At 37.9% G+C, this 288,358-nt stretch overlaps 3 protein-coding genes and 3 long non-coding RNA genes across 12 annotated transcripts; 3 read left to right on the top strand and 3 right to left on the bottom strand.

The window, feature by feature from the left end:
* Nucleotides 1–45,446: 45,446 nt before the first annotated feature.
* Nucleotides 45,447–46,585, bottom strand: LOC148674573 (uncharacterized). The gene is made up of 4 exons (XR_015935581.1): nt 46,535–46,585; nt 46,282–46,428; nt 46,059–46,145; nt 45,447–45,578 (listed from the first exon to the last, which is right to left on the bottom strand). It is a non-coding gene; the product is annotated as an uncharacterized LOC148674573 (long non-coding RNA).
* Nucleotides 46,586–48,829: 2,244 nt separating this feature from the next.
* LOC148674572 (uncharacterized) lies at nt 48,830–50,514 on the top strand. 2 transcript variants are annotated; one of them, XR_015935580.1, is made up of 3 exons: nt 48,830–48,950; nt 49,038–49,151; nt 49,260–50,514. It is a non-coding gene; the product is annotated as an uncharacterized LOC148674572 (long non-coding RNA). The 2 variants fall into 2 exon arrangements; XR_015935579.1 differs by having other exon boundaries at nt 48,882–49,151.
* A 31,550-nt stretch (nt 50,515–82,064) lies between these two features.
* LOC148674571 (serine/threonine-protein kinase PDIK1L) lies at nt 82,065–94,265 on the top strand. The gene is made up of 4 exons (XM_088624812.1): nt 82,065–82,199; nt 85,028–85,638; nt 89,713–89,929; nt 93,367–94,265. Exons 2-4 carry the CDS (start codon nt 85,063–85,065, stop codon nt 93,591–93,593), a joined length of 1,020 nt encoding a protein of 339 aa, XP_088480938.1. The 5' UTR covers nt 82,065–82,199; nt 85,028–85,062; the 3' UTR covers nt 93,594–94,265.
* Nucleotides 94,266–96,987: 2,722 nt separating this feature from the next.
* On the bottom strand, nt 96,988–106,495 carry LOC148674570 (uncharacterized). The gene is made up of 5 exons (XR_015935342.1): nt 103,391–106,495; nt 103,196–103,257; nt 102,617–102,713; nt 98,562–98,723; nt 96,988–97,799 (listed from the first exon to the last, which is right to left on the bottom strand). It is a non-coding gene; the product is annotated as an uncharacterized LOC148674570 (long non-coding RNA).
* A 24,023-nt stretch (nt 106,496–130,518) lies between these two features.
* Nucleotides 130,519–192,410, bottom strand: elp3 (elongator acetyltransferase complex subunit 3). Of its 3 annotated transcripts, none has more exons than XM_088624811.1 (15): nt 192,392–192,410; nt 189,206–189,305; nt 188,314–188,452; nt 187,984–188,054; nt 186,792–186,855; nt 186,374–186,442; nt 183,825–183,979; nt 165,022–165,183; nt 164,352–164,478; nt 157,398–157,591; nt 156,323–156,413; nt 156,037–156,102; nt 154,211–154,438; nt 153,157–153,238; nt 130,519–130,798 (listed from the first exon to the last, which is right to left on the bottom strand). In XM_088624811.1, exons 2-15 carry the CDS (start codon nt 189,280–189,282, stop codon nt 130,722–130,724), a joined length of 1,602 nt encoding a protein of 533 aa, XP_088480937.1. In that variant the 5' UTR covers nt 189,283–189,305; nt 192,392–192,410; the 3' UTR covers nt 130,519–130,721. The 3 variants fall into 3 exon arrangements, with proteins under 3 accessions (XP_088480937.1, XP_088480935.1, XP_088480936.1); XM_088624809.1 differs by lacking the exon at nt 192,392–192,410 and adding an exon at nt 190,733–190,931; XM_088624810.1 differs by lacking the exon at nt 192,392–192,410 and adding an exon at nt 190,888–190,906.
* A 4,071-nt stretch (nt 192,411–196,481) lies between these two features.
* On the top strand, nt 196,482–283,416 carry LOC148674568 (kinesin-like protein KIF13B). 4 transcript variants are annotated; one of them, XM_088624806.1, is made up of 41 exons: nt 196,523–196,541; nt 197,472–197,578; nt 209,039–209,132; nt 221,626–221,638; nt 222,578–222,638; nt 226,212–226,304; nt 233,275–233,455; nt 233,648–233,735; nt 234,151–234,285; nt 237,272–237,384; nt 237,768–237,879; nt 240,525–240,737; nt 241,439–241,549; nt 242,041–242,175; nt 244,039–244,169; nt 244,913–244,999; nt 245,615–245,799; nt 246,802–247,015; nt 247,718–247,880; nt 253,538–253,684; nt 254,232–254,381; nt 254,961–255,086; nt 255,702–255,875; nt 256,377–256,534; nt 257,544–257,676; nt 258,596–258,746; nt 259,942–259,967; nt 260,507–260,606; nt 262,022–262,148; nt 263,492–263,547; nt 263,759–263,883; nt 264,620–264,796; nt 265,935–266,027; nt 267,015–267,167; nt 268,354–268,431; nt 269,361–269,411; nt 271,000–271,099; nt 271,581–271,714; nt 274,579–274,641; nt 275,478–276,480; nt 277,705–283,416. In XM_088624806.1, exons 2-41 carry the CDS (start codon nt 197,509–197,511, stop codon nt 277,938–277,940), a joined length of 5,760 nt encoding a protein of 1,919 aa, XP_088480932.1. In that variant the 5' UTR covers nt 196,523–196,541; nt 197,472–197,508; the 3' UTR covers nt 277,941–283,416. The 4 variants fall into 4 exon arrangements, with proteins under 4 accessions (XP_088480933.1, XP_088480934.1, XP_088480930.1 ...); XM_088624807.1 differs by having other exon boundaries at nt 196,482–197,578; nt 263,762–263,883; XM_088624808.1 differs by having other exon boundaries at nt 196,482–197,578; nt 271,617–271,714.
* The last annotated feature ends 4,942 nt before the right edge of the window (nt 283,417–288,358 follow it).

Here is a 288,358-nt window from a genome sequence, read left to right as displayed (position 1 = left end):
GTTTCCCTTGGTCAGAGATTAAATAAAACCTCACTCGCACCAAACAAATTTATATTTCTAAATATCGCAACATGATCGAATTTAAGTCTTTTTAATAACAATGAATAGTCACCTATGAGTTACAAAATAAACATTTATATTGATTTGAATCGCGTTTTGATTTAAATCATAAACGCGGGTTTAAATATGTGTTTAAAGGCGATATACTGTATAAAAGCGCTGATTCTTATGGAATGTGTTCCGCCGGGGATTCAAAATTTTTTTTTTATCGCATATCTAAGGAAAATTGCAGTTTAACTTTGTTCATGCACATCATTATACAGTATCTCATTTTGTATTTCTATAAAAAAAATAGTTTGCCAGCCACTGTTATTGTTTTTATCCTGTAAAGTGCTTTGAGGAGCACAGCTTTCTCACCACTTAGATTACTTTTTGACACCATATTTACACAAAGCAGAAACTTCTTGTATTTTCCGATGAAATACAAGTGGAAAGATTACAGATTTTAATCGTCTTTTTTCTGAACCAGGGAAAATCTGATCATGTTTTTCTATAACAATAATAAAAAACTTTATTTTACATATCACCTTTAAAAGTGGCATCTTAAAACAATACAGTAGATGTAAACCACAGATTACAAAGTAAATACCCAGGCAAACACGTTGTTAATAAAATGCTTTCATTCATTCAACAGAGAGAGCATAAAACCTGGGTGTAACAGCTGTTCCTTTTTCTGATCACTCGCTCTCTGGATAAACGTCTTGCCTGTCCAGTTCTTTGTTTTCCTAATTTCCCGATTATGCCTGCTGCGATCCAATTCTTCCCTTACACCTAAAGAGGACTATTTTAAATTTCTTTGCGCATCCTTAAGGTGATATCACATTTTAAGGTGATATGTAAAATGTTTTTTTATTGTTGTTATAGAGAAACATGATCAGATTTTCCCCAGTTCAGAAAAAAAGATCTAAAGTATACTAGTTAAGAAAAATAAATCTTAACAGGGCGAAAGCTATGCTGAAAGTTTATTAAGATACTTAGACAAAGATATCGATTTATTTTAGTCAATTTTATCTATCACCTTTTAAAAGTGGAATCTCAAAGCAAAGTAAATACCCAACACTGATTGTACCCATCTGTCATGCTAATAAAACACCTTGAATTGAATTGAGGGGGGGAGGGCGAGTGAGAACCAGGACGTAAGGCAAATAAGATACACTCCACAGACATTCACAACAGCGACATATGAAATGTTTGCACATATAGTTAAGTTATTACTTGGTTTTCAAAGTGCAATGAAATACAATATTGTTGTGGTTGCTGTTCTTGGTTTTTATCCTGTAAAGCGTTTTGAGAAGCCACCTTTAAAGGCGATATATACTGTACAAGCGCTGATTCTTATGGAATGTGTTCCGCCGGGGATTCAAATTTTTTTTTAATCGCGTATCTAAGAAAATCTCAGTATAACTTTGTTCATGCACAAACAGTGGCATGTTACATTAATTTGGGTGTCTTAATTCGATGTATTTAAAGCAGTGAACTACTGTAGGTGTAACATTCAGAAATACAACGAGAATAGTTTTGTGGTGTTTGTTTAGATGAAACGTTCCTAAAACGTATAACGTAACCAGGCATCCATATGAATCAAGTAACAGGTTTATTCCATGCTGAAAAAAAGAAGAAAGAAAACGCATTCCATAAGAATTGACTGAGCTCCACACTGTACCACGCAATGATCCCCCAAGAGTCTCTGCCCGGGTTATTTGGGTTTTTAGACAGAGGGTAAAAACTCTCTCTCTCGCTTGACCTCCCCCTCCCTGTTTATTGTCTGTTTTTTTGTTAACAAGGCTCGCCAGCTAATGTGAATCGAAACCTCTTTCTAGCTTTTAAAGTCGTGCGATGTGTAAGCCACAATTCAAATAGAGAAAAAAGAGCTGACTGACAAGATTTAAGATGTGGCTGTCAATGTTGGATTAAAAAAAACATTGCCCGACGTTTGTTGCATTGCTTGAAAAATAACCTTATTTCTAGAGACTGGATAAGTAATTCAAGTGTTTTTTTTAACATCCTGAAAAACAACTAATAATTTAACTATGTGCAAACGTTTTATGATATGTCGCTGTTGTGAATGTCTGTGGACATGTGCTGGGTGGACAGGAGGCTGTACTGTACACGGAGAGTGGCGGGAGGAGGGGACAAGCTGATACATACTCTTAGAGTTTGATTAATAGGGAATATAATACAAAAATATAGTACTAAAAATAAGATACACTCTACAGACATTCACAACGGCGACTGTCAGAAGATAGGACACAGTGGCTCAGGCACCCGCTGAATGGAAAAGGGGCACTTTAATGTTCTGTATGGCTAACACTAAAGCCAATACTAATATTCAATACTTTAATATTCTTTTCTGTATGTTTAACAATAGCGGGTACTGGCCTAATTCATCCCTCCTCCCGTTGTTAGGTGTTAATGTGTTGTTAAGTGTGAATTTGTACCGGTTTCCCTGAGGTCTGGCTTTTTTTCTGGAAAACCATAACTCTGGTCTTGTCCAGATTGACTGTCGGCGCCCAGGTCTGACAGTGCTGCTCCAGCAGTGCCAGGTTCTGGCGGAGCTCTGTTCTGTGGGCGACAGCGGGACCAGGTCGTCTGCAAAGAGCAGGAACTCGATTTCCATAATTAATGCAGATCGGTAAATCAAGGGACAAAACAACTATTGCGCCCGGGTCCTCAATGGGCTTTGACGTGCTAATGTGTTGGTTTAACAGTCCGGGTGTGGCAAGCCTCTAATGTCTCCCGACTTCGGCAAAAGGCACCCGCCTTTCATTGGAAGACAATGAACATTCTAGCCGTACATGTGAATATAGCATAAATACACCAAGGGATTGGGTGAGCTCCCATCACAAAAAAAAAAAACTGCGAACCTGCACTACAGCACTCCACAGTACAGTATGGAGACCAAGACCTTTTACGGGAAGAGACGGGGTGCTTCTGCCGCCCCAGCTTCCAAAGAGCGAAGGGTAAGCAAATACAGCAGACTTCATCTGAAATACGCGATTACAGCACATATTACAAGGTATTATTGCCGTTTTGAATTTTAAATTCAATTATAATTATTTCTTTGTAGCCTGTTCTTCAAGAAAACACCGCACGGGTGAAACGATCTTCGAAATCTACCACCAGGACAGTAAAAAAGAAAGCGGTAAGAAGGAAAAAAAGAAACGTTTATTTTGACGTCTGTTCTGCGACTGATGAATACTATTGTGACTTTATTTCTTACATGAATTATGTTATTTTGCCACAGGCCGTGGCTCTCGGCCACTGGCCAGGGTGCCAACCTGTAGAAGCAGCACCTGTGTGGAGACTTTTCGGCAGCAGCGGGAGCAGTACGACGCGTTACTGGGGAGGATTGGGAGGCTAGAGACACTCCTGAAAATGCAGAGGAAGGAGACAGTATGTTCCAGCAGTCAAACAGTTGAGCAGCTGTCTCCCGAAAAGTGCCTCTCCCCGCCGCGCAGGTTGCAATGCCTGGCGGAAGCTCTGCCCCCCGCAGAGCACACACCGCCTCAGGACACTCCATCCCGGCCTCTCCGCTCACCACCGTGCAGAAATTTGTTGATGCTGTCCCCGCCGTCTATCTCCCCCCAGGAAGCACTGTTTACAGAGCGGAATTCACAGACGCCAGTGGGACGAATAATTCTCCCAGATATCCAACTGTTACCCATCACTCAAGAGATGGAGGGGGGGTTGTACTTGCAGTGCATCGGCATAGATGGGAAAGCAAGAGCCAACCGCTACGCCGCCCTCGTGTTTCGAAATCTTGTGACTTTTGAAACTTACTGGGGGTGGACCATGTCTGTAAATTTCGATGGGGCCAGAGGCAAAAGTGCCTTGCCTTGCAATCTCCGGGAAACCATTAGTAGCATGGTGAATCGGAGATTCTCAACCCTTACTTCGTGCGACTGGAAAATAATTCGTGATTGGATCAACGAAATGCTTCTTGAAGGAGGCACTCTTTTCCTCTAGTCTAACAGTCTGTCCACAAACAAAACATTCCTGTTAGACAAGAGGAATTGGGGGGGAAAAAAAACAATTACTTTTGTCAATGGAAACCGGTGTGTGTCTCTCTCTCTGCTGGATGTCCCTCTCACTCTCTGCTGAATGAATAAAAGCATTTTATTAAAAACGCGTTTGCGTTTGTCTGGTATTTACTTTGGTCCCTTTTAACTGTTTTTTTCCATCTACTTTTATTGCTTTGAGATGCCACTTTTAAAGGTGATATGTAAAATAGTTTTTTATTATTGTTATAGAGAAACATGATCAGTTTTTCCCTGGTTCAGAAAAAAAGATCTAGAGTGCTACACTTAACTTTCTTTATTCGATGTATTTAAAGCAGTGAACTACTGTAGGTGTAACATAACATTCAGAAATACAATCGAGAATAGTTTTGTATAACGTAACAAAATTAAAGACGATTAAAATCTGTAATCTTTCCACTTGTACTGTATGTCATCTGAAAGTTTCTGCTTTGTGTAAGGATGGTACCAAAAAGTAATCTTAAGTGGTGAGAAAGCTGTGCTCAATGTATTTAAGGGACTTAAAAGTAAAAGGAGATGCTTCATATTGCTTGACTAATTTTAAAAACTAAGTTATAAATGCAGACGCTCCCTCGGTGCCGCGCCGGGTGTAAATATCTAAATATACATTCGTCCCGGGCAGAGGCTGAAGAGCGCCCGGCTGGGGTGCGGGGGGAAGAGCAGGACAGGAGTGAAAGACGGGGTTTAGGAAGGCGTACAGTCTGGGCAGGTATAGATTACACTTTTCTAAAATGTATTTGAAAAATAAAAACGATTACAATCTAATCCTTCCACATTTGATCCTAAAATCCCAAGAAAAATAAATCTAAACGGGTAGAAAGCTATGCTGAAAGTTTAAAATACTTAGAAGACAAAGATACTGTATCAATTTATGTTGCATTAGCCTGATTATGATTAAAAAAACATAATTAAACACGCGTTTGCGATTTAAATCAAAACACGATTTAAATCAATATAAATGTTTATATTGTAACGCATACTGTCCAGCCTCCATTTCTCTATAAAAAATTTACTCTATTACACACAATAGAAGCAGGGACCGTTGTCAGAAGGGAAGAAGGTGACTATTCATTATCAAAAATGACTTAGAATCGATCATGTTGTGATATTTTGAAATATAAAAGTCAATTGATTGTCCATAATATTGCTATTCTATTTTTTTGAAGAAATGTTTGTTAAAAGAAAAGTCCAGCACCAGCTGGATTTGAACACACAACCCGTGAGTTGGTAATTGGGCACGTAGACCAGTGGGCTACAAGGGAAGTCGCATGAAGAGAGAGGCGAAACAGCCCTACACAGCCCTGTCGCAGTACACGAATATAATCATATCATTATTAAATTCTTTAGATACTCGATTCCATATTATATTAGCAGAAAAGCTTAAAACTACCACTTTTTCACACGCTATTTCACATGTTAGTTAAATACTTCGATGCTTAAAATGTTTAGGGAGAAATGGAATACCGGTGTGTATTTTTCCTTTAAAGTACTGATTCCTGGAATCTGACTGGCTGACACCCTTCTGAAGTGGTTCTATAATATCTGGTATACGGAAAAGAAAGCGTTGATAAAAAAGCCTGGATTCTCATGTATCTCATACAAGTATCTTTTAATACAGTCTTTGCTGTGCTCTTGAGGATCCTTGTGATATTTTGAGCTCTAGTTGAATAAGTGTCGCATTTTAAATCATTTTCGTAGTTAGAAATTATGAAATGCCCTGTTAAAAGCAAGGGAGTTTTTATGCCCGTGGAAGTAAAACAAAATGCCTGACAAAGTATGGCTTGGACAGATTCCAAGTGCTTGTACAAATGTGCTAAAGAAATTATACTTTGAGTATACAGCTTGTCCAAAGTCATTCATTATTAATGCTATTAGTAATATCTTCGGTAAAGGCTTTGATGCATAAATATTTCTGATAAAGGTAGGTTGTGTACTTTTGTCCAACTGAGCAATCTTGCTTTCATAAAATATACCAACATTTTAATGACTGATGATTAACATGCTGTAATACACAGTTCAAATTTAAAAGGTCAAATGCTGTACATGAGAGGTTAAGCTCCCCCTGGCGGTTTTACAAGGTGATGCCGGATACTTTCCGGCATGACGTCAAATGACGCGATTAACCGCGTGATACTGCGTGATACCGCGACACGTCCACCGGGATATGCCGCGAAATACCCCACCCACTTGTAATGGCTGTATCTGCAGTTTCCAATGAAAGAATACCTTTTAAAAATTAATTTGAACATTCCCGACACACTCTTTTGGTTTTGGCACTGTTTTACTGTCTTTCCAGACTAATATGATTCAGAGAAGCAAATTTTCCTCTAAAATGAGTGGAATTTTGCGAAAATTGTCTTTGAGAAATATTTGAACCCTAACCCTAACGAGCAAAACTCGAAGCTAGGCTTAGGGTTTAATTCCTATACAATGTAGACAGTTTTGAATGGGATGGCTGTGTCTTAGGGCTGAAAGGATACTTGGGAATAAGGTTCTTTCAATGTTTTCTAAACATTTTTTTCTGACCTAATTGGCTGTATACAGTGCTTTGCCCCACAAAGGAATGGTGTCTGAATTTCCCTCCAAGCAACAGTTCAAAAGAACCTGATTTAACTTTTAAAATCTTGCCATGGGCTTTGAAATCACAGGCACATTAACAGATAAATGTGCCAAAATGTATTCGTTGTTTCAGACTTTTAGGCCACTTAAGCCTAAACGTACATTCATCCAGGACTCCGTTCAACACATAATTTCCAATGATAGAATACCTTTTAAAAATTAATTTGACCATTCCCGACACACTCTTTTGGTTTTGGCACTGTTGTACTGTCTATACAGACTAATATTATGATTCAGAGAAGCAAATTTTCCTCTCAAATGAGTGGAATTTTGCGAAAATTGTCTTTGAGAAATATTTGAACCCTAACCCTAACTAGCAAAACCCGAAGCTAGGGTTAGGGTTGTATTCCTATACAATGTAGACAGTTTTTAATGGCATGGCTGTGTCTTTGGGCTGAAACGATACGTGGGAATAAGGTTCTTTCAATGTTTTCTAAACATTTTTTTCTGACCTAATTGGCTGTATACAGTGCTTTGCCCCACAAAGGAATGGTGTCTGAACTTCCCTCCAAGCAACAGTTCAAAAGAACCTGATTTAACTTTTAAACTCTTGCCATGGGCTTTGAAATCACAGGCACATTAACAGATAAAGCCAAAATGTATTAGTTGTTTCAGACTTTTAGGCCACTTAAGCCTGTTGTAACAGAAAGAATAAGGTTCTTGATCCCAAGATGAAGTAAAACAGATGTGTTTATTGCATGCAAGGAACAATAAAGCCGAAGTCTTGTTTCCCACAAGAAACAACAAAACCGAAGTATTGTTCCCCGTACTGGTACAAACTTTTGGGTTATATAGTATCTTCTTCTCCGTTTCTGACCTCACTCGGTCTGATGGTAAAGAGGGGGGTTCATGGTATTTGGCCAGTTTACGAGGTCCTGGCCAAATGGTCAGTTTAAGATTACACCCAGGGGGGTTCCTAGCTTGCATCTCGAATCCTTATCAGTTAACCCCCTTTCCTGCCATAAACCCCAGCTTGTGACTTAGAAGTCTAAACCTCATACAGAAAGGATTAAATTCAAACCCCCGTCTTCACATCTTTCTTCATTCCCCCCTTATAAAATACGGCATACGTCAGTGTAGCCTATTTTTATACATACAATGTCAGGGCAGATCTTTCCTTTCTAGGTGAACAGGTATGTATTGCCATTACATTGTACGTTCCACGGTTATAGCAAGATGTGATACATGTTTTAGTGCACGTGATGATTACAATTACACATATAAGCAATACTATTCCTACAAATAAACACTGTAAAAAGGTTCCACCCCAGGCCCCAAACACAGACTTTACCCAAGTCCCAATTCCCCTATTTTCAGTATAATAGTCCTGATATTTCTGTCCCTCATTGTAAATGTGTTGGGCCAGATCTGAGATGTGCTCAGAATTATCAGGAATATATGTGCAGCATTCAGTGCCAATTACTGCACAAGTTCCTCCTTGGGCCGCCAACACATAATCTAAAGCTAATCGGTTCTGCATGGCCACTGTTCTGAGGGCTACCATCTCATCATTAACAGCCTTCAGACTAAATGAGGTAGAATTTGCTAATTCCTCTAAAGTCGAGGCCATTTGAATTAACTCTCGACTCAGAAAGTTCATGCCGGCTTGTGGAAATATTATACCTAAATAATATTCCCAATCAGCCAGTTTTCTTTGTGGTCTGTGGTTAGGTCCGAAGGGGCTGTGGGTTTGAACATGGATATGAGGAACTACATATCCTAAATAACATGAGCCAGACCACTGGGCTGGCAACCATGGGTAGGCTCGTTTTCCACAAATGAAGTATGTTCCGTTTGGCGCTCCCCATGCCTCTGAAAATAAGAAGCTTATACCGAATTGTGGGGTGTGCCGATCCCATCCTGGAATTTGGAAGGTAGAGGTGGATATATCTGCAGCGATGGTAAGGTTGCAACGACTCCATCCAACCAAGTGCAGACCATTAGTGTGCTGAAAACATATGTTTCCCTCACGTTCCTTATTTAGAGTCAGGTATGGTGGTGTATGGCTTCTGTTATATTTAGGAGCGTAAGAGCCTGTGAAACTCGTGGGCTCTAAGCCTCGCTCCTGTAGATATTGTAATGTTGTGCAGGTTAAAGTCGTGTTATGGCAACCCCCATAGTTTGTCATATTAAAATCTCCTATATTATCTCTCCAAATGATCATGCCTATGACTTCCTCGAGACGCCAAGGAATGGCCCCCATAGGAAGTCCTCCCTGTACATATTTGGGTAATGTGGCACACACCCAGCAGGCACTTTGGTTGGTTTTCTTGGCTGTCAGATAGGAGAGGCCTAAAAAGGAATTAATTCCATGTTCTCCTTTGTGGGAGTGATGTTCATTAATCCCTGTGGAACATAGTCCTACAGCAACCATTAACGTTATTAACAGAACTGATTTCATTCTGAGTCTGCAACTGGGGATGAGGCTCGTCGGAAGTGTGACGTGTGGATCCAGCGATCTTTTCCTTCCACTCGAACCGCAGACTCGGTTGTCAACAGGATCTGGTGGGGTCCGTCCCCCCTGGGCTGGAGAACCTGTGAGGGAAATTTCCTGATCCACACCCACTCTCCTGGGATGAGGTCGTGTCCTCCTTCAGGTGGTGGTCCCCACGCCTCCAGGACCTGCTCGCGGGCTCCTTGGGTGGCCTCTGTCAGCAACTTGCAATACTGTAACAGAGAATCAGTTAGTCTACTCAAGTCTACTCTGTCATGTCCTGGAGAGTCACTCAGTCTCATGGGACGCCCCGTGATCACCTCAAACGGGCTCAGCCCCACAATTCGATTTGTCCCAGCCCGGATGCTGCACAGTACGGCGGGCAATGCATCCACCCAGGGGATCCCTCTCAGGTGGTACTCTGTCAATTTAGCTTTCAAAGTTCGGTTCACCCGTTCCACCATGCCGAAGGACTGCAGGTGATGAGGGCAATGCAGGTCCCATTTGATCCCTAGTAGGTCTGCCACCACCAGTAAAATTTTCCAGTAAAATGTGTGCCCTGGTCTGAGTCTATGTGACACGGGAGTCCCCATCGGGGAATTACTTCTGTCACAAGATATTTGGCAGTTGTCTGCGCAGTCTCTCGTTTGACAGGGACAGCCTCCACCCATCTAGAAAATTGGTCCACCATCACTAGGAGGCCTGTTTTCCCTTTACAGGGTGGCAGTGAACAATAGTCTATTTGCCAGTGTCTAAAGGGCCCCTCGGGTGCAGGACGTCGAAGATTAGGAGCCCGAACCGGCGGTGCTCCAGAGGCTTTTTGGCACTCTCCACAGCGTTGTACCACATCAGCTGCAAAGGGTGTGAAGCCTGTGCCCACCCAGCTCTGAGCAAAGCGTCGAGTCATTTGGCTAACACCTGGGTGCCCTGTGGAATGTATTTGCTGTGCCAGGTAGGGCATTAGTTGCTTGGGGCAGGCGGGTCTGCCTGTACGCTGGCACCTCCAGGTCCCATCCTTCTGCAGCCCCACATTGCGTTCCATCCAGGTCCATTTCTCAGTCCTTGGGGCCTGGGCCTGGAGCTCGCTGAGCTGTTCCGTCCGGAGTGCCTGTATGTTCACTGTGCAAACTGAAATAATCTGAAGAGGTTTTTCTATAGACCACTCCTCCCATTGCCCCAGGCAGCTTGACGTGCTGTCCAGTCTGCCAGCTTATTGCCCCTGGCTTCGGGAGTGTCCTCTCTGCTGTGGCCCTTACATTTGACCACAGCTACCTGCTTTGGGAGTTGGAGAGCCGCAAGCAGCTCAGACACCAGATCTGCGAGTGCCAGCAGAGGTTAAAAAATCCCTATTACTCCATAACCTTCCAAAATCATGGCATACTCCAAATGCTTATCGTCAGTCTGTGTATATTGTGGTGGTCTTGCCTTTTGCTAATTTACAGGCTTCCACCAAAGCTTTCAGTTCAGCTCGCTGTGCTGACGTGGGTACCTCAAATCTCCCCCCACATTGGATATCAGCCCAACCCGCTTTCCTCTCCCCACTAGAATTTATGAATGAAGTTCCATCAGTGAAAAGGATGAGGTCTTCATTCCTTAGTGGCTGCTCGGCTATTTTGATGCCCTCATCTTCTCCCATTGCCCAAACATCACAGCTGTGTTCTAACATATAGGCTTCTGATGGGTCAGGTAACAATGTGGCTGGATTTAGAGCTCCTTCACGTTCAATGGTAATATTTGGAGCATCTAACAAGACCTGCCACTTGCTCCATCGTATCGCATTAACCTGACTGACCCGATTCAGGGACATGAGGGTGTGTACCGCATGTGGGCATCGAACAATCAGTTGTTGATCTAGCACTATGTTATTGACTGCCTGTACCGCTAGACAGACAGCCTGAACGGCTCGTAGACATGGTCCCCAGCCCCTGACTACCTCATCCAAGGATCCAGAGTAATACCCTACTTGGCGGTACCTATCCCCATGTTCCTGTGTTAGTACAGCTGTCCAAAATAATTTTTTTCACTTACGTAGAGGTAGAATGGTTGATCCGTCTGAGGAAACCCCAATGCAGGAGCCTGTAACAGACCTTGTTTTAAATCATTAAAAGCGTGTTCAGCTTCAGGACTCCAAGCAATAGGATCAAGGGACCTCCCTTTAATAGGTCTGTAAGTGGTTTGGCCCTTTCAGAAAAAGCATCAACCCAATTTCTATTGAAATTGCACAGACCCAGAAATGATTGGAGCTCTCTCACCGTATTGGGACTAGGGTGTGTTCGGATTGCCTGGGCCCGATCTTCTGTCAATTCCCTTTTTCCCTGACTAATCTTCTGTCCCAAGTAAATTACGGTGTCTAGGCATAACTGTGCTTTGCTATAACTAGCCTTGTGTCCTTTTTTAACCAAATGGTCGAGAATAATTTGGAGGTCCTTCTTGTGGGTTTCCTCGTCAGGAGACGCGATTAAAATATCATCCACATATTGGATAACGACGTAGGACACTGGAGGCAACTCCCGGAGATGCCTCCGAAGTGCCATGTGATACACGGTGGGGCTGTTAGCCATGTCAATTACTGAAAACACCTGGTGCTCAGGGGTCAGCAGTTGAAAAATAGCAGAGGGTTCTGCTACCAAGGGGGTGAGACGGTTGATGTGTTGATTAGCTTTTGAGTAATCAACTGTGAATCGCCATGCTTCGCTGGGTTTCTTTACGGGCCATATTGGACTGTTGCTTGTACTATGTGTTTTTCGTACAATGCCTTGAGCCAATAGTTTTTGTATTACTGGTCGAACCCCTTCCTCCGCCTCTTTGTTGATTTTATATGGCTTTGTGTATGGCGGGGATTTCCCAGTAAATGTGGCGGGTTCCATATCCAGAAGCCCGCATTCGTCCTTATCCATAGTCCAAAATTAATGCCCTTTTAGTTCGTCTTTTTGGAGGGACCAGATGTTTACCTCCACCCTCTCCTCATGTATGGTTAATGTAACCCCTTGTAGGTATTTCAGAGCATCCCATCCCAACAGATCTGGGGTAGGTCCTACCCACATGACAGCGTTAAATGTTACCTCCCCATCTTCTAGTCTAATCTTGAGTTTTTGAGTTTCTCTGAGTGTTATTCGATTGCCCCCTACACCAGTGGCCTCCAGCTCCCTCCCTGTGAACATGACACCACACCGTTTGGCTGACTGTTCAGATAAACAAGATAATTGAGCCCCAGTGTCCCATAAAAGTGACATTTGAATCCCATTAATCGTGCATTGTAATTTGAGTTCTTTTTCACTCAGCTCCTGAGATAGGCGTAGGGAGGCCACTAGAGGGAATCCTAGTTTAAAAGATCCCTGATAGCACGTTTGTCTGCTTCGCTCAAATCCTGTAATTTTGACAACAGACTTTTTTGCCCCTCTCGATTCGAGGGATTGAAAGGGGGATCGCGGTATCTTCCAATCCTGCCTTCACTGGCTAATCGCTTTTTGCAATTCTTTTGCCAATGTCCGAAATTTTTACAATAATGGCACCGATTTGTAATTTCGCCTTTTGGACTTAGTCGGGTGTCAGGGCCAGCTCCACCCTTCAGTATGGGGGGTGTCCACCCTGTTTGTATTGGCCGCACCTTAGCATACATATTTCTTTCGATTTGCCGTGCCATTTTAACTATTTCCTCAAACTGTTTGTTCGTATCTAGGCCTATTTCAGGCTCTTTTAACTGAAGGGCTTTGGCTATATCAGGCTTAAGACCGCTCAAATAAATTTGTTTAATCACAGCAGAGGCGTCACTATTCACATCATCTTCGTCACTTAGTCCTGAGCATTCCAGCCAGAGTGTGACGAAGCGGTCAGTGAAGTCAGCCACATCCTCGCTTTCTTTTTGCTGACACGCAGATATCTTTTTCCAATCTGTCTTTGGTGGATAATTTTGTTTAAGCCATCGCCAAACCCATTCCCATCGCCCTCCCCTGCCGTTATCCTCACACAATTGTTTAAGTTCTCCGACACGCTTTTCCCCTGTCCTTCTGAGGATCATAGCGGCAGTCAGGGGGGAGATACCATAAGTATCTTTTAATTCCTGAAGCGCACTCCAGGTTCGCTGCATCCCTAATTTTGGGTGCGGTACTTCTCTAGCCCACCGGTCAATATCCTCTGGTTTTGGATTTGATCGTATTAGGTGCGAGAACGGACCCCCTCGGCGGGGTGCGAGACGGAGTTAGAGTAGCGCTGTCATCAACGGCGCCAGCCCCTGCTACATCAAGTCCTTTCCCACTTCGAGCGAGAGTACAGATCTGCGGGCGCCCTCCCTCTAACAGGGGAGACTCTGATCCGTCTTTATCACACTCATACCAAGTGTTATCCCAATCAGACCCCCCATCTCCATATGGCCACTGTGGGAATTGATCCCAATTATTTTCGTTTCCTGCCTGTTGTTCCCCTGTGGGAGAACAGGATATAACTTAGTCGCCGGCTGTAACACATTAACCAGTGCAGCGTGACCAGGAACTAATTCCTTCTTTAGTTTCTCATTCTCCTGTACTGCCTCTTTTAGCTTTTTTTCTAGTTCCGCTTTTGCCGCGAATACATTATCTTTCCTCTCATTTAACGCTTTTATTTTTTCTGTGAACTCCTTCTCTTTTTTATCCCATTCTGATTTCTCCTTCATGCTAATCTGCCACCTCAGGTGTCGGCCGATCACCAGGGCTGCAGCTAAATCTTTGTTTTTGTTCCAATGTTCATACGCTTTTTTACAGGCATCTTCGCCCCAAACTCCTTCTGACAGACTCAGCTTCTTCCTATATTTTTCTTCCCTTTCAGTTAACTTACACTTTTTTGATATGTAATCAGATACTTCCACCACTTTCTCAAACACCCAATTAGCACACATGTTTGGTTTCTTTAAGATTTACTTTTGTTGTGTGTGAGGTAACAGCTCATTCAGTAGGGGGATGTTTTCACTTGGAAAAACCTGTGCATTACTGCACTCATTCAGCTAAGGGCGTCTGTTACCTCCAGATCTAAATGCCTCTCAGAGACTTTAGAGAGGACTTACACCGCACTGTTCACAGGTAAGGAACGAGACCTCGAAAACCCCCTTTCTTGATAAGTAATTCACCATCCCCAGAACGCCAGCATTGCTGCTTTTGCCCCGGGGTGGACTTACACACTGAGCTCAATCAGGGCGATTCTCGGGTCTCAACGTCCTTTAAATCCTGCTACTTAATGCTTTGCTCTTTTATTATGAGGTGTGTTTATGTTACTGTCGTGCGTGTGTATATGTATTTCACAAACAAGGAAAACACCAAAAACATACATATATATATCTCCTACTTCTGTTTCCTTTAAAACAAAAAACCACGCCACGCAAACCGTGCACGATCAAGGCGTAGCTAATCTCAGGACCCCGGGCGCAATTAAGGCCCACACCAATCCTGGATTATACGTGCATTTAATGCACCACTCAGCTCCAGAACCCCGGGCGCAATTAAGGCCCACACCGATCCTGAGCCTCAGAACTCCAGGTGCAATTAAGGCCCACACCAGTCCTGAATTACATGCATTTAATGCACCACTTGCTCCAGAACCCCAGGCGCAATTAAGGCCCACACCGATCCTGAGCCTCAGAACTCCAGGTGCAATTAAGGCCCAAACCAGTCCTGAACTTCAGAACTCCGGGCGCAATTAAGGCACATTATTGTACAAACTTTTGGGTTATATAGTATCTTCTTCTCCGTTTCTGACGTCACTCGGTCTGATGGTAAAGAGGGGGGTTCATGGTATTTGGCCAGTTTACGAGGTCCTGGCCAAATGGTCAGTTTAAGATTACACCCAGGGGGGTTCCTAGCTTGCATCTGGAATCCTTATCAGTTAACCCCCTTTCCTGCAATAAACCCCAGCTTGTGACTTAGAAGTCTAAACCTCATACAGAAAGGATTAAATTCAAACCCCTGTCTTCACATCGTTCTTCAAGCCTAAACATACATTCATCCAGCACTCCGTTCAACACGTAGTTTCCAATGAAAGAATACCATTAAAAATTAATTTGACCATTCCCGACACACTCTTTTGGTTTTGGCACTGTTGTACTGTCTTTCCAGACTAATATTATGATTCAGAGAAGCAAATTTTCCTCTCAAAGGAGTTTTATATTGCGAAAAATGTCTTTGAGAAATATTTGAACCCTAACTAGCAAAACCCGAAGCTAGGGTTAGGGTTTTATTCCTATACAATGTAGACAGTTTTTAATGGCATGGCTGTGTCTTAGGGCTGAAAGGATACTTGGGAATATAGTTCTTTCAATGTTTTCTAAACATTTTTTTCTGACCTATATGGCTGTATACAGTGCTTTGCCCCACAAAGGAATTGAGTCTGAACTTCCCTCCAAGCAACAGTTCAAAAGAACCTGATTTAACTTTTAAACTCTTGCCATGGGCTTTGAAATCACAGGCACTTTAACATATAATGCCAAAATGTATTAGTTGTTTCAGACTTTTTGGCCACTTAAGCCTAAATGTATGTTCAATCAGCACGCCGTTCAACACGAAGTATCCACTGAAAGAATACCTTTTGAAAATTAATTTGACCATTCCTGACACACTCCTTTGCTTTTGGCACAGTTGTATTCTCTTTGCATACTAATATTTTGATTCAGAGAAGCAAACTTTCCCCTCAAAGGAGTTTTATATTGCGAAAATTGTCTTTGAGAAATATTTGAACCCTAACCCTAACTAGCAAAACCCGAAGCTAGGGTTAGGGTTTTATTCCTATACAATGTAGACAGTTTTTAATGGCATGGCTGTGTCTTAGGGCTGAAAGGATACGTGGGAATATAGTTCTTTCAATGTTTTCTAAACATTTTTTTCTGACCTATATGGCTGTATACAGTGCTTTGCCCTACAAAGGAATGGTGTCTGAACTTCCCTCCAAGCAACAGTTCAAAAGAACCTGATTTAACTTTTAAACTCTTGCCATGGGCTTTGAAATCACAGGCACATTAACAGATAAAGCCAAAATGTATTAGTTGTTTCAGACTTTTAGGCCACTTAAGCCTAAACGTGCATTCATCCAGCACTCCGTTCAACACGTAGTTTCCAATGAAAGAATACCTTTTAAAAATTAATTTGACCATTCCCGACACACTCTTTTGGTTTTGGTACTGTTGTACTGTCTTTCCAGACTAATATTTTGATTCAGAGCAGCAAATTTTCCTCTCAAGTGAGTGGAATATTGCGAAAATTGTCTTTGAGAAATATATGAACCCTAACTAGCAAAACCCGAAGCTAGGGTTAGGGTTTTATTCCTATACAATGTAGACAGTTCTTAATGGCATGGCTGTGTCTTAGGGCTGAAAGGATACTTGGGAATATAGTTCTTTCAATGTTTTTTAAACATTTTTTATGACCTATATGGCTGTATACAGTGCTTTGCCCCACAAAGGAATGGTGTCTGAACTTCCCTCCAAGCAACAGTTCAAAAGAACCTGATTTAACTTTTAAACTCTTGCCATGGGCTTTGAAATCACAGGCACATTAACTGATAAAGCCAAGATGTATTCGTTGTTTCAGACTTTTAGGCCACTTAAGCCTAAACGTGCATTCATCCAGCACTCCGTTCAACACGTAGTTTCCAATGAAAGAATACCTTTTAAAAATTAATTTGACCATTCCCGACACACTCTTTTGGTTTTGGTACTGTTGTACTGTCTTTCCAGACTAATATTTTGATTCAGAGCAGCAAATTTTCCTCTCAAGTGAGTGGAATATTGCGAAAATTGTCTTTGAGAAATATTTGAACCCTAACTAGCAAAACCCGAAGCTAGGGTTAGGGTTTTATTCCTATACAATGTAGACAGTTTTTAATGGCATGGCTGTGTCTTAGGGCTGAAAGGATACTTGGGAATATAGTTCTTTCAATGTTTTCTAAACATTTTTTTCTGACCTATATGGCTGTATACAGTGCTTTGCCCCACAAAGGAATTGAGTCTGAACTTCCCTCCAAGCAACAGTTCAAAAGAACCTGATTTAACTTTTAAACTCTTGCCATGGGCTTTGAAATCACAGGCACTTTAACATATAATGCCAAAATGTATTAGTTGTTTCAGACTTTTTGGCCACTTAAGCCTAAATGTATGTTCAATCAGCACGCCGTTCAACACGAAGTATCCACTGAAAGAATACCTTTTGAAAATTAATTTGACCATTCCTGACACACTCCTTTGCTTTTGGCACAGTTGTATTCTCTTTGCATACTAATATTTTGATTCAGAGAAGCAAACTTTCCCCTCAAAGGAGTTTTATATTGCGAAAATTGTCTTTGAGAAATATTTGAACCCTAACCCTAACTAGCAAAACCCGAAGCTAGGGTTAGGGTTTTATTCCTATACAATGTAGACAGTTTTTAATGGCATGGCTGTGTCTTAGGGCTGAAAGGATACGTGGGAATATAGTTCTTTCAATGTTTTCTAAACATTTTTTTCTGACCTATATGGCTGTATACAGTGCTTTGCCCTACAAAGGAATGGTGTCTGAACTTCCCTCCAAGCAACAGTTCAAAAGAACCTGATTTAACTTTTAAACTCTTGCCATGGGCTTTGAAATCACAGGCACATTAACAGATAAAGCCAAAATGTATTAGTTGTTTCAGACTTTTAGGCCACTTAAGCCTAAACGTGCATTCATCCAGCACTCCGTTCAACACGTAGTTTCCAATGAAAGAATACCTTTTAAAAATTAATTTGACCATTCCCGACACACTCTTTTGGTTTTGGTACTGTTGTACTGTCTTTCCAGACTAATATTTTGATTCAGAGCAGCAAATTTTCCTCTCAAGTGAGTGGAATATTGCGAAAATTGTCTTTGAGAAATATATGAACCCTAACTAGCAAAACCCGAAGCTAGGGTTAGGGTTTTATTCCTATACAATGTAGACAGTTCTTAATGGCATGGCTGTGTCTTAGGGCTGAAAGGATACTTGGGAATATAGTTCTTTCAATGTTTTTTAAACATTTTTTATGACCTATATGGCTGTATACAGTGCTTTGCCCCACAAAGGAATGGTGTCTGAACTTCCCTCCAAGCAACAGTTCAAAAGAACCTGATTTAACTTTTAAAGTCTTGCCATGGGCTTTGAAATCACAGGCACATTAACTGATAAAGCCAAGATGTATTCGTTGTTTCAGACTTTTAGGCCACTTAAGCCTAAACGTGCATTCATCCAGCACTCCGTTCAACACGTAGTTTCCAATGAAAGAATACCTTTTAAAAATTAATTTGACCATTCCCGACACACTCTTTTGGTTTTGGCACTGTTGTACTGTCTTTCCAGACTAATATTTTGATTCAGAGCAGCAAATTTTCCTCTCAAATGAGTGGAATATTGCGAAAATTGTCTTTGAGAAATATATGAACCCTAACTAGCAAAACCCGAAGCTAGGGTTAGGGTTGTATTCCTATACAATGTAGACAGTTCTTAATGGCATGGCTGTGTCTTAGGGCTGAAAGGATACTTGGGAATATAGTTCTTTCAATGTTTTCTAAACATTTTTCTGAACTATATGGCTGTATACAGTGCTTTGCCCCACAAAGGAATGGTGCCTGAACTGCCCTCCAAGCAACAGTTCAAAAGAACCTGATTTAACTTTTAAACTCTACCCATGGGCTTTGAAATCACAGGCACATTTAGAGATAAAGCCAAAATGTATTAGTTGTTTCAGACTTTTTGGCCACTTAAGCCTAAATGTATGTTCAATCAGCACTCCGTTTAACACGAAGTATCCACTGAAAGAATACCTTTTAAAAATTAATTTGACCATTCCCGACACACTCTTTTGGTTTTGGCACTGTTGTACTGTCTTTCCAGTCTAATATTTTGATTCAGAGAAGCAAATTTTCCTCTCAAATGAGTGGAAGTTTGCGAAAATTGTCTTTAAGAAATATTTGAACCCTAACCCTAACTAGCAAAACCCGAAGCTAGGGTTAGGGTTTTATTCCTATACAATGTAGACATTTCTCAATGGCATGGCTGTGTCTTAGGGCTGAAAGGATACTTGGGAATATAGTTCTTTCAATGTTTTTTAAACATTTTTTATGACCTATATGGCTGTATACAGTGCTTTGCCCCACAAAGGAATGGTGTCTGAACTTCCCTCCAAGCAACAGTTCAAAAGAACCTGATTTAACTTTTAAACTCTTGCCATGGGCTTTGAAATCACAGGCACATTAACTGATAAAGCCAAGATGTATTCGTTGTTTCAGACTTTTAGGCCACTTAAGACTAAACGTGCATTCATCCAGCACTCCGTTCAACACGTAGTTTCCAATGAAAGAATACCTTTTAAAAATTAATTTGACCATTCCCGACACACTCTTTTGGATTTGGCACTGTTGTACTGTCTTTCCAGACTCATATTTTGAATCAGAGCAGCAAATTTTCCTCTCAAATGAGTGGAATATTGCGAAAATTGTCTTTGAGAAATATATGAACCCTAACTAGCAAAATCCGAAGCTAGGGTTAGGGTTGTATTTCTATGCAATGTAAACAGTTCTTAATGGCATGGCTGTGTCTTAGGGCTGAAAGGATACTTGGGAATATAGTTCTTTCAATGTTTTCTAAACATTTCTTTCTAACCTATATGGCTGTATACAGTGCTTTGCCCCACAAAGGAATGGTTTCTGAACTTCCCTCCAAGCAACAGTTCAAAAGAACCTGATTTAACTTTTAAACTCTTGCCATGGGCTTTGAAATCACAGGCACATTAACAGATAAAGCCAAAATGTATTAGTTGTTTCAGACTTTTAGGCCACTTAAGCCTTAACGTACATTCATCCAGCACTCCGTTCAACACGTAGTTTCCAATGAAAGAATACCTTTTAAAAATTAATTTGACCATTCCCGACACACTCTTTTGGTTTTGGCACTGTTGTACTGTCTTTCCAGACTAATATTTTGATTCAGAGCAGCACATTTTCCTCTCAAATGAGTGGAATATTGCGAAAATTGTCTTTGAGAAATATATGAACCCTAACTAGCAAAACCCGAAGCTAGGGTTAGGGTTGTATTCCTATACAATGTAGACAGTTTTTAATGGCATGGCTGTGTCTTAGGGCTGAAAGGATACTTTGGAATATAGTTCTTTCAATGTTTTCTAAACATTTTTTTCTGACCTACAGTGCCTTGCGAAAGTATTCGGCCCCCTTGAACTTTTCAACCTTTTGCCACATTTCAGGCTTCAAACATAAAGATATAAATTTTTTATTTTATGTGAAGAATCACCAACAAGTGGGACACAATTGTGAAGTGGAACGAAATCTATTGGATTTTTGAAACTTTTTTAACTAATAAAAAAATGAAAAGTGGGGCGTGCAAAATTATTCGGCCCCTTTACTTTCAGTGCAGCAAACTCACTCCAGAAGTTCAGCGAGGATCTCTGAATGATCCAATGTTGTCCTAAATGACTGATGGTGATAAATAGAATCCACCTGTGTGTAATCAAGTCTCTGTATAAATGCACCTGCTCTGTGATAGTCTCAAGGTTCTGTTGAAAGCGCAGAGAGCATCATGAAGACCAAGGAACACACCAGGCAGGTCCATAATACTGTTGTGGAGAAGTTTAAAGCCGGATTTGGATACAAAAGATTTCCCAAGCTTCAAACATCCCACGGAGCACTGTGCAAGCGATCATCTTGAAATGGAAGGAGTATCAGACCACTGCAAATCTACCAAGACCTGGCCGTCCCTCTAAACTTTCAGCTCAGACAAGGAGAAGACTGATCAGAGATGCAGCCAAGAGGCCCATGATCACTCTGGATGAACTGCAGAGAACTACAGCTGAGGTGGGAGAGTCTGTCCATAGGACAACAATCAGTCTTACACTGCACAAATCTGGCCTTTATGGAAGAGTGGCAAGAAGAAAGCCATTTCTCAAAGATATCCATAAAAAGTCTCGTCTAAAGTTTGCCACAAGCCACCTGGGAGACACCCCAAACATGTGGAAGAAGGTGCTCTGGTCAGATGAAACCAAAATCGAACTTTTTGGCCACAATGCAAAACGATATGTTTGGCATAAAAGCAACACAGCTCATCACCCTCAACACACCATCCCCACTGTCAAACATGGTGGTGGCAGCATCATGGTTTGGGCCTGCTTTTCTTCAGCAGGGACAGGGAAGATGGTTAAAATTGAGGGGAAGATGGATGCAGCCAAATACAGGACCATTCTGGATGAAAACCTGTTGGAGTCTGCAAAAGACCTGAAACTGGGACGGAGATTTATCTTCCAACAAGACAATGATCCCAAACATACAGCAAAATCTACAAAGGAATGGTTCACAAATAAACGTATCCAGGTGTTTGAATGGCCAAGTCAAAGTCCAGACCTGAATCCAATCGAGAATCTGTGGAAAGAGCTGAAAACTGCTGTTCACAAAAGCTCTCCATCCAACCTCACTGAGCTCGAGCTGTTTTGCAAGGAAGAATGGGCAAGAATTTCAGTCTCTCGATGTGCAAAACTGATAGAGACATACCCCAAGCGACTTGCAGCTGTAATCGCAGCAAAAGGTGGCTCTACAAAGTATTAACGCAAGGGGGCCGAATAATTTTGCACGCCCCACTTTTCATTTTTTTATTAGTTAAAAAAGTTTCAAAAATCCAATAGATTTCGTTCCACTTCACAATTGTGTCCCACTTGTTGGTGATTCTTCACATAAAATAAAAAATGTATATCTTTATGTTTGAAGCCTGAAATGTGGCAAAAGGTTGAAAAGTTCAAGGGGGCCGAATACTTTCGCAAGGCACTGTATATGGCTGTATACAGTGCTTTGCCCCACAAAGGAATGGTGCCTGAACTGCCCTCCAAACGACAGTTCAAAAGAACTTGATTTAACTTTTAAACTCTACCCATGGGCTTTGAAATCACAGGCACATTAAGAGATAAAGCCAAAATGTATTAGTTGTTTCAGACTTTTTGGCCACTTAAGCCTAAATGTATGTTCAATCAGCACTCCGTTCAACATGGTATCCACTGAAAGAATACCTTTTAAAAATTAATTTGACCATTCCCGACACACTCTTTTGGTTTTGGCACTGTTGTACTGTCTTTCCAGTCTAATATTTTGATTCAGAGAAGCAAATTTTCCTCTCAAATGAGTGGAAGTTTGCGAAAATTGTCTTTGAGAAATATTTGAACCCTAACCCTAACTAGCAAAACCCGAAGCTAGGGTTAGGGTTTTATTCCTATACAATGTAGACAGTTTTTAATGGCATGGCTGTGTCTTAGGGCTGAAAGGATACGTGGGAATATAGTTCTTTCAATGTTTTCTAAACATTTTTTTCTGACCTATATGGCTGTATACAGTGCTTTGCCCTACAAAGGAATGGTGTCTGAACTTCCCTCCAAGCAACAGCTCAAAAGAACCTGATTTAACTTTTAAACTCTTGCCATGGGCTTTGAAATCACAGGCACATTAACAGATAAAGCCAAAATGTATTAGTTGTTTCAGACTTTTAGGCCACTTAAGCCTAAACGTGCATTCATCCAGCACTCCGTTCAACACGTAGTTTCCAATGAAAGAATACCTTTTAAAAATTAATTTGACCATTCCCGACACACTCTTTTGGTTTTGGTACTGTTGTACTGTCTTTCCAGACTAATATTTTGATTCAGAGCAGCAAATTTTCCTCTCAAGTGAGTGGAATATTGCGAAAATTGTCTTTGAGAAATATATGAACCCTAACTAGCAAAACCCGAAGCTAGGGTTAGGGTTTTATTCCTATACAATGTAGACAGTTCTTAATGGCATGGCTGTGTCTTAGGGCTGAAAGGATACTTGGGAATATAGTTCTTTCAATGTTTTTTAAACATTTCTTATGACCTATATGGCTGTATACAGTGCTTTGCCCCACAAAGGAATGGTGTCTGAACTTCCCTCCAAGCAACAGTTCAAAAGAACCTGATTTAACTTTTAAACTCTTGCCATGGGCTTTGAAATCACAGGCACATTAACTGATAAAGCCAAGATGTATTCGTTGTTTCAGACTTTTAGGCCACTTAAGCCTAAACGTGCATTCATCCAGCACTCCGTTCAACACGTAGTTTCCAATGAAAGAATACCTTTTAAAAATTAATTTGACCATTCCCGACACACTCTTTTGGTTTTGGCACTGTTGTACTGTCTTTCCAGACTAATATTTTGATTCAGAGCAGCAAATTTTCCTCTCAAATGAGTGGAATATTGCGAAAATTGTCTTTGAGAAATATATGAACCCTAACTAGCAAAACCCGAAGCTAGGGTTAGGGTTGTATTCCTATACAATGTAGACAGTTCTTAATGGCATGGCTGTGTCTTAGGGCTGAAAGGATACTTGGGAATATAGTTCTTTCAATGTTTTCTAAACATTTTTCTGACCTATATGGCTGTATACAGTGCTTTGCCCCACAAAGGAATGGTGCCTGAACTGCCCTCCAAGCAACAGTTCAAAAGAACCTGATTTAACTTTTAAACTCTACCCATGGGCTTTGAAATCACAGGCACATTTAGAGATAAAGCCAAAATGTATTAGTTGTTTCAGACTTTTTGGCCACTTAAGCCTAAATGTATGTTCAATCAGCACTCCGTTTAACACGAAGTATCCACTGAAAGAATACCTTTTAAAAATTAATTTGACCATTCCCGACACACTCTTTTGGTTTTGGCACTGTTGTACTGTCTTTCCAGACTAATATTTTGATTCAGAGCAGCAAATTTTCCTCTCAAATGAGTGGAATATTGCGAAAATTGTCTTTGAGAAATATATGAACCCTAACTAGCAAAACCCGAAGCTAGGGTTAGGGTTGTATTCCTATACAATGTAGACAGTTTTTAATGGCATGGCTGTGTCTTAGGGCTGAAAGGATACTTTGGAATATAGTTCTTTCAATGTTTTCTAAACATTTTTTTCTGACCTACTGTATATGGCTGTATACAGTGCTTTGCCCCACAAAGGAATGGTGCCTGAACTGCCCTCCAAACAACAGTTCAAAAGAACTTGATTTAACTTTTAAACTCTACCCATGGGCTTTGAAATCACAGGCACATTAAGAGATAAAGCCAAAATGTATTAGTTGTTTCAGACTTTTTGGCCACTTAAGCCTAAATGTATGTTCAATCAGCACTCCGTTCAACATGGTATCCACTGAAAGAATACCTTTTAAAAATTAATTTGACCATTCCCGACACACTCTTTTGGTTTTGGCACTGTTGTACTGTCTTTCCAGACTAATATTTTGATTCAGAGCAGCAAATTTTCCTCTCAAATGAGTGGAATATTGCGAAAATTGTCTTTGAGAAATATATGAACCCTAACTAGCAAAACCCGAAGCTAGGGTTAGGGTTTTATTCCTATACAATGTAGACAGTTCTTAATGGCATGGCTGTGTCTTAGGGCTGAAAGGATACTTGGGAATATAGTTCTTTCAATGTTTTTTAAACATTTTTTATGACCTATATGGCTGTATACAGTGCTTTGTCCCACAAAGGAATGGTGTCTGAACTTCCCTCCAAGCAACAGTTCAAAAGAACCTGATTTAACTTTTAAACTCTTGCCATGGGCTTTGAAATCACAGGCACATTAACTGATAAAGCCAAGATGTATTAGTTGTTTCAGACTTTTAGGCCACTTAAGCCTAAATGTATGTTCAATCAGCACTCCGTTTAACACGAAGTATCCACTGAAAGAATACCTTTTAAAAATTAATTTGACCATTGCCGACACACTCTTTTGGTTTTGGCACTGTTGTACTGTCTTTCCAGTCTAATATTTTGATTCAGAGAAGCAAATTTTCCTCTCAAATGAGTGGAAGTTTGCGAAAATTGTCTTTGAGAAATATTTGAACCCTAACCCTAACTAGCAAAACCCGAAGCTAGGGTTAGGGTTTTATTCCTATACAATGTAGACAGTTTTTAATGGCATGGCTGTGTCTTAGGGCTGAAAGGATACGTGGGAATATAGTTCTTTCAATGTTTTCTAAACATTTTTATCTGACCTATATGGCTGTATACAGTGCTTTGCCCTACAAAGGAATGGTGTCTGAACTTCCCTCCAAGCAACAGTTCAAAAGAACCTGATTTAACTTTTAAACTCTTGCCATGGGCTTTGAAAACACAGGCACATTAACAGATAAAGCCAAGATGTATTCGTTGTTTCAGACTTTTAGGCCACTTAAGCCTAAACGTGCATTCATCCAGCACTCCGTTCAACACGTAGTTTCCAATGAAAGAATACCTTTTAAAAATTAATTTGACCATTCCCGACACACTTTTGGTTTTGGTACTGTTGTACTGTCTTTCCAGACTAATATTTTGATTCAGAGCAGCAAATTTTCCTCTCAAATGAGTGGAATATTGCGAAAATTGTCTTTGAGAAATATATGAACCCTAACTAGCAAAACCCGAAGCTAGGGTTAGGGTTTTATTCCTATACAATGTAGACAGTTCTTAATGGCATGGCTGTGTCTTAGGGCTGAAAGGATACTTGGGAATATAGTTCTTTCAATGTTTTTTAAACATTTTTTATGACCTATATGGCTGTATACAGTGCTTTGCCCCACAAAGGAATGGTGTCTGAACTTCCCTCCAAGCAACAGTTCAAAAGAACCTGATTTAACTTTTAAACTCTTCCCATGGGCTTTGAAATCACAGGCACATTAACTGATAAAGCCAAGATGTATTCGTTGTTTCAGACTTTTAGGCCACTTAAGCCTAAACGTGCATTCATCCAGCACTCTGTTCAACACGTAGTTTCCAATGAAAGAATACCTTTTAAAAATTAATTTGACCATTCCCGACACACTCTTTTGGTTTTGGCACTGCTGTACTGTCTTTCCAGACTAATATTTTGATTCAGAGCAGCAAATTTTCCTCTCAAATGAGTGGAATATTGCGAAAATTGTCTTTGAGAAATATATGAACCCTAACTAGCAAAACCCGAAGCTAGGGTTAGGGTTGTATTTCTATGCAATGTAAACAGTTCTTAATGGCATGGCTGTGTCTTAGGGCTGAAAGGATACTTGGGAATATAGTTCTTTCAATGTTTTCTAAACATTTCTTTCTGACCTATATGGCTGTATACAGTGCTTTGCCCCACAAAGGAATGGTGTCTGAACTTCCCTCCAAGCAACAGTTCAAAAGAACCTGATTTAACTTTTAAACTCTTGCCATGGGCTTTGAAATCACAGGCACATTAACAGATAAAGCCAAAATGTATTTGTTGTTTCAGACTTTTAGGCCACTTAAGCCTTAACGTACATTCATCCAGCACTCCGTTCAACACGTAGTTTCCAATGAAAGAATACCTTTTAAAAATTAATTTGACCATTCCCGACACACTCTTTTGGTTTTGGCACTGTTGTACTGTCTTTCCAGACTAATATTTTGATTCAGAGCAGCAAATTTTCCTCTCAAATGAGTGGAATATTGCGAAAATTGTCTTTGAGAAATATATGAACCCTAACTAGCAAAACCTGAAGCTAAGGTTAGGGTTGTATTCCTATACAATGTAGACAGTTTTTAATGGCATGGCTGTGTCTTAGGGCTGAAAGGATACTTTGGAATATAGTTCTTTCAATGTTTTCTAAACATTTTTTTCTGACCTATATGGCTGTATACAGTGCTTTGCCCCACAAAGGAATGGTGCCTGAACTGCCCTCCAAACAACAGTTCAAAAGAACTTGATTTAACTTTTAAACTCTACCCATGGGCTTTGAAATCACAGGCACATTAAGAGATAAAGCCAAAATGTATTAGTTGTTTCAGACTTTTTGGCCACTTAAGCCTAAATGTATGTTCAATCAGCACTCCGTTCAACATGGTATCCACTGAAAGAATACCTTTTAAAAATTAATTTGACCATTCCCGACACACTCTTTTGGTTTTGGCACTGTTGTACTGTCTTTCCAGTCTAATATTTTGATTCAGAGAAGCAAATTTTCCTCTCAAATGAGTGGAAGTTTGCGAAAATTGTCTTTGAGAAATATTTGAACCCTAACCCTAACTAGCAAAACCCGAAGCTAGGGTTAGGGTTTTATTCCTATACAATGTAGACAGTTTTTAATGGCATGGCTGTGTCTTAGGGCTGAAAGGATACGTGGGAATATAGTTCTTTCAATGTTTTTTAAACATTTTTTATGACCTATATGGCTGTATACAGTGCTTTGCCCCACAAAGGAATGGTGTCTGAACTTCCCTCCAAGCAACAGTTCAAAAGAACCTGATTTAACTTTTAAACTCTTGCCATGGGCTTTGAAATCACAGGCACATTAACTGATAAAGCCAAGATGTATTCGTTGTTTCAGACTTTTAGGCCACTTAAGCCTAAACGTGCATTCATCCAGCACTCCGTTCAACACGTAGTTTCCAATGAAAGAATACCTTTTAAAAATTAATTTGACCATTCCCGACACACTCTTTTGGTTTTGGCACTGTTGTACTGTCTTTCCAGACTAATATTTTGATTCAGAGCAGCAAATTTTCCTCTCAAATGAGTGGAATATTGCGAAAATTGTCTTTGAGAAATATATGAACCCTAACTAGCAAAACCCGAAGCTAGGGTTAGGGTTGTATTCCTATACAATGTAGACAGTTCTTAATGGCATGGCTGTGTCTTAGGGCTGAAAGGATACGTGGGAATATAGTTCTTTCAATGTTTTCTAAACATTTTTTTCTGACCTATATGGCTGTATACAGTGCTTTGCCCTACAAAGGAATGGTGTCTGAACTTCCCTCCAAGCAACAGTTCAAAAGAACCTGATTTAACTTTTAAACTCTTGCCATGGGCTTTGAAATCACAGGCACATTAACAGATAAAGCCAAAATGTATTAGTTGTTTCAGACTTTTAGGCCACTTAAGCCTAAACGTGCATTCATCCAGCACTCCGTTCAACACGTAGTTTCCAATGAAAGAATACCTTTTAAAAATTAATTTGACCATTCCCGACACACTCTTTTGGTTTTGGTACTGTTGTACTGTCTTTCCAGACTAATATTTTGATTCAGAGCAGCAAATTTTCCTCTCAAATGAGTGGAACATTGCGAAAATTGTCTTTGAGAAATATATGAACCCTAACTAGCAAAACCCGAAGCTAGGGTTAGGGTTTTATTCCTATACAATGTAGACAGTTCTTAATGGCATGGCTGTGTCTTAGGGCTGAAAGGATACTTGGGAATATAGTTCTTTCAATGTTTTTTAAACATTTTTTATGACCTATATGGCTGTATACAGTGCTTTGCCCCACAAAGGAATGGTGTCTGAACTTCCCTCCAAGCAACAGTTCAAAAGAACCTGATTTAACTTTTAAACTCTTGCCATGGGCTTTGAAATCACAGGCACATTAACTGATAAAGCCAAGATGTATTCGTTGTTTCAGACTTTTAGGCCACTTAAGACTAAACGTGCATTCATCCAGCACTCCGTTCAACACGTAGTTTCCAATGAAAGAATACCTTTTAAAAATTAATTTGACCATTCCCGACACACTCTTTTGGATTTGGCACTGTTGTACTGTCTTTCCAGACTCATATTTTGAATCAGAGCAGCAAATTTTCCTCTCAAATGAGTGGAATATTGCGAAAATTGTCTTTGAGAAATATATGAACCCTAACTAGCAAAACCCGAAGCTAGGGTTAGGGTTGTATTTCTATGCAATGTAAACAGATCTTAATGGCATGGCTGTGTCTTAGGGCTGAAAGGATACTTGGGAATATAGTTCTTTCAATGTTTTCTAAACATTTCTTTCTATCCTATATGGCTGTATACAGTGCTTTGCCCCACAAAGGAATTGAGTCTGAACTTCCCTCCAAGCAACAGTTCAAAAGAACCTGATTTAACTTTTAAACTCTACCCATGGGCTTTGAAATCACAGGCACATTTAGAGATAAAGCCAAAATGTATTAGTTGTTTCAGACTTTTTGGCCACTTAAGCCTAAATGTATGTTCAATCAGCACTCCGTTTAACACGAAGTATCCACTGAAAGAATACCTTTTAAAAATTAATTTGACCATTCCCGACACACTCTTTTGGTTTTGGTACTATTGTACTGTCTTTCCAGACTAATATTTTGATTCAGAGCAGCAAATTTTCCTCTCAAGTGAGTGGAATATTGCGAAAATTGTCTTTGAGAAATATATGAACCCTAACTAGCAAAACCCGAAGCTAGGGTTATGGTTTTTTTCCTATACAATGTAGACAGTTCTTAATGGCATGGCTGTGTCTTAGGGCTGAAAGGATACTTGGGAATATAGTTCTTTCAATGTTTTTTAAACATTTTTTATGACCTATATGGCTGTATACAGTGCTTTGCCCCACAAAGGAATGGTGTCTGAACTTCCCTCCAAGCAACAGTTCAAAAGAACCTGATTTAACTTTTAAACTCTTGCCATGGGCTTTGAAATCACAGGCACATTAACTGATAAAGCCAAGATGTATTCGTTGTTTCAGACTTTTAGGCCACTTAAGCCTAAACGTGCATTCATCCAGCACTCCGTTCAACACGTAGTTTCCAATGAAAGAATACCTTTTAAAAATTAATTTGACCATTCCCGACACACTCTTTTGGTTTTGGCACTGTTGTACTGTCTTTCCAGACTAATATTTTGATTCAGAGCAGCAAATTTTCCTCTCAAATGAGTGGAATATTGCGAAAATTGTCTTTGAGAAATATATGAACCCTAACTAGCAAAACCCGAAGCTAGGGTTAGGGTTGTATTCCTATACAATGTAGACAGTTCTTAATGGCATGGCTGTGTCTTAGGGCTGAAAGGATGCTTGGGAATATAGTTCTTTCAATGTTTTCTAAACATTTTTTTCTGACCTATATGGCTGTATACAGTGCTTTGCCCCACAAAGGAATGGTGCCTGAACTGCCCTCCAAGCAACAGTTCAAAAGAACCTCATTTAACTTTTAAACTCTACCCATGGGCTTTGAAATCACAGGCACATTTAGAGATAAAGCCAAAATGTATTAGTTGTTTCAGACTTTTTGGCCACTTAAGCCTAAATGTATGTTCAATCAGCACTCCGTTTAACACGAAGTATCCACTGAAAGAATACCTTTTAAAGATTAATTTGACCATTCCCGACACACTCTTTTGGTTTTGGCACTGTTGTACTGTCTTTCCAGTCTAATATTTTGATTCAGAGCAGCAAATTTTCCTCTCAAATGAGTGGAATATTGCGAAAATTGTCTTTGAGAAATATATGAACCCTAACTAGCAAAACCCGAAGCTAGGGTTAGGGTTTTATTCCTATACAATGTAGACAGTTCTTAATGGCATGGCTGTGTCTTAGGGCTGAAAGGATACTTGGGAATATAGTTCTTTCAATGTTTTTTAAACATTTTTTATGACCTATATGGCTGTATACAGTGCTTTGCCCCACAAAGGAATGGTGTCTGAACTTCCCTCCAAGCAACAGTTCAAAAGAACCTGATTTAACTTTTAAACTCTTGCCATGGGCTTTGAAATCACAGGCACATTAACTGATAAAGCCAAGATGTATTCGTTGTTTCAGACTTCTAGGCCACTTAAGCCTAAACGTGCATTCATCCAGCACTCCGTTCAACACGTAGTTTCCAATGAAAGAATACCTTTTAAAAATTAATTTGACCATTCCCGACACACTCTTTTGGTTTTGGCACTGCTGTACTGTCTTTCCAGACTAATATTTTGATTCAGAGCAGCAAATTTTCCTCTCAAATGAGTGGAATATTGCGAAAATTGTCTTTGAGAAATATATGAACCCTAACTAGCAAAACCCGAAGCTAGGGTTAGGGTTGTATTTCTATGCAATGTAAACAGTTCTTAATGGCATGGCTGTGTCTTAGGGCTGAAAGGATACTTGGGAATATAGTTCTTTCAATGTTTTCTAAACATTTCTTTCTGACCTATATGGCTGTATACAGTGCTTTGCCCCACAAAGGAATGGTGTCTGAACTTCCCTCCAAGCAACAGTTCAAAAGAACCTGATTTAACTTTTAAACTCTTGCCATGGGCTTTGAAATCACAGGCACATTAACAGATAAAGCCAAAATGTATTTGTTGTTTCAGACTTTTAGGCCACTTAAGCCTTAACGTACATTCATCCAGCACTCCGTTCAACACGTAGTTTCCAATGAAAGAATACCTTTTAAAAATTAATTTGACCATTCCCGACACACTCTTTTGGTTTTGGCACTGTTGTACTGTCTTTCCAGACTAATATTTTGATTCAGAGCAGCAAATTTTCCTCTCAAATGAGTGGAATATTGCGAAAATTGTCTTTGAGAAATATATGAACCCTAACTAGCAAAACCCGAAGCTAGGGTTAGGGTTGTATTCCTATACAATGTAGACAGTTTTTAATGGCATGGCTGTGTCTTAGGGCTGAAAGGATACTTTGGAATATAGTTCTTTCAATGTTTTCTAAACATTTTTTTCTGACCTATATGGCTGTATACAGTGCTTTGCCCCACAAAGGAATGGTGCCTGAACTGCCCTCCAAACAACAGTTCAAAAGAACTTGATTTAACTTTTAAACTCTACCCATGGGCTTTGAAATCACAGGCACATTAAGAGATAAAGCCAAAATGTATTAGTTGTTTCAGACTTTTTGGCCACTTAAGCCTAAATGTATGTTCAATCAGCACTCCGTTCAACATGGTATCCACTGATAGAATACCTTTTAAAAATTAATTTGACCATTCCCGACACACTCTTTTGGTTTTGGCACTGTTGTACTGTCTTTCCAGTCTAATATTTTGATTCAGAGAAGCAAATTTTCCTCTCAAATGAGTGGAAGTTTGCGAAAATTGTCTTTGAGAAATATTTGAACCCTAACCCTAACTAGCAAAACCCGAAGCTAGGGTTAGGGTTTTATTCCTATACAATGTAGACAGTTTTTAATGGCATGGCTGTGTCTTAGGGCTGAAAGGATACGTGGGAATATAGTTCTTTCAATGTTTTCTAAACATTTTTTTCTGACCTATATGGCTGTATACAGTGCTTTGCCCTACAAAGGAATGGTGTCTGAACTTCCCTCCAAGCAACAGTTCAAAAGAACCTGATTTAACTTTTAAACTCTTGCCATGGGCTTTGAAATCACAGGCACATTAACAGATAAAGCCAAAATGTATTAGTTGTTTCAGACTTTTAGGCCACTTAAGCCTAAACGTGCATTCATCCAGCACTCCGTTCATCACGTAGTTTCCAATGAAAGAATACCTTTTAAAAATTAATTTGACCATTCCCGACACACTCTTTTGGTTTTGGCACTGTTGTACTGTCTTTCCAGACTAATATTTTGATTCAGAGCAGCAAATTTTCCTCTCAAATGAGTGGAATATTGCGAAAATTGTCTTTGAGAAATATATGAACCCTAACTAGCAAAACCCGAAGCTAGGGTTAGGGTTGTATTCCTATGCAATGTAAACAGTTCTTAATGGCATGGCTGTGTCTTAGGGCTGAAAGGATACTTGGGAATATAGTTCTTTCAATGTTTTCTAAACATTTCTTTCTGACCTATATGGCTGTATACAGTGCTTTGCCCCACAAAGGAATGGTGCCTGAACTGCCCTCCAAACAACAGTTCAAAAGAACTTGATTTAACTTTTAAACTCTACCCATGGGCTTTGAAATCACAGGCACATTAAGAGATAAAGCCAAAATGTATTAGTTGTTTCAGACTTTTTGGCCACTTAAGCCTAAATGTATGTTCAATCAGCACTCCGTTCAACATGGTATCCACTGAAAGAATACCTTATAAAAATTAATTTGACCATTCCCGACACACTCTTTTGGTTTTGGCACTGTTGTACTGTCTTTCCAGTCTAATATTTTGATTCAGAGAAGCAAATTTTCCTCTCAAATGAGTGGAAGTTTGCGAAAATTGTCTTTGAGAAATATTTGAACCCTAACCCTAACTAGCAAAACCCGAAGCTAGGGTTAGGGTTTTATTCCTATACAATGTAGACAGTTTTTAATGGCATGGCTGTGTCTTAGGGCTGAAAGGATACGTGGGAATATAGTTCTTTCAATGTTTTCTAAACATTTTTTTCTGACCTATATGGCTGTATACAGTGCTTTGCCCTACAAAGGAATGGTGTCTGAACTTCCCTCCAAGCAACAGTTCAAAAGAACCTGATTTAACTTTTAAACTCTTGCCATGGGCTTTGAAATCACAGGCACATTAACAGATAAAGCCAAAATGTATTAGTTGTTTCAGACTTTTAGGCCACTTAAGCCTAAACGTGCATTCATCCAGCACTCCGTTCAACACGTAGTTTCCAATGAAAGAATACCTTTTAAAAATTAATTTGACCATTCCCGACACACTCTTTTGGTTTTGGTACTGTTGTACTGTCTTTCCAGACTAATATTTTGATTCAGAGCAGCACATTTTCCTCTCAAATGAGTGGAATATTGCGAAAATTGTCTTTGAGAAATATATGAACCCTAACTAGCAAAACCCGAAGCTAGGGTTAGGGTTTTATTCCTATACAATGTAGACAGTTCTTAATGGCATGGCTGTGTCTTAGGGCTGAAAGGATACTTGGGAATATAGTTCTTTCAATGTTTTCTAAACATTTTTCTGACCTATATGGCTGTATACAGTGCTTTGCCCCACAAAGGAATGGTGCCTGAACTGCCCTCCAAGCAACAGTTCAAAAGAACCTGATTTAACTTTTAAACTCTACCCATGGGCTTTGAAATCACAGGCACATTTAGAGATAAAGCCAAAATGTATTAGTTGTTTCAGACTTTTTGGCCACTTAAGCCTAAATGTATGTTCAATCAGCACTCCGTTTAACACGAAGTATCCACTGAAAGAATACCTTTTAAAAATTAATTTGACCATTGCCGACACACTCTTTTGGTTTTGGTACTGTTGTACTGTCTTTCCAGACTAATATTATGATTCAGAGAAGCAAATTTTCCTCTCAAATGAGTGGAAGTTTGCGAAAATTGTCTTTGAGAAATATTTGAACCCTAACCCTAACTAGCAAAACCAGAAGCTAGGGTTAGGGTTTTATTCCTATACAATGTGGACAGTTTTTAATGGCATGGCTGTGTCTTAGGGTTGAAAGGATACTTGGGAATACAGTTCTTTCAATGTTTTCTAAACATTTCTTTCTGACCTATATGGCTGTATACAGTGCTTTGCCCCACAAAGGAATGGTGTCTGAACTTCCCTCCAAGCAACAGTTCAAAAGAACCTCATTTAACTTTTAAACTCTTGCCATGGGCTTTGAAATCACAGGCACATTAACAGATAAAGCCAAAATGTATTTGTTGTTTCAGACTTTTAGGCCAATTAAGCCTTAACGTACATTCATCCAGCACTCCGTTCATCACGTAGTTTCCAATGAAAGAATACCTTTTAAAAATTAATTTGACCATTCCCGACACACTCTTTTGGTTTTGGCACTGTTGTACTGTCTTTCCAGACTAATATTTTGATTCAGAGCAGCAAATTTTCCTCTCAAATGAGTGGAATATTGCGAAAATTGTCTTTGAGAAATATATGAACCCTAACTAGCAAAACCTGAAGCTAGGGTTAGGGTTGTATTTCTATGCAATGTAAACAGTTCTTAATGGCATGGCTGTGTCTTAGGGCTGAAAGGATACTTGGGAATATAGTTCTTTCAATGTTTTCTAAACATTTTTTTCTGACCTATATGGCTGTATACAGTGCTTTGCCCCACAAAGGAATGGTGCCTGAACTGCCCTCCAAGCAACAGTTCAAAAGAACCTGATTTAACTTTTAAACTCTACCCATGGGCTTTGAAATCACAGGCACATTAAGAGATAAAGCCAAAATGTATTAGTTGTTTCAGACTTTTTGGCCACTTAAGCCTAAACGTACATTCATCCAGCACTCCGTTCAACACGCAGTTTCCAATGAAAGAATACCTTTTAAAAATTAATTTGACCATTCCCGACACACTCTTTTGGTTTTGGCACTGTTGTACTGTCTTTCCAGACTAATATTATGATTCAGAGAAGCAAATTTTCCTCTCAAATGAGTGGAATTTTGCGAAAATTGTCTTTGAGAAATATTTGAACCCTAAATAGCAAAACCCGATGTTAGGGTTAGGGTTTTATTCCTATACAAAGTAGACAGTTTTTGATGGCATGGCTGTGTTTAAGGGCTGAAAGGATACTTGGGAATATAGTTCCTTCAATGTTTTCTAAACATTTTTTTCTGACCTATATGGCTGTATACAGTGCTTTGCCCCACAAAGGAATGGTGTCTGAACTTCCCTCCAAGCAACAGTTCAAAAGAACCTGATTTAACTTTTAAACTCTTGCCATGGGCTTTGAAATCACAGGCACATTAACAGATAAAGCCAAAATGTATTAGTTGTTTCAGACTTTTAGGCCACTTAAGCCTAAACGTACATTCATCCAGCACTCCGTTCAACACGCAGTTTCCAATGAAAGAATACCTTTTAAAAATTAATTTGACCATTCCCGACACACTCTTTTGGTTTTTGCACTGTTGTACTGTCTTTCCAGATTAATATTTTGATTCAGAGCAGCAAATTTTCCTCTCAAATGAGTGGAATATTGCGAAAATTGTCTTTGAGAAATATATGAACCCTAACTAGCAAAACCCGAAGCTAGGGTTAGGGTTGTATTCCTATACAATGTAGACAGTTCTTAATGGCATGGCTGTGTCTTAGGGCTGAAAGGATACTTGGGAATATAGTTCTTTCAATGTTTTCTAAACATTTTTCTGACCTATATGGCTGTATACAGTGCTTTGCCCCACAAAGGAATGGTGCCTGAACTGCCCTCCAAGCAACAGTTCAAAAGAACCTGATTTAACTTTTAAACTCTACCCGTGGGCTTTGAAATCACAGGCACATTAACTGATAAAGCCAAGATGTATTCGTTGTTTCAGACTTTTAGGCCACTTAAGCCTAAACGTAAATTCATCCAGCACTCCGTTCAACACGCAGTTTCCAATGAAAGAATACCTTTTAAAAATTAATTTGACCATTCCCGACACACTCTTTTGGTTTTGGTACTGTTGTACTGTCTTTCCAGACTAATATTATGATTCAGAGAAGCAAATTTTCCTCTCAAATGAGTGGAATTTTGTGAAAAATTGTCTTTGAGAAATATTTGAACCCTAACCCTAACTAGCAAAACCAGAAGCTAGGGTTAGGGTTTTATTCCTATACAATGTAGACAGTTTTTAATGGCATGGCTGTGTCTTAGGGTTGAAAGGATACTTGGGAATATAGTTCTTTCAATGTTTTCTAAACATTTTTTTCTGACCTATATGTCTGCACAAGCCAGAGCGCGTACGTTTTAAGAGAAACAGGACGCTGGTGTCCGAAATGGACTGGCAGTGGCAGGCCGACTTGGTGGACATGAGATAACACCGCGAGTTCAACGACGGTTTCTGTTACATCTTAATGTGCATAGACATGCTGTCAAAATAAGCTTGGGCCGTGCCGCTGAAAACCAAGACTGGAGGGGCCGTGACAGGTGCCTTCCGAAATATACTGCAAGTGGGGCGTGCTCCTAAAAAGCTACAAACGGACGAGGGTAAAGAATTTCTTAACAGGACCTTCCAAAATTTTCTCAAACGTGAGAATATTGAACATTTTGTTACGGCCAGCGATGTGAAGGCTAGTGTGGTCGAGAGGTTTAACAGAACTATTAAAACAAAAATGTGGAGGTACCTGACACACAAAAACACCTTTCGATATATCGACGTCCTTTCAGATCTTATTTACGCTTATAACCATAGTTACCACACGACTATTAAACGAACCCCGGCTTCTGTTACGACAACTCCCTTGAGGTGTGGAGAACGGTCTATGACGAGCACTTTAAGAGAAAACCGTCAAAGTTTTCATTTAATGTGGGTGATCGCGTGCGGGTGTCCAAAATAAAGGGAGTGTTTGAGAAGGGATATGAACAGACCTTCACAGATGAAATTTTCATTGTCAAAGAGCGGACCGCGGCTCTGAGACCCTATTACAAACTGCAGGACTACGCAGGCGACGACATTAAGGGCTCTTTCTATGCCGAAGAGCTACAGAAGATAAACCCAGATGTTGAAAACGTCTACCGCATCCAAACAATTTTAGCAGCAGGGGTCGTGGCAAAAACAAACAGCTTTTGGTAAAGTGGCGCGGCTGGAGCGATAAATTCAATAGTTGGGTAAAGGCTTCCAAGGTCCGAGACATATAGAGGTGGTGAACAATGAACCCCAATGGTTTCTATGTGACGCTGGCTAGTAATTCATCCTCAAAGATGTTTCCAAAGAACACTAACGCGTGCTTCACAGAGCATCTGGCAAAGGTGATTGACCTGGACGGGGGCTGGGAAGTGGGCCTGGTCGAGCTGCACTATCCGCATACACTAAACACTTTTGATGAAGACGAAGTTTTTCTGTTCGTCAGCGAGGAGCTCAAGACTATATGGAGCTGTACCTTACCGAGAGGGTACTACAGCAACATCGAGCAGCTCTTGCATGAAATGAAACGGGCTGCTGAAAAATCCAAGTTAACGGCTGTAAGTCTTAAATACAACCCCATTAGCCGGTCGGTAAGGATTGTTAGTGATAAACGGTTTGTTATGCAGGTGCGTAACCGCCTGGAGAGGATGTTAGGTTTCAATTCAGGTGTCGCGGGTGTAAAATCACCGCACCCCATCGATATGACTGGCGGATTTAACACCATGTATATATACACCGATATCATAGAACACCAGTTAATAGGCGACGTCTACGCACCGCTTTTGCGTTGTGTGCCCTTCAGAGGCGTGGATGGTGAATTCGTCACAGTATTATACGACAAACCCCATGACCATTTTAACAACATCACTATTGAAATAAAGACGGATCAAAACGAACACGTGTCATTTGCATTTGGAAAGGTCATCGTCAAGCTGCATTTCAGACCTGTGAAAGCGACAAACATCTAAAAGGATGACGGTCATCAAGAGCTACGGGGATCCTTCTTTGTATACGCACTACTACAAACAACAGGCTGGTTATGGATTACCAGGATTTTCAGGGCTACCGGTTCAGTACGGCGCTGGTATCGGGGGTATTTTCAGAGCGCTATTTAGAAAAGCCGTGCCTTTTCTAAAACGCGGGTTTGAAATAGCTAAGCCGCACATGGCATCGGCAGCTAAAAACATCGCCAAAGACGTGGTCGGCAACGTTACAAGCGCGGTCATGTCTAAGGTGGCTGCACATCAGCAGGAAGGTTCGGGTCTAGCATACATCCGCAGGGGTGTCAAGAGAAAAAGACAGACGTCATCATCTCACCGTCGGGGGCCGCCGAAACCTGATAAAAGAACGACTAAGCGCAGACAGGCAACTCATAAAAGCTTCAGGTCGACCAAGAAGGGCGTGACACACCGCAATCAACGAGACACGAAACGAGACATATTTTAAACATGGCTTTTGTTCACGTCGGGTCTGCAGAATGCGCCAAGTCGGAGCTGGACATATTTCAATTAGCGCCTACTCAAACAAGCGTCAAGAAAAGCTTTTACATAGAAGTTCCACCCCTCATGGCCCTAACGGAAAACGCACCTCTGGAGTTCTACGTCGCAGGCAACGGAGAAGATTATTTAGATTTAAACAACACCCTGCTCTATTTGACCTGTAAAATAACGGAAGCAGACGGTCGGGACATTGATGCGGCAGCCCGTGTGAGCCTGGTGAATTACCCCATCGCTGCCATCTTCAGCCAGGTTGACATCACCGTAGGAGACCGATTAATCAGCCAGAGCAACAACTGCTATCCTTACAGAGCCTTTATAGAGTCTGTCCTGAACTACAGTGAAGAGACGCTGAAGACGCAGTATTCAACAGGGCTCTTTTACAAAGACACAGCCGGGGAACACGAGTCCACAATTTTGGATGGTCCCAATCAGGGGTTCCGAAAAAGAGCATCATACACGACGCAAAGCCGAAAACTGGAGCTCCTGGGTCACATTCACGCCGACCTGTTTTTTCAGGACAAACTACTACTGAATGGTGTAGACCTGAAAATAAAACTCACGCGCAACAGAGATGCTTTCTGCTTAATGAACAACGCCGGAGAACACAAACTGAGCGTACTCTCTGCATCTTTGTTTGTGAAAAGAATCAGAGTGTCACCCGGGGTCAGACTGGGACACGCCGAAGCACTCCTGACGGCCAACGCTAAATACCCCATAAACCACGTACAGATGAAAGTCTTCAGCCTGCCTGCAGGGAGCCGTGTGTGTAACCAAGAAAACCTCTTTCTCGGACAGTTACCCAAAGTGGTCATTTTGGGGTTTGTGGACAACGCGGCATTCAGCGGCAGTTTTACCCAAAACCCCTTCAATTTTACACTACAACGTTAACTTTCTGGCTCTCTAAGCGGACGGTGAACAAATCCCCACTAAACCACTTCAACCAGACTTCCAGAATGGACTTTGCGTCCGTGAATATTTTAATCTGGTGGAAACAGCCGGGAAGCGTCTGAAAGAAATACCACTTCTGGTGGACCGCGAGGAGTACGCGCACGGTTACACATTGTTCGCTTTCAACCTCAGCCCCGACGACGAGTGCACAGGGCATTATTCACTTCTCAAAACCGGTAATTTGAGAGCTGAAATACGCTTCGCGCTACCGCTACCCACTACAGTTAACATGGTTGTGTACGCGCTGTTCGACAATGTGATAGAGCTGGATATGAGACATCAAGTCATTTACGACTTCAGCTAAAAAGCACGGGAGGCCACACAACCTGCACATAAAGATGAACACCAAACAGCTGGAAGACATTCTAACCCGAGACCGCTACACCCGAGACAGTTTTCTAGGCGTGTTCCCCAGTGATGCCCTACCACGCGAGAGACTGGCGCGGTGCCCGTTGTGTTTAATAGTTAATACTCACCCACACGACCGCCCCGGTGAACACTGGCTGGCTATTTACTTACCCGACGACGAGGGCGCAGAATTTTTCGACTCCTACGGATTTTCACCCGAAGCCTTTTTCTTTCCCAAGAACATTATTGATTTCTTAAACAGAAATGCTAACTCCATATTTTACAACAACAGACAATTGCAAGATTCTTTTGCAGTGACCTGCAGTCTACATTGCGTCTTTTTTCTATACCATAGATGTAAAGGTTTATCTTTTAGAAACATTTAAGAACTTTATTCTACGAATGCAATCCAGAATGACCGCCTGGTGGAAATGTTTCTGAAAAACCGACGTCGTGTGAGACAGAGACCCCTGTACCCTTTCAAGCCCTTTGAAATTACGAATGTTCAATTATGCGGGTGTTTACGACAATTTAAAACATATCATAAATGTTAATCGACCGTCTAAAATAAAAATGAAATCGAACCATTTCGACGTCTGTGTGGGTAATATTTAAAAAGAACACAAAGCATGAATTAAAATCAACACAATATTTTTATTATACATTCGCTGTTATAGCGCTCAAGCTTTTTTTAATACATGTTACAGCCAAGCCATTTTTAACCATATTGCGCACGCTTTTTAATATACATTTCAAGTCATTTAACACAAACACACATACCCAGAGAAAAAATGTTACAAAGACAACCATGTGGGTCTAGGTATTAATGATCGTCTCCTTTCAGCGGTTATCTTAGAGACCGGGTCGACCGTCGACAACTCTACCGGTTGTTTTAAAGTTTTGACCAACGTGGCACACCCCAGCGGGGCAGCCTTGAGTTTTTCAAGTAGCTCTCGGTTACCAGCGTTGGCTAGCAAGGTGCCCGGCACATTGATTTCTGCCATAGTCTCCATGAACACATCCCAACCTTTTGGCTTCTTACCGACAGCAACTGCTTGCTGCTGCGTGTGAGCCCTGACAAGATCAAACATGTGAGAGCCCTCAACGGGTGCCCCCTTGTACACAAATTCCCCTTTTTCATTCCAGGCTATTAATGGTTCATTGCGGGCCATGGTCTTTAACAATATCTCAGCATTTCTCCGGAACCGCTGAGACATGCTGTCCAAAATATACCCAAAGTCAGCGTCGCTCAATGACGGTGGTTGTGCTAACGTGCGTGATAGTTCGGTGGGTGCATTTTCCGGTAGTACAACGGTTAAAGTCCCCTTTTCGGAAGTCTCCTGGCCTACTAATGTCAAATACCGTTGTAACACCTGGCTGTACAATTTCACTTTTTCATATTCGGCCAGATGCGAGTTCTGAAGAATGTCACGCATTTCATCATCCAGCCGACGGGTTGTTATTTTTCTTACATCGCTTTCGAACCCAGACCGCTCTCGGAGTCGATCGAGCTGTTTCTGAGGTACCAGGTACATTTTTTCAGTGTGCTCCATTATTGACGTTGTAGAAGCCCCGTAATCAGTGGTACTGCAATACTCAACAGGGTCCCGATAAAACCACCGGACTGGTTCACCAAGAGTCTCTTTCTTTTAAGAGAAAGACCCTTTCGACTCAAAGTCTTTATAAGCTTACGCTTTCTCTTCAGGGTCCCAAACTGCTTAGCAGATAACGGTATGTTCCCTTTCAAGGTATTCAAGGCTATTTCAGCTATGGCCTGTACAAGATCATTTGTAGCTCCGCAGAGAATAGCTTTCTGCTGCTTGGGGGGTGCTTTTACCAGAAAATTTAAGAGAGTCAGGTTTCTCCGAACGCGTGTTTTTTCGACTGAGTCTGTGGTTGCGAGATCACCGACTTTTAGATTTTTTAAATACATAAGCCGTGGGTACATCTGGGGGGAAAAGACCTGTTCGCAAGCGATAGTCATCTGGGGTGTCGGCATTTAAATCCACCAACAAGTAACCGAAAGGTTTTTTAGTAGTGTCATCGAACGCTTCCAAAAAAAATTTGGCTTTACCGGGGTACATCTGCCGGGACATGGTTGTAATCTGTAGTTTATCTCTAGGGTTTTTAAACAGCACCATGTACTTTGTATTTAACGCGATGGTTCTACTTTTCCGGCCTTGACAAAACACATTTTGGACGATATACATGATGCTGAGGTTTCGGTGGTGTACGTATTTGGTAAAAGCTTTTTCTATTTCATTATTTTCACATGCAGACTCCATCAAATCATCAACTATAATCAAATTTACTCTACCCGGCGGCAGTAGCTGGTCGTCGGAAAACGACGTCGGTAGTCCTTCTATAAACTGAATGTATGGAAATTTCACAAGCAACTCAGCGTATAGAGGTTGCCAGCAGCTGTAACACCAGACTATGTTTTCGGGTTTACGAGTCATAACGGTATCACCGCTCTCCAAGAGCTGTTTTATAAAATAACTTTTACCGCAATTCGAGGGTCCGGACAAAATGCATGAAAAAGGGTGTTTTAACCTGACATCCATCGTGTTAATATCCGTAGGGCAACGATGTCAAATTTTCTTGCAGCACCCGCTTGTCGTACACCACCTTCTGGGTTTTCTTTAAGGTCCGGGTCTCAATGCGCCAATCCTTTTTAACACGCATGATCATCGGCTGTTGAATAGAAATGTGTTTAAATTCCTGGCACTCTGCATAAGGGTTAACGCCATAGTCATAGTCCCGCAGACTTTCAAAGTTAACTTTTTCACAATTGTTCACATATAGCATAATGCCTTTTACCTTTAAACAGGCTTTCCCTCCAGACAGTTTGTACCCGTACGACTTGGGTCCTGTTGATACAAACTCTCGGTGATGTCAGCTCACCCAAGTAGTCACCCAGTTCCGGATTCCACTCACCCTCCCGGCTCAGAAAGATAACGGAATCTGTGTCGTGGTACAGACAGCAGCCTTGCAAAGCATTTAGCAGATTGTATAACTCCAAGCGGGCATAGGCGGTTGTAAAGCTAGCGATGAAAATGTTAGTGTTTGAATGGCCTGTATAGTGGTGTTTAGTGTGTTTCCACGTAACACAGGCTGTGTTTTCATCGATAAACTCGCAGGCGGACACCTCATGATATGGAGTAAATAAGTACCTGAACAATTCATCGGGGTTTCTCACAATGGTGGTCTGTGGTAAATTGTCTCTTTGTCCATACTTCCCCCACAAACTGTTCAAGGCAATTTTTGAAAGCTGTCTTTTGGCCGGATTCTTTTTAATGTTGCCGGGGTCCAGCCGGACACCCTCTTTTTCATCATATTCCCTGATATATCTTTGTTGTTTCGCGACATCTGTACACCAATCTGGAAACCCCGAAGCTTCCTGTTTCCCTTTCAGATGCAGTTTGATGTAGTCGGTAAAAAGATCGTGAGAGGCCTTTTCGAAATGCCAAATTTCGTAAATTTTACACACTCTATACCCCAGATCTTAGGCCATCTGTAATTCAGGGGTGCACTAGACACCAGTCAAGGAGCGATCTTCATCACCGTGCTCACAGGGGGTGGTCTGTTTTGTTTCAGCACACGTACGACACAGTGTGAAAAACAGTTTTTTGTCAATTTTGGTTGGAAGAACTGGAAAGTACAAACGTCTGGGTGGGTAAACTTTCACCTTAAACCGAAATACCGTTTTAAATCTCCAAAGTTGTTATATATTATTCGGGGATGCCCCAATGGGTATTTTTTAGTTTTGTTCACAAACGGATACAGACTGGTGAAATCATAGTAATGAATTTTTTCACCGGGCTGCGCTGTGTAATGCAAACAAATCGCATTTGTTCTCCCCCCAAAAAGCGACTCGCACGGTTGCAGAGGCTCTGGTAACTGTGCGGCTGTTAGAAATTTACCCAAACCCCCATTTTTAACAAGCGTGTCTCTGAACTCGTGCTCCCACAAAACACGCACGTTAAAACCTCTCATTTTGAGAAAATTAATTTTAACCATCGTCTTTCTGTACAACCAGCCAAAAGTAGTGTTTGTCAGCGGATTAAAATCGTTTTCACAATAATAAACGCTACAACCGTGAAAAAGCAACCGTTGAACTCAAAGGCTGTCGGCACTCCGTCAATTACAGCATAACCATCCAGAAAATATGGGCCAACCTTGAACTCACCGGCCGTGGTTAACGCGTGTTGGATTTTAACGGGCTCTGTGTGTTCGATGTACATAAGCCATTGAATGCTGGGTGTAGAAAATCGTTTTTGCTGGCGGTGGTAATTGTCATGGTGTAGCAACGCAATCGTCTCTTTCTGTAAAAACATAAGTCTGAACATGGCCATGCAGACACTAGCGATGGTCACACACTTAAAGGGATCGATGCAGACAACGCAGGCGGCTCCTGACTCAGTCACGCGTGTCTGTCTGGTCATAGTCATGACCTTGTCCCAAAACCTGATACAGCCTTCTCTTAGAATTGCCACATCCAACTGGCAGTAACGTTTCAACTCTCTCTGTAAGTTAAACACACTTCCCCTGCATTCTTCATACCAAACCAAAAACTCGGCTTTCTCGCTCGGCAGCATGTAGTTAACGCCGTAAAGTTCTGGCGGCGGCATCGGTCCGACATAATTTTGGTTTTCTGAAGTGTTCATCAAGTGTGGAAAATGACCCTTACACCCGGGGAACCCCATGGCGGCCAGCAGTTTGCTTAATTTCATAGGCAGAAAGTTTAAAGAATCGATAAATCTGATGTTCAGAGCTTTTACGGTCATACACATTATCTTACCACCCTGATTAATTAGTTCAACGTCCATCTTTTCAGCTAACAACTGTCTGATCACTAGGTAATTGTCATATCCCTTGCCATTGTGCGATATGAACGTATGGTTTTTGAAACGTCTATCGATAAATTTACACACAAAATCCTTTAGACAAGTTTCACCATAAAATTCCCAGCTTCGTTTATTGTCAATATGAAGGGCTTGGACGTAATTTGGTATGTGTGTCCCCGTTTCTTGCATGCATTCAAAGTCGAAAAAAATGTACTTGTTTGAAAATTTGGGTTGTCCAAAGGCGGTATGTAGCACAAATGTGAGCTCATTGCGTGGTTCAGGCGGCCCTTGGGAAATCTGATGCCTCAGTCTGAATCTTTGACGACGCAACAAACATGCTTTTGCCAGTTTAATTCTTTTATTTATGTACAAACGCTTGATGGTGGTAAGCGGTTAGTCTTTTAAACACTTTTTAGACCGCATGCTTAGTCATTTATCACCGGGGATTTGCACCAATGAAGCATGAAATATCATCATCATGGTCTGAAATCCTGAGTTTAGAGCTGCATCTTCTGTAGAAATTATATCTAAGAGGTTAGCGGTGTAAACCTGGATCTGTTTTGGAAACAAGGTCTGTACACCGGCTAAAACAGCTCTTAGACGCTCTAAAGCTCGTTTTTTGGACACCTCATTAGTGATCGCTGTTGATAGTGACTGTGTCTAGCACATCACCCAACACCAAGTCTTTAGGCGCGTTATGATTTCTCTCCACAGGATTGACACGTCTGGCTTTGGTCAGCGTCTTAACAGCCGTCTCTGATGCAGTCACCACCTTAGGGTCCGACGTTTCCGCCACATTTGTTTCGCCGCGCGTCGATACAGCTGCTGTGTGAAAAAATAAAAGACTTTTTAATACCACGCCAATGCTCCACATCTCAAAATCAGAAAACTACACTGTGATAAAAATAAAAGACTTTTCAACACAACAATCAATGAAATCTAAACTGTCAAAATCAGAAAACTACGATAACTATGATAAAAACGCCACACATGTGGCGCATCCTTACACAAAGGGCTGCGGGTGAATGGAACAAGTTACCCGGACATGTTGATACACCGGTTTCCTTTACGGCTGTGGTTGCGCTACTGGGTCAAGCGGCGTGGTTAACGGCCTATAGACCCTCGCACAGACCAGTCGCTTTTAACTTTAAAAGCTAAGCAGTTTTAAAATAAGATTTTTTAACACTCCCAAACAGAAAACTACGCGAAGTAGGATCTTTCAGCGAATTAACATCCTAACAAAAGGAGTAACGTTTGCCGTAAGTGGATCATAACACATCTTGACCACGCTTAAATTATATTAACCTTTGCTTGTTGATTTCAGACGTTTTGAGCTCGTTGACCCAGTTAACGTGTTGGCTCGTCGCAGTTTATTTTTTGAAGGTCCGGGATCTGCACGGAGTGGGAAAATACCATTAGTGAAAAAACTCAACACCGCAAATTACCAAAAAATAGAAAAACAGTGGGGATTTTTATTATAGACACGTTTAAATGGCCATGCTAAAAGAATGTTTTATATAATACCGACCTCTTCTCTCAGGCGATCTGATAATATGCCCCGCACCCTCTGGTATGACGTGAACATCTGCATGTGTCTCCACAAGGTTTTGCGGTGGTATTGAAAACCCCAAACGAGGTTTTTTAAATGTGTAGCGACTTGTCCCTTCGCCCGCGTCTGCGGAATAGACACATACGAGTTTTGGTGTGGAGTATATACCCCGGTGTCTTTAAGACTAACATGGTCGTAAAGCGTTATTCAAAACATTGTCGTAATTACTCACCAGTGTTGGGCTGCGCGGTAACTGGCCTTTTTACAGTTGTGGTTTTCGGGGCTAATGGAAATGAATGGATACACACAGTCAACTACCACATTACGGAACAACTCCCTGGTAATTCCATTATAATAATTCAATATTGTCTAATATACAAATATTATACAAAGTTTTGTAACTATAGCAAACATGAGACATGCACCGTGACGTTGTAATTGTCTCACAAAAAGCCGGATATACATACCGCTGAAATTCGTGGAGTCCTGGTCTTCGTCTATCAAGTCGAGCAGTGTTAAGTCTGTAAATAGAATATCTTCAGACTGTTGTAATTGATCGGCGTGATCCATTCTGACGAGTTAGGCGATAACGTGAGACTGTAAGAATTGGAATCCAGCCAAAACTTCGCCTGTTAAACCGCTGGTACTTATACACAAACCGATAAACTCTTCTAAGAAACCCCCCCCACATAAAACCATTAATCTTAGGTATCGTTGGGGGTGCACGTTCTGGACTGTAGAAATTATTTTAAGAAACATTTTAGAAAACGTTTTAGACCGTTATAATGTTAAAATCTATATTATTTTAAGGCATACAACGGTGTCTAAATTTCATTTAAACATTTAAAACGTGGTGAAAATGTGCCACGGTGTCTGTGTTTGATTCACCAACAGACCGCTAAGAATATTATCAAGCAAAATGTTTTTTATTAACGCTATAAGAAAATGTATCTGTTCTTTATAGGGACGTGTTCACAAACCAAGCTGACGTTTTGAGGTTTTATTTTTTCGCGCTGCGATGTTAAGAACATGTTTGCATGAAATACATGGGGTGCTTGTAAATTAGAAAACTTTACATGAATTTAAAATGTTTGTAAACTTTCCCTGGGGTTTCCCCCCCCCCCCTACTCTGCATTCCAGAGCCTTTAACTTACCCCCACACACCGCCCGTCTCCAACAACATCACAAATTATCTCTTCTGGGAAACAATTTTAGAACTTTAGGACCAATCCGTTAAAGTATGAAAAACAACACCCCATCATTTGTTGCCTGTTAATACTTTAAAGACTTTTACGCTTGCGATGTGTGGAAATTTATCTCAAACTTTCGAAAAAGCTGTCACGAATGTGTTATTAAAAATAAAATGTGTCTTATTACGTTATTTTAAAAACTTTAAGACCAACCCCGCGTGTTTAAAATTTCTTTTCTGGGGAAACACATCATTTGTGTTTGCGTTGTGTGTTAATACTTTTAAAGTTTAAAACTTATAAACTGATAAGTGAATATAGACCGTTATAATGTTAAAATCTATATTATTTAAAGACATACAACGGCGTCTAAATTTCATAGCTGTTAAACGTGGTGAAAATGTGCCACGGTGTCTGTGTTTGATTCACCAACAGATCGTTAAGAATATTATCAAACAAAATGTTTTTTATTAACGCTATAAGAAAATGTATCTGTTCTTTATAGGGACGTGTTCACAAACCAAGCTTGACGTTTTGAGGTTTTATTTTTTCGCGCTGCGATGTTAAGAACATTTTTGCGTGAAATACATGTGGTGCTTGTAAATTAGAAAACTTTACATGAATTTAAAATGTTTGTAAACTTTCCCTGGGGGTCAATTTTACCTCCCCCCTCCACTCTGCATTCCAGAGCCTTTAACTAACCCCCACACACCGCCCGTCTCCAATAACATCACAAATTATCTCTACTGGGAAACAATTTTAGAACTTTAGGACCAATCCGTTAAAGTATGAAGAACAACACCCCATCAGTTGTTGCCTGTTAATACCTTAAAGACTTTTACGCTTGCGTTGTTTGGAAATTTATCTCAAACTTTCGAAAAAGCTGTCGCGAATGTGTTATTAAAACTAAACTGTGTCTTATTACGTTATTTTAAAAACTTTAAGACCAACCCCGTGTGTTTAAAATTTATTTTCTGGGGAAACACAACATTTGTGTTTGCGTTGTGTGTTAATACTTTAAAACTTATAAACTGATATGTGAATACTGTAACGCAACAGGGGCTCAGGCGGGCGCCCTTGCCGCATCTGGTCGGCCCCATCCCGACTGGAGGCTCGAACCCGGGACTTCCGCGTCTCTCTGCAGCGACCTAGCCCCGTGAGCTAAAGAGAGATCTCTTTACAGCCCAGTAGCTGTGGTCCTGCTATCACAGGGAAGGGCGGTGACGTCACCTGCTCTGGTACGCCGGCTCTTACACACAGTGCTTGTCGGCCGTAAGCGTTACAATACTTTTCGCTCTCAATAAATCAGGGGGGTCATCACAACCAATGTTGTGATGCGTTTTAAAGCTCCGGCCTGACAGGGTCGCAGTGCGTGCTTGGAGCTGTCAGACACCGCGGAGCTGCTGAGATGGCTTCTTGTGTGAAGAAACAACGGGGTCCGCTACTCTACAAAGTGAAGAGGTAGGCGGCTAAAATAGTTTTTCTTACCGTGGAATTGTTGTATCGGTGCTTAGCGTATGTCATTTTAATACTTGGTCTTCTTTTTAGCAAAACCCGACCCCATCCTCTGCACCCTGTGACAGCGGCGGGGGTGTGAGTTCAGCTGGGGTACCAGATGTTGAAGAACTGCTGGGTGCTAGTGATGATACCACGCTACAAATGGTAAATATTAACGAAAAACCTTAGCTCAAAAGTACGTTAAATGCTGGATATTTTAGGTACAAAGCATGTCTATTTTGTTAAGCCTTCCTTTTCTTTTTCCTTTAATAGAATAAAGAGGATGTGGACGGGTCAATCTTCAGCCTACCGACACAAGTGAATGTCTCGTGTCTATGCTTGTGTGTTCGCCCAAATGTTAATAAAGCTGATGCCCATGTCCCTAATGAGCCCGATGTTATGCCCCAGATTGTGAAAGCAGTAGTTTATTGCATCTTCAAACACTGTTTAAAGGGGGTCCTGGTTGATGACTGCCCGGCCTGTTTGATTGACCATCCCGGGCAGCGGGGTCACACATGCCTGTCTGGCGGCTACACGGATGGGTCTGAAGACGTGACGTTTGCCGCTTTAGAAATTTATAAGTCTCTCAGTTTAGCCCGAATTTTATCGGCTGTTCTGTACACCGCCCGGTGTCTAGGTTCGTACACCATTACAAATGACACTGAGCGGTGCATAAAACAGTTGCTAAAAAATATAATTGAGGACCGCTCCCCATACGAGCATGTACACACCACACTTGAACAGCTGGATGAAAAATTAGTAGACGTGACTTTTGATGAGTTGCAAAAGAAACACTATTCTTATTTTTACAGACGCAAAAAAAAAGATCTATGTAAAATGTGAATACAGATTTCACTCTGTTTTACAGACCCGGGTGTGCCATCATCCGAAGAATGAAGAATTTCGAATGTATACGTCTGAATTCTTACTAAGAGTGCTTTACACACTTCTCTCTACAAAGCTTGATATGCAAAACAAAGAGTCGAATGCTAATGTCCTTAAATTTGTTAAAGAGATAGATGTGTATGTCAAGAACTTGAGTGAAATTATTGCAGATCTGATGTTTTCAGATAAGAAAAGGAAGCATGGGGGGTTCTACAGTGTGTATTCCAAAATACAGCGTGTTTTGCACAGAACCTGTGGTAACACCATCCCGCTGATTACGCAGGCAATTTTTTTTTCCCTGCTAGATCGGATTGCCCAGTGTGGTTCACATGGCTTTAGACACGGGGAGCGGAAGGGGGTTATGAATGCTTTTTCAGATGCCGCAAAGTTTCTCAGCAATGTTGGGGTGGTGGTTACGTGTACCGAACTAATTTTCCGCACCAACATTTAATTGTTGAATGCAAACAGGAGCCGGTAACGCATGTGTGCTGTGTTGTTTCACTGTTTGAAAACCCCCTGTTGAAATAAAGCGGTTCACATTTCCCATACTTGCAAACTGGAGTCTGTAACTTGTGTAAAAAGTGCTGCTGCGCTGTTTCTGTGTTTGAAAACCCCCTGTTGAAATAAAGCGGTTCACATTTCACATTCTTGCAAACTGGAGTCTGTAACTTGTGTAAAAAGTGCTGCTGCGCTGTTTCTGTGTTTGAAAACCCAATGTTGAAATAAAGCGGTTCACATTTCACATGGTGTTTGTCCTGCGAATTCTTTCCGTGAGACTTTACGCAGTCAGTGTGTGTGTGTGCTTACACCCCTGCTGCTTTTGAGACACGGCTTGTGCAGCGTATAAGCAGCCTGGCCGGACAACCACTCCGCCACCCGGCCGCGGCTGACGCCGCTCACACCCCGGGATCTCGAGGCCCGCACCAGACTCCCCGCGCCGCCATCACTACCCGATTTCCTAGGGTTATAATAGAGCGCAATCAACCCCGCGGAAGACATAGTCCCCTTCCAAACCAATAAACACTTTCACACACCTAAAGCGAGGGATGCGCATCCTTGGGGCTTTGGAACCCTGAAGCTCCGGAACGACCGGCCGGGAAGAGGCGGGGGTTTCCGAAACACACCATTGGCTCCTGAGGGGGCGGGACGTGCACAAATAACAACACGCCATTGGCTGGCAAGGGGGCGGGACAGCCAACAACCGTGGACGACCTTTGGCTGGAAAAGGGGGGCGTAGTACCTGTCAAAAGTTTGACGAAAGGTGTCGCTTTATACTACTGGCTGTATACAGTGCTTTGCCCCACAAAGGAATGGTGTCTGTACTTCCCTCCAAACAACAGTTCAAAAGAACCTGATTTAACTCTTAAACTCTTGCCACGTACTTTGAAATCACAGGCAAATTAACAGATAAAACCAAAATGTATTAGTTGTTTCAGACTTTTAGGCCACTTAAGTCTAAACGTACATTCATCCAGCACTCCGTTCAACAAGTAGTTTCCAATGAAAGAATACCTCTTATGAATTAATTTGACATTCCTGACACACTCTTTTGGTTTTGGCACTGTTGTACTGTCTTTCCAGACTAATATTATGATTCAGAGAAGCAAATTTTCCTCTCAAATGAGTGGAATTTTGCGAAAATTGTCTTTGAGAAATATTTGAACCCTAATAGCAAAACCCGAAGTTAGGGTTAGGGTTTTATTCCTATACAAAGTAGACCGTTTTTGATGGCATGGCTGTGTTTTAGGGCTGAAAGGATACTTGGGAATATAGTTCTTTCAATGTTTTCTAAACATTTATTTCTGACCTATATGGCTGTATACAGTGCTTTGCCCTACAAAGGAATGGTGCCTGAACTGCCCTATAAACAACAGTTAAAAAGAAACCTGATTTAACTTATAAACTCTTGCCATGGGCTTTGAAATCACAGGCACGTTAACAGATAAAGCCAAAATGTAATAGTTGTTTCAGACTTTTAGGCCACTTAAGCCTAAATGTACATTCATCCAGCACTCCGTTCAACACGTAGTTTCAAATGAAAGAATACCTTTTAAAAATTAATTTGACCATTCCCGACACACTCTTTTGGTTTTGGCACTGTTGTACTGTCTTTCCAGACTAATATTATGATTCAGAGCAGCAAATTTTCCTCTCAAATGAGTGGAATTTTGCAAAAATTGTCGTTGAGAAATATTTGAAACCTAACTAGCAATACCCGAAGCTAGGGTTAGGGTTTTATTCCTATACAATGTAGACAATTTTTGATGGCATGGCTGTGTTTTAGGGCTGAAAGGATACTTGGGAATATAGTTCTTTCAATGTTTTCTAAACATTTTATTCTGACCTATATGGCTGTATACAGTGCTTTGCCCCACAAAGGAATGGTGCCTGAACTGCCCTCCAAGCAACAGTTCAAAAGAACCTTATTTAACTTTTAAACTCTTGCCATGGGCTTTGAAATCACAGGCACATTAACAGATAAAGCCAAATGTATTACTTGTTTCAGACTTTTAGGCCACTTAAGCCTAAACGTACGTTCGATCAGCACTCCATTCAACACGAAGTTTCCACTGAAAAAATACTTTTTAAAAATTAATTTGACCATTCCCGACACACTCTTTTGGTTTTGGCACTATTGTACTGTCTTTCCAGACTAATATTTTGATTCAGAGCAGCAAATTTTCCTCTCAAATGAGTGGAATATTGCGAAAATTATCTTTGAGAAATATTTGAACCCTAACTAGCAAAACCCGAAGCTGGGGTTAGGGTTTTATTCCTATACAATGTAGACAGTTTTTGATGGCATGGCTGTGTTTTAGGGCTGAAAGGATACTTGGGAATATAGTTCTTTCAATGTTTTCTAAACATTTTTTTCTGACCTATATGGCTGTATACAGTGCTTTGCCCTAAAAAGGAATGGTGCCTGAACTACCCTCCAAACAACAGTTCAAAAGAACCTGATTTAACTTTTAAACTCTTGCCATGGGCTTCGAAATCACAGGCACATTAACAGATAAAGCCAAAATGTAATAGTTGTTTGAGACTTTTAGGCCACTTAAGCCTAAACGTACGTTCGATCAGCACTCCATTCAACACGAAGTATCCACTGAAAAAATACCTTTTAAAAATTAATTTGACCATTCCTGACACACTCTTTTGGTTTTGGCACTGTTGTACTGTCTATACAGACTAATATTTTGATTCAGAGCAGCAAATTTTCCTCTCAAATGAGTGCAATATTGCGAAAATTGTCTTTGAGAAATATTTGAACCCTAACTAGCAAAACCCGAAGCTAGAGATAGGGTTTTATTCCTATACAATGTAGACAGTTTTAGATAGCATGGCTATGTTTTAGGGCTGAAAGGATACTTGGGAATATAGTTCTTTCAATGTTTTCTAAACATTTTTTTCTGACTTATATGGCTGTATACAGAGCTTTGCCCTACAAAGGAATGGTGTCTGAACTGCCCTATAAGCAACAGTTCAAAAGAACCTGATTTAACTTTTAAACTCTTGCCATGGGCTTTGAAATCACAGGCACATTAACAGATAAAGCCAAAATGTAATAGTTGTTTCAGACTTTTAGGCCACTTAAGCCTAAATGTACATTCATCCAGCACTCCGTTCAACACGTAGTTTCAAATGAAAGAATACCTTTTAAAAATTAATTTGACCATTCCCGACACACTCTTTTGGTTTTGGCACTGTTGTACTGTCTTTCCAGACTAATATTTTGATTTAGAGCAGCAAATTTTCCTCTCAAATGAGTGGAATTTTGCTAAAATTGTCGTTGAGAAATATTTGAAACCTAACTAGCAATACCCAAAGCTAGGGTTAGGGTTTTATTCCTATACAATGTAGACAGTTTTTGATGGCATGGCTGTGTTTTAGGGCTGAAAGGATACTTGGGAATATAGTTCTTTCAATGTTTTCTAAACATTTTTTTCTGACCTATATGGCTGTATACAGTGCTTTGCCCTACAAAGGAATGGTGCCTGAACTGCCCTATAAGCAACAGTTCAAACGAACCTGATTTAACTTTTAAACTCTTGCCATGGGCTTTGAAATCACAGGCACATTAACAGATAAAGCCAAAATGTATTAGTTGTTTCAGACTTTTAGGCAACTTAAGCCTAAACGTACGTTCGATCAGCACTCCGTTCAACACGAAGTATCCACTGAAAAAATACCTTTTAAAAATTAATTTGACCATTCCTGACACACTCTTTTGGTTTTGGCACTGTTGTACTGCCTATACAGACTACTGTAATATTATGATTCAGAGAAGCAAATTTCCTCTCAAATGAGTGGAATATTGCGAAAATTGTCTTTGAGAAATATTTGAAACCTAACTAGCAAAACCCGAAGCTAGGGTTAGGGTTTTATTCCTATACAATATAGACAGTTTTTGATGGCGTTGCTGTGTTTTAGGGCTGAAATGATACTTGGGAATATAGTTCTTTCAATGTTTGCTAAACATTTTTTCTGACCTATATGGCTGTATACAGTGCTTTGCCCTACAAAGGAATGGTGCATGAACTGCCCTATAAGCAACAGTTCAATAAAACCTGAATTAACTTATAAACTCTTGCCATGGGCTTTGAAATCACAGGCACGTTAACAGATAAAGCCAAAATGTAATAGATGTTTCAGACTTTTAGGCCACTTAAGCCTAAACGTATGTTCGATCAGCACTCCATTCAACACGAAGTTTCCACTGAAAAAATACCTTTTAAAAATTAATTTCACCATTCCCGACACACTCTTTTGGTTTTGGCACTGTTGTACTGTCTATACAGACTAATATTATGATTCAGAGAAGCAAATTTTCCTCTCAAATGAGTGGAATTTTGCAAAAATTGTCTTTGAGAAATATTTGAAACCTAACTAGCAATACCCGAAGCCAGGGTTAGGGTTTTATTCCTATACAATGTACACAGTTTTTGATGGCATGGCTGTGTTTTAGGGCTGAAAGGATAATTGGGAATATAGTTCTTTCAATGTTTTCTAAACATTTTTTCCTGACCTATATGGCTGTATACAGTGCTTTGCCCTACAAAGGAATGGTGCCTGAACTGCCCTATAAGCAACAGTTCAAAAGAACCTGATTTAACTTTTAAACTCTTGCCATGGGCTTTGAAATCACAGGAACATTAACAGATAAAGCCAAAATGTATTAGTTGTTTCAGACTTTTAGGCCACTTAAGCCTAAACGTACAATCATCCAGCACTCCGTTCAACACGAAGTATCCACTGAAAAAATACCTTTTAAAAATTAATTTGACCATTCCCGACACACTCTTTTGCTTTTGGCACTGTTGTACTGTCTTTCCAGACTAATATTTTGATTTAGAGCAGCAAATTTTCCTCTCAAATGAGTGGAATATTGCGAAAATTCTCTTTGAGAAATACTTGAACCCTAACTAGCAAAACCCGAAGCTAGGGTTAGGGTTTTATTCCTATACAATGTAGACAATTTTTGATGGCATGGCTGTGTTTTAGGGCTGAAAGGATACTTGGGAATATAGTTCTTTCAATGTTTTCTAAACATTTTTTTCTGACCTATATGGCTGTATACAGTGCTTTGCCCTACAAACGAATGGTGCCTGAACTGCCCTCCAAACAACAGTTCAAAAGAACCTGATTTAACTTTTAAACTCTTGCCATGGGCTTTGAAATCACAGGCACATTAACAGATAAAGCCAAAATGTAATAGTTGTTTCAGACTTTTAGGCCACTTAAGCCTAAACGTACAATCATCCAGCACTCCGTTCAACACGAAGTATCCACTGAAAAAATACCTTTTAAAAATTAATTTGACCATTCCCGACACACTCTTTTGCTTTTGGCACTGTTGTACTGTCTTTCCAGACTAATATTTTGATTTAGAGCAGCAAATTTTCCTCTCAAATGAGTGGAATATTGCGAAAATTCTCTTTGAGAAATATCTGAACCCTAACTAGCAAAACCCGAAGCTAGGGTTAGGGTTTTATTCCTATACAATGTAGACAGTTTTTGATGGCATGGCTGTGTTTTAGGGCTGAAAGGATACTTGGGAATATAGTTCTTTCAATGTTTTCTAAACATTTTTTCCTGACCTATATGACTGTATACAGTGCTTTGCCCTACAAAGGAATGGTGCCTGAACTGCCCTATAAGCAACAGTTCAAAGAACCTGATTTAACTTTTAAACTCTTGCCATGGGCTTTGAAATCACAGGCACATTAACAGATAAAGCCAAAATGTATTAGTTGTTTCAGACTTTTAGGCCACTTAAGCCTAAACGTACGTTCGATCAGCACTCCGTTCAACACGAAGTATCCACTGAAAAAATACCTTTTAAAAATTAATTTGACCATTCCTGACACACTCTTTTGGTTTTGGCACTGTTGTACTGCCTATACAGACTACTGTAATATTATGATTCAGAGAAGCAAATTTCCTCTCAAATGAGTGGAATATTGCGAAAATTGTCTTTGAGAAATATTTGAAACCTAACTAGCAAAACCCGAAGCTAGGGTTAGGGTTTTATTCCTATACAATATAGACAGTTTTTGATGGCGTGGCTGTGTTTTAGGGCTGAAAGGATACTTGGGAATATAGTTCTTTCAATGTTTGCTAAACATTTTTTTCTGACCTATATGGCTGTATACAGTGCTTTGCCCTACAAAGGAATGGTGCATGAACTGCCCTATAAGCAACAGTTCAATAAAACCTGAATTAACTTATAAACTCTTGCCATGGGCTTTGAAATCACAGGCACGTTAACAGATAAAGCCAAAATGTAATAGTTGTTTCAGACTTTTAGGCCACTTAAGCCTAAACGTATGTTCGATCAGCACTCCATTCAACACGAAGTTTCCACTGAAAAAATACCTTTTAAAAATTAATTTCACCATTCCCGACACACTCTTTTGGTTTTGGCACTGTTGTACTGTCTATACAGACTAATATTATGATTCAGAGAAGCAAATTTTCCTCTCAAATGAGTGGAATTTTGCGAAAATTGTCTTTGAGAAATATTTGAACCCTAACCCTAACTAGCAAAACCCGAAGCTAGGGTTAGGGTTTTATTCCTATACAATGTAGACAGTTTTTGATGGCATGGCTGTGTTTTAGGGCTGAAAGGATAATTGGGAATATAGTTCTTTCAATGTTTTCTAAACATTTTTTCCTGACCTATATGGCTGTATACAGTGCTTTGCCCTACAAAGGAATGGTGCCTGAACTGCCCTATAAGCAACAGTTCAAAAGAACCTGATTTAACTTTTAAACTCTTGCCATGGGCTTTGAAATCACAGGAACATTAACAGATAAAGCCAAAATGTATTAGTTGTTTCAGACTTTTAGGCCACTTAAGCCTGTAGTGTGCTCTCTGAAGGCACCAGTTCTGTAGGGTTTGGGCATTTACTGGGACAATTATTAATTGTAGCAGTAAATCACAAAATTGATTCTTTTGATGGCTTTAGAATCCAACCATGCGATATAACTCAAACAACGGACACACACAGGTACTAATACACGAGGATACATTTATTAATACATAGAATATGCATATAAACCTAACCGATCTTATCGTGAGGGTTATCAGAATACAAAAGATATATATTCATTCAGTTACAAAGTGTTAAACATATCAAGAGGACATACGTTCAGTATATCATTCATTTAGAACGTTTCGTAATTGAACTTGGTTACAACTTCTGCATTAGACACTCAAAACAAGTACATAACCCTTAGGAATTAAATTGATATCAACTGGTTGGGATAACAATTGAATTCTCGAGCAGTAATGCATTGAAGTTGAATACTCATCCAATCTCTGGGGATTCAGATCTCCTGCGGGCTCTCTGGCTCCATGCCAGGCTGTGCTGTGCTGCTTGCGACGGTGCGCTGCTGATGCTCAATGATGGGCTAGTTAGTGTTGGCTTTAACTAGCACAGTTTGTGCACAGGAGAAAAGATGACTGTGGGTCCCAGCAAGTCAGGAAGAGGACCGGTTCGTTCCTGATGAAGCGCTAGTTCTGAATAGTGATTAAGCTGTCCACAGTTCCGACCTGTTCACGAGGCTTGCTGCTGGTGCTAACCTCGGGTGGATCCTCTGGTTACTCTCTGGCAACCTCCGCTCTCGACTCTTAGAACAAAGGAAAGTTCTGGCACTCGGACACACTGGCCATTCCGTGGTTGTCCGGGCTGAGTCTCAGGATGGTCAGGAGGCGCGCTGCGAGAATGTCCTGCCCTTGGGAGCCTTCTGCTCCTGGGCCGTCCTGCCCTGGAATTCTCCTTTGAATTCCCTTTAGAAAAGTCCACAGAATTCTCTCAGGCCCTCTGTGTTGCCTGTTTTTACCTGGAGGAACTTCAGCTCGTTCATTGGCTGAAAGTTCCATGGGCATCAGAGTCCCACGTGGGTTACTCGGCCCTACCAGTCCCTGATTGGTTGATCAAGCTGAGATATGAGTCACTTACTCCTGACACTTAGGAATGCAGTCCAGATGTCCATCTGGCACTCCCTAGACAGATAGACGCCAATGGATGACCATTGATCATGATAGCCAGGCTTAGCTAAGTGCATCCCCCTTTGGGAGCTGTCCCTTATCAAAAGAAAACATCTTTAAATCAGCCTGCATGAATAGTTTCTCTGTGGCTGCACCACAGAGATGAACAGAGAGATGAGGCCTCATTTGGGGAAGCACAGCAACACTTAATTCTGTCTTATTAACAAGCATTGCCGCTACAAGCCTAAACCTACATTCATCCAGCACTCAGTTCAACACGTAGTTTCCAATGAAAGAATACCTTTTAAAAATTAATTTGACCATTCCCGACACACTCTTTTGGTTTTGGAACTGTTGTACTGTCTTTCCAGACTAATATTATGATTCAGAGAAGCAAATTTTCCTCTCAAATGAGTGGAATTTTGCAAAAATTGTCTTTGAGAAATATTTGAACCCTAACCCTAACTAGCAAAACCCGAAGCTAGGGTTAGGGTTTTATTCCTATACAATGTAGACAGTTTTTGATGGCATGGCTGTGTTTTAGGGCTGAAAGGATACTTGGGAATATAGTTCTTTCAATGTTTTCTAAACATTTTTTTCTGACCTATATGGCTGTATACAGTGCTTTGCCCCACAAAGGAATGGTGCCTGAACTGCCCTCCAAGCAACAGTTCAAAAGAACCTCATTTAACTTTTAAACTTTTGCCATGGGCTTTGAAATCACAGGCACATTAACAGATAAAGCCAAAATGTATTAGTTGTTTCAGACTTTTAGGCCACTTAAGCCTCAACGTACTTTTTTATCAGCACTCCGTTCAACACGAAGTACGCACTGAAAAAATACCATTTAAAAATTAATTTGACCATTCCTGACACACTCTTTTGGTTTTGGTACTTTTGTACTGTCTATACAGACTAATATTTTGATTCAGAGAAGCAAATTTTCCTCTCAAATGAGTGCAATATTGCGAAAATTGTCTTTGAGAAATATTTGAACCCTAACTAGCAAAACCCGTAGCTAGGGTTAGGGTTTTATTCCTATACAATGTAGACAGTTTTTGATGGCATGGCTGTGTTTTAGGGCTGAAAGGATACTTGGGAATATACTTCTTTCATTGTTTTCTAAACATTTTTTCTGACCTATATGGCTGTATACAGTGCTTTGCCCCACAAAGGAATGGTGTCTGAACTGCCCTCCAAGCAACAGTTCAAAAGAACCTGATTTAACTTTTAAACTCTTGCCATGGGCTTTGAAATCACAGGCACATTAACAGATAAAGCCAAAATGTGTTAGTTGTTTCAGACTTTTAGGCCACTTAAGCCTAAACGTACGTTCGATCAGCACTCCGTTCAACACGAAGTATCCACTGAAAGAATACCTTTTAAAAATTAATTTGACCATTCCCGACACACTCTTTTTGTTTTGGCACTGTTGTACTGTCTATACAGACTAATATTATGATTCAGAGAAGCAAATTTTCCTCTCAAATGAGTGGAATTTTGCAAAAATTGTCTTTGAGAAATATTTGAAACCTAACTAGCAATACCCGAAGCTAGGGTTAGGGTTTTATTCCTATACAATGTAGACAGTTTTAGATGGCATGGCTGTGTTTTAGGGCTGAAAGGATACTTGGGAAAATACTTCTTTCATTGTTTTCTAAACATTTTTTCTGACCTTTATGGCTGTATACAGTGCTTTGCCCCACAAAGGAATGGTGTCTGAACTGCCCTCCAAGCAACAGTTCAAAAGAACCTGATTTAACTTTTAAACTCTTGCCATGGGCTTTGAAATCACAGGCACATTAACAGATAAAGCCAAAATGTAATAGTTGTTTCAGAGTTTTAGGCCACTTAAGCCTAAACGTACATTCATTCAGCACTCTGTTCAACACGTAGTTTCCAATGAAAGAATACCTTTTAAAAATTAATTTGACCATTCCCGACACACTCTTTTGGTTTTGGTAGTGCTGTGTTGTCTATACAGACTAATATTTTGATTCAGAGAAGTAAATTTACCTCTCAAATGAGTGGAATATTGAGAAAATTGTCTTTGAGAAATATTTGAACCCTAACCCTAACTAGCAAAACCCAAAGCTAGGATTAGGGTTTTATTCCTATACAATATAGAACGTTTTTGATGGCATAGCTGTGTTTTAGGGCTGAAAGGATAATTGGGAATATAGTTCTTTCAATGTTTTCTAAACATTTTTTTCTGACCTATATGGCTGTATACAGTGCTTTGCCCCACAAAGGAATGGTGTCTGAACTGCCCTCCAAGCAACATTTCCAAAGAACCTGATTTAACTTTTAAACTTTTGCCATGGGCTTTGAAATCACAGGCACATTAACAGATAAACCCAAAATGTATTAGTTGTTTCAGACTTTATGCAACTTAATCCTAAACGTACATTCAATCGGCACTCCGTTCAACACAAAGTATCCACTGAAAGAATAACTTTTAAAAATTAATTTGACCATTCCTGACACCCTCTTTTGGTTTTGGCACTGTTGTACTGTCTTTCCAGACTAATATTAAGATTCAGAAAAGCAAATTTTCCTCTCAAATGAGTGGAGTATTGAGAAAATTTTCTTTGAGAAATATTTGAACCCTACCCCTCACTAGCAAAACCCGAAGCTAGGGTTAGGGTTTTATTTCTATGCAATGTAGACAGTTTTTGATGGCATGGCTGTGTTTTAGGGCTGAAAGGATACTTGGGAATATAGTTTTTTCAATGTTTTCAAACATTTTTTTCTGACCTATATGGCTGTATACTGTGCTTTGCCAACAAAGGAATGGTGTCTGAATTGCCCGACAAGCAACAGTTCGAAAGAACCTGATTTAACTTTTAATCTCTTGCCATGGGCTTTGAAATCACAGGTATATTAACAGATAAAGCCAAAATGTAATCGTTGTTTCGGACTTTTAGGCCACTTAAGCCTAAACGTACATTCTTTCAGCACTCCATTCAACACAAAATTTCCAATGAAAGAATAAATTTCAAAAATTAATTTCACCATTCGTGATGCACTCTTTTGGTTTTGGCACTGTTGTATTGTCTTTTCAGACTAATGTTTTAATTCAGAGTAGTAAATTTTCCAGTCAAATGAGAAGAATATTGAGAAAATTGTCTTTGAGAAATATTTGAACCCTAACCCTAAGTAGCAAAACCCAAAGCTAGGGTTAGGGTTTTATTCCCATACAATGTAGACAGTTTCTGATGGCATGGCTGTGTTTTAGGGCTGAAAGGATACTTGGGAATATAGTTCCTTCAATGTTTTCATACATTTTTTTTCTGACCTATATGGCTGTATACTGTGCTTTGCCAACAAAGGAATGCTGCCTGAACTGTCCTATACGCATCAGTTCAAAAGAACCTGATTTAACTTTTAATCTCTTGCCATGGGCTTTGAAATCACAGGTATATTAACAGATAAAGCCAAAATGTATTAGTTGTTTCAGACTTTTGGGCCACTTAAGCCTAAACGTACATTCATTCAGCACTCCATTCAACACGTAGTTTCCAATGAAAGAATACCTTTTAAAAATTAATTTGACCATTCCTGACACACTCCTTTGGTTTTGGTAGTGTTGTGTTGTCTTTGCAGACTAATATTTTGATTCAGAGAAGCATATTTTCCTCTCAAATGAGTGGAATATTGAGAAAATTGTCTTTGAGAAATATTTGAACCCTAACCCTAACTAGCAATACCCGAAGCTAGGGTTAGGGTTTTATTCCTATACAATATAGAACGTTTTTGATGGCATAGCTGTGTTTTAGGGCTGAAAGGATAATTGGGAATATAGTTCTTTCAATGTTTTCTAAACATTTTTTTCTGACCTATATGGCTGTATACAGTGCTTTGCCCACAAAGGAATGGTGTCTGAACTGCCCTCCAAGCAACATTTTCAAAGAACCTGATTTAACTTTTAAACTTTTGCCATGGGCTTTGAAATCACAGGCACATTAACAGATAAAGCCAAAATGTATTAGTTGTTTCAGACTTTAGGCAACTTAATCCTAAACGTACATTCATTCAGCACTCTGTTCAACACGAAGTATCCAATTAAAGAATACCTTTTAAAAATTAATTTGACCATTCCAGACACACTCTTTTGCTTTTGGCACTGTTGTACTGTCTTTCCAGACTAATATTATGATTCAGAGAAGCAAATTTTCCTCTCAAATGAGTGGAATTTTGTGAAAATTGTCTTTGAGAAATATTTGAACCCTAACTAGCAAAACCCGAAGCTAGGGTTAGGGTTTTATTCCTATTGAAGAAAGATGTGAAGACGGGGGTTTGTATTTAATCTTTTCTGTAGGGGGTTTAGACTTCCAAGTCACAAGCAGGGGTTTATGGCAGGAAAGGGGGTTAACTGATAAGGAGTGCAGATGCCAGCTAGGAACCCCCCTGGGTGTAATGTTAAACTGACCATTTGCCCAGAACATCATAAACTGGCCAAATACCATGAACCCCCCTCTTTACCATCAGACCGAGTGACGTCAGAAACGGAGAAGAAAACTGTATATAACCCAAAAGTTTGTAACAATACGGGGAACAATACTTCGGTTTTGTTGTTTCTTGCGGGAAACAAGACTTCGGCTTTATTGTTCCTTGCATGCAATAAACTCATCTGTTTCACTTCATCTCGGGATCAAGAACCTTGTTTCTTCTGTTACAACAAATTTGGCGTAGTCGGCGGATGCTCCAGAAGGCGCAGAACTTCCCATCGGCAGGAGAGACTGTCAGCGCGCACATAACTAAGAGGTAAGGACTCCTCTTTTATTTAAAAGTCCCGACTCTCTCTGACCGATTGGGAAATCTCTGCTCCCTGCGAGAATCGCCCGAGATGACGGAGTAAACGTGAGTTTCTGAATTCCTCTGGCCCGGGGAAGGCACCGGTGTATGTAATGGGTTGTTTGCTGTAAGCCCAGAATTTGGTCTGGCAGGGGTTCCGCGGTATTGTGTACAGGCGTTCGAAGCTGGTGTATGCCTTAATTGCGCGTGGAGTTTTGAACGGGTTTTGGACCCTTACCGTGAAGTCAGGACTGGTGTGGGTCTTAATTGCACCCGGAGTTCTGAGGGTCAGAACTGGTTTGGGTCTTAGTTGCACCCGGAGTTCTGATGCTCTGAATCGGTGTGGGCCTTAATTGCGCCCGGGGTTCTAGAGCAAGTGGTGCATTAAATGCACGTAGTTCAGGACTGGTGTGGGTCTTAGTTGCACCCGGAGTTCTGAAGGTCAGGACTGGTGTGGGTCTTAATTGCACCCGGAGTTCTGTGGCTCGGGATCGGTGTGGGCCTTAATTGCGCCCGGGGTTCTGGAGCTGAGTGGTGCATTAAATGCACGTATAATCCAGGATTGGTGTGGGCTTTAATTACGCCCGGGGTCCTGAGATTAGCTACGCCTTGATCGTGCACAGATTGGCGTGGCGTGGTTTTTTTTTTGTTTTAAAGGAAACAGGAGTAGAAGAGATATATGTATGTATGTTTTTGGTGTTTTCCTTGTTTGTGAAATACATATACACACGCACTACACTAACATAAACACACCTCATAATAAAAGAGCAAAGCATTAAGTAGCAGGATTTAAAGGACGTTGAGACCCGAGAATCGCCCTGATTGAGCTCAGTGCGTAAGTCCACCCCGGGGCAAAAGCAGCGATGCTGGCGTTCTGGGGATGGTGAATTACTGATCAAGAAAGGGGGTTTTCGAGGTCTCGTTTCTTACCTGTGAACAGTGCGGTGTAAGTCCTCTCTAAAGTCTCGGAGAGGCATTTAGATCTGGAGGTAACAGACGCCCTTAGCTGAATGAGTGCAGTAATGCACAGGTTTTTCCAAGTGAAAACATCCCCCTACTGAATGAGCTGTTACCTCACACACGACAAAAGTAAATCTTAAAGAAACCAAACGTGTGCTAATTGGGTGTTTGAGAAAGTGGTGGAAGTATCTGATTACATATCAGAAAAGTGTAAATTGACTGAAAGGGAAGAGAAATATAGGAAGAAGCTGAGTCTGTCAGAAGGAGTTTGGGGCGAAGATGCCTGTAAAAAAGCGTACGAACATTGGAACAAAAACAAAGATTTAGCTGCAGCCCTGGTGATCGGCCGACACCTGAGGTGGCAGATTAGCATGAAGGAGAAATCAGAATGGGATAGAAAAGAGAAGGAGTTCACAGAAAAAATAAAAGCGTTAAATGAGAGGAAAGATAATTTATTCGCGGCAAAAGAGGTACTAGAAAAAAAACTAAAAGAGGCAGTACAGGAGAATGAGAAATTAAAAAAGGAATTAACTCCTGGTCACGCTGCACTGGTTAATGTGCTACAGCCGGCGACTAAGTTATATCCTGCTCTCCCACAGGGGAACAAACAGGCAGGAAACGAAAATAATTGGGATCAATTTCCTCAATGGCCATATGGAGAAGGGGGGTCTGATTGGGATAACAATTGGTATGAGTGTGATAAAGACGGATCAGGGTCTCCCCTGTTAGAGGGAGGGCGCCCGCAGGTCTGTACTCTCACTCGAAGTGGGAAAGGACTTGATGTAGCAGGGGCTGGTGCCGTTGATGACAGCGCCACTCTAACTCCGTCTCGCACCCCGCCGAGGGGGTCCGTTCTCGCACCTACCTTCCCTGAACCCCCAATACGATCAAATCCAAAACCGGAGGATATTGACCGGTGGGCTAGAGAAGTACCGCACCCAAAATTAGGGATGCAGCGAACCTGGAGTGCGCTTCAGGAATTAAAAGATACTTATGGTATCTCCCCCCTGACTGCCGCTATGATCCTCAGAAGGACAGGGGAAAAGCGTGTCGGAGAACTTAAACAATTGTGTGAGGATAACGGCAGGGGAGGGCGATGGGAATGGGTTTGGCGATGGCTTAAACAAAATTATCCACCAAAGACAGATTGGAAAAAGATATCTGCGTGTCAGCAAAAAGAAAGCGAGGATGTGGCTGACTTCACTGACCGCTTCGTCACACTCTGGCTGGAATGCTCAGGACTGAGTGACGAAGATGATGTGAATAGCGACGCCTCTGCTGTAATTAAACAAATTTATTTGGGCGGTCTTAAGCCTGATATAGCCAAAGCCCTTCAGTTAAAAGAGCCCGAAATAGGGCAAGATACGACTAAACAATTTGAGGAAATAGTTAAAATGGCACGGCAAATCGAGAGAAATATGTATGCTAAGGTGCGGGCAATACAAACAGGGTGGACACCCCCCATACTGAAGGGTGGAGCTGGCCCTGACACCCGACTAAATCCAAAAAGCGAAATTACAACTCGGTGCCATTATTGTAAAAATTTCGGACATTGGCAAAAGAATTGCAAAAAGCGATTAGCCAGTGAGGGCAGGTTTGGAAGATACCGAGATCCCCCTTTCAATCCCTCGAATCGAGAGGGGCAAAAAAACCTGTTGTCACAATTACAGGATCTGAGCGAAGCAGACAAACGCGCTATCAGGGAGCTTTTAAACTAGGACTCCCCCTAGTGGCCTCCCTACGCCTATCTCAGGAACTGAGTGAAAAAGAGCTCAAATTACAATGCACGATTAATGGGATTCAAATGTCACTTTTATGGGACACTGGGGCTCAATTATCGTGTTTATCTGAACAGTCAGCCAAACGGTGTGGTGTCATGTTCACAGGGAAGGAGCTGGAGGCCACTGGTGTAGGGGGTAATAGAATAACACTCAGAGAAACTCAAGAACTCAAGATTAGACTAGGAGATGGGGAGGTAACATTTAATGCTGTCATGTGGGTAGGATCTACCCCAGATCTGTTGGGATGGGATGCTCTGAAATACCTACAAGGGGTTACATTAACCGTACATGAGGAGAGGGTGGAGGTAAACATCTGGTCCCTCCAAAAAGACGAACTAAAAGGGCATCCAATTTGGACTATGGATAAGGACGAATGCGGGCTTCTGGATATGGAACCCGCCACATTTACTGGGAAATCCCCGCCATACACAAAGCCATATAAAATCAACAAAGAGGCGGAGGAAGGGGTTCGACCAGTAATACAAAAACTATTGACTCAAGGCATTGTACGAAAAACACATAGTACAAGCAACAGTCCAATATGGCCCGTAAAGAAAGCCAGCGGAGCATGGCGATTCACAGTTGATTACTCAAAAGCTAATCAACACATCAACCGTCTCACCCCCTTAGTAGCAGACCCCTCTGCTATTTTTCAACTACTGACCCCTGAGCACCAGGTGTTTTCAGTAATTGACATGGCTAATGGGTTCTGGTCTGTTCCTCTACACCCAGAGGTACAAGATTGGTTCGCCTTTGTTGTAGATGGAGAACAATATACTTGGACCAGGTTACCACAGGGGTTTCATAACAGCCCCACCGTGTATCACATGGCACTTCGGAGGCATCTCCGGGAGCTGCCTCAAGTGTCCTCCGTCGTTATCCAATATGTGGATGATATTTTAATCGCGTCTCCTGACGAGGAAACCCACAAGAAGGACCTCCAAATTATTCTCAACCATTTGGTTAAAAAAGGACACAAGGCTAGTTATAGCAAAGCACAGTTATGCCTAGACACCGTAATTTACTTGGGACAAAAGATTAGTCAGGGAAAAAGGGAATTGACAGAAGATCGGGCCCAGGCAATCCGAACACACCCTAGTCCCAATACGGTGAGAGAGCTCCGATCATTTCTGGGTCTGTGCAATTTCAATAGAAATTGGGTTGATGCTTTTTCTGAAAGGGCCAAACCACTTACAGACCTATTAAAGGGGGGAGGGAGGTCCCTTGATCCTATTGCTTGGAGTCCTGAAGCTGAACATGCTTTTAATGATTTAAAACAAGCTCTGTTACAGGCTCCTGCATTGGGGTTTCCTCAGACAGACCAACCATTCTACCTCTACGTAAGTGAAAAGAATGGATTTTGGACAGCTGTACTAACACAGGAACATGGGGGTAGGTACCGCCCGGTAGGGTATTACTCTGGATCCTTGGACGAGGTAGCCAGGGGCTGGGGACCATGTCTACGAGCCGTTCAGGCCGTCTGTCTAGCAGTACAGGCAGTCAATAACATAGTGCTAGATCAACAACTGATTGTTCGATGCCCACATGCGGTACACACCCTCATGTCCCTGAATCGGGTCAGTCAGGTTAATGCGATACGATGGAGCAAGTGGCAGGTCTTGTTAGAGGCTCCAAATATTACCATTGAACGTGAAGGAGCTCTTAATCCAGCCACATTGTTACCTGACCCATCAGAAGCCTACATGTTAGAACACAGCTGTGATGTTTGGGCAATGGGAGAAGATGAGGGCATCAAAATAGCCGAGCAACCACTAAGGAATGAAGACCTCATCCTTTTCACTGATGGAACTTCATTCATAAATTCTAGTGGGGAGAGGAAAGCGGGTTGGGCTGTGACTACAGAACATGATATCCAATGTGGGGGAAGATTTGAGGTACCCACGTCAGCACAGCGTGCTGAACTGAAAGCTTTGGTGGAAGCCTGTAAATTAGCAAAAGGCAAGACCACCACAATATACACAGACTCACGATACGCATTTGGAGTATGCCATGATTTTGGAAGGTTATGGAGTAATAGGGATTTTTTAACCTCTGCTGGCACTCCGGTAAAGAATAAAGATCTGGTGTCTGAGCTGCTTGCGGCTCTCCAACTCCCAAAGCAGGTAGCTGTAGTCAAATGTAAGGGCCACAGCAGAGAGGACACTCCCGAGGCCAGGGGCAATAAGCTAGCAGACTGGACAGCACGTCAAGCTGCCCTGGGGCAATGGGAGGAGTGGGCTATAGAAAAACCTCTTCAGATTATTTCAGTTTGCACAGTGAACATACAGGCACTCCGGACGGAACAGCTCAGCGAGCTCCAGGCCCAGGCTCCAAGGATTGAGAAATGGACCTGGATGGAACGCAATGTGGGGCTGCAGAAGGATGGGACCTGGAGGTGCCAGCGTACGGGCAGACCCGCCTGTCCCAAGCAACTAATGCCCTACCTGGCACAACAAATACACTCCACAGGGCACCCAGGCGTTAGCCAAATGACTCGACGCTTTGCTCAGAGCTGGGTGGGCACAGGCTTCACACCCTTCGCAGCTGATGTGGTACAACGCTGTGGAGAGTGCCAAAAAGCCTCTGGAGCACCGCCGGTTCGGGCTCCTAATCTTCGACGTCCTGCACCCGAGGGGCCCTTTAGACACTGGCAAATAGACTATTGTTCACTGCCACCCTGTAAAGGGAAAACAGGCCTCCTAGTGATGGTGGACCAGTTTTCTAGATGGGTGGAGGCTGTCCCTGTCAAACGAGAGACTGCGCAGACAACTGCCAAATATCTCGTGACAGAAGTAATTCCCCGATGGGGACTCCCGTGTCGCATAGACTCAGACCAGGGCACACATTTTACTGGAAAAGTGTGTCAGGTGGTGGCAGACCTACTAGGGATCAAATGGGACTTGCATTGCCCTCATCACCCGCAGTCCTCCGGCATGGTGGAACGGGTGAACCGGACTTTGAAAGCTAAATTGACAAAGTACCACTTGGGAGGGATCCCCTGGGTGGATGCATTGCCCGCCGTACTGTGCAGCATCCGGGCTGGGACAAATCGAATAGTGGGGCTGAGCCCGTTTGAGGTGATCACGGGGCGTCCCATGAGACTGAGTGACTCTCCAGGACATGACAGAGTAGGCTTGAGTATACTAACTGATTCTCTGTTACAGTATTGCAAGTTGCTGACAGAGGCCACCCAAGGAGCCCGTGAGCAGGTCCTGGAGGCGTGGGGACCACCACCTGAAGGAGGGCACGACCTCATCCCAGGAGAGTGGGTGTGGATCAGGAAATTTCCTTCACAGGTTCTCCAGCCCAGGTGGGACGGACCCTACCAGATCCTGTTGACAACCGAGTCTGCGGTTCGAGTGGAAGGAAAAGATCGCTGGATCCACGCGTCACACTGCCGACGAGCCTCATCCCCGGACCCAGAATGAAAACATTTCTGTCAATAATGATAATTGTTGCTGTAGAACTATGTTCCGCAGGGATTAATGATCATCTCTCCCACAAAGGAGAACATGGAATTAATTCCTTTTTAGGCCTCTCCTATCTGACAGCTAAGAAAACCAACCAAAGTGCCTGCTGGGTGTGTGCCGCATTACCCAAATATGTACAGGGAGGACTTCCTATGGGGGCCATTCCTTGGCGTCTCGAGGAAGTCATAGGCATGATCATTTGGAGGGATAATTTAGGAGATTTTAATATGACAAACTATGGGGGTTGCCATAACACGACTTTAACCTGCACAACATTACAGTATCTACAGGAGCGAGGCTTAGAGCCCACGAGTTTCACAGGCTCTTACGCTCCTAAATATAACAGAAGCCATACACCACCATACCTGACTCTAAATAAGGAACGTGAGGGAAACATATGCTTTCAGCACACTAATGGTCTGCACTTGGTTGGATGGAGTCGTTGCAACCTTACCATCGCTGCAAATATATCCACCTCTACCTTCCAAATTCCAGGATGGGATCGGCACACCCCACAATTCGGTATAAGTTTCTTATTTTCAGAGGCATGGGGAGCGCCAAACGGAACATATTTCATTTGTGGAAAACGAGCCTACCCATGGTTGCCAGCCCAGTGGTCTGGCTCATGTTATTTAGGATATGTGGTTCCTCATATCCGTGTTCAAACCCACACCCCCTTCGGACCTAACCACAGACCACAAAGAAAATTGGCTGATTGGGAATATTATTTAGGTATAATATTTCCACAAGCCGGCATGAACTTTCTGAGTCGAGAGTTAATTCAAATGGCTTCGACTTTAGAAGAATTAGCAAATTCTACCTCATCTAGTCTGAAGGCTGTTAATGATGAGATGGTAGCCCTCAGAACAGTGGCCATGCAGAACCGACTAGCTTTAGATTATGTACTGGCGGCCCAAGGAGGAACTTGTGCAGTAATTGGCACTGAATGCTGCACATATATCCCTGATAATTCTGAGCACATCTCAGATCTGGCCCAACACATTTACAATGAGGGACAGAAATATCAGGACTATTATACTGAAAATTGGGGAATTGGATCTTGGGTAAAGTCTGTGTTTGGGGCCTGGGGCGGAACTTTTTTACAGTGTTTATTTGTAGGAATAGTATTGTTTATATGTGTAATTGTAATCATCACGTGCACAAAAACATGTATCACATCTTGCCATAACCGTGGAACGAACAATGTCATGGCAATACATACCTGTTCGCCAAGAAAGGAAAGATCTGCCCTGACATTGTATGTATAAAAATAGGCTACACTGACGTATGCCATATTTTATAAGGGGGGAATGAAGAAAGATGTGAAGACGGGGGTTTGTATTTAATCTTTTCTGTAGGGGGTTTAGACTTCCAAGTCACAAGCAGGGGTTTATGGCAGGAAAGGGGGTTAACTGATAAGGAGTGCAGATGCCAGCTAGGAACCCCCCTGGGTGTAATGTTAAACTGACCATTTGCCCAGAACATCATAAACTGGCCAAATACCATGAACCCCCCTCTTTACCATCAGACCGAGTGACGTCAGAAACGGAGAAGAAAACTGTATATAACCCAAAAGTTTGTAACAATACGGGGAACAATACTTCGGTTTTGTTGTTTCTTGCGGGAAACAAGACTTCGGCTTTATTGTTCCTTGCATGCAATAAACTCATCTGTTTCACTTCATCTCGGGATCAAGAACCTTGTTTCTTCTGTTACAACACTATACAATGTAGACAGTTTTTGATGGCATGGCTGTGTTTTAGGGCTGAAAGGATACTTGGGAATATAGTTCTTTCAATGTTTTCAAACATTTTTTTCTGACCTATATGGCTGTATACTGTGCTTTGCCAACAAAGGAATGGTGTCTGAATTGCCCTACAAGCAACAGTTCGAAAGAACCTGATTTAACTTTTAATCTCTTGCCATGGGCTTTGAAATCACAGGTATATTAACAGATAAAGCCAAAATGTATTAGTTGTGTCAAAGAATGAAGTTATACCCCAGTTGATACATTTTAATAGTTGTGGCAAGGCTGCTTAGTCTTTTCAGAGTAATATTTTGATGCCCTCTGTTATATTTTCTGCTTAAATAAGTGTTAGTTTGCATTGAAGAAAATCTGAAACCTAACCATAACTACCCAAACCCTTAGCTAGGGTTAGGGTTCATATTATTAGAAAACATAGAGGGTGTTTGATGGCATTGCTGTGTTTTAGGACAGAAGAGAAGTTTAGGAAATGTGATATCTTAATGTTCTCTTTACATTTTTTTTCTTCATACTGTATATGGTTCTATATACTGCATTGCCCTAAATGGGGATGTTGTCTAAATCCCCAAAAAGCAAAAGATTGAAAGAAAGTGGTTAAATGTCTTAATCTGTTGCATTTGGCATTGAATGCACTGGCATTTTAACAGGTGTAGCTAATATTTATTGGGTTTTCCTGACTCTTAACCTATTTAACGCTGAGACCATGCTCATGGAGAGTACGATTCGACACAGAATTTCCAATAGCAGAATACTTGTCAACAAATGAAATTGTACCACAGTTGATACAGTACATTTTATTTGTTGTGGCAAGGCTGCTAAGTCTTTTGAGACTAATATTTTGATGCCCTGAGTTATATTTTCTGCTTAAATGACTGTTAGGTTGAATTGAAGAAAATCTGAACCCTAACCCTAACTACCCAAGCCCTTAGCTAGGGTTAGGGTTTGTATTGTTAGAAAACATAGAGGGTGTTTGATGGCATAGCTGTGTTTTAGGACAGATGTGAAATTTAGGAAATGTGATTTCTTAATGTTCTCTTCACTTGTATGTCATCGGAAAATACAAGAAGTTTCTGTTTTGTGCTAAGACATTAACGAGTACAACCCCCCTCTCTGCGGGAGTGCTGGCTGTGACGAATTAAACCGGTTTCACAGGTATTTTCAAAGTAGGAAGTACAGTACTTACTAGTTAAGAAAGCTAGGCTCCTCAATGAAATCGCTTTAACATGCTAATGCGTTGTGTAACAGTCCGGGCGTGGCAAGCTTCTAATGTCAACTCGACTCGATTGGAAGACAATGAACATATTCTAGCCCTAAATGAATTAATAGCAAACATGGTTTACATAAAAGACATTTTTCCAAGAAAGTTTATAATAATACGATCTATAGTTGAAATCTGAGCCTAAATATAAAGAAAAAGCATTTTCAGAGAGCAATCACGCTGTGTTTATGTAGAAAAAGTGATTAGGTTTATGAGCAATCTAATTACCTATACACTTAAAATGCTATATAAAATAAAGTTTATTTAAAGATGAATGATAAGTGTCGCAGTTTAAATAATTTTCATAGTTAGATAATATGAAACGCTCTGTTAAAAGCAAGAGAGTTTTTATGTCCGTTGCAGTAAAAGAAGATGCCTGACAAAGTAGGGCTTGGACAGATTCCAAGTGCATTTTTGCAATTTACGTTGCATTGTCCAATGTGCTGCTGTAATACAGTTTAAAATACTGTTTGTGCATGAACAAAGTTATACTGCTATTTTCCTTAGATACGCGATTAAAAAAAATATTTTTTTTGAATCCCCGGCGGAACACATTCCATAAGAATCAGCGCTTTTATATATCGCCTTTAAACAAATATATTTAAACACGCGTTTACGATTTAAATCAAAACGCGATTCAAATCAATATAAATGTTTATTTTGTAACGCATAGGTGACTATTCATTGTTATTAAAAAGACTTAAATTCGATCATGTTGTGATATTTAGAAATATAAATTTGTTTGGTGCGAGTGAGGTTTTATTTAATCTCTGACCAAGGGAAACATTTCATTTTTTCAAAGAAATGTTTGTTAAAAAAAAAAAGTCATAGTTCCAGTATGATTCGATCACAGACCGTGCGACATGGGAGTCAGGAACCTAACCCACAGCGCCACCGGCGCAGTCACATGCAGAGTGCTGAAAAAGCACTACAGAAACATTATCGACAGACAATGTACAGCGTTTACTATTCTTGTGTTGCAGTACATGAATATAATTATATCGTTATTAATTTCTTTAGATACGCGATTCCATATTATATTCCCTTTTAATCAAATTCTAAAAGTATGCTTGTTGACTCCAGTATCTCTTTAGTTAAAGACTTCGATGCTTAAAATGTTTAGGGAGAAATGGAATAGAGGTGTGTATTTTTTCTTTAAAGTACCAAGACCAGCCATATACTGTATGTTTATGTTCCAAAATTAATATCGTTTATGGCCTTCACACGCATTACAGTATGCTCCTATTCTTTTTATGCTCAGCTACTAAGATTTCCCTTCAGTGGTAAAATTCCATATGAATATTCAATACTACAACGGGCACAGTAAAGACGTTTACTGTAAATCTTTCTATGACAGACCAACGGACCACGAGTGCCCCTGTCGGTCAACCAATCATGTACCGCGGTACCGCATGTCATCTTGCGTCAAAATGCGCGACGCCGTAGCCAATTACCTCCGGTACGTATTTTTACCCACTTTTAACCCATGGATGCTAAAGTCTATATCATCTTGCTTTCATTCCTGAGCTTACATGTTATTTTTTATAGTTGCATTTCCTCACTCCATCACCTCTTCTGCTTATCATGTGTTTCTAACAAATGTATACTCATTCATTTTATATTCACATTAATTCTCACTTAGCCATATCCAATTTCTATACTGCCATACCTAAAGTACCTGTTAGTGCAGTAGCCTCAAGTTTCTGCATTATATTCCTTGTGCTTCAAACATTGAGGCATGAGCTTCTAAGAATGTATTTAGAGGTCAGTTTAGCTTTAAGTAAAACAAAAGATAATAATAATAATTAATAATTGCCTACACTTATATAGCACTTTTTCTGGACGCTCCACTCAAAGCGCCAGAACGCTCACCACACATCAGCTATCAGTGGGGAGGAGAGAATAGTAATGAAGCCAATTCATAGATGGGGATTATTAGGAGGCCATGATTGGTAAGGGCCAATGGGAAATTTGGCCCTTACCATGACGCCGGGGTTACACCCCTACTCTTTTCGAGAAATGCCTTGGGATTTTTAATGACCACAGAGAGTCAGGACCCCAGTTTTACATCTCATTCGAAGGACGGCGCCTGTTTACAGTATAGTGTCCCCGTCGCTATACTGGGGCATTAGGACCCACATAGACCGCAGGGTGAGCGTCCCCTGCTGGCCCCACTAACACCTCTTCCAGCAGCAACCTTAGTTTTTCCCAGGAGGTCTCTCATCCAGGTACTGACCAGGCTCACACCTGCTTAGCTTCAGTGTGTTGCCAGCTGTGAGTTGCAGGGTGATATGGCTGCTGGCTGCAGGGTGATATGGCTGCTGGCCATGAAATAAAATTGTTTTAACACTTATTTTTTTCCTGTTAGAAGTCATTTCCTGTCTCAAACATACTGTATCTCGGTTTGTGTCAGAAAGAAATCTGTTTTTTATGTTTTTTCACTGTTTGGCAGCCTAATTAAGAAGATGCACTTGTAATGAACATCATACTGAGACTCGGGGATGAACAATGCATTTGCATCTGTTGCTACAGCATCACTTACTGTACAAGAGTCACTTAGTGTTAATGTTCATCAACAGGACAAATCACAAGGAGGATAAGCTCCTACAGTAGCTCTGGTTAGCACACTCATTCATTATCTGGGTTCATTATGTGTTAGACATTTCAAATTAGAGAATAATTGGCTAAACATTGTCTGAGATTGGTGATATCAATAGTTATGCCTACACAGATTGGAGCAGATTTTCAGTTAAATAGTTTAAAGGAGATAATCTAGTACATTGAATATGGAGTCATCAATGCAGTCATCATGCAGGATAGACTGACAGCTTTACACATTCTGCATCTGTTGTAAAGCTATGTTAGCAGAAGAAACAGTGTCTAAATGCTGAATCATCCACTCCAACAAGCATTTATAAAGGCAGCAGATGTGATAAATGAACAGTTGCAATGAATCAAACTCTGACTTAAATTAGGTTTAGTTTGTGAAGAGGAACACTTGCAGAGATATGCTTAGAGGCGGTTTCCGGGGTGTTAAATTCAGAATGGCAGATGATAAAGGAATAAGCTCAAGAAAATGTCATTAGAGGTTCTTATTCTTATTGTTACTGCTTTTGTTAGCCATAGCTGTCTATGACTAAATGTTTAAGGACATGTAAATAAAGGCAAGCAATAGTAATATATTGTATTTCAGAAAATGCATATATACTATGTAATATTTTCATTCATTTCCATATCCTTAAATGTCATTTATTGTACAGTTTATGAATATCTGTATATCGGTTAACTGGAACATTTGTTGGTGCCTTAGTATATTAGGGACTGTGCAATGGCTGCTTGAAAAGAAAGAAAAACAGTATACTCTGACAAAGCAACACTTCTTGGGAAACGCTGCTCTTTTACATCTACCAGACAATGTGGAAAAGTAATAAAAAATCTAATAAAATGTAAGGCATGTTAAAATTGTATAATAACTAGTTAGTCCTCATTTAGAATACTGTTGTGACAGTCACTTCAAACCGTGGCCTGAGAGGAACATGCTGTGCATCTTTTCTCATGATACCTCCATATTTAATTGTGTATCTAAGTTGCAGGAGTGCGATGTAGCTGGCCAGAGGGCTAATATAGAGCACCAGGGAGCTCTGCATGAGTGCTTCAGAGAGTGTAGCTGAATAAACTAAAGGGCCTGTCACGATTGTCATCATTCCTCTTAAGGACACTCGGACCCTTTCGTCTTTTAGTTGATTATGTGCACCTGCCCCCTGTTTGTCTCATGATTTAAGCCTGGTACTCTTGCTATTCCTGGCTCAGCATTGGAAGATGGACGCCCAGAAGCCCACCTACCAGCGGGTCCAGTAGAGACCCGACAGCATAGGCGTCCTGACCATCTGAGTTCCGGATATTAATCTTGTTTGTCTCGTCTTGGATGGATTTTGGACTACGTCCCAGTTTTCCTCCTTGGACTGTCTGAAGTTGTTTGCCTCCACCACGCCCCCGAGTACCAGATCACTGTAGTCACGCCCACCTGTCTGTCAACTCGTCCTGATCCTCTACATCTCTTCCAGATTATACTGTCTGCATAGGGTCCTGAACTACACTTCGCGGGAGCCTGGACCGGCTTTCATTACAGAAGGTGCCTGACCAAAAACCCAAGGGGCTGAGACTGGACAACTAGCTTTCTGAATTTTACTATAGAAACAGCAATGAGCACTTAGAGACAGTGTGGGACGCTACTAAGGGGCTGAAGAGTTTTGTTCTATTTCAGATTACAATTTTTTAAATCCAGCCTGTGTTAAAAAAATAAAAGGGTGCTATGGTGCTGTGACTACACCAGACTCTCTAGCTATCCTTTCACTGCCCAACCTCTAACATTCATGTACAATTTTGGACACCTTGTTAAAGCGATACTGCTGCTTTGGAATCCAATAATGACAGGCAAAAAGAAGTGGACCTTTTTAAACCTGAACAGAGGAGACTAAGAGGGAGCTGATACAAGTGTTCAAAACCCTCAAAGGTATCAATGTCTTGGACAGCTTCAAAATGGATAGTGAAACAAGAACCAGAAGACTGAAGTGAAAACTACATGCTAGTGCTTTTAAACTCAAGAATATGAGATACTTCTTTACCCAAAGGGTTGCAACCACACAGCTGTGTAGTTGAAAGTAATACTTTGGCTTCATTCAAGAAACAGGTGGATAAGATCCTTCAATCAACTACTGACTACCAAATGGGACAGACGTTTCAATTAACACCTCTTACTTGTATAATGGTATATATAGAATCTTGCTTATGTTCTTATCTATTCCAAAAAGTCCACTCACCAATCTTACTGAACATGTAGTACTGTCAGACGTATTTATGGTGGTATTTAAGATATTCACCCAACTCTTGCTCTTTTATTAATTAATTTGGATTTATGGGACAAAATTTGCATTTAACTCAGAGAAGTTTAGTAATAAAGAGCAAAGTGGGTTCTATCGGCTTTATTGTAAAATACAACAATACACCTTTTCCTTGAGAATTTTCTTGTCTGTTTTTTCCATTGCCATTTCAGTACAGCAGCTGGGCTGCAAAATACACTGGGTGACAAGCTTTATGAAGGATCTAGCAAAACACTTTAAACTGGCACCAGGTTACTACATACTTTTTAGGTTTCTATATGGAATACATTAATGGTAAGCAATAAGACAAAAAATACAAAAATAAAAGACATTTTCCAAAATACTTAAATTCTTTCCTCTGTGGGAGTTTGGAGATGGTGTAAGCAAGCCTTCATGCTGAAAGGAATGCCGAAGCTAAATGTATTCCATTAATTTAATCACTGTTGCTAATTAAACAGTCATTAAAGAATTGAATCTCATTAAAATTTGCCCTGAAGATGAATGGTTGACATGGGGAGGCTGACAATGAGCAAGAAAAAACAAAGCAACAAAAATAATTACTAATTAATTTCTTTCACGTACTTTTTTGCACTTCAACTGCCTTCTATTTAAGTGTATGCTCTTCATCACATCAGTTAAAAACGAATGGAAAATTTTAGTACACTTTCTATATCATATTACTAAACAAAAATCCTTTTGTAGTACACATTTGCATTGCTGGATCAGGTAAATGAAAGCTAAAATGCGCAGTATTTCAAAAACATTTTTTTAATAAACAAATCTGTATTACCTGAGTATAATAATTCCATCATAGAAAAAAACAACACTCTCCCCTTCATAAATCTATCCTTCACTATGAGTCCCTTTGCCACAATGACTTACTTCAATTTAACCAATGGGCTCACACAGCTCTAAGAATGTTGTTTGTGGGAGTATTTGACAGCATCATTCTCTCTTTAAATTGCCCAAAATAAGAGTTGTATAGAGGTGGTTAGCATTGATGCCTTGCAGAGCTGGGGTGCTATCTGCGTGGAGTTTATACTGTATGTTCTCCCCTTCATGTGGGTTTTCTCTGGGTGCTCCAGTTTAATTCCCAGTCAAAAGACATACTGGTAAGTTAATTGGCTTCTCGGAAAATTGGTCCGGGTGTGAATGGCTGCATGTCTGTGTCTGTGTGTACCCTCTGATGGACTGGCATCCTGGTGTTTCTAGCCTCGTCCCTATTGCATATTAGGACAGGTCCCACTTAACCTGATATCGGATAAAGTAGTTAAATATGGATGGATGGATGGGTCACCTTGATGATGGAGCCAGAGGAGGAATAGGAGAAAATGCATTGCTGGGTTTGAGGTTCCTACAGTATGAACAATGTGGTGGGTGTGCAGGAAGGTTACTGCAGTGATCCACTCACCCATGATGCTACCCTATGTTTGAGGTGGGCATTTGAACACAGAATGAAATCACCAGCCAGAGCACACTGCTGTGGGACTGTGGGTCCTCTTCTGCCCTTGGATGTTGCACTTTGCCCTTCAAAGAGTTCTCCACCAGCTCTAAAAGAAGGCTGCCTGAGGCTGCATCCAAGATCTTGAAGGTTTTGGGCCCTGTCTGAAGAAAACTCTGGTGGAGAGTAATCACATTGGGGTGTTTTCTTCTAGCTGTCTCAGTGCCCACAATTCTTCGAGGTTCAGCTCCATGTTTTCTGGGCTGCTGCAAGGAAGTCTATTGATCACTCACAGCACTCATTTTCTCTATGTTCACCTGGGTTTCCTCCTGTTGCCCTTTTTTCCTACTAGAGTTCAAAGATATACTGGTAGCTTAATTGGCTTCTGGGAAAATTGGCCCTGGTGTGAATGTGTGAGTGTCTGTGTTTTACTGCCCTGTGATGGACCAGTGTCCCATCTACAGTGTACCTTGCCTTGGCCCATTACTTATCACAACAGTCTCTGGCTCCCCTGCCACCCTGAACTTTAAGAAGCAGTTAGAAAATTGATGAATTTAAGAGTTATTTAGAAAGGTATAAGGGAGTAATAATTGTAAACCAAATTTAATCAATGAGCCTTGAACAAAAACAAAATGAAAACATAAAATGGGAAGCACTAAGCTTGAAGAAGCTACAGTACTTATGAAAAGGGATTTACAGTAAGTGTTTATGTAGCTGCATCATTTTCATTTTTTTCTGTACACTGTAGTGAAACAATCCAAATATTCAAACATAATGTTGGAATATTTATTTTAAAAGCATGGAATTTAAATCAAATTATTTTATATTGGGGTTAGGATATACTGCATTGTTGGCTTCAAATTAATATTATATACTGTTCAATCTTTTTACAGTAAGGATCACAATAACTAAATATATAACATAACATATATAAACAACCTAACATACTGTATGTTATACTATGTAGAATTGTTGACTGTAAAAATGCACTGCACAATAACTCAGCCAACAATTTTAGCAATAATGTGTTGCTCTTTAAAAGATACTTTTTTATCATGCTGTTTAACCAGAATGTGAGAAACAATATCAAATCTCAAAGGAAGTTTCTTGGCGAGCAAAGAATACATGAACTGAAGGGAAAAATAAATTAAATAAAAGTCAGACTATCACAAAACAAAGAAGGGATGACACAGGGTATAAAAGCTCACTTTGTGTATGTGTGACATTAGAATGTATTTGAAGCTTTTCACATTTAATCAATTCTGATTAAAACAATATTACATCGACATTATTATGAATTAGATTTGATCTAATTGACAGAAAACTCTGTGACCTGTTTCGTGATGGAGATAAGAATTCTTATCTCAGTTGCTGCAGGTGCTCTCTGCAGCAAAACTGGGTATTTATAAAACTTCTTATTGACTCCTGAACTCATCAGTGAATAATTAAATGAAATCAAGATAGTTGAAACATGTTCTCATTGATTTTATATTTTAATGTGAACAAACCAAGCCTCCAATATTATTACTGCAATATTAAGAGTCTCTCTCCTGCAAAGAGATACAAACAGTAGGAAAGAAGCAACTGTTGTATACTATTAGTACATTGTAGTATATAATGATATATACAGTATAATGGACTGAATTTTTCTGAATCAAATATATACTGGATTCAATACTTCACAAAATGTTGGCTGAAAGACAATGGGAACCAGTGGCACAGGAAGATATGAGAGATGCAAGTAGATGTAATAGTGATAACAAGCTTACTCAAGAGAAGTGATAGAGTGTGAGCGATCTCTAAAAGAGATGCGTCCAGCTGATGGCCAGTGAACAGGGGGAGATGGAGTGATGGAGAAAAAGCTTGGTTGTGGTGTTGCGGTTTGAAACCACTGACCACCGACCATGAGTTAGACACAGAGCAGGGAGGGGAGGAAGAAATCTAAATCAAGATGAATGATAAGGACAGCCTTGGGTTTGCTACTCCTAGGAAAGCAAGGTGGCATTGACCTCTTTAAGATGTGACTTTGATATACAGTAAACAAGCTCCCATTAAGACTTTCCGCTTTTCACTAACAAGTACCGTTATATTGGAAATCACTATATAACCATAACTTCACCCCGCATAATTCTATTATATGGAACAACAGATGCATCCTAAAAAAAAGAGCATATTTTATGATTCCTGGTTTAATAAAGGTATTTTGTCAATTGTGCATCCATTAGAAGCTAATGGAGAAGTACAGTATATGAGTATTGCGATTTTCTTAAGAAATATGACAACGAGTGCAACCCAAAGCAATTTAAAGAAATTATTGATGCAATTCCATCTGCTCTATTGGCTTTGGTAAAAATTATATAATCAGGAGTAATATACTTCCCCTACTACTGGAGATCAAAATTGGTCCGTACAATATTTTAGATAAAAAGTGCAACAATAAATACACCCGTACAATTGTGCCTGAGAGATTCTTCCCAGCCATCAAGGAGAAAATATTTTTTTAATGATGTAGACGAGGATTCTCTCATTTCTGCTAGAACGGAATACATCACTCTCCCCACGCCACCAAAAACCAAAGACGTTCATTTTAAAATACTGAATAATATATACTGTAGCCCTCCAAAGAATGTTTGAGAAAACGGTACAACTATGATTTCAACACCTGTTTTTTCTGCGAATCAGATATTGAAACAACGGAATTTTCTTCTTCTGTTATAATTCAACAGCCTTCTGGCACTTGATATCTTCTTTGCTGAATAATAGTATTATTCGTGTAAATTTAACTTTTAGGGATATTTTTCTGGGTGTTCCGAATCCAGACAAATAAGTTCGTATAATTGTAAATGTCATTCTAATGTTAGCAAAGTTTTACATACATTCATGTAGAGTTAAAAAAAAGTGCCTTACCATGTGCTTTAAAGAATTCTCCAACTCACTTAAACTATACTCAAATTCACTAAAAATGTTTTAAAATAAGCTTGGATAGTTGGTTTACAAACATCTTCTGGCATATACAGTAAACGTATTTAATGTAACCCCTAACACCACATACTGTAACCTCTGTACTGTGGACAACGGTTTTTTTGTTTTTGTTTCATTCACTTGATGTTAACTTTGTTCTATCATGTTGTGACATTCGTATATTTGTATGTATATACCCCTGTTTGCTGTATTTAAATAAATAATAAAAAACCTTGAAAAAATTCGAAACATTACACTTCTCGGACTCAATTTTAAAACGCGTCACTTTCTGAAAGGTAAACTAATTGGAAAGCACCCAAACTTTAAGCTTGAGTGACATTGACCCCATCCAATCAAAAACTAGCTTTGAGGGTTAGGGAGCGGCATGGTGGACTTGTAACCAATTGGAAAACGGCTTGTTCCTATGTCTAGTAAGCGGGACGTTATGAAACATGAGAAAACTAATTTCATTTTAGAAATGAGGACTTTATTATCGTTTTTTTTTGTTTTTGATTTTTAAGGTAAGCGATTTATACATATTGTAACGCTTACGGCCGACAGGCGCTGTGTAAGAGCCGGCGTACCAGAGCGGGTGACGTCACCGCCCTTCCCTGTGATAGCAGGACCACAGCTACTGGGCTGTGAAGAGATCTCTCTTTGGCTCACGGGGCTAGGTCGCTGCAGAGAGACGCGGAAGTCCCGGGTTCGAGCCTCCAGTCGGGATGGGGCCGACCAGATGCGGCAAGGGCGCCCGCCTGAGCCCCCGTTGCGTTACAATATATTTATTGGTACCGTAATAACTGAGCGTCTACGACTGAAATTCGTAACTACTAACTACTTGAAAACACAGGCATGCATGATAATGATTTTAACACCACACTCTAGGTGTAAGGTTGATTTCGAATAACGTTGCTAGAATTAATAATCAGAAAATAAGTGTCTCTAATTAAAATATAAAATCAAGCAATATCCTCTGTATTTAAACCTTAAAGATGGAGTACAATAATCTACAATGATTCCGCTGTCCGTCTTTAACGCTCTTTCGTTTATATCGGGTATCGTTAGTGATTCTGAGATGAAGTTAGTTTCTTCCTGTTTGATTTTTAGGTGCATTATGTAATGGGGCTGCCTGCGGACTGTTTGTGACAGGACAGTACTTTAAAATTCTCCTGAAACTAAATTAAATTAATGCGCAATGCCGTGAGTACTTCTATAAGAAGATGGAAAAAATAAACGGTTGCGGGTTTTTTAAAAGTTTTTAATAAGCTGCATCTTTTTATTGATTACAGTATTATGATTTTCACTTACTATTTTAGATGATAAAATCTAACGTATTTCACTTTCCCAGTGCATAGTTTATACTCTGTGTAAATGAGGATAGGACAATAATAGCAATTCTGTTCTAACGTTCTTGCGCAATAAAATGCAGTTACATTGCACACTACATTGTACACAAATAAAGAGGCTTAGCAAACTGTATAATAAAAATAATTATAACATTAAGAACTCCGTTGACTTTACCATAATTAACCTGTAGCATAATTTATTATTACTATAATCGCATTTTCAGACTGTTTGATACATTGATTTTAACTAAAATATATGACACATTTTTCTAGGACCTATCCATTTTCTTCTATTATCCGTACCAGATTTCACGAAGAAGTTATTGAAATGCACGATTCTTAAGCTGTGTACACATTTAAAATTTATTATTCTAAAGATGACATGAAAATAATAAAAAGCACAGACATATAATTACGTTGTATTATCTCAGTATATACATAGAAGGAAAACGAACATTAGAGGTACAACTGGGCCTATATAATCAATGGGAGGAAGCTGAAACAATAAAAATGTGTTAAGGCTACATTCGCCACTTGTTTGATATATTTGGTGCAGATGGCCCTGCACATATATTAGCATAGCTATCAATCACCTTTAATAGAAATGAAAAGAGATATACTTTCTTGTGGTGAGTTATGTTTTTGTAGTCAGAAGATGCTTTTCTCTTCTCCCATAAATATTTCTGGAACAATGTGAATTAAACCACCGGGGGATGTAATCTTGCAATATAATACTTTCTACATTGTTTCGATTAATATAAAGTTACTGAATTATGTTAATTATACTAAAGGTCAGTGAAACTTTTAGAAATATTCAGCATTTATAGTTTTTTATTAGTTTTTAGGCTTGGTGAACTGCTGTACTGTATTACCATTTAGGCATTAATATTGATTTTGGGGGAATATGTTTTTTTAAATATAGCTGTGAGTTATAATGTTATTGTAGCAAGTAGTAATATATTGTAATGTATCTTAGGTAACACATTAGTACAGAAGAATTAATAAACATACAATATAACAGTGGTCTAGTGCAAAAACCACACAAATCGCAGACTATAAAGTATTTTACTGAAGTGGAAAAAGGATGTTTTTTTTTCGTTAGGTCTCAATGAAAAGGTGTACAATGGCTTCAATACATAGCAATGTTTATATCTGATCTCCACAACTCATGTATTGTGTAATAATGACATTATTAGAAAAAGCTTAGGTTTTTATGGAGTGGTTTAGTGTAGCAGGATAACAGCTTTTCATGCTTAAATGCTTTTTCAATTTTTTCATGCTTTTCCTGTTCATTTCCTGCATTTCTTTGCACAAATTAAAACTATGATCAATATTAACAGTGTACTGTACACATGGGATTATAGAAGTCAAGCACACAACCCAGGCATTTAGTACAATTCAGTGCTTTGGAATCCAGATAAGTTGGATGGGTCTAATGGCCACTTCATTGTTGTAATCATTTGGAGGGTGCTTTGTCTTCCTTCACTAGGAATAACACACCCAAGAAATAAGTGCATGGAAAGTTTTATTGGTTTATTGAGTATTTTAGTCTTTTGCCTTAACACACTTGGCTGAGTGCCAACCTCCTAGTTGTAGAATAAGGAGGCTAGGATATCTGTGCAGAGTGAGGAGTGACCAAGGGGTAGCTGCACAGTTGGAGATGGGCTGGAGGAGGGATGCAAAAGAGGTATGAGGGAGAGAAGGGGATTATGTATATATTTATAGTTTTTTATGTGAGGAATAATTCAGTATTCAGCTGAGGTTGAGTCAATGTGACTGTTGTCATTCCTCCCAAAGTTGCGTTATAAACTGCATAACGTCTGCTAGATCAGAGGTGATTTATTAACACTAAAGTTACATAAGTAAAGTACTGTACATGGGAGATGGGTTATTACAACAAAAAGGGAAAACAAAAATAACATGATATTCATGATTTTGTTAGTAAATATAAAAATAAATACATGCATTATTCTCCTACTGAAGCTCTTAATACCTTCTCACAGGTTGGAGGTGCTGCTCTGGGCTGGTGAGGCCTGACATGGACCTGTTATACACTCTAGTGCAGGAGGTGGGCCGAGGGAGCTATGGCGTGGTATTTGAGGGCCGGTCTGCATGCAGAGGACACTGGGAAAATGAATGCTGGGAGCGTGTGGCTATCAAGAGGCTTCCTTGCAGCAGCCCAGAAAGCTTGGAGCTGAACCTTCAGGAATTGTGGGCACTGAGAGCAGCTAGAAGAAAACATCCGAATGTAATCGCTCTCCACCAGTGTTTCCTTCAGACAGGGCCCAAAACTTTCAAGCGCTTGGATATAGCTTCAGGCAGTCTTCCTTTTGATCTGGTGGAAAATACTTTGAAGGGCAAAGTGCAACACCCAAGGGCAGAAGAGGACCCACAGTCCCACAGCAGTGTGCTCTGGCTGGTGATGGAGTTCTGTGAAGAGGGGGACCTGAACCGTTACCTCCTCTCCCACCCACCCAGTGCCCACCTCAACCGTAGCATCATGATTCAGCTGAGCAGCGCAGTTGCCTTCCTGCATGCCCACCACATTGTTCATAGGGACCTCAAACCAGACAATGTCCTCGTCTCCAATTCCACATCTGGCCCCATCATCAAGGTAACCCATCAATCCATCTTTAACCACTTTATCCAGTACCAGGTCATAGGGTTACCATAGGGTAATCCCAGCAAGCAGTGTGCACAGGGAAGGATACACCAGGCCACCAGTCCATGACAGGGCACATGCAGACAAAACACTCGCACCAGGGCGATTCTTGCCTTCCTGCACACCCACCACAAACCAGCCGATGTCCTCATCTCCCATTCCACTTCTGGTCCCATCGCCAAGGTAGCCTTTGATGGTTCTAACCACTTTATTCAATACAGGGTTTGTGGTACTTGGAGGCTATCTGCAAGGCAGGATACATTCTGGATGAGACACCAGTCCCTCGCAGGACATACACAAACACACATACATCCTCAAAACCAGGGGCAGTTTTTTCCAGAAGCCAGATAACCTATCAGTATGTTCTTGGACTGTCAGAGGAAACCAGTGCACCTGAGGAAACCCGTGTGAACCTGAGGAGAACATACTGTAGCACAGTTTATATGATTGTTAATAGACCTTAAGAACAAATAAGAACAAAAACTTTTGGCTCAAAATTTATACCATCAAACATTAGGCAATTTAAAACATACCTTATGTAAGGGGATAAAGAACAGTCTGTCATGTAGTCGGGAAATCTTTTTTAAAAGGAATGCGAAAGCTATAAGTATGTAAGGGGATATACAGTTAGCAGATCAAAAAATGAGAGAGGAACATTTAGAATCGTAGCATAAAATATTGCCCCCTGTTCTTGGATTACACCTTCTACATTTAGAACTGTGGGCATAATTTAACATCTTGTGCCCAATGCAGTAAAGAATGACTTCTTTAAAAATTCCCTTACAGGCGCAACATTTCTGAAATGATTTATTTCATACTACACAGGGTGTTATTTATATTATCTTTTTTCCATGTGGAGCAGTGTACATTGTTAAAACTAAAAGGCAATTAAGTGACAGCTCTATCAGGTAATAGAATTTGACTTGTCCAGTTGCTGCTCATTTTGCTGAAGTTTATCATTCAGTTTTATCACTTAGAGAGGTGTGTGATATTAATACTGTCCTTTTAAAGAGTATTTCAAAAGTCCTTTTTCATGTTAATGATTTTATAACCAATCAGCTGAACATTGAATCAGACAGATACACCTTGTAATTAAAGAACTCTGTTTGAAGCCTGTATATTGCCACACATGGTACATTACAAATAAAAAAATTGTATTTATCTACAAATAAATTAATTTGTATTAATCTACCAGTTATAAATAATGTCAAAGCAGATACAAATAAACTAACATACACAATTAAAAAAAATGCCATAACCATTTGGTATATACACTACCTGTATTATAATTGATTAACTCAATATTTGAGGTTCATTTTGTATGTTTTTAAGTAATGTTAAGTAATATTAGATCTGTGTTGAGCCAAATGGGCATGTTTTGATGAAGGCTTGTTTGTACAAAACATTGACAGCTTCACATACATTATTATGGAGTAGAGAGATTGCATCCTGCCCATTTCATAGGTTAGGATCAAACACATGTTCATATGGCATGTACTGTACAACTAACTTTCTGGCCCCATCTAGTAGGCACATTTTTGTTGTTGCCATACTTATGTCTTCTAGTTGGTAATAAGTAAGTAATGATTAAGTAGCAGATGGATAATGGTGGCTAACTGATATTTCATTAGTTGCTTGAGCGTGACCTTTGGTGTTTGTCCAATCGTTTTGATTTTTAAGATATTTACACAACGTAATGCTATGAATTATCCATTTAGACTTTCTTTGTACTTTATATCTGCAGGGTGGGGTCAACATTTAGTGAGAAGAAGCTCATTGTGGGAATTCTCGGTAATCTACCTCCAGTATCCTCCATCAATCTCTCTATTAAATACCATTTTTTAGAATACCCCATCTGTCATAATACCCTAACAAGGCTACATAACCTTAAGAAACACTTTTTTAAAATTTAGTGAGACCGATCCTGCGTCAAAAGAATAGCTTCTAAATTTTGTTCTAAAGAGGGGTGTAGAGAAATTTCCCCCCCTCACCCCAGAGGTTCCTTTAATATCATTCCTCCCTTTTTAATAGTAGATTAATCAGTGTTTTAATGAATTAATTTCCATGAACTGATTAATTGCTTTGTTAATAGGGCACAACAACTACAACTGACTGTCGAAGCTCCTTGCTTTGATGTGCTGCATGTTCAATTAACTTCCAGCCTGGGGGTAGCGTGGTAAATGAGCTCCAAAAGAGCAGGTCTGAGTAAAACATTGCTGTAGATAAGAGAGGAAAGTTCCTGGCTGGTGGATAAAAGAAGCTGCAGTTCCTCATGATGGAATTTGTCTTATCAGCTCTAGCAGTGGTTACCTGTTAACTCTTCATTTCCTGAAAAATTTGCAAGAAAAGAGACCACTTCTTAAGAAAATACAGAGCTTTTTATTTTGAGGCTGCAACTGGCTTGAAGACATGTACTTTAATTTATCTATTCATGTAGTTCCTGAGATTGATAGATTTAATTCCTTTGTCTTGTTTTATGTGTGCTACATCATCACTGCGTCAGTAGCTCACGGTGATCTGTCTATCAGACATTTTTATTGTTTTTGGTACCTAAGTAGATCAAGGTGGTTAATTCCATCACAAGAATCCTGAGAAAACAGTAAAAGATATTACATCCTGGTGTTCTGTGTTAACAATGGCTCTGATGCAGCTAAAAGGCATTATTGAAAATATAATCAATATAATCTGCATATAATCGATTTTAAAGTGCTAAAGGGTAGGCCCTGGCCATCCTGTGACCCTGATTTAAAAGAAGCACTTAGAATAATAATAATAATTGCTTACACTTATATAGTGCTTTTCTGGACACTCCACTCAAAGCGCTTTACAGGTAATGGGAACTCCCCTCCACCACCACCAATGTGCAGCATCCACCTGAATGATGCGACGGCAGCCATAGTGTGCCAGAACGCTCACCACACATCAGCTATCAGTGGGGAGGAGAGCAGAGTAATGAAGCCAATTTATAGATGCGGATTATTAGGAGGTAATGATCCGTAAGGGCCAATGGGAAATTTGGCCATGATGCCGGGGTTACACCCCTACTCTTTTCGAGAAACGCACAGAGAGTCAGGATTTACGGTTTTACGTCTCATCCGAAGGACGGCGCCTGTTTACAGTATAGTGTCCCAGTCACTTATGCATTCAATTATTTTCTGTTTTTTATTTTTAATTAATTGAGTGATTTTTTTTTCACTTTGACATTATAGAATACTTTGTGTTGATGAGCGGCAAAAATTCTCAGTTAAATACATCATGGTTCCATGCTGTAACACAATAAAATGTGAAAAAGTCCAAGGGAGTTTGCAAGGCACTGTACATTATTAAAACATTATTTTTTCAACATTCGTTATAGTCAACTATGCAAAAACATGAATATGGTATTCACAATTAATGCAGTTACTTTCATATGGGATAAGTTATATTTATATACATTTTTACAGGATATCCCAGAAATAAATTTCATTTGACTGAAGAGACATAAACTCTTTGCTTCACAACCTGTTTAAATTTGTAATTTGTAGTTATACAGTGGATTCCTCTAGCATTGTAGTTTCTTTGTGAATCAAAACACTGAATAACAGCAGCAATACTTCCTTGTAGTTTCAGCAAACGTCAGAAGCAAAACATGGGCCTCCATCTGGTGAGTTCTGAAATGGGAGACCTCAAAGGAAAATATATACACAGTAAGTGCTGCTGTTACAAGTGGCTTTGGTGGACCAGTAGGTGGCACTGTTCCCTTTGGACCAGAATAGGATGCTGCCCCAGTATGGTGATGGGACATTGTACTCAGGGAGTCCTTTAAATGAGATATTCAGCTAAGGTCCTAACTGCTTGGTTCCATGATCCTGTGGCACTGTTCATACAGTACAGTGTTAAGCCAGGTCAAATCCCACTTCAGTCTTGCACAATATGGCATCCATAAATTACAGCATTAATTGGTTAGTCTGTAGATCACTTTTGGATGCAAACCATTTAGAAAGTATGAATTATTATTATGCATCTCACAGGTGTTCCATCTTTCAGGTGGCTGATTTTGGACTCAGCAGGGTTACTCAGAGTATTGGTGAAGTCACCCAACAGTGTTTCTCTTCCACCTGCGGCTCTGAATTCTATATGGCACCTGAGGTCTGGGATGGGCACTACACTGCCAAAGCTGACATCTTCTCACTGGGTGTCCTGTTCTGGGCCATTCTGGAGAGGATTACCTACTTTGAGGATACCTCTGGCAAGGAGCTCTTAGGTGAGTGACAGACCCCTCCCGCTGAGTTTTTCAGGTCCACATTTCTAATTGCGGTACGTTTCAAGAAAGGTTCAGTTGTTAATTATTATTCTGTTTTTTTGTTAGATAACCTTTTTGTGTGATTTCTCTGATTCATTATTAAATGTAAAGTTTTTTTTTTGCATTTGCCATTAATACTATCCCAATGTAATGTACAAACCAGAACAAACAAAATATAACATAAAAAATTGGATTTCTTGCAAAAAATAAGAGCAGTCAAGCAATGCTGTCTCATTTTTTGAGTTAGTAAAATACAGCCTTTCCATAAGAACAATTATTGCAAATAAACCAAGTGCAATTTAAGAGTATTTTTTTCTTTACCCGGCTTCATTGTATAGAAGTTTGGCTAGAGATAGATTCAAGTTAGTTTTGCTGGAATGGAGGCTCTTTGCAATCAAAAATCTCTGCAATATAAAGAAGGAACTGCAAGAGACAACAAGAAGATAAAGTACAGTGGTGTGAAAAAGTGTTTGCCCCCTTCCTGATTTCTTATTTTTTTGCATGTTTGTCACACTGAAATGTTTCAGATCATCAAACAAATTGAAATATTAGACAAAGATAACACAAGTAAACACAAAATGCAGTTTTTAAATGAAGGTTTTTATTATTAAGGGAAAAAAAATCCAAACCTACATGGCCCTGTGTGAAAAAGTGATTGTCCCCCCTGTTAAAACATAAATCAGCTGTGGTTTATCACATCTTTGGAAAGCTGAGTTCAATTTCTCTAGCCACACCCAGGTCTGATTACTGCCAGACCTGTTCTCAATCAAGAAATCACTTAAATAGGACCTGCCTGACAAAGTGAAGTAGACCAAAAGATCCTCAAAAGCTAGACATCATGCTGCAATCCAAAGAAATTCAGGAACAAATGAGAAACAGAGTAATTGAGATTTATCAGTCCGGAAAAGGTTATAAAGCCATTTCTAAAGCTTTGGGACTCCAGCGAACCACAGTGAGAGCCATTATCCACAAATGGCGAAAACATGGAACAGTGGTGAACCTTCCCAGGAGTGGCCGGCTGACCAAAATAACCCCAAGAGTGCAGCGACGACTCATCCAAGAGGTCAGATAAAACCCCACAACAACATCCAAAGAACTGCAGGCTTCACTTGCCTCAGTTAAGATCAGTGTTCATGACTCCACCATAAGAAAGAGACTGGACAAAAATGGCCTGCATGGCAGAGTTCCAAGACAAAAACCACTGCTGAGCCAAAAGAACATAAAGGCTCGTCTCAGTTTTGCCAGAAAACATCTTGATGTCCCCAAGACTTTTGGGAAAATACTCTGTGGACTGACGAGACAAAAGTTGAACTTTTTGGAAGGTGTGTGTCCCATTACATCTGGCGTAAAAGTAACACAGCATTTCAGAAAAGGAACATCATACCAACAGTAAAATATGGTGGTGGTAGTGTGATGGTCTGGGGCTGTTTTGCTGCTTCAGGACCTGGAAACCTTGCTGTGGTAAATGGAACCATGAATTCTGCTGTCTACCAAAAACTCCTGAAGGAGAATGTCTGGCCATCTGTTCGTGACCTCCAAGCTGAAGCGCACTTGGATTCTACACCAAGACAATGATCCAAAACACACCAGCAAGTCCACTTCTGAATGGCTTAAGAAAAACAAAATGAAGACTTTGGAGTGGCCTAGTCAAAGTCCTGACCTGAATCCGACTGAGATGTTGTGGCATGACCTTAAAAAAGCGGTTAAGGCTCGAAAACCCTCCAATGTGGCTGAATTACAACAATTCTGCAAAGATGAGTGGGCCAAAATTCCTCCACAGCGCTGTAAAAGACTCATTGCCAGTTATCGCAAATGCTTGATTGCAGTTGTTGCTGCTAAGGGTGGCCCAACCAGTTATTAGGTTTAGGGGGCAATCACTTTTTCACACAGGGCCATGTAGGTTTGGATTTTTTTTTCCCCTTAATAATAAAAACCTTCATTTAAAAACTGCATTTTGTGTTTACTTGTGTTATCTTTGTCTAATATTTCAATTTGTTTGATGATCTGAAACATTTCAGTGTGACAAACAAGCAAACAAATAAGAAATCAGGAAGGGGGCAAACACTTTTTCACACCACTGTATATTCGTGCTAAGTAAGATAGCAGCTTGTTCAGGAAATAATTTAGAAAACCCTAAGACCTGTAGTTAACTTTTGTTTCCACGTATTTAATGTATTGATAACTGTTTATGACAGAAGAAATTGCAGTGTGTACCTTGATGAACGGTTTTCTGTTTAGAATCCCTGTTTATGTTTCTTACTATTTTTATTACTGTTTCATCAGCTTGTGATTCAACTGTTTCACTAATGAGTTCTGACACACAAAAGACACCCAGTTCCAGTGTCCATTTTTACAGTGTCCAGTAAATTTTTAAACAAAGTTCTGTAAGCTTTACCAGCTTCTCCAGTTTTTATCTTTTATTTTTAGCAATTTAGGGCATAGGAATTTAGTAAAAACCTGCAAGAGATCTACTTTCTTTGCTATTACTAGACCCCTCTTGTTAATAAAAGATGTTGACTTATGGGCTTGTACATCTGACAAAAAAGAAAGAATTGCTTTAACCCAAATAGCGAAAAACAACATTGTAAAATTGAAAGGCTGGAAAAGCTCATTTCAAAGAGCATTACGCATTTCCCACTGCTTAATTATTTTTGTAATTTCCTTTTTTTGTAATGTCTTGCTAATCATAATAAACAATTAAATACATTGCAATAACACACTCCAATAACCTTGCATCATTTATTTGCTAAATTGTTATGTGCTTCAGCAAATTAGCAATACATCAAGTGTCTGATCCAGTTTCTTTGATGTTACGATTTATGGTACATTCATGGTTTATTGCAGCAGAACAAGATGGGCATCATGTGTTAACCCAGACTGTTCACCTTTTATCTCTGTGTAATAGAGTATTTGTTTCTCTAAACAGTGTGTGTCAGTTTTCACTGCAGGTGTGCCAGGTACAGACCATTTGAGAACAAAAACATATCCTGTCATTTACTACTGTGCCTAATTTCTGTTAACCTTGTCTCTCACTCACTTTCCTAAGTAAAGCAACAGACATTTATTCTTGAAGATGAGCAAAATTTTCATACATAAAACATTCTTAACATATAAGGTGTAAACAAAGTCAGAAGGTTAGGCACTTAGGTCAGCCTTAGGCAGTTAACCAAGACCATATTCCGATAAGAATCTAGTCCATTTCATGTTGCTAAATCACATCTAGGATACATGAGTTACACCTCCACTTAAGAGACCTTAAAGAAACTTTGGCCAGCCAGGAGTTTACAAAACCATAAAACAGTTCTTGAGGACCTAATTGTTAACTCTTAACAGGCAAAGGTTCCTTCAGTCCTATGAGAAATATTTTATAATTGAATTAAAGTGTGTTTCCGATACAGGAGCATATGTCTGTCAGGGTCGAAGGCTGGTGCCTATTGGAGAAGCCCTGCATGAGAACCCCAGGCTGCAGTTCCACATCTCCCTGAAAGTAAAGAGAGCCGTAAGCACGGAGCTGAGGACGCTGCTCCAGGACATGCTGGCTGTTGATCCTGACCAACGACCAGAAGCCATCCAGCTTGAGAAGCAAGTCAGGCAAGCCATGGCACGAAAGAAAACATCTTTGTAGTGACTGATAGCAAGATGTCCGTGACCAAGGGCAATTCATCTGAGTGAAGTCTGATTTCATTTTTATATCCCAAAAGGCCACTGCCTTTGTGCTGTAGCTCTCTGATTTATATGGGCATTTCTATTTACAACTTTTACTTTTCTGTGGGTCCAATGAAAATACGTTTTTAAACTTATTCTTTGTTACAGTTTTCAAAAGTTTAAAGACATTGACTGAGTTGACGATAAAGGAAAAGTTTTATCTTTCACCTCTTCGAAGGTAGGCCGGTCAGAGGTATATGTCTACATGTCTTCATTCTCCATGTTTGTAACTACAGGTTTCACAGTTGTAAACTAAGACACAAAAGGACCTACAAATGGCAGTTCCAAATGTATCAAATGTATAAACCTCTGCTGAAAAAGTGTGTACACTATATACTCTGTGTAGGTCTGATAAAAGTATTAGAGTCAATATGTCTTTTGGATACAAATTCTCATGATTTTGTATTGTGTGCTTTTGCTCTGTTCTGCTTTATTGAAAGAAATCAGATGCTCTTCCTGAAGTCTGAATTTTTGGTCTGGGATTTAAAAACTTTTAAAATGTAAAAGTTTAAAAATTGCCAAGACAAAAATAAAAGCAGGTGTTTATACAGTCTTTGCAACACCTGTGGATACATGAATATATGTTTGAAAACTGCAGTTGTTTCTATAGGTAGTTTCAAATAGTGGATGGTTCAGTATCTCTGAATTTAACACCCTTTGTAACAAGGGACAATATACCCTTATCTTTTTTAACCCCCCTGGATGTAAAACACAAGGACACATTCACAGTTGGTGTTTGGTGCATTTTGTTTATAACAACAGCAGTTTTAAGAGAAGTCTAATAAGCACACTTAGTTTGTTCAAGAAAATTTCAGAAGCTAAATAAAAATATTAACAAGATAAAAATACTACCATTTCTATAGCATCCATAGCCCATTATTCAGTCCTATTTAGCCTTGAAATAAAGGGTACTTAAAATTCTAGAATTATTAAATATGTGAATGACTTGCAACATAAAATTGAGTTCTAACTTTGCTATAACTAAAAATCATGTTTCAAAGAAGTTGTTCAAAATTAGTTATTTCGAGACCAAGTAATTAGAGAATTATATAATTTATTGTTAGCGAAACTAGTGGGTCTAAAAAGACACCTCTTGACAGGATGAGGTTTATGTTTGAGTCTGATAACTTTCTTATACATCTTGTATGCTCTATATTTCCTTATAGTATACAATATCCAGTGAAGAAGAGTTTCCTGTGTTCGTTGTCTGTGTCCATTTAAACATTAATTTATGTAAAGACATGAGTTAGTATTGACAATTTCACCAAATGGAGAAATTAATGTGTAATATTACCTTAAATCTGTTTTATACATAGTTGAAGTATAAAATCATGATTGGGTTATATATAGTCTTTCAATAACTTCAAAGAATGGAACTTATCTTTAGAAAAGCTGTATCCTTACAATGCTAAAGCTAAAACTGTGCATTGCCCAAGTGAATATGATGAATTATTTATTTGTTGTGTGAAGTGTTTATTTTTTCTTAATTGCTCCTGAGTAATATCAGTGTTGTAAACTGTCAAAAAGAAATTATATATTGGTTATTTTGCTATACATTTTGTATTAGAAGTTCTGAAAGGCCACATTTCCTGAACTTTGCATAAACTCATAAAGTTAATTATTTACCATAAACATGAATGATGTGCTGTTTTATGCTGAAATACTATATTTATCTTCAACTTGTGGCACACTGACTTGCCTAATCAGAATTGTGGTTTACAGATGAGAAGAAAATGTAAACCTTCACAAAAGAATTATTTTTGTTTATCATTTCTGTACATTTACAATCAGGATTCTGCAATCTCATTTGTGAACTCAGAAAATGGTGGTAATACTTTTTTGTTTGGCTGTGTATATTTATACTGTAAACATGCATGTGGGATCATTTGTACTGTGTGCTTCTGTAGTGAGGTTAATTGCATGAACTCCACACTGATAAGAAATGGAGCACATCTTGGTTTAAAACAAGGAAATGTAGTACAACACTATAAAAAGAAACTAATTGACAAAACACAACCTCAGAAAAACCCTGCAAATAATTAACTGTTTATTAATACTTGCACTTCTGGCACTTCAGAAGATCTTTTTACACTGGTTTCACCAGTAAATTAAAGAAATTGAATTTCCTGTATTTCTGTATTGTCACATAATACATTTAAGTGTCCAAGGCACAATTACAAGTCCTAGAGCTCATTACAAATTCAAACAAATGCTTGTGGGCAGTCAACTTTGGAGTAGTTGTAACCTTATCATTCTATCCAATATTGAAGTTGTATGGTAGGAAACATCAAACTTGGTTCTGGAGGAATTTTGTTCAGCAGTGTCTTAAGTAAATGTAAATCATGAGTAGTATCTGACCTATACAGAAGAATAAGGATTTTTACTCAAGATCTGCTCCCTCAAGAACTATAGTTGGAGCTTGGAGACCTCTTTTATATTACTTATACTCTTGTAAATAATGAATCAAAATGCATGTAAAAGAACAAAAGACTATTAAAACATTTCCCATTGTTTCTGAGAAATCTGTAACGTGCTTAGAATGTCACATTTTTCGCATACAGTAAGTGAATCGTTTATCCTCTTGGAATAAGCCACATAATTTATATTGCCCAGGACTTATGAGTTTTGGATAATGATCATGAATGCATATCTCATGAAAAGTACTATCCATTTTTCAAAAATAATTTCTGACAACCATAGTGGGGGTGTAAGGGTCTGACTGCTAATTGTTGGTAACACTTTTAACTTTTCATTTGATAAGTGATGAAATCATGCTTTATCTGTTTCATACTTTGATTTGTTGAGGGTGACAAACAGCAGGGGTGTGTCAATGTCAGGTTCTGTAGAGCTACAGTTTCTTCTAGAAATATTTTAATGAAACCTAACTTCTTGTATGTGATGCTTTTTATGTATTTTTTAACACAGCATTGCTAGGTATTATATAGGTACGTCACATTACAAGAGCATCTTTCAAGTCATCAGTTCTAAATAAAAAACAGAATAGCCAAATGAAACGCTGAAACTTACCTTAGCTGATTCTTCAGCTAAACCAGACAGACTTCTCAAATTCTCAAATATTGTCAGATCTTGGGGGTGCAGAGTTGGTGGAGCCCTATACCAACAGACTCACAGCTGAAATTGCTGTGAAAATGGCTTCTACCAAATATTAACACGTGGGTGAAAATGTATACAATTCTAATATTTCATTTTTTCCCGTTAAAAGTATAAAATATGTGGTGTAAGAAAGAAGTCCTCATTTAAGTGCATGAAACTCAGGCACTGGCGCAACAAACTGAACAAAGTTCAAGGGGGTATACACTTTCTGTAGACACTTTATTTCCTCTTTTTCCATACTTTAAGAAATGATTTGGGAAACCTGTGGGACACTGGAGGTCATTATACATGAGCCTCTTTATGCACCTTTTAAGCCATTGAAACCTAGTTCCCTTGTTACAAGGTCTAATATTACAGTAGGTGTGGTTTCCGTCTCCTAATTTCTGAGAATGATAAAATTGGGGAATAAGTTGTAGGGAATACCACTCTTGCACTTCTAAGAAAAGACTATCTCAAATGAAACTCGCTATAGAAAGACATCTTGTTGAAAAATTATTTATTTTTTTTCAATTTCTAAAGAACAAATATTCATCAAGTCCTTCAAAAATATTTGTTTGTGACATTCTCTGTTGTTCCCTTTCACACTCAACTGAACTATGTGTTATATCTTGTAAACATAATCAAACATTTCACTTAGGTGTGTGGGTTAACAAAAACCCATAATGTATGAAACATCCAGTTTTACATTAAAGTTTTTTTTTAACAATTGCATTCATGCTAGGACTACAGTAAACAACACTTTTTACTAAATTAAATGAAATTGTTCATTAAACAAGACACATTGTTTAAAATGTATGCAATATGACCACATTAAAAACAACACTGAAACTTTTCATTTAAATACTGTATGAGATTGTGCATATTCAATGGATTTCTCCTGGTGCTTTTTTTCATCAGTCTTTTCATATTCTTGTTCTCTACTCAGGTGTCTCCTGTTCCTTTGGTGATTTCTGCTGTACACACATGGTATCATACACTTGAGCAAAGTGTGATACCACCGTTTCTTCTTCTCCTAAAATAAAGATTAACATTGACAAAACTCAGAAGCGCTCATCTTGAAAAGGCATATCATGACAAAGCTGATTCAATCAAATCAAAACAACATAGAATTTTTCTGTGTTCATTCATTTTTTTTTAACACACATGCTTCTGCCTCGTCCAACTTTCGTCCTTCATTCAAAACACAACGAAGCGTGCCGGGCACGAGACAAAATAAGCGCTCACGCTGAACCCCAGTCAGGCAGGGATGACTCAAGTACAAATGAAGACGAGCTGGTATCTAAAAAAGATGCAGTGTCGATCGTTTGGCTTCAGCAAACAGGATACTGAACAAAGAGAAGTCATATGTAAACTCTGTCTGAAAACTGTTTCTGCACCCAAATGTAACATCACTTGAAACAACCATGTCGTGGAATACGAAGAGTGCATGGCCAAAAAAAGAGAGAGACTGACAAGCACGCTCATGGCCGAAGTGATTTCCCCCGTAATATAGGAGTTGAGAAATCTGCCGTTTTTCCCCCGTAATATAGGAGTAGAGAAATCTGCCGTTTCTTAACATGGCTATTTAATTATGCTCAACATAACCTACAAAATGAAGAACTGAGAAAGTGGTGCTTTGATATTTCTTTCTGTATTAGTGGAAGATCTTTTCAAGTGACTCTTTTACAACACTTGTGTGCCCAACTCCATCATGTTTTTTTTGCTTTTCTTTGACAGACAAACAAAACAACGCAAGAATAACCATACTCTCTTTTCTTTACTCATTTCTACCTACCTGTTTCACCACTTTGTCTCCTTCAGTCAAGACAGGGTCCTGGGGCTGACTCTGAGCAATCTGAGAAGAGCTCTCTGTAATCTTCTCCCCTACATTGGCTACATTGTGCTCTGTTTGAAATCCAGGGATCACCTCCGGTAAGTTCCTCGGTCCTTTTTGGGACTTGAATGGGTAGAGGAAATATTGTGACTACATTTCATTGTCATGCACTGATATGTTCTGGTTTGTGTTTGACTACTGTAGGCGTTCAAGTACTTTCTTTTTATTATAGATTGGCAGTGTTTGAGATGGTAGGAACTTGTCATATTTTCAACTTACAGATGCAGCCATTCAAAATGCGCGGTACAAACCCGCTGTACAGTAACCTACCCACAAGCCACCGCAGGGCACCGCGGTAAGTGATTGGCTGGCCAAAATGACCGACAGGGGCACTCGTGGTGCATTGGTTGGTAGTGAAAAGATTTAATCATTTAATGTCTTTACTGTGCACATTTTAATCCGCTTAGTTTTGAATATTTATATGGAATTTTACCACTAAAAGGAAATTTAAGTAGCTGAGCATAAAAAGAAGAGGAGCATAACGCATCTGAAGGTCATAAACGATATTAATTTAGGAACATAAACATTACTGTATGTACATAAACTGTACTGTGTATGGCTGGTCTTGATAGTTTAAAGAAAAAATACACACCAGTCTTCCATTTCTCCCTAAACATTTTAAGCATGAAAGTTTTATGAAATGGTACCCAAATATGCGATTGCTGTATAGAATGAATTTTAATTTAAAAAAAATTATTTAACACGAAAATTAAGCTGTTTACATCTTCCGCCTGAGAACAGTCACCCATTGCTACCCAACGCAGAAACACAGCCACTAACTAGCAAAGAGAGGACATTAGCTAGCCAATATGATAAAGAAATAAATGATTATTTTGTTTATTTCTTTTGCACATTTATTTGAACATTTCCATTGATTGTACAAGCACTTGGAAACATCCAATCCCTAGTTCATCAGCCATTTTCTTTTACAATGCAGGCATTCTCCCGGTCTGGCGCCGGTCTGTGTCTTCTAGGATATAATGCCAGCGAACTCTTGTTTTTATGTCCACTATAACAGACAATCTCCTTTGCTTTTAACCGAGCGTTTAATAATTTCCTAAAATGAAAATGATTTACTTTATTTCCCTCACGGGATCAATAAAAGTATCTATCATCCGTCTAAACTATGGGACAGAATTCTGGGGTCTCCCCATACCAGAGATTATGGTAGGGCTTCAGAATGGTGACTGGCTGACACCATCTGACACCCCTCTGATTGGAGAAAAAAGACGTGCTGGTTTGCTATACATACAGTACTGTACCAGGAAGAGGATTTCTTTCTATTCGAAACGTGTAATTTAAATGTTTAAGAAGTAAAAACCTTACAGCGTACACAGATTTCTAAACTGATTGTTATCTTTGTCTTATGCATAATAATGTTCACAGCTCTGTCCAGCAAATTAATAATAAACTTTATTTTATATAGCTTTTTAAACGAATAAGTAATTAGATTGCTCATAAACCTAATCACTTGCTTTTTCTTTTTATTTAGGCTCAGATTTCAGCTATAGATCGTATTATTAATAACCATAATAACAACCAACCAACAAAAACAACCATATAAACATGATACCAACCAAAAACATAGATAACAACCACAATACAAAATCAAATATATCAAACCATTATACTCTCGCAAATTCCTCCAATTATCATCCCGCCCCTTATGCAAAACCGAACCCTCCTCCCATCCCAGTTTATCCTCTTTATCATAAACAAAATCCACCTCAATTTTCAACATAAAGCATTACACAAAATCAATACCTCAACACTCCATACTCAACAACGATAATTCACAAACAGCCAGAACATGTAACTCCACATTCCCAAACAGACCTCATTTCCATAGCCCCACCCCTTATGCAAAACCAACATCCCTCCCCTGTTCTCTCTCTCCCCTGGCGTTTGTAATCGTTTTTATTTTCAAATAAATTTTAGCAAAGTCATGTATTTTAAAAATCTTAAGATTTCTATATTTATGTCTTTATTTAGTGGTTTCATTAGTGACAAAGACTAAACTTTCTTGGAAAAATGTCTTTTATGTAAACCATGTTTGCTATTAATTCATTCAGGGCTAAAATATGTTCATTGTCTTCCAATGAAAGAAGGGTTCCTTTCGCCGTAGTCGGGTTGACATTAGAAGCTTGCCACGCCTGGACTGTTACACCAACGCATTAGCATGTTAAAGCGATTTCATTGAGGAGCCTAGCTTTCTTAACTAGTAAGTACTGTACTTACTGGGTTTTTGAGGGGGGGAGGTGTCTTTCGCTGGAAATCTTGCCTCCTTCTACTTTGAAAATACCTGTGAAACCGGTTTAATTCGTCACAGCCAGCACTCCCGCAGAGAGGGGGGTTGTACTTGCAGTGTATACAGTAGATGGGAAAGCCAGAGCCGACCTCTATGCCGCCCACGTGTTATGCTCTTCGTTAATGTCTAAGCCGGAACACATCATTATATCTCATTTTGTATTTCTTAAAAAAAAATCGTTTGCCCAGCCTAACAGTATTGTTGTTATTGTTTTTAACCTGTAAAGCGCTTTGAGGAGCCACCTTTAAAGGCGCCATATACAATAAAGTTCATTATTATTACTATTGTTAATTTGCTGGACAGAGAGGTGAACATTATTACACAGAAGACAAAGATAGCGATTTACGTTGCATTGTGCATTGTGCTGCTGTAATACAGTTTTAAATAATTAAAAGTCTAAACAGTATCAGCTTTATGGGTTTTAAATAAAGGCGATTTAAACGCGATTTAAATCAATATAAATGTTTATATTGTAACGCCTAGGTGAATTTTCATTGTTATTAAAATGACTTAAATTCGATCATGTTGTGATATTTAGAAAAATACATTTATTTGGTGCGAGTGAGGTTTTAATTAATCTCTGACTCAGGAAACGTTTCAGAAATGTTGGTTAAAAAAAATTCATTGCTCCAGTGGGATTCGATCACAGACAGTGTGAGGTGGGAGTCAGGAATCTAACCCACAGCGCCACCGGCAAGGTCACGTGCAGAGTGCTGAAAAAGCACTACAGAAACATTATCAACAGACAATGTACAGCGTGTACTATTCTTGTGTTGCGGTACATGAATATAATTATATCATTATTAATTTCTTTAGATACGCGATTCCATATTATATTCCCTTTTAATCAAATTCTAAAAGTATGCTTGTTGACTCCAGTATCACGTTAGTTAAAGACTTCGATGCTTAATGTTTAGGGAGAAATGGAATACTGGTATGTATGTTTTCTTTAAAGTACCGAGACCAGCCATATACTGTATGTTTAAGTTCCAAAATTAATATCGTTTATGGCCTTCACACGCGTTACAGTATACTCCTATTCTTTTTATGCTCAGGTACTAAGATTTCCCTTCAGTGGTAAAATTCCATATAAATATTCAATACTTAAACGGGCACAGTTAAGACATTAAATATACATATACATACTGTATACAGTACAGTTTGCATACGGTAATATGTTTATATTCCTAAATCAATCTATTTTATGAGCATGTGAAAGGCATGGTGAATCGATTCTCAAAAATTACTGTACTTTGCATGATTGGAAACAAATGCGTGATTGCGAAATGCTGTGGTGTTACTTTTACAAAGACGGTCAGTGAAAAAAAGAATGTGGACCAGGGCAATACTTTGTTTACAGCTTGTCCAAGGTCATTCATTATTAATACTATTAGTAATATCTTCGTTAAATACTTTGATGACGACAGCTCAAACATGAGAGGTTGAGCTTTATTAGATACTATTATTTTAATTGTGGTATTATAGGAGAATTTACGGTAACTCGCGGTAGACCGCGTAAAGCGCACCGCAAAATAATGCGGTATCGCCCGCGCATTTTGAATGGCTGCATCTGTACTTTCTTTATGAGACTGAATGCTCTGTAAACATACTATTTTAGCAATTATTAGAAATCCGAAAGCAGTGTTACCTGTATCATTTTTTTTCTTGGTAGTAGTATTGCAGCTCCAACATCAGCACTTAAATAATGGTTTGTGATGATACTTGTCCTTGGAGTTAGTATACTCCTAAGAAGTCAAGAGAAATGTTACATAAGCATTAATTCACTTTTGAAAGTAAAGTAATTGTCAAGTAGTTTGAAGGCATTAGTTGATACTTTTAAACACTTTCATTAATTATTATTATCATTATTATCATTATTACCATTATTATTATTATTATTATTATTATTATTATTATTATTATTATTTGATTAGTTATTACAAGTCCAACATTCTCTACATTATCTTACTCCATATTCGGAATGTGGGAATACAGTTGTTTTAAGGAAAGAATTGATTAAGGAAATGCCAATGAATATACAGTAGCTGCACTCTACAACGATGAATTTGCTAATTATTTAGTCTGGGACACAGTTTATACTTCAGTAGTCTTAAATCATTTAATGATGATTATTATACATTTATAACTGGAAGAAGCCCCATATCCTGTTCATTGCCCCTCTTTCAGTCATGTGGATTGACTTATACCTGAAGTGGTTAATTCTCACCTTGACATCTCAAAGAACAACTGAATCTCTACCAAGGGTGAATGCGTCCTTCCTCTTAATGTCTAAAAGAAAAGGTTAAAATTCATTGAAAATGCAGCACCCCAAAATGTTGGGGAGGTCTTTTCCACAGTTATTTCATATGACAGTACTTGGAGTGAAACTACATGACCATGGTGAAGAAGTAAAAAACTTTACCCTGTTCCTCCTGACTGATGTCCTTATGCTTGTTTTGCACAGTTGAGTGTTTTGTGTCTTGTCATCTGTAGGCAACATCCCTCTTCCCTGGGATAGAACTAAATGATATTTAGACACGTTAATTTTACTTCTCCATTGCTCACATTGATGTGGATATTATTGTAATGCTCTGTTGTGTGGGCTTCCCAAGAAAACAATAAATCCCTTACAACTTGTTCAAAATGCAGTAGCATAGATCCTTACAAAAACAAGAAAGAGAATATCACTCCTGTTTTGAAAAACATTCACTGGTTACCTGTATTATCTAGGATCAATTTTAAAGTTCTTTTATTTGTTTTTAAAGCTCTAAATGGCCTAGCACCTATGTACCTTACTGAATGTCTGTCTATCTTTAAAGCCATCCTCATCTTTATCAGGTAAGAGGCCGGCTTGTGGTTGGAATGTTCTATACTACATAGCTGAAATTGAAGCAGTCGGGCTGCAAGAATATTTTCAAACCTATGGCTGCTTAGCCTGCACCAAAGGCCTCTTAATACAATATCACTTCATCGTTAAATCTGGCGAAGAGTCTTAAGAGAATATCTAAGAACACGTTGCTCTTACCTTTCCATTCCAAGAAATCCCCTCAGCTCGGATTGAAGAGATTTACCTCTCTGTCTCAAATTCTGAGAAACATTGACACGATTTAAAAATTACCATTTATTAAGATTCACATAACATCACCAGTCAGCATTTGCCACTTTACATCAATAGAAACCATAAATTTCCAATAATTTTTCTTTCAAGGTACAATACCAATCACCTTGCCAGAAAAGGTAAACTGCGGTAGATTCATGTTACAAATGTCAGATACACGCAGAGTTGTTTGGATTACTATGAAAAGATTGGGAAAATATATTTATGTTTATTATATTTCTGGGAATGACATAGTAAAGAGAAAAAAATGCTAACCTTTATCTCTCCAGACAGGATTGTAAGGGATTCCATTATACTGGGTTCCTATATAACAAATAATACATTTTTCAAAAAACATTATATTTCTCTGTAAATTGGCAGCATGATTGTTTATCATTACAGTTTTAGTTAGCTTTAATTTTTTAAACCCCAAGTAAACATATTTTGTTCCTTTCTCTTAACTTTTTTGCATTTCAATTCAGTTGTTTGTAAGCTTATTTTACGGTTGCTAGGTTCATGAAGTTCCTGAACTGTGCAGTATTTCTTTTGGGTTTGGTGCTAATCATATTCTAACGGTTGCACAGGTGCCATCCCACCATTAAACCCTGAAACTTACCTTAGCCGATTCTTCAACTAAACCTGACATGTTAACTAAATGTTACAGTATGTTTCAAAGTGTGTATATTAACAAACACAACTGAGGTTCTGTTGTCTCCTTGGAGACACTTCGAACTGCTGTGATGCTGATACTTGTTCTATGACATCATTAGTTCTAAATGTAAATGCAGGTATTGGCCGACATAGTAAAATTATGTAAAGTTATGGATCCATTTATGATTTTCACTCAGTGTGAAAGAGTTCCTGTCGTGTAGTTAAACTTTGTGTTACGGAGGGTTAACTGGGGCTCTGGTTACTAGTTAGGCTAGGTCATTCAGTCAACTGCTTCATGAACTAGGAAGCTAAGAGATCTGATTTTTAGTTTTACTTTTTGTTTTTGTTATATAGAATATGAAATATTTCATTTGAACTTTTGTCTGGCCTTGTCCATTTTAAACCGTCTTCCCAAACAGTATAATAGTGAAAGTTACCATTGGCAGGACAATGGCTTTAGTGTGCTTGTGATTAAAGTGTTTTGGGTGTCTGGAACAAGGTAGCCAGGCATGTTTGTAAAGCCACATGGTTCCCTTTTTTTTTTCAACAAATGGCTAGTCAAGATTATTGTCACCTGAATGGGTTGAAAGGCCTCTTTTCATTCTAGCCTTATGTTCAAATGTTCCTTTTCTGATCATGAAAAAATTGCTTTTTTCTCTAATGTCACAGGAAAGTGAGACTTCACAGAAATCATGTGCAAAGTGCTTTTGTGACAGTCAGTCAGACTAATCACTGCCTGAGAAGAGCCAGTTGTCAGTCTGATCATACCACGGGGGTAGCCAGGAATTGGTTTTTGGGTTGGCCTGTGCAAAAGTGGGTGGCCCGGGCTCTAACTGACCGTCCTGCCAGCATAGGGGCACCCCTCCAATTTACAATCCTATCCTCAAGCGGTATAATTAAATAGTAGAATTAGCGGAACCTTATATACATACTGGCTCTCTCTCCCACAAACACACACAGAGATTAAGCAACAATTACCTAGGCTGCCAAACGCTACTGTGCCACGGCAGACACACACACAAAAAAAAAACAATCAGTGCCTCCCTCTGTTGTGAGGTTTTGGCCTTCTAGACCAGACACAGGCGTCGGGATTTGGAATTGAATATGGCGATAATATCGTCACTTAGAGAGTCGGCACATTCCCATTCAAATGACAGCTAGTTTGAAAAGGTCTCTCTTATGAGGACTATAGCTAAAGAAAAGCTGCCAGAGCTCATTTTCACTTGTTGCTTGTAACAGTTCTAAGTATTTCGTATGCCTGCTTTTGTTCAGTAGTTTAATATATATTTTAATATTTTATTGCAAAACACAATGAACACAACGCAAAACTCAAGATTCAAAATCCGTCTGAAATATTGTATTTAAAATACTATGCAGGGTTTACCTTGCAAATATTCAGCAGACTTTAGCATAACATATCAGAAGAACGTGCACGCACGTGCAGTATGCTTTTCAGAGGTTGGAGTAAATGCATCGCCCCAAGGGTAATATCGAGTGAAGCCATGCTGCTCAGAAACTGCTCAGGTATTAAAATATTAAGTTCTGAAGATCTTGTATGATCCTTCATGATGCTATTAAACTTGTATGAAACCCACAAAATTAGTATTCTATATTCGATGCCAAAAGACACCTAATTTGGACATTTGTGACTTACTTCCCACAAGACTTAACACTGAATTGGTATACTCACATTACAGTGATAACCAATCCATTGTACCATTAATTGCACGAATGGTCTGCTAATAAAAGCGTCAAATACATACTTTGGATGTATTTTAGCTCTGTAAATGTCATTCACTTAAAAATACTGCAGCATTTAGAGGCAATATGAATAGTTATCTGTAAAAAGCACACTCGCATCTATACGTTAATACTATCTTAATGTTATAAATGCATTCCAAAACGTGTAATTTGTTTACAGGAGAAATTTTAGAACCTCTTCATGCTTGACTGCTAGAGATCAAGCATGTATCGAGCTGCTACAAGCAAACGCATGCATTGCCCCTTGCGTTCCAGAAACACTTGTATTTGGGAAGCCAGGCTGTACTCCATAAAACCTAGGATGCCTGTAGCATCTCATGTGTCTTATTTGTTGCGGGGCTGGTCTGGTCATCTACATGCAGCTTTTTGAGAAACGTAGATATATGCATTTGTTTTGCCATGTTGGCTAATAAACCAAAAACCTAGCGCTAGATAGCTCTAAGACTTTCTGATGACAATGAGAGCCAATTAAGCTATGACTACACATGCACCGCCCCACTGCATTTACAGAATTTTCTTATTGGTCACAAAAGATACAGCGAGCCAATAGCAAATTACATAGGATGAAAAAAACAAACACGTAACATTAAAAGGCAAATCATGTAATGCATACAAGGAAAAAAAATCTTAAATTACCTTGGACTGATTGAGTAGGTCTAGGATCAATCAGGGTGGGCCTGGGCCCACCCAGTCCCACCCGTGACTACGCCCCTGGTACAAACGTTATACCTTCGCAGGGGTGTGAGGTAACCTGCGAGAGGGCCAATACAGGGAGCTCTGCGGGAGAGCTCCAGAGAGCAAGATAGTCACAGAACAAGCTGAAGGCCCAGGCCCCAGAGCTAGACAGCCAAGGGACTAACAGGCAGAATACTGGTTTTAAGACAATGAGCCAGTGGACCACTAAGAGAGATTGGGATAGTGCTGAGTGGCTGAAGAGTGTTTTCTTTTAATTTTTAACTAAGTTCACACTGTTGAACATTTTTCTTGGAAAACTACAATCTTTTTGCTCCTACTGTGGGTGCTGTTAATACATGAACCTCAAGCTCACAACTTTTTCACTGCACAGCCTGCGTCAACCACATATTATGGTGAAATGAAACACAAAATAAGTCTTCGAGCAAGGTATAATCAAGTAAAGGTGAAATTCATATTGAAAAAGAATGTGATCCATCTACAAAGGACAGAATGATCTTTAGTATTCTCTCTTTTAGTATTGCTTTGCAACCTCTGTATGATTTGGAACTAAGGGACAGAAATATTCTACATTTTATCAGGACATTTTAGTCAAAAGCTGGTGCCTCTTCTCAAGAAAATCAAGCTTGGTCTCAAATGCACTTTTAAATATAATGACAATTCAAAGGCTGCAATAAACTCAATGGTCAAATAGTCAAAAAACCTTAAAATCAGTGTTCTTGGATGCTCATCACAGGTGCTTATGGCAGCTGCTAAAGAAAGCAAATCGGCAGCACAGACAGTGGTAAAATACGTCTCACAAGGAGCTTAAGAACCTATATAAAAGTTATAGGAAAAACCTCGTCATCCAGATGAAAGAGGTCTCACAAAATCCTGATTGCCAGGGTCTAAATTTTGAACATAATGCATTTAGAAATACTGTTTTGAGAGATTTCCTGCTTGTACAGTGTGTAGTGTGCTCTCTGAAGGCACCAGTTCTGTAGGGTTTGGGCATTTACTGGGACAATTATTAATTGTAGCAGTAAATCACAAAATTGATTCTTTTGATGGCTTTAGAATCCAACCATGCGACATAACTCAAACAACGCACACACACAGGTACTAATACACGAGGATACATTTATTAATACATAGAATATGCATGTAAAACTAACAGATCTTATCGAGAGGGTTATCAGAATACAAAAGATATATATTCAGTCAGTTACGAAGAGTTACATATATGAAGAGGACATACGTTCAGTATATCATTCATTTAGACCGTTTCGTAAATGCACTTGGTTATAACTTCTACATTGGATACTCAAAACAAGTACATAACTCTTAGGAATTAAATTGATATCCACTGGTTGGGATAAGAATTGAATTCTCGAGCTGTAATGCATTGAAGTTGAATACTCATCCAATCTCTGGGGATTCAGATCTCCTGCAGGCACAAAGAAACAGTTTCAGGCTGTTGCTGTCCAATCCGCGCTCTCTGGCTCGGTGCCAGGCTGTGCTGTGCGGCTTGCGACGGTGCGCTGCTGATGCTCACTGACCGGCTAGTTAGTGTTGGCTTTAACTGGCAAAGTTTGCACAGGAGAAAAGATGACTGTGGATCCCAGCAGGTCAGGAAGAGGACCGGTTCGTTCCTGATGAAGAGCTAGTTCTGAATAGTGATTCAGCTATCCACAGTTCTGACCTGTTCACGAGGCCTGCTGCTGGTGCTAACCTCGGGTGGATCCTCTGGTTACTCTCTGGCAACCTCCGCTCTAGACTCTTAGAACAAAGAAAAGTTCTGGCACTCGGACACACTGGCCGTTCCGTGGTTGTCCGGGCTGAGTCTCAGGATGGTCAGGAGGCGCACTGCGAGAATGTCCTGCCCTTGGGAGCCTTCTGCTCCTGGGCCATCCTGCCCTGGAATTCTCCTTTGAATTCCCTTTAGAATTGTCCACTGAATACTCCACTGAATCTCTCAGGCTCTCTGTGTTGCCTGTTTTTACCTGGAGGAACTTCAGCTCGTTGATTGGCTGAAAGTTCCATGGGCATCAGAGTCCCACGTGGGTTACTCGGCCCTACCAGTCCCTGATTGGTTGATCAAGGTGAGATATGAGTCACTTACTCCTGACACTTAGGAATGCAGTCCAGATGTCCATCTGGCACTCCCTAGACAGATAGGCGCCAATGGATGACCATTGATCATGATAGCCAGGCTTAGCTAAGTGCATCCCCTTTTGGGAGCTGTCCCTTATCAGAGGAAACCTTAAATCAGCCTGCATGAATAGTTTCTCTGTGGCTGCACCACAGAGATGAACAGAGAAATGAGGCCTCATCTGGGAAAGCCCACAACACTTAATTCTGTCTTATTAACAAGCATTGCCGCTACAAGTGCATCAATGTAATTATTATACAGTACATCATACAAGTATTTTTTTCAGAAAATATAAATGTACACCTGGATATTCAGTTTATAGTTACAGTTCATTAACATTATAAATACATTTGGAAGCTGTTATACTCAATAAGTACTGTATGTGTTGCAAGAAAATTGATAACATCAGATTAGAGATCAGCTCAAATCAAAGGTTCTGATTTCTGAAACAAATGCTGTAAATTGTTTTTTAGCTGTACAAGAGTGTGTATGTTTTTTTTTAACTGAAATATCAACATTATATCTACATAAAATTTCAAAAATGTAATTTTGGTTAGAATATTGATAAGCATTTAGTCCACTTCAAGTTACAAAGTAATTGACAATTATGCTAGAAATAAGAAAATAATTATATGTAATATTTTCTTCATTTAATGGACAATCGAAGGACAGGACCTTTTTGCCGTATAGTGTCCCTATCTACAGTATAGCGTGGGTCCTAATATGGGGCATTAGGACCCACACATGGTCCCAGTAACACCATATGATGTTATGGACTGCTGTAGTCTATATGATATGACATCTGCAGTGTTCCTCATTACCAAAGCAAAATTATAAGCAATCTGCAGTTATGACTGGGTACTGTCGTTACAGAAGTACTGAAAGCCTTAGGCTCAGCCTTCTTTAAAAAGGCAGTGACATAATTTTCCCTACTTTTCAGTCTTATACCACACTGTCTAATTGCCTGAGTAGTCCACCTCTAGTGTGCTTTGCAAGAAGCCAGTCCATTATTTCAAAAAGTATAATGGAAAGTGAAGGGCTTTTATAGACAGTGTCACAGTTCATTTTCATCTGAACTTTTTCAATCAGTTTTAAAAGGTAACGTGACACTTTGAATCTTGGGTTATACACTAGGATTTACTGAGAGCAACTTATTTTTCCTTTCTGATGATAACTATAAGTGCTCAACTCCAAAGACATTCATCTTCTGCTGACATTTTAACTTTACTTTTACAAATCTGTAACTTACCACTTGCATTCAACTGCATTCTATCCATCTATGAATTGGCTTCATTACTCTGCTCTCCTCCCCACTGATACAGTGCCTTGCGAAAGTATTCGGCCCCCTTGAACTTTTCAACCTTTTGCCACATTTCAGGCTTCAAACATAAAGATATAAATTTTTTATTTTATGTGAAGAATCACCAACAAGTGGGACACAATTGTGAAGTGGAACGAAATCTATTGGATTTTTGAAACTTTTTTAACTAATAAAAAAATGAAAAGTGGGGCGTGCAAAATTATTCGGCCCCTTTACTTTCAGTGCAGCAAACTCATTCCAGAAGTTCAGCGAGGATCTCTGAATGATCCAATGTTGTCCTAAATGACTGATGGTGATAAATAGAATCCACCTGTGTGTAATCAAGTCTCTGTATAAATGCACCTGCTCTGTGATAGTCTCAAGGTTCTGTTGAAAGCGCAGAGAGCATCATGAAGACCAAGGAACACACCAGGCAGGTCCGTAATACTGTTGTGGAGAAGTTTAAAGCCGGATTTGGATACAAAAAGATTTCTCAAGCTTCAAACATCCCAAGGAGCACTGTGCAAGCGATCATCTTGAAATGGAAGGAGTATCAGACCACTGCAAATCTACCAAGACCTGGCCGTCCCTCTAAACTTTCAGCTCAGACAAGGAGAAGACTGATCAGAGATGCAGCCAAGAGGCCCATGATCACTCTGGATGAACTGCAGAGAACTACAGCTGAGGTGGGAGAGTCTGTCCATAGGACAACAATCAGTCTTACACTGCACAAATCTGGCCTTTATGGAAGAGTGGCAAGAAGAAAGCCATTTCTCAAAGATATCCATAAAAAGTCTTGTCTAAAGTTTGCCACAAGCCACCTGGGAGACACCCCAAACATGTGGAAGAAGGTGCTCTGGTCAGATGAAACCAAAATCGAACTTTTTGGCCACAATGCAAAACGATATGTTTGGCGTAAAAGCAACACAGCTCATCACCCTCAACACACCATCCCCACTGTCAAACATGGTGGTGGCAGCATCATGGTTTGGGCCTGCTTTTCTTCAGCAGGGACAGGGAAGATGGTTAAAATTGAGGGGAAGATGGATGCAGCCAAATACAGGACCATTCTGGATGAAAACCTGTTGGAGTCTGCAAAAGACCTGAAACTGGGACGGAGATTTATCTTCCAACAAGACAATGATCCCAAACATACAGCAAAATCTACAAAGGAATGGTTCACAAATAAACGTATCCAGGTGTTTGAATGGCCAAGTCAAAGTCCAGACCTGAATCCAATCGAGAATCTGTGGAAAGAGCTGAAAACTGCTGTTCACAAACGCTCTCCATCCAACCTCACTGAGCTCGAGCTGTTTTGCAAGGAAGAATGGGCAAGAATTTCAGTCTCTCGATGTGCAAAACTGATAGAGACATACCCCAAGCGACTTGCAGCTGTAATCGCAGCAAAAGGTGGCTCTACAAAGTATTAACGCAAGGGGGCCGAATAATTTTGCACGCCCCACTTTTCATTTTTTTATTAGTTAAAAAAGTTTCAAAAATCCAATAGATTTCGTTCCACTTCACAATTGTGTCCCACTTGTTGGTGATTCTTCACATAAAATAAAAAATTTATATCTTTATGTTTGAAGCCTGAAATGTGGCAAAAGGTTGAAAAGTTCAAGGGGGCCGAATACTTTCGCAAGGCACTGTAGCTGATGTGTGGTGAGCTGTCGCATCATCCAGGTGGATGCTGCACATTGGTGGTGGTGGAGGGGAGTCCCCATTACCTGTAAAGTGCTTTGAGTGGGGTGTCCAGAAAAGCGCTATATAAGTGTAAGCAATTATTATTATTATTATTATTATTATTATTATTATTATTATTATTATTATTATTATTTTATAATTATTATTATTATTATTTTATTATTATCCTGGCCTTTAAACATGTATTAAGTTTTCAGATGTACCAGATGACTTTACAAACTCAAAATGCATTACTTCATTTTTTTATAAATAGAAACTTAATTTCAAATGTCATATCTGATGTTGTCATCCATTACATTATCTTCTGCTATACAGTTGTATTTGATCTTTTGTAGCCTGACATCATATCAGATCACATACCAGGAGCACCTTAAAGCTTATCCTGGTCAGTACTGGGATTGGAGACCTCTAGGAAAACCATGATGGTGGTGAAGTAGTGTTAGTGTACCATCCATACTTCCATTTTCTTACCACATTCTTCCAATCCAGGATAGCAGGGAACCAGAGCCTATCCCGGCAAGCAACGGCCATTAGGCAGAGCACATATTGGACAGGATGCCATTGCATTGCAGGGCAGACACACAGACACACACACTCACAGCACAGTTAGTTTTTCGAGAAACCAGTTACCCTAACAATATACCTTTGGACTGTGGGAGGAAACGTGAGTACTCGGAGGAAACTCACATAAACACAGGGAGAACATACAGCACTAAGTGCAGGCAGATAGTACCCCTGGTCAGGAAATTGAACCCAGGGCCCTAGCACTCCGAGGAAGCAATGCTCACCACTGCACCACTATGCCACCATGTAAGTGGGCCACTAAGTATTATTCTTCCCTCTAGACCACAATTTTGACCAGAAATACTGGTCTGTAGATGGTGTGATCCTTCGTCTTAAAATGCGTATCTGACTACTTGGTCATTACAAGATCTCTTGTTGCTTTTGGTACAAGTAAAACTGTTAACCCTGTTTCCTGGCTGAATTCCACTCACTCCTGAACTGCTGGATAATGTTGTTGCCACACATTATTCAGGAAGGTATTATACATCTTAAGTGGGTCTCTTTCTATGCTTGAACCACTTTGAGATCCCATGGGATAGAAACCACTGCATAAATGTAAAGACTTATTATTAGGAAAATAAAATCTAATCAGGAATATCTTTATCCCCACAAGTACAAAATGTTGCACTAAAAAGTTATATTTTTTTGCTTTATTATGTTGGAGATACAGTATGTTAAATACATATAATATAATAATATAATAATATTTATAGAACAGACATATTTTATTTCCCTTATTGACTATTAAAGGTCAAATGGTTTCCTAAAATAAAAAGTTACATTTAGAATAATTGACATGTCAGTTTTCTTCAGTGTCATTATATTTTGTTTTTTTTGTCAAAATACTCTTTTTTGAGTTTTTTTATCCTCATAAATGTTTCTGTTCGCTTAAGATGTATACTCAAATGTATTTGTGATGAGAGATGTCAGTAGAATAACTATAGTCATTAGGTGTGGTTTATATTCTTTTATTGACGGTAATTCCACACACGGAGTGACACTACATATTCCATAGGCAAGGAGAGACAGTAATATCCTTAACATTACAGCATGTCTGAATAAATTCTAGTGCAGATGTAAAGATAAATTTGAGTGGTATTTTTGCAGTTTTCTCATTTACTGTTCTTATAATTGGCATTTATATGATTTGTCATTAATTTCCTACTTGTGTACCATGTTTTGTGTATACTTTCACCTCAATTTCACCCACTTTTTATTATGGTTACAGCAAGTGTTTTATTTTAATCCAAACCTTTATATGAATTACTATGTACAGCATTACTTACGCAAAAAGCAACACAAAGTACATACAGCATGCATAGTAGGACTAAAAACAAGTAAATTAAATGAAAATGAAGTTAATGGTAATAACTAACACAGTAAATATCTTCTTTAATGTTCTGTCATTTACTTCATGGATTGCAAACCTGAACTTAAGGGCACCGTGTTGAGGGTCATAATTGTTTTTCCATCCATCCATTTTCTAACTGCCTCTTCCAATTAAGAGTATCAGGGGAGCCAGACAAGGCAGAGTACACCCTGGACAGGATGCCAATCCATCGAGGACAGACACACACTCACACCAGGGACAATTTTCCCAGAACCCAACCAGTATGTTTTTGGACAGTAGAAGGAAAGCAGAACACCCAGAGGAAACCAATGCAAACACAAAAACATCTAAACTCCTAGCAGATAGCACTCGAGATCTGGAATTAAACCCAGGATTAGGTCTACTTTTAAAAGACATCATGTAATGATGAAAGCAGAAATAAAGAGTATCCCACTATATAAGTTCTAAAATGTGAAACTTCCTTTTGATAGTATAGTACAGCAAATGTCAAACATCTTTGCACTCAACCATCGGTGCTTCCTGTAAGTGTACAGTGCAAAAAAAAATGTCACTGCTATTCATGGATTCAATAGCAGAGCTACTTTGTACATTCCTTTAACAGCAGTGACATTAAACGTCTTTGCTAGAATGCCAAAATTCATTTTGACGTTTTGTGTGCAATTTTTTGTTGCTTTCATGTTTGATTCTTTGGTCTCTGTACTATACCAACAATACTGATTAGAAGCTTTTAAGATTAAATTAATCTGTACTTAGAAGTTTACTGTTGCTCTATTCAATAAGAATATCTTTTCAAAATGGCATCTTTGGAATAAGATGTTAAAGTAGTGATATATGTCACAGTGTGAGATATGAAGGAACAAGCAGAGGTTACAAACTAAAGGTTAAAAGAAAAAAATAATTTTATTTCTGTAGAGTTTATGCCTCAGTTGAAACATCTATTTTTTCGCACTTTTCAGTATAGAATCTTTATAAGATTGAATGGTCATGTGGGAACAGGAGTTGACTGGTTAGTGGTGCTAATTCTGAGAACTCTACTTCTCAGAGTTGTAGAACCTCAAATGGGGTCTGAGCACATAGCCTATTATTGGCATACAAAGCCCTTCCCCATTTGTAGAGCAGGTTATTCACTGAATCTTCAACACTCCAATATATGTACCTGTGTATGTGGTCTAAATTAACAAAAAATGCTTAGGCAGGCAGTGTGGGAATAGCTTTTTTTAAGCATGTTGTAGTAAGTTCTGTAGTATGTCTTTTCCAACAGAAATCTTCTCCTAGATAAACAAAGGAAGCCTACACATTAGTGTCAATCCAGGATGAGTTGTTTTGTTTATTTTAGGGAAGTTTTGAGAGTGGTGATTGGAAGAATCTTAAGTATTAATCTTCACCCTCAGGACCATCTGTACTAGTGATTCTATGGTGATATGTTGGTGAAATTATAAGTATTTTGATTTACGATAATTGTTAATTGTATAGATTTGTAGTTTGTGATAAAAAACATTTTAGATTTATTTGTGGGGAGAAACAAGTGATCAGACGTTGATTATATTTGATTGCTAAACATAATGAATTAGCTATTACAGCAATTTTAAATTATCTGCTTATGTCTCATTTACCTTCAGGTAACATAATTAGGTTCTGGTCAATATGAATTTTTATCTGCTAAATGACATAATGTTCTTACACAAGTCAAGTTACATTTATAATGGTCATCGTTCTTATAATTAGAAAACTGTAGCTGAGGCTTTGAGTGAATTATTGATGCTAGAAATAAGTAAGTCATCATTTTGTCTAAGTTGTTAAGACCACTACAATACATGTAAATAAAACAGTTTCAAAACAGAGCAGTACTGTTGAGCAGTATCAGGAGGCTACAGTTCCTAGTTAAGACAAATTCAAATTAGAGAAAATATTTGCAGATTTTTAAAATGTGGAATTGCCAGATTTTATAGACATTTATACCGCATCTTCTGTTATTTTATTGTCTATCCACCAAATCTTGATTTGTCTCAAAGAATCTAGAGACAAAGTATTCATGGGCCTCTAACTATACCAACAGTTCAAATATATTCTTGGCAGAAATCTTTACAAGCTGGGGGTAATGATTAATTATTTTACCAACTGATTTATCTGCTTGGTCAATTTCCTGCTTATTTTCTAATTTAATAACTCCAGATACACTGTACAACAATACAAAAAGGTTCAATACCAATTTATATCAATAATGTCATAGCAAGCCTGCAGCTGCTTGAGACGTTGCAAGGTGTTAGACCTGGCCTGCCTTAATATAAATTGGACCCTGTGTGGAGTAGAGGGAGAACTAGGAAGATGAGAGATTTCTTCAGGCGAAAACAATCTGATCCATGAGACTGAAGTCATGGTCTAAGGATGAGGTCAGGTTCAAAGCCATGGTTTCCATTCAGAAAAGTTTTAGCGAAGGTGAGGTATGAACTCCAGAGAGAGAGACCAATATCAGGCACAGTGTGATGTGAAGTGAGGGTTTAAATGGAAGAAAGTTGATGGTAGAAAGCTGGGGATAATTAATTACCTCGTGCGGTGGCGCTTAGGGTTGATAAGGTGCTTGCGGCAAGTTGCAGCCGTAACACCAGGATTGTTATTGGGAGCTAAGAGATCCCTGATCAACCAATACTAATTTTGTCTCAAGCGGTGCTGAACCAACTGTGTGTTTATTGCTTGGCTCAGACTCTGACAGGGGTGTATGTTCTTCCAACATACCCACCTGTCAGGCCATTCAACTTTTAACTTGCTGAAAGCTCCAAAGTGCCATACAGGAGACAGGAGAGTGCAATTATGAGAGTGGAAACACATCTCTCATAGATTGGACTGCAAAACTGCATGCACCTGACAAGTAACAGGAGTCTCTGATGTGCTTTCAGCTGATAACACCCAGGCTGGGAGTTGCCACTCTATCTCAGCAGTAGTATGTCATTCACTGCCTGGAAAGTTCTTGTCACAATCTGCTAGTGAAATTCAAACTCCAGATTGAAATTGGTGGCGTCTGGGCCTCAGGGCTCAGTGCTAATTCTAAACAAGAGTCTTTACTAGTTCCATCACTCAGTAACTTCCTGATTCAGTCTTTCTGAATTTTTTAAGGCTGAAAAGGTTTGGACACTGCAGCAGACAGGAAAATTGGGAGTACTTCTTGAGCATCCACTGTGTCTTCTCAGTCAGTACATGGCATAGCTTCAGTTCAGTAAATGGAAGGAGGCTTTCTCAGATTCTCAAATGGAGTTGGCTGCCTTTCCAACCTCACATCCACATAGCATTTATCACAGAAAGAGGGGGAATGTGCATTCAGAAAACATTATATTAATGGAAGTGGTTTCGAAAAATAAAAATGAAGAACAAAATGAGAGAGAGAGAGGGGGCAGGGACAATAACCTTTTGGCTTCCCCTGAAATGGGATGACACACTTGAGTGGCTTTTAAATGAATCACAGCTTTGACATTTCCACCCAGAAGAGGACTATCCTATTATGCCACACTCCACTGCCTCGCTGATGTGGCTGTTCTCCATTCCCACCTCCCTCAGCCTCAGACTCCATCATTCAGCCTATACCTCTCTCCCTTTCTGTGCTGTGGCAAGAATAGGAAGAGATAGGGCACAGTGGTCTGAAGCCATGCAGAGGTTAATGAACAATAGCCTATGAAAGCCTTTTAAGTCAGCAATAATTTTTACCCTAAACAAGCAAGACAACTACAAACATGTTCAGCCTCAGACAATGGATTTCCGTGAACAGAAAAATCTCTAAGTGTGGGAAACAAGTGCTTTATGTGGTCCATTAAATAATGAGCAGCACAAAAGGACTGCGCCTCCCTGCAGGCCTCAAAAGGCTTTAGTCAGATGTCAACTCAAATTTCTTTCTCATATATCGGTCTTTTAAATAGAAGCTAAGTAACTTGAAAAACAAATTCAATCAAGAAATCAGTTAAATGCCTCAGAACTAAAATAACAGGGTAAAAGGTTAAAAAAAATATTCAGGGACATCGTGCAGTAAATATCTGAGTAAGGCTCAATGATATCTGAGTAAGTCTGATACTCTGTTTAGAGTACTGTATATGCAACACAATACAAAGAAAAGTAAGTGATGTCAGGCTTCAGCCTCAAGAATGCACCACAGTCACAGTATTTCACATAGTTTTAATGTCATCATTTTGAAAACCTGTCAGGATATGGGTAGATTACAAGAGAAACTAAATATATAGAATACCAGCTGTTTGTTAAATGTTAAATAGCAATGATAAAACCATTTTTACAGTAGTTTTTTTAGAAGAGAAAGCAGTCTATCCCTGTTTATCAAGGAGTCTCAAATCTAGTACTCGGGGGTATATTTGTTTTCCCTTTGAATTTAAATATAAAAAAGTTGCTGTCTCCTATATATAAATAGGTGCTCGTATTTCCTCCTCAAAGTCCAAAAATATACTGGTAGGTTGGCATCTGGGAACATTGGCCCTGGTGAGAGTGTGTGCATGTCTGTGTTTGTCTGTATGTCTATGATGGACCAGTGTCTTCGTCTAGGGTGTACCCTGCCTTGCACCTGTTGCTCACTGAAGGCTCTGGTTTCCCGCAGATCTAAAGTAGAAGAAGCGGTTAGAAAATGGGTGAATGGATGTTATTTTCTAAGTAGATTCCCTATGTCAGGGTGACTTACGATACATACAATTCCAATCAACATCTACTTCTTCCTTTGCACCCTACAAATATGCCGACACAGATTCCTTCTCTAACTTTAATAATCTAACTAATAATCTAAATGTTCTGTAATATAACTTGAATACTTTAAATAAATTTAAGGTAGTCAGAGGTGGCACACTTACCCTTCTATTCAATTAAAATGTTAATGTCTTGTTTGTAACATCTTGTTATTGGTGGCACCTTTAATGTGTAAAACAAAATTCAATAATCTGACATTTAAAAAATTAGAGATATGGGGGGACCTTTAAAAGGCAATAAGGCCCCTGAAGGTGCGATTTCGAATTCCAGAAGTGAAATTGATTTTTTCTGCTTTATTTTTCTATACTGCTCTGGGTTACTTCTTTTCCAGCTTCCAGGTTCCAGCTTTTGTATCCATTTTATTTACTTTGATGTTTTTGCTCAATCTGTCTTCCATTATACAGAATACATAGATGTTAATGAAAGGCTCCAACACAAATTATGTGTTAGTCCCACAATTTGAAATTTAGGTATTACAAACATCTGGACTGGACTCAAAATCATTGCCTCTCAGGGTGTGGGGATCAGGGTGGGAGTGTGGGGGGAAGGGGTGTGACATGCATAATGCAGTATGTTGCCATGTTGTACATTTTACAACATACTAATTTAGAATTGTCTTCACAAAAATCACAGAGAGAAAAAATCAGGCTTTGAGGATCTTTTATTTTTCTAGTATAGCCTATCCCTTCAGCTGAAATTGTATTGACTCAGTAGATTAATTTAACCAGAAAAAATGCTATCATTAGCAGGAATCTACTTCATCTCAAAATAAAATAAACAGGAGACTAAACATTTGCAGTACTTAGTGGAGAAGTGATTTACTTAATTCAAGTGGGTAGCATAAATCTGCTTGTCACTTAAATAACCAATTGAAATGAATTAAAGGCACCATTATGTAGAAGTGTAATTGATAATTACCCTATATACGTCCATAAATCATGTGTTCCTGTTTGGTAGCATTTCATTTCCTTCACATTAATTTCTTCCAGCACAGAAATTTGGTGTGTAATAGACCAGTGACTGCTGTATTCCTGGTACTCGAACACACAAAAGGTTACAGGAAATCTTGAAAAAAGCTTTATGGAGGTGATTCATTTTCAGTCCTTTATCTTAACAGGAGATGTGCTAAAACTACTTTCCATACCATTTTGTAATTCATGCCTTAAATGTTTTACCAGTTATTTGTGTCCTTGAACAAACAGATTATAAATCTAAGGAAAATCAAGATGCTAAATATTAATTAGTTTACTGCTTCTCTCATTGTTTCACAATGCTCAGAGGCAGAACCATCTAAAGACATTTTTAATTCCACTTTTTGCACACATATACTGTATAAAGTCAGTGTTAGAAGTCATTGCAATTAGAGTGAGTCAGTATGATGAACCTGAAGCTAGTTTTGAAGAGTGGAACAGACTTATGAATATATCTCACACTAAAATCCTTTCAAAGTTATGGTGTCTTTTAAAAGCAAGCAGTTGGTAAGGGAATTATGGGAATGCATATTAACTAGTATTCCCCTCATTAACTCAAAGCTATTGGTCACAGAGCCTTCTGGTTGATAATATCTGATAATAGTTATTTTAACTTCATTTTTACTCTATTTCCCATTCATCATCCAGTTCTAAATCCATCCACACACGTTGCCTTGTGTTGCCATCCACAAAAGTTGCCTTGAATTCCCATAGCTTTCAATTTAATAGTTAACCTATGCTGAGAATTGGTTTTAGAGATCAGGCAATTCTATCCAGCAATAATAGGACCGTTAAAACTGGACAAGTAACAGGGTGTAGGTGAGCTCATTTTTAGAATTAATTATTTAATCTGTAAACTCCAAAAAGCACAAACTAAATGTCTTATTTTTATGTCGTTATACAAAGTGCACTTAAAAGTTCTACTAAAACACCCAAAACATAATGATTTCTAAACATTTAGGGAACCACAATTGCATTGTTTTTACAGTGCAACTTTAGTATCCTGACTCTGATTGCATTTAATATGTTCGCTCAGAGAGAAACCTGGTCAAGAAAAATACTAAGTTTTGAAAAACACTTGCTGATGAATAGCACCAGGCTTCAGAGAATCATATCCCCCAATCTAAATGATTATGAGATCTTTCTATTTGTTTTAATCTACAAACGTCCGCTGTCTGCCCAGACTTTTTCATTTTTCAAAGGGGTTATAAGATGACGTCTTTAGGAAATTTAAAGAACAGATTGGCTACTATCTGTCCTCAGGGTCCTTTCCACATGTTTGCCTTCATTGGTTCTCTGCAGATATGAACTATTTTCAAGACAGGAATATTGTTGGCTATTGCATTGTGATTTATGGCAATATAATTATGTTATATTGCAACAGTTATTGATCCTGCTCCATCTGCCTTCAGGAAATCCAAATAAATGAGATATAAGTCTGAATGATTATTATTGATGACAGGTATAACCACTAAAACCACTGATTGATTGACAAATTGATTCCACAAAATGCAATATCATAACTGCATAGGCAAAATATCCATTTCACTCATCAAGATATTTAAATTGGCATCTTTAAATGAATCATAGCAGGTGTGTGAAATGAACAAAACAATTGCAATAAGCCTGACCTATCAGTGGCAGATCAGCCATTACTGAGTGAGCCTTCTGGTTGATAATATCTGATAATAGTCTCTGTAGATTTTTTTCAAGTATGTATTTACTGCAAAAGCTTTTGCGAGAAGTATCTGAGCCATACTGCCTATGATAGGGTCTGTAGACACATTTGGCTTCTTATAAAGTATGGCCAGCATCTATTTTAATCATTCTTTCTTCATTCTTCGCTTTCAAAATCCTGCATTTGCAGTCATTGTTATTTTTGGTTTGGTAATGTTGCTATTTTGCCTCCGTTCTGTACCGTTTGATAGCCTTTAAAATTGGCATTTTCATGTGATTGGGGAACCCCCCTTTTTAAAGGTCACTCTCCTAAAATCAATTTGAAAATGTAATTATTAGATATTATACATCATATCTACCAGGAATAATTCTAAAAATTTGAATGAGATTGTAGGCCAACAATTTCACAATAAACATAGTAGATTGAGAGGATGATACTGTTGATTTTCTAAAATATATAAATATTTTGATCATTTTTTGCATTGTTCCCTTAAGATCTAACAGCTCTGAAATGCTAAACTCCAAAATGCTGTTATTTTGACAGCTAATTATTTTTAGGTTAAATTAAAAGCCCACCTTCACCTAACAAGACTTAATTTTCATGTGTTCAATTTCTATTTCTGAAAGTTTCTGTAATGTCATTTCAATGAAAACTGAATCAATTGTTATGACAGGCATGAAACTCTTTGAGACACAGGGTTATACGTATTTAATACTTCCCATTAAATAGACTCTTCCCTATTTATTTAATCAGCTACATCATAAGTTGGAAATTGTAGGGGAGTTTTATGTTCTCATAGACACTTGATGTTCTAAGAAGGTTTTATTTTAAAATGTAAACATTTTGGGGAATCATACTACAGTCTCTTTCACTTCTTATTCCTGACAAAGCTAAATTTTGTGGACTTTCTAGCTTTAAAAATATAAAGATCACCTGAAGCATAATATTTAAGATAATTGATGAAATGCTACTCATTTTTGGTAAGTAAAGACCCACATTTCAGAGACAAAAGCATAATGTTAAAATATATCAAAATGACAAATTGGCCTGGGTGTGAATCAGTTTAGAGTTTTTAAATGAAAAGAGCTAAGTGACGTTTTAGTGCAACACTGTAATACATTCAGTATGTCACCTTCAACAAAGCGTAATAATTAGATCTTCTCACCAGCGACTGAAATCCCATTGTCACCAGCACTAATCAAGACCACATCAATGAGACAAACAGTCATCTCAAAAGTGGAACTCGTAAGAGTCAGCAGCTTATACAGGTATACTGTAAATGACCAAGTACACTGTCATTTCATTTATGCCGGTACTGACTGGTACTAAGTAAAAGTGTTATAAAAAACTCCTATTTGGAGTTCCTCCTTTTCGCACAGCCATTGTAGATAAAAATCTGATTTTATGAATAAAGTTTTTATTAAATAGTACTTCTTGTCACCTTAACTACAACATACATTATTACAGCACACTATTTGTATTTTTCTCAGCTGACACTTTTATCCCATGTGACTTACATCTGTACCCATTCTTTCATGTGGGCATTTACTGTAGCAATATGAGTGAAGAATTACTGAACAGCCAGGAGGATTAGAGCCTTAAAATCATTCAGTCCATGGCCCCCATCTTCCCTCCACAAAGTTACCAAAAAGTATATTACCTAAAATATATTACCCACTGCAATTGCTGTTTCTCATTTTGAACACTAATGAATTGCTTGTCAGTTGTAAGTTTAATTGCAACTTAATAAAGTCATGTCCCCTTGTCATTATGAGTCATTGTCAATTTTCTCAATCTTAACTCACAAATATTTTCCCATTAGCTTCTATGACAAATGTTAGACGTGCAGCTCAACAGATGTCCCTTTTGATGTTTTGCCATAGGAAATGTGCACAGTAATTTTGGCTTTTTTCCCCTTGGTCTATGGTCACGGCTTACTTTGTTTTATTGTGGATTGTTATTTTTTTGTATACTAAAGAAAGCATGAGCTGAAAGTGAGTCACAGATTTTACCATAAAAAATGCTTAAATGGCACCACCAGTAAATAGCAGTAAAGAACCTCTCATTTGTAGATAACCAGTCTAACCAGTATGTTATACTATGTTTATTCCTCAAGCAGCTACTTTTGAATGACTCACCTTCTATAAAAGTGTTATTTTTATCCATCTTAAGTCAACCCATGATTCACCAGCCAGCTGGTTTTGGAAAAACTTATTATAAGTACCTTCTTCGATTTAATTATCACACACACCAGTCCCTGCCCTCTACATAAATGTGTCTCTGTTAATACTATTTTCCACTGTGTACTGTAAATTAGAAACATTAATTTTCTTCTCTCAAAAGTTTAAATAGAATATTATTAACTGAAATTGCAAATATAAAAATCCAAAGATCAAGATTAAGAAGTTTATAGTCACAGAAAATAAGGCCTACCTGAGCAATATCAGTTGAGACAATTGTTCCTTCATTGCTTGTCCCTATAATTTCTCCAGCACCCTAGGTAACAAGTAATGACTCTATTCAACAGCAATCAGCTCTGTTGATTTTAAAGCCAGTTACAACCATTAGCTCTAATAATTTAATCATACACAGTACTGTATGGTCATTCACAAGACAAAATGTTTCCATTTCCATCCACACAGATGGGTATTCTTTGCACTTAAATTTATAATCCTTAGCCTCAAATTTCAATGTATGAATATCCATTTTCAGATTGTTATACTCAAAGTAGGGACTGCTGCAGGTGGTTGATTAGCCAACATGGATAGCCTCAGTGCACTCTCCAATAAATTATTTTTTATAATATTTTGAAATATCTAAGACTAAAAGATACCACGTCTGGTAAGAATCACAGTTTTGACGAAAATAATATTGCAGATAAATCTAAGTAGACATCTCAGAATATTTTCTATGCTTCTTTTGTAAATGAAGAAAGACTTTGTCTTAAATCAATTGAAAAGGAAAAACAAAAATGCAGGGAAAAATCCACTATAAAAGTACCTATTATAAAACATGGTGTGCTTTTACTGTAGTCAATAGACGAATGTGTGAATAGATACTAGAGTAAAAACCATGGGTTGTGTTTTTGAGTAATGATACTGAACAGCATTTTCTTATCTCTGAAATACCACTAGGAGGAAAACTTGGCTGCATATTAAGGATGCAGAGACACTGATGCAAGCATTTATAATATATTGATTAGTGTAACTCCACACTTGTTATTTGGCTTAACACCTAAAAAACTTAGAATATACAGTAGCTGTGATACCACTTCCCCACATTTGTAATTGTAGTAAAGTAGTATTAATAATGTCGTACTCAATGTATTACTCTTGTGGTAAGGCTAAAAGTTGAGTTATCAAAACTGTGCTGGACCTTCTTCATCAACCAACTAAACTCTCTATGGACAACTACCCCTTTTATGTACAAAAGCTATTGATTCCATAAAGAGTGTAACAACACATTCTTTCTGATCTGTAAATGTCGAAATTGTGGTTGTTACTAGGCATCATCTAATAAGGGATGGATGCTCATATCAGGTGATGTAATTAGTACCATAGGTACAGTATGAGAACCATTACACTTATATTTAAGTAAACACCAGGGCAAACACCAGGAAAATGATGTTTAATGCAGACATGAGCTGAATATTATATGTAGGTAGCGAAACCGTAAATGTTGTATCTAAAATGTAAATCACTGAGCATGTACTGTAGAGGCTATCAAAATATATTCTCATATTTTAAATCACATAATTAACAGTATATTGAAATTGTACAATGCACAAGTAATAACACATCTAGAATATTGTGTACACTTTATATCACCATGTTACAAAAATTACACTGCTGCTCTAAACAAATTCAGAGATGACTGACAGATATGATCCAAGAAAAGCTCCACTCTATTTTTTTACCTTAAATAAACAAGACAAATGGAATCATATAAATCTTCAAAGAGATTGACAAAGTCTACTCTATGGACTTCTTCAGAATCAACTGTGAAAAATCAACCAGAGAACACAAATAGAAACTATAAGTGCAACTAAAACTGAGAACAGGTGTCTTTACACTGTGTTCTGGATAAATTGATCAAGCTACTCAGTTATTCTGTTGCTGTGTTACTGTATTGTAAAGCAGCTTTTGCCAATAATATACAATTGTGCAAAAGACTTAGACGCAATCAGTAGTTACAATTTATGTTTGTCATGAGCATCAAGGATTTACACAGTTCCCACTAGTGTTTTCTACTGTTATAATGATTTGGACTGTTATTAATACAGCTTAGTTTGCGAATGAAGATCATTTTCATTTCAAAATCTTTGATAAGCATGGAAAAAATCTATCAAAGTACCTGTTTTAATAGTTTATTTACTGTATATTCATAGTGATCTAAATCATCAAATACCAGCTCACAAGTACATGAGCACTTTTACCAGTCAAATATGACTGACTATATGTTATTTGTTCCTCACCACTAACATAATTTATTCATTTGTTTTCAACCATAAAACAACCATAAAACTAAACTACTTACACTACAATATACACTCAGGATTAACTTAGCTTAAAACAGAATTGCTAGAAAATTCAGTAGATCACTGTAGAACAATATAAAATTAAAAGCTTTTCCTCAGTATAGAATCTTGTACTGTATTTTTGATGCAATTTGAAATCCATAACATTAGTTTTACTGTCCAATTTTAGAGCACCATATTGAATGGCTTCACCAAACAACATTTATTTAATTAGGAATGATAGCACATAATATATAATTATGTACAACCTTATAGTTATTAACTGTAAATCAACTTGGACAAAAGTGTGCTCTAAATAAATTATTATTAAAGATTTTAAAACAATACTTTTAATTAAAATGTCAAATTTAATTGAATTTGTAGGAACTCATGCCCTCATTATCAGAAGCTGACTGTTAATTTTGCTTTGCAGGTAGAAACACAATGTTTATATATTCTTTGCCCAATACACAATTTGTTAGAGAGACAATTTTGTAAGGCAGATGCTGGACATTCATAATTTGAATTCCATTTTAAAGGCCATATGTCATAATATGTGTGGCAAGTTCCATCTCTGTCCTCACAGTGTTTGATATTAAAATATAATTGTGCCTTTGTGTGTCAAATGAACCAGTGCCCCCATCAGGATAATTTCAAATGGGATTTCTTGTCTAGCAGTGACCTCTCATTGCCTTGGTCATGTAATATTGTCCTGGACACAGGAGGTGCCATCATTAATCTTAGGCACTGACAAAGGCCTTCGACACCAGAATTACAGTCAGAATTTGATTAGGTTCTGAGATAATGTGTATAAGGTGTACTTGTTTGAGATTAATTTAGAAAAGAAATACTTTGTTTCAGAAATAACTGGAGGAAATTTCTTTTTCTTTTTACTTTTCCAATTTTACATTAACGTGAATTCTGCACAATGACTGTTTGCTGTTTCCCAGTGGATGCAAGTGTATCAAAATTATTACTCATTAAGGAGAACAATTTCTGGAACTTTGGTGTGCTACAAAACAAAATCAGGGAGCATGTCACTCTTTATTATAACTCCACCAGCTCGGAGATGGCCATTATTAGTTCAGCCAAGCAAAATTAATTGGTCAATGGTATTTAAAGCCTTTGAGGGGATAAGAGACTCTGGAGACTGCCACCAATTATTGCAGTGATTTGATTTGTATTTTTCAGATGAGACTGCTTTCACTCAGCCACAGAAGAGATGTTGTTTAACTTTGTTGTTTTCCGTTTTTAGTGCCTGGGCTTTCCTTGTAGATGTCCAAATATAGGTTATCCTTTGGATATCCCAATTCCATATATATACAGTATCCAACCACATGATCACCGGCTGGGGTAAAAATATGACCGCAAAAGTATAAAAAAAATCTCTCCTTGAAAATATCTCACCTTGAATTCTAATGTTAATCTACCTTAAACCACACCATTGCGTGTGTCTGTCATCATGATTTATTATCAGGTTACTTATTATGCCAGCAGCCATATCACCCTGCAACTCACAACTAGCACTCACTGAAGCTAAGCAGGTGTGAGCCTGGTCAGTTTCTGGATGGGAGAAGCCCTGGGAAAGCTAAGGTTGTAGCTGGAAGAGATGGTGGAGAGGCCAGTAGGGGGAGCTCACCCTGCTGTTTGTGTGGGTCCTAATGCCCCAGTATAGTGATGGGGAGGCTATACAGTAAAAAGGTTCTGTCCTTCGGATGAGACGTAAAACTGAGGTCCTGACTCTCTGTGGTCATTAAAAATCCCAGAGTGTTTATTGAAGAGTAGGAGTGCTACACCGGTGTCCTGGCCAAATTTCCCGTTGGCCTTTACCATTCATGGCCTCTTAATAACTCCCATCTTTGGCTGCCGTCGCATCATCCAGGTGGGTGCTGCACATTGGTGCTGGTTGAGGGGAGTCCCCATTACCTGTAAAGCGCTTTGAGTGGAGTGTCCAGAAAAGTGCTATATAAGTGTAAGTGATTATTATAATTATAATGGTGACTTCCCTCCACCACCACCAATGTGCAGCATCCACCTGGATGATGCGACGGCAGCCAATTCATAGATGGAGATTATTAGGAGGCCATGATTGTTAAGGGCCAATGGGAAAGAAACACCCAGGGATGTTTAATGAGCACAGAGAGTCAGGACCTCAGTTTTACGTCTCATCTGAAGGACAGTGCCTTTTTTTACAGTATAGTGTCCCCGTCACTACACTGGGGCATAAGGACCCACATAGACTGCAGGGTGAGCGCCCCCTGCTGGTCCCACTTACCTTAGTTTTTCCCAGGAGGTCCCACATCCAGGTACTGACCAGGCTCACACCTGCTTAGCTTCAGTGGGTTATCAGTTGTGAGTTGCAGGGTTATATGGCTGCTAGCTAGCATCATGAGTAACATATGATGAACTGAGGTACAGAATAGCGCTTATTGTTTTTTTTTTCCTCAGACATTTAAAATGCACAGACTGAGATGGTTTATAGTGTTGAGGAGCTGAGGTCTGTGCTGTGTAACTGTTTTACCACAAAAGGCCACCAAAGTTCAATAAAACAGTAATGGCTACTGGCTACACATTTTCAGCTTCAGGGATCACATGGGTAGCAGCTGTTTTCAAGTCACAAATGTAATGAGCCATATAAAGTGCTAACTTTGCCTGAGTGAAATTTAAAATGAACTGGAATTATACTTAACAGTATATTGATTAAAATCAACATATGACAAGCACAAGGTTGTAAAGGCTAAAAATAATAACATCAAAGCCATATAAATGAATTCCTATTTTATGGTTACCAATATCTTTCTCAGGAATTTAGTATTAAATTATCAGTTCAATTGATTATTATTATTATTATCAAAATTGAAATAGTAATGGAAGTAAATAACCTAAATAATAGCTAAGAAGTTGATATCCATGTAAATGATATAAAAAATTCTTCATATTTTTCCCCATATCATTACAAAGTGATTTCTTTTTTTAAACAAGTTCCGTCATGAAATGCAGCACTATCCTGATGTTATTGAAAATTGCTTTCAGGTGTTAGCCATTAGATTTCCAAACATGTAATTCAAATGCTTAAGTAATTTCACTTTTCTTTGCCTGATCTGCTATGAATAGGGCTTCTGGCGCACAGTTGTTGACCCATATACTGTAAGTAAATTTAGGAATTATTATTTCAGTGTCACAATATCTTTGTTTAACAAACTGTGTTAATATGTAAGTATACTATTTTTTAGTTGCTCATTTCTTACTTAAAGTATGTAGCAATCTTATCAATAAGTCTTCTAAACGATATAATTTAAAATATCAATATGTAAGTGTCTTTGTCCTGTATAATCAGCATATTCTAATTGCAATGCATTATAGATTCTGGAGTGAGGGCATACAGTATTCCATGGATGTTTCCTAGGCAACCGTCATGTGCTAACTCTGTAATGTTACATTAGATGACTGGTTAGATCTGGGGTATTGTGATAAGACAGTAAGACTGAGGAGTAGCTTGCTGAAAGTAGTAAGAACACTGTCCTAAGCAATTTTTTCCAATTATTTTAATTTCATAGCAGCATGCTACAGTTATCAGACCAAATAAGCATTAGATACTGCTACTTTGATGGTACACTTTTTAGTACATCCAAAACTACTTTGACATACAGTACAGTGCCTTGAAAAACTCTTGTAAACTCTTTACTTTTGTAAAATTACAATCAGTTGCATGCACATTTTTTAAACATAATATTTTTATTTAAAACCTGAATGCTCAAGCTAATGACTTGAAGGGCAAGATATTTCAGTAAATATAAGCAAAAGCTAAAGAGAATAACTGCAATATGTTGATTGCATAGATATTCAAACCTATGAATTACAGCTACAAATCTTTTTGGGTAAGTCTCCACCAACTTTGCACACCAGTCAAGTCTTCCCACAGATTTGCAATGTAATTCACTTCCAAGACTTTGACTAGCCTTCCATACATTTAATACAGAGAATTTCATTCACTGTGGAGGGGAGTCCCCACTACCTGTAAAGGGCTTTGAGTGGAGTGTCCCGAAAAGCGCTATATAAGTGTAAGCAATTATTATGATTATGATTATTATTATTAACTTCCCTGGGATTTTTGCACATTGCCTTGTCATGAAAACTCACAAACGTTTTCTAAAATTGCATTTTTTTGTTAGTTTTAAAGTTTCAAATTTGTTTACTTTTTGTGGTAATGTGTTACTATGACTTAAACTGAGAATGAGAAATTGAGAGATTAAGGCAGAGTGACATAATACCAGAAACTACTATGCTGTGACCCAGACTGAACTCTAATGGACTTAGAAATGGTGGTCTATTCTTGTTTTGTGACTGGTCATTACATTTATAAAGTGATAGCTAGATACCATTCCCCAGTAATAAGTAGAAATAAATTTTAATAGACTCTTTATTTCTTGCAAATGTACATGTCAGAAACGTATTGACAAAAAAACAGGTCTCAGCAGAGTTTGAAAGATTTCTTCCTTCTAAATTGTCCCATGCATTGAGAACCAGCAAGGTTAAAAAAGTCAAACAAGGCTTTTAGGGCTCAATCTTCCCTCCAGTATTTACAGAACCTTAGCTCTCTGACCCTCAATCCAAGTGCTTCACCATATATGGCCCTTCCAATTCATAGCCAATCTTCCTGTAGTAATTCCTTGTACCCACACCTGAAAAACAAAAACAAAAAGGCTTGTAGGCTGCAGTGCTGTGCTGCAAATAATTAAATACATTAGTTTTAGGCTTGCTAAATGGAATCTTAAGGTACATCATTTAATAGTATACAGTATAGCTCTGAAAAGTACTGCATTATACTTCCTCTATTGATAATACAGCTGTTACATATGCGTAAAATGTTGCAGCCTATCTTACTACATTTTAAACAAACCTCTTCCCACTCACTAATTTTCTATGAGATTTTGCTGACTAAAATTAGTTTTAAAGAATGTGCTGGCTAGTTGCAAATACAAGGCAGTAACCAAAACACCGAAGATTGGGAGAAGTTTGATTAGATGGAGATTTCTACTTATAAGCTGCTGTAGAAAATGTTGCCATATACTTAGAAAAATTCACTGTGTATTTCAAAATTAGCTGTATATAAAAAGCTCTGGCGCCCCCCTTTGGATCCTTAAAAATTGTATTAGACCACGGAGAACAAATATTGCATTTAAACAAGATAATTATTAATAAATGCATAAATAATATTGCCCTAATATGTTAATATATTGCAATATACTGTATATGAAATAATACTGGCCTATGCAAAGTTCAGTTTTCATTAACAAAATAAATATTGTCACATGCCCCTTTGTGCAAATTAATTGGTATAAAGCAGTAATGTCTTTTATATGTATATATGTTTATATGTAATAAACCTTTACTTGTTCCTTTGCAGACTATGCATGCTGACGCAGCTACTGTATCTATCTTGGTTAAAGGTTGTTTAAGTTAAGAACATGGAGGTCAGATAAAGTATATCTTATACTACAGTACGACCTGTGTCACTGATTTTCTTAAGATATCTTATATCTTATGATATCAAATTTATCTGCACCTTCGCAACTATCCTTTGGTCACTTCTCACTCTGCAGGGGGTCCCAGCCTCCTTGTCCATAAAGGGGGGATTCAAGGGAGATGTGAACACATTTTTAGTTTGGTTTCATAACATCATTAATCTTAAGTCTTAGCTGTTTACTGTTTTTTTCATGCCACTTCGAGGTGTAATGAAAAATGAAACTATCAATAAAACAACCACTAGGCCAGGTACAGATAAACAAACCCAAAGCTCTTTTCAAACACGTTTATGTCCTGTCCCCGGATGACTGTGCAGTGTTTATTTGTTCCACCTGTTCTCCCTACCACCTGTGAAGAGAGTGTGTGTTGTGCCCCAAATCAGGGCATTCTGTTTACGATTTAAGCCCAGTTCATCTCACGCAATGTATTGTAGATGTCTGATGAATTCTAATGAAAAATCGCGCATTTTGACGCAAGATGACGCGGGGTACCGCGGTACGTGATTGGTTGACCGACAGGGGCACTCGTGGTCCGTTGGTCTGTCGTAGAAAGATTTACTGTAAACGTCTTTACTGTGCCCGTTGTAGTATTGAATATTCATATGGAATTTTACCACTGAAGGGAAATCTTAGTAGCTGAGCATAAAAAGAATAGGAGCATACTGTAACGCATGTGAAGGCCATAAACGATATTAATTTTGGAACATAAACATACAGCATATGGCTGGTCTCGGTACTTTAAAGAAAACATACACGAAACATGGTTTCATTATGACCAGATATTTTTAACTTGATTTACAGTATTTGAGAGGTATGTCTTGACACCGATACTACGTAAATACTGCTCACGTATATGTTTCTAGGTTTATATTATGCATTTCATACGGTCAAATTACTTTTGAACAACTGATAAGAAGCGCAAAACGGTATGCCCAGTGCGTTTTAGTTTCGTTTTGTGCGGGGACTCTGCTTTAACTATATCGCCGTGGATTGATTAGAGATATCAAGTACATACAAGTCATTTTTTAAATGTTGTAGTTCGTCTTGTAAAAAAGTTTACGAGTACATCATCTGTCAACAATTACACAGGTTCTGTTTCCATATTGCGGATTTTGGTTACGTCATATTATTTTCTAATTTCACGTTGTGAATATATGATTTGGGCAAACAGAGCCGCAAAGAAGTACATTATGGGTTGTTGTTGTTTTTTTTTGCAGTTTTATCTAGAACAAGCGATGCTTAAACTTTTGTCTGATTCTTGTGAAACTATCCACACGACAGTTACCTAGGAGTTGACTTCAGTGATGTCACTGATGGGATGTTTCTAAAAATCCATCCACTGTAAAACGTCTTCTCCAGTTGTCCTGCATATGTATTCGCTAATGAAGCTGTGTGTTCTGAGCCTGGTTCTCTACATTTCTGTATGAACCAGCTTAGAGGGCTAAAGACAGCTTGTGTTTAAATTGAATGTAAGGTAATTTATGCTTCTAAAGTCATGGTCAGCATTTATTATTGTACTGTGCTGTAAACTTGTTCTGTGCCTAATTTCATTATTTTATAGCTTTATCAAATCTGTACATTGTCTGTCGATAATGTTTCTGTAGTGCTTTTTCAGCACTCAGCATGTGACCGCGCAGGTGGCGCTGTGGGTTAGGTTCCCGACTCCCATGTCACACGGTCTGTGATTGAATCCCATGTAACTATGACTTTATTTTTTAACAAACATTTCTTTGAAAAAATGAAACGTTTCCCTTGGTCAGAGATTAAATAAAACCTCACTCGCACCAAACAAATTTATATTTCTAAATATCACAACATGATCGAATTTAAGTCTATTTAATAACAATGGATAGTCACCTATGCGTTACAAAATAAACATTTATATTGATTTGAATCGCGTTTTGATTTAAATCGTAAACGCGTGTTTAAATATATGTTTTTAAAGGCGATATACTGTATAAAAGCGCTGATTCTTATGGAATGTGTTCCGCCGGGGATTCCAAAAATTTTTTTTTTTTAATCGCGTATCTAAGGAAATCTCAGTATAACTTTGTTCATGCACAAACAGTGGCATGTTACATTATTAATTTGGGTTTCTCCTCTTGCCAGAAAGCTCTAAATTGCATTTTGAGTGCGGTTTTTGACTTTTTCTAAATTGCAACCCATAAATAAAACTGATACAGTTTAGACTTACTGTATTCTAAGCTGTATTACAGCAGCACATTGGACAATGCAACGTAAATTGCAAAAATGCACTTGGAATCTGTCCAAGCCCTACTATGAAAATTATTTAAACTGCGACACTTATCATTCATCTTTAAATAAACTTTATTTTATATAGCGTTTTAAGCGAATATGTAATTAGATTGCTCATAAACCTAATCGCTTTTTCTACATAAACACAGCGTGATTGCTCTCTGAAAATGCTTTTTCTTTATATTAAGGCTCAGATTTCAACTATAGATCGTATTATTATAAACTTTCTTGGAATAATGTCTTTTATGTAAACCATGTTTGCTATTAATTCATTTAGGGCTAGAATACGTTCATTGTCTTCCAATTGAGTCGAGCTGACATTGGAAGCTTGCCACGCCCAGACTGTTACACCAACGCATTAGCATGTTAAAGCGATTTCATTGATTTATTTTAGTTAAAATTTTATATATCACCTTTAAAAGTGGAATCTCAAAGCAAAGTAAATACCCAACACTGATTGTACCCATCTGTCATGCTAATAAAACACCTTGAATTGAATTGAATTGAGGGAGAGAGGGGGGGAGGGCGAGCGAGATAACCAGGACGTAAGGCAAATAAGATACACTCCACAGACATTCACAACAGCGACATATGAAACGTTTGCACATATAGTTAAGTTATTACTTGGTTTTCAAAGTGCAATGAAATACAATATTGTTGTTGTTGCTGTTCTTGTTGTTTTTATCCTGTAAAGCGTTTTGAGAAGCCACCTTTAAAGGCGATATATAATGTAAAAGCGCTGATTCTTATGGAATGTGTTCCGCAGGGGATTTTTTTTTTTAATCGCGTATCTAAGGAAATCTCAGTATAACTTTAAAAAACGCGCTCAAAATGCAATTTAGAGCTTTCTGGCAAGAGGAGACACCCAAATCAATAATGTAACATGCCACTGTTTGTGCATGAACAGGGTTATACTGCTATTCCCTTTGATACCCGATTAAAAAAAAATAAAAAATGTTTTGAATCCCCAGTGGAACCGGGCATCCATATGAATCAAGTAACAGGTTTATTCCATGCTGAAAATAAGAAGAAAGAAAACACATTCCATAAGAATTGACTGAGCTCCGCTCTGTACCACACAATGATCCCCCCAGAGTCTCTGCCCCGGGTTATTTGGGTTTTTAGACAGATGGTAAAAAACTCTCTCTCTCGCTTGACCTCCCCCTCCCTGTGTATTGTCTGTTTTTTTGTTAACAAGGCTCGCCAGCTAATGTGAATCGAAACCTGTCTTTCTAGCTTTTAAAGTCGTGCGATGTGTAAGCCACAATTCAAATAGAGAAAAAAGAGCTGACTGACAAGATTTAAGATGTGGCTGTCAATGTTGGATTAAAAAAAACACTGCCCGACGTTTGTTGCATTGCTTGAAAAATAACTTTATTTCGAGGGACTGGATAAGTAATTCAAGTGTTTTTTTTAACTTCCTGAAAAACAACTAATAATTTAACTATATGTGCAAACATTTTATGATATGTCGCTGTTGTGAATGTCTGTGGACATGTGCTGGCTGGACAGGAGGCTCCACTGTACACAGAGAGGGGCGGGAGGAGGGGAAAAGCCTATACATACTCTTAAGAGTTTGATTAATAGGGAATATAATACAAAAATATAGTACTAAAAATAAGATACACTCTACAGACATTCACAACGGCGACTGTCAGAAGATAGGACACAGCGGCTCAGGCACCCGCTGAATGGAAAAGGGGCACTTTAATGTTCTGTATGGCTAATACTAAAGCCAATACTTCAATACTTTAATATTCTTTTCTGTATGTTTAACAATAGTGGGTACTGGCCTAATTCGTCCCTGCTCCCGTTGTTAGGTGTTAATGTGTTGTTAAGTGTGAATTTGTACCCGTTTCCCTGAGGTCTGGCTTTTTTTCTGGAAAACCATAACTCTGGTCTTGTCCAGATTGACTGTCGGCGCCCAGGTCTGACAGTGCTGCTCCAGCAGTGCCAGGTTCTGGCGCAACCTCTGTTCTGTGGGTGACAGCGGGACCAGGTCGTCTGCAAAGAGCAGGAACTCGATTTCCATAATTAATGCAGATCGGTAAATCAAGGGACAAAACAACTATTGCGCCCGGGTCCTCAATGGGCTTTGACGTGCTAATGCGTTGGTTTAACAGTCCGGGTGTGGCAAGCCTCTAATGTCTCCGGACTTCGGCAAAAGGCACCCGCCTTTCATTGGAAGACAATGAACATTCTAGCCGTACATGTGAATATAGCATAAATACACCAAGGGATTGGGTGAGCTCCCATCACAAAAAAAACTGCGAACCTGCACTACAGCGACCACAGTACAGTATGAAGACCAAGACCTTTTACGGGAAGAGACGGGGTGCTTCTGCCGCCCCAGCTTCCAAAGAGCGAAGGGTAAGCAAATACAGCAGACTTCATCTGAAATACGCGATTACAGCGCATATTACAAGGTATTATTGCCGTTTTGAATTTTAAATTCAATTATAATTATTTCTTCGTAGCCTGTTCTTCAAGAAAACACCGCACGGGCGAAACGATCTTCGAAATCTACCACCAGGACAGTAAAAAAGAAAGCGGTAAGACGGAAAAAAAGAAACGTTTATTTTGATGTCTGTTCCGCGACTGATGAATACTACTGTGTGACTTTATTTCTTACATGAATTATGTTATTTTGACACAGGCCGTGGGTCTCTGCTCTCGGCCACTGGCCAGGGTGTCAACCTGTAGAAGCAGCACCTGTGTGGAGACTTTTCGGCAGCAGCGGGAGCAGTACGATGCATTACTGGGGAGGATTAGGAGGCTAGAGACACTCCTGAAAATGCAGAGGAAGGAGACAGTATGTTCCAGAAGTCAAACAGTTGAGCAGCTGTCTCCCGAAAAGTGCCTCTCCCCGCTGCGCAGGTTGCAATGCCTGGCGGAAGCTCTGCCCCCCGCAGAGCACACACCGCCTCAGGACACTCCATCCCGGCCTCTCCGCTCACCACCGTGCAGGAATTTGTTGATGCTGTCCCCGCTGTCTATCTCCCCCCAGGAAGCACCGTTTACAGAGCGGAATTCACAGACGCCAGTGGGATGAATAATTCTCCCAGATATCCAACTGTTACCCATCACTCAGGAATTGGAGGGGGGGTTGTACTTGCAGTGCATCGGCATAGACGGGAAAGCGACTTTTGAAATTTACTGGGGGTGGACCACGTCTGTAAATTCCGATGGGTCCAGAGGCAAAAGTGCCTTGCCTTGCAATCTCCGGGAAACCATTAGTAGAATGGTGAATCGGAGATTCTCAACCCTTACTTCGTGCGACTGGAAAAGAATTCGTGATTGGATCAACGAAATGCTTCGTAGAAGGAGGCGCTCTTTTCCTCTAGTCTAACAGTCTGTCCACAAACAAAACATTCCTGTTAGACAAGAGGAATTGAAAAAAAACAATTACTTTCGTCAATGGAAACCGGTGTGTGTCTCTCTCTCTGCTGGATGTCCCTCTCACTCTCTGCTGAATGAATAAAAGCATTTTATTAAAAACGCGTTTGTGTTTGTCTGGTATTTACTTTGGTCCCTTTTAACTGTTTTTCCATCTACTGTATTGCTTTGAGATGCCACTTTTAAAGGTGATATGTAAAATAAAGTTTTTTATTATTGTTATAGAGAAACATGATCAGATTTTCCCTGGTTCAGAAAAAAAGTGCTAAGATCTAAAGTGCTACACCTAACTTTCTTAATTCAATGTATTTAAAGCAGTGAACTACTGTAGGTGTAACATACCATTCAGAAATACAATCGAGAATAGTTTTGTGGTGTTTGTTTAGATGAAACGTTCCTAAAACGTATAACGTAACAAAATTAAAGACGATTAAAATCTGTAATCTTTCCACTTGTACTGTATGTCATCGGAAAGTTTCTGCTTTGTGTAAGGATGGTACCAAAAAGTAATCTTAAGTGGTGAGAAAGCTGTGCTCAATGTATTTAAGGGACTTAAAAGTAAAAGGAGATGCTTCATATTGCTTGACTAATTTTAAAAACTAAGTTATAAATGCAGACGCTCCCTCGGTGCCGCGCCGGGTGTAAATATCAAAATATACATTCGTCCCGGGCAGAGGCCGAAGAGCGCCCGGCTGGGGTGCGCGGGGAAGAGCAGGACAGGAGTGAAAGTGGTCAGGGCGGGGTTTAGGAAGGCGTAGAGTCTGGGCAGGTATAGATTACACTTTTCTAAACCGAAATAAAAAAGATTACAATCTAATCCTTCCACGTTTGATCCCAAAATCCCAAGAAAAATAAATCTAAACGGGTAGAAAGCTGTGCTGAAAGTTTATTAAGATACTTAGAAGACAAAGATACTGTATCAATTTATGTTGCATTAGTCTGATTATGATTAAAAAACACATAATTAAACACGCGTTTGCGATTTAAATCAAAACCTCCATTTCTCTATAAAAATTTACTCTATTACACACACACACAATAGAAGCAGGAAGCAGAAGCAGGGACCGTTGTCAGAAGGGAAGAAGGTGACTATTCATTATCAAAAATGACTTAGAATCGATCATGTTGTGATATTTTGAAATATAAAAGTCAATTGATTGTCCATAATATTGCTATTCTATTTTTTCAAAGAAATGTTTGTTAAAAGAAAATTCCAGCACCAGCTGGATTTGAACACACAACCCGTGAGTTGGTAATCGGGCACGTAGACCAGTGGGCTACAAGGGAAGTCGCATGAAGAGAGAGGCGAAACAGCCCTTCACAGCCCTGTCGCAGTACACGAATATAATCATATCGTTATTAGATTCTTTAGATTCCATATTATATTAGCAGAAAAGCTTAAAACTACCACTTTTTCACACGCTATTTCACATGTTAGTTAAATACTTTGATGCTTAAAATGTTTAGGGAGAAATGGAATACCGGTATGTATTTTTCCTTTAAAGTACCGATTCCTGGAATCTGACTGGCTGACACCCTTCTGAAGTGGTTCCATAATATCTGGTATACGGAAAAGAAAGCGTTGATAAAAAAGCCTGGATTCTCATGTATCTCATACAAGTATCTTTTAATACAGTCTTTGCTGTGCTCTTGAGGATCCTTGTGATATTTTGAGCTCTAGTTGAATGATAAGTGTCGCATTTTAAATCATTTTCGTAGTTAGAAATTATGAAACGCCCTGTTAAAAGCAAGGGAGTTTTTATGCCCGTTGAAGTAAAACAAAATGCCTGACAAAGTAGGGCTTGGACAGATTCCAAGTGCTTGTACAAATGTACTAAAGAAATTATACTTTGAGTATACAGCTTGTCCAAAGTCATTCATTATTAATACTATTAGTAATATCTTCGGTAAAGGCTTTGATGCATAAATATTTCTGATAAAGGTAGGTTGTGTACTTTTGTCCAACTGAGCAATCCCTGGCGGTTTTACAAGGTGATGCCGGATACTTTCCGGCATGACGTAAAATGACGTGATTAACCGCGTGATACTGCGTGATACTGCATGATACCACGACACGCCCACCGGGGTATGCCGCGAAATACCCCACCCATTTTGAATGGCTGCATCTGTACTTATGGTGATGCACAATAGCTTCACACAATGTTATGAAATGCTTCTGTGAGCTGGGAAGCCGCTAATCGATTGTGGTATAACTCGTCTGTTTTTTTCTTAGCAGCTAGTGACAAGTGAAAAAGTGCTGTATCTCTTTATGAGAAATGTATTTGCCATGTTTAGTTGGATTCCCTGGTTTTCAGAATACTATATGCCAGGTTCTGGTTAGGTGGCTGCACAGCTCTGCACTCAGATTGCTTTGTTATATAACAACACTCCTGGGTTTCATGAAGTTTCTTTTTTGCCTGCAACAACATTGGGATCACTGTTTGTTTTATGGGATTCCATCCAGATAATATACTTTGAAAACCCATCTATTGTTGATAAAGCCCATCATGGTCAAAAAACAACATTTGTCTGTTCATTTGAACAGTTCATTGAGTCACTAACAATTCATTGTGAAAACACTTGATGGATCAGTTTGTATCCCTATAATCTACAGTTAGTCTGCTGTTCCTGCAGGAAGAATAACGTCACATCCAGTATGCTATATCACCCTATAATTCACAACTGGCAACCCACTAAAGCTAAGCAGGTGTGAGCTTGGCCAGTTCCAGGATGGGAGACCTCCTGGGAAAGCTATGGTTGCTGCTGGAAGAGATGTTAGGAGCTCTTATCCTGCAGTCTGTGTGGGTCCTAATGCTCCAGTATATTGATGGGGACCATAAACTGCAAAAAGGGCACCTTCCTTTGACTTAGATGTAAAACCAGGGTCCTGACTCTTCGTGGTCAGGATAAAAATATTCTTAATCTGATATCTGATGTGTGATGAGAGTACTGGTGTACTTTGGCTGCCATCACATCATCCAAGTGAGAACTATACATTGGTGGTGGTGGAGGGGTGTCCTTATACCTGTAAAGTGCTTTCAGAAAAGCACTTTATTAATGTAAGAAATTTTAAATTGATGCCAAGAGGAAATGCCACCATTGAAGTGCTTTTAAGAAGAGAGACAATCTGGAAAAGAGGGGAAATATCTTTTGTATACTGACAACAGGATACTTATATAGAATTGAAAAAAACAACAACTTGGCATACAAATTGGAAAAAGACAAATTCCATAATCTGTAAAGGTTTCTCTTATCTGCATATGCATTTTTCATATTTCAAGCTAAGGTTAATCCATGTATGAAGTAAAAGCAAGCACTGCAGAAAAGGGCAAGTTAATTAAGTGAGATAAAACAGCTGGGTGCTCTAGATAGGCTAACAGTCCCCCCCCTCTCACCGCGCCCCACATTCCACCCTTTCTCATCTCTCCCTCTCCTCACTGTGATTGGGTTAGTCTAGCTGTGTCCTGGTGGCGTTTGTGTCAGTGACTGGTGATTTGAGCGTGGCTCAAATGGAAAATTCCTTTCCCGCCCCATTAACTGAAAAAGTCAAGTCGTCATTTGTCCTGTCTTATCTCTAATTAGGGGCAGGTGTTTTCAGGCTCTTGAGGAATCAGAAGAAAATAAAGCCTGTGTAGAAATGGAGGAGGCTTTTTTTATTAGATTCTTTACTCATTTTGATCTTTTGATCTTTCTTTTTTACATACATTTAGATATTCCTAAATGCTCTGGAGACTGTATTCAGTGATGATGAGGATACTTCACAGCGCAAATTATACATCTGTTTTACTAGTGCACGTACTGTATACAGTAGATTGCCATTTAACCAACAAACAGAGGAATTACCCTCTATTCTCAATGCCATAAAATATCAGCTTTTCGCATGAATGTGTGAATCTTGCCCTGAATGATACTAGTTACTATTTGCATATGTATTTTTTTATCATCAGCTTTTCACCAGGGTTCTCTTGAAAAAGCTTAATGTGTTTATCAAAGCAGTACAATTTAATAAGGCAGGCTCCATTATTACAAGCAACCAAATGCAAAGCTCACCACTGAGCAAACTGCATGAATAAAGATTTTGAATAAAGATTTTCTGCCAAAAAGCAATGATGAACTTAACATTTTTTCAATTTCTCTGGTAGTTATTTTTGTCCCGTTCATCTTAAAGGAGGTAAAAGTGAAAAAGATTGTCAAGGCCAGAGTTAACATGCAGACGCAGAGCCATGCAAATGGTGCTGTCAGCATCAGGGGTGACGTAGTTCTGAATTTATAGAAAATGATTGCTCTCTTGCCTTGCATCACTTACTGGAACATTGGTAATAGTGGTGGGAGAAAAAGCCTTTGACATTTAAAATTGTTAAGGAACAGTTTCAAGTTAACAGTCACATGATGAAAAGCTCCTATTAATACACCTCCCACTGAGGAAATATCATGCTAACTGGATCCCAGATCCAGGGGAGCTTTTCCATTAATTTTCATACACATCAGTATGATGTTTAACATTTATGTGAGTGACCAGCTTTTATGTACTCACTTGTTTGAGAACAATTTAGAAATGAAAGGACAGGAAACTGGAGTTATGTTTAGCCCTTCCTTGATATTTAATTTTTTATTTTTCAATTTAGAACCCAAGCTAATGTCAGTTTTGTGGAAGATGTTAAGAACAGCATCGAGTTCTATCATTATATTTTTTAAATCATTCAAACACTGTCCAGAATACAAAAAAGTACAAAACAACAGAATTCTAATTCTTCAAGAGCAGTTGTTGTGTTAATTGTTTTATTTTACTGCAAATTTGTATTTTAGAGCTACAGCAAAGTGCTCTAAGTTTTGCCCTTTATGGTATTTATATTGTGCCATAAATTTGTTTGAAACAAATGAATGTTTCTCGACTACCCTAATTAATGCACAACCATTGAACAATAGTCTTGAATTTGAAGTGCAAGGTGCAATAACACATGCTTGTTATATTTATATGTGACAATTACACACATTAAAACTGAACTCCAGTTTAAGGCCCAAGTCTCACAGCTGTATCAGTAACTAGATCCCAGTGTTTATTAAGTGCATATTGAAAGAACCAATTTTATCAAAGGAAAAATGCACTAATAATTAATTAGACCTACGTAGCAAATTCTGAGGGGTTAAGAGTTATTCTGAGAGTTTGTTGTCTCAGTTTCTTGTTGAGACAAAGAAAAACCAGGTTGATGCAGAGTTACATCAAAGTAAGTATTTAACTGATGTACAAAATACTAACAAAAATTAAAAGATCAAGCAAAGATCAGAGATAAAGGAATATATTAAATGAACGATGGTTACAGTTTTAGAATATAGACATGTAAAATGTTTTGTCAGCCATGTAAAATGAACAACACATCCTGTATTTAACTGATTAGCATTCAGCACCTCTCTCCTATTTTAATTATCCAATATCTCTTACAACTTTACACTGCTCTTGGTCTTCAGATTATTACTTCAGGCAGCTGTTTTACCTTACATATGGTAACGTGACTTCTTAAAACCTACTGAGGATTCATTTTCTGCTCCCATGGGTTTCTCCAAGTGAAATATTCTAGTTAGGATGTAATAATGGACTTCTATTCTGATCAAGTACCATAACTTTTAAATTAATAGACTTCAACTAGCCAAACTAATTGGTGATTTACATGTGAAATTTAATTTTTAATCCTTTAATTGATTTTTTAATAAAATCCAAAACAGAAAAGCAATCCTCTGAAATCCATTTTAAAGTGTACATAGAAGGTCAAAATCTGTATGTGTAGTACAATAGCAGAATAAGTTTTTGACAAAGCAAGTTTATCCAAAATATATTATTAAATGGCTTAAATCTAATATCATAGCAAGTTTCTAGATGTTTTCTACAGTAAACTATTTTAATTTGCCTGACTTTCAGGCATATCAAAAGATAGAGGTTCAGTTATATCTCAGGAGAATCTGATTAGTGATTTCTGATTTAAATTGTTCTCCTATATAAGGCAACATACCTATTTACAGCTGATCCATAACTTTACATAGAAAGCCTGATTGAAAGGTTTCAAAACTATCAGTGATTAATGATTATTTTGGCAATTACTTAAAAAACCATGGGGGAATGGAATACCCTAGAAAAACATCCAAGGTCATCCGTTGACAAGGTATGACTTGAAGTTCAACACTACATTTCTCATGGCCATGTCAAACTCGCCCAGCTTTCAAACTCAGACGTCCGTGTAGCAACTCTTCTATGTCCTTCAGACTGACTACCTGACGGCTGCATAAGAGACTGAAGGAGCCAGGGGAAGTGGCAGGCTAATTGAGGTCAAAAGCATTAATGAGAGGCAGGCAGCTGGACCTGACAGCAGCAGGACTAGCACTAGAGAATACTGGAATTACTAACAGACACATTAAAGTGCAAAGTATCAAAGGTACGTTTGTTCTGGAACTAAGACATCACACATAAAATATATTTTTTATAAACTGATATCTGTTACAGTGGATTTCTATTACAGACTGTCTTTGGCTTTAGGAAAAGACCATATAGTGTTTTTCCTCCCTTAAATGAACATGCCTCTTTGTTCAACTTACATCTCTGCACATTTATCAACTAATGAACAAGATTGATGTTTTGCAATTGAAGTGGTGAGGAATGTCCAAACATCTTGAGAAAGGACATTGCAAACATGACTTAAGGTTGAGAGCATTTCTAAATCTATTAAAAGAGAAGTATTACTTTCACCAACCTGCTATTACTCATTTCTGACTTGTCATGTGCACTATTAATTTTTTGGCATTAATAATAACACCTTATATTTGTATAGCGCTTTTTACCGGATTCATTTTGTATCCCACTGAAGTGCTGTACCCTCTGAGTCCTTATTAACATGTCCAGGAAAGAAGTGAGGAATATTCCAAATAAACCAGAAGGATATATTCAGGTACTGTATACTAAGAACGTCTGAAATATAATTTAGCTATGGATTATTGGTTATAACGCTTTTTAAATGGCATGTGATAATGACTGCAAGTAGTTGGGATCTTGGTATGTTGTCCAAAATACAGCACCTACTACATTTCAATGTCATAATGTGGGAATGTTAGGGAACCAATGTAAAATCACACCAATATTTTAGGGCTCCATCATATAATCTAAATGGAGAAAATACCTCCTTCATGCCCACTAATACCATATTCAACAACAACCTAAGCTTCCTTACATCTCTGCCATGCAAATGATAACCAGGCCCAGGCTTGATGAGTTCCTCTAATTCCATGAAATTAGACTGCAACATGTCTAAACAACCGAAGCACTCTTAGACTCAAAGAAGGCTCCACAGCCAAAACGTTGCGTTTTCCATTTTCTCTTTTCAGCATGGAATAAAAGTATTACTTTTTCCTTTGCAACATGATATATATATATACAGATGCAGCCATTCAAAATGGGTGAGGTATTTCGCGGCATACCCCGGTGGGGGTGTCGCGGTATCACGCAGTTCACGTGTGTCACGTGGCTAACAATCCGGCGTTGCCTTGTAAAACCGCCAGGGGAAGCTTAACCTCTCATGTACAGCATTTGAGCCTTTAATTTTGAACTGTGTATTACAGCATGTTAATCATCAGTCATTAAAATGTTGGTATATTTTATGAAAGCAAGATTGCTCAGTTGGACAAAAGTACACAACCTACCTTTATCAGAAATATTTATGCATCAAAGCCTTTACTGAAGATATTACTAATAGTATTAATAATGGATGACTTTGGACAAGCTGTATACTCAAAGTATAATTTCTTTAGCACATTTGTACAAGCACTTGGAATCTGTCCAAGCCATACTTTGTCAGGCATTTTGTTTTACTTCAACGGGCATAAAAACTCCCTTGCTTTTAACAGGGCGTTTCATAATTTCTAACTACGAAAATGATTTAAAATGTGACACCTATCATTCAACTAGAGCTTAAAATATCACAAGGATCCTCAAGAGCACAGCAAAGAGTGTATTAAAAAACACTTGTATTTATCAACGCTTTCTTTTCCGTATACCAGATTTTATGGAACCACTTCAGAGGGGTGTCAGCCAGTCAGATTCCAGGAATCGTCACTTTAAAGGAAAAATACACACCGGTATTCCATTTCTCCCTAACGATTTTAAGCATCGAAGTATTTAACTAGCATGTGAAATAGAGTGTGAAAAAGTGGTAGTTTTAAGCTTTTCTGCTAATATAATATGGAATCGCGTATCTAAAGAATTTGTGTGCTGCGACAGGGCTGTGTAGGGCTGTTTCGCCTGCCTGTTCATGCGAGCTGTCTTGTAGCCTACTGGTCTAGGTGCGTGACTACCAACTGGCACGTTGTGTGTTCGAATCCAGCTGGTGCTGGACTTTTCATTTTTATTTATTTATTTTTTAATCGCGTAACATAAACATATTACCGTATGCAAACTGTACTGTATACAGTATGTATATGTATATTTAATGTCTTAACTGTGCCCGTTTAAGTATTGAATATTCATATCTAATTTTACCACTGAAGGGAAATCTTAGTAGCTGAGCATAAAAAGAATAGGAGCATACTGCAACGCGTGTGAAGGCCATAAACGATATTAATTTTGGAACATAAACATACAGTATATGGCTGGTCTCGGTACTTTAAAGAAAACATACACGAAACATGGTTTCATTATGACCAGAATCGGTCTTGAGATATTTTTAACTTGATTTACAGTATTTGAGAGGTATGTCTTAACACCGATACTACAGTGCTTAAGTACTGCTCACGTATATGTTTCTAGGTTTATATTATGCATTTCATACGGTCAAATTACTTTTGAGCAACTAATAAGAAGCCCGAAACGGTATGCGTTTTAGTTTCGTTTTGTGCTGGAACCCGTGGATTGATTAGAGATATCAAGTACATACAAGTCATTTTTTAAATGTTGTAGTTCGTCTTGAAAAAATGTTACGAGTACATCATCTATCAACAATTACACAGGTTCTGTTTCCATATTGCGGATTTTGGTTACGTAATATTATTTTCTAGATTTCACGTTGTGAATATATGATTTGGGCAAACAGAGCCGCAAAGAAGTACATTATGGGTTGTTGTTTTTTTTTTTGCAGTTTTATCTAGAACAAGCGATGCTTAAACCTTTGTATGATTCTTGTGAAACTATCCACACGACAGTTACAGTACCTAGGAGTTGACTTCAGTGATGTCACTGATGGGATGTTTCTAAAAATCCATCCTCTGTAAAACGTCTTCTCTAGTTGTCCTGCATATGTATTCGCTAATGAAGCTGTGTGTACTGAGCCTGGATCTCTACATTTCTGTATGAACCAGCTTAGAGGGCTAAAGACAGCTTGTGTTTAAATTGAGTGTAAGGCAATTTATGCTTCTAAAGTCATGGTCAGCATTTATTATTGTACTGTGCTGTAAACTTGTTCTGTGCCAAGTCACATTATTTTATAGCGTTTTTATAGCGTTATCAAATCCGGTGGCGCTGTGTGTTAGTTTCCTGACTCCCATGTCACATGGTCTGTGATTGAAACCTGTGAAACCGGTTTAATTCGTCACAGCCAGCACTCCGGTTGTAGAAGCAAGCGAGATTTCCAGCGAAAGACACCCCCCCCTTCTTCAGGTGTGAGGGTCTTCTGCTCAGAATGAAACGCTAAAATGTAATGTAGGCTCTGAATGGGTTCAATTATGATTTGGGCTTGATTAAGGTCGCTGCCTTTCATCTAAAACCCTACTTGAATCCTTCTAAACTAAAAATCAGTGTTAGTGAGTTCTAAATAAAGAGGTATCCAGGTAACAGTGAAACGGGCGGACAGTCTGGAGAGATCGCCCGTTTTCCATGTAAATAGTTCCCTGGTTCCGCACCGCTTGGTGTTTCTCTCGCTCTCTCTCGGGTCACCTGATCATTAGCTCGAAAGATTTGAGTGCTTTGTGTATATTCTAATGGTAGTGGGGGCAGGGTGTGTGGGAACAGGTTTGGTTGAAATTGCATTGGAGATCTATGTTCTTCACACCTGAAACATTTTCTCTGAAAGCATTTTCTTCGCAGTTTAACCGATCTTGTTACAGCATGTTACAGTTTACTATTATTAACCATATTAATTTTAAGTGCTTAATGTAAAATCTTGTAAAAATATATTTTCATTGTTCAAATATACATTAAGTCTGACTATCATATAATAAGTTAAATACAAAACTAAAGAAAAAATAGGGTTAAATATAATTCAAAATATTTTGCTAACAATGTTAACTGTTTATGAATAATAAAATGTATTAACTAAGGAGTAGGATGGCACAGTTGTTAGTATGTTTTTTGTTTTGTTTCTTTTTCATAAATACAACAGTAGTACCTGATGTCTCAGTGGCTTTCAAAATTAAATTATGCATGCAAACCTGTGAACTAGAAAGATAACTAAGATATCCATCCATTTATAATGGTGGCAAAGTGGTTAGCATTGCTATCTTGCAGCACTGGGGTCCTAGGTTCAATTCCTGCCATCCTGTGTGTGTGGGGTTTACATGTTCTCTCTGGGTTACATGGTTTTTCTCCATATGTGTGATATGACTCCCTCTCGCACTCCAAAACATACTGGTAAGTTAATTGGTTTATGGGAAAACTGGCCCTGGTGTGTGTGTGTTTGTGTCTGTCTGTCCTGTGATGGACTGGCGCTATGTCCAGGGTGTATTCTGCCTTGTGTCCGTTGCTTACTGGGATAGGCTCCAAATCCTCTGTACTGGATAAAGAGATTAGAAATGGAAGTAAAGGCACTGTGTGGATGGAACTATACACAGTGTTAGAAACCCACTATGAAATGGCAGCATCTCACTGAGAATAAAATATTTTATAGTGCTGGCTTAAGGAAACAGCCTTTCCACCTCTCTTGCACATCAGTATCCATACCTAGTTATTTAAACAAATTGCCTCTAATTATAAACATCTTAATATGCTGGCTCTGTGGATCCGCATCAGCTATGTTTGCCCATTCCTTCAATTCATGTGCATCCAACACACAGTTCAATGCCAGCAACTACACATAATCTAAAATACAATCCTTATTTCAGTATCTATGTAAACATATAGTCTGTTAACTTCATCATCTTCATCAAAAGTATGTCTAACCCCATTAGGAAGTGTTCTTGTTATAAGTGTATTCCTCAGCTTTCCCCAAATTATCTTCTTCTTGCCAACATCTCTAGTCTTTTATCCTGCAATAACTCAGCCAACACTTAAATCTCCAAAAGCTGCTTGTGTTAATTTCTTTAAATCACAAATATAATGTGTAAATACTGGCCATGTAATACTCTGCATTGTGGAATAATAGTTTATTTTAAAGGGAACTAGAGAAACTAAGAACTAGAGAAATCAAGAAAGGCTTTTTTTCTAGAATTAATAAATGCACATCCTGTTCACTGGGGAAATTAAATCCACACTGAGCAATCTTCAATATGTTCAGAATATGACAGCAAGAATCCTATCAGGGATGCATTACACCTGTTTTCAAGTCCTTGCACTGGTTACCTATCAGATTTCGAGTCAACTTCAAAATCCTTATCCTCCTTATATACTGTCCTACAACTGTTATTATTGATCACCGAATTATTGTACTTGACATGACTTCATTCAGCCTTTCCTGAACGTCTATGACAGGCAGAGAGAGTGCTGTTTCTGGTGCGATCTTTTGCAGCTGACATTTCACTGTTTTAAACGAACAAGAAATTAGATTGCTCATAAATCACTTATTCTATATAAACACAGCGTAATTGCCCTCCGAAAATCCTCTTTTTCTTGTTCGTTTTAGAGACCTTGATCTAGAGACCTGAAACTGATTTTAGATGTCAGAAAGGATTTATTTTCTCTGTATTTCCTACATTGCTTTGTCGAGATTTTAACTTTATATCTAACTTTATATCTAGGCTCAGATTTCAACTATAAATCGTACAGTAATTAATAGCAGTAAATACTGATGTTTTGCACCCTCCTACCACAAAAATATATGTTTAAAAAAATGTCATGTTCCCATAAAAAAGTCATGCCTTGGAGTATAGACCCCCAAAGGAATGCCATAGACTGGTATGACTTTCCTCATTACAAATCTCTTATTAGAATTTAAATTTCTCTGTAACTCCAGGTCAGAACAGAGAAAATGTAACTGCCTTAAGGAGTTTACGATTATGAAAAATAGAAGGATAAGTCATGTTACTGAGCACCATATCTTATTGAGAATATGAATCCATTTAAGGTTTATACCATTAAAGTAAAGGTTTATTCCATGCTGAAAATGTTTGTACCAGACTTTTTTGAGGCCTGTTTAATTGTGTCTGAAGTCTGATGTTGTAAATTTTATTGTTAAAAAGATCCATGAAAATGTCACTACTAAAGTTAGCTGGTACTGTTGGTATTGTAAGTGGCAAGTAGAGCTCATATTTTAGATTTTGTGTAGTTGCTAGCGTTGAACTGTGTGTTGGATGCACATGAATTGAAGGAATGGGCAAACATAGCTGATGCGGGTCCACAGAGCCAGCATATTAAGATGTTTATAATTAGAGGCAATTTGTTTAAATAACTAGGTATGGATACTGATGTGCAAGAGAGGTGGAAAGGCTGTTTCCTTAAGCCAGCACTATAAAATGTTTTATTCTCAGTGAGATGCTGCCATTTCATAGTGGGTTTCTAACACTGTGTATAGTTCCATCCACACAGTGCCTTTACTTCCATCCATTTCTAATCTCTTTATCCAGTACAGAGGATTTGGAGCCTATCCCAGTAAGCGACGGACACAAGGCAGAATACACCCTGGACATAGCGCCAGTCCATCACAGGACAGACAGACACAAACACACACACACCAGGGCCAGTTTAAATCTAACCTCAGAACCTTTTCTGTATCTGCTTCATTTTCTAATTTTGGTAGCACCTCTAACTGCTTGTCTTTCTTATATGCATTTACTTTGTAATCTGTGGTCCTTTTATCTGTTTTTACATCTACTGTATTGCTTTGAGATGCCACCTTTAATGGTGATATATCAAATAAAGTTTTTTATTATTGTTATGGGGAAACATGATCAGATTTTCCCTGGTTCAGAAAAAAAGATCTAAAGTATACTAGTTTGTCACTCTTCTCATTCCCTTTGCTAAATGACTTTTCATACTAATCTGATCAATCTAACTGCCAGTTTTCTGTGCTTTCTCTATCCTGCTAGATTTGCAATTATTCTGAAAATTTTCATCTTGAAATAACTCATTTCTAAATACCTTTTTCACTGTTAACATCTTGCAGCAACTCTGCGACAAACTATACACTCTGACAGTTCATCCTGCTACCAACATTAAATAAAACAAATCTTAAGATTTCTATATTTATGTCTTTATTTAGTGGTTTCATTAGTGACAAAGGCTAAACTTTCTTGGAAAAATGTATTTTATGTGTTGCGGAAAAAACTGACTTGCTTTAACAAAATATGTTTACAAATCCTTTCACCTGGCATTTTCGTAGTTAGAAATTATGGAACGCTCTGTTAAAAGCAAGGAAGTTTTTATGTCCGTTGCAGTTCTTTTGCAACATGAATATATTTATATCGTTATTAATTTCTTGAGATATGCGATTCCATATTATATTCCCTTTTAATCAAATTCTAAAAGTATGCTTGTTGACTCCGGTATCGCGTTAGTTAAAGACTTCGATGCTTAAAATGTTTAGGGAGAAATGGAATACTGGTGTGTATGTTTTCTTTAAAGTACCGAGACCAGCCATATACTGTATGTTTAATTTCCATAATTAATATCGTTTATGGACTTCACACGCGTTGCAGTACGCTCCTATTCTTTTTATGCCCAGGCACTAAGATCTCCCTTCTGCTTTGTGTAAGGATGGTATCAAAAGCAATCTTAAGTGGTGAGAAAGCTGTGCTCAATGTATTTAAGGGACTTAAAAGTAGAAGGAGATGCTTCATATTGCTTGACTAATTTTAAAAACTAAGTTATAAATGCAGACGCTCCCTCGGTGCGCTGCTCTGGTGCGCCGGCTCTTACACAGTGCCTGTCTGCCGTAAGCGTTACAATATACATACCCAACACTGCTTGTACCCATCTGTCATGCTAATAAAACACCTTGAATTGAATTGAATTGAGGGGAGAGGGGGGGAATACTAAAGCCAATACTGGCTCAATACCCTCAATGGGCTTTGACGTGCTAAAGCGTTGGTTTAACAGTCCGGGTGTGGCAGGCTTCCAATGTCAACTCGACTCGATTGGAAGACAATGAACGTATTTTAGCCCTAAATGAATTAATAGCAAACATGGTTTACATAAAATACATTTTTCCAAGAAAGTTTATAATAATACGATCTATAGTTGAAATCTGAGCCTACTGTAAAAATAAAGGAAAAGCATTTTCAGAGAGCAATCACGCTGTGTTTATGTAGAAAAAGCGATTAGGTTTATGAGCAATCTAATTACCTATTTGCTTAAAACGCTATATAAAATAAAGTTTATTTAGAGATGAATGATCAGTGTCACAGTTTAAATAATTTTTGTAGGAGGGCTTGGACAGATTCCAAGTGCATTTTTGCAATTTACGTTGCATTGTCCAATGTTCTGTTGTAATACAGACTAGAATACAGTTACAGTAGTCTAAGCTTTATCAGCCTATTTAAAATAATTTTTTTGAATCCCCGGCGGGACACACTCCATAGGAATCAGCGCTTTTATACAGTATATCGCCTTTAAACACATATATTTAAACACGCGTTTACGATTTAAATCAAAACGCGATTCAAATCAATATGAATGTATATTTTGTAACGCATAGGTGACTATTCATTGTTATTAAAAAGACTTACATTCGATCATGTCGTGATATTTAGAAATATAAATTTGTTTGGTGCGAGTGAGGTTTTATTTAATCTCTGACCAAGGGAAACGTTTCATTTTTTCAAAGAAATGTTTGTTAAAAAATAAAGTCATAGTTCCATGGGATTCAATCACAGACCATGTGACATGGGAGTCAGGAAACTAACACACAGCTCCACCGGATTTAATAACGCAATAAAAACGCTATAAAATAATGTGACTAGGCACAGAAAAAGTTTACAGCACAGTACAATAATAAATGCTGACCATGACTTTAGAAGCATAAATTACCTTACACTCAATTTAAACACAAGCTGTCTTTCTGTATGAACCTCTAAGCTGGTTCATACAGAAAATGTAGAAATGCATTAGCCTGATTATGATTAAAAAACACATAATTAAACACGTCATGATACGCGATACCGCAGCCAATTACCTGCGGTACGTGTCTGTACCGCGCACTTTGAATGGCTGCATCTGTATTACTTGTTCCTTTGCAACATTCACAATGCTTTGCTAGGAAATTAAATTAGTGTTATACACAGTTATTTAAGGGCTTAAAGCACCACCGTGTGACAGTAGCCACTAAATTAAAAATAACTTTAAGTACTATAAATTTGTGTCAAATTGATTGATTTAATTATTTTCAAATAATATCTGGCCAGATATCAGTAAAACATTCTAGTATTACAGAATATATTTCCTTCTGTCTTACGATACAGAAATATTTAAAAGGGTAAAAGAAAAGTATAATGTCTACACTGAGGGAACCTTTTACTAAATCTTGGATGTACAATGTTTTAAACACTCACTGGAATAACGAACATTGAACACGAAGGAGGATGGTGTTTCTACTAATTATTTTAGAAAACTGAGAACCCAAGACTCAGTTCTATGTGCTCTCACATTACTTTCCATAAAAAGAGAAGAAACACCTAGTTCCAGGGTGGATTGTTACAACCTCACCTCCCACCTTCGAAAATACATTTCTAGTTCAAGCAAGTACCTGAGATTACAGCAATCTTTTCTGATCCATGTTCCTCTCGAGCAATTCTCTCGGCCTCCTCCATGAGAAGCATACCAAACCCCTGTGAAGAGAAGAGAAGTCAGTTAGCACTCAGCAGGCCATGTGAAGACAAAGCCTGATATACACTTAATGGTTTGCAAGAAACAGTCTAATAAAGCAGATAGTCTAATAAATAGCCATAGAATAGCTAAACCAAATGAACCTAAAAGAAGGAAATGTATGCAGCGAAACAATGGATGTAACTGCAACTGATCAGGACCATACAAATTCAAATACATTTGATAAAAAACCTTAAAAGCTCTGAAACCTTTTTTATCACAGTTAAACTTGCCAATCACAGCACAGCCAACCATTTACAATCCATTCAACTAGTGTAACTGATCTGTTCAAGGTCTTTTCAACGCTTCAAATCTGTCTTCTTCAAAGGCTGGAAAAAACAGTTAACAGACACTTGACTGAATGGTTAGTGGTGGGAGTGTGGGGTACAGGGTATTTTGTTTCAAGCATTCTTAAAATGACTAAATTGAACAAACTGCCTGTTTCATTATTCAAAAGTAATTGGTGGTTTAAGCGTTACTTATAAATGTGACCCACAAAACCTGCTCTAATGTGGCTCCTCAGAACCACACCTTTCCAAGGCATACTGACATGAGACTGCTATAAATCTCAGTAAAGGATACAAAAATATTTATTTCAATAATAATATTATATAATGTTTAAAAGATAATAAAGTCTACAAAAGCGACTACTTCTAATTCAACAACAAAACAAATTTAAGACCGCATACAGCACAACTTTACAGTAATTGTCAGATACGTCACGAACAAATTAGCCACCTACATAACTGAAGCTGACATTGAGATTCCTTCAATAAATGATTGGAAAAATACCGTAGGTCTGATCAGTTACCGAGAATCCAAACATGTAAGTTGGGCTAAGTGTCCTTTCCCATTTGTCATCTCTTCTAAGATTCAAAATGGCTCACATTTAATAACATTGTTTATTAATATGAGTGCCTGCAAATGTTACACACCTGGTGCTGGAACTTGCTGGGGTCACGGCTGCTCACAGGTACCACACTGCCGTACACATGGAGCTCCCTAACAATGGATACGCCTCCCTTCAGCTCAGAACGGAAAGACTCTGGGGAGCACCTGCGCAGGCGTAGAAGGCCTATAAGGATGTCTTGCTGTGGGTCCTCGTAAGACAAGAAAGTCTCCCAGCCACCATTTGCCACATAGTCTCTGCGCACCAGCTCCACCTGTCCGACCACATAGACACAGACATTGAGCACGCTGCAACCTTGGGGCTTTTAATGAGTTATTATACCAGATATCACCCGCTGCTTGCCATTTATAACCTCATTACCAAGGTTATGCTTTGGGGTCATATCATTAGGCCTGGTCTTCTCTATTGACTATTTCTACTACAGAGATTTAACTTTTCTTCAGTGACAATGCCTTTGTTTGAGAGTAATAAATATGTGATAATTATAATTAACCACAGTTAAAATAAAATCAGTGAGGCTGAAAAAACAACAGCAACCAAAAAAGTGTTTATTAAGTTTCTAAATAAGCAACTATACAAATACAATATTTTACTTCTTATGCATAAAATTGGATACATATTTTGACAATTTGTCCTCCAGACCCCAATACATTATATTGTTTAAATACAGTGATCTTACAAAATAAAATCACACCTTATTTACAAAATAACAAGGAAACTGGCAGAGTGAATTTAACCCCCGTTTGTCTGGGATCAAAAACAATGAAACAGTTGTTCTTTTGGACTTTTGCGCTAGACTGAAACATTCTGTTATTCAAGGACAATTCAAGAGTGAAAATGTTCTACAGACTCTATAGGCTATAGAAGCACAACAAATTGTGACAAGGACTCAGAACTTTTGGAAACCAACTTAGATGTTAGTGTATTGACTTAGCTGTGAAAAGGTTAACTTTAATCTCCAGGAAGAGGACATAATTAACTTTGCCCCTGTGCAGACCTTTCTTATCAGTGTGCAAGCTGTTATTACTAGCAAGCCTGGATCATAGGTACTATCTGTGGTTGTCATCTGTCTTGTTTCTCTGTCCAGTGCTATGTTATCTGCTGGCCGCACCTCCCCCTATATCCCCCAACCCTGAACTATACTTGATTATTGTCCAGTATTACCTCTTTCTTTGTGAGACCCATCTCACCCAGTTTAACTTTGTTTAGAAAGCCCCGCTTCACAGATAGTCTGGGGGTTTTTGGACTTTATACTAAGTGAAGAGCTCTGAAGGAACTTTTTTTCTAGATATTATGCCTAGGTCTTCTCTCTTCATGAAGCCCAGAAAACTTGAGCCTTCTAACTATGCAGATTAGACAATTGTCTAGTAAATCTGAAGATATATTTTACAGTTCTAGTCTATTAAAGGTTTTTTAACATGCATGGCATTCACAAAATGATTACACAGGACTAATAAATACAGTAAGAATAACATAGTTTTTAATGTTTTATCCCTATTTCACGTTTATCTGTGTGAAAATGAATCAATTTCACAAAACACTTAACACCAAAGTAACAAAGTCATAAATGCAAGTCTCCTCTGGTACTAAGAACACTGGATTTAGTAGATCTTTCCAATATCCTAGGATAATTAGGAGTAACATAAGTGTTTATTGTCATGTCTATGTAAATGGCTAATTTCAGTGGACAAACAGAAGCATAGTTGTGTAGATGTAGCTTTTGAAACCTTAATTTGTGAAAATTACTATAAGTATGAACTTTCTACACAAAATAATAATATTCATTAAGTATATTAAATAATTATAAGCTTAGTTAAACATTTTCTCCATCTTTAGTATAATTCTACTTACTTGGTAGGGTTTGACTTTATGATGGATTTCCTGAATGCCCACCTCTCTAGTTCTCACATCTCGACACTGAAAACAAAACAAAATTAGTTTGTTTGTAGTGTGGAATGGAGAAAATAAAACCTTCTTTAACTGAAGATGACCAGGATGGTATTTGGAAACATGAACCATATTCTGGCCCTGCAGAGGATTATGGGACAGTATTTTTAATATTCTTTCTTCTGCTTGATATACATAGTAGCACAACATTGTCTGAACTCTTAGGACAGTGTGATCTCTAACGTCTCACCTCAGTGCCCATATCCTTCATTCGCGCCAGAGCCAGCTCCCTCAGGTTGCCATGTTCAACACCAGAGCTTACAAGAGGCATGGGGATGTCTCTGTGAGAGGACAGCACTGTTAGTAAGATTCAAGGTCAACAACAATCAATATTCTTACCCCACAGAAATTACCTTTCCTATCACACACAGCAAGTCACTGTGGAGAGACACCCCTTTTGAACATAGCCTTTCACAGGAAAATGTGATTCAATCAATTAACTTGACAGTGGAAATAAACGGCAACATGCTGTTTTCTAGCACCACTTGAAAGCTTATTGTGTTACTGATCCTTCCAACTATAGGAGACTATCTATGATAGTATGCTTTCTTTTACATATGGCTAAGAACAAGAAAACAACTATCCATAAAATGAAATAACCAACTTTTCTGCAGATATTTAGAACTAGCAAATTTCTAAGAATGTTTTCTTTTTTTGTGTGTGTGACAATCTTATATACATATAAATAAAAACTGTCTACAATACTTGTGTTTGGAACTTCTTAATCTCGCTGGTACACTCTGGTGCTGATAGGATGCTTTGCTATTGCTGAACATTTCAGTAACTCTGTCATGATATCCTGTCATGCCATGAGCACATAAAACACCTTAAAACAGGACCTATTCTAAAATAGATTACTTTTATAATTTATATACGTATATGCCCCTTAAAACCTTGGAGTCCAGCTCACAGCTCAGTCTTTGTAGTACATTAACTTTTGTTAACTACAAGGTACATATCAAAACAGGATTTGTCTTTGAACTTTATAAATTCAGAAACTTACACTTCAGCAGTTCCAGTATATCCTCCCTTTCAAAACTTTTGAGCTACAAAGTTATTCAATTAGATAAACATATTAAAGCTTTCTAGATTCACAAAATGTTGTTTATTTGTTTTGAAATGTTTTTAGTATTAAAATATTAGTTATAGCATCCAAAATACCTTTTAAATGTTTATTTGAGAAAATAATTAGATTAACTAACCTGAATGAAAGCCAGGAGACTGAGCTCCCACTGGGCATACTTCTAACCAGAATTACAACTGACCTTTGCACCCGGTAAACGCGGGTCCAGGGTGGCACCAGAGCCAGGATGCGGGCTACCAGGTCCACCAGTGTACTGGGTGAGTAGCTCTTGTAGCGGCCGGTCTTCCACAGCTCATACAGTCCTGTGCCACGGATCACCAGTGTCGGATACAGTTTCATCCCATCCGGCCGGAACGCAGGATTCTCAAAGAACTCCTGAAGGGAAAGGAGAAATTAAAAACAAGAAGTTTAATATTAAAAAAAACTAAAATACATCACTTGTAAAATTACACTGAAAAACTTCAGAAACACAGCACATATTGACATTAGTTCAAGCAGGTCAACATATTGACAACATATTGACATTGTTGATTTGTTGTTACAATGCTAGAACTCAATCTATTACATCTTCATGTAAGGTAATTCATGCTAGCCATGTTCCATTATTTTTTTGGGCATTTTGGGATTCACATAGTGCCTTGCTCATTCTCTAATGATGCCCTTCAGGATCATACCTCTTATTCTGGTCCCTTTCCTTTCTTCCTTCTGATTATCTTTTTTTCTTTGCTTCTCTCTCACAACTCCTAACATTTCCCCTCCATCACCTCATCACATACTCTCAATTTTTTACACATTAAATCTCCCCACAAAATATCTATTACACTACAGGAATATTCATTGTGACTTAATAGTATCTGCTCTTACTCTCTTGGATGTTTTCACATGGAATACCTTATGCACAAGGCACGCTAGTATTCATTCATACTCTGAGGCATCCAGTTTTATCTTTCTCTCACCCTTTAAGTATCAGTCACAAAAAATATCTCACAAAATACCCCTTTCCCTCTGTCAATCTGCAGCTGTTGTTGTTATTCACAATTTTCTCCGTAACACCTGAACTCCAGTTCTCACTCTCATTTAGGGTATTAGACAGCACTTCCTTCCTACAGTACTGGCTGCTCCAGTATAGCACTGGTCCTAGAAACCAACAGTGTACTTCTTCACACTTAGGCCTGGCAAAACAAGTTACCACACAGCCCATTTGCCTAGCACCTGTGACACCCCTCAGTCCAGCTTCGCTATATATAGGGTTAGTCAAAACGTCGACAAGCATACAGTGGTGTGAAAAAGTGTTTGCCCCCTTCCAGATTTCTTATTTTTTTGCATGTTTGTCACACTGAAATGTTTCAGATCATCAAACAACAGAGAACACAAAATGATTTCTCCACAGGTGACGCCATCTGTGGAGGAGAAAAAACTAGTGAAATAATTGGCATTGCACCACACAGCCCATTTGTCTAGCACCAGTGACACCCCTCGGTCCAGCTTCGCTATATATAGGGTTAGTCAAAACGTTGGACTGAGGGGTGTCACAGGTGCTAGGCAAATGGGCTGTGTGGTAACTTGTTTTGCCAGGCCTAAGTGTGAAGAAGTGCACTGTTGGTTTCTAGGACCAGTGCTATACTGGAGCAGCCAGTACTGTAGGAAGGAAGTGCTGTCTAATACCCTAAATGAGAGTGACATAACAGAGTGTTCTCTGTTATGTCATGAAACAAAATTAAGCGTTTCCATGCAGCGGAAGAGAGTTATCGACAGCATTTTGACTAACCATGTTCCGTATATAGCTATCAAGCATCTTACTGAGTCTCATTGGTCAGCTATCCTGTCAAATCTGTCTCTACTAGAACCCTTGTCTGGGCTTAACTCTGTCTTTTGGACAGGGCTGTTTCTGCATACCAAATACTGACACCTCCAACAAAGAAGCAGTGGGCTGGATTTACTTCCCTTTGCTGTGTGTAGGCACAGATAAATTCTCTCTCTTTAGTCTACTCTCTTGTAAGTCTCATAAAGTTATCACAGACATGGCTCATTTCATAGGTGTCTTATACTCCACCAGCCCAGGGGTGTCTAGTTCTACACTTTTTTCCAATTACTCAGCATTCATCATGGTGTAAAGATACTCTTGTGTAAGCCTATCAGTGATTTCCCAAGGCTTTAGAACATAGTATCTTTAGCGAAGTGTTCCCTTTGGTATTACAGACACCAATGAATCTGCAGGTTCATGTGAGTACTTCTTTGTTCAATTCTACTTTAGGCACTGAAGTACTTAGCAAAAAATAGGTTATTGACCTCCCAGCTGGTGTTTTCCCAGAGGAAAGAGTGCATGGACCCTATCCACATATAATGGTACGAAAGCTGAAGCCGTAAGGTGGCTGATACATAGACATTGTGGGAATAAGGTGAAGACGGGTGGGTGATTCTATTTTTGGGGTTTAACACATTTTTAAAGAACAAATAGTTTTATAGTTTTATTAGCAGTAGATGGAAGACCTGCTTGTTGCACAAAGCTAAGGTATGCGTATACGTGATCTGACAACTGGAATCAATTTCCTGTCGTTAAACTCTGTTTATTTTCAAGTTTATTTTTAAGAACATAAAATATTTGAAAATAACACTAATATGAAGCCCACCCATTTACAACACAATATTTTTAAAATTTATTCCAAATAAATGACCCCATTAAGTGTCTTATGCACAGGTAACTTATTGTGACAAAACATTTCAGTGAGGGAAAAATAGCTTAGGTTAATGTTTAAAATTCGTACTTCTATAAAGCATGATTTTTTTCAGTATGCATTGTATGCATAAATAACCCCATTCGCAGTTTTTTAATGGAAAACGTTTATCACAGTCACTTCCTTGTGATGTCTTGCAATGATGTAAATGATAGAAGCTTCTACGTTCACAGATTGTCAAATGAATGAAATTCACTGTGCCTCACAGAGGAAAGGCAATTTGTAATGTTGATGAACAGTAACACTCAGAGGAAAGTGTGTAAGGTAACAGCAAGAGAAAAAAAACTCAGTAAATATAATAGCTCTATATTACAATTCTGCAGTTTGACTCATTCCAATTGCAGAATGAGCACAGCTAATAACATCTTTCCCTCTTCTCACTGGACTTCTTGCCACATTTCTTCATTACCTGCTCCATTACCCTCAGATCCACCCTGCATGAGCCTGACTTAAATCCTCTTTCACTGTGTCAGTCAGAGAACGATTCCAGTTCTGCAAACAAGGTGCCTCCCAAACAAAGTTTTCTATTTTCCAAGTTAAACCTGTATTATTATTATTTCAGATTTTTGCTTCATTCTAACTCTTCACAAAAACTTTTTTTCCTTTTCGAAGTGCTCCTATGCTTTTATGCAGTCTTCATTGCACACTACCACACTAGAGTGAGGGAATAGTAAGCTTTATGCAATACAGCAACTAGAGATATTTACATGGTATTTTCAGCGTAGTGACCCGTAGTGACACTGCTACAAATGATAGGATAAAAAGTGCTGAAGACCAATATGAGGTCAAGTGCATTAAAACACAAAGAATAACAAACATATAATTACTTTTAAAGGATATGACCTTTTTTTATATTGGAACAATAACACTGTCTTGACACTACTTATGTCTGAGCATGTAGAAGCCTAACGTGAACAACACCAGTCCTTCAGGGTTTAGAATCAAGAAGGTCTTTTTAAATGATCAGCAGCTGAACATCACATTAAACTGGTCCAGATAAGTCAATGATTAGCTGAATTAGGTCATTAAGAATCTAGGTGGAATACGAAATCCCACAGACAATGAGCCTCCAGCCTCCAGGACATGTTTATGAATTGCACACACACACACACATACTGTATATTCATTGCTGTGAAAGGAACAATGGAGTGATTTAGCAAGTTTCTACTCTTTTCCATCATATAGAAACAATTCTATGGCCATTTTTCTTCAGGCAGAAAAAAGTTTTTTCCCTGCAATTTTTGGCAATTGTCCACTGTACTTTTAGAGATTTTCAGTTAAGAAAACAGATAATCCTCTGGAGTACCTGAAGAATTTTCTATGTTGCAAGATATTGCAACTTCTGAACTTATCCAAGACGTTTTCTGCAGTGTAAATGCACTGTAACAAAGGCCTGTAACAAATGGACTTTTCTTTAGATCAAATGCATTTAAGCGTTGAGGTAAGGCCATGTTCAGAACAGTTACTTTCATGCTCTTTCCAGCACTATCAAGAGTAGGTTATCTTTAGCAATGTGTATAGTATAAACCAAAAAATTCCCATAAAATAAATCTTCAGTAATAGCCAGTCTCTAGTACACACCAGGCTATTGAAAATATAAACACCATGTCCATTTAAAAACTGGGTTATGTTCTTTATCCTATGTTCTGAACCCAGCTATAGTTCTAAAAGCCCAAGTCTCATTTTCTTTAATATTGTGATATATGTGATACTTGCCTTCATTAGTTATTCATTGCCTTTTAAATTCAGATCTTTTTTTGTTATACCCACCGAGTTATGGAATCCATGGCTGAGTGTTTTTTTTTAATGTCATGGCTCACAGCTATGAATCATGCGACATCACACAGGAACGAATAAGGAATTTCAGATAGACTCCTTTGACCTGCCACCCTTCTCACCACTTCTGTTTTATAAATGTTATACGTTACGTAGTCCTTTACTGGAGGTTTATCTCCGGTTGGAGATATTTGGCTTCTAAGTTTAGCAAACACTTATTCAGCATAGCATGATGTGGTTAAGATTTCTCACTAAATAATGTCAGGATCAGGATGTGGAAGCTATAACTATGATATGTGATTTCTTTTCCTATGTACATTGTCTTACATTTCCCCCAAAGGTTTGTACAATTACTTTCACAAAACCAGATTAATTGTGCTTTGAGGCATGACATTATGAAAATGCTCTGCAACACGAAGGCTAAATGTAACCAGTTACATTTAAAAGAAAAAGAATCCAAGGTGTGTAAAAAGATAAATTACTATACGTTTTCGGCCAAGAAAATTATGTCCACAGTTCCGCAGCAAAATGATTAAGTTTCAAAGGTAAGGCTTTAAAAAGTCTCATACATTCAAAAATATTGCATTTCAGAAATAAATACTGTAAGACAGTTGCTGATGGGAGATGCTATTACTGTACTGTCCCAGACTGTGAACGAGGAACTGGAAAAAAATCTTCTAAAAAGATCACCAGGATCTCAAAGGCAGTATAGCCTCTGACTGAGCAATAATGACAGTACCATTACTCAACTGAGCTCTAGCACACTGATAATGGAACCAAATCTTAATAGAGTGCACATCCTATAAACCTTCATCCTCAAGAAATATTGGATTGGCAGGGAACAGAAAGAGAGCGACAACAAATAAAAACTACAAAGACTATGTGAACTTTGAACTTTTTCAAAGTGTAATGTATATGAAAAACAGTTTTGAAAAAAAACCCACAACCTCAGATTGATAGCCAAAGCAGTTTCACAGATGCTTATCAGTTTTATCACCACCATTTACACAAAAATGAAAATGAGGAGAACAGGCCATCATTGCTCAACATTTTCTGACAAACTCAGTGATTCTATCCAAGTGTAGATTTAAAAAGGGACAACATTTCAACTTCCACAATTCATCATGGGAACCAATTTAATGCACTGACAATTACTTGTGGAAAAAACATTTTTCATACCAGTAATGTTGTAAAACATCTATAGTTCCCCACTATCCTCAAAACTTATCTCAGTTGCTCTTCTGTGGATTTTTCCCAGATTATTTCCAGGCTATTCTTTCTTTTAAGGTGGAGACCATGAACATATAAGAATGTTAAGAAAGGCTAAAAATAAGGGGAGGCCAATTTACAGTACATAGTATTCCAGCCATGATCTAATCAGACTACAACACATTTTAGTATATCCTCTCTTCCCTTCAGTTTTACAATTTACACGTTTTATGCATCCCACTTTCTTTACTGTTTTTGGTTTTGTACATTTTCCAGATGTTGAGAGCAATTAAATTATTACAACCCTGGAGCCATGTCCCTGTTCATCACTGAGAGAAGCACCATGACAACCCCTTCACCAGCTAATCACAGATGGTAAAATGTGGTTTCCCACATTGTAATGTTTTTGCTAATCTACCGATGGGTTTTCTTCTACGGTCCTATTGCTTAACTCTTTTAGCCATATCCCAAAGTCATGCTACTTTAAGGATCCAAAACCCAGTGACTCCCAGTGGGCTTCACAGCATCCTAATGGAAGTTGTGTTGGTAAACATAACCCAGTCTCAAATCTACAATCATAACACGGAGACTATAACCCAAACCATGAACCTTAAATCTCACAAGATTACACACCAACAATACACCCAGACATAAATTAAACCACATAACACAATTAGAACTTTCACCCAAAACCATATAACCATATAGCCAGATCTATAATCTAGCTGTCTTTCTTTTTATCTTTCCTTTTGGGATTATTGATAACAATGTTTCCCCTCACACTAAAGCTTGTAAAAGGAAAAAACAAAACATGCAGTGTCTGACCACATGCTTTCTTCCACGCTTAAATTCAGTTGGCAACTCTTTGACTATACTGTAAAAAAAGGCACGTGTTTGGACCACAGAATTTTTTTCAAAATTGAAAAACTTTTTCCCACATTTAGGGAGCTGTTTACTAAATCACTCCGCCAGCACAAAGAAAATGGCATAGAGGAGATGGTCTCAGGCTGTCAAAGTAAATATAATACAGAAGACTATACAGACAACTCACCCCCATATCACATAACTGAACATTACTGCAGAAGTACATTGCACACTGCTAGCATTTTGTAGTGTCCATAGCTGTTTTTTAAACCATCTACCAGTCCAGAGCTTACATAATTCAAGTCTATTTCATTGTTTTCAAAACATAAATATGCATAAATATAAATATAGAAATGCAACATATTCTGTTGGTTCAGATACTCATCTTTGTTTTATGTCTCTCCGTATTTATGTGAAAACTAAAGGGTTTCAATACAATTCATTACCACACACACACAACACAGATCACTAATACAACTTTCGTGAAAAAGCCACGTAACTACAGTGAGTTGAGCTACTGTATGTCCATTAAAGACTGTCCTAGCACTCACAATGAACTGCTCCACATCTCTTTCCAGCCCCACATTAGGAAGATCCGGCATCATGTGTGCCACCACTTTGAATCCAGCATCCTTGGCTAGGTGGAATGACTCACAGACAGCCCTCACTGTGTGACCCCTGCAGACAGACAGATAGATAAGGGGACAGTGAAAGACATTTATTTCCAAGTTCATTCATCCCCCTCAGTCAAAACCAAATCTAAAATTCCAATTATAATCTTAAGAACACCTACGAGAATAGTTTTATATTTAACATTACATCAAAACCTCATTACAACAAGTTTAAATAAATTTATGTCAACATTTCTACTCTAGGGTTTGTTTTCCATTGATCATGTTAAGGTAAAAGTGTCATATTATGTGATGTGTTCAAATGACAGATAATACAAATCCCCAGAGAAACATTCAAATGTAATCATTTTGGATGAATGCCTGAAAGAGCAAATTCCAACAAAAATGAAGAATTCTGTGATGAGTACACACTATAAATCAGACCAATTAAGTCGCTCCAATTAGATGCTTATGTTGTATGAATGCAGTTGATTGAAAAAAAGTTTTAGAACTTTATCTGGACTTGAAAGAATTTTAGCACTAAGAAGTTTAGAATGGTTTATTATTTGAGCCAGTTTTTGTGCCAGTTGCCCAGCGTCTGAGCTCTGACCTGTTAGTGTCTCTGGCCACATCTTCATACACACTCTGCACACCAATCTCCAGTCGAGTACAGCCATATGACAGCATGTCACTGAGGTGGCGCTTGAGGCAGTAGTCTGGCCGTGTCTCAATGGTAATGCCCACACACTTAGTCTTACTGCGCTCTGAGTACCTGAGGGGAGACACACTATTATGCTGGGTCTTCTAAATAAAAGAGGTACAAGTTCAAACACAAAACGAATATCAAAAGAGTTTTTATGCTAGTAAAAAGAAGCCATTTTCCATATTATTTATTATATCCCTGAAACAGAGAAAGATCCCGAAATAAATCTTTGTTTTACTCAAGAACATTTAAATTTAAACATAAATACAACTGCTTTTTAACTACTCCTATGCAATATTTTTTTACCTATTTGTACATTTATAAAAACAACCCCTTGAAGATCTATTTTTCCTTTTTTAGACATAAAAAGGTTTTATTTCTCTTATTAAAAATCTGAATGTCTGTATCTTAGTGATTTATTTCTGTAGCATTCAAAAAATAGAAGGCATTTATTAAAGTATCAAAATCGTCCTGACAATTTTCCACAACATTGTTTTCAAATAACTTGTGTAGTTGTTCCAAAATGATTTGTAGGTTTAGTCCTCTTAATAGAAGCCACTATATAAATCTAACAAGACAAAAATACCTTTGAGGTTAGAAGAAAAAATTCTAACTGTAAAATGAGCACTGTTGTAACCTAGTCAAGTTGCAAAACAAAAGATAGAGAATAATTAATAATAATGTAATACTGGCACCTGAATTTTCAATATATCAATTTTGAAGACTTAAGGAAGTAGTCATCTAGTTAAATGAATAACAAACTAGAAACTTCAATCATTCTAATTGAACTGCAATTTGTGACTCAAACATTGAATGTCAAACAAGACTAATTGCCCCCCCCCCAAAAAAAAAATAGCAGAGATAGCAGAAGACTACATTATGGATTGAAGAAAGAATTCTTGCTCTGTAATCACAGTATTTTCTTTGAGGTGTCATTTATTAACTGTTCTAACTGTTCCATATCCCTTCAAGGAGCAAACTGAATTTACAGGAAATTTTGAAAAGATTTTTCTCGGCCTGAGAGGTCTACCCCCCTCCATCCTTCTACTCTGCTCTTTCAGATCCTCTTCCTATCTGGTCCCTATCACGTCACTAATCCCTAACTCTGGGAGAACCAGATAACCCGCCAGCTTCTGAGTCTATTGCTGGATGAGTCATGCTGTGATCATACACCTCATTCCCACTGGCAACAGAAAAGTAAAGAAGGAAGCTTTCTCCTTGAAATGTTGCTGACCCAGAATATTCTCTTCTATTTTTGCTTTTCTCATATAATTCACAATATTCTCCAAGGCCTGCTGCCCATTGTAATAAGGCGGTCTGTAACAAAAAAGAAGCAACTCTCAACAAGGAAACAAAAGTTTAAAACCTGTTACAACATCTGAAACTCAGATGAATATTTCAGGATAAAGGAAGATGAAGTAAAGCGAGAAAGCAAATGTGATAAATAAACTCTCTTTTAACTCTTCACTTTAGTCCACATATAACAACAACATTAATATATTTTTTATTGATTCTGGAGTACAATACCTCCTGTATGTAGTGTAGCATGTTCCCACATGTTTTCACAAGAATTTCCTCCCATCTCCCAAAGTTGAACATACCATGATATGTTGACATGTAAGATTACACAGGGCGAAAAGGTGATAAAAGGTGACTGAACACAAAACTGATCAGGAATTAAAAGGTGTTTGAAACAAACAAAAAATGAAATTAGCTTGAAAAGTAACTGTTATAAGCTTTAATGAGTCTTTTTTGCTTACATTTAACACTTTAAATTAAAATTATATACTGAGAATATATAAAGAAATGTTGACCCTAGTGCTTATAAAGCCACTATCCTGTCTGTTCATAATGGCTTCTGGGAGGTGGTAGTATTACGAAAACTCCACTCTGCCAGAGCCAATACCTTGGGAAAACCAAAATCAATGGTTGTTTTTCCTTGAAAATATAAATATTTGTTGGTTTGCTAATGAAAGGAATGTGCAAAGTTTCTAAATAAACTATACCTTTTGGAAAGGTACTGTTTAGAAGAGGAGCTTCAACAACCTGTGGATGAGATCTCCAACCCACCATGTAACAACTGCTGTTGACTAAATTCACATTCAGGTTAAGAACTGTTTCTTTTTTCCTTATTTATTTCCTGTTTTTGCTATGGTAATTTAAAGAAACATAGGGTGGAAATTTGGTGTAAATAGCAAACCTTGTGTAAACCTTGTAAATAAACCTTGTGTAATAGCAAACAACTGCATCAGTTAGCACTTGTTTAGGAATCATCTGTGTGAGACTGTTATACTGAAAGCAAACTGTTGATTTACAGCAAAAAAACTTTCCTAGTACAAGAATTTCTCAAGTTACATGATCTTAATTTGTGAGATACAAGAATACAGATTTGAGGTCACCTTAGCACACTTGTGCTAGCATAAGTAAACTTAACCGAGTGTTTGAGGCAATATACTGTACACTGTGCACACCTAGTTTGCACTATGCAGCTGAGCTCTCTTTGTCTCCGTTTTTTGCTGCTACTGCACATCTTTAATCATCGCACTCTAAACTAAACAAATCCATAGAAAATCATCTTTATTTCATGGTTGTTTCAACGATTGCTTATATTGAAAATCTAAATTATAATCAATAAAATCTACTGTGTAAAATAAATCTTTACACTGACATTCATGCACAGAATTTAATAAAGCATTAATGTATATTTAAAAGACTACTAGTACTATTCATACGAATATTTTATTCAATTTTTAGGTTATATACACTTACAGTGTAAAAAAGAAAGATGCAGACAAGTCTATGGACACTATTCTTCAAATTCTGCTCACTGCCCACCATGTACAAAGGCCTTCCCTTCACATTTTACATGAAACTGGTAAACATCAACAATCAATTAGCTTAAAAATAAACTTTTAGCCCGACTACATAAACGTCTTATTTTTATTTAAAAACTTGCAAACTTTGTAGTCATATGTAACTCATAAGATGTGCGAATTATACTATTCTTTAGTGTAAACATTACTGTATTGTCTATTGTCAACACTTATATTTGGTTTAGTTTTATATTAATCAAATTTGGGATCTACTTGTCTTTGATATAATTGTTAACGTACCTTAAATCTGTACATGTTTTGGTAAAGTCTTTATGTATATAGATATTGTAGGAGAAAAAAAGCAAAGTATAATTGTTTTGTTTCACTGTATGCTGTGCTCCAGCTCCCAGTTTTGCTTTTACTAGATGAAGTTAATTATGCTTGTTCACACATTTGAATAAAACACTCTCCATACATTTTTCTGGTACTCTTTTTTTTGTTGTTGTCAGATATAAAGATAGTGTAGAACATCTACATCACAGTTTACCAAATAACCAAAATGTGCAAGATATTTATATAGATTATTGCAAGATAGAATGTGTCCAAGAATACTAACATTAAATATGGTGCTGATTAAAACCAGTTCTGTTGCAATTAAAAATATTAGCCATCCCACTTATAACTAACTGAACATCACATTACTTAATAAAACTGGCTATGTTTCTGAACAGGGACCTGTGAAGAACTTAAAATAAGAAATAATTTTGCATCATTTAGTTAATACCACCCAACCTGTTTTAGTTGTATAATAAAAGTGAAGAAAACAAAATGAAGAACCAGCACACTGATGGGAATCAAGCACTGTATACTGGGGATACTTCAGAAATCAATATGACATCCTACTGATGCTGTTCACTTTCTCCAGTGTGCCAAACACACAGACTCCGCTCACATTTCTGGTATCCCCAGTCTGCAGTAGTGCTTGTCCATTTATGTGGAGTTACTGCACCCACAAGCTATATTTAACCAATCCAATACCACCAATAAGAATTTACAAATAATTAGTTTTACAAATCATTAGAAATGTATGAACGTTATAATAGGAGAGGGAATAAGCATTGCTATATTTACTACCACTAAGGACATTTCAATCTCACCACAAATGGATCTCCTTTTCCATTAGAATGAAATTGAGATTGGTAACTAAAATAATTCAAGTATTATTAGACAGCTTCAGTAGAATAAAGGTAAGAATGTTATCACAATTACAGAATGCAATGTTACGGGTTTGTGGTGACCTTTATCTTCTGGTTTCAGATAGTAACATGACATAAAAATAACACAAGAAAATAAATCCTATTTCAAGGATAGTTTTTGGTGGGGGGTAGTGCTACTTTTTAAGTTCGTAACTTGTTTTTACAAAAAAATAAAATTCACTCTGTTCACTCTGACACAAATTTCTAAGCCACAACCAAAGGCATACCAGACACTCCGCTCATGCTTCTGAAAAAGACAGTGCGCTTGATTCCTCAGGTTCTCCTCCGCCCCTGTCCCCTGTCAGAGGCACAGATAAGATATGTCCCTGGAATCGAACATGCCCTGGGAGAGAGGTGGGCTGCTCTGCCTGATTAACAGCCAGAGCAATTAAACTTATCGTGTCATCTAAATGAACTGGCAGATCGGTTGGCATTGATAAGCGGCCACCACCTTCACTTCAGCTGCACGTCTCCTCGGTAATCCAGGAGACCTCTTCCACAGAATATTACCTATTATCGCAGAAACTGAAATCCCAGATGGCTTTCCAGTCTCATAACAACTCCAGCTAATCTCAAATAAAGGGTAGGATGAATAGCATGAATAATAACATAAAGCCCCTTTATGTACTTTTACGCGCACTTCTTTAAAAAAATGTACTAAGTCATTAATCGATTTTATCAGGCATTTAATGTCATTCTCCTAGGAGCTGCTCTGCAAAAGTATATAGTGAGGCAAACAAAAAATCAGCTTAACCAGTGGGAAAGGTCTGGGTAGTGTGTGTATTGTATATATACAGTATATAAATACATATAAAGTTATAAGCAGAAGTTAATTCCATGTTCAAAATTAAAAATAAGAAAAAATAACATTCTAGTTATGGTGCATTTTTTATGTATGCCATCTATAGAAGTCAGCACCACCTTCATCTCAACTGCGCTCCACGGGCCAAAACTGTTTTTCTCCCTACTAATCTCTACCTCTGCTTGTTGTTTTGCAGGTCACACACTTACTCAAAATTCCATTTGAACCACCATATGTAAATGTACATACCGTCCTGCCCGTGATATATATACATAATACAGAAATATACACTCTTATGTGAAAAGCTTAATTTTCACTAAGGAAGGATCTAAAGTGAGCTGTTCATGCAAAGAAACCCTTACCTAGCACTAGCAACAAGCAGTTCTGTAAGGAAGCATGGACCAATATTCATAAAAGTCAAAGTGGCTGCTAAACTGGTATAGGAAAATGTCTAATTGAAGCCATTGCTACTCAAGGTGGTCCCATCAGTAAATGAATCTAAGGGTTCACATACTTAATAACATGGTCACATTTACAATTGGATTTTATTGGTAATTAATCCACATATATAATATATTATGTCTTTAGGTTATGTTTAATCAGGTTATCTTTTATTTATGAAGACTTCTTTGAAGAAGGAACAATCAGTGAAGAATTCAAGGGCCAAAATCCAAGTTCCATACAGGTCACAGATGTATCTCTATTCTAAATCTACTGTACTGTACTAAACTAAAACAGTATAAAATATGTTGTTCTTCAAGCATAATACAAGATACAGTAAATGTAGGGACAAAGCAAACATTACTGCATTATCTAAATAGGTCATTCCTAGCAAGATTATGCGATTAGGAAGAATAATTGGAGTTATGCCACTGCAAACTAAATAAAAGTGTGTTACAAACTCTACTGTGATGTTTAGATACTTTTTGGGCATATCCGAATTTAACGCAAAAAAGCACTGGCCTTTGCGCCCATAAGACACTCCAGTTTGCTCAGTGCATAAAGAAATGACAGGGAACACTGCCCCTGGTTATCACACATTATAGTGTGAAAAGAATGGTCTCAACTCACACAAAAACTGAAGCTGAACATTAATGGATGAAGCTCTAGGCTGGAGCAGGCAGATACAGTAGCAGTGCTGCAGGTGAATCCACAGCACAGCAGAGACTTCAAAGCCTGCCCTTTCAGAAGAGAGTGAGCTTGATCAGATCGCAGGTCACAGCCAGAGGTCGATTTAAGCACTTTATGGGCCAGTGGGGTAGAACCCTTATACTTCACTGCTCCATTTCATCATAAATGCCACATGGGCTCTTCAAAACAGCACGAAGTCTCTTCTTTAAAAATATTAAAACAGAAAAATAAAAAAAACAAGACCACAACCTGCAAAATATAGCATTGAGTTTCATGATAAGCAATTTTAACTAAAATATCTGCAGTCAAAGATATATTGTTCTTTTTTATTGACAATATTGATTTTGTGGAATAACAGTTGATTTTTGAAAGCCTCTGACCCAAATTGAGCAGCCTTAACAAGGAAGTAAAACGATATTTGACAAAAAAGAAGCAACTGGCAAAAAGAACACATCGTAACACACAGCAAAAATGTTCATTCATCTCTGTATGAGGATAAATCAAGAAAGCAAAATGTACTATTTACAGATGCAGCCATTCAAAATGCGCGGTAAAAACCCGCGGTACGGTAACCTACCCACAAGCCACTGCGGGGCACCGGAGGGTACCGCAGGGCAAGTGATTGGCTGGCCAAAATGACCGACAGGGGCACTCGTGGTGCATTGGTTGGTAGTGCAAAGATTTAATCATTTAATGTCTTTACTGTGCACATTTTAATCCGCTTAGTTTTGAATATTTATATGGATTTTACCACTAAAGGGAAATTTTAGTAGCTGAGCATAAAAAGAAGAGGAGCATAACGCATCTGACGGTCATAAACGATATTAATTTAGGAACATAAACATTACTGTATGTATGTAAACTGTACTGTGTATGGCTGGTCTTGGTAGTTTAAAGAAAAAATACACACCAGTCTTCCATTTCTCCCTAAACATTTTAAGCATGAAAGTTTTATGAAACGGTACCCAAATATGCGATTGCTGTATAGAATGAATTTTAATTTAAAAAAATTATTTAACACGAACATTAAGCTGTTTACATCTTCCGCCTGAGAACAGTCACCCGTTGCTACCCAACGCAGAATGGTGATTGGCTGACACCATCTGACACCCCTCTGATTGGAGAAAAAAGACGTGCTGGTTTGTAAACATACTGTACCAGGAAGAGGATTTCTTTCTATTCAAAACGTGTATTTTAAAAGTTTAAGAAGTAAAAACCTTACAGCGTACACAGATTTCTAAACTGATCAGGATCGTTATCTTTGTCTTATGCATAATAATGTGCACCGCTCTGTCCAGCAAATTAATAATAAACTTTATTTTATATAGCTTTTTAAACGAATAAGTAATTAGATTGCTCATAAACCTAATCACTTGCTTTTTCTTTTTATTTAGGCTCAGATTTCAACTATAGATCGTATTATTAATAACCATAATAACAACCAACCAACAAAAACAACCATATAAACATAATACCAACCAAAAACATAGATAACAACCACAATACAAAATCAAATAATCAAACCATTTTACTCTCGCAAAGTCCTCCAATTATCATAATCCCGCCCCTTATGCAAAACCAAACCTTCCTCCCATCCCAATTTATCCTGTTTATCATAAACAAAATCCACCTCAATTTTCAACATAAAGCATTACACAAAATCAATACCTCAACACTCCATACTCAACAACGATAATTCACAAACAGCCAGAACATGTAACTACACATTCCCAAACATACCTAATTTCCATAGCCCCGCCCCTTATGCAAAACCAACATCCCTCCCCTGTTCTCTCTCTCCCCTGGCGGTTGTAATTGTTTTTATTTACAAATAAATTTTAGCAAAGTCATGTATTTTAAAAATCTTAAGATTTTTATATTTATGTCTTTATTTAGTGGTTTCATTAGTGACAAAGGCTAAACTTTCTTGGAAAAATGTCTTTTATGTAAACCATGTTTGCTATTAATTCATTCAGGGCTAAAATATGTTCATTGTCTTCTAATGAAAGAAGGGTTCCTTTCGCCGTAGTCGGGAGCCTAGCCTTTAACTAGTAAGTACTGTATTTACTGGGTTTTTGAGGGGGGGGGGGTGTCTTTCGCTGGAAATCTCGCCTCCTACTTTGAAAATACCCGTGAAACCGGTTCAATTCGTCACAGCCAGCACTCCTGCAGAGAGTTGGGTTGTACTTGCAGTGTATACAGTACACGCGTTATGCTCTTCGTTAATGTCTGTGAAGTTTTATTTAATCTCTGAGCCATACTGATTCTTCTGGAAGCCAGTTTCCGCCAGGGAGTAAAAAAAAAAACACACTATGGTATTCTCTCCAATGCAGTGCAGTTAAAAACATACCTCTGATGCTGCTCCTAAATGAATATCGTTTATGACCATCAGAAGCTTTATACTCCTTTTCTTTTTTCCAGTGGATTGAACAGGGAGAGGCATTTCATGATGTACTTTTCACTGATGAAACAACAGTGGCTCTGGAACAGTTTTCAACCAAGTCGTTTTATAAAAAGGGGAGATATGTACACGTTACTGAAGCTAAAAGTTTAGCCTTTGTCACTAATGTAAACACTAAATAAAGACATATAGAAATCCCTACATTACAGACTGTATATGGCTGGTATTGGTAGTTTAAAGAAAAAATACACACCAGTATTCCACTTTCTCCCTAAACATTTTAAGCATCAGAGTCTTACATGTGGTTATTTCGAAAACGTTTGTACGTGCTCCTTCTTACCATGTTACTGTTTACTGTTACTGACCATATTAAGTTTAAGTGCCTGTGGGCACTTTTCCTGTCCGTGGGGGGTGGACCGTCTTTCATTAGAAGGTTAGTCTGTTCTACTCTGAGAATGTAGAGGGGGTGGAAAGTGCCCAAGGTCATTTAATTAGTATTAAAATCTTAGTTATCTTTCTAGTTCACAGGTTTGCATGCATAATTTTATTTTGAAAGCCACTGAGACATCAGGTACTACTGCTGTATTTATGAAAAAGAAACAAAACAAAAAACATACTAACAACTGTGCCATCCTACTCCTTAGTTAATACATTTTATTATTCATAAACAGTTAACATTGTAAGCAAAATATTTTGAATTATATTTAACCCTATTTTTTCTTTAGTTTTGTATTTAACTTATTATATGATAGTCAGACTTAATGTATATTAATGTATATTTGAACAATGAAAATATATTTTTACAAGATTTTACATTAAGCACTTAAAATTAATATGGTTAATAATAGTAAACTGTAACATGCTGTAACAAGATCGGTTAAACTGCGAAGAAAATCCTTTCAGAGAAAATGTTTCAGGTGTTCCCACAGACCCTGCCCCCAATACCATTAGAATATACACAAACATTTTAGCGTTTCATTCTGAGCAGAAGACCCTCACACCTGAAGAGTGCTGGCTGTGACGAATTAAACCGGTTTTACAGGTTTCAATCACAGACCATGTGACATGGGACTCAGTAAAGTAACACACAGCGCCACTGGATTTGATAATACTGTACCTAACCAAAATCCGCAATATGGAAACAGAACCTGTGTAATTGTTGATAGATGATGTACTCGTAACATTTTTTCAAGACGAACTACAACATTTAAAAAATGACTTGTATGTACTTGATATCTCTAATCAATCCACGGGTTCCAGCACAAAACGAAACTAAAACGCATACCGTTTCGCGCTTCTTATTAGTTGCTCAAAAGTAATTTGACCGTATGAAATGCATAATATAAACCTAGAAACATATACGTGAGCAGTACTTAAGCACTGTAGTATCGGTGTTAAGACATACCTCTCAAATACTGTAAATCAAGTTAAAAATATCTCAAGACCGATTCTGGTCATAATGAAACCATGTTTCGTGTATGTTTTCTTTAAAGTACCGAGACCAGCCATATACTGTATGTTTATGTTCCAAAATTAATATCGTTTATGGCCTTCACACGCGTTGCAGTATGCTCCTATTCTTTTTATGCTCAGCTACTAAGATTTCCCTTCAGTGGTAAAATTAGATATGAATATTCAATACTTAAACGGGCACAGTTAAGACATTAAATATACATATACATATTGTATACAGTACAGTTTGCATACGGTAATATGTTTATGTTACGCGATTAAAAAATAAATAAAACTGAAAGGTCCAGCACCAGCTGGATTCGAACACACAACCTGCCAGTTGGTAGTCACGCACCTAGACCAGTAGGCTACAAGACAGCTCGCATAAGCAGGCAGGCGAAACAGCCCTACACAGCCCTGCCGCAGTACACGGATATAATCATACCGTTATTAAATTCTTGAGATACGCGATTCCATATTATATTCCCTTTTAATCAAATTCTAAAAGTATGCTTGTTGACTCCAGTATCACGTTAGTTAAAGACTTCGAAGCTTACAATGTTTAGGGAGAAATGGAATACTGGTGTGTATTTTTTTCTTTTCATGATAGGTGTCGCATTTTAAATCATTTTCGTAGTTAGAAATTATGAAACGCCCTGTTAAAAGCAAGGAAGTTTTTATGCCTGTTGAAGTAAAACAAAATGCCTGACAAAGTATGGCTTGGACAGATTCCAAGTGCTTGTACAAATGTGCTAAAGAAATTATACTTTGAGTATACAGCTTGTCCAAAGTCATCCATTATTAATACTATTAGTAATATCTTCATTAAAGGCTTTGATGCATAAATATTTCTGATAAAGGTAGGTTGTGTACTTTTGTCCAACTGAGCAATCTTGCTTTCATAAAATATACCAACATTTGAATGACTGATGATTAACATGCTGTAATACACAGTTCAAAATTAAAGGCTCGAATGCTGTACATGAGAGGTTAAGCTCCCCCTGGCGGTTTTACAAGGCGACGCCGGATAGTTAGTCACGTGACACACGTGATACCGCGTGATACCCCGGTGGGCGTGTCGCGGTATGCCGCGAAATACCTCACCCATTTTGAATGGCTGCATCTGTAGGAAAGACAGCTGCCCTATTGTAGAGTGCACCATCACAGTAGCAAGAATGTTTTTTGCTCATTGTGGCGTTCTAAAAGTGTGATATGCTAAGCTAATTTCTAATATGACACAAAGTGCACATTGAAAAAATACTCATAAGTACCATGTGAATGATTTTGAAAAAGGTTAACAAGTGTATGTGATGAGCAATGACCTAGGCAAAATGTTTCTGCTGCTGGAGAGGACCATGTGCCCAAGACTGATAATGTAGGATATCTGCACAAATTAAATCACAATACAGCTGCAAACGACAGTGTTTTTATAGTACTTCGATTACTGTAACCAATCCCTGGCTGAAACAAATGGTTTAAAAAAGGGAGAACAAATTGCTAAAAAACACAAAACAGTTCTCCAAATAACATTCTGTAGTGTTTTAAACCCGAAATTGTGCATTTTTGTACGTACCATCAACAGAGATAAAACATTTGGGGATAATTAAAATAGTTAATGGGCATTTGCATTACAGTTTGGCACATGAAGGAAACTCATCAATGATGACAAAAACTCAAAATGGCTATTATTAGCTTTCCTTGCACCATGCGTGTTGAATGTTGCGAGAAACTCGGGAAATGTAGAGAGAAATATAAAAACAGACATTTGGCACAGCCTTCTACGATGCTGAACAAATTCTCTCTTTGTACAGCCTCTTTTAGGCCTCAACACCATTGAAGTTGATGCATAAAGTATAAAAAAGGCCATTTCCTTCTTTATTCATAACATCTCAAACATACCAGATTTTAAATATTTTAAACATACTACACTTTAACCATTTATACAATACTTTACCCAAGAAGTGTTGAACTTCAGGAACGAAGAGACATGTCCACTGAGGCACAACAATTTTATGTAGGTTTTTGCAACTCTGTGAATTTAAAGATTGATAAATCAAGGCGCTCTGCTTCAACACTGGCGTTATGTCCAGTTTTGAACTGACACACACTTGGGTGAAAGGCAGCAGCGCTCGCACCACCTGCTGGCCATTAACTAAAACAGCAGTCGGTTCACATACAAAAAAAAAACTAAATGTTAATAGAAACTGAACATGACAAAAATTGATTTCAGCAGTGTGTATTATGCATAATTACCATTACTTGGGATATGGTCTCTTTCAGCTTGGCAAAATAAAGACAGTTATTTTGGCATGGTTATGGTTTTTTGGGTCCTTTAAGCACGAGGTATTGCATAAGTTATTTTGTAGAGTATTTTAAATGATTTAAAAACAAACTTCTGAACCTTTGAATTTGAACTACCTCATATTAACCTGTGTGTGAATCTGCAAAGGCATACAGGCACAAAGCAAGAAGAAATTTTGGTCTGGCTTCATGTTTATGTTTTCTAGTGTTCTAGTTTTACAACATGATGGTGACTGTAAGCCGGAGCCTGTTTTTTCACAATTAAGTTTAAAAAGACAAGACTGCATCCTTTCTGTCTTTTCTAGGTGGAGGATCTCTTTTCAAAACTAATTATCATTAAGGACACTATTTTAAATCTAAAATTACAATGCGATTTAAAGCAATTACTAATGCTAAAATGTTAACTGTAGAGATGCAAGTCTAAAGACACACCATCACAAGTATTGTCCACAAAACAGATTTCCACTGATTCTGTTACTAGAATCATGTGCAGTCATCTGCCAATTCTGTTACCGATCCCTGGCTGAAATAAGTGGTTTAAAAAATGGAGAACAAATTGCTAAAAGCCCTTTTTCCAAAGCCTGTCTCCGCAATACTTTTGACAAGACCTTTTTCAGATACACAAAGTCAATCCAATCCAGCAAAATTACAAAAGACCACAGAAATGTTATATGTTTAACAGGAAAACAAATGTAACCTGAAAGTAATACCACTGTATGCTGTCTAATGATACTGTTTGTTTTCAGCTGCAATTTCACAAAAACTGAGATTCTTAAAATATTGTACTGCCATTAGAAACAGAGAGTTCTAATAATCATCACCTTGTCAGACTTTTCACAAGATCTCAAGTCAACGTAAAATAATTAAGTATAATGAGCACTTCAATCCCGAAAATCCCCACTCCCCTCACAAACTTAACTGAAGGAGATTCTGATAAAAGAATAAGTACTGCACTGAAAATATATCGGAATCTTGTGGAATACATACTTAAACCTGTTCCACCACTTCTGCTCACAGAGGCTCAACAGCTTATATGATAGGGGTCCTATAATTTTATCAGTGAGCATACTGTAGATATCAAGTTGTTCACTGCACTGCAAAACAGTATTTCTTACTGTACACTGAAAGAGATTCACATGGAGTCCTGAGTCGATTCAAATTCATTCTTTTAATTCTTCAATCCAAGACCACCTATGTGGACCCAAATCGGAACATTTACCAACAAGAAATATCGCATTTAGGATCATTATTCTAATAATCAAATCAGAGGACAGATCTATTCAGATCAATTGGAGCTCTGCAAAAACTAAATTCATGCTGTGCGGAAATCCATCTATAAATGACCTATGAGACATAACGACAATTCATATTCCTGCAGTGAGCAGTCAACATGGATGTACAAACTAGTACCAGTAAAACCATGAATCTACTCTCCATTGAGCAGGTTTCCCATAAGCACTAAGGCAACTCTCAACCTTTGACCTGGGATGACATTAACAAGCCATACACCATCCACAAATTACCAAAACAATGACAGTTCCAAAGCATTAAGTTGACACCTGCCCTTCTATTAAACTGTCTGCAAATTAAGCTGATGAAAGCAAAAAGACGAGTACAGTGTTAAATGCTCCCCACAGCAGACAGGAACGTTCTCATGGACTGAAGAATTGCCAATGGAGCGCCCATTCATAAAAAGGCGACAAAACTAAAAATGTAGACCAATAAGTCTGAATTCCATGTGCAGCTGTGCAAACATGAACTAGAAATAAACTATATTAGCACATACTTGGAAATAATATCCTAGGAAATAATCAACATTGAGTTAGATAAAGCACGTGCTTAACTTGTCAGAATTCTTCGAGCAAGCAAAAGTAGTAATGGATTCAAACCGACCATATAATAAGGTAAATTTAGTTTTTCAGAAGGCATTTGATAAAGCTCCTTATAAAATATTATAAGATTACAGACTGGAAGCATTCAGGTAAATATGTGTATTGTGATTCACATCTGGTTCATTTATATGAAATGGGATACAGATAAGGGCAAATGCTCAAACTGAAGTCATATAATAAGCACAGTACCACAGGGATCTGTACTAGGACCCTGATTTCACTTTATGACCTCATTTAAAATACAACATACAATCCTGTATCCAATATACACAAAATATATTTTTTCCCTGGAATCATTATAGAGAAGGACAATCAGATAATCAGATACATTCCTGGTCTTAAAGGAATGACCTACACCGATAGACTAAAAGAACTGACACTTTTTAGTCTTCAATAGTGATAACTACAAGAGAACGTGATTCAGATATGAACAAAATCAGCGCAATAGTTTTCTTCAGAAACAAATGAGAAGCACAAGCCAGTGGACATGAGTAGAAGCAGTGTAGGAATGTATTTAATAATAAGAACAGGAAGGACGTCTTTACACACACTGCATGAATTAGACAAATGCACAAACCGTCAACTGTTGTTACATAGAGCAATTTTCCAGACTTTGGAAACAGTGGAAATGGTTAGTGCACATGGATAACTCAGATAAAAAAATGTGTTATGTCACCTCATTCTTCAATACTTTAAATGAGGATAAATCTTCTTGAGTACATGAATACCTCCATATTACTGTATATCAAAACACTAAAACCTGCAAATTGCAAATTCCCAAACACAGCATATCAACGTGATTTTTCATTGAACCAGAAACAGATTTGAAAAGAAAGCTGACTTCAAATGACGTATTTACACTTTTGCACTAGTGAGTGAGTTAAAAGTTTTGATTTTATCTGGGAAGTAGTCTGTGTCTATTTAAAACAGAGCTTGAGATATTTCATGGGTATGTTTCTAAAGAGATAAAGCGGCTTTGACTGCCTAGGTGACAAACCAACTTTGTTCAGCCTAATAAAGTCTAGCAATTACTCTGTAACAACAGTGAAAACCTATCAGCTGGAATGACAGGATGGTATGGTGTTCTACAAAATAGGTAGAAACAGCCAATAAAAAAGTGTTTAATGATCCCCTTAATAGCAATCAGTTTTCTTTACTTATCCATCCAATCAGAGAAACAAATGAGGAAATGCTCCAAAGATTGCAGCGTTTGCACTTTGAGGGGAAAAAAGCACAACGCTGCCTGTCATTCTGAAGTACCATGCAATTTCCTGGTCAAAGTTGCTACAGCAGCAATAAAAACGTATTAACTTCTCTAATGCATTCTTTTTGTGACAAATTTACCCTCAGACTCAGTAAAGACCCTTGGCTTGCTGACAATGACAATATTCAGATTAAAAGAACAAGCTGCAGTGATCCGAAAAATATACCAGTTCACTTCCCCATAAGTTACTTCTGTTCTTTAAATACAATACCTATAATTTTAATACTCAGTAGTCACTCTTCTTTTTCAGTCAAGCTTTGAATTTTTACTCCCTTTTCAAAATAGTGTCTCATTCGTTGTGTTCAGTGCAGGCAGCATGTTTCCCTCACATGTACCATTTGAGCCCAGTGGAGAACAAGGTCATTGCTTTTGCTGTTTATTATTGCCTACCTCCTTGTACTGGTAACACAGCAATAATAATTATTTCAGAGTAGTTCTTTTTCAAAATACAGGAACGCCAGTGTACATTCAAACTGAAAGCAGTGTGCAAATAAGGTTTACTACTACATGAAATGGGATGAGACTGGACAGATCTGGAGAAAAATATTACAGCACTGGTAACAACAGCAGAAAAAATTAGAGCAGATATAACAATGGGAAACTAATTAATCAGGAGGAAGCTCAAAATCGCACCATCAGAATCATATATTTTGCTGTGAGCAGGCAATTTTATTATAATCATTGACAAAGATTTCACCATGATGAGTCGCTTAGAGATTCCTCACTGGTTACAGATGAATACACAAACTTCAGTTAGACTGAAAACATCTGAGTAATGCACTTCAAGAACTTCAACTTTACTTATACTACAACTCAACTTATAAGCATAAACCAATATATGTACACCTATCAACCAACAATATGTCCTTATATATCCTTATTCAGATACTCATACATAACTTCCCTTTACCAATCATTCTGACAGTGTGTTACTCATTCATGTTTAGAGCTGCAAAACACGAAAGGTGCACCTTAATGCTGTTAATTTCTTTTCAGGATCAGTAATATCTTAGTCTACCAGGACGTACAATACTGCCAGCATAATTTGAATGTATAACAAATGAAATTTTAGCAAAATCAATGCCAATAAAAGTATGCTTTCCAGTTGATGAGTAACAATGCACGTTACTAAGTCTGGTCCATAGTCAATAATTCTACTTTGAGACACTTTAGATCTTATAAACTAAGGGTATGTTCACGGAATAAATTAAGAACATCAATTTCCCCATCTATTTTAGGTACCTTATACAATCCTCTAGTACCCTTCTTCTCTTTACTCCAGTAATTCTTGCACAAGCTTCATAAATTCAGTATACTTTGTATTAAACCTCAACTCAGACAAATTTAATAAATTTCACTTTGAATTGCCTCCAGAATTTCTTTTGACTGATCTTTGCACCTGCATTCTGTTGCTAAGAACCACATGACTAATAGTTAACTGATCCAAGGATCTAATCCAACCGTTTCTTGAAAGAGATGACTAAATGAGATCTTTAGAAGTGGGACCATAGTTACTGTTTTCATTTTCAAAGGTATTTTAGAAAAGGGGTTGAAGGAACCTTAAGAATTGAAAATTACTTCCTGCATTTATTTTACTTCCTTTTTAAAATTGAGTTGTTTTTACTCTTCTGTGCTTTAAAAACAGTTTTCATAACTAACAATTATATCAAACATTTTGCATCAGTGCTTTTCAGAAGACAAGAAATGTTTTTGACGGGAAATGGCAAGCTACTGTAACTGGCAAAGGACTGATCTATAACTGCTAAGCAGTGCAAGATGTCACTACTTATGCTTAACATAGAGTGTCCTCTAGTGGAGATATGAGCACAGCTAGACAGGCTACTCAGTTTAATGTTAAATGAAAGCACTTATAATCAAATGTTAAAAGTGCACCACATCAGCTAGAAACATGGGAAATCAGAGGAAATTGCATATTGCAATTGACCTTAAGATAAAAGTAAATGCAAAGGCGATTATCTTGTACTGAACATGTAAGACTTTCTGCTGTGTGAGAGTACAAAAATAATGATGAATGTATGAGAATACAGCTCTGGGAAATTGTATGGTTTAAAACTCTATTTGTATGTACCTGCATGAGGTCTGTGTGATCCATGAAGTATATCATATAAAATATAATAAATAATTGCATGAGAAACTTTACAAAGGAGGCAAGGTTATACTAATTTTCAGGTACTAGTTACTCCTACAACCAAATCCTAGAGTTTAAGAACGATCCAACAAAGCCAGCTTTAGTATCATGAACCTCTAGGGCCAGAGTATTAGTGAATTGTCTGCACCTGACTTAAGTAAGGCCTAAAGAATCAATCACGTTCTGGGACCTTTGAAAAACACAACATAAAAAAGGTAAAAATGAATATACTGGAAGAGTGCCCAGGCTTTTGAACATGCCACATTCAGTTTTCTTCCTTCAATCTGTTAAAATCAGCAAATAAACAGTAATTGTGCATACAAATTTGCAGAAAGATGTCATGTTGAAATTTGTACCACACAGACCTTGTGTCAAGTCCTTTTCACTTAGAGATTCATTGGAACATTTGGCCGGGGGTGGGTGCCTAAACTTTTGCACACAACTGTAAATTCCACTGAAATATTATGGCATGACCTAAAGCAAGCTATTCGTGCAAGGAGATCCTCATTAGTTAGCAACTTTCTTTAGTATGTCATACTACTAAAGGAGCTGCCACCAGCTACTGAATCACATACTGATAATATATAATATAATAATAGGGTTTACATACTAATTCACACAAGAAAACATACTTTTGGATCATTTGGTTAATTAAATAATCCAAATGTATCTTATATCAGATTATTTTCATCTTTTAGGATTTTATTGAAGATCTCTTCATGGCCTCAAATATATAAACCTATGACCCAAGCTACAGGATTCACAAACTTGACACCAAAAAAACCCTTTAGTGTTTTGATTGAGACTTTGAGATGCAGGTGGAAGATTTGCCTTCATACAAAGCTTTGATTATAAATTGTACTTTACTAGCGAAACTATCTTTTGTACCCTTGCAAAATATACACACTGTTTTATCTTGTTGTTAGAATAATAATTGGAGAACTTTATTTACATTGACAAAAATTAGAAAAAAAATTGGAAAAATTCTAAATTTCCTTGATTTGATTTAGGCTAGCCATTGACTGGGACAAGACAACAAAGATTTTAAATCCTTTCCACCTCTTTCGAGAAGATCTGTCATGGCCTACGTTTACCCTTCCTGTTTAGGCTCCACACAAAAGCAGTTAAACAAACCAAAACTGTAAGAGGAGCCACAAAGCAGAGGAAAAAGTTAATGTGAATGCTGGGGCATTACAAAAGATGCAAATGTACAATGTTATCTTGAGCTGTCCAACACACGTTGAGTTACCTGACAGCCTCAGCTACACTGTTTGAGGTGTGGCCTGAGAGTGCGTCGTGCAGGCTCCTGATGAAGTAGTCTCTGTACTCTTCTGACAGGGCCATGAACGTTCCGCCCATTACAATAAACTCCACTTTGTCCACACTGTGGCCCAGCTGCTTCAGCTGCACAGGAGTGCAAAAGAACAGAAGGAATGTTAAAAATGGGAGATGGCAATTTCTCATTCATGTGGTTGACTGTAGCTTATAGTGGAACTTTTCACCCAGACACACTGGGTTCTGTATCTAATAGGAATCTGTAGAAACAAGAGGACACCTTTCACTCACAAGTGTAGTAGTAATATCAACACTCCTACAAAGTGCTCTGAAGTTGCTTAAAGCTGATCTGCATCTATTTCGAGCTTGTACTTTTTTGGAATTAAAAAATAGGTCCAAGAACCTATGGCAAGCAAAACTAAAATGTCATAGTCATTACCTGCATGATTCCTGACAGTAAGAGAGGTACAAGCACAAAACCTCCCATAACTGCTTATAACACAAACCAGTTAAAGGCATGTAAGACACCCTTACCCCACTCTGTTATTCCTATAATTTTTTAATTTAAATTCCATACATTTCATTCTATTATATTGTGAGGCGCTGTTAGACTTTTCCTCTGTGAAGTAGCATCCTTCACTTCCCTAAATACTGCTTGGACCTGTATTTATCTCCTGCACAAACTACAGACTTACTGCCTTTTGATCTTTTATCATTCCTATCATCTCTGATATCCTTTTGATTAAGATTCCAATGGCTACAGTCTCCAAAATAACACTAATGTAAGTCTCTCTTTAATATCTGTTAATCTCTTAGAGTGAATGTATACTTAGTGTCATATTGTATACAATAAATATCAAGTCATGTGGGTAGTTATCTAAAGTTATAACTGACTGCTGTCAGCCAACGACTACTATAGTTGATACTATTTCTCAAATAAGTCATTGTTTCCAGCTTTTCTGGCTCAATAGTATTTCATTATGGTCAGATCCACTGTAGCTTTCTAAATAGAATTCTCTCTCAAAATAATTTGCTACTGCTTTGACATGGAAGATTGCCAATATGGCCATGAACAACGTATACCTATTCTGATTACTAGACCTGAACCCTCTTGCTTGTTTAGCTTGTGTATATAATGCTGTTAGGTGGCAGCCATAGGAGAATACATTCAACTGACAAGAAGACAGAAGCCCAAGGTCACCAGCAAAAGACATCAGACTGTGGGACTGGATTCTCTGAAACCTTTGTATTTATTCTAAAGAGAAATGCGTAATATTAACATAAAAATCTAGAACAGTTTTATACCTATCCAACACCACCTCTCAAAAAATAAATGAAATATCCCAAGTTAATAATTTACTTTTTTTTCTAATACTTCATTTAGAATGATTCAGAAATACTGTACATAAAAACATCACTGTATAGTGAAGCTTATACAAAGAGTCTTGTCAAAGCATAGGCAAATTAGGTCACTGCTATTAGTACATAGATGGAATATTTTGGAGAACATTATTATATAGAATATTTAAACTAAAGATGAAACTGACATGTGTGATCAGTTCAGTATTTTAGGAACTGTAGCCATTGAAAGCCATTAAAATGGAAAATATGCAAGATATGTGAACTAGCTGCAAATGTTTGCTGTCAAATAACTAAAATATAAAAAACAAAGTAGCTTTAAATAAACAGGATTGATTTTCAGTATTGTGGCATTACGCGGGGGCGTGTCCAGTGTGGAGGCAGAGCCTTGGTCGAAGGGCAATGCCTCCCCATTGTATTCCCAGCTGTTTTGACTTCCAGCTGATAAGCCCCAGCTGGGCGGGTCCTATAAAGGCACACTGGACACCCCCCGACGGGACGAGCAGGGCCACCCCCGGAAGGGGGTAGTTTACACCCACAGTCCTGGAGGAGATAGCACCCGCGTAAGGTTTTCTTTTTCTTTTCATTTTTCTTTTTTGCCTGTCCCATCACACGCTTTCACAGGGGTAGGCAAACACACGTTTTTATTACGCACTAAGTTTTTGTTTTGTTTTTACCTTACGCGCCCAGCTCACCAGGCTGGACCCCGCTAAACAGGCTAAGTCCCGTCTGGTTATCGCTGTGTTAGCAGTTCTTTTTCCCAGGCTGGACCCTGTTAAATAGGGTAAGCCCAGCCTGAAGGTAACACAGCACAGCGGTACACTTTCTTGTTGTTGCATTTTTTCCACTATCTTTGTAATATTTTTGGTCCCTGCTTGCCTCACACAGGTTCTTCTGTACCCTTACCCGGGGCGTAGACCGGTGCTTGCCACGGCACATCCCACTACCCAATGTCACAGTATTTACTAACCGCCCATGTGGAAATGATACATCAAAACCAAATTAATCAAGAATATTGCAACAAGAATAGAGGAACAGCCTGATCATTCCATCAACAGTGTATTATGCTCACAGCTTTTCAAACCACTCTTATATAGGGACATAGAAAAACAAAGAAAGACAATGTACAAAACAAGACTGGTCTGTTGCTGCACGTATGCTTACCTGCTCTACACGATGTCGCGTCTGAAGGTAGGGGTCATAACGGGCTCGAATGGCTCTCATAGAAGTAGGCTGTGGAGCAGAGGAAAGCATTTAGGAGCCTTCTGTTCCTTTAAGTTATTAGAATTTTTGTCATTCTAAATTTTCCTCATCAAAAATTAAGCCAAATTGTTTTTTGCAAAATGGTAGGATTATAAGAAAGATTACAAAAAAGACAAAGCCTTAATACCCCCCTATATATTTTAGGTCCTGTCACTGTTCCAAGTCTGAATAGAAGATCAAACAGAAACAGAGAACACCTGTACTCACCAGCTTCCCATTAACCAGTGCAGTTTCTCACAAACAACTTTTTTTTAACCTCCCAACCTGTGTGCAAGCTTGCTATGCAACTTTGTTTAGCTCTCAGCCACTAGCATTTTACCTCATATCCTGTATAGGACTGCGTTGAATATTCAAAGTCTGAGTCAGGACCACCTGGGCAGTACCTGAAAAACACATTTATAAAGCGAGGAAGAAAAACCTAAAACTTCTATCAATTTTATCATTAAACACATTTGTTAACTTTAAGATGTTTCACATAAAGATGGGTTTGGACATAAGCGACATATTGTGTTCAAATGCTGTCTTTGTAGAAATGTAGGCATGCTAAAATACATGAATGTTTTTTTTTATTCAGTATGTATTGAAGGATACAGAATGTACATAATAAAGCTTTCCCATGAGCAGAGCTGTAATGAGTCTAACATTCCAGAGAAGAGATAATGAGTTCAAATTCCAGGTGTCAAGCTGCTGTTGTTTCCATGAGCAAGTTAATTCGCTAAGATTGTTCCAGTTAATGCCTTGCTGTACAAATCAGAATTTGTTTTATTATTTAAATAAAGAACAAAAAAGTGAATACCACAAGATCAAAGGTAACACACTACCAACAATGATCGCTAATGTGAAGACAGCATTTCTAGGTTGGTTATAATCTACCTTACAAGGTAAAGACAGACAGTCAAGACAAATCAAAATCAGACAGCTGCAAAGCCCAAATTCTAAACTGCAAATTCAAGGCTATACTTGAGATGCCAAATTCTTTATGTTGTTTTGTTTTTGTTTTTTTATTCTCGTGTACCTATATCCACCCCATATTGTAGGCTTTGACTGATGTATTTCACTGTAAATCGCTAATAAAGCAAAAGAAATTTCCAGCACACAGAGCCCTCTTTATCTTTTCTGTGGTAATCTGTGATTTTTTTAATATTCACAAATTTGTAGAATCAAGCACTGGGAATAGAAAAGGCCTGTAACGAAGTAACCTGAAAAAAAATTACCACAAAAATGCAGTTTCAAGACAGCTCCTCCCATCATGGCAACATCTCATACTACCAATTGGACCTTCAAATATAGAAACTACTGGATTCCCCAGGGAAAGGTATACTGTGTGATTGCTTGTGCAGCGCATTAATTCTCTCATCTTGCAATAGCGCCTGCGGTGTGTGTAACACCTAGGCATTTGCAGTGCCATCAGTGACTGCTGAATTAATGTGCTTTCCGACATCTTAGATCTGCTGTTTCCTATATGGTTTTAGAATAAAAACATGGATGCAAATTCTTGCAGACATACTTACACACAGATGTTGCCTGTGAAGTTGATGTGAGGGCAGCGATGAGGTTTGCACATGACAGCAACCACTGCTATCTGCCCGGAATGAAAAACACACAGCACACTCAGAATATTTAAGTAACTGAGTATTCTGAGAATACGGACATGTTTGGACAGGGGACTCTGGCCTTGGTCTTAGAGAGGCCTAATAGGTTATGCTGAATCCCGTATTGCAAAGATTAGAAGAAGACGACGTCTTTGGCAGAAAGATTGATTAGTGAGAACAGTGACTAATAACTGATGAAATAAGACATGTGCAACAGAGTTCAGTTTCAGTGAAAGCTAGGTCACCTACCCCACTGGCTGTCCGGATGGGCTTGGCCTTCAGCTTCGGCACCAGAACCTGCCGGTATTGAGGTGGTACCGCTGCAATGATGTCCACAAGCCGAGGCTGTGAGGAGAGTCCATACTTGGCAGATGTTTTTGTTTTCAGCCTGCAGGGCAGGGTGGAAGACAAAGAAATTAATTTTATATGAGTATCCCACTGACTAGTTAACTAACAAGTTGAGATATAGTATTTGCAAAGTCTTTAATTTCTTAAATAAGCTTAGCTCAAGTATACCTTTAGATGTCAAGATTGTTCACCAGTAAGATGTGCTTTCTAACTTTGCACTTTAGTATACTTTAAGCCAAATAATATTTTGAGAATGTAAAAACAAATACAGACTAGTAAATGCCGAGTTGTTTTTTGCTGCCAAGAATTATTGGTGATATTAAAATTGTTACTATAACTACAGTCATACTACATGTTAGAGACCAGCTTAAATTTAATTGAAAAGTACTGCATGTATAACAAACTTTAAAGTTAAGTCCTAAAGCAGGGGTGGTCAAATATCATTTAATTAATTCTAATACAAGTCTTTGATGCAATTAAAAATCACATTTTTACCAAATTTGGTTTAGCACAATCGCTTAACAAAATTATCAGAATGGCTGGCCTTTGGAGTAACATACTGTCCACCCCTTTATGAATCATTATGTTTGTCCATAAACCCACATACATGTAATTTATGGACTTTCAGGCACGATAATTGTTAGGTGAAAATTCTGCCAACTAAAAGCAAAAAAGAATATGACATTCTCTGAATACTGTTATTGTATTAAATGCATTCCACACTCAACCAATAATTTTTTATGTTTAATTTATGTACATTTCTATCACAATAGAAGATGAGAGATCAACATACTTGTTGAGGTTGATATCTTTTCCCTCTTCATGAGCCTCCACCAGCTGTTTGATCACATCTGCAATTGTCATCATCATCAGCTCTGCATGGCTCAGGTCACCTGCCAAGCACACACAAGAACAGCTGATTTCAGTGAAGGGAAAAATTGCACATCAAAAAAGTGACTGAGGGAATAATAATAATTATTATAATAATAATAATTGTTTACACTTATATAGCGCTTTTCTGGACACTCCACTCAAAGCGCTTTACAGGTAATGGGGACTCCCCTCCACCACCACCAATGTGCAGCATCCACCTGGATGATGCAACGGCACCCATAGTGCGCCAGAATGCTCACCACACATCAGCTATCAGTGGGGAGGAGAGCAGAGTAATGTAGCCAATTCATAGATGGGGATTATTAGGAGGCCATGATTGGTAAAGGCCAATGGGAAATTTGGCCAGGATGCCGGGGTTACACCCCTACTCTTTTCGGGAAACGCCCTGGGATTTTTAATGACCACAGATTGTCAGGACCTCGGTTTTACGTCTCATCCGAAGGACGGCACCTGTTTACAGTATAGTGTCCCCATCACTATACTGGGGCATTAGGACCCACATGGACCGCAGGGTGAGCGCCCCCTGCTGGCCCCACTAACACATCTTCCAGCAGCAACTTTAGTTTTTCCCAAGAGGTCTCAATTTGCAATTCAGGAAAAAAAACTCGCCAGTAGCTGTGGGATTTTTTAGATTACAGTTCTATGGAAAAAAAAAAATTTTAAGTATATATAAATATAAAAAAACTTACAATAAAAAACACTTCAAAATCACAACCTAGACAAAGTTTTCTTCTGTTTTATAGTGTTCACTATAAATACTAACACTATTTTTAACTTTTTAATTGCTTCCCTGCATTGTGTAGAAGATGTAAAGACTTACAGTAGGTTAGTTTATGTCAACATACAGTAAACAGCTAAGTCTTTTTTTATGATCATTAATGATCTGCTACATTGACAACAAGTCATTAAGATGGAGGACAAAGACTAGGGCCAATTAAGAGCATCCAACAATACAATACACAAATGTTAACATTGTGTACAGTTCACATTATCTCAAAATGTGTAAAAACAACTATGAAAGGTTTTGACACAAGATACTGTCACTGTCATTTACTAGTCACAAGATATGTATAAACGACATAAAATAAGTAATACATTTTAAGAATTAAATGGAGGCTTGACTTTCGTTACTTTTAAATAATGTCTCATCTCCAAACAAATAGCAGATGTTGATCTTATTATAAGTTAAGTTCAGTATAATAAGTTCTAACAAAGACTACATATGCTATATGATTATATAACAAAGCTATATGACCCTATGTTGTGGTTGAGATTTGACGATTTCCAGCGACCACATACAAGGTATCAGAATGTGTTACACTGGCAAACACTTTAATAAAACATCATAGGAACTACTTTATCTTAACATCACAACATATACTTTCTGGTGTATCTAGGATAAATATTGAGAATAGCCAAGTCTTACTTTTCTTTTTCTGCTTCCCCATTTTCTTGTATTACGCTTTTTTCTGTTCAGTTTCTGTTAAAATGTTTTTAAAACAACAAAAATCTGTTCTCAAATAAAAATATACATGCATATGCCGTGTCGCCTTACTATAGCGTAAACATCCTGTCTCTTACTTGTATCAGCCACATGCAACCAGCCGTAAACCTAACTGTCGAAAAAGTAGTAAACGGAAATACTTGCTCTATTTTAAAACTCCCCCTACATAACGGAAACATGTTATTTTGAAAACCGTTCCTAGATTAAATAAACTGTCAGCAGCACGTCCTAAATCGTTTTTTAGTAGTTTTGTGTGGTAATGTTAAAATATTTTATAGTTTGTGTTTTCTTTACTTAACTATTCAGAATTGAATATTTATCAAGGGCCTTATTGTAATGAAAATTGCCTCCATAAAGTGTTTTTTAAAACCCACCAATTGTCATTGCACTTTTTTTTACTACTATAACAGGCACAATCTTTTAATACACCTGAGCCTTACTATTATCCAAAACTAATGCTGTGGAATAATTCATAACAGACTAGTCCACAACACCATCTACATGTTAATCTGGAATCTCCACCAAAAGATACTAGTACAGTGACATTACTAAAATTAATTTCAATAATTGTAGACTGTCACATACTTGTCCCGTTGTGTGACATCAGAGCTGTGCTAATCTCTCCTGTTGTTTTTAATATGTTAATGTACATGGGAAGCATATTTAAAAAAAATCCTATGTGGTAAGATTCGATTTGGAGGCATGGGGTTTCAATTTAAGATATACAGCATTTCGCTGCGTTTATAAAACTGTCAACAAACAAAATACATACAAAGGTTTTCAAATTTAAAAAAAGCATGCATTAACTTGAAGAAGCCTCTTATTCCTGGTAACAATCACAGCAACCTGGAGCCTATTCCAGAAGCATAACACACCAGGTAGGATTATACTACAGACAGGATATTAGTCCATGACAGGACACACAAAGGACAATTTAGAGACACTTATCAGGCTATCCAGTATACCTTTGGAAGACAGGAGGAAATCAGCCTAAAAAGTGTAAATTTGCTGAAAGAATATTATCCTGAACGATGTAAATTCAATAAAACGCCTATTCAATAAAAATAGAAACATATACCGCAAGAATATTTTATGTATATTTTGCAATAGAACAATAACTTGAAAATTATGTAAATGTATTGGTTAAAATATGGTTATAGATTTGTCAAAATTAGTAGCCCTGCTATATTTGATAGGAAATGTTAAAATACGTTTTCTTATTTTTAGAGGCTTTTCTCAGATGCGATAAAACGCTCCTAGACATCAGTCTTCAGAAAGCACGCAGAGAAAGAGAATGTTTAGAGTGACCTCTACTGGAAAGGAAAAGCAATACATCAGGATGTACTGTTGAAAAACGAATGTCTGTGCTACGCAGTATCTTAACAGGAGCATTCACACCACTTTTATGATCTTATTGTTAGCAAAAGTGAAGGTATTGTTAAACCAAATAAGATTGCTTTTTCAGTATGTCATCTTCAGAAATCCACACTGCAAAAGGGAAACAATGACACAAATTGAAACAATTGCACAGTTTCATAAATCTCTAAATGGCTCAGCTCGATAGCCTAAAGACGTACATACCTCTCAGCACTCATAGCAGCCAACAAGTCTTTTTCTGGGCTAAAGGACAAACATGTACACACTGAGATACGAAACATCTTAAACAGCATTAGCTGTAGCTCACACCAAGACTATATGCTGGCTCTTGACAGTGGGCAGGACAGTTTACTGAATCCATGGTACTGGCACCTACACAATATAAACACATACCTGTAGCCTAATCAACAGAAAGGGACATTATGAGTAAGAACAGACCTATCAAAGGCATGCATTAGAAAATAAAGCATGCACAGATCATTTGCACCAGGGCAAAAGAACCATTCCTGCATCAGTTTACAGTAGGGCAGAGGGGGAGGGTTCTTTTGCAAGACTGAGCTACTGCAAACACATAGCTTATGCACTAGTTCAGAAATACTGAACTTTTTATAAAAGGTTCTATCCATTTATAGCCCAAAGCCAGAAATGCTTCAATGCATCTCAGTTACTGCATTAAGAGCAAAATCCCCCAAGTCTTGGAATTAGGCAGCCAAAGAAAACATTCATATGAATTGTAGTAATGAGCTCTAAAAGAAAATTTACTGATGTTGTAAAGGCCAGAGTTTCAGATTCAGCAACATGGCTGCATAACCAATTCCATACACCCACCACCTTCGTTGTATAGTAAGTTCATGCTCAAGAATCACACAGAAAAGATTTGCACATAAGGAGAGATATGATTTTTTCTGTTTTCTTGCACAGCAGTAGAGGTGTATCAGCTGCTACACAGTTCTGCCAACCGACAGGATGAACTGAACATGGAAAAACACAAGAAAAATTCAAATACAATATTATCAGAGTTTAAATATATTTTAACAATTTTTTTTTTCTGTTTCTGTGAGTCAGGGGTGATAAACTGTCAAGACCAGCATATTTGAAGAATTATGATTTGGGTAAAGAATAACTTTTAAAAAAAATCTCCTATTCCATCTTCTAGACCTTGCTGAGTTTAATGTGATTCTCAGTGCAGATATGAAGGCTGTCATTATTCCACTGCAATATAGAGACAAAGTTTATGAATCCCCAATATTATTATGGGAATTACCCAGCTGAGATGAGCTGACCTGAGTGGAAACTTGACAAAACATACATGTACTTGATAAAGCTGATAAATTTGACAAGCTCATGCAGCTCAGAATTAATCTTTTCTGAAGCAAGAGAATCTCTTTGTATTACAAAGTATTGCACTCGCTCTACAAAGAAAGATTTTATTTCCTCATCTGAGCTACAGGTCTGTTTACTGTTCTAGTCAATACAGTGACTGCAGCAGTGCAGACAAATGTGCATTCATTCCGATTCAGATTTCAAATTCATATTTTCAGAAACAAATATCTGTTACAAATTTCCTCACTTTTAAGTTTTTTATATACTTTTACAAAATGGCATACATTCCTTAATATTCGTGCCTTCATAGTATTCACTGTAAGCAAGCCCCTGACCATAACGTATCATACAGTATAGAGTATACTGTGTATATTATATTATATTATTTCAATATGTGAAAATGATCATGTTTCTGATTTCATGTTTTCAAAAAGTAAAAGAAGATGAGGAATGTGATTGTTTTAGCTGAATTGCTCACTTTGGCATAAATTTAATTTTTAGATTGCATGTCAAACCTTTGTTGTAGACCAATGTAGCAGTAAAACGTTTTGCAAATGGATTCATGTAACATTTTAAGTGCTCAAAAATTGGTTGGAGCACACTCCCTTGGATGGAATTTATCTGTTCTAGCTTCCAAAAACACTTCTTGGAGAGGAATAGGAGGAAGTGTGCAGAGGAAGGAAACTAATGTTGTGTTGTGCCCCGAAGCCTACTGGGTCTTTGCAACACTGCACTGCCCTCAGAGCATTTCCTTTCATTCTATTTTGCAGTATCATCACAACTACAGAGTCCTGTCATAGCAAAAAGTCAAACAATTTACCTAGAGGTAGATCCAGGAAGAGGTAGAGTACACAGTGTGTAAGACACAAGCAAGATATGAAAAATAAAAGAAAAGCCCAAGAAAGAGACAAAACAGCTTCTCTAATTATGTAGGCTGCTATGCTTCTCAAAAGATTGAGAATGTATGGTGAAGAACCATCTGGGCTCTATGGAAAGAGAGGGATGTGTGGGTCTTCGGCATATACCCAGATTGTCACATGTGTGTGTCCAGCTCATTTTTCTGTGGGACAGCTGCACATAGGGGTCCCTTTGAATAAAAGAGGTGATAACAAAAGGGGTGATAATGGATCTGTTCTCGTCTGTAAACTGAATGGCCCCAATGACTGAAAAAATAACTCACTTCAGGACTTACCGAGGGAAAGTATAAGCATGAGAAAGTCTCAATTCCAATTCTTTACTAACATCCAAAGCAATAAATGAGGCAACAAAAACATATTGAAACACATGTTTTACTCATTTTATTTGTTTCACAAAAATACAACCATCACGCTTGATTTCAAACATATTGTGCTTGATAAAGAGATGACACTTTTTTAAATGCCCCTGATATTGGAATTAACATGTAATTTAAGAGCTAAACCTCTGCCAAATAAAATTATTATTTATGCTTTGCAACAATACTTGTTTTGTTGCTTAGTATTACAGGTATGAGGTTTTTGAAGATACCATTTATTTTCCACAAAATGCTTAATAAAAATTACTCTCTCAGATCAGATTTGTTTTCCAAAGCTTTGAAAGACCCTAGTGAGATTAAACAACTGGGAATTTAATTGGTATTTAAAAACCTACTACCTCAGACTATTGATTATGGTAAATTATGATCTCCAGAAACTAAACCAACAATCATGCATTTGTTAAAATGTGTTAAGCATATTGGTTAACACACAAGAAATGATGCAACATATTAGCAGTATCTTTAAACAATGAATGGTGGATAGTATGACAGCTGAACTAAACTACATTAAATATTCCTTTTATAAACATATTACTTAGTTAATGAAGTGAGTGGAAATAGATAAGATCACTTTATTGGCCATATACAATTTCTTGTATTAGGAATTTGTCTTTTCGCAAATAGATCACACCGATTTATATAACAAAATAACATTTCAAAACTCTAGTCTTCACATCTGAATATTATATTGTACAATAATTAATTGTATTATTGGTATTATTACTATTATTTACAATTATTAGCATCTTCTATATAAATATAAAAATAATAATTGATGTACAAGAAGGGCTGCAGTTTCACAATTGCTTGTACGAAACAAAAGGACACCTTTCATTGATTTTACACCGTACATATACTGTGTAAAATGTACTGTAATATGTAATATGTAAATTTGAATTTGACTGCTTTTTAAGTGTCAATGACTTTTAAGTTTTTGTGTTACTTGATTTGCTTGAGAAGACTGATAAATAAATTACTGTATGAAATATTATAACTTACCTATAAATTGAATAAATTATTTCAAGGGGAAATATGTGCTGAAAGCAGTTAACGTTCTACAGAACAACAAGCTTTTACTTCAATTAAATATTTTTTAAAAGAATCTCTCATCAGAGATATAATGCAGTTTGAGAAAGCTGAAGAAAATTAACATTTAGGAGGTCCACCATAAAGTTCTTTAAAATCTGGCCATTTCTGAACTATGTTGATCATTTGAGCCTCTCTTCTACTTCCTAGACCTTAAATCTTCTCATGCCTACAGATGATACTTGTTACTGTATGTGTGATCTTTTACTTTTTTTGCTTCTTAGGGACTGTTAGTGTAATTACTATTTAGTAATGCTGTTTTGTGTCTTCTGTCTCTTTCTCCTTTAGTTTGATTTCTTTTTGTGAAGGAAGATTTGGGAGATCTGAGAAGGGAAATTCTGTATTTTTTATTTTCATTTTTTTCATTTCATTAATCTCATATAACAAACTGTACCAACAATTTATATGTTCAGTAATAACATGTAATGTAATGTTCTGAATTTAATTTTTGCAACTTATACAGAATGTATTTTAGTTAGTTAACAATAAACAAACTTCTTGAAAATTATCTTGTCCTCACCAACATGGCGTTGCGTGGTTGTCATATCACTTCCCTTATTTGACCTTATCTGTCGGAAGAGGTGGGTGGGGTTACTGTAGGTTAAACATGGCTGCTGTGATTGCAAGGGATAGATTCAGGAAATGAAACAGGTGGAATTCTTCATCCTGTCGTGGAGCTGTTTTGGCTGAAAGGCAATCTTTAAATTTAAAAGAATTGTAAATAGACTTTTAAACTCAGGAAGAACCACAGGGCCTTATTTATCCGGAAGCTAACGGTAGTTTTTCAGTACGAGAAACGTAATTTTTACTAGCTACAAATGGAAAAGAAAATGCATAGTTTATTTTAAAAGGCACTTTTTGAGAAGTGGACAAAAGCTGGAAGTTATGTCACAAAGCTGTGGGAGTAGATAGTGATTTTTAAAATATATTTAAACTTAAAACGTTTTGTTCGTTTTATAGTAGAACTGTTGCCGTTGATGTTTCTCCGTGCAGAAAGGAGTATCTGGTTTGTCTTCACAGTAATGTAATTGAAGACCTCTACAGTTCATAAAATATTTATAAACCTTTAGAAAATGGCGTTTTTCAAATGAGATGATTGACTTTAAGGGTCGTGAATAGTTTTAAGGTGAAAGGTGACACGCATCAGTGGATTTTCTTGTTTCACAGCTTAAACAGATGCACCCTTCTACCGTAGGAATCTTTGAATATCATATTTTAGTCAATTATTCTTACACGTAGTACGTGAGAACTTTCGTCTTGGCGTTTCATAATAAAGCTATTTAGAAAATAAAACTCGACAACAAAGAAAGCATTAAAAATAAACCAGCGTCATCAACAAAAGCACTTTGTTGTGCATTGGAAAGGAACTTGGATCAAAATTAAATATTCCGGTTCGCTAATTTTTGCTTGACTGTAAGTGGACGGAGCTCTGAGTTAATTACGTACATGCGAGTTTTTCCTGCCTGGAAGGGAATTCGTACAGAACTCGGTTTCGTCAGAAAGCACTGGCTCACTAGACTTTGACGTCTAAATGCATCTGACTTCACTAAGAGATTGACAGGGATTTATTTCCAAAACCAGTGACCTCGACGTGGACAGGACCGTCCGCTAGTGAAACATGGGCGAAACAAACGTTAACGACTCCAATGTGAAGGTTGCAGTCCGGGTTCGGCCAATGAACCGGAGAGGTAAGCATGACCTTAGTTGTGAAACAGGTTAGTGTTGCTCCTCTTGCTGGGTGTCAGCCTAGAACAGTCATGAATTTGAACAAAAAGGGTTATTTTTCAGTATAGTGACATTAACTTACTGGAAACGGAAAGAACAAAATAATCAATGGTCATGTTTTGAAAAGTTTATAATGCATTATAGTTTGAAGGACTTAATGTAATGCTAATTGTGTATTGTATTTCATCCAAATTATTTTATTTTAGTTTTTAATTTAAGTTTTGGTTTCAGTTGATGATGGGGTGGTAGAAAAGGTATTGGTTTCTCGGTGCTCTTTGGGTAATGAGTGATTGCTGTTTTTATGTAGAGACTGTAAACAAATCCCCATTTGACTTTGCACAAATTAGCTAAATATAATCTGCTAGTGTTAAAAATACTCTAAAATATCAGCAACATTTGTGCCCTATGTTAAATTCAGTAATCACCTTTTGCCAACATGACCTGTTAAATGTCCAGTTATTTCTGGAGATAACCATGAATTTGTGTGTGTTCATTTGCTAACAGCAATGTGTTCCTTGCAAGAACCCTCTGTGGACAAAATGATATATTTTGATATATATATAAAATGATATATTATATGATAAGGATTCACCCTTTAAATAGCGACTCTTGGACTAGTTTAATCGGTTTCACTTAATTGTTTAATTGGTATTGGCAATACAGACTGTTTTCTCAGAATGTCACCAGCACTTGGCAAAATAAAATGTTTTCTGTGTGCACACATCATTACCTGTGGGTCTGTACAGGTAATGGACAAAAAAACAGTCACACCTGGGTAAATGAGGAACACCCGAGTATATCAAAAGCAAGGGCTTCTACACAGGTATGGCTTATGTGTTAGACTAATTATACTATTTTAGTAACATCCCAGTGTGCTTAAGGTTGTATATAAAAATGCTGGAAAAATCTGGTTGCCAATAGGTTTTTATTATGGCCTCAAGGGTAGACTTCGGTGACTTTGAAAGCCAAGTGATTGTTGGAATATTTGTCAGGTGCTTCAGTGACAAGAGAGCTGAATATGATGATGGTTCATGAGCAGCAGTGTCTAAGGCGATGTCTTTTCCTCTGAGTTCCATGCTGACATTAGGAAAGGGCAAAATGGCATACTCCGGGACTGTGATATTCCTGCATTCATTTGATGTGCAAAGAAGAAAGCACTTCTAGATCAGTTGACTTCAAATTTCAACGTGGTCCAGTAGCAGATAGTTTATTCAAAAAAGCTCTGCTGAGAACTGATACCAGCTCTGCTGAGACGGATACCACAGTTGTGTTGTAGTGCACGAATCACTCCTTTAACTTGAACTTTATTGCCATATGTAACCGGTACATGTATTGGTACAATGGAATTCTTGCTTACAGAAAGACTCTTGATTATAAAATAAACCACAAAGGGCAGACAGTTCATTTAGACCATTTACAAGCAAGCACTAGATAATATACAAGAAAACAGTTCAAATGTAAACAATGCAGGCATGTAAACCATGACCATGATCCTTATACAGTACATGTCATAGTACACTTGCGAATCCAGTGGTGCAGAGACCACAGGCAATGGACTACAAAGTATTGGAGAAATGAGATCTGGTCAAATGAATAATCCTTCACTATGTTCTTGACAGAGGAACGCACATGTGGTGCCAAACTAAAGAATCTACAGCTCTGCTTGATTCCAACAGTTAAGAATTCTGGTAGTTCTGTAATGCTGTGGGGCCCTTGTTCCAGCCACCATTTGAGTGCTCTCATTCTCTTGCAAGGCAAGGTCAATGCTGAGCACTGTGCAGTGTTACTGAGTGGTCATCTTCACTGAGTGGTCATATTTCTTCCCCACTGAAAGGAATTTCTTCCAGGATAATGCCCCCATCCGCAGAACACATCTCCTAGTGGTTTGATGAGGATAAAACTGATAAAATCTATGTCATGGCTTTATTTGTTAGTAGAGCATTTATGGAGTATTCTGGAAGGTTTTTTACTTGCATTACCCAGGTGTAAGTTGATGGCTTTCTGGTGGAAGAATTGTGCTGCATTCTGAGTTCTTCTGAGTCCCAGATGCTGGTAGGCTGTATGCCATAGTGCATACAGGCCATACTGGTGGCACCTAGTGGCCCAAATATCCTTTGAAGTGACTTTAAACTGTTTTTTCATTTTTTGTCCAGTACCTGCAACTCAATCACTGGGCAGAGATGCACCTGAAGCACACTGCTAACCATAAATTACAGAGTACTACACTGCAGAACCGTTAATTATCGCACACACAAGCAAAAGGACTCCCTGACATCTTGCAGAATGTCTCCTGGATGGGACTTTGAAGGAATAGCTGCTGCAAAGCAGCAGCTGAACCTAGTACACCTTGTCAAAGTTGTTTTGCCACAAAGCAAATCTTGCTCATCATGTCGTGAAACTAGAAATGGAAAATTTCAAGATACAAGATGTTGCAAGACAGAATAAATATATTCTTTTCACCACTGAAAAGAAATTACGGATAATTAGTTGCAGAGTAGGGTGGTACATTAATTGGCTTCTAGGAAACTGAAGCCCTGGTATGTGTGCCTATATTTATGTCTGCCAGCCCTGTGATAGACTGGCATCCCACCCAGGGGGTACCCTGCCTTGCTCCTGTTGCTTGCCTAGATAGGCTTTGGCTTGAAATGACTAACTCTGAAGTAAACTGAGGTTATCCAGAAGGAAACAAAATATTCAGAGTCATCCAGCAGTGGTTTTCTGTAAATTCTTGTTTCAGCTGAGCTCTGTAATTTAATTTAATTGAGTTTAAATTTGATTTGATTTATTTTTGCTGTGTCAGATTTTTTCAGCAGCTGTGTCTATTTAACCAGCAGAGTAAAACGTTTTCTTGCAGTGAGCCCTGAATATCCTGTCTCTGAGATGTTCTGGGCATGAATCTCCTTTATTAATCATTGTTGATGTTTTGGTTGTGGCTGTTTAAACCTTGCAGACCTAGTTTCAGTTAATGAGGATGCCTGTCTCTGAACATAGTCATATGGGGCTCCTGATGGTCTAGGTTTGTTAGAGTATAGACATTTTGTATTACAAGAGAGCAATGTGCTATCCGGCTCTTTGCAGAGGTGGAGTGGTGGACACTTGCCAAGGGTGTGTGTATTTACTTTTGACATGTTGGTTTTGTTTGTTTGAATGCTGTCTCTGCATATCCTATTGGATAATAGTTCAAGCATTTTACCAGGGAATGTTAGTCTCAACATGAAGCTTAGTTAACACCTGGTTAATGTGATCTGACCTGATCTGCAAAATTCACTAAGTTATTAACTATGCTAGAATCCAATCTACAGTATGCATGTAAATTAGGAAGAGCAGTGATCCTAGTACAGATTCCTGTGACATTACTTTCCAGCAGTTATTCTCCCTTATCTGTACTCTGTTTTGTATTAACCAATCCCCAGTGTAAAGATGCATTATCTTAAATATTTACCACCTGCAAGAACCTTTATCAAAAACTATTGCCTGTTTAGAGAACTGACATGTTAAAAAATCAGCTTTTTCATACTGCATTTTAATTGTCACCTGTAAACCTGTTGTTATACAGGTGGTGACAAATTATTTCTAATTAGTTCCATGTCTTTACACATACTTAAAGTCTTACCTCTTAAATGGTTCAGTTTTCTTGTCCTTGTCATTTATGATACCAAAATATTTGCAATAACATGTCCTGATGAGTGAGCAGTGGAAGGGTTTTAATTGTATGTTTTTGTCTATTTTAACTTAATACAATTGAGATTTATCCATGATATTTTTGTTCCTGTCACACTTTCATGCATTACTATACATATATTTAATTAAAATATCTTAAATTATTTTTGATAATTTAATCAGGTTGATTCATTCCTTAGTAAGCAACTGAGTGTAATAGTTATTAGCCTTTTCCATTTTCTGGATGTTTTCTATTTTTATCTGTGAGAATACTTTATTCTGTGAGTACCTTATTTCATCCTCTTTTGTTCCTCTGCTGTTGTAAAACCGAAAAAAAACCAAACATTTCGCCTCTGTTGCGGTGTTTTAATCTCTCAAAGTATCTGACATCCTCTTTTTTAGCTGGCAAAAGGAGATGAGAGAGTGCAGCCGTTTTTCTGCAAGTTGCTTGAACACAAATGGCCTGACGCTTATGACGCTTATCAACTCTGATAGTGATACCTGGATTAGTTATTAACTTGGTTTTTAATGATCAACAGACTCTCTCACTTTTCCACAGAGGGACTACAGTACTAAAATGCCAGCACTACAACTTCAGATTCCCACTTTTTTAGAAAATAGTGAATCACTATCTTCACTACAACAACTACCAAAAATGTACCAAAATGAGGTACATTCACTTGTCTTACTGCTACATTATTAGCATTTCTACAGATTCTTAAAAGCGATCAGCCTGTTAACCTTATCAGCTGTTTCTGTGATATGTAGGTTCTGAATTGGATACTAATGATGTTTTAAGTTAATGCGTAAATTTATCAATTTAATAAGTAATGAGCTTCCTGAAACACAATTCTGCAATGGGGTGAGTCAAAAAGATTAAGATGTGTTATAGTATCTTAGCATTTCTATTGCTATATAGCATATTTATATAAAATCAGAAATAAGTTATTGAATGAGACAGGAGTTTTTGATAGTATAGGCAATTAGAGTTTTGAATATTTGTTCTGATAGATGTGGAAAAGAATTGTGACATGATCAATAAGGCTGAGGTGCAAAAGGTGCTAAGAGGTTAAAAGATAGTCTGTTTTACTGTGTTAATAAAAGAGAAATGCGAAAACCGTAACATTGAAATTGGCAATTTCGAGCATGATGTAGTTAGCGTCCTTAACTCCTGGTGGAGTTTAAAGACGGTGAAGCAGATCTCACAGCAATCTAATAGCAGGGTGATTTCACCATCGTTATTCTTTGCTGTTTTACCTGTAAATGTAGACGGCATGCTATACAGTCTCACAACTAAGAAAATTTGTCTTTAGTTTGGAAGTAAAAGTCTTCCCAGTCAGTAGCTTTAATCAGCTGTCCAGTCATTCTCCTAGTAAGGAGCTGATCCGTGTTTCAGTTAGAGGAGAGTTTATGTAATATGTTGGTTGTCTTTATATAAATGTTTTTGGTAAAGCTGATTGCACTAAACTATTGCAAATAAAATGAATGATGTAAAAACATTTTAGTAACATTCATTGGTGGCACAATGGAGCAGTGGTAGTTTTGCTGCCTTGTAGTGTTGGGGCCCTGGGTTCCAGGAATCTGCAAGGAGTTGGCTATGTAAATTGGCTTCTGGGAAAATTGGCCATAGTATGAGCGTGTGCATTTCTGTGTGTGCCCTGCCGTGGGTTGCTTCCCATCTAGGGTGTATTTTAACTTGTGCCCATTGGTTGCCAGGATATGGATGTATTTTATTCTTCATTAGGCCAATTTCATGAGTCATGGTATACTAATCAATTAAGCAGGTTTCAGCTTGATAAAATGTGTACGTTTTGAATTATTTCTTTTTATAGAGCAGGTTAGCAAAGTATCTTCTTTACAAAGTTTTTTAAATTGAGTACTATTATAAGATAAAAGGGTGATCCTAAAGAATGTGTTTGTAATGTTTTGAGTGAAAAGACTCATTTGCCTTTAAAACAATAAACAGTTTTAATCATGTTTTAGGTTCTCAAATTAAATTCTTTGTGTATATTCTGATTTATTTCTGTTATTTATCTGGACTTATTTAATTGGATACTTTTAATAATTCTGACTAGTCCGTAGAGAGCTTTCATGGTAACTGTCTTTAATAAAGTGAATGGTTTGATCTAGAAATCCTTAAGAAAAATCCTTTTTATAAGAAAATAGTTGGAACAGAAACCAGGTGTCACTGTGACCTTGAGAGAAGGTGAAATTAAGACCCTTGTTCCAAACCATAAGCCCTTCAAAAAGTTGTGAGACTATACAATTCTTTGCCTTAAAGTGTTTGGTTGATTTGTGTTAGTTTTCTTCTAAAACTGCAGCCAGCTTCCATTTTTTAATGTCTCCTTTCTGTAGCTCCTAGAAATTATCCATCATAAAAAAAAAAAAATGACAGAGTTGGTTACTGTGATAGTCATGTTATTATGAAAGAGATATGACCAGTTTATTTTAAGGAGTCCAGTGGCATTGAATTTGGCTGGATTAGATTTTATAAATATGGATTCTTGCTACACTTTTATTTGCTCCTTTCATTGTCTCAAGTTCCATGAGTTTTAAAAAGCTTGTTTTTCCCGTTCCTTCAGCAATGTGTACATCTCCCCAGTCCCTGCCCGTCGACACGCACATGACTGAGTGGTAATCCTTATTGCAACAGAAATTAAAAAAAAAGTTTGGAACACCTTTTTTTTAAGAGAATGTTAAATTTCAGTAGACTTTGGCAAGAAGATCTAAACAGGCTGCAAGAAATGCTCTCTGTGTAATCCCTCAAGTATTAGAAGTTGAACAGATTTCCCCTTGTTTCTAAATAATTACAGTTTTTCCTTTAATGAGTAAATATTTGTAACTGGAATTTTAACAATACTTGTTAGAAAGGCACCATTCAGTATTTTTTGTGATAAACATTTTTATGTATTAGTAAAAAAATGTGGACCGATTCGTTTAGTATTTTTGTAACTCTAGTTTATTTTGATATTTTGCAAGTTTTTGTCTAGGCTTCTGTTGCTGTGCTACACTTCTCTATCGTACCTCTGGCTAAAGTCTGGAATGGACCTATTCTTTTTTTTTCTCCCTGGTGTTGACAAATGAATTAGAGTGATGATCAATGCCATCAAAATTATTTTGAGCTTATCTCCTGTACTACATTTTAAAATCAGATATGACACCGAATAACTTGATAACAGTACCTATCCAATCGAAACTGTATACTATATATGTATGATAAGATCACTTTATTAGCCATATACATTTTCTTGCATTAGGAATTCGTCTTTTTGCATAACCCAGCTTGCTCTCCATGAGACACACAGACAGGGAGAGAAGCTTGGGGTCAGAGTGCCGGGTCAGCCATTGTACAGTGCTCCTGGAGCATTTGGGGTTAAGGGCCTTGCTCAGGGGCCCAACGGAGTAGGATTACTTGCCGGCTATGGGATTTGAACCGGCAACTTTCCAGCCACAGGCACAGATCATTAGCCACAGAGCCACCACTCTGCCCCTAAATATGTAGTTTCATTTTCTAGTAATGCCCTTGTATGCTGTACTGCATTGTCGTCAAACTGTATGCTTTTTCTCTAACTTATAGCCCTGCAGCTAATTAGACGCTATAAGAGAATCTAGTGTTCTTGATTGGCACCTTAGAGATACAGTATAGGCAATTCCATCGGGTCTTTGTTTTATCTACCTTTTCAAAGAGTGAGTAAAATTCCTTTGGCATGTAGAAAAGTAATATGGAAATAAAATAGTTCTATTCAGTGTTCCAGGTCTTCAGTTTTTATGTTTTGTCATGTGGTATCCCTCTAAACTTTGGCTGAATATTCCCACTTAAAAATCTTAAAATCTGCTAATTATGAAACATGATAAGCTTCTTTTCACTTAACAATTGTTTAAGTCTACTTCAAATATAGTCCCAGAGCCCATTCAACTTGTTTTTAATTTCTCTGCAGTTTGTGCATTTAATTTCACCGGTTGTTTAACTTTTCTGACTATTCTTTTCTGCCTTAAGGATTTGTAAGTTCTGCATAAACACAACTGCAGTATTTAAAATATAGTTATCATGATTAAAACATCATCCTATCTATAGAGATATCCTTATCTTTATAGAGTCTTCATTTCTGCCATACATATTAAACCCAGCTGGAGTGAGAGTGGCCTAGGATGGTCATTTATTTTATATTGTGTAAATTACTGAAAGGATTTGTAAAAATTAAATAATATAGTAAATCCTAGCAGCTCATGTTTACTGGCTTTTAGGCACCAGTCAAAGACTGTATTCTCTCCATTTACTTAATTTGCAACCAGCTGGAAGATGGTACCACCATGCCTGTCTGCACAAAGTAAATCAAGTTTTTAAAAACTAAAAGGGGGCATTCAGCTTCTTCCACAAGGGTCTTACAATCTGGACACAGAAGAATGTTGCCTTTTGATGGCAATACCCCAGATGAAAGCAGTTATAGAAAGTAAGTCCACAGCAATATGATAAATTTAATGTTTTACAAGTCTTGTCTAAACAAAAGGCTGGTGCTTTATAGTTCAAGCTTATTAAATTTACATATGTAGACAAGGATCTCAAATATTGTATAATGCTATACTGCTTCATCTGTACCAATCGCTGAAGGGTAAAACAAATTAGATCAAACTTTCCCCTTTTTCAATTTGAAGGCATACTGGTTAGAGTCCCCACTTCATGTTTTGTGTGGCTGATGTTCAAATCCTGACATAAGTCAAAGATTTCAAATAGCAAAAAGGCTCTATCATTGCCACATACTCGCCCTTTGGGCTAGGAGTATTGATTTCCTGTAGTCCAGATGGTAGTTTGTCAGATTTTCTTATCCATTTGATGAGAGACCTACAGTAGCCTATGTTTATAGTGTTTCCTAAATCCTCACTGTTGTGAACCTAGCTGTTGTCTTATTGCCTTTGCATATTCAATAATGTTGAAGCTGTCCTTAACATAAGTGTTTTTTGTCAGAATTCTCTTTAATGACCAATGTGTGAAAAATGCTCACCCGTGCCTTTTATTGGTTCTAAATTTGTGATGATGACTCAAAGAAGCTGCATATTTCAAAACAATTAAAGACTTTGCTGTTCATAGTTTTCTATAAGGCTTGTTTCTTGCCTTAAAACTCTTTAACAAGCTTCTTGTATGTGTGCTCCAACATGCAGTACTGTTTTTGTACATGATTTGAGATCTCTGCTGTTCTAAATTCCTGTTAGGAATTACAATATTATGCTTTACTGCTGACCTATTACCTACATTTTAAATGAAAAGAGGTTTTGTATAAAATGTTTTTTGTAGGATGTGAATGGGAAATGTAAAGTAGTGGTTTGGGCTCTGGACTTGTAACTGGAAGGTTGTTGGTTTGTGTACTTGCTGTGAATACTGTTATAACCTTGAACACAGATCTCTACCTTAATTGCTGTAGTCTACCCAGCATTTCTATAGGAAACCTTGCAATGGAAAATTAGGAGATAGCATGGTCTTGTATGCCTTTAGGCTTGAATATAGACAACAGTATTTTATAATGTAGGAGCTGATTACCATGTTTGAAACTCTTGTTGTAAATTTGCAAAGTATTATTTATTTATAATAACATATGCTCGTATCCTTATGTAAGGGAGTAACATAGTAATGTCTAGTTAATACACATTATGAAGTTGAGATTGTGAAATTAACCTTTCTTGCTCTGATTTCCTATTCCTTCCATGACCTACTCTGTAACATTGTTACATTAATATTGTAATGTTCTGTACTGAGTGATCTTTGATAGTTTATAGTATTTTGTAGAATAAAGAGTGCCTTTTTGCTTTCTGTACCCAAGAATTCAAATTGTACAGTAAATGTATTGGCTGCAAATGAAATCTTTGAATTAGTACAGCTGCTTCTTTTCCTTTTTGTGCTAAAGAACTGTGATTAAAATGAATTAATGTAGTTTTACCCTGATAAACCTGCCCTGCAGATTCTTGTAATTCTAGAGAAAGGCTTAAATATGTGGTTTTGTATCTGAAAACAAGGTTTAGGGTGATGCATCTGGTTTTACACAAACCTTACTTTACCTTCTGTAAACATAGATATGGGTGTTAGGTGTTGCGAGTAAAATACTCCCATTGGTGAGTTGTAAACACAGATCCACCAGGAGAAATCTTGGACAAAATTAGTCCAAATGATGTGATGAAATGATTAATGTAGTAGACATGCTCAGCTGCGAGGAGGGTAGCAGTTGTCTGGGGCTCAGGAGTGACTTGGTCAGTAAGGCATTTGTTCAGAACACAGACTACGGTCCAGACTCATGTGTATGAATCCTTGTCATGTTGCTAGCAGCTGAGTGTCACATGGGTTCTCCAAGCGCTGGCACACAGCTGGTGTATAGTGGCTGTTAGTTGGACAGGACTGTCTTGCTTTTTAGCAGCACAATGACGTTTGTAACTTACTGTAAATGGCAAAAAATAATTTGGTGTTCAGAAATTAAAAAAAAAAGAATTTTAAAGCTAAAGAAAACGATGGACCATTCGACTTTTAAAAACTTGTTTTTTTCTGCTAGCTGGCAATGATGCCTTTAATGATATCATTTCTATATTGCCAAATGTTAAACCATACTATTGTTCCAAGGTACATGTGAGTGAAAATGCAGTACTTGTACATAGTTAAGCTTACTGACCACCTTTGTCCTGACCACTGAACCAGCACAACTGTGTTTTCTTGAAAAGTAGTGTTTTGGGGTTCTGTTAGGGTGTGCAGGTTAAGTGATGTTGGTATTGAAAGCTCACATTTTCACAGATCGCTGTACCTCTTCTGTGATAATGTAATAATAATAAAAAAAAACTATTTTATATAGCTCCTTTAAAGGTGGCTTCTCAAAGTGCTTTGCAGAATGACGACAACAATAAATAAAAATAATACACAAGATAAAACATAATTACAATATACAGAGGAGACCGTGGATGGTGGTACTAAGAAAAGTAGAAGCAGAGTGGTAAAAAATTGAGCCAGTTAAGTAAAGGCTCTTCTAAAGAGAGGTTTTGAGCCTGGATTTGAGTTTGAGTTTAGAGAAGGTGACACTCTGATATACTTGAGCAGAGAGTTCCAGAGCTTGGGGGCATAACAGGAGAAGGTCCTGTCACCCATACAATGTAGAGGAGCTTGAGGGACAGTTAGGAGACCAGAATTAGAAGAGCGAAGGTTGCGAGGTGGGGGGTAGGGCGATAATAGTTCAGACAGGTACTGAGGTGCCAAGCCATGCAGAGCCTTATAGTTGAGCATGAGGATTTTAAAGTTCACATGGAATTTGACAGGAAGCCAGTGCAAAGACTCCAGGACAGGAGTAATGTGATCACTTGCACTAGACCTGGTCAGGATTCTGGCTGACAAATTTTGGACATACTGCAGTTTGTTCAAAGTAGATTTAGATACCCCAGCGAGTAGAGCATTACAGTAGTCAACTCGAGAGAACACAAATGTGTTGATCAGGTTTTCAGCCACAGTTAGTGATAACATAGGGCCTAGTCTAGTGATATATCTGAGGTGAAAAAAAGATGTTTTGACAATATGCTGCACATGTGGGTCGAATGTTAAGCCAGAATCGAATATCACCCCAAGGAGCTGGGTTATGCGAAAAGACTAATTCCTACTGCAAGAAATTGTATAGGGCTAATAAAGTGATGTTATGTTTTTCAATTTAGACTGAAGCTAAATGTAGAATTTTACTCAAGAAACAGCTCAAGACAAAAGCGTTGTCTCAATGTAATAGTCAATGTCTTGTATTCTTCCTCAGAAAAAGACCTTAAAACAAAATGTGTGGTGGAGATGGAGGGGAACCAAACAATCCTGCATCCTGCCACTGGCAACCTTGGGAAGGGGGATATCAGGTAAGACTCTGCTTGCTCTTTTTGGGGAACAAATCTTACACAATGTCCAGGGAAATTAAAGGCAATATAGGCCTTGGTTCTGATTCTAAAGGAAGAAATGTTGCTCTTAAGATTAATTAGATAAATCCATTTTTTTCTTGAAAGTTTGCTTTTGTCAAGATTGCATTATTCAGTAGTTATTAAAATATTTATTTTGGGAAAACTGATTTTTGAATTCATTAATTGGTATTGGCAACATGGCAACTACTAAGACAGTGTACTCTTGCAGTAACATAGCCAACCAGTTTTGGAAAGTGTTCTTCAAAAGTTATGAAGCAATCTGGGATCCACTCTAGTCTAGACTAGTGCCTCCTGGTAGCTGTCTGTTTCACCTGCTGAGGAGAGAGTGAGTGTAAATGGAGTCCTCCTTATAAGCATCCTTTCTTTGCCTGCATCCTAATATGCCTTGCCATGTGTCAGAGCATAATTCTCTTCACTTGACTGCTGCTTTCTTTCAAAAAGTCACCATAGCAACAGCATAAGGTCATTTTCAGGCCAACCTTAACTATTTCCTCAGCTTGACTAAATGAGGATGTAAAAAAGTTTGCTTTACCATCTAGTACTGATCATAAACAATTTTGGTGACTTTTATTGGGGGTAAACTATTGGGTATAATACTCTGAATCTACCATCTGTCCTTTCACAATCCTGTTACACAAAGCTAGGTGGGAAAAACATCCCTACATTACATTTCAGAGTGTAAAAGTCAGTGTCTGGTTGTATAACCCTTTGAGTTGATAATTGTGTGTTAGCAGCCCACTGAGTTCTTGCCTTTTTTGGGGGTATTCTGCCTTCACTTTTGTCTTCTGCATGTAAAATGCAGTATTTAAATTGGATTTGAATTCAGTCTGTAGAGAGACTACAGCTTTCGCTGTTAGTTTTTGTTTAGAGTTTGTCGTTCTTTTAAAGCAAGCTGTCATTCTCAACAAAGCTACTACTTTGTCACGCACTACCTAAAGTCTCTTTTTAACTACCCATTTAAAAATGGAGACTTTAATTAGTGACATAAGCTAAGTGTGTATAACACCAAATCTTGGGATAAAATCTTTTAAGTGCCTTTCATCCTTCAAATATGTTACAGGTTCATAAAAGGGTGTATCTTTAGCTACCTGTATGGGCTTGTGTTAAAAGAGGCACTCATGTGATTCATTTTACAAAGGTACAATAAACCTGTTTCATTACCTGAAGGAGTGGACCAATTATATTTCTTTCCTTCTGCAGTTTACAGCACTATGACACAGTAGGGGAGTGGTTGCATGCAGGCTTCGGGTACTGTAGATGATACAAGCAACATTAATCTGATATAAAGTGACAACAAAGGCATTAGCGTGTGACCTACACTGAGCCTATAGCATCACAGTCAGTCAAGCCTTACAAGCTCTGCTAAGTTGAACAGGATGAATGTTTTGAGGGTCTGCTGTGTACAGGACTGCTAAAGCAGATATTTTAAACTAAGCGTGACACTAAGGTGTGACAGCTGCCTAGTTTCATGCTTTTCTAAAAATCAAGCAGTTTAAAAAAAAATATTATTTAGGTCTTTCGCTCAGTTTGATAATTGCTATTTTATCATTGTCGTGCACTGACCTAAAGGAGCATAGATGCATGATTTGGGTTATGCTGTCCAGCAGATCAGTTCATTATTGCTGCTGATGATTCCCAATCATGCTGAATGATGCCGTCTGAGTTACATCTGTGATCACTGGCATTTAGGGCTCAGCCTGTATTGTGAGCTGAGATAGAACAGATGTTTTAAGGCTGAAGTGTGAGGATTGACAGTCTGTGTCTCAGAAGTCAGTGTTGCAGTATTTTTATATTGTAACTGTCATTTACATAGCCTATTAGAAAGCCAAGTTAAGTTTGAACATAGAGGCATTCTTGTAACCTTGCAAGACAAAAATCTGCCCAGTGCCCATTTGTTTCACAAGACAGGGGGCTTATGTATTGAATGGCATGGGTCTATAGGTTGACAGCTACCAAAGAAAAATGAATATGCAACAGGCCAAGTAGGGGAGGAAAAAGACAGAAAAGCATGATACTTATTTTCATAACATAATTACGCCTTTCATTTTAAACCATCAGATTTCCATTTTTTGTTGAAACCGGTTTTTCATTTCTCTATGAAGACCATAAACAAAAATAAGGTCTACAAATGATACAGATCACCCTTCTTCTGAAGGTTTAATTTAAATACACAGGAATCCTTACAGAAGTAATAGTCTGAAACCATATTTGCACATGTGGAATCTGGTTGTGTACATCAAAGGTTCATATGCAATAGGTTCAAATCATATGCAATATGTGAGGAATACAGAAACACATTTGTTAAATGGTGTAATCTGATGCTTATTTAAAGCATAACTTTTATTTAATACAGATGTGCCTGTTTAGAATTTTGACTGGTATAACGATGCATTTACATTTATTTTACCTTCCACTTAAATAAAGCATGAGACAGACATTAGACTGTTTATGTATTACAATTATATAAAAGATTAATGTTGCACTTTTTGAGGTGTTTTGTTAATAACACAGTATAAAAATCAGATGCATTTCCTATAATAATACAAGGGAATCTGATATTTTAATCTCCCTACTAACGACATGGCTCTTCAGTAATGTCACATAGCATTTCTGTTCTTTAAGATGAAAGGGCTTCTCTTGCCTATTAAACATTCATGTGCATTATTTATGTTGTTCAGTCTCTACAGTGAAAATGCACTGTTGGCTTCAAAACTAGTTCTTACAAAGTGAGTGCTATATGGCCTTTCTATAGGTTAGACAGGACTGGGTGGTACAAGGTCAAACGTAGGTGCTGAATATTGCTGATCCTTGTCTGAGACCTTTTTGTAGTGCAGAAGTGACTTGGGTAATCCGAAGAAATGGTGATAGGAGGTTAAAGACGATTGTTCTTATTAGAATCCTTTATGGAGCGTGCACATCTTGAAGACTGGTGAAATTGGACAAGCGAGCTCTTCCCTTCCACTGTCCAGGGACAATTTTCAGTGGAAAAAATCCAACCTTAGGCTTGCAGGATTGTTGAGTTGCTCTCAGCTTGTAGTTCTCTTCTTAGGAATGGGTTAAAGTAGATCTGAGTTTCTAAAGGAAAAGTTTAATTTATAAAAGGTGATTTATGGTAGATAGGGGAATCATCCACTGTTATCAAATATCCCAAATGTCTGGAAGAAAACGCATTAAAGGGTGTCTGCGGTTTACCTTAACCAGTTTAGAAATACCATTCATAATTGTCAAGTTCACTTCTAGGACAGGGTAGGACATGTGCTGTGGTTTCTGACTGTCCAGTTTAATTTTAGTCAACAATGTGTGGTTGGCCCAGGTGCAGCAAGAAGCAGTCCGGGCTTGTATTGCTGTCAAACAGGAATGCTGTGCAGATCGAGTACTGCCGAGAGGGAGGAGTAAGAATTCAAATTCAAACCGGAACACAGAGCTTTGCAGTTGTGTGTGCTAACATTTCTGTTATCCCAGACATTAATGGATGATAAAGACATATTGTTAAGTGACATTAGAAAGAGCTAACTTTGTTTTTTTTAAGTAGTGCAACATATGCACATTAAATTCTGTTGGTGTTTTAGCATTAAAATGATCACATCAGGAAGTGACATTAATTACAATCATAAGTTTGCTCTTTGAAACACACATTACAGTGTTGTGTGACAAATGCATTACCTGCCCATTTTTTACAAACTGTTCTCAATTTGCAGATATGTGGTCTACACCTAAAACATTAACAATATTTAAAGTTTAATAGAATTGATTTTGATAGAATGTGATCTAAATGCATGCTGCTTCTGTATGGATGTACACTGATGTTTAACACCTCAAAACTGGAATTTCTTTTTCAAAGTGTTCTGTTAATCCTATTTGCTTGTGAAAGCATGTGGAAGTATTAAACACTCTAATAATAACAGCTAATAATGTACATATAAATTGTTTGCTCATAGGTGGATAGCATATCAGTCTATAATGTATATCATATCTAATTATTATATAATTAAAGAACGGGTAAATGGAGAAATCCTTATTTGTTTAAGATTTTTTAAAATGAAACTGCAGTATCTTGCACCCCGGCAGATTTTAAAGTTGTATACTCAATAGCTGTTAAAATATTTTTCTAAATATTACTGACAAAAAAGCACTCTTATACCATAGTACAGGTACCATCAAAACTTTTCGTTTTCAGTCTTTATAGATTTAAGAAAAAGAAAAGGATTAAAAAACAGGAGCCGAATGTATTATGAGTGCTCGGATATCTTCTGAAGTTATTTTAGCCTCAGCCTTTAGTGCAAAATGCAGCCTAATGCCCTTTCTTTGTATTAAAAGCCAACAACATTTGGAAGACCTGTGCCAGGGTTATTGTGGTGATTTTGGTTTGAGTTTAAGTCTAATTCTTTAACCACAAAGCTATATTTAAAAAGATTATAGCCAAACCTTACACACGTGAGAAGACTTCATGCATAGCTGTTTGTGGCTCAAGCAGGAGGCCCAAGCATTCTCTGCTGTGTGAGGTGGCCTGATCTCTTCTGAATTTGAATTTTATTTTCAGTGGGGAAGTCTCTATGCACAGTAGATGTTGGCCCAGGGCGCACTTGTTTCCTCACTGACTGGAAACAGGATGCCTTGTACTTTGCTGAGAGGTAGCAAGTAGCTTTGCACACACCATTTCAGGATGCAAACCACATTGCAGCCTAAATGTATAAAGATTGCTATGATAGCTACTTAATGTGTAGTCCTTCTAGTCCACATTGTATAAGGTCTTTAATACCATTAGCCCTGTAATTTTAATTTAAAGGCTCCCAATTATAAATAAAAAGGTTAATCAGGTGGTTGTAGAAAAATTCTCCAGTAGAGTAGGTTGAGAAAGGCATAGGCAATATGTGTGCAAACTGGATTTTTACCTGTATTACTTAGAAGATTATTTAGGTCAGAACACATTAAGCATACGTTTCTGCATGTGAGTTTTTAATCAATTATAGGAAATTTGAAGAGTTCTTATATATATATTAATATATCTAAGTCATACAGCTCCAGAAGCCAGTGTACAGATGATTGCAAAACCTTTCAACCTCAAAAGACAATTTTTCTTGTCTTTGTATAGAATGAGATTAACGAGATATTCTCTCTAATCGTTGCAGTATTAAATTCATTAATATTCATTAATAAACAATGAGATGTGCCGCAACATTGCGTCTGTTTTGCAAAATGTGATGCTTTAGTTATGTACCTCTCAGGAGATGTTTAATAGTTGCAGTTATTTCCTTTTAACGCCACCCCACCCTTTAGAGACCAGCTGTATTTTCTATTGTTACTTGTACTGTACATACCATTGAAATATTACATACCCCCAAGGGGTTATTGGCATTGCAAGTAAGATTAATTTTGAATGAGACATGTAATAGAAGCAATTATGGCTTTGCTGCTTCATGCTATTAATATTTAAACAGTGAGGGATTACATTCACCTATGCAACAGGCTGATCAAATAAGTAAAAAGACAAGCTTTGTCCATATTTAAACTGCGATCCTGTCCTCCATGTCATATTAATTATAAATATAGTACATGCAGAACTTATATTTTCGTAAATGTTTTTTTTCTTTATTTATGCAACTAAATTGAGATTGAAATGTAAATGAAAATAGTTGGGGAGAAAAAAACATTATTGTACATTATTGAATAGAAATACTTAGAAAAAGACAATGGTTTTAACTGACGCAAAGTGTGTTTTAAAACTGAAAGCCTGTTTCTGTTTTATACTGTACCTTTTTGCAAACTCTTTATTCAGGATGGGGTTGAAAACTCTTTATTCTGGGACTGGCAACCCTTTGTTTTGTGTTGTTTTGTGTTAATGAGGGTTGTGCTGTGAACTGTTAGGGAAGCCTGTGTGTCTAGGGAGTCTGCAGCGATGGGCTACCTGGGGCTTCCATTGCTGACAGAGACAATAGGGAGGATCTTTCCCACATGACATCATGGCTTTCCCCAAGCCCAGGACCGATTAATTCTGGTGCATGAATGGGACTGCTTGCTTTCTTTTATTTTTTTGTTCTATAAAATTATGGCTTGTTTGACCCCGTTTTCTCCCTCTTTTGCTTGTTGGGGGGGGGACTCTTTCTAAGCTCTCACTGTTATACAGTAAGAGCACCGTTCTTGGGGGTGGGCACTGAAAGAGTCGCAGCCTGTGTCTGGTGATTTGTGTCTGGATTCTAGTAAAACTTACTTGACTGTGCTTTAAATTACCCCAGCATTGTTTTGGGTTTGTTTAGGCACTCTAGTCTAAGAAATACATTACAATACTTTTTTACGTTTCTGACTTTTGGGATACATTAGCTTGATATATTGAATCACCAGGTTATCATCAGCCTGATGACAGTGGTTTCTTCTACAATACTCTTCATTTGTTAGTTAACATAAAATACCAACTATTTTCCATCGCTAAACAAAAAAGCAATTCAGATTCAGTGTGATAACTCATTTCTTAGAAGATAATATATAGACATTTACCACATTAACTTGTTTTTTTCCCCACTAAATCCTTAATGTGTTTCTTCCCTGACAGAACAGTGGAATAATTGATTTTCGGTACATTGAACAAAAAGTTACTGTGTTCCTTTCATGTTAGTTTAAAAAAAATATTACTGTTTTGGAAGTTTTGATTAATTAAATCTTTCCATTTGAATCTTGTCTTCCAGAATGGCAATTCACATTGTTGGGAGATGAAATAGGTCGATTTAAGTTCTTATTTCCTTAAAAGCTAATACTGTTTTTTAATACTTTTTACACCCCTTTCCCCCAATTTAAAATCTTTTGTGTCCATACCTGTGAATTAAAATTTAAATATTAAATTAAAGGAAGCTAAAATTGCATACTACACCTGTAAGCCCTGATTAAAAGTATTGTGTTCAATTTTGTTCACCACATTAAAGATTTTGTTGTTTAGAATGAGTGCAAAGAAGAGTGACCAGAACATCCCGATGTTTAAAGGAATATCCTACACTGATAGGCGAATCTTTTTAGAGTTTAACTGAGGGGACTTGAATGCAGGATTCAGAAAGGTATTGACAGATTCACCCAGTGATCTTCAGAAACAGTGAAACACAAACCAAAGTACACTAATGGAAACTAAAGGGAAGTGCATTTAAGGAGGCACTTACACTTTACACAAAAGGTTGTGGGAGTTTTGAAAAAGATACCAGCCGGCCAGTCAGTGCTTGGATTTCTTTCAAGAAACGGGTGGATGAGATCCTTGCATGAATTAGCTACTAGCAGCTGAACAAGTTAGATGGGACCAAAGCTTCCTTTTTTCTTGTTTGTAGCCTTACTGATGCTAGATTTAACACTACAGATGCCCCCATGTCTGTAGCAGAGTTTGCAGAAAACTAGCTCTTGCTGTCACAGTGAGAGGCTTACAGGTGTCTAGCACACTCTTTAGGTCATTAAGATAAGATCACTTTATTAGCCATATACAATTTCTTGCATTAGGAATTTGTCTCTTCACATACCCCAGCTTGCTCTCCATGAGACACACAGGCATACAGATGGGGAGAGAGAAGCTTGGGGTCAGAGTGTGGGGACAGCCATTTATATGGCACCCCTGTAGCAGCTGGGGTTAAGGGCCTCGCTCGGGCCCAACAGAGTAGGATTCCTTTGCCGGCCGCGGGATTTGAACCGGCAAATTTCCAGCCACAGTACCATCGCTCTGCCCGGAGCGGTGGCATTATTGCATGTAAGGTTGAGGGTCCTCTGGCAAATTCTAGTATATTGAGTAGTGCAGAATCCAGGTGAATGTTGGCTGATGATGTTGCCTAGCCTCATACCTGTGTTGTCCGGACTATAAGACTTAACCTGCACTCTGTGCAAATGCATTTATTGTTTGAGCCCTGATCACCTAATACTAATCTGATGTTGCAGTTTTTCTGGTTACTAAATCTGTATTGGTTTTAATCTCGTGGGTAACTTATTTTGATTTACTTGACCCACATAAGAAAGCTGTGAGTGTGTTAGTTATGGTACGCCAGTTGCCCAGAACTATCCTCGGTTCCTTGGGACTATATTTTCTTATTTTACCCCTGATGGGATCATAAAAGATGTCTTGTCCCATGTTGATATAGTTTTACTTTCGAGCCCTAAGCATAACCTCTGGATGATAATTTCTCTGAACCATCACCAGAACTGTTAGTTAAAAAATCCAAACCAGGGGGCTAATGTAGCTGTAAGGGATTAACCGTTGCCGGGTCCAGTCACGCTTTGATCAGCTGGTGCTGACATGCTCAGCCAGAGGAGCAGTTACTTACCACGGAAGGAAGTCGAAATTGCTGTGCTCTTATGTGCACAGCACTCTGCATTGCCCACAGTTATCTAGCAAACCATTTGTGAGAATAATAGCTTTATCTCTGCAACCCATGTGTCATCTTTGATAAACAGTTGCTATTTCTGTAAATGTATTGTCTGATCCTCACTCATTCTGAACTGTAATACTGTTGACGGCAATATGTTATCTGTTTTGCTCTTTACTGTGATTAGTCTACATTTTCACAGAAAATCCAATTTAAATGTAACATTTTATCTCCTTCACATCTGATTAATGTGTTAAACAGGAGCAATTAGAAATTATACAAGGCTTTGTAAGCAATTAAAGAAGAGTGTATTTGAAGCCTGTAGGGCATTATTTTTAGTATGATCTATTAATTGGCAGAATTAAAGTTAGTATTTTTTGTACCTTTTTTCCAAAAGTTTTTGTGCAATAATTTTTTTTTAATGATGTGTGTTTATAATTGAGGCATGTGATTTCTGATGTGTTTGCTGGTTTTTAATAGAACAGTTAAGCCATTTCTTTTTAGCTTGAAGTGTTAAGTGCTTTGCTCTGCACAGTTTGACCCAGTTTTAAGACCATTTGTTTTGCTATTCGTACATAGAGGATGCACAGTTGCATCTAGTTTATGAAGGTTTGCTCCTGCAGACATCTTCATCATCTGTGAAAATAAAGTAAGATGAAGATAATACAGTAAGGTGACACCAATGAATGTGACGTTTATTCCATTACCAAAGTTTCATTATGGTTAAATTAAACAACTGTAGTTCTTTTCAAATGTAATGTTTAACAAGAAAACTTGACATTTTAAGTGTTCAAACAAATAAAGTAGAAGGGAAACAACAATCAAGTAAATGAATCTTTCAAAATAAGTCCACTTATAGTGTAATGTCCTTGGGGACTCCTCAGTGTTCTCTAGATTAATGAGAGTGATACTTTACTAATCAAGAAAAATAAATATATGACTGAAAGATTTGAAAATGAACCTTCAGTGGTGAATATCAGATATATAGTTGCACAACAGAACTTTAACATGCTGCTTTGGCTCACAAAAACAAAATATATTGTATAGCCTGTGCTAATAGTTAAATTATCCATCTCATATAATTTATATCTCTATTGGACTACCATATGTAAGCTGAAATCAACATTTGTCTTTGTATGCCACTTAATTCAATTATATTAAAGGTAATGATATACCTGTTCCTGTTCGGAGTTTTTTATAGGAAAATGTATTCCATATTTTTTTAGTACTTCTAAAAAATAATGCAAAACAACTGATGTTTATCTTGGATAAATTACTCAGCCATCATATTTCTGCCTTTTGTCTTATTTATATACACATTTGTTATTGATATAACCTTTTTGGTAAGCATTATTAAAAAGCACTTAAAACAGGGTGTACAAACAGTGTTTGGAGGCTGGAAGTAAAGAAGGCTGCATGAATTCATGCATTGACCCACACTTGAAGCTATTGTAGTCCTACTATATAAAAAACATGGATGAGAAATGGCATTGCTCACTGAAGTGAGATACAGCTAATGTTTTCCATGTTCTGTTTAGATCTAATCTACCAGTCATAAGACGGCCAACTGATATAAATAGTTGTGCTTTCCTTGGGAGTTCTTCTGCAAGGCTATTCAAATCTCATTGAAAAGGCAAAGCTGTGTGCTGTTGATCAAAGCATTTTATACAGGTACAGTAGTACATTACATTAAGAGTCGTGTGTCGAAATAGGGGAGCCTTTTTTGTTTTCATCACAGAATAATTATTGGAGCATATTTCAGACTTTTATCTGCTGATCTTCTGTAAAAAAAAAAAATCCAGTAGAGATTAGAGTTAAATATGTATCCAATTCTTCACCATGTTGGCAAGCACACAACAGTACAGCCAACTGCTGGGAATAAAGCATGCAGAGGCTTTGTCAGTACAGGATAAATAAATTATTTTATCTGTTTGAGAGAGTTTTACCATAGACAAAAAAAGTGCCGTTTTAACTAACATAATGCTAAACATGTTTGATAATGCTCTTTGAGTTTGGGACTCCTGCGGTTGCAATGAACAGATATCTGATATAGTGTTTACATTAATGTATCCATTAAGGTAAACAATTGCTTGTATGGTGTAAAAGTTCACTCATTCATCCATCTGTTTTCTAGTTGATTTCTCCAGTATTGAGTCGTGGTTGGGCTGGAGCGTATCCCAGCAGGGAGAACCCGTAAGAAACCCATGCAAACATGAGGAGAACATAAAAACCATGCACCTGGTACCCCAAGAATTTAACCCTGGGCCCCAGGGCTGTGAGGCAGCAAAGCTAAATACTGCCCCACCTTGCTGCCCTTAAAATGGTTCAACAGCAGAATATTGTAAAAATTGTCCCTTTCACTTCTGAATGAAACAATGATTTTTGGGTAGTTTTTCATTTGCAGGTGATTGATACTTCTGATACAATGCCAGAGTGCCATAGACTAGAGAAAATGGCATAATCTGGTTTGTGCTTCACACTGATTTGCTGTGCTACGGCTGAGAAAGACATTTGTACATTTCTGTTAGTTTACAACCACTTTTCAGCATGGGAAAAGTATACTTCCATATAAAATGGCAATCCTATTGTGGTAGCTGTGATGCTCCTAATTACATTTAATACTTCACATCTGTAACATTAAGTATAATTAATAATCATATAGTCAAAGAAAATCAGACAACTAGAATAGGTCTCCTTTGTAACTGGTGTAGATGTAAATCAGTTTTTTTAGATGTTAGAGAAATGCTGTCCTAAACTTGGTTAGTCAGTTTGTTTTCTATAAAATGCCCAATTTCTTTAAAGGAGTGCCTTCTACTCTGTCCTTAAAATGTTTTTTTTTTTGCTAATTACCCTCTCCTACACAAGTTTGTGTCCTCTGTTGAGTTTGAAATTCCTAAAAGCTATTAATAAAGCACTGTCTCATTCAGCAGCATAGTTCCCAATGATTTTGATGTTGGAAGTCTGCAGTTTTAAATCATTTCTGAAATGAACTACTGTAGAGCTTTGGCAACAACTCTTCACTCTTTTCTTTGTAGTCTCTGATACTTGAGGTGAATTTCAATATGATGGAGATGGGGGGTGGATAAATAACTCTTAGCTATTTCTGGAATGTTTGAGCTGAGGAACTGTAGTTCTTCATATGATACCGACAAAGCTTTTTTTCTGCAAACAAAGCCTTGGGTTTTTAGTACATAAAGATGGAGTAAAATATTTATTTTTTAATTGCTATGTGAGGGTGTTTACGTGGTGCATTGTGATAAGGTTTGTGGAGGAAAACAACTTAAGTCATTTTATTTAAAAAGTAAATATAGATTTTATCTGTTATATATACAGTATATGTATTCTAGTTTTAATTCCTTAATACATCCCTTATATGAAGTCGGACTCACCTTAGTCTACAGTGTAAAGTGCTGGTTCACAAGCAGAATGTAGGGGCATAATTGGTTTAGTGAATCTTTAGTTTTGCAGTTTATTAAATTGGCCTGTTCTGTTATAATTGTGTAGATTCACATCTCCTTGTGTATATGATGTGATTGGCTTGCACCCAAGTCTATTATATAGGACTAAGTGGTTATTGAAAGTGGTTGATATAAAAGCAATTTACATAATGACCTCCTGAAACCATTATAGAGTTTTTTTTTAAAGTGTAATCACACATTAAATCTTATAGGCGCAATTTAGTTTTGATGAATTTTATAATAGAAAAATGCTTGCTGCTTCTATCTTGATCCACTGTACAAACACAGAGTATGTGTTTATTCAATATGTGTTAATTCAATAACTTGCCTATTGAGCTAAGCAGACCACTTTGCAAGGAGAAGTATATCGGTGCATTTACTTTTTCCAAAGAGGCATAACATTTAACTTTTAACTGTCTTTGCGTTGGTAGAAATTAGCCAGTTTTAAAATATCAAATTCAGCTGCTTTCAAATAATGATTTCGTTTTATCCCACAGTTTTCCTGCTGGAAAGCAGTCTTGGGATTTTATGTCTTAACATATGAAAAATAGAATTTTTTTTTTCCAAATGTAAAATACACTAAATTTCCCTTTTCTTCTTTCCTTTAATCCCCATGGGCCAACTATTCTTCGCTGTTCCCTTGGATGACAGGTGCCAGCAAAAGGTAAGCAGCTTAAGCTGGTATTCTCTGGAGGGTTCCCTCTGTTTGTGTGGTGTGTCAGTGAGGAAGTTGTCTTCTGCTCTCTTTTCCTTCTGGTCTGTCTGCTGACTGAGCTGGTTCTGTGTGGCGAGGTGTGCCACAGTGCATAGGAGGAAGCAGGAAAAGGAGCTGTGTGTAGGATATGGCCGTTTCTCTGAAGGGAAGGCTGACTGAAGATAGAAGCTAACAAGCATGCAAAATATTCTTTAAATCCTAAACATTTTTCTCTGTTTCCTGAGGAAGCTGAGTCACTGGCCTCCTTACAATGCAGTGAATGGGCTGAGACCATTGTTTAACCTATGCCTAAGGCTGGTATTAAATCTGAGCTCTTAGTACAAGTGAAAGTCAACTAATTTTTCCTGTTATATTTCAACTACATGCAGCAAATCCCCAAACACACTGGAGTCCTGTGGTTTTCCCCATGTATTCTACGCCTGTGGCATAAATTGTAGCTGAGTGGTTGTCTGTCAGAAATGTTCTTACCAAATACAGCTTTGATTGCTTTGTTCTGTGTTTTTTTTAACCACAAGCAGTATATCTCAATATCATGAATGCATGCGCTAATATGTTAGGGTTCTATGGTGCCTAGTCTTGGAGAGATGTCTAAAAGACCACAAGTTGTGTTTATGATACACTGTGTGTTGGTTTTATCAACTTTAGCTTTACTGATTTAGGAAATGAAGCAAGACTATCATGATCACTAGGAACTTCAGAAGCATTCTGTGATGGTCGCCATCTCTCTCAGAACTGTACTGTTTTTCTTTTAAATGGAAATTGTCCTGTGTTTGTATCTTAGCCCCCATAAGCTCACATGAAAACATTACCCATCTCTTGTCTTGTTTGTAGGGACCACTTTTTGCAGTTCATTTCATCAATAAATCCTGTCCTAATTCTTTTTTATAGGTCTTTGCCTATGATTACTGCTTCTGGTCAATGGATGAGTCAGAAAAAGATAAGTTTGCTGGTGAGTTAGTTTGACACTTTTGTTTTGATATTCCTGGGTTTATATGCACTTGGAAGTCTCCAAGGACTAAGGACTTCATAACGCAGCACACACACCCATCATATCAATTTCTCTCATAAGCATGGTGTCTAGATGGTGCTGAAAGTGCTGAAAAATAGCATGTAAGTGGGTGTTGGCACTGGCCTTGGGTTTCATTTGCCCTTTCTATAAATCATCATACTCTCTGGCATAACGGCTGTAACAGAGAACAAATGATGGTCCCAAAAAGGACCAAAAGTTGCTTGTTAATATGTCATGTCATTTACTAAACCGCTTCATACCATGCGGTACCACGGGAAGCTGGAGCCTACCCGGCAAGCAACGAGCGCAAGGCAGGGTACACTCTGGACAGGGCCCCAGTCCGTCGCACGGCAAGTGCAAGACAATCATACATGGGGACAATTTGGAGGCCATGGTAAAGAGCGAGGGGAGAAATTTGGCCTGGATACTGGGATAACTCCCTACTCTTATCAAGAAATGCCTGGGGATCTTTAATGAGCACTGAGAGTCAGGACCTCAGTTGAACATCTCCTCCGAAAGACGGCACCCACTACAGTGTAGTGTCCCCGCCACTACACCGGATTAGGACCCACACAGACAGCTGGTCCCACTAACACCACTTCCAGCAGCAACCATAGCTTCCCAGGAGGTTTCCCATCCAGGTACTGTCCAGGCTCAACCCTGCCTAGCTTCAGTGGGTAGCCAGTTGAGAGCTTCAGGGTGAAATGGCTGCTGGCATGCTTGTTAATATATATATATATTTTAAATGGTATAACTCTGGAGGTTAGGGGTAACATAGTCATTAAATGTACTTAAGCATATTAATCTCTTGGGTGACGTGGTGACGCACCTTAGGAAACGGGGGCCCTGGGTTCCATGCCATACTTGGGATGCTACCTGCATGGAGTTCGTGTGTTCTTCCTGTGTTAGTGTGGATTTTTCCAGGTGCTCTGATTTCCCCCCACAGTCCAAACACATCCTGGTAGGTTAATTGGCTTCTTAAAAAAATGTCCCTAGGTGTGAGTATCTGTGTTTCTGCCCTGTGATGGATGGGTGTACCCTGCATTGCTTCCATTGCTCCAGGGTAGACTCTGGCTCCCAGCGACACTGAATTGGAGGAAGTGGGATGGAGGATGGATGGATATTATCTGCTTGCTTAAATGAGGAACATGTTTGTGGTGGAATTGTAAATGAACAGTTGCTACATTACCACCATAGGTAATGTAGTCTTCTCTTCATGAACAGATTTTTTTTACATTGGATGACCAGTGAAATTATTAATAGTTTTATTTTTTGCATTAGTGCATGATGCTAAGTATTTACATGCATTTTACAATTTTGTAACCTTAACCCTATAGTTACAGTAGAATTACTGTAACATAAGTAGTACAGTATGTTCATCATTTTATTTTAAAGGCTTAAATCACTGTAAAAGTGACAATAAAGAAAAGGTTGGTTAAATGACCATGTTTTAAGGTCAAGGGAAAGCTAAAAAGATTTTTTATTCTATCATTTCTTGAACTTACTGAGTTATTGTGAAGAATACTTTTCTTTATTCATTTTAAGCAGCAGTGTCCTTTTTATAGTTTGATGAGGGAAATTGGAAAAATAATTATTTTCATGTCTTGAAGTCCTTCAACTCACTAAAATAAAAAGTCATTAATAATAAATATACCTGCAAGAAATAATCATCATGCTCAAGGCTGATGTCTTTAGGAGATCAGATATTTTTTCTTTGGATAGAGCATGTTGTCTTCTAATATAGATTCCAAGTGCCATTCCAGGTTTGCATTTGACCTTTATGGGAGGTCGAATGTCGCATTCAAAGTCATTGATGGCAAACATGAATACCTGTTTATTTTCTGTGGTAAAAATTATCCTGTGTGTGTCCTCTTAGAAGTTCTACGGTAGTGTTGCGTTTTACCTTTAGGAGAGGTTAAAGATCACTTGCAAGGACATTTTTCAGCATATGTTGTTTCCTGTATATCTGCATTAGTAATCAGGACCCTAATTGCACGGTAAGGCATTGTAAGAGATAATTGCATTTGACCTTAAGGCTAGACCAGATATAATGAGCAATGTAATCTCTGGATAGAGTACTTACTGTTTCAGCTTCTATACATGTGCCAGAGTAACCATAATCCTATATGCACTTTTCAGGACACTATGTTAAGGAGATCTTTAACTTGGGCCTTTAGGAAAGGTCAGATTCTCAAAGGCTAGCATTTTTATGACAGTAATGGATATTGACAATAGGGCATACTTATGTTTTCACAAGATTGCTAAGTAAATTCAAAATGATTTTAGATTTAATTCAGAACTGGGCACACACCTTTCATGTGCAAGTAACCGAAATATTTAATACAAAATGCTCATTATGAAGAAGTAATGTTGAGTTACAGTCCATTAAAAACAAATTGATGCTCTGGAATCAGTTCACAATGTGCAAGCAGATGCATTCCAGCATTTAAAGGAATGCCCTGCAGTGATATGCTGAAAGAACTGAACATTTTTATTCCTGAGTAAAGGAGACTACAAAAGGACTTAATTCACATACTCCAGAGTCTCGAAGGCATTGACACAAACCTGGGGACAGAAGTAGAAGCTGTGTGGAGGTGCATTATGAACTGAGAAAAGGAGACGCTGTTTTTTAAGAAGGGTTGAATGAGTCTCTAACAAGCTTTGCAGCCATGCTGTTGAAACTAATGACATTGGCTTTTTTCAAGGTATGGTTTAGCGGAGTTCTACTCGGATCAATTAGCTTTTACCTTCCAAAAACGCAAGCTGGGGTAAATGACCCCCTCACATTTGTAACCTTTCATGTACTCATAAATTCTCATGATAGAGTACACAGGGTTTCCTGCATGTCTACCATGTTGACTGTCCATTCAGTAAGGAGGTACAAGAAGATTTTACAGATGAACTTTAGGGAATGGTTGCAGGTCATGGGCAAGGTCATTTTTTAACCAGAGTATATAAGGGTTTCATGGTAACCATAACCCTGTCTGCAATCACTATGATACTGTTTTTTGAACAGCAGGAGTTTGATTCTGGCTTCATATTGATAATGGAAAATAAAATGGTGGTTAGACAGGTCAAAATGAGGTTAAACTCAATGATCACTATATCCATTGTTACTTGAATGGTACTACATTTTTCAAAACGGTTAATAACCCATTGCATGTGCAAATATTAACAACTTTTCACGTGAACTGTAAGGGCTTTCTGTTCAAGAAAATCAAAAGTTCACATGTAGGTTTAGAAAGGGAATACAATGACATTTCATTGACCTCTATTTTTGTCACATTCAATGCCTTTCTTTGTCTGTGTAGTTGCATAGTAGCTTTAAAAGCAGTTTCAAAGTTAGCAATAAAAAAGTGCCAGTAACAACTGGAGACTTTCAGTGCTTATGTCTATGTGACTGAGTTTGAGTTCCTCTCTCTTAATACTTGTATGTTAAAAACACAGTTTGGGACATCTCTGTGAATTGATTTATCAGGTGTATTCATCTTTATTCTTGTCATTTCCTTTCAGGCCAAGATGTGGTTTTCCAGTGCCTTGGGGAAAGCCTACTACAGAATGCCTTCCAGGGCTACAATGCCTGTATTTTTGCCTATGGACAGACAGGTATGGAAAATTAGGTCATCTGAGTGTAATGAGTCTTTTTAAAGGTTAATGTTTGTTTTGTCCAATATTTACAAGCATGTGAGATAGATGAGAAGGAATTATGGGAATTAATATTAATTAGCTTTTGCCCTTTTCACACTGAGATGAAGACTGCTATATGGTTGTAGCATGCCTGGCAGAATGAAGTAACTTGAGTGGTACAGTATGTAATAAAAACATTCTATAGGAGGCGTAAAGTCACTGGATGTGTGCTTGATGGAGACAAAAAAAAATAGGACCTACAGATGCAGCCATTCAAAATGCGCGGGCGATACCGCATTATTTTCCGGTACGCTGTACGCAGTCTACCGCGAGTTACCGGTAAATACCGCTAGTTACCGTAAATTCTCCTATAATACGACAAGCAAAATAATAGTATCCGGAATTTCCGCAAGGTGGAGCTAATAAAGCTCAACCTCTCATGTTTGAGCTGTGGCCATCAGTCTTTAATGAAGATATTACTAATGGTATTAATAATGAATGACCTTGGACAAGCTGTAAGTGTAAACTCAAAGTATTGCCCTGGTCAACATTCTTTTTTTTCATTGACCGTCTTTGTAAAAGTAACACCACAGCATTTCGCAATCACGCATTTGTTTCCAATCATGCAAAGTACAGTGATTCACCATGCCTTTCACATGCTCATAAAAGAGATTGATTTAGGAACATAAACATATAACCGTATGCAAACTGTACTGTATACAGTATGTATATGTATATTTAATGTCTTAACTGTGCCCGTTTAAGTATTGAATATTCATATCCAATTTTACCACTGAAGGGAAATCTTAGTAGCTGAGCATAAAAAGAATAGGAGCATACTGCAACGCGTGTGAAGGCCATAAACTATATTAATTTTGGAACATAAACATACAGTATATAGCTGGTCTTGGTACTTTAAAGAAAACATACACACCAGTATTCCATTTCTCCCTAAACATTTTAAGCATCGAAGTCTTAAACTAACGCGATACCGGAGTCAACAAGCATACTTTTAGATTTGATTAAAAGGGAATATAATATGGAATCGCGTATCTCAAGAAATTAATAACGATATAATTATATTCATGTTGCAAAGGAACTGCAACGGACATAAAAACTCCCTTGCTTTTAACAGAGCGTTCCATAATTTCTAACTACGAAAATGCCAGGTGAAAGGATTTGTAAACATATTTTGTTAAAGCAAGTCAGTTTTTTCCGCAACACATAAAATACATTTTTCCAAGAAAGTTTAGCCTTTGTCACTAATGAAACCACTAAATAAAGACATAAATATAGAAATCTTAAGATTTGTTTTATTTAATGTTGGTAGCAGGATGAACTGTCAGGTTGAGCTGAGTGTATATTTTGTCGCAGAGTTGCTGCAAGATGTTAACAGTGAAAAAGGTATTTAGAAATGAGTTATTTCAAGATGAAAATTTTCAGAATAATTGCAAATCTAGCAGGATAGAGAAAGCACAGAAAACTGGCAGTTAGGTTGATCAGATTAGTATGAAAAGTCATTTAGCAAAGGGAATGAGAAGAGTGACAAACTAGTATACTTTAGATCTTTTTTTCTGAACCAGGGAAAATCTAATCATGTTTCCCCATAACAATAATAAAAAACTTTATTTGATATATCACCATTAAAAGTGGCATCTCAAAGCAATACAGTAGATGTAAAAACAGATAAAAGGACCACAGATTACAAAGTAAATGCATATAAGAAAGACAAGCAGTTAGAGGTGCTACCAAAATTAGAAAATGAAGCAGATACAGAAAAGGTTCTGAGGTTAGATTTAAACTGGCCCTGGTGTGTGTGTGTTTGTGTCTGTCTGTCCTGTGATGGACTGGCGCTATGTCCAGGGTGTATTCTGCCTTGTGTCCGTCGCTTACTGGGATAGGCTCCAAATCCTCTGTACTGGATAAAGAGATTAGAAATGGAAGTAAAGGCACTGTGTGGATGGAACTATACACAGTGTTAGAAACCCACTATGAAATGGCAGCATCTCACTGAGAATAAAATATTTTATAGTGCTGGCTTAAGGAAACAGCCTTTCCACCTCTCTTGCACATCAGTATCCATACCTAGTTATTTAAACAAATTGCCTCTAATTATAAACATCTTAATATGCTGGCTCTGTGGATCCGCATCAGCTATGTTTGCCCATTCCTTCAATTCATGTGCATCCAACACACAGTTCAACACTAGCAACTACACAAAATCTAAAATACTGAAATTTCAGATACTGAAATGAGGATTGTATCAGAATTTTGAAGTTGACTCGAAACCTGATAGATAACCAATGCAAGGACTTGAAAACAGGTGTAATGCATCCCTGATAGGATTCTCGCTGTCATATTCTGAACATATTGAAGATTGCTCAGTGTGGATTTAATTTCCCCAGTGAACAGGATGTGCATTTATTAATTCTAGAAAAAAAAAGCCTTTCTTGATTTCTCTAGTTCTTAGATTCTCTAGTTCCCTTTAAAATAAACTATTATTCCACAATGCAGAGTATTACATGGCCAGTATTTACACATGATATTTGTGATTTCAAGAAATTAACACAAGCAGCTTTTGGAGATTTAAGTGTTGGCTGAGTTATTGCAGGATAAAAGACTAGAGATGTTGGTAAGAAGAAGATAATTTTGGGATAGCTGAGGAATACACTGATAACAAGAACACTTCCTAATGGGGTTAGGCATACTTTTGATGAAGATGATGAAGTTAACAGACTGTATGTTTACATAGATACTGAAATGAGGATTGTATTTTAGATTTTGTGTAGTTGCTAGCGTTGAACTGTGTGTTGGATGGACATGAATTGAAGGAATGGGCAAACATAGCTGATGCGGATCCACAGAGCAAGCATATTAAGATGTTTATAATTAGAGGCAATTTGTTTAAATAACTAGGTATGGATACTGATGTGCAAGAGAGGTGGAAAGGCTGTTTCCTTAAGCCAGCACTATAAAATATTTTATTCTCAGTGAGATGCTGCCATTTCATAGTGGGTTTCTAACACTGTGTATAGTTCCATCCACACAGTGCCTTTACTTCCATTTCTAATCTCTTTATCCAGTACAGAGGATTTGGAGCCTATCCCAGTAAGCGACGGACACAAGGCAGAATACACCCTGGACATAGCGCCAGTCCATCACAGGACAGACAGACACAAACACACACACACCAGGGCCAGTTTAAATCTAACCTCAGAACCTTTTCTGTATCTGCTTCATTTTCTAATTTTGGTAGCACCTCTAACTGCTTGTCTTTCTTATATGCATTTACTTTGTAATCTGTGGTCCTTTTATCTGTTTTTACATCTACTGTATTGCTTTGAGATGCCACTTTTAATGGTGATATATCAAATAAAGTTTTTTATTATTGTTATGGGGAAACATGATTAGATTTTCCCTGGTTCAGAAAAAAAGATCTAAAGTATACTAGTTTGTCACTCTTCTCATTCCCTTTGCTAAATGACTTTTCATACTAATCTGATCAACCTAACTGCCAGTTTTCTGTGCTTTCTCTATCCTGCTAGATTTGCAATTATTCTGAAAATTTTCATCTTGAAATAACTCATTTCTAAATACCTTTTTCACTGTTAACATCTTGCAGCAACTCTGCGACAAAATATACACTCTGACAGTTCATCCTGCTACCAACATTAAATAAAACAAATCTTAAGATTTCTATATTTATGTCTTTATTTAGTGGTTTCATTAGTGACAAAGGCTAAACTTTCTTGGAAAAATGTCTTTTATGTGTTGCGGAAAAAACTGACTTGCTTTAACAAAATATGTTTACAAATCCTTTCACCTGGCATTTTCGTAGTTAGAAATTATGGAACGCTCTGTTAAAAGCAAGGGAGTTTTTATGTCCGTTGCAGTTCTTTTGCAACATGAATATAATTATATCGTTATTAATTTCTTGAGATACGCGATTCCATATTATATGCCCTTTTAATCAAATTCTAAAAGTATGCTTGTTGACTCCGGTATCACGTTAGTTAAAGACTTCGAAGCTTAAAATGTTTAGGGAGAAATGGAATACTGGTGTGTATTTTTTTCTTTAAAGTACCAAGACCAGCTATATACTGTATGTTTATGTTCCAAAATTAATATCGTTTATGGCCTTCACACGCGTTACAGTATGCTCCTATTCTTTTTATGCTCAGGCACTAAGATTTCCCTTCTGCTTTGTGTAAGGATGGTATCAAAAGCAATCTTAAGTGGTGAGAAAGCTGTGCTCAATGTATTTAAGGGACTTAAAAGTAAAAGGAGATGCTTCATATTGCTTGACTAATTTTATAAACTAAGTTATAAATGCAGACGCTCCCTCGGTGCGCTGCTCTGGTACGCAGGCTCTTACACAGTGCCTGTCTGCCGTAAGCGTTACAATATACATACCCAACACTGCTTGTTCCCATCTGTCATGCAAATAAAACACCTTGAATTGAATTGAATTGAGGGGGGGAATACTAAAGCCAATACTGGCTCAATACCCTCAATGGGCTTTGACGTGCTAATGCGTTGGTTTAACAGTCCGGGTGTGGCAAGCTTCCAATGTTATTAAATTCTTTAGATACGCGATTCCATATTATATTCCCTTTTAATCAAATTCTAAAAGTATGCTTGTTGACTCCGGTATCACGTTAGTTAAAGACTTCGAAGCTTAAAATGTTTAGGGAGAAATGGAATACTGGTGTGTATTTTTTTCTTTAAAGTACCAAGACCAGCTATATACTGTATGTTTATGTTCCAAAATTAATAATAATAATAATAATAAACTTTATTTTATATAGCGCCTTTAAAGGTGGCTTCTCAAAGCGCTTTACAGGATGACAATAACAATAAATAAGAAGACTACAACAATAAATAAGACAATTTCACAAGACAGGACACAATTATAATTACAACAATACAACAATAACAATAGAGGAGACCGTGGAAGATGGTATTAAGAAGAGCAGAGGGGTGAAGAATGGAACCAGTTAAGTAAAGGCTTTTCTGAAAAGGAGGGTTTTGAGTCTGGATTTGAAGGAGTTTAGAGAAGGTGACTCTCTAATATCCTTGGGCAAGGAGTTCCAGAGCTTGGGGGCATAGCAGGAGAAGGCCCTGTCGCCCATACAATGTAGACGGGCTTGGGGGACAGTAAGGAGGGCAGAATTTGAAGAGCGGAGGTTGCGAGGTGGGGAGTAGGGCGATAAAAGTTCAGACAGGTATTGAGGTGCCAAGCCATGTAAAGCCTTGTAGGTGAGCATGAGGATTTTAAAGTCTACGCGGAATTTGACCGGAAGCCAGTGCAAGGACTCCAGGATAGGAGTAATGTGAACACTTGCACTAGATCTGGTCAGGATTCTGGCTGCTGAATTTTGGACATACTGCAGCTTGTTCAGAGTAGATTTAGATACCCCAGGGAGCAGAGCATTGCAGTAGTCAATTCGAGAGAATACAAATATGTTGATCAGCTTTTCAGCCACAGTTAATGATAGCATAGGGCGTAGTCTTGCGATATTTCTAAGGTGAAAAAAAGATGTTTTGACAGTATGCTGTACATGTGGGTCGAATGTTAAGCCAGAATCGAATATAACCCCAAGGTTTTTCAATTTTTATTGGAGCTCAAGTACAGAGCCATCTACAGACAGGGTTACAGGACTGTAATATCGTTTATGGCCTTCACACGCGTTACAGTATGCTCCTATTCTTTTTATGCTCAGCTACTAAGATTTCCCTTCAGTGGTAAAATTCAATATCTACAACGGGCACAGTAAAGACGTTTACAGTAAGTCTTTCTACGACAGACCAACGGACCACGAGTGCCCGTGTCGGTCAACCAATCACGAACCGCGTCATATTGCGTCATGATACGCGATACCGCAGCCAATTACCTGCGGTACGTGTCTGTACCGCGCACTTTGAATGGCTGCATCTGTAGGTACAGGTACAGGAAAGCAATTTTGGCACACCACTACAGTACTGTACGAAATTAATTAGGTTACTTTTACTTTTGAAATAAATGAGGGCTTACACCATTGAAACACTCTGAAGAAGTGGATTTTTAAAAGGAGATTACCCTAACACTAGAATAAGTATTTTTTTTAACAAAATAAAAAAAAAAACTCCTGATAAAGATTTGGAGAACAAGTATGATTCTTGTATTACTGTAACTAATGATGACAAAACATTTGAGGAATGAATGGTTTAATGGAAAAAAACAATTCAATCTGTTTGAATTGTGTAAAATAATATTTTTATAAACTGCAAGCTTTTTGAAAGCATTCTTTGCCCTGAAGAAACCAATGTAGTATTTTTCCATCAAAGAACCACAAAATGTTTGTGTAACTAATGCGTTATGTGAACTTTTCCACACGGTGTGTCTGAAATGGTTTTATTTTGCTTAAGCAGCATAGTTTAAATGCAGCCAAATATCAAAAGCAAACAATAATTTAGTGGGTGATCAGTCAATGTTCCAATGTGGCAACAATCATAAACAGGAAGATACAGCATGTGAAGTTAAGAAGAAATGTTAAAGCATTGTCTTTCTCCATTGCTGTACTGGGATCGACTTGGAATGATGTACACAAACATAAACAAAACTAGCAATCTGAAAAGAGAAGAGAGAAAACGCAACATTTCGTCTGTGAAGCCTATTACTTGTTCCTTTGCAGACAACACATGCTGACGCAGCTATCCACCTGAAAAACAGTCTACTCACCTTCCTTTTTTACTGTTTCAGTGTTCTGTTTTTAACTTTTACATTTGTGATCAAGGGTTTACATACCCCCATAGTTATTTATGATTTCAATTGTTTTAAAAAATATTGGGGAAATTGGACATACATTCTGTCTTTGAAATGCGGAAAGACATATTTTTTCAAGTCTTTTGCAAAACTTGAGAGATGCTCCAAAATGGTAGCAAGTTGTTTCAACATTTGGGATTTCAGGTTCAGGGAAGTCCTATACCATGATGGGTTCTGCTGACCAACCTGGCCTGATTCCACGTCTGTGCAGTGCCCTGTTTGAAAGGACACTGCAATACCAGAGAGAGGAAGAAAGCTTCACAGTGGAGGTATCCTATATGGAAATATACAATGAGAAGGTCCGTGATCTTCTGGATCCTAAAGGGTACGTGAGATTCTTGATTTGTGATTTAAGCCCTTGCATTTAGCAGGGCTGTTTTGGATTTTGGTATTTTATTTCAATTAACCTATTTATTTAAAAAAAGTTACATATACAGTATGAAATGGCAACATCAGAGGAATAAAAGTGCTGAGACCTCAATTTTATGACTTTGTCTTTGGTGTGCTTTTTCCCCAGGAGTCGTCAAGCTCTGCGAGTGAGGGAACACAAAGTTTTAGGGCCATATGTGGATGGGCTCTCTCGACTAGCAGTGACCAGCTATAAGGCATGTCAATGTTCTGACTGTGTGGCCGAGAACAGAAATGCACTTGGTCCTAGAAAAGCAAATTCTTCTGTACTGTGGGATTGTGAGCACAAAGTGCTCAACCATATAGCACATGTTTATACATACTGTAGTATGGTAGTTATTTTTTTTTAGTTATATTTAGTTATTAAGTACCATACCGAGACATCTAGAAATCACTGTGAGAAAGTTGTGAGACTACAATGGATAAGGTTGTGAATGGCAAATGGAGGATTTTTGATTATTCTTATTGTTGTATGAATGATAAGTAATGATTAGTGAATGATACAATTATTTGAAAGTGAATTGTTAGTGATAAATTTTACAATATTTTCTGAAATATGGGGAAAAAAATTGGAGTTTTACCAACACTTGAGAATCATTGTATTGTTCGCAGGATATCGAGTCGTTGATGTCAGAGGGGAACAAGTCTCGCACAGTAGCTGCCACCAACATGAACGAGGAGAGCAGCCGTTCCCACGCGGTCTTCAACATCATCCTCACACACACGCTCAAAGACATACAGTCTGGGGTAAGACGGAAAGTGCACTAGTTTAAAAACTTTGACCACTGTAAAATTATCATACAGACCCACAGGCCAGTGATTTTCCAGCCATGGTGATAACAAATGAGAGTGAATTTGTGGTTTTCTTTACATTTAAGATATTAAGCCATTAAATGGATCAGGCAGTTTCTCAATTAGTGCAAGTTAGTGTTCTGGATCATATTGTCTGAAGGGGATGTGCAGTTGACGTGTTCTGAAATAAAGTCTTCTTGCCTTCTCTTTTCTGTCAGATCTTTCTAATGTTTTTAGACAATTTAAGATGTTTTTAATCTTAAATCTTGGATCTGTTGACTTTGAATGGCCATCTGCGAAGATCTTGGTGAGATTTGTTTTAATGAGTGAGTATATACTCTTGTAAGTTTAAGAATTCTACTAAGGTTCCTGACAATGCAGCCTTTTGTTCAAAGGAAGAAAATAATACAAAGAATTATACAAATAAAATTATTTCTATTATGTCATTTTGTGACATGGGTAACATTTTCAGTTTTCTGTTCATTTACAACTTTTATCCATGGTGGTTTGCATTTTACTACACCAAATTGCATAACTATTGGCGAGTTACCAAAATAAAACTTTGCTAAAGTGAAAATCTGTAACAATCAATGTCTTCTTTATTTTCTTGAAAACAGAGTGGCGTGACAGCTGTGTTATGGGAAAAAATTAGAATTGTTGCATATCATTGCAAAAGTAGGAGTTAACGTTCCCCCTTTACTCCATTGATGAAACAACTTCTCATTTCTCCACCTGATCTGCTATATAGTGGACCTTATGGAATATAAAGGTGACTGCTTTACTTCAGAGCAAGATGAAGTCCCAGCTGACTTTATATAAAGTGCTTTGATCCTTTTTCAAAATCCGCGTTATAGCCCTATATTTATAATATTGTGTGGCCTTGCATATAAGAAGGGGAATTAAACAATCTAAACATGTTATTGTAAACTAATTTCTGTACAAAATAGTCTTTAGAATTATGATTAGAATTAAGCTTCATCAGTCTAGTATGTACTTGGGGTGCTAGATTTTGTAGAACATTGTCCTTGACTGCATAATTTGAGAGTCGGAGAGGCAATCTGCATCCTCCTTTGCTCTGTGAAACTCTATCCTATACTAGTCACCAAGAGAGTCTGACTCAACAAGGGAGGCTATTGTTTTCAGATAGGACTTTAATCTGCCCTTTCTCCCACACAGCTACTTTCTAGTGTCTAATTTCTCTTTCAGTAGCAATGCAACTTCTGTATTTTCTTAATAGTGAATTTCAATGTTTTTCTTTTTTTGTGCCAAAAATGCTCATCATACTTATTAAAAGTTCTAAATTATTAGTATGCATCAAGAGCCCCAGTTTTACAACTAACCCATATGTCTCCTGAACAAAGACGGATTTGTTTAAAGCTTAACATAATGCCCATGATTGTCAGAATGACTGCTAAAGCTCTTGTGGTGCTTGCTACCCTCAAGTTCCTTGATGGCGATACTTCTTATCATTTACTTAGCTTTTTTTCTGACACGTAACTTTGAAATTGCTGAAATAATGAAATTAATAAACAGAAGTAGAACCTGGTTTACTGTAACCTACACTCAGTTGTGTTTGAAGTACAGCACAGTGCAGCACTGTTGCGGTTGAACTTCAGCGTGTGTGAAATGTTGAGTTTATTGCAGGGCTTCAGAGCACTTTAAGCATGTTTGTACAGGTTTAAGAATTTATTTAGTCCTATAAAACAAAGCTTTGTGTACCTCTGTACCTGATACACTCTTGAGATCGTTGTGCATTCATTGGCAAATATAAGTGCTGGAAAGTCTATTCAAGGTGAAATGTCTCATGAGGTTTAACCTCTCATGTACCACAGTCCATCATCATATTTTCAATTAGCTGCAAGATTACTATATTGTAACATTACAATTTGCTTCAAATGATAAAAGCACCTTTTTCATGCCTCCTTTGCCAAGGCTAACCACTCTTTTACGGTTAGTTGGACATCAGGGCTTGTTTCTCACTCTTCTACATTTTCTGTACCTTTTTGTCTTTAAACCTTCTTAGGGACACCCATCTAAAAAAATAGTCTGGACAGTATTGCTGTTTTGTAAAGGAAGGAAAATACTTTAAATTTAGACTGGTCAAGAAAATGTAGTTGGCATGTACCATGAGTTGTACCACAAAGAGAAACCTAATAATGGAATAGAAGTCTCACAATGTATCCCTTCATACCTCTTATGATGTAGGAACAAAAACATATAACAAGGGTTTACACATTGTACTGTCATGCTTCAATGTTTTATAGCTGTTATACTGTAATCTAAGTATAATATTGCACACAGCAAATTTGTGTCATAAATGACATTTTCTACAGTTGGCAAAAATAATTTTAGTGCATTAATATACAATGCATAATAATTTTGATTCCTTAAGAAGTGCCAGTGATAGGAATTGTTTATGGGAAGTAAAGCCAAAACTTGAGGTTTGGATAAAGTGGAAATATTGTTTGTAACACTTTTGCCTCTTAAAGTTTGTGTTGAAAGATGTAGTTAATTCTTTCTAATCACTATTCAAAAATGTTAGGATTGTTTACATTTTTATCTCCCCTATTTTTATATCACGTTGCTTTCTTTCTTTGGTCTAGTTTTGACTGGTCTTTGAATATGCAAATACCTGTATCTTCAGAAAGAGATGGTGAATAGTGTGAATTCACTGAGATCACTTGTACACTCACCTGAGAAAATTAAGGCCAGTGCAGAGGGGATTTTTAAAGTTGCACTCATTCTTCACTCTCCTAGAATTGTGTCATAAATGACAAATCCTTTTACTTCAGTCGTCTAGAGAGGAGACATTTTACATATTTGTCTGTCTTTTAAACAATACCATACATTGTTGTTTGTTTGTTTGTTTTTTAAGCAATATAGGAAGGCAGTTTTTGCTGCTAAGACTTTTGAAGTTAGTATTTCCACTTTTATATTCCAGACATGTGGGGAGAAAGTGAGCAAACTAAGCCTGGTGGATCTGGCAGGCAGTGAACGGGCCGCCAAAACTGGAGCAGCAGGAGAGAGGCTGAAGGAAGGCAGCAACATTAATAAGTGAGTCTAGCGTCTCTGTGTTCTTGGGACACTGCAGAACTGGTCACCAGTTGGTCCAGCTAGAAGTTACCTGCACTTGGGGTTACTTCAAGGATATGTGGATTTGAAAGGGGGTTCATTTACTTTCTATAGGGGATTTAAAAGGTGAGGTCTAAATGCATCTCTGGCATGTTTCTCTATGCTCTTCTCCTGTTTGGGTATTTTCTTGACAGATGTGATGTAATTTTTAACCGTAACGTTTTCCTAAAAGCTGTCTTGTTTGCCTTAATGCTTTGTGAAATCAGTTAAAATGGGTCGTTGGAATATTTTAAAATTTTGAGCCAGCTAAACTGCCTTGTATTACGTTGGCTGTAAAACCTGGTTATTTGACTGATAATCCTTAGATCTCTGACCACACTGGGGCTCGTCATCTCTGCCCTGGCTGACCAGGGAGCTGGAAAAAACAAGAACAAGTTTGTGCCATACCGAGACTCTGTGCTGACCTGGCTGCTGAAGGTGAGCACCTCCTTCTGTAGGACTGTTATTTCTGAGGCACCCCAGAAGAATACTCACTTCTGCACAGGCATTCATAATCACTGATTATCAGATAGTGAGGAATCAATTCTGAGCATTCTGATGATGTGTTTTGTGTTTCTTGAAAAAATTCATGTATTTTTTAAAGCAATCTACAACACTATTTTCCAAAGCATTTCTGGTTTACATCTTTTGTTGTCAAGAAAATTAATTGTCACTAATCCTGTATTTGACATTCTTAATCCTGTATTTGTTAATTTAGGAAATCTAGCATAGCACTATTCAGTTCATTTAAACTATTTGGGGAACTGTTTTTTGCATATCCTTTTACTTCAGTTTTGATTCTTCTGTTGCTAAAATGATAGATTATTCTCTGCAGTGATGCATATTTGAATAGTACACAGGACTTTTATGGATTTAATAGCAATGGTGCAGGTTATTTGTAAAAGAAATCTAACAAATGGAATGCACCTTTGAAATCCACCCAGAGTTTTCTGGATTGGAGCTCTTGTAAATATTTCCAAAATTTGATTCCAACTGGAGCTTTACTGTAATTAATTACCCACTGCTAAATTTGTAAATACTGTAGCAAATTATGCAGTTTGTAGTTAATTAATCTATCAATTTGTTTCTTTGATGAAGTGGCCAGTGTAAAACAGTCTTAAGCTTTTACAGAATGTGAGGCACTTTGTCAAGGCCAGTCACAGCAAGGCAGTGCCAGCAGCAGTATAATCTTTGTTAAAGAGCACTGATTCCTAATCATAATGTCATGTACAAAAAAAAAAGTTAGCCATAATAATTGTCATTGGCTTGGCACCATCGCTCAAGAGATTGAATACTATGTTTGAGAATTCCTGAATCACAAAATGAATGCTGAGTGTTTTTGCAAATTAGTTATTTTATGTTTAACTATATCTAGGGTATGACATTTGACAGTATCATCTGCAGTCTTTTGTGATGAAATGCTTACCTTATAACATCAGAAAAGCCTCTCACAAATGAAGTGATAGCAGATGTATCCATTTTGTTTGGCAGAATCTACAACACCTACAGTACCTGTGTCACTGAACATTTAAATCCACTATGGCCTTTGGATTCTGGTTCAGTGGTCTTAAGGGGGTTGAGAAGAGCCTCAGCTCTTCCATACCTTTGCGAGGTGTACTAGTTGGAGGTCTTGGTTGTAGGGATCTGGGTTCTTTTTCTATGGTTCTTAAGGGTGGCGCTAGAAAAATGTCAAGTTATGAGTCACTGCTGATGTCCTGGATCTGAAAAATTATTTTTGGGGTATTCAGACTTTTATCTTTTGATTTATCTTTTTGGATATGATTCTCCTGAGTAAGGAGCTTGCATATCTCAGCTTTGTTCTTGCCATTCTTAGAAACTCAGATGTCATATTGGACAAGGTGCATCATTTGCTGGAATAAAGGAGTATGCTGACAACATTGTGTGACCCTACTGTGTGATTGCAGTGTCCATATACTGTATATCATGATGCAGATAGTTGTTTGAGTGCATTAGAAAGAATAAGATACCTTTGTTAGATGGCAATATCATAATTGATAAAGGACTGGAACAGTAAAAAACTAAAGTGAATGTCTGTAGTTTAATGCTCTTCTGTGAGGCTCAGGTAGTCAGATGACCAACATCTGACATACCAAACAAAATCATCAGCTTTCATATGAAATGCTGTGCAAATATTCTGAATAAAATGAAAAGACAGGGTGATTGTGGATGTGTTAAATTTCATATGTCATTCATAAGCACATAGATTAGCATGGACTCTGGTATATCATCATAGCCAGCAGCCATATCACCCTGCAACTCAAAACTGGCAACCCACTGAAGCTAAGCAGGTATGAGCCTGGTCAGTACCTGGATGGGAGACCTCTTGGGAAAAACTAAGGTTGCTGCTGGAAGAGGTGTTAGTGGGGCCAGCAGGGGGCGCTCACCCTGCGGTCCATGTGGGTCCTAATGCCCCAGTATAGTGATGGGGACACTATACTGTAAACAGGCGCCGTCCTTCAGATGAGACATAAAACCGAGGTCCTGACTCTCTGTGGTCATTAAAAATCCCAGGGCGTTTCTCGAAAAGAGTAGGGGGGTGTAACCCCATGTCCTGGCCAAATTTTCCTTTGGCCCTTACCAATCATGGCCTCCTAATAATCCCCCTCTATGAATTGGCTACATTACTCTGCTCTCCTCCACACTGATAGCTGATGTGTGGTGAGCGTTCTGGCGCACTATGGCTGCCGTCGCATCATCCAGGTGGATGCTCCAGATTGGTGGTGGTGGAGGGGAGTCCCCATTACCTTGAGTGGAGTGTCCAGAAAAGCGCTATATAAGTGTAAGCAATTATTATTATCATACATGACAGGTGAATGCTGGATCTTAGAATCCTGAAGAAAATGCTGCACAATTAATCTTACAAGGGTCTAAAAAGAGACTGCTCTGAAGATTTTAGGATGCTATCAAAAGAGATTTAGTATATTTTATCATATCTATGGATAACTGCAAAATGAGTGCAGAATTTACATAGCAAGTTATAGGATTCAGAAAATGTCTAATACGCTGTAGAGCTGTTTGCTCTTTAATGGTAGTGACAGTTTCGGTGCCTCTCTGTCCTCTAGGACAGTTTGGGTGGGAACAGCAGGACTGCAATGGTGGCAACGGTCAGTCCTGCAGCTGATAATTACGACGAGACGCTGTCGACATTGCGCTACGCCGATCGTGCCAAGAGCATCGTCAATCACGCGGTCATTAATGAGGACCCCAACGCCAGGATTATCCGGGAGCTGCGCGAGGAGGTGGAGAAACTACGGGAGCAGCTCACTCAGGCTGAGGTTTGTGTGGATCATGGTTTATCTAAACACTCTGTGATGGGCTCAGATTGCTCTCCAGCAGACAACAAGGTCAAACACCAAGAATTGGGGGTTCCATAAAATAGGACGGAGGAGGCAGCAAAACATTTCTGTAGTACAAAATGAGTATTTTAATATAGACTTTATGGTTTAGTATCATTCTATATTTCTGAGGTATGTTGCTTACATTCTGACACCAGCACATCTGATTTTGAAACCAGAACTCTTGATTTTGAGGGCATAGTTTCCGATGCAGATCTAAATTAGTTATAGGTGCTGATGAAATCTGTCAACTATCAGTAATGTGGTTTGAGCTGGAATTTTGGAAATAAAGTTGCAGCCATCCTATACAGCAAACCATTTTAAAATAGTTTTTCTACTTCACCTACCATTTATGGAATTTAGGTTTTTTGTGGAGGGGCACAAGAAACTACTGAATTTAAAGCAGTTAGCCGATGTAACACTTAGCGTAGTCATTCTTCATGAACAAGTCTGAAGTATTCATTCTGATCTTATTTTTCAACTCGGTTGTCGCTGTAATTCCTGAGATTTTAAAAGGCTTTTTCAAGTTTGTTTTTTTTAAGATTAGCTGTCAGGGTGCATGCAACAGTCCTTAATCATGGAGAAATTCAATCATCTCATATGCTGTTTTATAAGTTTTTCCAATTTTGTCTCTTTTACAGTCAATGAAGGCCCCCGAGCTGAAGGACCGCCTAGAGGAGTCAGAGAAACTGATCCAAGAGATGACCGTAACCTGGGAGGAGAAATTGCGCAAGACAGAAGCAATTGCACAGGTTGGTGGGAAGTAATGTCTTTCCCAGAGCCTTGATGGTCAGCTCTTTCCAGATCTCCTGACATTCCACAGGGAGCCATCCGGTAATCTCCCAGCTACAAAGAGGATCCTGAGCTGCAAACTGATAAAACCTAAACTATAAATAAAATACATTAAAATTAACAAAAGTAGTTCATATTTTACTATTAATAATGTGCTTTTCTGGACATTCTCAATAGTATTTTTCTCTCAAAATAAGACGATGTATGTTTCACTATGAAAACTAAAGATCACAATATTTGAAATATTTAATGATTTATCATTTATAATGTATTTGTTAAAATTACAATGTCGTGATTACTCTGTGGACTGTTCAGTCTCAATATGCTGTAATCGTTGATCTCTGGGGGTCTCTAGCAAACTTGCATGCTGTGGCCTCCATTTACTACACCAGTTCTGTATGGAGAAATGCACTTTGCTCTTCATGTGACAATGGAGTCATGTACTTTTCAGGAGCGTCAGAAGCAGCTGGAGAGCCTGGGAATCTCCCTGCAGTCCTCTGGGATTCGAGTGGGAGAGGACAAGTGTTTCCTCGTCAACCTGAATGCAGACCCAGCTCTCAATGAGCTTCTGGTCTACTACTTGAAGGTCTGGTCACTATCAAATGCATTCAACATGATTCTTTCTGCTAGTGACGATTTGTATAGTTAATTCAGAGATAGAGTTATGTAGAATTTCCCTGATCAATTATTTTAGTGCTGTAATGTGGGCATTAATGTAATGTGAAATTGAAGTGTGAGAAGAATTATAACACAAGCTTCAGAATTGTTGCCTCTGTCAAAAAAGCATTAGTTCCCTTATAATATTAAAATAAATGCTAGGTAGATTTGGCAAGATTCCCTTTTAACTGTGCTGTGCACACTTAATATCACCCTCTGTTTCTCAGACTTTAAAATGTAGATCTGCCTATCAATGCATGAAGGTATTCTCAGCAGTTCCTTTTAGAATACAAAATGCCCTGGAGCAGGATTCACTAATTACTTCTGGAGATCTCTAATCCAGTTTGTCTGGATTGAAAGACAATTGAATGTTATCAATCAATTAAGCAAGTAATTTGGTCACATAAAGGATCATTGGTCCTTGGAGGCCAGAGGTTCTTTTTGTTTTTAATCAACAAATTAATTTAAAAAAAGTAGTCTTATTGATCACATTGCTCAAGGTATTTAGAAAGTGTTCTTTTAAAACATTCTATAATTTTCAACATGTAGTTACTGTATGTTACAATAGTGAGTTCAGTCATGTTGGGTTAGTTTTATAGTAGATGATAAGTACATTTTCAATTAAGAAACAAACTGTGATGTTTGAATTACTCAACTGGTAAAGATTTGGGTGTAGCTTGTGCTCTGTGATCCAGACTTCTCAAGTTCAAGGCTGGTCATGTGACTAGCAGAGCAGGATTTTCCAGGCATACAAGATGTAAGATTGTTGGGATTAATTGGTCAGGACATTCTTGGGAGCCTGTAAAACAATACCCCTGTAACTTTCTGGGTGACCACAGGTTTGTGGCAATGTCTGTAAGTGACATGCGCTCCTCCAGTCAGCTCTAGACCCTCCTGTTGGTTGCTGTGGAGCAGGTAGTAAGTCACAATTGAATTGTTTGAATTCCTCATTCCCCTTATGTGGTTACATGGGGGTGTTGCTGCAAACTGAGAAGGAAAAGGCTCGCTACTGTAATTTGAGTGTGTGTATAATTAAAAATAAGAACATAAGCTTAATGGCATCAGTGGAAGTATGGCATTTTTAAGCCAGGATACCTCCTTGTGTTGAATGGAGAGACAGGATTTGAAATATTCATATTATCCTCTCTGCTTTACCCTTCCAGATTTTATGAGAAAGGCAGTTTTTTTTTGTATTGCTGTGAAAGTTAAAATTTAGAATATGGATAGATGCATTAGCAAATAGGGAATTAATGTCTAAGTGGTGCTTTTGGGGAATTTCTGGAATCATAAGTTGACCTCTAATGGCCATTCTAAGCAATGTAATCTAAAGGTAGCAAAACAAGAGCTGCTTTGCATTTTGTCTCTTATCAGTCCTTCTTAATGAAGAAATTGCTTTGCGTTTATTGTATCCAGTCTTCCTAGTGTGACATTATAAAAGAAGTCTATATGTCTCTAGCTTGAAACTAAAGGTCAGGACAAGGGCCGTGAGAGACCAAAAGTGATAATGAATGTCTTAAATAAACATGGCATTTTCAACTTTGATTAAATCAAAACTTAAAAAATTCTAAATGTCACATTGACAGCTCTCTTTTCTTCAAGCTTATCTTGTGCAGTGAATTGAAAGTAATCAATGCATACCAGGCTTAGGATTTGCATGTGGTGGGTGGGCCAGAGTTGCAATGTGCTGTTTTTGTGGAGAATTTAAAAGTAAGGAGAATGATTGCAAATTATTGTCAATAAAGGCCTGCCGATGATTCTAAAAAGAGGGTTCTGATGCTGTATGATCTTTTAGGACCATACTCTGGTGGGGGCTGCAGATTCCCAGGACATCCAGCTGTGTGGAATGGGGATCCAGGCAGAACACTGCGTCATTGACATTACTGCTGAAGGACAGGTCATCCTGACCCCACATCGCAACTCCCGGTACTATAGCAGCATCTCCCAGCTCAGTTGTTATAGGGTTGACCTCTTAATGTTCCCTGTAGTCCTGTGTGAGCTGTCAATCATTGACTCAGAAGGGGTAATCAGTTTCTTATCAGTGGTCCTTTTTTTTCACACCAGAAGGCAACTCTGAGGTTTTTTTTTTTCAATGCCTAACAGCAGAAAAAGGCTCTCTAGCAGTGTCTTAAGGTTTTTATAGCAATGGTAATTTATTGTTGTTGCTTTCAATAATTTTTATAATTTATTTTTGTTATGTGAGAAATTTCATTCCAGGTCCAGTCTTCACAAAACATTATGTAGAATTTTTTCAAATTGATCAATTTGTCCCAAATTTTTAACCAAGCTACAGTACCTGACAGGCTAGAAGTGAAAATTCTGACCCCTGAAGACCAAAACAATTTTTTCGTCTGCTGTTTTGTTTTTTTTCATATGTTTGTCTGTTGAGTGGACACATTAAGAAAAAAAAAATTTGACTGTTCACACTCAAAGCCAATGGGGTTAGCTTCAATTTAAGACCTGAACCAGGCTCCTGCTATGTTCTGCTACAGAGATATACAGTAACAAAATGTTTAAGGGGAGGAAATTCCAGGCGGACATTGGCTAAAAGGGCCTAGGACAGTAAGAGCTAAGGAGCCAATTCTGATTCATGGTTTAACAAGTTTGTCTTGATTCATGTGCAAGCTAACCCTGAGTGTTGACAGGTTTCCCCCTTTGTGATCCTGTAGGACCTGTGTGAATGGGTCTGCAGTGAGCAGCCCAGTGCAGCTCTACCATGGTGATCGGATTCTCTGGGGGAATAACCACTTCTTCAGGTCAGCACTGCTCTTCCACTTTTCAGGGGAAGCCTGAAGAAAAAAGCTAATTTCGAAGTTAAACAAGATGGTCCTAGGTTAATCACTCCTTTTTAAACATACAGGCTCAATTCATGTCATGTTGATTCTATCAGTTTAAGAAGAGTGTGTACATTTCACTTGATTCTTTTCTGCGGCAGTGTTTCTAATTTACTTTGAAAGATATTATGTGTAATGTGTCTGACACTTGTTTTTTATTCACTTCTTAGAACAGAAACATTAATAAACCACAAAATCCCAAACAGCACCTCACACAAAAGAAAGAAAGCAAAAAAATAGGAAAAACTTGATAATCGAAGACCTTGACCCATTATATTTTATTGATGCATTGATCTGTTTACTAATGTGGCACACAGACATAAGAAAATAACAATCTAAGTTTCAATGTTAGACAATGTTAATAAGTAAGTGAAATCAATAATTCAAATCTAGTTCTTGCAGCCTTTGTTAACAGTGGTTGTCTGACAGTATACAAGCTTCATTTTGTAGTGCGCAGTACGATTATGTGTGGAATGAAGAGCTGGGTGGTTGGACAACTTTTCTGCGCACAGAGTGATGAGGCTGTTCTCTCTGCAGGATTAACCTGCCGAAGAGGCGATCACGGGGGGAGCGTGAGGAGGAGGAGGGCGTGATGAAGAACAGTGGCAGCAGTGAGCAGCTAGAGGGGGACGGGGATACGACCAGTGAAGTCTCCAGTGAGGTCAGCTTCAGCTATGAGCTTGCCCAGACTGAGGTGATGATGAAAGCCCTGGGTAACAACGGTGAGAAGGAGTACTTTTCCTTTAAAGTGCTTTCAAGCTTTATTTTACTGTAATGGAATGGGGACAGACTGTCGGCAGGGTTCTTTTTCATCTTCCACTGTTCTAAGTGCCTTATAAGCTATACTCAGTAGTTTTTGTTGGCAGTCTACATTCCTTTCCTCTTTTGGTGATCTCTGTTAAAAGCAAAGGGAGTTAAACTTGTGTGACACCGCTTGATCAAAAAACTTTTTTTATTTGGAGCACTTGCAGATTTAAAAAAATTCCTGTATAAAGCCAATACTGGTTTAATACACAAGGAAAAATAACAGGCAACATTCAAAACACCACTGAAAAATATATTCCATGCCTTTTAATATTGGAATGCAAAAAAAATCCTTAAATTGAGGAGAAGATTTAAAAAATTGGAGGTTTCTGGTAAAAATGCTTGTACTATATAAATGTAATTTATTAAATAGTCACACATATTGACATTGGAGTCAGATGCATTTCTTTCAGTACAACAGTATGAAAAATAAAAGCCATTTTAAAACTCCAGTAACTCAAACTTGACACAAAATTCCAAAAAAGCCGTCTATATTTAGAACTGAGAACATAAGGGTAATTTCCCCATGGCCAGAAAATCAAATAGTCTCGAATATGAAATTAAAAAGTTAAGTTATACATTTTTTTCATGGATAGGAAAATTAATACTTCCTTTGTACCAATTTCAGTTTCTAAATCTTTAAACTTCAGTACAGCAGAGAAAGCTAATGCTGTCCTTCACTGTCTCTTGTTTCCTGTATTAGAATGATCTGTTGCAAATTTAAATGTTCAAGTTTTCTACACAGTCTTCTCTCTGAGAGAGTCAGACTCTGAATAATGCACAAATCTTGGCTACCGACATCTGTTCCATTTTATGCTTAGTTTTTGCTTTATTAGTGCTGCTCTTTTTCGTGGCATTCTCAGGCTGTGTTGGTGTTTGATGTGAAGTATAATGAGGGGTCTCTCTCTGTCTGCCCCCAGACCCCATGCAAGCGATCCTGATGAGCCTGGAGCGGCACCACGAGGAGGAAAAGCGCTCGGCGCTGGAGAGGCAGCGCCTGATGTATGAGCAGGAGTTGGAACAGCTGAGACGGCGGCTCTCCCCCGACAAGCAGCAGCAGCACTACCGCAGCATGGAGCGCCTAGCTGCGTCCCCCAGTGCCCAGCAGAAACTGCGCCAGTGGAGCGAGGAGAGGTGAGCTCAATGAATAAACTGGTCTTGAAGGTTCATACATTCTGCTGGCTTGTACGTCCATTGATCAGAGTTCTTGCTTTATTTTACATTTCAAACAATTGCTCGTGAAGTGTTCTTGGGCTTTCACTATATCCCCCATCTTGTTGCGTTTACAATCCACTCCATCACACAATTTTGCTTCAACTCACTTCCTAATTATTTAATTGTACATTGGCAAAGAGAAAATAGTAAGCAAGGACTGTATATGTACAAGCTCTGCAATGGAGTGAATGGCAAAGTCTGTACATTGGTTTCGGTGATGTGTTTAAAAATAGTAAAATGAAACCAGGACCGTTTTTATTTCATTCATTGCAGAAATGACATGCAGCAAATATTACAGAGAGACATTGATTGTTTTTATTTAGGGTTAATAAATTAAGTCAATTTAAATGAATATCCACTCTGTAGGGTACTTCTAATGAATAGCTCATCATGAATCAGAGTGTGGCAATGCCAAAATGTTTTTTGCACCCAGGCATTCAAGAAGCCTTTTCCCATAGTCACACTAGCTTAAATCAGCTACCCAAAACTAAGGCTTTCAAGGTAGAACATTATTCCTTGAAACCTGATAGTGCTGTTAAATTTGCATCTAATGGTATGCTTTTGTCATTGTGACATTTTTCGGGAATAATTCTGACAACATGTCTGTGTCCGGCCCATCAGAGAGGCAGTCCTGACCCGCAGCCTGCGGAAGCTGAGGGAGCAGATTGTCAGGGCCAACCTGCTGGTGCAGGAAGCCAGCTTCATTGCAGAGGAGCTGGAGAAGAGGACAGAGTATCACGTCACCCTGCAGATACCTGCTTCTAACCTCAATGCTAACAGGAAGGTCAGTCCACATTAGAAACTGATGTGAACAAACTGAGGTTATTGTTTCTGTTCTTTCATTAAAGATTACGGTTTTATTTTATTTTTTGGGCACTTGCCGCTGAAATTCTATAACAAGCCATTTTTTACAAACATTGGAGGCCAAGTGCATATTATTAGGAAATGATGCCGGGATAAATATTACTTTGAAAGGGATTTTGGAATTTGGACTTGATGTCCATGATGGACATTTCAAAATATGAAGAGAACTCGCGGCATCACCTGCGAATACATATCTAATTCAAGGCCCTTCAGGACAATTCCGGATCACTTTGATGACACCTCCAGCAATCTTATTTACTGCATCTCTTGCAGAAAATGCCCAGCTATCTACATTGGGGAAACAGGAAGGAGACTCGTAGTCCGCTTCAGAGAACATCTTAGGGCTGTTAGGATAAAAGATTTCACCAAGTCTGTAGTTTCTCATTTCACCTCTAACGGCCATGATCACACTGATCTCTCCGTCTGCGTTCTCAAAGAAGGGTTTCTTAACTCCTATTGCAGAAAGACATCCGAAACCAAAATTATCCGGAAACTAGGTTCACACCTTCCCCCTTCTCTCAACGACAGACTCGTTTCCTTCTAATCCTCTATCCATTTGCAGGTTTCGACTTCACACCTCTCTCCACTTCGTGCCACCTGACTCCTGCCTCCCCCCTGCTCTCACCTCTACACTCCCGGCTTTTGTTCTCCTAAACTATATAATCTCTGCTGACCCCCCTGTCTTTTTCACACCTGAAGAAGGCTCCACAGCTGAAACGTTATGCTTCCTTTCTTCTCTTTTCAGCATGGAGTAAACCTTTACTTGTTCCTCTGCAGCCTTCGCAAGCTGACGCAGCTACCTGCTTGAACTATTTCAAAATATATATCCCTTGATGCATTTTTCCTCTTACTGATTAAAACAGAATCACTTTGGATTGTGAACCAATTTGTACAGATGCAGCCATTCAAAGTGAGCGGTACAGACACGTACCGGAGGTAATTGGCTGCGGCGTCGCGCATCATGACGCAAGATGACGCGGGGTACCGCGGTACGTGATTGGTTGACCGACAGGGGCACTCGTGGTCCGTTGGTCTGTCGTAGAAAGATTTACAGTACAGTAAACGTCTTTACTGTGCCCGTTGTAGATATTGAATTTTACCACTGAAGGGAAATCTTAGTAGCTGAGCATAAAAAGAATAGGAGCATACTGTAACACGTGTGAAGGCCATGAACGATATTAATTTTGGAACATAAACATACAGTACTGTATATGGCTGGTCTTGGTACTTTAAAGTAAAAAATACACACCAGTATTCCATTTCTCCCTAAACATTTTAAGCATCGAAGTCTTTAACTAAAGAGAAACCGGAGTCAACAAGCATACTTTTAGAATTTGATTAATAGGGAATATAATATGGAATCGCGTATCTAAAGAATTTAATAACGATATGATTATATTCGTGTACTGCGACAGGGCTGTGTAGGGCTGTTTCGCCTCCCTCTTCATGCGACTTCCCCTGTAGCCTACTGGTCTACGTGCCCGACTAGCAACTCACAGGTTGTGTGTTCAAATCCAGCTGGTGCTGGACTTTTCTTTTAACAAACATTTCTTCGAAAAAATAGAATAGCGATATTATGGACAATCAATTGACTTTTATATTTCAAAATATCACAACATGATCGATTTTAAGTCATTTTTGATAACAATCAACAAACAAACATTTCTTTGAAAAAATGAGACGTTTCCCTTGGTCAGAGATATAAATATATAATATATAAATAAATTAAATTTAATTAACGTGAAATAGCGCGTGAAAAAGTGGTAGTTTTAAGCTTTTCTGCTAATATAATATGGAATCGCCTATCTAAAGAATTTAATAACGATATGATTATATTCGTGTACTGCGACAGGGCTTTGTAGGGCTGTTTCGCCTCTCTCTTCATGCGACTGTACCAGGAAGAGGATTTCTTTCTATTCGAAACGTGTATTTTAAAAGTTTAAGAAGTAAAAACCTTATAGCGTACACAGATTTCTAAACTGATCAGGATCATTATCTTTGTCTTATGCATAATAATGTTCACCGCTCTGTCCAGCAAATTAATAATAAACTTTATTTTATATAGCGTTTTAAACGAATAAGTAATTAGATTGCTCATAAACCTAATCACTTGCTTTTTCTTTTTATTTAGGCTCAGATTTCAACTATAGATTGTATTATTAATAACCATAATAACAACCAACCAACAAAAACAACCATATAAACATAATACCAAACAAAAACATAGATAATGACCACAATACAAAATCAAATATATCAAACCATTATACTCTCGCAAATACCTCCAATTATCATAATCCCGCCCCTTATGCAAAACCCTCCTCCCATCCCAGTTTATCCTCTTTATCATAAACAAAATCCACCTCAATTTTCAACATAAAGCCTTACTGCTTACTGTGTTTTTGAGGGGGGGGGGGTGTCTTTCGCTGGAAATCTCGCCTGCTTCTACTTTACGAGTACAACCCCCTCTCTGCCGGAGTGCTGGCTGTGACGAATTAAACCGGTTTCACAGGTATTTTCAAAGTAGGAAGTAAAGTGTTAACTGGTAGCTGGGCTCCTCAATGGAATCGTTTTAACATGCTAATGCGTTGGTGTAACAGTCCGGGAGTGGAAAGCTTCCAATGTCAACTCGACTCGATTGGAAGACAATGAACGTATTTTAGCCCTAAATGAATTAATAGCAAACATGGTTTACCTAAAATACATTTTTCCAATAAAGTTTATAATAATACGATCTATAGTTGAAATCTGAGCCTTAATATAAAGAAAAGGCATTTTCAGAGAGCAATCACGCTGTGTTTATGTAGAAAAAGCGATTAGGTTTATGAGCAATCTAATTACCTATTCGCTTAAAACGCTATATAAAATAAAGTTTATTTAGAGATGAATGATCAGTGTCGCAGTTTAAATAATTTTCGTAGGAGGGCTTGGACAGATTCCAAGTGCATTTTTGCAATTTACGTTGCATTGTCCAATGTGCTGTTGTAATACAGTTTAGAATACAGTTAGTCTAAGCTTTATCAGCTTTATTTATGGGTTGTAATTTAGAAAAAGTCAAAAACCGCACTCAAAATGCAATTTAGAGCTTTCTGGCAAGAGGAGACACCCAAATTATAATGTAACATGCCACTGTTTGTGCATGAACAAAGTTATACTGCAATTTTCCTTAGATACGCGATTAAAAAAAAAAACTTTTTGAATCCCCGGCGGAACACACTCCATAAGAATCAGCGCTTTTATACAGTATATCGTCTTTAAACACATATATTTAAACACGCGTTTACGATTTAAATCAAAATGCGATTCAAATCAATATAAATGTTTATTTTGTAACGCATAGGTGACTATTCATTGTTAATAAAAAGACTTAAATTCGATCATGTTGTGATATTTAGAAATATAAATTTGTTTGGTGCGAGTGAGGTTTTATTTAATCTCTGACCAAGGGAAACGTTTCATTTTTTCAAAGAAATGTTTGTTAAAAAATAAAGTCATAGTTCCATGGGATTCAATCACAGACCATGTGACATGGGGCTCAGGAAACTAACACACAGCGCCACCAGATTTGATAACGCTATAAAAACGCTATAAAATAATGTGACTAGGCACAGAACAAGTTAAAAGCACAGTACAATGATAAATGCTGACCATGACCTTAGAAGCATAAATTACCTTACACTCAATTTAAACACAAGCTGTCTTTAGCCCTCTAAGCTGCTTCATACAGAAATGTAGAGATCCAGGCTCAGAACACACAGCTTCATTAGCGAATACATATGCAGGACAACTAGAGAAGACGTTTTACAGAGGATGGATTTTTAGAAACATCCCATCAGTGACATCACTGAAGTCAACTCCTAGGTACTGTAACTGTCGTGTGGATAGTTTCACAAGAATCAGACAAAGGTTTAAGCATCGCTTGTTCTAGATAAAACTGCAAAAAAAAACAACAACCCATAATGTACTTCTTTGCGGCTCTGTTTGCCCAAATCTTATATTCACAACGTGAAATTTAGAAAATAATATTACGTAACCAAAATTCGCAATATGGAAACAGAACCTGTGTAATTGTTGATAGATGATGTACTCGTAACATTTTTACAAGACGAACTACAACATTTAAAAAATGACTTGTATGTACTTGATATCTCTAATCAATCCACGGCGACATTGTTAAAAGCAGAGTCCCAGCACAAAACGAAACTAAATCGCCCTGAGCATACCGTTTCGCGCTTCTTATTAGTTGCTCAAAAGTAATTTGACCGTATGAAATGCATAATATAAACCTAGAAACATATACGTGAGCAGTATTTACGTACTGTAGTATCGGTGTTAAGACATACCTCTCAAATACTGTAAATCAAGTTAAAAATATCTCAAGACCGATTCTGGTCATAATGAAACCATGTTTCGTGTATGTTTTCTTTAAAGTACCGAGACCAGCCATATACTGTATGTTTATGTTTGAAAATTAATATCGTTTATGGCCTTCACACGCGTTGCAGTATGCTCCTATTCTTTTTATGCTCAGCTACTAAGATTTCCCTTCAGTGGTAAAATTGGATATGAATATTCAATACTTAAACGGGCACAGTTAAGACATTAAATATACATATACATACTGTATACAGTACAGTTTGCATACGGTAATATGTTTATGTTCCTATACAATCTCTTTTATGAGCATGTGAAAGGCATGGTGAATCGACTCTCAAAAATTACTGTACTTTGCATGATTGGAAACAAATGCGTGATTGCGAAATGCTGTGGTGTTACTTTTACAAAGACGGTCAATGAAAAAAAGAATGTTGACCAGGGCAATACTTTGAGTTTACACTTACAGCTTGTCCAAGGTCATTCATTATTAATACTATTAGTAATATCTTCGTTTAAGACTTTGATGGCCACAGCTCAAACATGAGAGGTTGAGCTTTATTAGCTCCACCTTGCGGAAATTCCAGATACTATTATTTTGCTTGTCGTATTATAGGAGAATTTACGGTAACTAGCGGTATTTACCGGTAACTCGCGGTATTTACCGGTAGCTTGCGGTAGACTGCGTACAGCGTACCGGAAAATAATGCGGTATCGCCTGCGCATTTTGAATGGCTGCATCTGTAGGTGTGTAGGTGTACAAGAGTAGCAGTTGTACATTTGAATTTGTGTTTTATTGGGAAAGCTCTTGATTCAAATTTACACGGAACAAAAACAGATGCCTAATATTTATTGTAGTTTAGGTGGGTGATATTTATTTATATTGGGTAATTAATATTTATTGTGTTGTCTTGCTTGTCATGGGACTATCATTATCTATAGGTATTGACTAATTTATTATATTTGAATAATTTATTAATGACTGCAATAGGATTTTTGTGAATAGTCATTCTTAGCGATATGCTATCAGCAAACTGAATCACCTCTGATCTCCGGTCTACACTTGGATTCTAGTTTATAGGCTGTACAGGTATAACAGCAGGATTACTGTACCATATCAAGTGTGCGGATCATCAGTCTGTGGGAGAAGGAGCTGGGAGACCATGCCGATGCAGGGCTCACCTGTGTTTCTCTTTCTCCCAGCGTGACGCGGTACTGAGCGAGCCGGCAGTGCAAGTACGAAGAAAGGGGAAGGGGAAACAGATCTGGGCTCTGGAGAAGATGGAGAATCGACTGGTGGACATGAGGGAGCTTTACCAGGAGTGGAAGGATTTTGACGAGGACAACCCTGTATGGCAAAACGTTTTCTTTTTAGGCTTCTTACATGATAAATGTGATGTACTTTTTATGTCTAGTTTATTTTGTTTTCTTTGATGCGTCTTTATTTCCTACACTAAATTTTGTCTTTTGTTTATTTAATTTTTGTGCTAATTTTTTTTGGTCTTGTTTTCTACATGTGTACTCTTGATTAATCTTCTTTTTCTCGTTTTTGTCTACTGGAGTGCGTTTGTAATGTGCAGCTTAAATTTTCTTGCAGTGTTTTCTACATAGCCCCTGGCTCATGAATTACAAAATACTAGCCATGTTAATAGGGATTCAAATTGGTAGATTTAGCTAAGGCATTGGTATAGTATGTACATACTGTATATACTGTATGTACTTGGCTGTTTTCTCTGTGGTTACTTGCCTCCACTTGGTAGTGCTTACATTAGGATTAGAGAATCAAACCCAGTATATTTTTCCCCTTGGGCTTTGTTAATATCAAATATCTTTTCTTTGGAAAGGCCTGTGTTATTAATACAGTATCGAAATCTATTTTTCTTCACTTTGTCTGTAGGTAATGCGTTCCTACTTCAAGAGGGCAGATCCATTCTTTGATGAGCAGGAAAACCACAGCCTGATTGGTGTGGCCAATGTTTTCCTCTCTTGCCTCTTCTATGATGTTAAGCTGCAGTATGCAGTACCCATAATAAACCAGAAGGGGGAGGTAAGGCAGTTCAGTGGATAAGTGCCATGAGATCTGGGTTGCAGTTTCTGGTACTCGGCTGTCTTTTGACATAGTATTGAGAATCCGCATTCTTCTAATCACTTTGACCAGGGCCGTGATCATAATTGTGTAATTACAGAAGCTTAGTTAGTTTCGATCACTCTTGATCATTTCATTGTAGAAATTCTGAACATCACTGGAGGCATTACTAGTGATCTCCTATATGTAGATTTAATTGGTCAGATGGTGTACAATAATATGTTTGCAGCATTTAATCAGTTGCCCAAGATTTATGATCTTGAAAACTCTCCAGCAGTGCATTACAAGATTTGTACAGCATTTCTCATTGGATTGGTAATTCAGTATTTGAGTAGGGACATGCTTGGTTATATCTTTCAGAAAATGTCTGTTTCGTTGTATGATTAATGTAATTCTTTTGCAGGAAGGTGTAGTTATCATAGTCCGGATGTGAACTGTAGATGCTAACTGATACCAGGGTTAATCTTCAATGCCTCTTTTTTGTTTTGAGTCTGGGTTCACTCAGAGCTTTGTTGTGTGAAAACAGTACCTTTCTGGTAGGTTGCAGGGCGGCTCCATGTGGAGGTGGTGAGAGTCAGTGGGGATTTCCAGGAGAGGCTGGCTGGAGGTGAAGACCCAGAAAGTAGTGCTGAGGGCGAGGTGCAGGACCGCAAGCTAATCTGCATGGTAACCTCATCTTTGGCTCTAGTGTCATATTTGAGCACCCAGAGCTCCTCTTTAATAGTAATCCAAAACAAGCATAAAGTGTCAGATCTTTTCCTTGTTTAGAAGAACTAATGATACTCTCCACAGCACTGCCTCTATTGTGGTTGCAAAGCTTAATCCAAACACGCATGGAAAACCTGCATTTATGGACATTCCTTAGGAAAAGAATAAAAAATTCCTTTCATGGTTTCAAAATGTCTTTCAAATGAATTAGCCAGAACATTTAAATACTACCATGAATCATTTTATGTACTCTAGTGAAATATAAATTCAGTCAAATATTAAAACTTGATTGACTTTGACCAATTGGATTGCACATTGTTTACAGTGTTTTAGTAGAGAGACACTCATTAAGATGGAAAATACTAAATAGGTTCCTTCATAGTCTTTTCAACCCTATAAACAGCTGAGTTCTTTTAGCCTTGCAATATAGGACTCCCCTTTAAACCCAGGAATATATCTGGTTGCTGTTCTTCTGACTGTAACTTTCAGGCAATACAATGGACAGATATTTACGATAATCTAAGGCATGAAAACCTAACAAAATTACATGTTTGTTTTTCTTTCCTGATGCAGGTAAAGATACTTCAGGCCACAGGATTGCCACAGTACCTGTCCAACTTCGTATTTTGCCAGTACTCATTCTGGGACCAGTCTGAACCTATAATAGTTGCCCCAGAGGTAGACCCCTCTGCTTCCTCACCAGCGAGTAAAGACCCCCAATGTATGGTGGTTTTTGACCACTGCAAGGTGAGTCTGCAATTAGCAGTTGAATAAATTACATTAAACCTACCTGGGTAATGGGTATGTAACTGCCAATTTGAATTAGTTAAGCCTTTTTGTATACATTTTGTTTTAGTTGTGAAGAACATGAACAATATTTGGGCGGCACAGTGGCACAGTAGTTAATATTGCTGCCTTGCAGCTCTGGGGCTCTGGGTTAAATTCCGAACCTGGGGTGCTATGTGGAGTCCATATGTTCTCCCCGTGTGTGAATGGTTTTCCTCCAGGTGCTCCAGTTTCCTCTCACAGTCCAAATACATTGCTTCTGTGAAAACTGGCCCAGGTATAATTGTGTGGGTTAGTGTCTGTGTGTGCGTGTCCAGTGGTGGACTGATATCTTGTCTGTGGTGTATCCTGCCTCATGCATGTTGCTTGCCGAGATAGGCTCCAGGTCCCCCACGCCCTTGTATTGGATAAGCAGTTAGAAAATGAATGGATGGTTGAACGTTGTTCATTTTTCCTCTATAGGAACTGGCTGTGACTGTGTCAGAGGACTTCATAGAGTACCTCACAGAGGGGGCTGTGGCAATCGAGGTGTATGGACACAAGCAGACAGACCCACGAAGAAAGTTTGCACTGTGGGACCTGGGCATCATTCAGGCCAAAACACGCACCCTCAGAGACCGGTATTCATGCTTATTTCTTCTGCTCATCCACAAATGTACAGATTTGATCCTTTTAATTTTCTTTTAGGACACTAATTTGGTAATTTACAACCTTCAACAAGTTACTTGCATAATAAGCCCTACATATCTGTCACCATCTTTCATTATACTAATGCAAAGGTAAATATGGATTCAAATATGTATATCAGTGAACTAACTGTACTGGTAACTGTTTATATTACTGTTCATTAAGAAATCCTACAATTATCATAATGCAACACCAGATGGTGGTGTTAGTCCACCTTGTGCCATTTTCCTAGCTGCAATTATCCATTATTTTTGTGCTTCTTAATGTTTTTCTGATATAAATAATTCAATCATTTCATTTTTTTCCATATGCTGTTTTTTAATAGCAAATCATTTTTGGTATGACATTGAGGAAATAGCAGAATATTATTCTTTCTGATTTGGTGCTCTGTGCTTGTGAGAAAATAAATATTGGCAAAATTGTTTTACTATCTTAAATATCACTTCGAAAGTCAAAAAGTCACAAAACATCTGAAAATAAGTATCCAGTGATTATTTAATGACTGGTGAGAAAATGTATTTTGGCATATTTTCAATGATAATACTTAGTGTTTAGTGTTTTCATTTTTCCTTTACAAATTAATTTGGAATATACACAGTAACAAACCATTCTGTATGATCTGAATTGTTTTCTCACATTTTCTAATTTCTTATTTTCATATGGCATCTTCTTGTCAGTGTGGGTTTTCCAGGTTAACTTCAGTTGCTTTAGGAATGTTTACACTTGAAATTGTCATACATGTAAAAACGATCAAATTCTTTCACTCTGTCTTTTCATCCACGTTGTTTTTAGCTGAAAATAATTGCATTCATATTTTTAAGTAAGATTGAAATACATGTCTTCACTTTAAATAGCATAAACCAAACTTAGTGCATTTAAATAACACTCTGCTAAAATGAAGGTAGAAGAAATGTTTTCAGTCATAGTGTTTGTGTGGTGCAGGTGGAGTGAGGTAACCCGGAAGGTGGAGCTGTGGGTTCAGATCCTGGAGCTCAATGAAAATGGAGAATATGTTCCAGTTGAGGTTGTTGCTGCAAAGGACGTTCGCACTGGAGGGATCTTCCAGCTCCGACAGGTTAAACGTTTTTCTTTATTTTAATATCTAGGCAAGCTACTTTTACAAGTGCAGGTTAAATGGACCATAATTTTACTTTTTTCCCCCAGGCTGTGGTGGAATTCTGTGGTGACACTTCTATCTTAAATTGCAACACGTATGAAAAGGAATTGCATGATAAAGCTGCATTCTCATGTCAGTGCTTGGAATGCAGATGCTATGAATGCAATGCTTTCTCATTTTAGAGATAGCAGGTTGAACATCAACTAGCACTGTCTGATCAGTGAAGTACAATCGGTTGAGAGCAGTAGGTTTTGTTTGGGTGGACAGTGAATTTCTTGGCCTGAATGTCCAGCACTTATGAGACTGCTATGTTATGTTATGAGCTGTGAGCTGTGAGCTGAGTTGCTGCCACTGTTCTGTGTTTTTGGTGTTTCCTTAGTGTCTTTGTATTGGAGCATATGTGCATATTAGCATTAAATTGCACTTGTGCACATGACAATAAACTGAACTGTATGAATCCTCTGTCCAATGCAATACTCTGCTGTTTGCTTTTTGGGCATGCAGTGTGAAATTGTACGATTTTGTGTTTCAGAGGATGTGTGCATATAGCCCGCATTTCTCCTGTGGTGATTAAAGCATTCTTGCAGCAAGTTGTGTTAACGAAAGATTTGCAATTTTAGTGTTAAAAATAAAGGCGTGTAATTCAAACGTCTGTGCAGTGATACCAACGGCACTTCCGTTAAGTGAAAGTAAAACTGCTATGGATGCTAATTCCCTTTCAGCTTCAACAAATGGCTGCATGATATTCTGTGATCAATTGGTTACTAGCAAACAATTTAGATGGCTGTAACATTCTGTGCATTATAAGCGGTATTTTGTTTGCTCGTCTGCTGTCCCATGATGAAGACGGTTGACGTTTTCCTTCTTTCTCACTCAGGGCCAGTCCAGGCGGATCCAGGTGGAGGTTCGCTCAGTGCAGGACTCTGGCACCATGCCGCTCATTGCTGAGTCGGTGCTGGCTGTGTCAGTGGGCTGTGTAGAGATACGCCACGCTCGTTCTGCCAAGAGTGGTGAATCTCAAGAGGTAGGTCTCAAGAGGTTGTGGTTCATTCTGTAGAGGAAGGACTGTGCTTAAATTCTCTAGCATTACAATCTGAAAACCATTACTGACTTATCTATGCTATGTAGTAGGTAACTACCATCGTTGTGTGAATGGTAAGAAAGCAATCCAGAAATTAAAACCAGTGAAAACAAAGTCTAGAATAATAAAAAAAGACATATAGGCTATATTAGATTGTCACTAGCAGAAATGAGCACTTCTGTTTGTTCTGTTGACGTGCAGATATTCTTCAAAGCTGGTATGGAGTCAGAAATAACAGCTGCATTTTGGCTTATATAATACAATGGAGATATAAATGAAAATCTGCGTTACATTCATGTGTAAATGAAGTCACATGGCTTTAGGATGAATTCAGTAAGTTACAGATAGAACGTTTTTATAATCTTTTTAATCCCATCAAGTTAATGGAGCAAAATATTTTGCTTAGATGGTGCCCATGTGTTTTTGCATGTCAATTCAAGAGATCCCATTATTAGTACTGTTTGTGTTGGGCTGTATTCGTGGATAAACTGGTAATAAAGAGAAGAGAAGTGCAGTGATTCTAATGTTAATTTTATGTGGAAACTTTTTGGTATTTGTACTGAAACACTCAAACAAGACGTTTAAAGACATAAAATATATATACATAGTAAGCTGTATGAGATCGATATGTTATGTTTGTGTTATAATAACTAGTACTTAGTTGAGTTACCCACATGTTGATCATTAGGTGAGGTGTCAATTATTCAACTCACACTAAAGTGAGCAGAGCTATCTTGCACTAAATTTGGTAGTTCTGTAACTTATACTTGTTTAAGTATCAGTGAATTATTTGTTTACTACATTTTTACAAGCACTTGAGTTTATTTTTCCACTTATCAATGTTTGAAAGTAACTATTTGTATAAGAGCTATTTAGCTGTAGTCTAAATATATGTTACTTTTTAATTATTTGTTTTTACATTTAAAAAGGGTTGTTGTTTCCATATTTTATGGTAGTTATGGGCTCATTTGACCTGAAAAGAGAATTCTCCGGTTACAAGAGCCAGTTACTAAAATAACTATGTATTCCAGAAACTGTTTTGACTTGTATGTATAATATGACTAAATGTTTCTTACAGTGGATGTGGAACAGCTTGAAACAGATTTTATTTTTATTAATTGAGATTCCTTTTTTGAAGGTAGAAGATGATGAAATGGACAGTTATCAGGTAACCTTCATACATTTTGTCCAATTCTTGGAAAGCTCATCAATGAATACATGCACTCTCCTGCTTCTGTTTACTATACATTTCTTTTATTCATTATTTTTTCACTGAACTTGGAATGTTGAGAAAAACATTGGAAGCTGCTTTTCCTTTAGCAAATAATGTTATGTGACTTTTGCATTGTACCAGTGTTATTCGTTTCAGGACTTTATTAATATGGAATTTATTAATATGATAAGTACCATCTTTAGAATCAGTCCTGTTCATCTATGGGCCTTTGAGCCAATGTGACGCAAAAGATGAGTAATATAGAGTGTGTTGGAGAAGTTAGGTGACATTTTTAACCTACATGGTGGGACTTTGATGCTTAAAATTTTTTTAAATCTAAATAGCTACATTATTTTTTTGTATTTAATTTGCTAATATTTGTTGCTCTTAAGAGTTAGAATAAATGTCATTGATATATAAAATGATGTACATGGTGCTTTTGTAAGGGTGGGTAAAGACAATAAGCAGAAGAGTGTTGTGCTGTGACACTGCAGGAACGCGACCTGGAAAGGCTGAGGCGACAGTGGCTGACTGCCCTGACCAAACGACAGGAGTATCTTGATCAGCATCTGCAGAACCTGGTCAGCAAGCAAGGTAGGAACACGTACCACACAGCTATAAACCTTCTCACATTTTTAGAGACTGCAGTGTGCTGTAGGTTTAGGTCTTCTTGACCTCCACTGCTGGGTGTTCACTGTTTCTTTAAAATGGAAGTTTACCTGGGTGTCATACTGAGAAAATTCTTATTCTGTGTATACAGTATACTCTATCCTCGTTAATCTATAGATGCTATCATATGGGTGCCTTGAAAAATAAAAATTGTTGTTCAGGATACTGCATTCTTCTTACCATTTTGCTTTTGAGTAACATTTGAAAATACCTCAGCCCCTTTCTCAATAGGGAAATACTCTAAAAGTCTTATGTTTCTTAACTTTAAGCTCCTACACCAGTCTTAAGCCAAAATCAGAAACCTTAAATACAAAAATACAGAAAGTGTGGAAAAATTAATACAAGTGATAGATGTATAGTAGCTTTTAAAAAAATCTCACAATATTAATCTGATCGTTTTCATATTGTAACACCATCATGAACAAAACTTTGCCTAACTTTATTCAAAATTAAAAAAGCGTTGTTCGGTTACTTGGTAACTGCAGTGTTCAAAAGCTATTTAGCCAGTAAAATGCAAAGTTGATAGGTATTGATTAAAATATGGCACTACCGTGTAAACCAAGATGACTCTTTTGATTGCAGACTGTTCCTAGTTCAACATAAGATGCCATTATCTTTTGATATAAAGATTACATTGAAACTTCTGAATATCACCACAAATTTAAACTATTTTATAAAACCAGTATTGCTAAGTAAAACCTATGTTGGTATTTATTATATTAAAATATAATATATTTTTAATGGATGTCTCCACATGTCTCCACATAAGATGTGCATTAAATGCACAGCATCTCACATTCTGATTTTGTTTATAAAGGTGCCAAGTAAAATAAATTAATGCCATATTATATGTAGTAATATGGCATTAATATTGGTGCTTCTGGTTTTCAGATGATTTGGTTGTTCATAACCAAATCATCTGAAAACCAGAAGCACCACCTCTCTTCAACTTTTCACTACTTCTCCCATGTTTTCTTTAGACAAATCGGAGGATGATGTCTCTCTTTATAAATACAATTAAAATATTATGTGTAAACAAGCATTGTGACTTGACTTCAAGCTTATTCTGACATTTCAAACGTCTTTTGTTTAGAACAGACTATGCAGTAAACTTAGTTTTCCAGGCAGTTTTGTTTTTGTAAATGTATTTTTAATGGATGTCTCCACATAAGATGTGCATTAAATGCACAGCATCTCACATTCTGATTTTGTTTATGAAGGTGCCAAGTAAAATAAATTAATGCCATTTTATATGTAGTATATGAATAATCAAATCATCTGAAAACCAGAAGCACCACCTCTCTTCAACTGTTCACCAGTTCTCCCTTTATTTTCTTTAGACAAATCGGAGGATGATGTTGACAGGGAATCTCAACTTCTGGAGTGCCGGCTCACACTGACAGAAGAGCGTAATGCTGTAATGGTGCCCTCTGCTGGCAGTGGCATCCCAGGGGCACCAGCAGAATGGTAAGGTTATTGCCCATTTTGTAGTTTTTGATACGATAAAATAAACAAATTTAAGCCCATTTTATGGTAACACTGCTGTCAAATGCAAAACCCTTTTGATGTAATTGAATGTCTCCAACTTTACCCTTACACTTGCAGCTAGTTCACCTATCTTGTATTTCTTTCTGTTGACTTTTGAGGTGCTTGGTACAAAGAGCCACACCAAATTAAAATGAGCAACCTTTAAATAAGAGTGACATTTGTCCACTTGCAATTAAACAGGTTTAGGTACAACCAGCTACATCTGCTAAGCTGACGTTTGGGTGATAGAGAGGAGTTTGATGCCTATGATTATCCCACAGTCTCAAAGTTTTGCCACAGGTGCAGTTGTGTTTCCATCAGACACTGGTTCGACAGTAGGGGAAGGTTTCCATGCCTGTGCATCTTATGTGCCTGAGTTGTGACTGTCTTTGTGAAAAATTTTGGTATTTGTACTGGTGCACTCTGTGTTTCTTTGTCTACTTTTTTCCCCCAGTTTTTAAGATGCATTGATGAAAATGGAATACAGCTTTTATCTTTGATATTGTGCTTTTGTAATCCTTGTACTGCTGCATCCCAGCTGGAGCCCTCTATGTGCCTCTCAGAGGACTCCTGTTTAATACCCAGGATCTGATTTTAATTAACTTTAACTACCTTAAATCTTATTTTGAACATTGTAATCCATGGCAAACAAAACATTGCAAAATAAGGATTGCAACAGATCGGGTTCCTTAAGTGTGTCCATATGCATGGCAGTAATGCAGCAAGAATATCACTCAGTTTGTGTGGTTATTGAGTGCAGTGCACTTTTCTTAAAATCTCTGACTTATACTGATTGTATTCCGCAATGGTACTGATCCACTGGTGAGAGGAGTTTTCATTTTGTACATCTTTGTTATTGTAGACACAGAAACACAAACAGATTTGGTCACTTTTAACATTTTTATTTTAAAAGCAGTTTATATCACAAGCATTTTCCTCTACCCTGTTTTCTTCTTTGCAACGTTTCATCTTTCTTTCCTCCTTTCTAGTAGGGATAAGCAACTGTTTCTTCAAATGCAATAATTCTGGTATAAACCTCTAAGAGCTGAGATAAAATAAATTCAATGGGTATTTATTTCAATGTCTCACCACAGAGTTGAGCCAGTTCAACACTGATTCATACCTTTTTCCTCCTTACTGTCCATTCAGAAAATAAATTTTGTACAAAACAGCTATTTGAATGTGTAATGTTCAACCAGCAGACTTGCACCTTAAAGTTTTAGAAGCTGACCATGTGCATGCAGATGAAGCTTCAGGATTCTGAATGCTCTGTTTATTTATAGGATTCCAGTTCCTGGAATGGAAACCCACATCCCTGTTCTTTTTCTGGACCTGAGTGGTATGTATGTCTTACAGTGAGCAAGGAAGGATAGAATTCATTGAATGTCCTGCCTTTGTTTTTCACGGCATGTGCCTGTAATCATGCATCACTAACAACCAAGTTTAACTCTTTTGATGTTCTTACCTTTTGTGGTTCTGTAGCATAAAGGAGCATAAGGGACATATGGTGATCAACACTCTTCACTAATTGACTTGATGCTCTTCCACAGCAGATGACTTCAGCTCGCAGGATAACCTTGACCAGCCAGAGGCGGGTGGCTGGGATGCCACACTCAGTGGGGAGGATGAGGATGAATTCTTTGAGCTGCAGATTGTGAAGCACCATGACGATGAGGTGAGATCTGATGACACTTAATACTAGAGGTAGCTTGAAGTGAGTGCTGGTATACTTCCAGAGTAAACTCCGAGTAAAACTCAGAGTAAAATGCGTTTTCATAAGAATAGAAAGTAATACATTTGCTATCACTTAGGTGACCTTTTCAGCAGAAATATTAATTGTTCTTCCACAATTTATAAAACATGACAGATATCTCCAATTTCATATAGTACAGTGAATTATTGTAACACGTATTTGCTTCAGAACTTAACCAGTGCTTTGCAGAAAATGCTAATTTTTGAAGGTTTTATAACAGATGTCTGTGGTAGAATACAAAATAATTTAATACAGCTGTATCCCTCAGCATTGAGATGTAAAAGAACTGCTTATAAAAGTGTTGGAGAACTAACAGTAACATTAAATCATCTGATGATTCATAGACAAAGTCTTAGATCTCTTAGATCATGTATTTTGACAGTCACAACACTGACTATATAATTGAGTCTTTTCTCCTTATCAAAGACAGAAATCTAGTGCTTCATAGATACAGAATATGTAAAGAAAAGTCTCTTAAAATCTCTTCTTCAACACAATGTATAGCATGGTAGGTAGCAGCTAACTAGGAACACTCTGATTGTGACCCTCAGTACTACTAAAAGAACCCCTCTCACACCACAAAAGATGGATTCTTCATTACAGACTGTGCAAATATGTGAACTCTGAGACACACGAATATCCCTCCTGCTTGCACTAGGTGAATGCAGAGGCCTCGTGGGATTCAACAGTGCACAACTGTCCCCAGCTGAGTCGAGGGGCAGCGCCAGACCAGCGGGTGTACCTGACAGTAAAGACCACTGTGCAGCTCAGCCACCCTGCAGACATGCAGCTCATTCTGCGCAAACGCATCTGCGTGAATGTCACTGGCAGGCAGGTAAGGACTAAGCTTTAATGAAGATTTTATTTAAGTAGAGTTAGAGAAGAAAAAAAATGATTATTGTGCATATGAGATTCATAAGAGTTCATTCTCTAAATGAAAGGAGGCGATACAGCTTATCTTGTTTATTCAGTTGCTAGTAGCTCATTGAACTAAAGATTGTATCCTGGCATTTCTTGGAAAGAAGCCAGTGTATCTTCTTGGTACCTTGTTCCATACTTCCACTTCACTTTGTGTAAAAAGTGCTTTGTGTTCTTATTTTTAAATTCATTTTTGTTTCACTTCACTGTAGATGCCGATAAAGTTTGTTGAGATGACTTTGGCAATACTTTTTATAGGTTTTGAATAATTCAGTATTGGAAGCTTTTATTCACTTTCTTGTTTGCTTGCGAGAGGTTCTATCAGGAGATAATGTATTCATTGCTGAAACACAGACTGGTCTAGTCAGACTTAAACCCCCTAGTGGCCAGACTAGACCAATAACCAGTATATAAAATGTCTTGGAACTTGATTTTGTGGAATTGCCAGTGCTTTATTGAATAACATGGAATATTAAGTATTGGTGATCACTTAAGCTTATTAATAGAAGTTAGGGACTATAAGCTTTTTTCCTTCAAATATTGTATTTTCTGTCATCACCTTTTTTATTAATACAGCAAATTGCTGACTGCTTATAACAGGCATCATTTCAGATATCTAGACACTTAATGCTCATGCCAATTGAACCACTTGTAGAGAATCACACAGCCTTGCTATTGAATACTTCGTATTTTATCAGGTTTTCTGTGTTTTGCAGGCAGTGAATTTGACTCTTGTTGATAGGGATTTGATTTAATTTATTTAATTATGCAAAGTATTCAAAATCTAGTAATCCTTTTTAAGACTGAGTACTTTTTTAAAAATAGTTTACTGTCAGACATTTGGTGCAGGATGACAAGTATAAATTTGGTTACAATAGACAGGGGCTCCTCTTTTCATGGTGTGTGAAAATAGGCAGCAAAATAAGAGGAAACACACACTACAAAACACACTCTTAGGTTTAGTGTTTGTGAAATTACATCATTCTAAGAAAACCTCTAATTCCAATTTTTAATAACTTTCACTGTTTTCTGCTTTTTGTATACGTACAATACAGGGCTTTGCTCAAAGTTTTCTACGGAGGATGTCTCACAGAAGTACGATCCCTGCCTGTGGAGTAACCTTTGAGATTGTGTCCAACATTCCAGGGGTGAGGCAACAGATGAACACTGTCACAAGCCATCCAAAAGCAGATATTAGTTAAATTGAGAACCCTGACATCCAAAAACAGTTTGGATTACAGTAAAATGGACAGATTTAAGCCCTTATTTTGCTTAAGATCAGTGCTAATAAGTGCTAAAAATAAAAAGTAGTTTGCATTCAGGATAAAGCCATCTTGATTATGGTTTGTTGAAATAGTAATGTGCCAGTGCTATTGTAAGTTTTGTAATTTTCTTACTTGTATTGAATTTATACCAAAATAGTATAGTTAGTATAGCTACAGAAATGTGTTTTTGAGCGCACTAGAAATATCTTTGTGTATATCTAAAGTAGAATATATGATTATAATTGTATGTAGTTTAATGAGTAACACTTATAGCAGTACAGTATGTCAACATTGCTCAGATGTGTACTTTTTTAAATTTAGTAAACTGGTAGATCTACAGTATCTGTACTAGTACTCAAAGGTATTTGCTTAGGGACGGAGCGGTGGCTCTGTGGCTAAGGATCTGTGCCTGTGGCTGGCCGGTTCAATTCCCACGGCCGGCAGAGGAATCCTACTCCGTTGGGCCCCTGAGCAAGGAGCATTAACCCCAAATGCTCCAGGGGTGCTGTACAATGGCTGACCCTGTGCTCTAATCCCAAGCTTCTCTCTCTGTCTGTGTATCTGTGTCTCACGGAGAGCTACCTGGGGTATGCGAAAAAAGACAAATTCATTTATATTTATATTTTTATATTATATTTGCATTCACTCATCTTTATTTCAGATTAAAGCGTGGGTTATGTGACGATAAGAAAATAATGTATACCAAATCAAATACCCTCATGCTCTCCTTTAAAATACAACAATGACACTGTTTTTTTCTTTGTGGTTGGCGGAGTATGGATAAAAAGAGCAGTGAAGCATCCCACTGCTTTTGCAGAACAAATGTTAGGTGAATTCAACCACACAGCAGTCTTGTGCTTATATCTTCAGGATGCCGAGGGTTCGGAGGACAGGGAGATGCTAGCGCGACTGGCAACCAGTGTTGAGAACCAGCAGTCAGCGGACACAGAGGCGGCCATAGAGAAGTACCTGCGCAGTGTGCTTGCTGTAGAGAACATCCTCACACTAGACCGGCTACGACAGGTTAGCAGAACTCTTATAGACTCAGCCAAGTTCATCCACTGCCACGAAGCCATTAAGTTTGGCAGCAGCCTCTTTGACAGTTATTCTTCAGTATCATGAGACTAAAAAAATATGAGAGCTAGACTGTACTAATATTTTGTATTTTCATCTCAAAGGGTTTCTTAGCACTTGACCCTCAGGGCTGCACTCACTTCATAAAAGAAGTGTTCTGCCTCTTACTGTGATATTTACACCGAGGCAGAATTAACATCAGATCAGTGTTAGCGTTTTTGTATAAAAATACAGTTTTAGGATTAGACTTAAGGTTCAGGGCTTTGAAACTATATCATTTGTAAATATTTTTTTATTTCATTTATGTAGCCTGTGATCCCATGATCACAAATGTGGCACAGATGACCATGACTTTACTGGATCATCACCACAACGTCAGTATTACTCTTTGAAATAGTATTGTGGTCAAACGGCAGCACCAACACATCCCACGCCAATTTAGAGTTCAATGGCAATTGTTTATTTTATAGTCAAAAGGTCAAAAATAAAATAATAAACTAAAATAAATTGAGCTGTTTTTTGTGCTCCTATGCTATCTTTCTAAATACTGGGTGCAGCTAGTCTGGCATGGGTATACTTTTCTCCACAAAACTGCCTTTGTAAAGAAATGAAAAAGAAACATTCACAAGCCAGTTTCTCTTTGCCAGGTCAGTATTGCATACAATGTCCTCTTCCAGTCTATGTTTTAGTTTAATTACAATGCTTTTATTTTGTTTAATTACAATGCATTTTGTGTCTGCCTCCTTGTTTTTCTCTCGGGACCCTCGTTCATTTGCCTGACTATACTGTAGCTGCCCAATTGTTCCAATGCTTAGACTTAACGTAAAATTTCAAAAAGTTGCCCTGGACAATGCTAAAGCAAACAGTGATAGTAATCTATAATAACAGAAACCATGTGATGATCTGTGAAGGCTCTCCCTTGAGTGAGGGTGTGGGGATGCTTCTCTAAGAAATATTCTTTTTAAGTTCAGACTGTTTTAGATTAATGAAATATACAGCATGAGTAAAATAAGTTTGATTCTTATAGGTGCCTAAACATTTAATTTGTATGAAGATCTGGAGAGACTCTGAGTGCAGCTCATCTGGTTAATTGCTTGTCAGTGTGCGCATTTTCAGTGTTTCCCCCTGTGTATAGGAGGTGGCAGTGAAGGAACACCTGGCTGGGAAAGGAAAGGGGAACAGGCGCAGTCTCAGCTCCCCCAATGTGCACAGGGTGAGACTCAACTTTCCCTCTCCCCGGGGTAAAAAATCCTGGGAATAGTTTTGATCATCACAGAAATAAAAGTAGTCTGTATAATACCACTTCAACACAATAACAAACATGTATGTGTATATAAGAGGTTTGGTTATGCTACATAATGCTACAAAAATCTCTGAATGTGTATATATATATACATTTTAAAATGAGAATTTTAAATTGTTTTATCATGTTAATCCTCTTGTATATTTTTGTGAAGGGCGTTGAACTTTCATGTTTTCTAGCAGTCTGATTAAGTTCCCAAGAACAGTTGGGTTTTTAGAATGACAAAGTTTTTTTTTTTTTACTGTGCTCCTTGACAGAATAGTTTTTTAATATGATCCAGCATACACTTGTCTTCAAATCTTCTAAATACATAAAATACTGGAATTAGGTATCTTGGACATATTCAGTAAATTGTTGTATTTCCTTTTACCAGCAGCTTAATGCTAGTTGTTTCAACTGATTGTATCATCCCAAAAAAAGTGTTCATGCAATTCACAAGAGCTACAGTACAATAAGGGCTGTGCTGCGTGGATTATATTCTAATAATACTACCATGCTTAACTGTCTATAATGTTTATAAAATGTTTTTGATTTATTGCGGTTTAAGTTTGGAGTATTAATACCAGGATTGTTTTTCAACTCCATACCAGTTGTGTGAATATTAAACCCTTATAAAAACATAAAGGACTGTTCAGAAGATGATGCTGTTTTTTTTGTCTCCGCTTTTCAACAAGATTGTAATTTCACACTTTCAATCATGGGCTAAACAAATAATATTTGCAGTGGACAGGTTGGAGATTAGCAATGACACTAAATTGTTATTTGACTTTGGTTCCTACACCAATTTATAGAAAGCTTCTCCCAGTCTGCAATTAAGGTATTTCTCTCCTCTCCTACAGCTGTCTGGGAGCCGCCAGGACCTTTCGCCTAGCTCTCAACTGGAAAATAAGGTAAAGGAGCAGTCGGGTAGCTATCCCTGGAAGCTGGGGCTATGAAGATGCCTATGGTCAGATGAAGATCATATGTTCAGATACAGTACAAATTTGTTGTAGTATATTTAAGTGGAAGTAAGTTTGTCTGTAATGTAATTGCACCCTTATTCAGTATCAAATGCTCCTTTATAATACCATCTGAAATCCCATTGGCCAAGGTAACAACATTGAAAGAGCATATTTAAAATTGATAGTGGCCTAGCAATACAATTTGATCAATTTTTATTAAATTCACTACAAAATATGTAAAATTTTTTAATAATTGTGTGAAATGTTTTAACTGTGTTATTGTCATCCTGTGGTGTGCGGATTCCATTGTTCAATACGTCTGACCACTGAAAGTAGTCATTGTCAGTACTAATGATCAAATTTAACAATAAGTATCTTGAGAACCCATTCAGGAAAATGGCGAATGAAAACATAAGGTTGTATTAGTTTCTTTTTTGGGATACCCTTAAAATCCTTATCCTTCTTAGTGTCCACATGACTAGGGGAGGAGCAAAACTCTGGGGGAACTGAAGGCTCTGGAGGAACTATTTGGACTTGTGAAACTTACTACTTCTACTGAGTGACAAAACCATTCTTAATCCTTTTCTATTTGCCAGTCAGTAAAGAATCAATTCCTTTGTCCACGTCACATTGACAAAACATTTAGTAAATTTTATTTTTAAGAATTTGTGTCTGGCCAGGATGTTTACATGCTGGCAAACCCGTATCCTGTTAATTTTCAATATTACCGCAAATGGTGAAGTAATGCTGCTGTGAAGTTTTTTATTACCACATCTATTTTGAAAAGGCTGTTTTCTGCGTCTTAAGCACCCATACCATGGATTATGGCTGCACAAAGTGATTTCTTTTTTGTTGAGTTTACAAAGAGGAATGGTGTTTATGAATGGGTACTCAAACTTTCGGATTACATTTATGAAATAAATTTATGAATACTCTTAAAGTAGACTAATGATGTTTAGAGGCAATGAATAAAACCAGAAAATAATTACATTTTTGTTTTCATCTTCCAAGTGAAACTGGAATTTTAATTTGTTCCCACCGAGAACATGTTAATCAGTTCATAACATTACAGGTGTTCTCTAAAACATGTTAATCCCTGTGGTTGAGGCTATTCCCCATTGAATGCCACTTTAATTGCAAAATTATTATTTACAACTACAGTGTGTTCTGGGTAGGCCCTTGCTATTATGAGTTCACATATTATAGTCATTTCAAAATGCCATGATGTCTTTGAAAATTGGATACAAGTTTCATTTATATGGCATAATAAGTAATTGTTCAGTCAATTGTTTTGCAAAAAACATGACACTGTATGCCCACTTTTTTTTTTTGTTGGGGACACTTTTGCAAATTGGTAACTGAAAGTGTCAAGTTAGTACAAAACTAATGTCAGCATAGATAAAACTGATAAAACGCCATCCTGGGCCATGGGTTGGGCACTCTGGCCCTAGAGGGATCTGTAACTGAAATATGGAATCACTAACTGGTGGATCTCTCTCTGTGGGCTTTTTAACCTTTATTTTTCTTTAACTTTTAGGGCCGTTGGGAAAGTCAGCAGGATATATCTTTGACTTCATCTCAGTTCAGTCGAACACCACCACACCCTTCACTTTCCAAGAGTGCTGAGCCAGAAGCAGGTAACCTTTTTAGGAGTCGCATCTCTTTTTCTTCAAGAATGCTGTTTGGAGTCTGCATTGAGCTACATTTTTCATACTCAATTTTTATCTCTTATTTCAGCTATTATTGTATGTCACTGCATTTTCCCATTATAACTGTCTCATTATGCATTTGCAAGTTTTCTTTAACTTGGCTTTGCGTTGTGTTGAGTTTTAAATTTCAGTAGCCTTTCAAAACTGTTGTTACTTTTATTTCCAGACCGATTCATTTCGGTCTTTAATTTCATTCATAATTTTTTTATTAGGTTTTGCATGATCTTTTATTGAAGCACATAATCAGAATGGACAACTTTTTTTTAATTTTTATATAAAGTCAGTCTCTTTGTCCCACACTTCTCTCCATTTTTTCTGTGTTGCTTTGTCCCATGCTTCTGCACTTTTTTCCTCTACCTCTCTGTGCCACTGTCTCGCCTGTCCCTGTCTCCATCCTCGCTTCCTCTAGGTATCTCTGGACTGGCTGCCTCTTATCTCTCCCCAGTGAAAGCCTTGGTGCCCCAGATGCCCAAACTGCTTAAGTCTCTTTTCCCTGTCCGGGATGACAAGAAAGACCTACGACCATCACCTCTTGCTCATCAGGTGGGAATTGGGGGTTTGCTTTAATTTCTCTGTGAGACCAAGGCTCAGTTTTAAAAAGGGTAACAAATGTACCACTTAAAGAGCCTTATAATTTTTTAGAAGGACAAAATTGCAATAATAAAGTTTTTTCATAATGTGTTTTTATGGAGAGAAGATTACTTCTTAAAATTAATTTAATTTAAGAAGAGTTAAAATGAGGTGATTGTCAGGGATGGTGAAAATAGGTACAATATCACATTAAAAAATGCCAGTCCTATTTAATAAAAGTTATCCTTGAAGAATTGAGAGTACTCTGCCTTAGCTGCAAAGTATTGGTTTATAACCCCTCACCTCTTTTGCAGCAGTGAGCAATAGAGAAAAGGTTATTAATATTGTACAAAATGAGCTTTTATCCAAAGTCAAAATACGTTTGTACAGATCTTTACTTTTGAAAATATTATCTCCTCTACTAATCTTATTTTCATAGCACACTTATTTAACATTAGGGTCTCTTTCGTAATGTGATTTTTCCCATTTCCATTTGTTTTGTTAGAGAATACAAAGGATACCATTTTTAGTTGAAGGGCAAATTGTATTAACAGGATTGGTTCCAGGGAGTTAAACTCAGGCCATTTCTGATCATGCATTGAAAAAACCTTTTTGATGTAACTGCAGTAATGAGAAACTGAGCCACTAATGACATATATTGTGGGATGTTTGTACGTTTGCTAACCAAAGCATAACATGGACGTAGAAAGGTTAGATCAACAACAATAATAGTAGACATGTACAGAGGATGATAAGGAAAAGTCTACTTTTGTCAGTAGCTGCCCTTATCTTTTATCCTCAAAAGACAGCAACATCTGGGTTTGGGGTCAAGTCACGTCAGTCCCAGAGTCTCCCTGCAAAATGTACGTTTAGTAAATGTGTACTGCTACAATATTTTCAGAAGGCTTTAGATTACGTTCCTCACGAAAGATTAAATTCTTAAATTGCAGGCAGAGCCCTTCCTTATTTTTGCCAGATGCTGGTATAGTATACAAAGTAGTGAAGTTATAGAACTAGAAAACTTTGAAGAATCTGCAAAGAAAAATCTTTAAGATTTATCTAAAATCCAAGACTGGGCAAATACTTGGCATGCAGTCTTTAATGTACACAGGTGCAGAGTATTACACCCAAGCGTTAAATTGGGAATGCCGAGATTAAAGAAGGCACCGGTGAAAAAGACTTAGGTAATTCTGTTAATACAGTATTTTCGTCTGGTCAATGTGCAACACAACAAAAAAGCAAACTGGATGTTAGGATATATAGTTAAAAGCATAGAATTTAATTCAAAAGAAGTGATTTGAAAACAGTTAAATACATGAAGAAAACCTCATTGAGAATATTGTCTACACTTTTGGTCACTGTTACAAAAATGTATTCCTGCTCTGCTAACCAGATACATTCCCAGGCTTAAAAGAATGATGTGGTGTGTCAACACTTTCCCTGTAATGGGATTTATAATGAATATGCTTTGTTGCCTTGAGCAATGCATATAAACCTTGGTTGTATTGCAGGTGGTCCTCCAGGAGTGTGTGAGGATGGGAGATGACAGAGTAGTTGTGTTTGATCTCCTGTCTCAGGTCTCATACTTGCTAAGTCAATCAGATCCCAAGCACCTTTACCCTGCCCAGCTTTTAACAGTTTGTGCTGATCTTCAAAATGTATAGCACAGGCAATGTAGACTAAAGGAAAATTTGAGTATAAAGTTTCTCAATTGCAATTTTTTTTACTTGAAGGACATAATCTGAAGGACAATTACCGAGGCGATTGTTTCAGAAAATCTTAAAGCGCATTAGTGCAGAATTTGTGGAAAATGAAAAATTGCTCCAAAGGGGTTTTCTTTTCTAGTTATGGGTCATAAAAGACTTTTTGATTCCAATCCTGGCCGACAGAGGAAGGTGCACTTGGGAGATGCGCAGAATGAAAAGAATCTTAAAATGGTGCTGAGATTCAGTAGTTTGCATGCTTCAGGATATAAATGACTAAATCTTGAGAGTTATCCATGTCGGCAAAGATTATAAAAATTATACAACAAAACCTACATTAGAAGTTATATAACAGCCTACACGTTCTTTACAACAAAATGAAGACATGTTTCCAAGCAATTGTGGGGTTGGAGGCAAGATGAATATACTGTAACACAAGAAGCTGATTCTCCTCAATTAATGAATTAATTTGCCTCATTAAAGATTAACCATTACTTGTAAATCTTCATGTTGATTCACTGTATATATTATACAATGTTAAATCCTGATGGTCTTTAGGGCATAGTGAGTTTTAATAAATACTGTATGTGGACAATTAAAATTTCTTTTAAGATTTCAAACTGAGATTTTAATTAACAATGGCCTGGATTTTGAAATCAAGATAGCCATGGGAGAGTCCAGAGAAAAATGCACACCTGAAAGAAAAAAACAAAACAGTAATCTCCTTTTCTTACCAAAAGCATATTTTTTTTGCAGTTCCAGAAGTGCTTTAATTTTTTTTCTATTAATACCCCCGTGTTTGAAGAGCCTTTAAAAAGTAATGGATTGTCTGAGGTGAATTATATTACATAGATATGGATTTTTTTTTCTTGCTGAACACTGCAAATTCAGTTTTAGCAAGCATGCATTTCTGTCTCTGCAAAAAAGCTTTCTCGATCTATATTTCTCTAAAAGCATACTTTTTTCTCAAGCTTTCATCTTTGGCATCAACAGCCAACAAATAACTGTGATAAAAACCTGTAAAATTAAAAAAAAAATGTTGCAGATATTTTGATTGAGTTGACTTATCAGAAATTGAGAGATTGTGTGTAGTGTTTTTAAAAGCAATCTAAATGTTTGTATTATTTCCTCTAGTCTGTACCTCGTATCATGGTGCAATCTGCAAGCAATGAAGAAAGTCCTCTCAAACCAAAACAGGTATGTTTCCTGTTCAGTAAGCCCTTTTGGAAACAAGGTGCACAATTGTCATTGAAATTACATAGAACTAAAAGTAATTGTGTATGATCCAGATTAATACTTTACAAAGTCATGATTCTTGTTAGAAAGTGAAGTACTTGTATATTGCAAAATGACCTCCAGGCAATTTTATTGATGTCATTCCTTTCAAGTAATCAATATGGAAATGAAATATAGTATTAAATATATATATATAGATTTTAATTGAATTAAGAGGTATGTTCACTTAGAATAAGTGTTTTATTTCTTGGATTTTGGCTAATTATATAATTATCTGCAAAACTGATATAATTCATACCCTTTTCTGTAAACTAAAAAATGAAAGGGTGTTTTATATTGCAGTAGCCATGTTTTTCATTTGTGTTAAACTTGAAATATTTGTTTATAAAATGAAAACGTCTGATGATTACTGAATACAACCATTATTTTTTGTGCTTTCATTTTGGTTTCATACTGTAAAGTTCTAAACATTGTAATCTGTTGCAACATGAAACCGATTTCCTTTTTCTTTATCTGACTGTAGAGGACCAAAGTAAGCTTCTGTTAATATTTAAAATGTATTTCTGTGAATGTATACTTGTCAATTACCACTTTTCTTTAAAGATCTCTTTACCATAATTTTGAGCATTTCTCAATTTGAGATTATTATGATTGATTAATTGTCTGTTTTGAAACTTTGTTGTTAACGCTTATAAATCGTTTTCGATTCTTCAATCTTTATTCTAACTAGATGATTCAAAGCAGATTTGAGTATTTAAAATTTTTCAGTTAATAACATGTTGTATACTATTGCCTAGGTCCCTAAGAATGACAGTATTTCTCCGGCTGCACCCACAATAGGATCAGCCAGACAGTATGAGAAATATTACCCTACTGAATCCATAAGTACTGCAGATGGACAGTATGAGAAATGTTCCCCTGTCAAATCCATAACTGTATTAGAAGGACATGATGACAAACACTCTATAGCTGCATCCTTAGCAGTAGTGGACAGACCATCAGAAAACCACGAAGTGCCTTCTGTACCGGAGACTCCTGATGTGCCTCAAAGCCCTGCCAGTGAGGTCTCTAGTGGCTACTTCTCTGCCAGTATTTCTACAGCTACCCTCTCTGAAGCCTCCATAATAGGTAGTGATTCTGCAAGTTCCCCAGTCAACCAGGCCTCAGCCAGCAACATAATTGTAGCCCATCTTGGCAGCCCTGGGACTGACTCTGCTGCAACCCCAACAAACAATGGAAAAGTGGCCGAGGAGGGCCTAGAAGTCGCAGAGGCAGGGCTGCATCTGCACCAGTCTCAAGGATCAGTGGACAAAAACAGAGTCGCCTCTCCAGAAACAATCGACACAACAAAACCTCCAGAAATCAAACCACAAATGAAGCCTGAACCTGCTCTCTTGAAATCCTCTGCCTCGAACCCCTTTAAAATCCAGAAAGTCAAGACGTCAGACCTGAAATCTTTCACCCGTATTCTCGCAGAAGAAACCACGCTTCAGGAAGATGGGAATAGAGCCTTGGTAGAGAGAAGCATGATGTCGAGGGGTAGCGATCAAGCTGAAGTGAGGGAGGAAAAAGTCCAGTCGACGAAAGAGCAGCCCAGGTTCACAACAGAGCCAGCAGAAACTGAACAGCTGGAGATCGGTTCTGACCCGGAAGAGGCGAAGGAAGCTGCGCTTCCTGACTGGCTCAAAGAAGGGGAATATGTTACAGTTGGGACCAGTAAGAGTGGTGTAGTGCGCTACATTGGACCTACAGATTTTTCAGATGGTGTTTGGGTTGGAGTTGAGCTTGATGTTCCTGCAGGTAGGAGATCCTTTATGATGTTCTGCCATTTGTTACAACATGAACAGTATGAAAATGATTTTAGAAATGTCTAATCATAGGTAGGATGTTGTGTGAATCAATTTTATTTTTGTAAAACAGTATATTTATTATTTAATGCAAAACATATTTGTCATTTCCATGACTTTGCGGGGGTGTAAATTGTATATGGAAAACTTTCTAATGCAGGACACACTATTTGTTTGCTGTTTTTGTTGATAGCCAAGAACAGTCAAATCTGCATTAAGAAAACCGCTCAATGATTTTCTTATAAAACAATTTTCACGAGATTAAATGGTATATTGATCTTGAATGTACATTTTATGAATGTCTAATTCAGTGTTACTAGTTTGTGATACTGTCTGGACTATAATGTAACAGGAGATATCTTTTGTCAGATGGGTCTCAGGGAAACAAAAACAGACAGTGTAATAAGTTACCAAACCAAAAGTTTCTTCCAAAACAACTATTTTCCCCCCCAAAAAATCACAAAACTCTTCATGGGCTCATTGGTTGCTGATCTGCTAACAGCCACTGTAAGACTGCTTCCTGCTTTTTAACTGAGACACAACCAATTGTCATCCTTCAATTGGATGATGGGGGATAGCAGATTATTCCTCACTGTTGTGTAGCTTAATGTTGTTCTGAAAATATCTGCTGTCTTGTCTAAAACTACTGGCCATCTGCAGTATCTGCCCCTTATCTAATTTTTTACAATTTTTTTCAGTCCTTTGCTGCTTTCAGACTTCTAAAGTTACACATTTCAGCTCAGAAAATAATGCGATATGCAGCTCTTTCAACATCTGTCACATTTACCAGAACACTAGAGAAAATGCATGCAGTGATTATAATTAAAGCAACCTTTTTCTATGGTGTTTCTTAGTAGTAGGATTTCATAGGATGTTTAGTACTGAACAAGCAATAATCTAGGAAAAACTTTTTTCTCAGGAGAATCCACTATTCGTAAGAGATGCTTACTTTGGAAAAGTGTCGTAATGACCATCCTAACATAATTGTAGTGCCTGCAAAGGGTAAACTGAGATAACTTTTCCCCTTAAGAGTTTGCATCATGAGATATTTCTCATTCAAATATAGTACCCCATAATAATCCATTGAGAATAATTTAGTATTCTTACTTCTAGTTTGTGCAATGACGTGTGTCATTAAGAGCCTGTACGGTGTAACCAACACGATTTCTTCCTCCAGGTAAGAATGATGGCTCTGTAGGAGGGAAACAGTACTTCAAATGCAACCCAGGCTACGGTGTACTGGTGAGACCGGACAGGGTGAGTCGTAGTAGCGGGTCAGGCAAGCGTCGCGGAGAAAACCGCCGGACTGGGAATTTCTCTGGCTCCAACCCCAATCTCGCCGCACTCACTGCTATGGTGAAGGGTGAGGGGGCTGCCAGGAAGGGGGAGAACCGCAAGTCATGGAACAGCTGAGAGAAGGGCAAGGCCAAGGAGGAAGCTGGGTTTCCCTCTGTCTGACGAACAGTCTCAAGCCAGACTGTCCCACAGGAGCGAGCCGCCACAACTGCGCGTGCTACTGGGTTGGAAGTGGTGTTGGCAAAGACTTGAGTGAAACGCTGCTTCCTAGCCTTGGAGAGGTCATTGCGGAGAACTGCATCATGCTGTGCAAGAGCAGTGAGGTTACTAGCATCCGCAGCATTCTGTACAATGCTGCCGTCTTTGTGTGGAATATCTGGAAAATGTCTTTGTTCCTGTGCAGTGGGATAATTGCACTAATTATGTCCTCCTGAATTAGGTGTCCAAACGCTAATACTAGAAACTGGCTACCCTTTGCCGTTCAGATGGCCCTACTAAGACTCTTATCTCTGGACCTTCCTATGATCATAGAGCTTTTATGTTTGGTAATGGAGTGTATTTTGTCTCAAGATTTTTATGACTGCTACTGCTATAATGAAATTCCAGATTTTCTGATGGAAGTTTGATAAATGTTATAGTTGATGATATATGATAATCCGGGGATATACGTTTTAGAACCTCTATTAAGATCTCTCACTTTGATGAAAATCATAATGGTCCAATTTCTTTCTTCACTGTTTTCCAAAAAATGATAGATGATCCTAAATGTGCCTTTGAGAATTGTTTTGTTTTAATGAAAATGCCTTTTAAAGAATTGAAGTGTTCTCAGGGACTGGTGATTGATAATAAATGTGCCTTTGGGAGATGGGGTAATTATATACTGTCTAGTCATATGTATTATAAACTGACTCTGCTATGTCGGGAATCCCTTTTTTTGAGTGAATGTACAATTAATGAACAGAGGGGCAAGGTAATACAGATGCACAGAGCTTGATGTCATATTCCATCATTATAACAAGAGTTCTCAACTTTGGCACTTCCATTCCATGCCATTACAGGACTTCTCCATTACAAAATCCTGAACTGATCCTTAATTTGCTTACTTCAGGTGCTGAAGATCACTTAGCTAGATAGGGATTAGCTGGGACAGAGACATGGAATGGAAGCTCTTGTACTAAATAAACAATGCAGTGAGATTATTGGTAGTACCAACTCTCAGATACAGGTAATAACTTTTATCAAGTTTTACTTTTATGCATGTCAGAGAAAATGGGATTGAGGATTGTGGGCAGGGGAGTATTACATACACACTTTATTACACCACAGCAAGGGTGAAGATCTGTCTTGCCTTCACACTACTGCACCAGTATGCTGACAAGAACCCTTTCTGTACTTTGTCAAAATGTGATGCCCATATTAGTTTTTTTTAATTCTGTTTGACTAATCTCCTCTTTAGGTTAAAATATAGTTGTTTATGGAGTTTTAAAGATGAATAAGGATGGCTTTCAAAGCTTTTTACATTAGCTTACATTTCCAGTCTACAAATAAAATCTAGCTAGAATTTTAAAAGTATGTTCAAGAAAAGAATACTATTGTAATTTCTCCTTCCAACACCTGGGTTTTGGCTTGGTTTATATACATATACCAGGCTTAAAAGACCAGAATATAATGACCGTGGGTCATTCAAAGTATATTTTTACTTTCCTTATCCTGTTGGTGTTTCCTGAAATAATTAAGAAAAATCTGAAAAACTCCTCAGCCCCTCTTTTGTTCCCACTACACAACCTGTGGTTTACTGTTATTTAGCTGAAGCATTTAGGTTTACCAGTGCTAGGTCTAATCTTCCTCTGGTGTTGATGAGGAAATGGTTTTATTGAAATGCCTGAACAAACTGCATTTGAGTTTCCAGCTGATCAGAAGGCTCCTCTGACCTTATTATCAATATTAAGAAGGTGGAAGGCTTTTGGTGCTTCTGTCTTGCTGTGCATTGAGCTTGTGTAGTAGGAAGAATTGTTTTGAAGTAATGGAAATAACCTGTTGAACTGGAAATTTATTTTAACACTATGGACATCTGGCCACACTAGAAACTGCAAACTAACAGTTCCTTAAAGTGTAGGATAACACTGAAATTTTCTCTCTTTAAAAGTATAATGTTACTTATCTTGCTATAAAGATGATTTATCCCATTGTTCATTTTGGCTGACGTCCTAAACATTACAGTTTCTATTTTTGAGTTGCTATTAATAATGTGGTTGACATACTGTAGTGTCCCTTAGTCACATTAACACTGAAATTAAGAACAACACTATAGTTTGACATCTTAAGTTCCAGAATAACGATGAGCTGTGCATAGCAGTTAACATGTTTCATCTACTTGTATTGAAACAAGAAAATGTTTCAAGTAGACAAGTTCTCCAGTGTTAACAGACATAAAAAAGCCTGGTCACTATTGATGGTTGATTTTGTTGTAGGTGTTCCAGAATTAAAAGCATAAAAGCATTCAATCTTCCATTTTAAGCTGCTGATATTTGCAGAATGATTAGTATCATCAGTTAGAACAAATAAATAGTAAAACGGTGAAATGTGTCTGTTGGTTTTAAGGCTTGGTTGCAATCTAAAACAGCATACTAAAAAATGAATATTGTATGATTTATATAAATTGATTTTATTTTAATCTAATTTCCTGTAGTCTCTTGCCATGCTACAGAAATTCCCTGGAAAATGTACAAAATTCTAATGTGCAGTTTATGATTTTGCCCAGTGATCTACGTGTGATTTAGAAAACATTGTTTCTGGTAAAAATTCTTTGAAATTACACACACAGATTAGAAATGTGCAATAGATAAACAATGGGGCATTTTATTCTCTAAACTGTATTTTAGAGCTTTATTACTGAACCAGCCTTTTGTGCTGATTGCATAGAATCTATCTTTTAGATTTTGTGTGTAGACGAGTCCATTAGGAATAAAATGCTTATCTGTATTTTACCATTTCATCAATTCCCTCCATCAACTGCAGTAAATATATAGTTTCTCTGTGTTTTGTGTGAATATTAGAATTATGTATTTTACCACTTAGAATCTGAAGTTACATACACTAATGCAACATATTCTGCTTGTATATACATGGCTGCCAATATTGGATAGGTTTTAAAGTATTGTGCCTTTATGATACTTATTCCTAATACTTTAGGCACTTGACATAACATATCTAAGTAGTCAAAACCGAAATCCTCCTTTGCATTGTGTGAGCTGTTCTCAGAGGAAGTATTCTCTTTAATGTTCTTTTTGTATGAATGCTAGACTGTGACAAATCTCTCTGCTCTTCTGTTTAAATCTGGAAGCGCATCATTTAAGAGCAGGGTGGCTACGAAGTTACTTAATTCTTTCTTTTACTTATGACTCTCAAATTATGACACCTTGGTAGAAAAGAGTCTTTGCATTGTGTTACACCACATGTGGAGAGTTGTATATGCACAGAGGTATCAGATAAGTTGTCTTTTAGCAAAGCTTCTTTCCATGATTACACAACTTTTTCTTCTATAAGCATTGCCCAAGGGGGGCTTACAGTTTGAAAATCATAAGCAAGGTAACTTTGCAGTAACTTTATAGTACACGGTATGTGGAAAGTGCCTGAAGATTATAGTTTGACCTAAAATCAGACAGTTTAAATGAGCACATTCAGGTTCATGACGAGTGATCTTACTCTTCTCTTTGTGTGTGTATACTGGACATGTTTGGAGTTCATTTAAAGTATGCAGAATCTTTAATTTATGGAAATGCATAGGTTTGCACACCTGCTTGTACAGGGAATCACTGACCCTTAAATACATTTTTATGAATATTCATCCTCCATTTCCTGCCATCTTGTTCAATTGCGAATTTGGACAAAACTCCAAGTTCTGTGTTTACAGGACCAGTTAGTTTTTCTTGTGTATTTTTTATTATTTTTTACACATCAACACCCTGATATGGGAAGTTCATACCTAAAGAGTACTGTTTGGAATCCAACATATTTTGCAACTTTCACTATTTGTTTAAACCCAACTGCTAAGTATTACAGTGTTGTTAAAGATTAAAATGTGCTGCCAGAGTATTTTGTTATTCACTTTATAGTTTAGTGCACAGTGTTCTGGTAAAGAGGAATAGTAGTGATGTCTGTGTGCTTCACTTGTGGCCTTTAAAATTCCACATCTGGTATCTGCAGTTCTTAATGGTGCTGTGTTTCATGTGGGTGCTACTGTATGTTTACTTTCACACCTGTATTAAACACCTCAAAGTGCCTCAGGAGGTGACACTTGGGATGGAGTAATTTATGGTTGCTATCACATCACTTTTAATCTATTAAAAGTTTGCATTACAGCAGATAAAGTACTTTCCTAGAAAATGGAACTTTGAGTCCTGTGTTTGCAGAAGCCTTTGTTGCATGCAGTTTTGGTGTCCATCTCCTGCTTCTTATTCCAAGTTAAAAAGTATTTGGAGAACAGATTTGCATTGACTTTGCCTTAAATCCATCAGTGCTAGACTTGGACCATACATGGGGCCTCGGTTTTTTTTTATTAACCTGCATTTTCGAAGATGTTCAAGCTACTAAAATCTTACTTAAAATGTAAGAGACAAATTGAACTTCATTCTAATCTAGTTCTATTTTAGATTCCATACTGGAAATAGTCTTTTTAAAGAAGATATACTGCGGCATTAGATTTGGAGTAAACTGTATATGATGAGGTGTTGTAGCTTTCATCGCATACATATTAGCAAGACAAAGTATGAAGCACCCTAACCCTGTTTTACGTGAACTGGTATTAGTATTAACATGCTATATAACTGTTAACTGCTAATGTTTGCAAGGCTCTGTGTTGCTTTAGGTGGTTCTGTGATGTGAACACATGTATAAAGAGGATGCTCAGTGCCAGTTGCATCCCTTTGGGACCAAAATGAAATGACCATTATCCGTTTGGTGAAACAAAGTATTGTACTTCTTAACTGATTTACAATATTTGTGAGCAGTGGAGATGAACTGAAGTGAACCATATATAGTTCATTCGTGATCTAATATAATTTTTTAAAATAAATTATTGATAGGATTGCCCTTTTATTTCTTTTTTAGTGTATGTAATAACAGGAACTACACAAGGAGTGATAATGCATTGAGTTACTCCAGCTTCTGACATATATGGCTGTTCTTCTGTCACTCCTGCACTTCTATAGGAGCCCTTTACGTGATTAACTTGCAGTATTTGTTAAATTGCTCATTTTCACATCATTTTGTGTGTTGCCAGTGGATTTCTGATTTTGGTATTTCAATTACTGCCGCTTGAGTGTGCCTATCTTTTGTTTCTGATTCTGTGTAGCAGGTTGGTGCTTATGTATATGTATACTTTATATGTACAGATGCACGTCCTTTAATATATTGAGCACAATTTTTGAGATGATTGAATGAAATTGAATTTTTTAACTGTTATAAATACATGCTAAGATCCAAAGAAAATCATGTATGAAATTGTATATTTTTTGCTTTCTATCGTGTTAAAAAGACTGTACTATAATCACACTATGATCTGAATAAAACTTTGAACATTTTACAGTGACAATGTGAGAATGACATTTTATTTCACACGTTTTCTTGGCATATTGTTAAGAGAAGACTGAATGGATTGTCTTCCTTACCTAAACTACAGATCCTGCCCTGGACATACATAAGGGTCTGAATTTTCTCTATGGGAATCCCCAGTGGAGGGCAGCAGAGTTTACGGATTAATTTGGAGGAGCTATCAAGAAAGGGACACTCACATAAACCAATTTAATCCTCTGCTTTTTCAAGTCCTGTTTTCAAGGTCAAGCAGTACTAATAGCAACACTATGCTTTGGTTTGAACTGTCTCACTTTGGTGCAAATCATCCATCCTCAAAATGTATTTTTATGGGATTACTGAAGGGTTGTACAAAATTTAATTACAAGTGTTGTAACTTCGGAAAGGTTAACTTTGTCTAATGCCTGGTTCTCGATTTTTTTATTGTGCATTTCAACTCTCCCATTCAGGCGAAAATGTTTTGAAAGGTTTATTTTTATAAAGGATTTAGTATCTCTTTTCATAGCAACTGTGTTTAGCATAACACACCCTTATGATGGGGTTATTAGCACAGCTGATAGAGCTGAAAGGGGCGTATAACTTCCACAGCGTGCAGGCAATTTTGAAATTGTCAGCCTAGGCTGAGTATATGAGGTGTTTTTGTTTTAATTTAGGCTTCAAAAGGAAAGATGGGTAATAGTGAAGTATTTCCTTAGTGTTCATTTTCACCCTGCTTCTTTTGTGCAGAAATCTGCCCTTACTGAAATGCTACCATCGATTTCCCATCAGCAACCTGGAAACAAAAGAAGACACAGAGATGCTTTTCATTGATATACATTTTATTCTCTAATAGGTACAATACTAAAATAAACACAAGTTTAAAAAAAAGTTTTCTTAAACAAAAAAACTGTACAAAAAGCATATATATACTACAATTTAATTACAGAACAGTCTACTGTCCAAAAAAGGCACTAAATTCTGAAATAGGAGATACAATGATATAGGACTTGTTTTAACTATTTCAAATCGATACAACAGTGATCTTTATTTTGTTCACGTATTCAACAAGGACTCTGCAACACGCAGGGGACAGCTCCACTCTGAGCCCTGGGCAGACCGGGCAAAGCATCCCCTCCCTCTACTCTGTTGGGCAGCCACACACTGAAATAGTCATTAATCGTCATAGCCAACCTGAAAACTAAAAGTAAAAGAGTGTGGTTTGGCACAAATCCCCCCAGAAAAGTGTGGTTCTACTTTGTTTTATGAAGGGGGTTCTGAACCTGTTATGGAGTATATCTTTTGCTCTCGGCGACATCTATAAAATCTAAGACTTTCAAAAAACAGTTCTCAGAACTCCAGTCTCTTCTGGTTATCATTCCAGCTGTGCTAAAAGTTCCATGCTTAATTACTCCTGTTTTTAGAAAAAAGGTCCTACAAAGTTATTTCTGAAAATGTAAAAATTTAATCTCGCAACAGATTTGGAGCTGAAATCGTAAATGGGATATTTACTCCAAATTGGCACTTCAATGAATGGACTCAATATGTAACGGAGCTCAGCTGTAACAGAAACCTGAAGACACTGGGCCCCCTCTTAGACTTTTCCAACCCTGCTGGGGTCCAAACTGGAGATGGTTATAAACAGATTCTTCAAACTGGAGTTTGAAGAAGTGAGCTACGAGGTTCTCGTACAGCGCAATAAACCTAGGCACACATAACCTCTGTACATTCATGGAAGCAGATGACCACCATTTTGAATTTATTTTTTCCTCCTTATCTGAGAAGGACAATCAGCACAACCACCCCCTCTGTGTCTTTTAAAGTTGCAAACCGCTTTACACCATGGAAAGGTTTAAAGTGGTGCAAATCAGGTGTAGCTGGACCACTTTAGCTCTTCCTCCAAGTCATTAAGCTTTTGCTTGACATACTGTAGAAAACTCAGAGTTGTGGGACCCAAAGATTGGAGTTGGGAACCACTACTTTAACATAATGGGTTTAATTACATAAAGTAATAACATTATTGCAAAAATAATATTAAGGGATAATCTCAGACTAACCGCTGTGACTAACCGGAATGAGTATTCCTATATTAATATAACCCCACTCTTCTGCTTTTTACATTTTGCACAAGTAATGTTCTTCAAAAAGAACTCTGAAGACATCACAACTATGGATTTCTTAACCAGGCCTTGCATTTAAATATGGCTGAAGGTTACAAGTCTCCCCAGTTGAGAGCTTGTTCTTTCCATCCTGGAAAAGGGGATGCTTTGCCTCTTTGAAATATCTTACAGTTAGAAACACAAACAGGCAGACTGACAACACATCAAAATGAAAAAAACAAAACAAAAACACAAAACACTTCAAAATGAAAAGTTAAAAAAAGCAGGTAAAGAAAAAGAAAAGGTCATTCTATAATTACATTTTTCTGCTTAGCAGAATTTTTTTTTCACCAGAACAAGAAAATGAACCCAAAAAAATTACAAATACATTGTCTGATTTTTAGAAGTCTTTTCTTTTCTCTTAAGATACATATTTGATACAGAATCAAGCGCTATGTTAGTTGATAGCAGAGCTTCAAAGAGATTCAAGCTCTGAAGCAGCAGAAAGATTTACCAGTCAGCTTAGCTGTCATTCAATAGCTATTACTTTAGGTTAAAAAACTGGGTTATCTCACATTAAAAGCAGCATCCTATAGACCGTAGTGACGGCCTGGTTGGGAGGGAATGGATATTTAGTGGCTTGATTCCCCTCCTCCTTATATGGTAGAGCTCCCTCCCCTCCTGTTGCACATTATCTGTCTTATCCTCTCTCCTTCAGGCTTACACTCAAGGTTCACCTGGCTAGAAAACAACAGCTGCCACAAGGCCACCTAGGAGTCAGGGGCTTATTCCAACACAAGCTGTATCCACCACACAGAGGACCCTGTTTGTGGCTTCTAGAAGTATGGCCTTCCAAGTTCAAGATGTCTTGACTTCTTTGAGACAAACTGCTTTGCAAAGCCGGCAGTAAGAAGAGAGCAACGGGGTATGACAAGACTAGATATTGTACACAAAAAATGGAATTCCCAACTGATGCATTTCCATAAGAATACCTAAATTATCCATCCATTTTAGAACTACTTAATCAGTTCAGAGTCAAACTGGGCAAGCAACGGGTACAAGGCAGGATACACCCTGGGTGGGATGCCAGTCCATCGCAGGGCACACACAGACACACACTCACACGAGGGCCAATTTTCCCTGAAACCAATTAACCTACCAGTAGGCCTTAAGACTGTGAGAGGAAAATGGAGCACCCAGCAAAAACCCAGGCAAACACAGGGAGAACATACAAACTACAGAATTGAACTGAGGGCCAATTAAAAGCTTATTTGAGGTATTTAATACTTGGCCGATAATGAGACTTAGTTGACCACAGAAAATCTTAAATTCCAGCTGCATTTTTTCTCATTTACTAAATCTGCTTTTTTCGACAAATGAAATTATGCAGTACTGACAAGGATTCACATGCAAGACCTTTTTTTCTATTAACTTGCGATTCAACCTTGAACAGCTTTGAGCAGCTACAAAATCCACTTCCTCTGCGATCTTGAATTCCATTAGTCAAAGAAACAGTGTTTAAACATACTGTTATTCTTTAACACAACAGCAAACTGCACAAATTTTATGGAGTTAAAAACATTAGCATTAATCAAATACTAGTATAATAAGAATGCTTATTAAATAATTTATTCTCTTACTCTATGGGTATTTCTTGAACTGCTTAGTTATAAAATCTAAAGGAAATCTGTGAATCTTTTTTCACTCACTTGAATAAACATTTTTTGTTATACGATATCACAGAAAAAGATGCTGAGCAATACTGTCTCTTCCATGTCTCTTTCCTTCTGTGAAACTGCAAATTACATAATTAACTCAATTTAAACCCTCAATTTAAAATTTAAGTATGAAGTCTTTCAATCAACCCATTGGAGACAAGTATACTGACAGAAGTCAATCATTTCCTAAGAGTCATGCTACGTACTGTACTACCTTAGACTTTAGAATGGCTGTATTGCAAATCTTATTTTACAACACAATTAAAGGCAAAAAAATGCTTTACAATAAAAATGAAAATCTTAACAGCTTCACAGCTGCCATAATATTAGATTAAAGTGCCACCTAGAAAAGACACAAAAAATCTTTTACATATATATGGTAATCTTTTTTTTAAACCGCAGCTGTTTCAATGCTCAAGGTATATTTTCATGTTTAACACTCTCCCTGAAACTCTGAAAGTCTTCTCTACACCTGAACTAACACTAACACCTGAACACTACTATTTCAGCTGTAGGAAGATCACTGTACCCTTACGATCCTCAAAAGGCAACAGAGATTCTAATAGAACCAATAAAAAAGCACATTTTCATGGGGAGGTAATACACTATCATACAAAGTGTTTTTGTATTATTGTGCTGGCAGGGATAACAGCCATGGTTCTTGGAGTTATTGCTTTTTTTCTGTAATTCTGAAAGATGCACTGCTTCCATCTCAGTTTTTGCAATACTGATATCAATAGGATATACCTCGTTGTTTGAAGAATGCTCTGTAGACTCTGTTGAATTTCAAAAGAATCAGGTATTTGGGAGAAACAGCTCCATTTCAATTACATAAAGTCGGGGCCACAGACTAGCACCTAGTGGTATGCTACGGTATTCTTTTATTTGGTATCATGGCATGTTTTTTTTTTTACTTTCTCACTAGCGTGTAAATGCCAAATGCTAAGACCTGCTATTCCCTTTGCAGAGTAAGTCATAAAAAAGAAAACCTTTTAGAAGTCTGTTAATGAAGGAAGTAATACGACTTATTTCAGTCCTCTACTAATAAACATTATGAGCTTTTCCATTGATGTAGTATTTAGTATTTTTTAACATGTTAATGGAGGGCCTGAGTTTCTATTATTTGACAAAGAACACAAACAAACAGGAA

Source organism: Lepisosteus platostomus, chromosome 3, assembly GCF_059453375.1.
Source record: "Lepisosteus platostomus isolate fLepPlt1 chromosome 3, fLepPlt1.hap1, whole genome shotgun sequence".
Lineage (NCBI taxonomy): Eukaryota > Metazoa > Chordata > Actinopteri > Semionotiformes > Lepisosteidae > Lepisosteus > Lepisosteus platostomus.
Note: the sequence above shows the minus strand (reverse complement) of the source record. Positions and strands in the feature narration are given on the sequence as shown.

Excerpts from the sequence above, each read along its gene's own strand:
- LOC148674568 (XM_088624804.1), top strand. The coding sequence starts at position 197,509 with ATGGGCGAAACAAACGTTAACGACTCCAATGTGAAGGTTGCAGTCCGG. Across the intron at positions 263,548-263,758 it reads TCTTTTTCTGGACCTGAGTG|CAGATGACTTCAGCTCGCAG; the intron begins GTATGTATGTCT and ends GCTCTTCCACAG. Across the intron at positions 266,028-267,014 it reads TTGTGTCCAACATTCCAGGG|GATGCCGAGGGTTCGGAGGA; the intron begins GTGAGGCAACAG and ends TTATATCTTCAG.
- LOC148674571 (XM_088624812.1), top strand. The coding sequence starts at position 85,063 with ATGGACCTGTTATACACTCTAGTGCAGGAGGTGGGCCGAGGGAGCTAT. Across the intron at positions 85,639-89,712 it reads CATCTGGCCCCATCATCAAG|GTGGCTGATTTTGGACTCAG; the intron begins GTAACCCATCAA and ends TCCATCTTTCAG. Across the intron at positions 89,930-93,366 it reads CTCTGGCAAGGAGCTCTTAG|GAGCATATGTCTGTCAGGGT; the intron begins GTGAGTGACAGA and ends TTTCCGATACAG.
- elp3 (XM_088624809.1), bottom strand. The coding sequence starts at position 190,754 with ATGGGGAAGCAGAAAAAGAAAA. Across the intron at positions 186,443-186,791 it reads AGTCCTATACAGGATATGAG|CCTACTTCTATGAGAGCCAT; the intron begins GTAAAATGCTAG and ends TCTGCTCCACAG. Across the intron at positions 164,479-165,021 it reads GTGGCCAGAGACACTAACAG|GGGTCACACAGTGAGGGCTG; the intron begins GTCAGAGCTCAG and ends GTCTGTCTGCAG.